The 286576-nt window shown below is 47.3% G+C and overlaps 5 protein-coding genes and 1 long non-coding RNA gene across 23 annotated transcripts; 3 read left to right on the top strand and 3 right to left on the bottom strand.

Moving 5' to 3' along the window:
- The first annotated feature begins 3133 nt into the window (after nucleotides 1-3133).
- On the top strand, nucleotides 3134-143886 carry Fam168a (family with sequence similarity 168 member A). Of its 2 annotated transcripts, XM_052713676.1 has the most exons (9): nucleotides 3136-3411; nucleotides 77852-77939; nucleotides 115644-115724; nucleotides 121383-121409; nucleotides 127449-127574; nucleotides 134522-134664; nucleotides 136594-136768; nucleotides 138016-138146; nucleotides 138728-143886. In XM_052713676.1, the coding sequence occupies exons 2-8, from the start codon at nucleotides 77870-77872 to the stop codon at nucleotides 138126-138128; spliced, it is 735 nt and encodes a 244-aa protein (XP_052569636.1). In that variant the 5' UTR covers nucleotides 3136-3411; nucleotides 77852-77869; the 3' UTR covers nucleotides 138129-138146; nucleotides 138728-143886. The 2 variants fall into 2 exon arrangements, with proteins under 2 accessions (XP_052569637.1, XP_052569636.1); XM_052713677.1 differs by lacking the exon at nucleotides 121383-121409 and having other exon boundaries at nucleotides 3134-3411.
- A 4318-nt stretch (nucleotides 143887-148204) lies between these two features.
- Nucleotides 148205-166120, bottom strand: Relt (RELT TNF receptor). Of its 6 annotated transcripts, none has more exons than XM_052713672.1 (11): nucleotides 165971-166120; nucleotides 155631-155700; nucleotides 154217-154291; nucleotides 153931-154097; nucleotides 153692-153771; nucleotides 152646-152903; nucleotides 151179-151259; nucleotides 150794-150875; nucleotides 150388-150645; nucleotides 149767-149965; nucleotides 148205-149620 (listed from the first exon to the last, which is right to left on the bottom strand). In XM_052713672.1, exons 2-11 carry the CDS (start codon nucleotides 155694-155696, stop codon nucleotides 149573-149575), a joined length of 1314 nt encoding a protein of 437 aa, XP_052569632.1. In that variant the 5' UTR covers nucleotides 155697-155700; nucleotides 165971-166120; the 3' UTR covers nucleotides 148205-149572. The 6 variants fall into 6 exon arrangements, with proteins under 6 accessions (XP_052569632.1, XP_052569630.1, XP_052569633.1 ...); XM_052713670.1 differs by lacking the exon at nucleotides 165971-166120 and adding an exon at nucleotides 165789-165964; XM_052713673.1 differs by lacking the exon at nucleotides 165971-166120 and adding an exon at nucleotides 165683-165796.
- Nucleotides 166121-172228: 6108 nt separating this feature from the next.
- On the bottom strand, nucleotides 172229-235656 carry Arhgef17 (Rho guanine nucleotide exchange factor 17). The gene is made up of 21 exons (XM_052714107.1): nucleotides 232258-235656; nucleotides 195420-195497; nucleotides 189932-190114; nucleotides 187998-188114; nucleotides 187701-187793; nucleotides 187358-187534; nucleotides 186972-187022; nucleotides 186647-186756; nucleotides 186457-186542; nucleotides 184348-184466; nucleotides 183810-184023; nucleotides 183224-183297; nucleotides 182494-182690; nucleotides 182023-182324; nucleotides 181400-181649; nucleotides 181067-181153; nucleotides 180659-180726; nucleotides 180105-180253; nucleotides 179144-179318; nucleotides 178791-179060; nucleotides 172229-176183 (listed from the first exon to the last, which is right to left on the bottom strand). Exons 1-21 carry the CDS (start codon nucleotides 235441-235443, stop codon nucleotides 175987-175989), a joined length of 6183 nt encoding a protein of 2060 aa, XP_052570067.1. The 5' UTR covers nucleotides 235444-235656; the 3' UTR covers nucleotides 172229-175986.
- On the top strand, nucleotides 195504-206255 carry LOC128095280 (uncharacterized). The gene is made up of 2 exons (XM_052714108.1): nucleotides 195504-199773; nucleotides 201461-206255. The coding sequence occupies exon 1, from the start codon at nucleotides 196429-196431 to the stop codon at nucleotides 197782-197784; it is 1356 nt and encodes a 451-aa protein (XP_052570068.1). The 5' UTR covers nucleotides 195504-196428; the 3' UTR covers nucleotides 197785-199773; nucleotides 201461-206255.
- A 292-nt stretch (nucleotides 235657-235948) lies between the features above and the next one.
- Nucleotides 235949-263855, top strand: LOC128095282 (uncharacterized). The gene is made up of 2 exons (XR_008213201.1): nucleotides 235949-236241; nucleotides 263666-263855. It is a non-coding gene; the product is annotated as an uncharacterized LOC128095282 (long non-coding RNA).
- On the bottom strand, nucleotides 241202-278163 carry P2ry6 (pyrimidinergic receptor P2Y6). Of its 12 annotated transcripts, XM_052714113.1 has the most exons (5): nucleotides 266168-266420; nucleotides 265121-265260; nucleotides 256787-257021; nucleotides 243311-243545; nucleotides 241202-242783 (listed from the first exon to the last, which is right to left on the bottom strand). In XM_052714113.1, exon 5 carries the CDS (start codon nucleotides 242747-242749, stop codon nucleotides 241763-241765), a length of 987 nt encoding a protein of 328 aa, XP_052570073.1. In that variant the 5' UTR covers nucleotides 242750-242783; nucleotides 243311-243545; nucleotides 256787-257021; nucleotides 265121-265260; nucleotides 266168-266420; the 3' UTR covers nucleotides 241202-241762. The 12 variants fall into 12 exon arrangements, with proteins under 12 accessions (XP_052570073.1, XP_052570070.1, XP_052570071.1 ...); XM_052714110.1 differs by lacking the exons at nucleotides 265121-265260; nucleotides 266168-266420 and adding an exon at nucleotides 277966-278163 and having other exon boundaries at nucleotides 256787-257025; XM_052714111.1 differs by lacking the exon at nucleotides 265121-265260 and having other exon boundaries at nucleotides 256787-257025; nucleotides 266155-266420.
- Between the last annotated feature and the right edge of the window lie 8413 nt (nucleotides 278164-286576).

Here is a 286576-nt window from a genome sequence, read left to right as displayed (position 1 = left end):
AAAGTAACTAATAATAATAATAGTATTTATTATTATTATTATTATTATTATTATTATTATTATAGGGTTTCATGCAGTTTAGGCTGGGGTTGACCTTTGAATTTCTAGTCTTATGACTCCACCTCCCATGTGTGTGGTACCACCATACCTGGCCTTAGAGACATTTTTTTTTGTTCCTTTTTTCAAACTCAGATCCTTGAGCACGACTGGTAAACACCTTTCCACCAAGCTGCCATCTGTACAGTCCCCAGAGCAGTTTTAGAAACAAATCTCATACTTGTTCCAAGGCTTCCAGAGACGTTTTGAGATAGGTGCAAAGAGCCCATCCCATGACGAGGACAAATTCACTACAGAGCACAAATCAGAAGGTGACAGGCAAAGGTTAGTGTTCGGACAGTGTCATTTTGACTCTGAGTTTGTTGTCATAGGTCTGGAGAAAGATTCTATATGGTAGAAATAATCTACATAAAAATAAAACTGACAGTGCTAAAGCTCCACGTGGTACAATTTACTATGGCTGGAAAAGCAGACTGAATGGTCCTGTCTTTGTCAATAACACTGAACACGGCAAAGCTGGCCCCCGGGAAAATTCCTTTTCGTAGGAATAATCAACACAATATAAAAGCCAATAGTGGCTGAAATTGCACAAAGGGAAAGGTAGACTTGATGGAAATAATTACTAACAAAGAAATATCATAATTGTTGAAACAATAATCAATAAAAATCAATAAAGAAAAAACGAGCAGTTTGAGGAATCCACTTATCTACTTTGCTTTGTTTTTTGAGACAGGGTTTCTCTGTTGTAGCCCTGGCTGACCTGGAACTCACTCTGTAGACCAGGCTGGCCTCGAAGTCAGAGATTCGCCTGCCTCTGCCTCCTGAGTGCTGGGATTAAAGGCACCAGCCACCATGCTCAGTCTTACTTGTTTTTAGAAAATAGAGAAAAAAAAAGTCTTGGGGCTGGAATGATGGCTCAGTGATTAAAAACACTGCTTGTTCTTCCAGAAGACCTGGGTTCAATTCCCAGAGCCTACACGGTAGCTCACAATTGTCTGTAACTCCCATTCCAGATCTGACACCCTCTTCTGACTTCCAAGGGAACCAGGTCCACATGTGGTGCACATACATATGCAGGAAACAACACTCATAGGCATAATAATAAACAGTTAAAAAAATAAAATCTCATTGTTTTTCTTTTGAGACAGAGTCCATGTAGCACAGGCTGGCCTTGAACTTGCTAGGTAGCTGAAGCTGACCCTGAACTCTGATTCTTTTGTTTCCACTTTCCAACTGCTAGAACCATATACATGTGCTACTACTCCTGGCTTTTATTTTATATTTTCTTCTTCACGGGGAAACCCTGTCTGGAAAAACAAAACAAAAGCAAAAAAGCCAACCAAACAAACAAGAAACCCCAAAGCCTGGGGAGTAAATTCTCTCCTTCCACCTCTTGGGGCAAGGTCTCTCTAGCTTCTGCTAGGGTGCTCGGTGCTCTCGTACTCCAGGCGAGGGGCTCAGGAGCTTCCCGGTGGTTTTCCACCTCTGCTTCCTAAGGGCTGAGCTCACAGGTGCTCACCACCACACATGCTTGCTATGTGGTATGTTCTGGGGATTAAACTTGGGCGTCAGGCTGGCCTAGCTAGTGCCTTTACCCGCTGAGCCCTCTCCCCAGCCCAGAAAAATATTTTTTAAGTGTAAATACATTTTATTCATTTCACAGACAATGGTTTGTGAGGTAGAGTGTTGTGGACCCTTTACAATAATTGTGCTCCCTTATGTTCATTTACCTTGTGCACAATGATCTCTGGCCCACAGATTAGAAACCACCAGGATAAGAATTAAGATATAGCCGGGTGGCGGCGGCGGTATTTTGTCTCAGCAAGCAGAGAAGTAACTAACAGTGCATAACCACTGTTTTTTAAATAGTGGATCTCCTGAGTTTACAGAAAAACACACAGTCCTAAAGCACCATTCAGGAAAACGGCAACCAAGAAAAGTTTCTAGGTGGAAAAGACAGCTTGTTGTATTTGGAGATAATATTTTTTGGAAATAGCAATTCAGGCAATATAAAATAAGAGTAACTTGAAACCTAACAATCCTTTTTCAAAGATAATCACTGATAACATTTTGAAGAATCTCTCTCCTGAAACCGTTATGCTTTTATATCCTTAAACTTCAAATAAATTGAACCTGTCTAATCATGCTGTTTTTGTAATCAGTTTGCCCCTCTGAGAGCAAATTGTGAAGAGCCTTCCATGTCTAAAGACATTTATCAGCATTTTAAATGGCTGCTTAGCACTACGTTGTGTGTATGCATCACCATTTATTGAATCAGCCCATATTGATGGGTATCTACATCCTCCCCACCTCCTATTCAACAACCTCCTCTAATAACCTTGGTCATTTCTTTCTAACATTTTCGATCATTTTTGCAAACTAAATACTTATAAGTAATGTAAATGTAAACAAATGTCCTTTTTACATGAGGATTTAAGTTGCAGAATCGTCCTTTAATTTGCAGGGAAGCCAGTGAGGCAGCTGCTGCGTTAATTCTGGAGAGACAGTGACATCGGAGATGGCGAGGAAGAGTACAGAATTACAGGTGATGTAGCCCATCTAGGCCCAAGCTCTGTGGGCTGGAATAGTCCTTCCCCTTTTCCTCTCTTTCACTTCTTTTTCTTAACATGGAGGAAGGACTGAGAACTGCATGTCCCAGCATTTCGCAAGGACCACACTCCTGGGAACTGTAGTACCGGGTCTGAGAGGGGTCCGGAAGGAGAGGCTGGGCAGCTGTGTGCGGCATGCTGGGAGGTGTAGTCCCTTGGGCGGAAACGAGTGTTTGTATAGGTTGGAGACGAAGAGAGTTTTTCTTCATGGAGATGAGGCTGCAGAAATATCCGACTTCCCTCTCAAGCGGTCTTTGAGTTTACAAAAGTCTTCCGTGGACGGTCGGCTTCATTCCATTGTCTGTGACCCAAGAGGGTGCGGCCCCAGGACCGGCGCGCGGTTGGAAGATGCAGGCCGCGCAGGGCCGCGGCAGAGCATGCCGGGAGTTGTAGTCCAGGGGCTCTGAGGCTGTGGGACGTGTCGGGACGGCGCGCGGGCTCCTCCTCCCCCGCCCTTCTCAGAGGTCCCCCGCCCCCTCCCCCTGCCTCCTCCTCTCTTGCCTGCAGCCGAGCGTCCCCTTCCCCCACTGTCGGGTTTCTCCGCGGCTACTGCAGAGGATTCAGAGCCGAGTAGCTGAGGAGAAGGAGGAGGAGGAGGCTCCCGTCCCTGCGCGCCATCCACCACCCTACTGGACACGGACGAGGGAACGAGAGCGTCGCCGCTGTAGCCTCCGGAGAAGACAAGGGCACCGTCGCCTCAGCTGCCGCCGCCGCCGCCGCGGTTTTCGCTTGCAGCAGCTCTCCGGTGAGGAGACCCCCCGCCCCCCGGCCCGCTCCTGTGGAGCTTGGGCTGGTGGCGCCGGGGAGAATGAGGGTGGGGGCCGTGGGGCCCCCGCGCCGGCCGGGGGGGAGGGGACCGAGGTGGACCGCGATGGAACGGCGGGCTGGTGGGGGAGACTTGTCCGAGCGCGGGCTGGGGGTTGGGTGAGGGTGGGACACCGCAGGTCAAGGGAGGGTAGCGGGGGAGGGGGGGGGCGACCCTACAGGGAGGGATAACCAGACCTGGGACAGGAGCATGGCGTGTGTGGGGTATCGAGGTGGGATTGGGGATTGTCTTGGGGCGAGGTGGAAGGTGAGACTGGAGTGGGATGTCTTTTAATGGGGGAGGGGACTGGATGAAGGTGATGATTTGGGGTTGGCCTGAAGCAGTTGACAGCTTGAGATCGGAGCTGGGGTGGGGGTTAAGGAGATCTTTTAAAATGCGGAGTGGGATCTAAACGTTGGATGGGACTCCGGGGAGTGCTAATTCTGGAAGGTGGGATTTGGGATGGACCTGGGGAAAGCTGATGGAGCTGGTAGGAGCTGGGGGTGAGGGGTTTGGCATGGGTTGAGACCTAAGCTTGAAGTGGGCTGTTGTCTTCTGGGGATGGTGGAATTTGTGAATACTTAAGGAAATAGCTTGGGTTTGGAGAGAACAGAAGAGGTAGAATTTGGGGTTTCCTTGGGGTCGGCTGCTGGAGGTTGGAATATGGGCTGGGAGGGATGAGACTTCCAACTACAGGATGGTAAGCTGACAGGAGGGAGTATTGTAAGCTGGGCCCCAAATAGGAGGGCAGGGATTGAAATTGGTGATGAGAGCACAGTGGAAAAGGATTTAGGGTGAGTTTACAGTCATTGGAGGGAGCAAGGTGGCTCCCCCGGGCGTAAGTTGGAGGCAGAGGGTATGTAAGCCTACTTCCTCAGCTGGACTCGCTGAGAGAATACTGGCAGATGGTGAGCAAGGTTAGGGGATGGTGTCTTAAAGAAAATGTCTCTCTGCCCGTTTTGCAGAAGTAATGTCTGTGATGAGCTGGTTACCTGTGGTGTGGTGGCAGAGGGGAAATTTAAGACATGAAAGACCCAGCGTTTTGGATACGGTTGTTGGGACAGAGGATGGAGAGGGCCAGTGAGCAGTACTGGGAAGAAGTGGGGTGGCTCATTTAGGAAAGGATGTCCTCCAAGACACACTAGAGGTTTAGGGGTTAGAACACTTACATCCATGGTTGCTTTGGTGAGAGACAATAATAATAAGGTCATTAGAAGGGTCTTCCACAGGAGACAGAGCAGGTACATTAAAGATTCTCCTAGGGGATATCTTACGCTGTCAATTTGACCTTTTTGTTTGGTTTATGTTGGTATTGTCCGGAAATAACAGCCCAAGGGTAAAGTTTTGAGAGAACCTTCATTTAAGGTAGAATTAACAGAGAGGGGGGTGTCTGGCAGTTCCTGTGTCATAAAGAGAAACTTGGGGGGTAGGGGGGACTAACTCTCAATGGAAAGGTGGGAAAAGGTGAAATTGTCTCTGCCTTCTCATCCCCCCCCCCCCCCACTGAAAACTAGTTCTGGAATTTGTAATTTAAATGGACTTTGATGAACTTGAGGTTGGTAAGGGTGCATTCTTGCTTGAGAACTGATTAATGATACTGAAAAATACGAAGACTGAATTTATTTTCTAGGCAGGCAAGGTGTGTGTATGCAGAAAGAGGTTAACAAGCCCCACCTCCTCCCAATAAAATTGATTGCTTGAAGACTCTATTTATTGGTGTCCTGGTTTGCAAGGCAATTAGGCCCGTCATTGTATTGCAGACTGATAATCTTGAGATGAGTCTTGGCATTACCACTTTATGTAAACAGAGAGAAGACAGGAAATACGGAAATGTAATAAATATTCATTGGCAAGATGGTTTGGTACTGATGGAGTTGTTCATTCTTTTGACATTACTTGTTAAGATTTAAAATAATTGGGCTGTTTCTATAGATTGAATTTTTTTCTAAAGGAATTCGAGCGATCAGAATTTTGTTAGGTGTGGATAAATGAAGTATATACAACCATATATTACTTTTAAGGGGACGATGTTGATGTAGGCACGTTGCATTAACTATGAACACAATAACTCCATATATTTCATCAGAAATTTGATTTCAAGCTTACAGATGAGTTTATTCTTGTGGTAGAATGCTTGATGGAAGGTGGAGGGGAGTGTAAAGAGAGAGAACAGCTTTAGGGAAGCAGTTTTCTGGGTTTAATTGCATTAACAATGACATGTTAAGCTTGAAGTGGCTGTTGATTAGAGCTCAGTGTGAGGGAAAAGGAGGAGAAATGGAAAGAAGTTAAAATTGATACCAATGGGAATTAAAAAAAATTTTTTTTGTTAAAGCTTTAGTGTTCAACTACAAAACAAACTTGGGTTTCATAATTGAACACATAAAAATGCCCTTATAGAGTCTTAAATTTTTTTTTCTTCCCCCAAAATAGGTGGAGTGATATAGGGGTAGACATCCTTAGAATTGGAAGTGTAGGGTTTTTTGTTTTGTTTTGTTTGTTTGTTTTTGTTTTTTGGATGCTTTCTGTATTCTAATTAAAAAAAAAATCAAGCTTAAGCAGTTGCCTGTAATTCAGTGAGAATGTAATCTAACCAATGAGAGCATTTCTTCTAATAATTTTACTCTGGGGTCCAGACATTGCTTTTGTGAATTTGCTGTTGGGCTGTTCATGTTAAAGCCCCAGTTTTTGGAAGCTCAAAAATGGGAGAACTGTCTTGGTGGATTTGTTTTTCCTATAGTCATGGTTACCTATGCAGTAGTGAAGCAGGTAGGGTGAAAAGTGGAGAACTGGTGGAGGGTTTGGTAGACAGAAACCTGGGGAAAATGAAGAGCCCGTGAATTTAGGAGTCAAGGGTTTTGACTTCAAATTCCAATTCTGAGCCGGGCAGTGGTGACGCACGCCTTTAATCCCAGCTCTCAGGAGGCAGAGGCAGGCGGATCTCTGTGAGTTCGAGACAAGCCTGGGCTACCCAAGTGAGTTCCAGGAAAGGCACAAAGCTACACAGAGAAACCCTGTCTCGAATAAACCAAAAAACAAAACAAAACAGAAACAAACAAACAAACAAACAAAAAAACAAATCCCAATTCTGATTCCAGTATTTGAAAGGGGAATGATTTCAGTAAAGTCATAAAACCCTTTTTCTACTTAGGGGTAATTATTGCACAACATTGTGAATACATTGAAGATCTTGAGTTGTATGTTTAACTGTGGTTAAAATGGCAAAACAAGACATTCATACTTTATGAAGGTTGTCAAAGGAGACAGACGAGGTGAGGCAAGGGAATGTGTTGGCTAACGTGTAGATTCTGAAGCTCACTACTAGTATGTGACCTTGGGCACAATGCGATTATCTGTAAAGTGAGGATAATAAAATTAACCTCATTTGTTTGGTGGGTTAAACAGAATACATTAAGAAAGCATTTAACACAATGTGTTATGTAGTGCATATTAAACCAATATTAGTTTTCATTATCATAGAGAGATGGGCAGAAGCTGGAATGGTGAATGGTTGTTACCCTGCCACTGAATTCTTAGTATTATGGCATTCTTTTGTTTATAAAGTTACTGTTATATTATTTTGAAAACACAATTAATCTACAGTTTGTATGTTTATAGTTTAGGTACTTTAAGCAGTTCATTAAATGTCAAAAAAAGTTAGCTGTTAGCTTCACAATCTAGCAAATAACAACTGTGCTGTTAAGAGTAATAAAATGCTTTTTTAAAGGGATACAGTCAATAAGTAGCAGAGTGTGGGTTATTGCCTAGAATTCTGACTCCCCAACCCTGACCATGTCTTTTTAAATTATGAAATGACTCATATGTATAAAAGTGTATTTAACACAAATCCACAATTTAAAGAATAACCAGTCGAGTCAGGCATGGTGGTGCATACCTTTAATCCCAGCACTCTGGGAGGTGGCAGCAGGCAGATCTCTGAGTCTGGGGCCACCCTGGTTTACAAAGTGAGTTCCAGGACAGCCAGGGCTACACAGAGAAACCCTGTCACAAACCAAACCAAAACGACCCAAGTTGAAGACCTGTGTACTCACTACCTCACTTTATAAAAAGGAGATTTCTAGTGCTTTTGTTACTTAAAGATGGTGTCCTGCTATGTAGCCCAAAAACAATTCTTCTGCCTCAGCCTCCTGAATTCAAGTTACAGGATCAGAGAGGTCTTTGTTTTTGTCACCCTTGCTTCCTGCCTCCACCCCAGATCAAATCTAGGACCTTGAACATGCTAGGCAAAGCTCTCTACCATTGAACTGCATCCCCAGTCAGGGGTTAGTGTTTTAAAGCCTCTTGGGAGGCTGCTCTCCTGCCTGATTAAATCTGTCTTCTTCCTTCTCCCTTAGAAGTAATAACTTTCCTGATTTTTATGTGAACCAACCTTTCTTTTTTTTTCTTTTCTGCCTTACCTTTATTTTTAACTATAAAAAACTATAAAAAGCTTTATCTTTTCTATTGTTAAAATAATACATGTACTTGAAATAAATAGGAAATTACAAAAAAGTAAAAAGGCTAAATTAGTGTGCATCCTTACCATTTAATGCCCTGTTCCTTCTCTCCCTTCAGATCAGAGCTTCCCACAGGTTATGCACTCAAACACTGAGCCCAGTGCCCAAAAAACTTTCTATTGTGCATGTATACAGACACTAAAGCATATGGGTAGTCTAGGTAGCTAGAGGAAGCAAATTTGTCTGTATGGATGATCCAGTTACCCAATCATAGTTGGAAATAGAATGACAAGGTAGTAGTGGTGGAAGTCGTGTGTGAGCTCTGAAAGAGCACTGTTTTGGAGTCTTCCATTGGCAGGAATTTAGATGTCCTAGGTTCTAATTCCTTGCTATATTAATTTGAAGCTTCTTGTCATGTTTTGGCAAACTTTTTTTTTTTTTTTTTAATGAGACAGTGTCTCCATTTTAAGTGACATGAACTTGCTGTGTAGTTCTGGCTAGTCTGAAACTTGAGGTCCTCCTGCCTTAGTAGATGTTAGGCATGCACCACACTCCTGGCTTACTCTGTCTACTCTTCTAGTTATATTTTTATACATATGCAGATAGGCAGCCTACCTGGTACCTCGGCCCTTACCTGATTGTGTGGGACCATTTCCCATCTGAAATACAGAGTACCACAAATAGGAAATCCTCAGCTGCACATACCAGAAGCTTAGCAACCTGAATGAGGAAATGTTTGTCCAAGAAATTTGTAATCTATATTTATTGATGATCTATTAGAACTTCACTTTACTTATCTATCAACTTAGGCTCAAGTGATAGAATAACTGAAAATATTTTTAAATTGTAAATGATTATATAAACGTATCTTCCAAACTGAAATCAGGTACTTACATGTGATAAAAAGCATGTTAGAGCCGGGCGGTGGTGGCGCACGCCTTTAATCCCAGCACTCGGGAGGCAGAGCCAGGCGGATCTCTGTGAGTTCAAGGCCAGCCTGGTCTCCAAAGCGAGTTCCAGGAAAGGCGCAAAGCTACACAGAGAAACCCTGTCTCGAAAAACCAAAAAAAAAAAAAAAAAAAAAGCATGTTAGACTTATTGTCTATCTTAAATGTTCTTCCAGTAGAATGGGGGCATACATGAAGATTATTCCCTAGTTTCTCCCTTGAAATTTAAAGGTTGTTAGTTACAGTGGGTTAGAAAAAGGACTAGAGAATTTCTTCCAAGTGAACTTTTGAGGACCCAGTGCCACAGTAAGTATGCTTGAGAGCTAAAAATGAAAGAATTAAGGATTTATTGAACTGGGAAATATATGTTGTTTTTGCCACTATCCAGACAAATTAGCTGCTTCTCTTTTTGTTTTCTGTAACAATTACAGAAAGTAATAGAGTGAGGACTATTTGTACACATTGAAGAGGGTATTAATACTCTCTGGGTTGATAAATGAATTAAAGAAGGACAAAGTACCTGGAATGTGGATACACATAGTTGACATTTAATATAGTAGCCACTGCTGTTACTGATATTTTTATTTTACTTGTGAATTGTTTCTCGAGACTGCTCTTTTATTACTCAGTATTTTCTACCTCTTAACTGTTCGGATTGTAAACATGTACACACCATATCCAGCTAAAAACTTTGCTTTTTTTTTTTTGGTGCTGAGGATTGAACCCAGGGTGTTTCATGTAAGGCAAGCCCTCTGATGAACTTTATATCCAGACCAAGCTTTCACTGTTCCTTTTTTTAAAAATTTAGTTTTAATTTTTTGCCCTTCTTGGTTTTCTGTTTAGCAGGGGAAACATTTTTTAAAACATAATTCTTTATTGATTCTTGGGGAATTTTACATCATGCACCCCATCTGGTTCACTTCCTAGAACCTCCATATCCACCCCTCACCCTTACATTGTGCCACCCCAAATTAATTAAAAACAAAACAAATAAACAAACAAGCAAATAAAGACGACCTCACTCCTCTGTCTTTCCAGCACCTCTTTATTCTTTCTAGTGGCATTGTTAGCTTCAGTGAGTCACGAGGTATACCCCTCTGTCCAATCAGCCCCACCCGCAAAATGTTCACTGCAGTGAGTCATTGGTCTGCTTCCAGGTCTCTGGGACACACACCGTCAGCACTGGACCCTCACCGAAACTCCTCAGACATCCTGCTGTTGTCATAGAGATCCTGCGGTTATTGTTTCGCAGGACCAATCCCTCCGTGGACTCCAGCAGGTCATCGATGGGGTAGATGTTAGGGTGGGCCAACCCAAGGCCCAGGATGTGTGTGTCTGGATGGTAGCTGAGCTGGTAGGTTCTGGGCCACAGGGACTGCCCTCTGGGGGAAGGGACAGCAGAGACCGCTCTCCTAGGCCCATGCCATCTGGGCCAGCTCTCCTGTGTTCTAGTGAGGGCTGGGGCTGTCACTCCCAATGAGGGGCAGGGCCAGCTATAAGGGGAACTTTTTTTTTTCCCTTTTGAGACAGAGTTTCACTATGTAGCTCTGGCTGATCTGGAACTCAGTATATAGACCAGGCTGGTCTCGAACTCACAGAGATCTGCCTGCCTCTGCTTCCTGAGTGCTGGGATTAAAATCATGGTCACCATACTGGTGAGAATTTTTTTTTTAAATAAACTTATTTAGTTAAATGTGTGTGTTCGCATGTGTAGGTGTTGAGTGTGTTTATATCATGGTGTATCTGTGGCAGTCAGTACAACTTGAGGGAATCTTTCTCTTCTTCCACTTTTTGGGTCTTAAGGATAGAACTCAGGTCATCAGGCCTGATAGGAGCTAGCTTGGAAATTACCACGTCGAGCAAGCTGGCCTCAGATTTGCAGTGTTCCTTCTGCCTCAGCCTCTAAAGTTCTGGTTTTACAGGTGTGTGCCATCATGTCTCTCAGGAAAAAACTTTTTGGAATTGTAAAAATAGCTGACAGTTATGACAAAGTGTTTGTTATTTCTGCTTTTTAATGTGTTGATATCTCTCTTTGTATTTATTTAATTTTTTAATCTGCTGTGTATGAGTGTTTATATTTTTTTAGGGTTGGTTTCCTGGCTCACTAGACTTCTTTGATACTGTGAGTAGTCTTGTCCATATGCTAATGACTGTCAAATCTCTTTCTCCAGCTCAGATTCCTTTCCTGAGCTTACACATACCACTGGCCTCTCTCTACCACCTCCGTTATAGCCATTCCAATGTCCTGATACTGTATCTCCTGATACTGAACAACTCATGCTGCTGTCTACTTCTGACCTCTATCTCTGTACACTTCCTACTCACAAACAGTTAAAATGGTCTCTTCTCTGTTTTGTCCTAACTTAAGGGAATTACCATACCATTCATATGGTTACTCAAGACACAGATCTATAGGGTATGTTCTTGTTACTTTCTCGTTTAAATCTCTCCCTTGGCTCCTTCACACAACATATATGGGCATCTATGATCTGTGCCTATCTGCAGTATAGTGTACACTCCTGGGTTATCTCTCATCACTCATAGTACTGACTACCAAGCACTGTGTAGTTGCTGAGCTATGTTGATGTTTCATAACTTTACTTATGACATTTCTCCTTTTGGTCATCCTTTTGGATTAAATGATATTCCTTAAGAAATCTTTGAGAACAGCTAAGGTTGTCATAACAACAAAGTGCCCCTATTTTGTACCCAGAGAACATCTAGTGCATGTCCCTGTTATAGTGCTTGACTGACTTTAGGAAAATTTAAGTCTTTAATTAATATTTAGTTATTATTGCTTTATTTTGAGGCAGGTCTCTACTATGTAGCTCTGGCTGTCCTGTAACTCACTATATAGAACAGGCTGGTCTATAACTCATAGAGATCCTCCTGCCTCTGCCTCCGAGGTGCTGGGATTAAAGGTGTGCCTCACCTTGTCTGGCCATTTTATTATTTTTTTTAAATTAGTATAACATATATATTAGTGTTTGTTTATGCCTGCAGAGGTCAGAAAGAAGGTGTTGGATCATCTGGTACTGGTATTTTAGATAGTTGTGAACCACCATGTGGGTGCTAAGAACTGAACCTGGGTCATCTACAAGAGCAACAAAACTACACAGAGAAATAAAATATGTAAATGTACTACTTATACTTCTGCAAATACTATTAAATTATTACTGGATTTGTAGTACATACATTGCTTGTGTGGCACTATTTCACTTTAAGGATAAAGGGATCAAAACTCAAGAGTAGCTTTTCTTAGACTTTAGGATAAGTAGGGGCTAAAGGTAGACAAAACAGTCTGATTGTTGAGTATCTGTTGTGGGCAATATGGTAGATGTTTTCTGTCTTCCATATATAGTTTAATCCTCACATTTCTACTGTATAAAGAATTGTGCCCACTTGTTAAAGACTCAAACAGTTTAGGCTATAGGAATTAGGTAGTTTATATTTGTAAGAAAAAAGCTAGTATTGAAAACTGTCTTCAATAGTCATGGTATGCATGTATGTATTTAATCCCAGCATTCAGGAGGCAGAGGCAGGCAGATCTCTCTGAGTTCCAGGCCAATGAGAGCTACAGAGTGAAACCCTGTCTCAAATAAAACAAAACAACTTGGTCTGCATTGTTCTAAAGCCTCTGGGTGGCATCTGAGAAATCCTTGTCTAGCATGTGTGAAGCCTTGTGTGTGATCTCCAATACTGCTGAAAAACAAAACAACCTAATGAATCCTTTGTTCTTTTTTTTCTTTCTTTTTATTTTTTTCTTTCTTGTTTTTGTTTTTTTGAGGCAGGGTCCCTCTGTGTAGACCTGACTGTCTTGGAACTCTCTTTGTAGACCAAACTGGCTTTGATCTGCCTGCCTCTGCCTCTTGAGTGTTGGGATAAAAGATGTGTGCCACCACTGACCGGCTTAATCCTCTGTTCTTTTAAATTCCTGTATGTAAAGCATCCTGGTTTTAAACTGTTATATCAGTAGTCTGAACCGACTTAGATAATGTCTTGGTTGTTTATCAGAATTATCCAAGAAAGTGTTTAAATAAATTCACTCTATCACACTCTGGACCAGTGTTTATGATTTCTTGTAGGTAGACAGTGTGCATAGGTAGGTATTGGTATCTTAGTCTGTCTTGTTGCTGTAACAGTCCTTTAGGGTCATTTACAAATAATAGAAATTTCTCATTCTCTCTCTGTCTCTCTCTGTCTCTGTCTCTCTGTCTGTCTCTCCTCTCTCTCTCTCTCTCTCTCTCTCTCTCTCTATATATATATATATATATATATATATATATATATATATTTGGTTTTTTGAGACAGGGTTTCTCTGTGTAACAGCTCTGGCTGTCCCAGAACTCACTCTGTAGACCAGGCTGGCCTTGAACTCACAGAGATCTGCCTGCCTCTGCTTCCCAGGTGCTGGGATTAAAGATGTGCAGCACCACTGCTCAGCTATTTCTCAGAATTCTTGAGACTAGGGAGTCTTAAGATCATGATGCCAGCATATTTGACATCTGAAAAGGACTCTTTGTTTTCAAGATGTTGTGTACTCTAGAAGAGACCAGAGCTCGGTTTTCCTTGGGTTGAAGGATCAAAAGAATTAGGTGTAGAAGGCCCCTTTTTTTTTCTTTTTTTTTGAGACAGGGTTTCTCTGTGTAGTTTTGGTGCCTGTCCTGGATCTCGTTCTGTAGCCCAGGCTGGCCTTGAACTCACAGAGATCCACCTGTCTCTGCCTCCGGAGTGCTGGACACACCACCACCACCACCACCACCACCACCACCACCACCACCACCACCACCACCACCACCACCACCTAGTTTAGGTTAGTTTTTTGTTTTTTTTTTTTTTGGTTTTTCGAGACAGGGTTTCTCTGTGCAGCTTTGCGCCTTTCCTGGGACTCACTTGGTAGTCCAGGCTGGCCTCGAACTCACAAAGATCCGCCTGCCTCTGCCTCCCAAGTGCTGGGATTAAAGGCGTTAGGTTAGTTTTTTGATGAGGGTTTTCTTGGCTTATAGGTGGCTACTTCTGGCTATGTGGTTACATATGTGGGTGGTAATAGTGAGTATGCTTGCTTTCATGAGAAATAGTAAAGTTTTCTGGTATCTTTTATCTTTTTTCTTTTCTTTTTTTTTTTTTTTTTTTAGAGAGGGCTTGATTTTGTTCTAGCCTGCCTGGTTTGGAGCTCACAGAGATCCATCTGCCTCTGTCTCTTGAGTGGTAAGATTAAGGGATGATCCACCATGCCTTTCCAGGCTGTCTTAAAAAAAATTTTTTTTAGGGTGAGTGTGTGTGAATTCACTGTGAAGGTCAGGGAATAATTTTGGGGGGTGTTTTTCTCCTAACATGTGTATTCCCAGAGTCAAACTCAGGTTGTCAGGCCTGACAGCAAGCACCTTTACCCGCTGAGCCCTCTTGTAGGTCCCTTTTTTATTTTTTTAAGACACAGTTTCATGTAGCCTAGTGTGGCTTCAAACTTTCTGATCCTCCTTCCTCTGCCTCTCAAGTGCTGGGATTAGAGGCGTGTGACACATGGCCCTCTCTCTGGTGACTCTTCTTAATAAGGTGTTAATTTCATCATTAGTGTACAATAAACCTCATTATAAATAATCTAACCCTAACTGTCCCAAAGGCTCCAATTTCCAATCCAACTACCATCTTATTGGGCTTCAATATCTGAGAGGGGGTTACACAACTCAGTCTGTGACTCTGAGTGATCTTCTAAAAAGGTCAGTGTTTTCTACTGTATAATGTAAAAATTACACTTATTAATATTAATACTGATCTTGTCAGACAAATCTTTTTTTTTTTTTCTTTTTTTTATGGTTTTTCGAGACAGGGTTTCTTTAGGTAGTCCTGGTTGGTCTGGAACTTGCTCTGTAGACCAGGTTGGCCTTGAACTCTCAGAGATCTGCCTGCCTCTGCCTCCCCAAATGCTGGGATTAAAGGCATGTGCCAACACCACCAGCAACAAATCTTTTCTAATTTTCTTTTGAAAGTTCCAATTTTATCATGGGCAACAAATACTGACAGTTGTTTTCCTTGAGTGACAGTCTTGTGTTGTTCATTTTTGAAAAAGCGTCTGCCAAACATCCAAGTCTGAGTAATTATGGTTTGCCTGCCAGTTGTTTGTTCAATTGAAAATGGAGTTTTATGAAAAACAAAAAAAAAAAAACAAAAAAAAACCCCCAGCTAGTTCAGCTTGCAACCCCATTGTGTGGATGCTTTAGAGCTTTTGAGTCAGGTCTTGTACTTTGTTACATAGCAAAAACACTGAATATGTGTATCTTATCACACAGAATGAGAAAAGATATGTAGTTGAGGATTAAGATTTGAGATTTAGTAAATTAATAATCTTTGTGTCATCAGAAACATTCTTTCAGTGAAACTGAATAGTTTTGTTATTTGTTTTTGTTTTATTTGTGTGCATTTTTACAGTTGGTTTTATTGTCTCAATTTAATCTAAACTGACATGCTTTTATTTAGTGTATTTCCAGGCTTATTTCTTATTGGGGTATATTAAGGTTCTTGACCTCTTGGTCACAACCCCTTTGGGGGTCATGTATCAGATATTCTGCATATCAGAATGATTTGTAATAGTAGCAAAATTACAGTTATGAAGTAACAATGCAAATAATCTTATGGTTGGGGGGGTCAGCACAACATGAGGAACTATATTAAAGGGTCGCAGCATTCGGAAGGTTGAGAACCACTGCTCTAGAGGAACAGAACAGTTGAATATATATTAAAAGTGGGTTTCTTAGATTGGCTTACACAATATGCTCTGGGCAGTCCAACTTTACCCTGGAGAGACTGAGAACCAGTAGCTTCTCAGTCGATGAAGATACCAATCTAGAGCAGGAGGCCTGGAGGACTCCTGGATAGCTACTAGTCTTCAGTCCATTAGATCAGAAGAAATGGGGTTCTGACTTCTACCTGCATCCAAGTGATAAGCTTTTGTTTCTACCACCACTGAACATTTAACATTCCTGAATTCCATTTTTTTTTTTCTGTACTGGTAAAACAAATAATAGTCCTAGGATAAATTAGGTAAAGTACACACTATTAATCTTAACCAGTTTTTCTTCTTGATGCACTAGATTTATTTAGAGAAGCTTGGTTTAAATAATAGAGGTTGTAGGAATGGTGCTTCACGTCTATAATCTCAGCACTTGGGAAGCTGAGGCAAGAAGATTGACCATGAGTTTGAGCTAGCCAGGGCTGCAGAGTGAGACCCTATCTCAAAAAAAAAAAAGAAAAGAAAAAAGAAAGAGGGGGCAAGTTTGCACATGGGTTGTAGTATCTCAGTGATAGAACGCTAGGGCCTGTGTTTGATTCTCAGCATGGGGCAGGAGGGGCAGGAGAGTAGAAATTCTATCATTTATTTGATACTGGCACTGATAATATTTATGTCATTTAAGTTTATTCATCAGAATAATTTTGTAAATGAGTCTAGATCTCAATTGTTGGATTTACTTGATGTGTGATCTTCAAAATGATTTAATCTTTTTATAACTTTTTCCATTTGTTAGATGAGGATATAGTGGTATTTACATTATGTAGCTATTGTGAGGATTAAATGAAATAAAATGGTTACTTCAATGCTTGGTACAGGGCATGATTTCCTGTAAATCATAGTTCCATTAACTGTTGGTGTTTCCTTTAAATTCTCATACTGAAGCTCTAATCCCTCATGTGATGGTATTTGGAAATGAGGCCTTTGGGATGTAATTAGATCTTGGCTGTAGAATGCTCATGATGGGGTCAGTGTCCTTATAAGAAGACAGACTACTCTCCTGTGTCAGGGTGCAATGAGAAGAGTGCCATCTGGAAGACAGGAAGCAAGTTCTCACTAGACAGTGCATCCCCTGGCACCTTGTTTTTGGACTTCCCAGCTTCCAAACTTATAAGAAATAAATGTTAGTAGTATCCAGTTACATATGTAGCCAGAACTAAAACTGGCAACCTGGTTATTATCACTTTCACTTTGATTTTTTTTCTTTTTTTTTTTTTTAAAGAAAGGCTGCCCTGGAGCTTACTTTATAGACTAGGCTGGCCTCAAACCCTTAGAGATCTGTTGTTTCTGTCTTTTGAGAGTTGTAATTATAGATATGCATTTTGCTCACTTTGACTTTGAAGAACTGGACACAGATTTAGAAATCTTACTAGATCCACTAATAGGAGTCAAGTGTAGAATTCATTCCCAAGTTTGTATGATCCTAAAAAAAAAAAACCCTTTACTTTTTATTCTTTACCAAGTCATATTTTATAACTAACATTACATTTATATGAAAATGTATTTCAAAATGCTATTGTTTAGAACAATACTTGTTACTCATTTAAACTTTCAATGATGTCTTTTTAATATAAACTAGAAACTGGTTAAGGAAATAGTTCATTTTCATTTGCTTGGCATATGTATAATCAGACAAAATTTAAAGGTTGATACTATGTGATGGTCAGTGGTTAGTAAAAAGCAAATGTGGTGTGATTGTGCGTGTGTACATGTACGTGTACGTGTGTGTGTGTGTGTGTGTGTGTGTGTGTGTGTGTGTGTGTGTGTGTTTTCCTTTAAACAGCTTCACTGAGGTAAAACTGATATACAGGAAATTACATGAATTAAATGTAGTTTGGTAAGTTTTGCCATCTGGTTATACCCATGAAACCATCACTACAATTCTGATGGTGAGCATTCTTATCTCCTCTAAAAGTTTCTTTTCTTTTTTTTATATTTCTATATATAATTTTAATTGTATGAATGTTGTTATAAAAAGAAACTTGCAAGCCCAGACAGTGACAGTGTAAGCTTTTAATCCTAGCATTCAGGAGGCAGAGGCAGGGGAATCTCTACGAGATTGAGGCAAGCCTGGTCTACAGAGCTAGTTCCAGGACAGCCAGGGATACACAAAGAAATCTGTGGGAGCCCACATAAGTTTCCTAGTGAGATCTGAGTTTGCTTTACCCAGCAGGGCTGCATAAGGGGATGGATTGACCATGTGCATGGTTACCAGGTGTTTGGAAGGGTCTGCACTTGGGCTGTGTGGTATGCTTTGATCTAGCAAGGGGAAGGTCTTTTGCTCCTCCTCCTCCTTTGGCATTGTTATAAAAAGCCCTTCTAAAAGTTTCTTGATGGCTCTTTAAAATCATTCCCCTTTGTTCTGCCCCCCAACTCAAGCAGCTGCTGATGTGTTTTCTTTTTCAAAATTAATTAATTAACTTTACATCCTGGTTCTGATTTCTCCTTCCTCTCCTTCCATGTTCCCCCTAATGTTCCCATCCCCCAATGCACTCCTCAGTTTCTGTTTAGGAAAGGGCAGATCTCCTCTGAATATCAACAAAACATGGCATATGCTGATGTGTTTTCTAATATCACAGATTTAACAGTGGTTTTGAGGTCATACCAGCAAGCATTCAGTCACTTTATCTCTCAGCCTTGGTTTACTTGTAAAGTGAGGATGCTACCACCTGCTAAAAGACCATGAGAATGTTAGGAGAGTGTACACTGAGAAGAGCATGGTGCTCAACATCTAGGAGACCCTCCAGCCCTGGAGCCAGTGTTGCCCTTTCATGGTTTCATTTGGTAGTCCAAAGACACTGAGGGTTTTAGAGCTCTGCCTAGAGCTTATTGTCTTTTGGACCACTTTTTAGTGCTTTTGAAGAGGAAAGTTTAGATTTAGGTAGCTTTGAGGCCCTGTGGGGCTTTCTGGTGCTCCCTCCATGCCCAGTGTTCCCCATGCTATTTATTATGAACAGATGTTCTTTATAAATAAGCAAGGAACTCCAGTCAGGTATTTGAGTCTTTATGCCTAGATGTAAATTTGGCATTATGATAAAGTTTCATAAGCAATGAGCTTGTAGTCCAAGAGTTCTGTTTCCATTTTGCCCTCAGTAAATTATAAAATCTATGAGGCTGAGGTTATGATCATCATTCACTTTATAAGTTTGTTTTAGAAAGTGAACTTTATGATAAGTTCATTAGTTCTGCATCTTTCATGACTGCTTTATAGTACTAGAACGTCATGGAAGATTCAGGTTGAATTTAGGTTTAATAGCTCAGAGTTATGCTTTTTTTTTATTCATTTTTTTTTTTTTTTTTTTTGCTATTTTGAGACAGGGTTTCTCTGTGTAGTTTTGGTGCCTGTCCTGGATCTCGTTCTGTAGACCAGGCTGACCTCAAACTCACAGAGATCTGCCTGGCTCTGCTTCCCAAGTTATGTTTTAAAAAATATTTTATTAGGTAGCACTAAGAGGTAGGATAAAGAAAGCAAAAACTTAAAAAGAGTGTTTATAATTTTAAAATCAGAGAACCTTCAGCTCAATATTAATTTTAGAAGCTCTGTGACTTTGGGCAAGTGACTTTATTTCTCTGAGTCTTAAATTCTTGCCTTTCAGTAAGGATGTGTCTGTTCTACCTCAGGGTTGTGAGAAGTAGGAATACTAGCATATAGCAGATACTAGTTTCATTCCTTCCATTTTCAAAACTGGTATATTTGTGCATTCAGTGAGTTACATTTGTCTTGCCTCTTCCATGATGTAAATCAGCACAGAATAGTTGTTTCATAGTCTGCCTCAGGTCATTTGTTCAAGTCTGAAGATGCAGTTGGAGGTATGTGATGCTAACAGTGTAAAGGGATTTGTTTTTCTCTGTTAATAATGGGAAGGGCCTCTGCCATGCCTTTGTACTTTCTCATTAGTTCTCAGTGCTCTAGCTTGAAGTACTTTGTATTGTTGGGAGCCAAGGAAACCGGGGGCCATTTTCTTGTCTCTTCTGTGTTTATTTGGGTTGGAGGATTGGAAAGGTTTCCTAGTGAATAGAGTGGTTTGCTCAGTTCAGATTCTTCCTCCTGGGCAAGCCCAGGAACTGCCTGCTGAGAGAGAAAACAAAGCAGGGAAAACTGGTGAGTCCTGCATATCAAGCCTTGGATTTTTGAGTGTGGTGGCAGGTGAAGGGCAATTGATTCTTCAGTTCCCCATTCCCCTCTAGAGTGTGCACACCCCAGCACAAAGCAGCTTTAAGATGGAGGTCTGCCTTGTAATTTCCTAGAAATTACTGCTTCTGGTAACGGCTCATTCAGTTTGCACCTCTCTGTGGCAGTGGCTGAAACAATGGGGACAATAAAGCCATTTATCTGATAGCTGTAGCCTCAACGGGATGTTTGTTTTAGTAATGGTATAATTTGCAGGGCTCATAAATTGTGATTTTATTCTCATGGAAATAACTGCCTGGTGGTATTTGGATTCTCTGGTCTCCTGTTGTGGATAATTTCACTAACATTCTAGCTGACAATTCCCTTTATTCCAGATTGTTCAGGCTGCTTGGGTAATTAGCCCAAAGCAGAGCCAATTTTCTTTAGTTTGGGGCTGGCAGGTGGTTACTAGGTAGCTGGGATCTCCTGAAGAGGGAAGAGGTTTTGCTTAGGGATTCAAGGCAGGTTGATTTTGATTATCGGGATCACCTCCCCCCTCCCCAGCCAGAATATCTGATGGAAACTAAAAGTTTAAATCACCTAAATATTTATTTTTCACAATATCAACCAGTCTATTGTATTTGGAGTATTTGTATGTTTGTGCTTTAAATTTCAGCTGTGTATTTTGGCTGGGAAAATCCACAGAGGGCAAGAGATGATTATAGCTACCATGTGCTAGACATTGCCCTAGGTGGTTTACATATATTATCTCTAAATTTTAATGAGAATCCTGAGCAGTAGTGGGTATTGTTTCTATTTTACCTATGCAAAAAAACTTGAGGAAGAGAAGAGAAATTTAATTCAGAGAGGAAACTAAATTAAGCTATCCCAGCTAATTAGTGACAGGCATGTTTACCAAATTCAACATCCACGCTAGATTTTCAGTTATAGTGTAAAATGTACCTGATAATACATTCAAGTTTCTAATAAACTCTTAGATAATACAGCAGTTAGCTCAGTAATATACATGAACTAATACCTATCACCAGATATATGTATCTGTTGTTCTTTTTTATCTGATTTTATTTATTTTTATTTTATTTTGGTTTTTAGAGATAGGGTTTCTCTGTGTAACAGCTCTGGCTGTCCTGGAATTCACTTTGTAGCCCAGGCTGGCCTTGGACTCACAGAGCTCCACCTGCCTCTGCCTCCCGACTGCTGGGATAAAAGGCGTGTGCCACCACAGCCCAGAGTTTTCTATTTTTAAGATTTAAAATGTATTATTATTATTACTGTATGTATGATGTGTGTGTGAGTGCAGCCATGCTCTTGATAAATTACAGTGTGCAAGTCAGAGGATAACTCTCGGTAGTTGGCTCTTCCCTTCCACCATGACTATCAGGCTTGCTTGACAAGGGCTTTTTACCTGCTGAGCCGTCTCACCACCCCATCATCATCATTTTATTATTATTATTATTATTACTACAAAATTTTGCTATTCTAGAGCCCAGGGTAACCTTAAGTTCCCATCCTCCTGCCTCCATCTTGCTTTCTCGGTGCTGGAGTGTTGGGATCATCCTTCACTACACCTAGCAAAAATGCTATTCTTTGTTTTCTTTTTAATTTTTTAATTTGTGTATATATAAGGTGTGTGTGTGTATGTACTTCTACATGTGTACAGAGGTCAGGAGTCAACCTTGGTATCTTATCTATTGCTCTTTTGAAACAGGGTATTTCCTTGAACCTGGAGCTCTTTGTTCTAGCTAGGCTAGTTGTTTAGTGACCGTCCCAAGATCCACCTTTCTTTGCACCCTATCACTCTGGAGTTACAGATGGGTGTTGCGCCTAGATTTTGTATGGGCACTGGGGATCTGAACTCAGGTCCTCATGTCTGTATAGTAAGCACTTTTACCCACTAAACCACAGCTCCTAGGAATGCTGTTTTAATAATTCTTTTTTTTTTCCCTTCATGTATGTCTACATGAGGGTGTCGGATGCTGTGGAACTGGAGTTACAGACAGTTGTGAGCTGCCATGTGGGTGCTGGGGCCTCTGGGAGAGCAGTCAGTACTCTTAACTGCTTAGCCACTTCTCTAGCTCCTGTTTAAGAATTCTTTTTTTTTTTTTTTTTTTTTTTTTTTTTTTTTTTTAAAAGATAAAAAACAAAAACCTCTCAAAATTTGGCAATTAAGGAATCTGGTTTCAAACATCTTGACTCTGCTTAGTAGGCAGTTTTTTTGTTTTTTAATTTTACATGTATATGTGCTTATGTATGTATGTGCACCACATGTGTGCAGGTGCCTGTGGAGGCCAGAAAAAGACATCATATCTCCCAGAACTGGAGTTATAGGGAGTTTTGAGCCATCTATTATGAGTGGTGGGAACTGAACTTAAGTCCTCTGGAAGAATGGCAAAAACTGTTCTTTCTATCTCTCCAGGCCCTATTAGGTGGTTTTGGATAAGCCTTTTATCTATTGTTGGGTAACAAACTATTAACACTTGAATAAACCTTATATTGTTCATCTGCAAAGTTTGGATAATCCTCACTTTACAGTGGTGATATGGTAACCGCGTTATTTGTATAACACAAGGGCTCAGTAAATGTTGATTTCCATCCTTCTTGACTCACTATTCCAAGTGATGCGATGGTAGTTTTTTCATTAAAGAATGGGTGTCTTGTTGTTGTTTGTTTTTGCTCTTTTTGGGGGGCCTGCCACCGTGCTCCCAAATAAATCACACACAGAGGCTTATTCTTAGTTATGAACACCGGCCCTAGATTGGTTTAGTTTCTAGCCAGCTTTTCTTAACTTAAATTATTCCATCTACCTTTTGCCTTGGGGCTTTTCCCCGTTCTTTTACTTACTTGTGTAACTCTTACTCTTGCTCTGTGGCTTGCTGTGTAGCTGGGTGGCTGGCCTCTGGAGTTCTCCTCCTTCCTTGGCTCCTCGATCTCTCTCCCAGATTTCTCCCTCTATATATTCTCTCTGCCTGCCAGCCCTGCCTATCCTTTCTCCTGCCTCGCTATTGGCCAGTTGTTTATTAGACCATCAGGTGTTTTAGACAGGCAAAGTAACACAGCTTCACAGAGTTAAACAAATGCAACATAGACAAAAGTAATACGCCTTAAAATAATATTCTACTATATTTTCTCCTTTTTGTCTAAATAAAAATAAAGGTTTTAACTTTAACATAATAAAACTACATACAACAAAAACAATTAACAAGTAGGAATTACATTTACAATATTTTGTCCATGGGTTGGGGATTTAGCTCAGTGGCAGAGTGCTTGCCTAGCAAGCGCAAGGCCCTGGGTTTGATCCTCAGCTCTGGAAAAAAAATTTTTTTTTTGTCCATTTGTAGTTAGCATAGTCAGAGAAAATAATACATCATCTATCCTATCTTAGTGAATCCAAAATTTTATACCTAATTTACTTTCAATCATAACTAAGGAAAACTGCAATTTAGTCTTCAACTCCATCAAAGACCCAGAAGGATGTAATATTATCTAATAACAGAGACATTTGGCTGCCTGGACAGTCACCCAAAGTTCCTCTGCAACATTGGGGCATCCATCTTTAGCCTACAGGCCTAGAGTGTCTGGCAGACTTTTCTATGAAGCAGGAATTTTGGAATGTCCTGCTTTGTTTTGGCAAAGTTTGTCAGTCACTTTCCTCTGTGTCCTGCTGAATATCTGACAGATTCTTCTGTGAAACAGGAATTTTGAAGAACTGTCCTGCCTTGTTTTGGCAAAGTTCAGCAGTCCGTGTCCTGTGTGTTTGCATGTCCAGTCTGCATAGCACATTGTCAGCAGTCAAAAGGCAAGAACAGTTTCTTTGCCAAGTGGCTAACCTTCAATGCCCATTATCTTCTATGAAGTAAATTGGTGCTGTCAGAAGCAGATGTGTCTCATTGTCATGAAAACTTTAAATTAACAAAACATTTTAAATGCCATGTTCTATAAATCTTTGAAGTATTTGAAGACCATCTATCTAATATATATCTATTTAACCTAGAAAACATACCTTACATATCTACAAATTTGATTGTTAGAAATGACTAACTACTGACCTATGTTTCTTGATTGTCCTATGTAGTTTATAATAATAGCTTTCAAAAACTAGAATTTTACATTACATTTGTAAATAAACTGCGTAGGTACAATACCTTAAACAAGAATAGAAACATATATACAATATGTTGTAACAAAAATAACCTTAAATTTGTATCAATATACAAAAATCCTTTTAAACAAGAGTAGAAACATATATACAGTATAGCAAAAATAACTTTAAATTTGTATCAATATACTATATTCCTCTAAATGATAACGAACATCCATAACCCACCAAATAATCAAAAGCTTCCCACACTCCCCAATTCTTGGGAATGTGGGCATAGTTTTCTCTATATTTCTTCCTGCTGTCTGTGAACAAAGTATCTTTAGGGTCCCAGAGAGAAAATTTTGAGATAATGACCAAGTCCTGGGAAGACCAGCAGTAACTTTTGCTGATAGATATCACCTATCCTTTCTCCTGCCTTGCTATTGGCCAGTTCTTTGTTAAACCATCAGGTGGTTGTACAGAGGCACAGTAACACAACCTGACAGAGTTAAACAAATGCAACATAAGCAAAGGTAACACACCTTAAAATAATATTCCACAACAGTGTCTTTTGGCGCTCTTATGTTGTGTTTGCATGTTGATACCATTAAACTAGTAAGAGTTCATTTTTCTCTATGTGCTTGATTCCATAGCTAGTTAATTTGTTTAAAGGGAATTTTGAAATCTGGTTCACCATCTACTTCCTTGGTCAAGAGACTGAATGAGTATGTGGAAAGGGCAATGGGGTTTGTGATCGTATGAACTTGGTTGAAATTCTGGCTTTGTTACTTATTTTGGGTTTCTTGGATAAACTGACTTCCTCTGAAACTTTGGATAGGGATAATAGTTGATTTCCCATTGAATGTAAAGATCAAATGAGATAACAGGTATGAAAGTGCCTTTTAAATGGAAAAATGCTGGGTAATTTAGAATTATTCTGTGACTTGTAATTTGATCAGTTGTTTAGTGAAAATTCACTACCAACTATCGTTAAGAGGAATATTAAAAATTTTACTTGAACTATGTAAAGGAGACATTTTGATAGATTTTATTATAGTTATTGGGAATCATTAAAGAAGTCAGAATGAGGTCATGAGTAGAGAAAGTACTGTGTGAATGTAACTTTGTGGTGAAAGTGAATGGGTGGAGTGAGGATACATGTGACTTAGGCCAAGGGAATTTTTAAGGTTGAACTTGGCTTCTGGTATAATCTTGATCCATGGAATAAGGAAGGAAGAGGTTCCCTGTTTAGAAGACCTTCAGATACTAGGTAATGTATGGAGTAGAGAAGGATAGAGTTAACAACTAGTATGTCTAATGAGACTTAAGTTGAAACCCCAGTTTTAAGTCCTTTAGGATCATGTACAGAAGTTAACAGTTACTACACATGATTCCAGTGGTGGCTCTCAGGTGAGACATGTTGGCATATTACATAAAAAAAAAAAAAAGGTGCAGGTGGTTGGCAATTGGGGCATCTGTTTTCGAAGGTTAGAAAGCTTAATTTTATGCAGTCATATCCAGGTTATTGCTTCCTGAAAATGGATTCTGTTTACAGTATTTTGGTAATGCACATGATGCTTTTCCTTAGTGGGATATCAACCCAGATTTTCATCATGTTTAATTATTTATGTTTCTGAATGCTCTAATATATTGGTTAAGGATTTTCTTGTCTGAAGAGGGGCTTCTGGCTTTGGATTTTATTACATGTACACCAGTTTTATTTATTTTTCTTTCAGTGTCATTTTTTTCTTTATTAAATGTGACTGCATTATTATGTTGTTGATTACTGCCTCCTCTATTGAGTATTAGGATGGCCTAACAATTGACTTCAGGGCAGTTTACAAGTCTACATTTTATGTGGTTCTGAGAGCACATTTAGATTTCTTTCTTTTATTCATTGTCTTTATACTTATTGTATGAAGGAAGTAGAGTGATTAAAGAAATGAGTTTTCCCAGGCTCCATTTGAATGGATGTGACTTTGTTGTATTAACTTTATGTGTGACAGTATTTATATTTATACAACTCTTTCTTTTTTTTTTTTTTTTTTTTTGAGCAGGGTTTATTTGTGTATCCTTGGCTGTCCTGCTGGAACTTGCTCTGTATACCAGACTGGCCTCAAATTCACAGAGATATTTCTGCCTCTGCCTCCCTTGTGCTGGGGTTAAAGGCGTGTGCTTCCACTGCCCAGCACAATTCTTTCTTTATAAGAATTTTTATGTTACTTTAGGTTTTACTTATGCCTGTGATTTCAGCATTCAGGTGTTGAGACTAAAGGATCACTGTAGTTTGAAGGCAGTCTGGGCCATGTATTGAGCTCTGGGCAGACCTGGGCTACAGAGTAAGCTAAGATCCTTTCTCAAAACAACAGCAGCAACAGCAGCAGCAGCAGCAGCAAAAAACACTGTTCCCCCCAAATAAAGATTTTTCATTTTACTAACTTGTTTCTTTAAACAGAGCCAATTTTTTTCTTCATCTTTGTATTTATTGTATTCAGCCACAAGCCAACTATGATTATAATGATGCTGGCTGATACAGTGCTGTCTGCCGGGAATTGTGCCAAATAAAGTATTTGTTTTAATCCTTATTATGCACCTTTTTTTTTTTTTTTTTTTTTTTTTTTTTTTTTTTTTTTTTTTTTTTTTTTTGAGACAAGGTTTCTCTGTGTAACTTTGGAGCCTGTCCTGGATCTCGCTCTGTAGACCAGGCTGGCCTCGAACTTACTATGCACACTTTACAGAAACTTGAGTTTCAATAAAAGGAAGTAGTTTGCTCAGTCTTACAGTTAATGAAAGTATATGCAGCAATCTGATTTCAGAGCCTAAATACTTGACCCCTATAATTATATTCTTTTAAGAAACAGTTTATATGAATGTGGGTGTGACAGCATAAACTTGTAATCCCAGAATTTGGGATGCTGAGACAGGAATACTGGCCTGAATTAGAGACCAGCTTGGGCTACATAGAGAGTACCAGCTAGCCAGGGCTGCATAGCAAGACCTTATCTTGAAAAAAACAAAAAAAGAAAAAGAAAAAAGGAGCTTACATGATAGATGATACATACAGAATATATTTCCTCCCTCCAATACCCCAACCTTCATTTTCTGAGATAGATGCTTGCTGTGTAGTTAAGGCTGGTCTTGAATTTATAATCCTTCTACCTCTGCCTTACAAGTGCTGGGCTTACAGGCCTATGCCACCACACTTACTAATTTTATGTTTAAAATTTTATTAATATTTATTTTGTATGTGCGTGAGAGAGACAGAGAGACACAGAGAGAGACAGAGAGACTGAATCCACAAGTCAGAATTTATGTGGAAGTCAGAAGGCAACTTGCAGGAGTCTGTTCTCCTTCCACCATGGGAGTTGCAGAGATTGAACTCAGGTCATCAGGGGTAGACACGTTGCCCTGCTGAGCCGTCTTGCTGCTCATGAAATGTATTTTCTATTTCTTATTATTTTGTATCCATTCTGTAGGTAAGAAAAAGTGAAATGAGGTAATTATACAAAACCTGAGTGCAGAATCTGAACCCTAAGTTCTAGGACTTCTGACTCCAAATCCTATGTTTGTTTGTTTGTTTCACCATACTTTTCACTTGTTGGCTAGAGTTTCACATCTATTTTCTTTTTTTTTTTTTTTTTTGAGACAGGGTTTCTCTGTGTAGCTTTGCGCCTTTCCTGGGACTCACTTGGTAGCCCAGGCTGGCCTCGAACTCACAGAGATCCGCCTGGCTCTGCCTCCCGAGTGCTGGGATTAAAGGCGTGCGCCACCACCGCCCGGCCACATCTATTTTCTTAGAAATACATCGTACTATTTGTTTATATGGAAAATCAGTTCTTTCATTTAGGTTAACCGAAATAGAATCAGCCTTTAAACTATCTGGGCCAGGCTAAAGAGAAGGCTCAACAGTTAAGGGACTAACTGCTTGCTCTTTCAGAGGACATGGGTTCAATTCCCAGCATTCATGTAATTCTTATGTGCCTTTCTTTTTCAAGTTCAAGGCGAAAGTTTCCTGGTAGATTAACTGTGAGAGCTGTCTAAGATAGAAATGCTGAGGGGTTAAAAGGAGAGAAAAGATCTGTGTTCCTAGAAAGAATGAGTGAGTGAAAGAGTTGGTGCTAAGTCTAGTCTTACTAGAGAGTGTAGTGCCAAAATTGCTAGTTTACTTTTATAGGCCTTGCTTTCTCCTGAAACATTCTTGGTCACTCTTTGCTTGTATGTGAGAATTGCAGTAACCCTAACTATAGTGACACTTAATATTTGAGCTAATTTAAGACAACTGTCTATAATCTTCATATGAGAGAGGGTTTATATTTCAGCATTTGAAGAAATGCTTGAGGAAACTTTTTCCTTGAGGTCTGGGTCATTTAATTGAACCGGACTCCTTTTGATTGCCTTGTAAAGAAAGTAAGACAGTGGCAAATTATTTTCCAGTATTTTTGTTAACTGCATTTTAAATGAAGAAACTGAAGTGATAATATATTCTGTGAGTTCTTGTGTTAGCTGTGTCGCCCACCCCCTTTATAAGATAGGGTCACACTGTTTAGTCCTGGTCAGCCTGGTATTTGATATATAGCCCAGGGTAGTCTCTTAATTTAAAGCAGTCCTCCTGCCTCAGGTTACCAGAAGTGCTTGAATTATATGCGTGAGCCAATACATCCTACTTGAACTCTTGCTTTCTCTCTTAAAAAATATTTTTTTTAATTATGCTGTATATGTATGTGAGTTATGTGCATGGGAGTGCAGTTCCACAGAAGCCAGACGAGGAAGTCTGACTGCCCCTGGCGTTTGAGTTACAGGTAGTTATGAGCTTCCTGGCATGTGTAATGGGAACCAAACTTGGGATCTTAACAAGAGCTCTTAGCCACAGAGCCCTTTCTCTAGCCTCCAAGTTCATTTTAAAATTAGCATTAAGATAACAGAAAAAATTTGGGGCTGGAGAGATGGCTCAGAGGTTAAGAGCACAGGCTGTTCTTCCAGAGGTCCTGAGTTCAATTCCCAGCAACCACATGGTGATTCACAACCATCTGTAATGAGATCTGGCTCTCTCTTCTGGCCTAAAGGGATACACGCAAGCAGAACACTGTATACATAATAAATAAATCTTAAAAAAAAAAGAAAGAAAAAATTTAAATTTATGTTAATGTTTTTACTTTCTTTTTATTTATTCTGTGTCTTTTGCATCATGTATCTTGATCCCATTCATTTCCCTGTCCCTTCGCACCCACCCTCTGCCTCTGCACCCCCCCAAAATAAAACAAAAGATAAAAAAGGGAAAAAATAAATACAATTTAAAAAAAGAAAAACTTAAAAATCTCATCATGGAAGCTGCAGTGTGACACAGCGAGTCACGCAGTAAACCCCTTTGTCCATATATCTTTACTTGCAAGTGTTCATTGCAGAGTCATTGTCTGGTTCGAGGCAGTGACTATCAATGCTGGACCCTCATTGGGACTCTTGGATATCTTGTTATTGCCCTGTGTTGTGGAGATCCTGCAGCTTTGGGTCTGTAGGTCAGGGCCCTTCATGTGCTCCAGCAGATCATAGATGGGGTGGATGTTGGGGCGGGCCAAGTCATAACCCTGGTTCTGGTTCTGGGCAGCTGCAGAGTTGGTCTGCCCACCAGTTCTCTGTCCTCTCCAGAGCTGAGCTCTCCAACATTGTCCAGGCTGACTCACCTCTTGCAGTGATGAGCGAGGAGTGAAGCCAGCTCTCTTGCTTTCGCGCCCTCAGTGTTGGCTCAAGTTTATGTCAGTTTTTTGAAACAAAGTTTTGTTGTATGGCCCTGACTGGCCAAGAGCTCACATGTAGACCAGGATAGCCTCAAATTTGTGGGAGTCCTCTTACCTCTGCCTTCCAAGTACTAGGATTAAAGGTGTGTGCCACTATGCTTGGCCTTAGAAGACTTGAATCGTTTGAAAAATTTTACAAACTTTGGAATTTCATAGAACTGGAAAAAATTATCATCTGTTTCACTGCTCTTATAGTACAGACAAGGACAGAAACCCAGACAAGTATCCATCTGTTCAAGGTCATACAGTTTAAAACTGAAGAACCTGGGATTAGAATCTAGGTTTCTTTATATTTATCATAATTTACTCTTTTTCCTTTGGAAATTATTTGCTCACTTTGGTGATGTCAACAGTAACTAATGCCCCAAGGTGATGTCACATAGTTAAAACCTCAGGCTCAAGTTCTTTGGGTTATCTGTCTTGCAAATATATATATCATATCCCTTTATTTTTTTTTAAAAAAAAGAAAAATTGTGAGCTTTAATTAGAACATCTCAACAGAATTAAACAGATCAAGGGGCTAGTTCCATGAAGAGTCATCTTCTTCATTCTTGAGTAGAAGCCAGTTGTACTGATTTAGCTTCTAGGGACTTTCACATCTGAATACAGTCATGTCAGAGCCCAGCTACTTGCTATTCCAGCTGGCTTGTTTAGCACTCTTTTTTCATATGACTATAGTTTAAAATAGTTGAAAATTTTTAAGCCCTGATTTTATGTTCAGGTAAATTATCCCTCATCTAAGACTGTCAGCAGTTTTTGTTGTTCCTAGTTGCAGATTTGTTTGTCATTAAGTAATCTGTTTTTTACAAGATCTTATAAAAGTTAGTTGGCTTTTTTGTTGTTGTTGATGATGGTGTTTTGCTGTTTTGTTTTGTAGTTTGAGCCAGGGCCTCCTTCTGTACACCTGGCAGGCTTGGGACTTTCTGTGTAGATTATACTGGCCTAGAATTCACAGAGCTCTGTCTCCCAAGCGCTGGAATTAAAGGCATCATCACCATGCCCGACTCAGAGCTCTGAATCCTTAAGAAGATATTGTGTGCATGCATGTGTGCTCGTATACTCATGAATGCTTTTCTCCTTAATCCTGAAGGCACTATGAATAGCTAGTAGATTTTTAGGGCTCTGAAACATGTCTTGGCTATTTTTCTTAACAGATTTTAAATTTAAATTGTGTGTGTGTGTGTCCACGTGCACGTGTGCACATGTGTGTGGGTGTGAGCAGGCATGCCATGATACTCCTGTGGAGGACAAAGAACAACTTTATGGAGTTGGTTCTCTCTTCCCACCTTTACCTGGGTTCTGAAGACTCTGAGCCATCTTACCAGCCTGTTGTTGGTTGTTTTTGCTCTTTTGGGGGACCCACCACCCAGCTCCCAAATAAATCACACATGGAGGCTTATTATTACTTATTAATGCCCGGCTTTAGCTTGGCTTCTTTCTTGCCAGCTTTTCTTAACTTAAATTATCCCATCCATCTTTTGCCTCTGGTCTTTTCCCAGTCTCTTACTTCTGTAAATCTTATTCTTATTCCATGGCTTGCTGTGTAGCTGGGTGGCTGGCCCCTGGAGTCCACCTCCTCCCCTGGCTCCTCCTCCCTCCTGTTCTAGATTTCTCCTTCCATATATTCTCTCTGCCTGCCAGCCCCGCCTGTCTCTCTCTCCTGCCTTGCTGTTGGCCGTTCAGCATTTTATTAGACCATCAGGTGTTTTAGACAGGCACAGTAACACAGCTTCACAGAGTTAAACAAATGCAACATAAACAAAAGTAACACACCTTAAAATAATATTCTACACCAGCCCTCTTTGCAGATTTTATAAGCATTGATATTGTATTTATAGTTAAGAGTTCAGGGTAACTGCTGAAACAGAGACCCAATATTTAGTGGCTAAGAAAATGTAGAAATTTATCTTTTATATAACACTCAGAAGTAGCATTTTTGTTACCAAAATAGTCAGAGGTTCTGCTCCTTGAAATCATCCAGGGGAACCTCCACCCTTCTTTCGCATTGCTTTTGTTTGCATGTTCACAGGCAACTTATTAACACATTCACCTTCTAGTCTGTGGGAAGGGAACAGAGAGGGGTGCATAAAGTTCTCTAAGAAAAGGGAGTGAAGAACTGGTAGTGTAGCTGATTGGTAGACAACGTGGTTAACATCCATTAGTATTTGGGTTCAATTTCTAGGACCTCTTCCCCCTAAAAGAGCCAGAAAGTATGTTCTTCAGTTTTTCTGGCATTTCATTCATTATATTTAGAATTGTGACATACTTAGTTGTAAATACTACTGGAGAATGTAGTTTCTGGCAGAGTTGCTTGTGCCCAGTTAAATCTTGGCAGAGAGTGAGGGTGGGGGAGTGTCTACTTAGAAAGGAAAAATGGATAGTATTAGCAGTCTTCCTGAGTCATTGCTAACAGGCAATGATTTTATAACTCTTCTTCCTTTCATTATTGTATTTAATTCTCACCAGAACCGTTGAAGTAGATGTAATAACCATTTTGTCAACTGAGAAACTGGACTTGAAGTATTAAACGACTGGTTTAAAGTCACAGGGATATCTTAAATCTAAACTCTGTATCTTCTTCTCTAAACCTTCTCTTCATGTTTCTTATCTCAGTGAGACACTTGTTTTCTCACCCAAGCCAAGAGTTTGGGCTTTGTTATCTTCCTATCCTCCTTCGCTAAGCTGGGCAGATGTTATCACCTTAACATTTCTCAAATCTGTGCCTTTCTCTATCCCCACAGCATCGCTTGTCTGGACAGAAGCTTCCATTTTCCTCGGCTGCCAAGATCACCCCTCTCAGCCTAAGCCTGCCAAGTCACTTGCAGTCCCTGGTATTCACCGTTTGCTTTTCCATTGCCAAATCTTTACTCATGTCTTTGTTTCTGTTCAAATGACCCCTGTTCCTCTCTCAGCTAGGCCTTACTTCCTCAGTAAAGCTGTTGCTCTCTTTTCAGGTAAGGTTTGCTGTTTCTCTTCATGCTTCTGTGTTCATACTTGCCGTTGGTAATACTTGTTGCACTGTATTGTTAATATGTGCCTCTTTTATCATCAGCACTCAGTTCTCTGAGAGAGTGGAGTGTGACAGACTGGTACTTGAATCCCAATCCTGAATGTTTCTTATCATAATGACTCATTCTGTGTTCAGTGTGTACATACTTTCAAGAGTTTCTCCCAAAACCAAATTTGGACATCTGATCTTTCAGGAGCTTTTTTCTTTGGCAGTCAGGAAGATGTTTGAAGATGACTTTTTGAACCACTGGGCACTTTTATGGCTTCACTAACTCTTGTCATGTATTTGTCTTTAATAAGAGTAGTTTCATCAACATCTGTGAGAGTCCATCTCTTTGAAAAGTCTGATTTTGACCTTAGGGTAATCAAACTGTGGGGAAATTATTTTTCTGATTTTGATTTGGGGGAATATACTTTGTCCTTTTACTCAAATACTGCTAAAACTTGCCTATAATTTAGGAAATAAAGAATTGTTGAATGTGTGGTTTATTTTCACAATTACTTTAAGAGACAAAACATTGTTTTAAATTTTGGGTGAAAGGTAGACAAATTAGAAAAAAAAAAGACATCCCCTTGAAGATGGTTTTATTTTCAAGGTTATTTATAAAGTACATGAAAATGAAAAAAGGGATAATTTCTGTTTATAGTAGGCATTGTTTAGGGAAACTGGTAACATCTCAATGATGAGTGTAAATTTAGTCTGGCCTTTATAATTTTAATCACTGAAGCTCACTTACTGTGGGTTTAAACCATCTATTTTGGTGTTAATCCTTTAGAACTAAATCGATGGAAGTTAACATGATAAAAGGTAATAAAGGTTGAAATACAACAGTCATTTGGTCTGGTTTATATTTCAATTAATTACATGCAAAGTAAAGTGTCTTGAGAAGGGGAGGAAAAGGAGGAATTAATGCTGTAGTCAACTATTTCGACCTCAGCTTGAGCCCAGCACACCTGTCACTGGCTTGTGGAAGTTTCCCTCCATAATTAAGAGCTCCTCGCTCTTGTTATTACTTAATTGGGTGCCACAGGAGCATGGTGAAACAGTGGAATCCTCTTAATTGCATACCAGCTTTTAAACAAATCACCGATGTTTAATGTGGTATTGTTTTTATAAGCCTTCTCAGGGAACAGTTTTGATTGTTTCAGGTCCAAAAAAAGAAAAAAAGAGTCTCTGTTTTGGAGCATTGAGAATACTGCAGTGTCTAAAAGTAGACTCAAATTTCTGAAACATCTCTCCTTAAAGAGTTAAGGAATGTTTTCCAGTTTGGCCAACTGCTTCCTTTGTTTTAATTTCTATTATAGTTCTAAGAAAGGCATTATAATCATGTTCTGCATTTTACAGGTGAGGAAACTTCAGATTAGAAAAGTGCTGGGCTGGTTAGTTTTTTTGTCAGCTTGACAGAGTCATCTGGGAAGAGGAACCGAAGTTGAGAAAATGCCTCCGTAAGATTGGCCTGTAGGCATGCCTGTGGGGCATTTTCTTGTTTAAGATTGATGTGGGAGGGCCCAGCCATGGGAGTGGTACCACCTGGTCGTGGTCGGGCTGTAGAATAAATAAATAGATAAATAATAAACAAATATAAACAAACAAATAAAAGAAAGAAGGCTGAGTTATTATGGAAAGCAAGCCAGTAAGCAGTAGCACTCCTCTGAGGTTTCTGCTTTGAATTTGTGCCCTGACTTCTCTCAGTGATGGACTGTAAACTATAATCCAAATAAACCCTTTCCTCCCCAAGTTGTTTTTTGTCATGCTATTTATCACAACAATAGAAGTCTAACTAGAACAGATGACTTGCACAAAGCTGTACAGTTAGAAGAAGTTATGGAAATAAACACAGACTCCATACCGTTCCTCCCTTTGGTATATCCTGCTGTCTCAGTGAGCATAATCTTGTTATGGAAGTGTTGGGTTAGTGCTATTTTTTTCTTTGACTTTTTTTTTTTTTTGGACAAGATGTGGTCTCAGTTAATTTTTTTTTCTTTTGTTTTGAGGATCAAACCCTAGGCCTTGTGCATTGAATACTATGCAAGCATTCTACCACTGTGCTATGTTCCCAGCCTAATGTGGATTTCATTTAACTTAATGTGGTTGCTACTTTTCTCTCTGAGCTCCCAACCTTTTCATATATAGCATAGTGGAAAGAGGCAGCTTGAATGTAAGAGAAGCTGAAGTGACAGCATTGCCTTAGCTAGATCAGTCTATATAAGACCAGCTATAGTTCATGTGCTTAGGTATATATGCACCTAATTGTCTTAGTAATAAATTTAGATAATGATTCCTGTGTTAGAGAAAATAGTTAACAGATTAGCCTTAACAAAAAGTATCTTAATTTTTAAAATAATTAAGTTAGGGATACTCAACACTTAAAAAGTTTCAGATTCTCTCTCTCTCTCTCTCTCTCTCTCTCTCTCTCTCTCTCTCTCTCTCTCTCTCTCTCTCTGTGTGTGTGTGTGTGTTCAGTGAGTAACATTTAATTGTTGAATGTGTAACACTTGCACAGTGTTTGACATACTGTTGATACTCAGATCTTGGCTGAACTGTATTACTTTTTAAAGAAAATCTTCTTATTTTTAAACCACTATAGATTCAAAGGAAGTTGCATCAACTAGTACATAGAAAGGCTGGGATATAGGTTAGTGGTGGAGTTCCCCCCTAACCTATATTAGGGCCTGGGTTCAATTCTCAGCACTGGAAAAAACAGTACAGGGACCCCTTTCTATTTTTTTTTTAAAGAAATTTTTTAAAAAATTTATTATGTATATATACAGTGTTCTTATGTGACAGAAGAGGGCACCAGATCTCATTACGGATGGTTGTGAGCCACCATGTGGTTGCTGAGAATTGAACTCAGGACCTCTGGAAGAGCAGCCAGTGCTCTGAACCTCTGAGCCATCTCTCCAGCCCCAGCCCTTTCTGTTCTTTTTCTAGCTTTTCTCCATGGTGACCTCATAATGAAGTAATACTAAACTAGATATGTGACACCAGTGATACTATTAATGGACTACGGACTTCATTCTTTTTTAACCATTTCCTGTGTAGTAGTGTGTATATACCTGTATAGTTCTGTATAGCTTTATCCCATGTACAGATTGGTGTAATCACTACTGCAATTAAAGATACCAACATGAGGAGCTAGGTGTGGTGGCGCACACCTTTTATTTCAACACATGGGAAGCAGAGGCAGGCAGATTTCTGTGAGTTCGAGGGCAGTCACATCTACAGAGTGAGTTCCAGGACAACCAGGGCTGTTACACAGAGAAACTCTGTCTTGAAAAACCAAAAAGAAAAAAAATATATACTGACACATGTTTTCTTACCACAAGGAAACTCCCTTGTACTACATCATTATACTTATGGACATACCTTCCGTCCTCACCCCACTCTGTCCTTATCCCCTGACAACTAACAATGTGTATATTTTTTATCTGTATAATTTTGTCATTTTGAGAATGATACATAAGTTGAATCATGTAGTTTATTATTTTTTGAGATTGACCTTACTAAGTAAGCATAATGGCCTTGAGACATTCATCTAGGTTAGTGCATGTATCTTTGGTTTGTTCCTTTTTGGGGTGGGTGTTTCTAGGCATCCAACCCAGAGCCTTCTTCATTAATTAGATACTAGCATGGTTGTCATATATAAGAATCCATTTCCCAGTTCAACTCAAGAACATTTACTACTGTATTTCCTTAAGGCACTTTGATGGTTTTCGTAGATACTTTTATGGTTTTAGCTCATTTTTTTGTTTTTGTTTTTCAAGATAGGGTTTCTTTGTTTAACCCTGGCTGTCCTGGAATTCACTTTGTAAACCATGGTGGCCTCAAACTCAGGGATCCACCTGCTTCTGCCTTCCTAGTGCTGGCGTTAAAGGCGTGTGCCACCACTGCCCAGCTGGTTTTAGTTCTTATGTTTAGGTATTTGATCATTTTGAGCTATCTTTTTTTGTTGTTGTTTTTTTCGAGATAGGGTTTCTCTGTGTAGCTTTGTGTCGTTCCTGGAACTCTGTAGCCTAGGCTGGCGTTGAACTCACAGAGATCCACCTGCCTCTGCCTCCCAAGTGCTGGGATTAAAGCTGTGCGCCACCACCACAACCTGGCTATGTTCCTATGTTTTTAATTATCCTTTTGTCTCTGTTTGGGATACCTTCCCAGCCTTTCTTCAGCTTCCAGCCTCTATGATAATTTGTGATATCTTTACTTATTCAGTCATTCATCCATTACTTATTTACTTGGTGAGTGGATACTTACTGAGTACATGTGTAAGATTTCATAACTACTACATGAGGAGGAAGAGTGTAGTTGGAAGTTTTCCTGTGTCCCACCCAGCCTCAAGGTCCGAACAGATCCCTCCCACCCGTGGTCCTACAACTGATTATTAAATAATTATACAGAGGCTTATATTAATTACAAACTGTATAGCCTATGGCTCTGGCTTATATTAGCTAGCTCTTTCAACTTAATTCAACCCATTCCTGTTAATTTGTGTCTTGCCACATGGCTTTATGACTTATCGACACTTTCACGTCTTCTTTCTTGGGTGGCTGGATCACATCTCCCTCTCATTCTGCCTTCTCTATCTCTTTTGGATTTCCTGCCTGGCTGTAAGCTTTCTTGTCATAGGCCAAAACAGCTTTATTTATTAGCCAATGGGAGCAACCCATATTCACAGCATATAGAAAGACATCCCACAGCAGAAGAGGGCAACTATAGATTGCACTTAGGGCAGGCTCAGGGGTGCATTTTGCAATCCTAAGACTCCATTCATGAGGCTAAGGCAGAAGGTTTGTGAGTTTGAGGCCAACTTTAGAACATAATGAGTTGCCTGCCAGCCTGGGTTATGTATTAAAACCCTTTCTCTCTCTCTGTCTTTTTTTTCTCTTTCTGTTTATGTATATATATTGTGTAAATATATTCATATATGTATAAATATATGTGCATAGTTATTTGTGACTTAATGAAGTATGTTGTGATAATAGTAACAACTGTAAACAAGTAAGGATTGACGATTATGTGTGAGGCACTGCTCTAAGTCCTTCATCTGATTAATTCATTCCATCCCTGAAATAAGATTTTTTTTTTAAGGCAGGGTCTCACTATGTAGCCCAGGCTGACCTGCAATTTGCTGTGTAGACCACGCTGGCCTAGAACTTGGAAAGATCCATCTGCTTCTGCTTGCTGAATACTGGCTTTAAAGCAGTGGTGCATTATACTGGACTGCAATAAAATTTTAATCTTTACATACATAATTTCTAAGTACAAATCATATTTGGATACAAAGGAAATGTTAAAATAGTTACCTTTTATCAAACAACTGTAGGATCCATACACATCTATAGCTGCTTTATGTATGTTTTTTCTCATCCATACCAAAGCTCTGCAAGGTTAGTATTACCATTTTATACTTGAGGAAATACAGCCTGAAAGAGATAAAGAAATGAAATATGCCCAAATTCACATACATTTATGAAAGATTGAGTTAGAACTTGAGTGATTGGCTGTGCTGGAAATTAAATTTGTGACCTCTGGCATGTTAGGCAAGTGTTTTACCACTGAACTATGTGCCCAGTCCATGTTTGTTTGTTTGCTTGTTTATTTATTTATTGTTTTTGAGACAGGGTCTTGTTATTTAGCCTTGGTTCACAGGATTTTCTGCTTCAACCTCCCGAGTCTTGAGATTACAGGCATGTGCCACAACACCCAGTGTTGGAATCGAAGCCAGTTTTAGCTTTACCTTTTAGGTTTTTGTTGGGTGTAAGGCCAGGAGGATAGAGATAGGCAAACCTGGTAAACTGTAAAGAACTGTGCAAGAGAAGCCAGCTCCTGTCCTTCAAAGAAGAGACAGTGAAAGTGAGATTCGTGTATTTAAAAATATGAAGTCTATCTTTTCATTTACTTGTATGTCCCTGCTTTTCTAGATCAGACTAAGAAATCCTCTTCTATTAGCATGAGTGTATAAGGGCTTCTGGATTCATACTGTTGGTGTTGATGGCACATGGCAGTTCTGAATGCTTCAGCCATGTGCATAATTGGAAATTCATTCATGGCAGCTGCATGTAGCCAGATGGGATTTAAAATTGGCATGTTCATATTAAAAAAAAAAACAAACCCTAATTTAAAAATGTCAATTTGCAACCTGATGTTGCCATGTTAGAATGTTCTCCAATAAAGAATAGGAAATGTTTCATTAAATGCCTGTTAAATTGTTTACACTTGTTGTACACTGCACAGATGTGCTCATCTGGATGAATTGCTTTTCTAAAATTGTGTGCCGTGGAAGAAGAAAAGTGAGCTGTTTTCGTTAGGAATTTGGAATGGCTGTAGAACAAAGGAATGCAGTTAAATTTTTAGTTTATGGAATTGACTTTAGCAGTTGGTTTTGTAGTTGTGTTTTCTAATTAAATGGTGGTATTATAGCTTTGAGAGACATAGAGAAAGACTCATTTAAAATAGACTGTGTTGAAACTGCATCAGATAGGCCCTGTCTCTTTCCTTTTTTTCCAGCAACTTCCTGACTGACCTACTTACCTGTTATCTCACTTCTCCCAAGTATACCTTCTTTATTGCTTTTCTCTGAGCTTTGTTAAGTACATATTTCACCCCTTTTCCCTGCTGCAGATTTTTCTGAGAATTTCTTTGTAATTTGGAAGATAAAATTTACACCCCTTAGTTTACCTTGAGAATTTCTTGCATAATTCAGGCTCTGTCTGCCTCACTGGTCCTAGAACCTAAGTCTTTCTTATATGTTGTTCCAGCCACTTTATACTAATTGCCACTCACTGTCCAGATCATGTCCTTAAACCTTCAGCCATGACACTGTCTCCATTTGTGACAACTTCCCATTTCTTCTTCATCTCTCACCCTATTTATTTGTTTAGCTGAGGCTGGCCTTGAACTCCTGATCCTTCTGCCTCCACTTCCCAAATGTTGGGACTACAGGTGTGAGCTACCATGCTCAACTCTGAGTTGTAATTTTGTTCAAATATTTGAAAAATTCCTTTCAGAATCACTTATAATTGAATTATATGCAAACCTAAAACAACAAATAAGCTACCTTCTTAATCAAATTTCACTGTAAACTAGTAGCACTGTGGTTTGGGAGAGGAACTGAATACATGTTTTCTGGTTACTTCTAATGTGGCTCCTACCATTTCCCTCCCCAGTTGAAATGATAGTTCATTTTTACGGTGATTCTGATACCTTGGAAAGCAAGAGTTCTTTAGCTGGTGATGTAATGTATGAAAAACAAGCACTGATTACAGAAGAAAGGAGTTCAGGTCATCAGACAGAAACTAGGAAGAATTTAAAATGAATGGTCAGCACTACTTACCAACGTCTTCATCCCTATAGCGTGGGTTAAATGGCTCTGATCTATCAGAAAATAAAAAGTAGAAAAGAGTTTAAAAACTCACCCTCTAAAAGGCAATCATTTGATATAAGCTCTTAAGTTGAAATATAATGTACAAATGTCTAGGGCACAAAATCTGACACCAGCAAGCACTTTTTGTTTTTGTTTAGAGCAAGTTTTAAAAAAATTTGTATTACATTTATTTATTGGTGGTGGGCACATGTGATGGTGGAAGGAGAGAATCAACCCCTAAAAGCTGTTCCTCTATGATCTCCATGTGCACACACACACACACACACACACACACACACACACACACAAATATATGAAATACATATTATTTAAGCAATAATAAAATAAAAAGTCCTGCCTATTATTCATCACTAATATCCATTATTAGTAACAAAAACAGAATTCTTTGTATTTTGGGGTTTTTTGTTTTGTTTTGTTTTTGAGACAGAGTTTCACTATGTACCTCAGTTTTAATATTCTAATAATTGTAATCAGAAAACTTACAAATTTCTGCTTCCTTCGAAATCAAAGATAAGATTATATTATGATAAACAACAAAGTTTGAGAAGTAGGTTTTTATTTTATTTTGATTTGCAAAAAAAAAAAAACCCTATAAATGCAGCAAGAAGAAATACAACTCTTCATTTTTGTTTTGTTTTGTTGTGTTTTTTGAGACAGGGTTTCTCTGTGCAGCTTTGCGCCTTTCCTGGAACTCACTCTGTGGACCAGGCTGGCCTGGAACTCACAGAGATACGACTGCCGAGCCTCCCAAGTGCTGGGATTAAAGGTGTGTACCACCATGCCTGGCAGAAATACAACTCTTTAAGACCCACATATGACAGCCAATTATACTCACTCATCTTTTTTTTTTTTTTAAAGATTTATTTATTTATTATGTATACAGCATGTATGTCTGCAGGCCAGAAGAGGGCACCAGATCTCATTACAGATGGTTGTGAGCCACCATGTGGTTGCTGGGAATTGAACTCAAGACCTCTGGAAGAGCAGTCAGTGCTCTTAACCCCTGAGCCATCTCTCCAGCTCCTACTCACTCATCTTTTAAGGCTCATAAAACTAACAATTTTTATGTGCATTGGTGTTTTGCCTGCATGTCTATCTGTGTGAGGGTGTAGAAGCCCTTAGAACTGGAGTTACAAACAGTTGTGAGCTGCCATGTGGGTGCTGGGAATTGAACCCAGGTTTTTTGGAAGAGCAGCCGGTGCTTTTAACCACTGAGCCATCTCTCCAGCCCCAAAGATAACGTTTTTATTGAAGCTCTCAACTCTGAGAAGTGATTATAATTGTTTCTTCCTCTTACCCCTGATATAGCTGACTAATCCTAGAGAAAACCCAAAGTATTTTTTCTATCACATTCCTGTCAAATTTGTAATGTCAGTGTCAGGGATCAAACCCACATGCTTTAATATGTTACCAGCACAACTAAACCCTAAGTTCTTCTATTACAGTTAACTGCACTTTCTTACTTATATCTCTTACTCTCCACTGATTTGAACTTCGAGATCTGCTTTCCAATACAGTAGCCATTAGCCATGTGTACCTATTTAAATTAACTGAAATGAAATAAATTAACTTTCAGTTTCTGAATCTCATTTCCATATTCCATGTGCTAAAGAGGTACACACGGCAGGTGACTGTCAGACAACACAAATATAGAAAATTTTGATCCCTCCTGAAATTTTACAGTGCTATGTCTAGTCTGTATGTATTCACTGCGGGACAATATAGGAGGCAGTTTGGCAGGAGCTACACTTAACTCATTTCTGTACCCCAGCATCATCCCATACTAAGTCCCCAGAGTAAATGCTTTTTAGGAATGACACTAGGTAACACGGAGTTTGTTCACACACAACCAGGATTTATTTCCATAAACTAGTATCTTTCACAGGCTAGAATCAGGGTAAAAATGAACTGTCATTCCAACTGGAGAGGGAAATGGTAGGAGCCACAATTAGAAGTAACCAGAAAACATGTGTTCAGTTCCTCTCCCAAACCACAGTGCTACTAGTTTACTGTGAAATTTGATTAAGAAGTACTTTCCAAGAGTCCTGTGGCTTTTCCTACTCTTGTCACTTCGTGTTAGTTATGGCTTTTACCAGATGTTCACCTGAGTATGAATGTGCTTGAGAGAGAATAGAGGAGCAGTCCTAGAACAGCCCTGATGATAAAGAAGGTGCTTTTATGTAGCACGTGTTTGTAGGTGGGAGCTAGGGGATGATGAAGAGGGGAGTCCTTTGCTCAAAGCAAACATGAAAACTCCTTAGAAATTCAAAATAGCTACCAGCAAAGGGACTGTAGCAGTTACATCTGGCAGTATTGAAATTGAGCTGGTGGAGGCTGGAGTCTTGATAAGACTGGAGTTGGGGAGCCTCTTCCTGTGTAATGATCAAGAACTGTCTTTAGAGCCGGGCGGTGGTGGCACACGCCTTTAATCCCAGCACTCGGGAGGCAGAGCTAGGAGGATCTCTGTGAGTTCGAGGCCAGCCTGGGCTACAGAACGAGTTCCAGGACAGGAGCAAAGGTACACAGAGAAACCCTGTCTCAACCTCTCCCCTCCAAAAAAAAAAAGAATTGTCTTTAGTTTGCTCTCTCTCTCTCTCTCTCTCTCTCTCTCTCTCTCTCTCTCTCTCTCTCTCTCTTTCTTTTTTGGTTTTTGGAGACAGGGTGTCTTTGTGTACTTTTGGAAATCCGCCTGGCTCTGCCTACCGAGTGCTGGGATTAAAGGCTTGTGCCGCCACCACCTGGTTTATTTCTTTTTTTTTTTTTTTAAATATTTTATTTATTTATTGTCTATACAGTGTTCTGCCTGCAGACCAGAAGAGGGCACCAGATCTCATTATGGATGGTTGTGAGCCACCATGTGGTTGCTGGAAATTGAACTCAGAACCTCTGGAAGAGCAGCCAGTGCTCTTAACCTCTGAGCCATCTCTCCAGCCCCCTGGCTTATTTCTTTATCTTTAAGTGAATTGACTTGGGGCTGAGTTCCAAAGGCAGATAATATAAGAACAGTTTAATTTACACATGTACATTTATTTTATAAGAATAGTCTTTATGACCTGGGAGTGGTGGCCCAAGCCTCTAATCTTAGCACTCTGGGAGGCAGAGGCAGGGGGATCTCTGTGAAGTTGAGGCCAACCTAGTCTACAAAGTGAATTTCAGGACAGCCAGGACTGTTACACCAAATAGTCTTTATGTTTCAACAGTCTTTGTATTCTGCTACATTGAGTATACAGTGTGTCCAAATATGACTATCTCTAGTTCAAAGCTTAGGTTATCAAGACTGGCCCAGGTAGTTATTTTGGCCAACTTCAGTCTATTTTATGAGGTAGTAAAGCACTTGAACTTTGTAGTGCCAGTACCTGAGATTGAATTCAGTTTCTGTTACTAACTATGTGATCTTGAGCTAGATACTTGACCCTTCTAGGCTTAGACTTCTCATTTGTAAAAGATTATAGGATTATGGTCATGGGTAGGAAGATGCATGCTCATGGAAAGCATTCAGTAAATGTTAACTACTGTCATTGTACCTCCTGTCATATTGCTGTACATGGCCAGTTCATTTATTTATAAATTCTCATACAAATGACAAAATTTACCATCTTAATTTTTTTTAAAATTTTATGTGTATGTGAGTGTTTTCTCTGAATGTATGTCTGTGCACCATGTGCATGCAGTGCCTGTGGAGGTCAGAAGACAGCATCAGATCCTTTGGATTTGGAGTTGAAGATGATTGCTAACCACCACGTGAGTGCTGGGAACTGAACCCTGGTCTTCTGCAAGAGTAATAAGTGCTCTTAACTGCTGAACCATCTCTCTAGCTCCTTAAATATTATGTTTAAATTAATCGCAACCAAATTGGCTTTAATAAAATTTTGTTAATTTTAACATGCCAGTAGTTGCCACATCTGCATAGTGTCAGCGATGAACCTGATTGGGGTAGCAAGGGAATGAAGCATAGACAAATACCATCAGGAAGCTGGCATCAGGTGGTCTGGGCTCTCTGCAGGAGAAATTGCAGTCCTCCCAGAAAGCTCAGCCGTTTATTATATAGAATTGAACAGGGAGGCAGAGTTATTGCACACAGCTGAACAAGGAGGCGGGTTATTGCATACAGATAACAGGAGGTGGGGTTTATGGTGTACAGCTGAATAAATGAGGAAGATTTAGCTAATCCCATTGGAGCTGTCTCTGTAGGGGAGCAGTCTTCAGGCCATAAATACGTTAGGAGAGAGCTATGGTGGACATTTTCTGCATATACTATCAACATTTACACTCAGACCAGAGGAAGGCTTTGCCATTTTCTGAACCTAGACAAGAGAGGACTTGGCCATTTTCCCATGTGTCTGAGGCTTTAGGTCCTTGACATGGGCTGGAGAGATGGCTTAGAGGTTAAGAGCACTGGTTGTTTTTCCAGAAGACCAAAGTTCAGTTCCCAGAATCCATAGGGTAGCTAACAACAGTCTGTAACTCCAGTCCCAGGGATCTCACTTCTCTTGTGCTTTTGTTGGCCACTAAGCACACATACAGTAAACAGACATACATGCAGACAAAACACTCATACACATAAAGTAAGGATAAAAGAAAATTAAGAAAAATAAATTGAGTTGTAGTGAGTAGAGGGGAAAAAAGTCAATGGTCAATGTGTGGGGAAAGGGAGTTATTTGAAAGGGAGGAAACCATCAGCTACCTGGCCTCCATGGGCCTCAAATTTTTACTATGCAAACTTGCTTTACTAACTTACTATGTAGCCAAGGATGACTCTGAATTTCTGAATTTCTGATTCTCCTATCTTAACCTCCCAAATGTTGGGAATACAGGATAGAACCCAGGGCTTCCTGCATGCTAAGCAAGCACTCTACCAACTGAAGTACATCACCAGCCCCTTGTGTAGAGATCTTAATGAAAAAAGTCATACTAGTAGTTTGAGGGGAGAATGCTTTAGATAAAGGACTGTAGGTGCCAAGTGTGCCTGGTGTGTCAAGGAACAAGAAGGGGAAGAATGTCTCTGCTGTTCATACGTAGAGATCTAAGACTTGCACTTTTTGTTTGTTTTTGAGCCCGGGTTCTGCAGTGTAGCCACAGCTATTCTGGTACTTACTTAGTAAGTACTCCAGTCTGGACTTAGAGTTAAAGTAGTCCTCTTGCCTCAGTTTCCGGAGTTCTGGAATTGTGAATGTGGCTTTGCACCTTTTTCTTGATCTATGCTTTGGTTATCTCAGAATGGTTCCCAAATAACATGTTAATGCTAAAGTTTAAGATTTACTGCAGTTTGGCATAAGAAGGAAGATGGTAAATACAAGAAGCAAGGAGAGTTGTAAGGAGTCAGATGAGCTAAGTGGAAGGGAGTTAGGTATAGGATGTTATAGATGATGGCTATGATCTTATATTTCACTCTGAGTGGAAGACACTGTAAAGTTTTGGAAAGAAGTGAAGTTCTCTGAATTGAATTAAAGGGGTCATTTGTTTTCTGAAAGAGGGATGGAATGGACAGATAGATCTGGAAGATAGGTCTGACTCAGTGATAAATTACACCCCTTCATGTGTGAGACCCTCGGTTGATTTTCAGCACTGGAAGGGGGGTGAAAAAAGCCAAAAGATGTTGTAGAAGGGAGTTGAAAGCAGAGAAAGTACGAAGAACAATAATTTCAAGGTAGGAACTAACCAGGTTTTGAGGAACAGCAAGAAGACAAGAGGCAGACAAATAAACAGAGCTTTGGAGTCATCTCATCTTAGAAGATTTAGTTCTGACTTCCATCGGTTGATCTGGTGTGTGATCTGGACAGAATGGCTACTTTTTTGAGCTTTAACTTATCTATAAATGAAGGCAATAAAAAGACAGTTGTTTTGTCTTATTCTGAGAATAAAATAAGAGAACATGTTAAGACATAATGGGATCTAGTATATAACTTTATTAATTAAACCCATATTTATGCCATACCTACCATTATTATTATTATTATTATTATTATTATTATTATTATTATTATTACTGGTTTTGTTTTGTTTTGTTTTTCAAGACAGGGTTTCTCTGTGTAGCCCTGGCTGTCCTGGAACTAGCTCTGCAGAGCAGGCTGTCCTTGAACTCAGAGACCTACCTGCCTGCTTCTACCTCCTGAGTGCTGGCATCAAAGGAGAGTGTCACCACCACCCGTCCATACTCACCGCTATTGGCAACATTCATTCTACTGTCATCAACTGCATTCTGTTTGATTTTCTTTATTTTAAATTTTGTTTTAGTCAGCAAATTGAAAGAAGATGTGTTTTTATTATTTTTAATTATGTATCCTGTATGTCTGTGTGTGGGTATGTGCGTGTGAGTGCAAGTGCTCAGGGAGGCCAGAAGTGTCAGATCCCCCTGTAGCTGGAATTTCAGGCAGTTGTGAGTAGAACTGAACTTGAGTCCCCTGCAAGAAGAGCAGTAAGTGTTTGTTTTTGTTTTGTTTTGTTTTGTTTCCGAGACAGGATTTCTCCGTGTAGCTTTGGTGCCTGTCTTGGATCTCACTCCATAGACCAGGCTGGCCTCAGACTCACAGAGATCCGCCTGGCTCTGCCTCCCAAGTGCTGGGTTTAAAGGTGTGCGCCACTGCCGCCTAGCTACAGTAAGTGTTTTTAACCACCAGTGTTCTTGTTTTGTGCCAGGGCTGAACTAGCCATTCTCCCTGAGCTCACTTTTAAGGTGTTATAATCAAGAAAGGAAGTGTACTAAAAAGAAAACAATTTAGAAGTTGATGAGTAGGTATAAAAATGAGTGCTTGGGATCCTGGTAATTGCAGCCTCTGATATGTTCATTTATTATGGAAAGGAACTGAATGAGCATTTCTGTCATCTTTGCTCATCATTGGATACTAGCTCTACTCAGACACTTCCCAGCCAGACTTCCTGCTGATCCAAAGCTGTTTGCCATAGGAAAATCAAATAGGAGCCAAGTTCTCTGTCCTTATAAGACCATCTGCTTTCATAGCTGCAGATGCTGCCCTTAGCAATTGCAACCCAACACAACTGGAATGATTTATTCATCCCTAGGTAACATTTGTACACCAGCTTTCTAGCAAAGTGGGGTATCAGCTTTATACATAATGAAGCATCCAGCACAGGTGGTAAGCTGTGCTGTAAAGGATGCTTCTGGCTTAGATATGTTCGATGGACAGGTGGAGATAATTTGTTAGTCCTGAGATACAGCTAGAAGAAGCAAGTGAACCTTGGCAATAAGAACTTCATGTCCAGTCGAGTTTTAAATTCTGGATTGTTTAAGATCACTAATACAACTGATTTTTTATATATTGATACTGAAGATCAAACTTAGAGCCTTGTGCATAATAGGAAAGCACTCCTACTAGTTCCCTTTCTCTATGTTTCTGTTTCTCTTTCTCCATACCTCCCCTGAGAGAGAGAGAGAGCATGCTTCCTAGTCCAGACTGACCTTGAACTCACTGTGATTCTTTGCCTAGGCTACCCTTGTGCTGGAATGACGAATATGAGAAATTATATCATCCCTTTTTATTTTTTGAATAGTAGGAGTTCATTAGGTAGTTCAGGCTGGCCTCAAAGTTGTTATCTTTCTGCCTAAGCTTAACAAGTACTGGGATTACAGGTATGTGCCACTGTAGGGGTTGGATCCAAAGATTGTTTAAATATATTACTGTGCATTTTAAGAAAGGAAATTAAGACCCAGAGAAGGACAGGGATTTAGTTTGAATTATATAGAAGTTTGAAATCTATAGCCAAAACTAGAGCTGTGTGTAACACAAATTCTAAACGGTCTTTTAATAAAAATCCTGGCGCTAGATATTGGGGTAAATGCTGAAAGATCAGAGAGACAAAGGCCACATCTTACCTCTAGGACTCCTCAGCCTGAAAAACCTCTAGTTCCTGTCTCCTCAAACCTTATGTACCTTTCCCTGCCCAGCCATATCACTTCCTGGGATTAAAGATGTGTGTGCTTCCTAAACAAAGGCATGAGATCTCAAGTGCTGGGATTAAAGGTGTGTACCACCACTGCCTGGCTCTGTTTCTCTCCTAGACTGAGTCAATCTCATGTAGTCTAGGGTGGCTTTGAACTCACAGAGATCCAGACGGATCTCTGCTTCCAGAGTGCTAAGATTAAAGCTGTGTGTCACCACTGCCTGGCATTGATATTTAATCTAGTGGCTTGTTCTGTTCTGTGATCTTCAGGCAAATTTTATTAGTGTACACAACCTATCACCACAGCTGTGTATTCCTATTCCAAGCCCAGTACTTGCTTTCCCATATTTTGTTATACAATGTAAAACTTTAAAGCATTATCCAAATAAGAGGTAGCATTTTATCATTATTTTTTGCTTATCTGATAATTTGCTCTCATACCACAAACAAATCACTTTTGCCCTTTAACCAAATGACAGAGCAAGTTGGTTATTTTTTAATTCAATTTTATTTTTAATTGTATATATGTGTGTCTGTATATGTATATGTACGTTTGCATGCCTGATGCTTGTGGAGGCCAGAGGAGAACATTGGATCCTCTGGAGCTGGAGTTGCAGGTATTGTGAACTCAGGTCCTCTACAAGAGCAGTAAGCACTCTTAACTGCTCAGCCATCTCTTCACCCTCAAACCTTTCTTATTTGTAAAATGAGGATTTTAATACTCATTATAATTGTTTTGAGCAGCTGGGCGGTGGTAGCGCATGTCTTTGATCCCTGCACTTGGGAGGCAGAGGCAGATGGATTCCTGTGAATTCTAGGCCAGCCTGGTCTACAGGGTGAGTTCCAGGACAGCCAGGGCTACACAGGGAAACCCTGTCTCAAAAAACAAAACAAAAATTATTTTGAGTAGTAAATGAAATGAAATGAAATACATGAAAGCTGCTTAGGTCATTTTTAGTAATGAGAAGGCACTAAAAAATGCTGATTAATTCAGTTCTGTTCAGCAAACAGTGATTAAACACCTATTTTGTACCAGTTCAGTTTCTAGGCTCTTTTACATTATCTGTTTACCATGTCACTTTCTTTCTGTATTTTTATCTAATACTGAGGGTCTAACTAGTGTAGTATTTTTCCTCCATGACAAAATCCTTTCATAGTCAAATATCTAACCGGGCGTAGCTGTTACTAAAAAACCCAACCCTTACTTTCAGAATGTTAGTATGAATGTTAGTATGAACCTGTAATATCTAAGTATGAATGCAGTTTGGGTCCAGTCTGATTCTTGGCCCTGCTCCTCCTGGAAGGTCCTTTTAGAGTTTCTGTTTAGGGGACGAATCTATGACTAGTCTTTTCCCTCAGAGAGGCATGGCTTGGTTTTCTTTGGAGTGTTTGCTCTTAGTGGATTGCTTCCCCTTCACCTTAGGGTTTAGGCTCTTAACAGGTCATGTGCTTTTCAGACCCACTTTCTTTGTACCAGTAAGGGCAGGCAGGCAGTTCAGAGAAACAACAAAGGCTGTCTGTAGTTCCTGGTGGTTTATAATAATGGAAAGGCTGCAGGGAGATATTGCACCTGCTTGTTGGAATTCACTTGTGATTTGTGCCCTCAGAAGGCAGTATTTTACCAGGTCCTCTGCTGGGCTGAATAAAGAGGTACAATTGTGGAATGAAAGTCTATCAACATACAGTTCGGCTATTTCAGTTCTTATGAGAATTGGCTGTAGCTCTGAAGAGCTTGTAGGACTTGATGTTGCTGCGCTATTTTTATTTTTATTTTTATTTTGTGCCTGTATCTATTGACCTGTCAGCCAAATATGGTGCTCCCCCTGTCCCCCACCTTCCTTCCTGAAAAAAAAAAAAAAGAAATGAAAAGGAAAGGAAACATGACTGACTCTAGGTATGGTGGAGAAGGTGTATCGTAGATATGTGGGAGAGCATAGCCAGAGGCAGGGACATCTGAGAAAGTCCAGACTGAGCTGTGAGGAGATGGGGGAGTAGGGAGGGGAGAGAGGGAAACCAGCAGCAGCAGGAGGCCCAAGGAGAGTAGAGGAAAGAGGCCAGGTACCAAAATGGTTGGATTATATAGGAAAGGACAGCTGGAGGAAAGGTAGCCCAGCTGGAGAAGTTTAGGGGAGGCGGCTGGGTATGCCAGCCAGAAGGGCTCTGTTTAACAGGTACGGACTAAGGGATGCAGGGAGAACCTGGCAACCAGGTCCACTTGGATATGTTAAATAGGTACCTCAGCCATTTATCCCAAGTTTAAAACTTAATCCATCCATCTTCCTTCCTTCCTCCCTCCTTCCTCCCTTTTTCTCTCTCTCCATCAGAAAGAGTCTTACATTGTCCACCAGGATGACATGGAACTCACTATGTGTAGCTCAGGCTGGTCCTGAACTGTAGTAATCTCCCTGTGTCAGCCTCTCTAGTGTTGGGAATCATAGGTATGAGCCACTAGGTTCATCCTGTCCTTCATTTTCCTGTTTGGTTCTTTTTCCTGCTTTCTGATCTGATCTGTAAGTGGTTTATTATATAATATAATCAGCCAACTGTGGTAAGTGGAAATTCAGTAATGGGTAAAGTAAGATGATGGTGCAGGGAACTTGGCTGAAGTAGTGGAATAATGTTGAACCTATAGACACATAGCTTCAGATCTCAGCATTGCCTTATACTTGCTCTGTAACTTTGAGCCTTCATTTATGTGTTTATATGTATATACTTTTCAAAAATAACATAATTCTTTATTGATTTCTTTGGGAATTTCACATCATGCATTCCAGTCCCACTTACCTCCCAGTCTCTCCATATCTTCCCCTCACTCCTGCAGCATCCTCCTAAAAAAAAGAATCCCCCAAATTAATTAAAAACAAATCAGAAAATCACCTCATTCCTCTGTCTTTTCCTCCTCTCCAACACCTCTTCATTCATCTTAGTGGCATTGAGAGCTGAGGTGTGTGTGTGCCCTTTTGTCAAATCAGCACCACCTGCAAATGTTTATTGTGATGAGTTATTGGTCTGGTTCAAGGCCTCTGGCACACCATCATCACTGGGCGCTCACCGAAACTCCTCTCAGACATCTTGCTGATGCTCCAAGTCATGGAGATCCTGCAGCTATCATTCCGCAGGACCAGACCCTCCACACACTCCAGCAGGTCATAAATGGGTTAAACGTAATGTTAGTGTGGGCCAACCCAAGGCCCAGGATATGGGTCTGGGTGGTAGCTGAGCTGGTTGGTCTAGGCTGCTGGGACCGCCCCCATCAGGTGAAGGGTGGAGACAGCTCTCCTAGGCCAATGCCATTTGGGCCAGCTCTCCCACACCTGTGGTGAGAAGGGGTGAGGCATTCTCTCCTAAGTGTGTGTGTGGGGGGGTGGGGGGTGGGGATAGCTCTCTTGCTGCAGTGTCCAGCAAGGGGTAGCACCAGCTATCCCAGGGCCAGTGAAGGGCAGGGCTGACTCAGGTGTCACTGCCCTTCAGATTTCAACACACATGGTTCCTGTGGCCACACGGGCCATAGACATCAACACAGACCCTAGCTGCAGCAGGACCACTGGTACAGACATGGCCCTAGGCAGCATCCTGAGCCTGGATATCCCCGTGGCCCTGGTGGCAGCTTAGGCTACTCAGATTGGCATGGCCCCAGCAGCAGCATGGCCCTTAGACACCGACATGGCCACATCCTTTGGTCTCACCATGGGTCACGGACATTAACAAAGACCTGATTGTGGCAGGATATGGATCCAGACATGGTCCTCAGCAACAGCCTGGGTCCGGATGTCACCATAGCCCCAGGTGGTAGCACAGGCCACTCAGATCAGCATGGACCCAGCAGCATGGCTCTGGTATACCAACATGGACTCAGGTGGCTAACCAGACCCTGGGCATCTGCATAGCCTTCAGTAGTTACTGAAGTCATGGACATCAACACAGATCCTGGCTGCTAGGGCCACGGACCCAGACATGGCCCCTGGCATCAGCTCAGGCTCAGATGTTATCGTGACCCTGGATGGCAGTACAGACCACTCAGATCAGCATGGCCCTGACAGCACAGCCCCTGGATACCAACATGGCCACAGGTGGCAGCGTAGACCCCAGGCATCCTTGTGGCTTTTGATGGCAACATGAGTCATCGCTGTCAACACCAACCCTGGCTACAGTAGTACTGTGGACCCAGATGTGGTCTTAGGCAGCAGCCCAGGCCCGGATGCCACCCTGGTCCCGGGTGGCAAGCAGGCCACCCACATCAGTCTGTTCCTCACTGCCTTCACTTGTTCTGCCTCTTTCCACAGCACATGAACCGTTCTGCTTCTCTTTTTCTCCCATTTCTACACCATATATTTGCTCATCTTTTTTTTTTTTTTTTTTGGTTTTTCGAGACAGGGTTTCTCTGTGTAGCTTTGCGCCTTTCCTGGAACTCACTTGGTAGCCCAGGCTGGCCTTGAACTCACAGAGATCCGCCTGGCTCTGCCTCCCGAGTGCTGCGCCACCACCGCCTGGCTATATTTGCTCATCTTAATGGCAATTTCTGGCACCATGTGGGTCTTGTGGATGTCTTCAGCCCTCTATATACTTTGGTATGGGCAAGTTTGGAGACAGGATCTTGCTCTGTAGTCCAGTCTGGCCTTGAACTTGCAATCTGCCTGCTTCAGTGTTCCAAGTATTGATATCATAGATGTACACCACCACACCTGGGTTGAGCCACAGTTTCATCTCTGAAAACGAGGCTGTAAACATTACCTTTCCTAAGGTTGTAGTGAGGATCAAACGAGGGAGTAAATCCGAAGAGATCAAGTACCACGTCAGTTCTCATTAAATATCCCCTCTAGTTTGCTTCCCATCTCCTGAGAAGCATACGAGCAGAAACCAGACGTTTATGTTTTGTGACTGTGCTAGTTTTACTAGGCCTGAAAGGTGGCTAGAATTGACCACATGGATTGGGAATTGGAGGATAAGGACTGAAGCAGATGCATGCCTTCCTTTGACCAAGACTAAGATTCAGATATGGCAACATAATCCAATCTTTGTCTCTTAAAGGAGGCCGAGGAGAGGAAAAGAAGGAACTGAAAATAGAGGCTCCTAGATGTTGCTTTCCTACGAGGACTTATTCCAGTGTTCCTAGTAGCTACAAGTTTCTTAGAGATAGCGCATTCTGCTTTCCAGTAGGCTGAGAGTGGAACCTGGGTTTGTAAGCGGAAGAGCTGAGTCGAGACTAGTGTATGTAATGAAAGATTGTGGCCATCGGCCTTCCCCTTTTCACTCCCATCTCCTCATCAGGGCGGTCTTTTCCACGATAAAACCTGCTCCTCTCAATCTACTGCTGAAAAGTCCTCTCTGGCTTCCTATTGCCGACAGGTTGGAGTTCACATTCCTTCCATATAAGGTGTTCCTTGACTTGATCTCTGCCTGTCCTTCCGGCCTCATTTCTCTCTGCTCTTGCCTGTGCTCCAGTGACACTGATTTTTTTTTTCCCAGTTTCTCAATCCTTCCATGCTCATTTCTGTTATGGCCTAGTCTAAGCTTTCTTTTATGCTGTGTGTCCTTGCTTGACAAACTAATACTTTTTAAAAAAAACCCTCAGACACTGTGTTTTCTGTGGAGTCCTCTCTGAATTCTAGCCGTGAAGTTTTGTGGGATGAGAGCCCTCTCTCCTTAGGACCGTTTAGAAGTTTGAACATTAAAAAACAAAAAAAAAAAGTGTTGTGGCTTTAGTGTTGTATTTCCTTCCTTCCTTCCTTCTTTTCCTTTTTCTTTTTTGGTTTTTTGAGACAGGATTTCTCTGTGTAGCTTTGGAGCCTGTCCTGGAACTCATTCTGTAGCTCAGGCTGGCCTTGAACTCACAGAGATCCGCCTGCCTCTGCTCCCTAGTGCTAGGATTAAAGGCATGCACCATCACCACCTGGCCTTTCTTTTTTTAAGATTTATTTTTATTTATTTATGTATGTGTGTGCCTATGTTAGTGTGTGCTTTGCATGTGTGGATGCTCGTGGAGGCCAGAAGAGGGCAGTGAATCCACTGGCCCTGGAGTACAGATGGCTGTGGGCTGCCTGATGTGGGTGCTGTGTACTGCATTTGGGTCCTTCTGTTCTTCCTGCTTCCCGAGTGCTAGGATTATAGGCTTACACCACGATGCTGCACCAATAGTAGTTTTATTATTTTATTTATGCTTGGCTGCTTAAGCAAATGTTTGATGGTAATGTGGAATAATGTATACCTCCATCTATTCTTTCTTGTGGACTTGGTACCTGATAATAGATGATGAAGTCATTGGGTAGGACATCTGGATTACATAAAGGGACAGAGTTTCATTTTAGACAGGGCATCTTTTGGTGATGGGCTTGGTTATCCTTTTCATTTAAGGATTATGATTTTAGTGAAGTATTTTGAGAAGATTGCTGAGGAAACTAGGTCAAATCAGATATTATTTGTGAAATTAACTATTAATGAGGCAGTGAGAAAGTCAATTCTGCCTTTTTGTGTCCTAAAATTCTTTTTTTTTTTTTTTTTTTTTTTTTTGGTTTTTCGAGACAGGGTTTCTCTGTGTAGCTTTGCGCCTTTCCTGGAACTCACTTGGTAGTCCAGGCTGGCCTTGAACTCACAGAGATCCGCCTGGCTCTGCCTCCCGAGTGCTGGGATTAAAGGCGTGCGCCACCACCGCCCGGCTCTGTGTCCTAAAATTCTAAAGAGGTTAATTACAGGAAGGCCCTGGAGCCATGTCCCCTTGTCTTGGAATCAGCCTGTTTTAGTGTAATGTGCTTTCTGTGTGATGGTGTCTAGTTACACAGGAGGCACTACTTGCATTTATTGCTTGAGCCTTTTTATATTATATCCAGAGTTATAGATAGCTAGGTTTAAAATAGTATTTAAGTTGTAACTTTAAGAAGCAAATTTGCTGATATGGTCCACTTGGTTATCTGTGATTGACTAAGAGTATTGTTTCTAAAATCTGTGCCTTTGGCCCTGTACCACTCTCCTCTGTCCATTATGTCTCAGCCATACTCACTGTCTCTTAGTTTTGGAGTTCCTGTCAAACTCTTTAGTTCCTTTGTCTTTGTTGTTTTCCCCTGAAGTGTTGCCTGCTTGCCTTTCCTCCTCCCACTGCTGTAACTGTTCCTTGGTTATGGCTGGCTTACGTGCTGCTGCTTTGAACTGGCCTTTTTTATGTAACAGTTCTTGAAAAGACTTGCATCTCAGCATTTGTTATAAGCTGCAATGACAGGGTATGTAAGTGTGTCTCACCCACACTTCGAGAGTATACAGTCTGTGAGGACAAGGTTAATGGTTGAGTAGTGCATAATGGCATTCTCAGTGTCTGGGCTGCCTAATTTTATGTCAATATCACACAAGCTAGAGTCATTTTGGAAGAGGGAATTTCAATTGGGAAAATGCCCCCACTAGATTGGCCTCTGGGCAAGCCTGTGGTTTATTTTCTTGATTAATGATTGATGTGGGAGGGCCCAGCTCACTTAGGCGGTGCCATGGCTGGGCTGGTGGTGCTTCAGGGATCCTCTTGTCTCTGCCTCCCTAGTTCTGGGGTTACAGGTATGTACCACTACATTTAGCTTTCCATGTGGGTGCTGAGGATTGGAACTCAAATCCTTTTGCTTGCACATTAGAACATTTTAACCACCTCCAAAAGAAATCTTGTACCTATTAGCACTCATTCCTTATTTTGCCCCTCTCCTTGTCCCTGGCAGATACCTATATTTATTTAAGTGAAGTTGCCTATCTAGACTTGGGAAAGTTATTGAACCTTCTTTTTTTGTTTGTTTGTTTTCAAGATAGGGATTCTATGTTTAACAACCCTGGCTGTCCTGGAACTCTATTTGTAGACCAGGCTGGCCTCAAACTCACAGAGATCCACTTGCTTTTGCTTCTTGAGTGCTAGGATTAAAGGCCTGTACCACCACGCCTGGCTTACTGAACCTTCTCATGCTTCATTTTTCTCATTAAAGAGGAAAGGTGGTAATACTTAACAGATTGTTCAATGTGTAATATGGGGGGAGAAAAAAAGTGTTAGGTCATTTAAAGTCTAATGTGGTGGCACATGTCTGTGTTCCCAGCACTCTGTAGGCTCAGGCAGGAGGAGAGGGGTAAGATCAAGCCAGCCTAGGTTACAGATTGAGCTCTGCAATCAAAATAATATATTTTTTTTAAAAAACAAGGCTTAGAGTTATATCTTACAAGTATAAATAATAGGTGTCTGTTTCATGGCTTCATTACTGTGTTCAGTTATGAACATAACGTTTTGTTCCATCTAGCACATGTGGCACTTTATCCAATTTCCTAAGGCTCCTACCATGTGTCACTATTTGAGGGATCTCAGTATGGACTAAAATGCTATCTTTGTTCTTTAGCTGTTCATAGTCTTGTGAATTATGAAAATATACTAGAATATGAATTTGTACTCATCTACATCTAATACTTTATAGATAAAGTTAAATGTCATTTATTCTCAGGCCAATCCTGAAAACAGAACTCTCTGTATGTGTTGTTTGTGCATGTTTATGTATGTGTTCACATATGAAAGGCACAAGTATGAGTACAGGTTCATGTGCATGTTTTGCATGTGACTGTAAAGGCCAGAGACTGATGTTGGGTGTCTTCTTCTAGTGCTATTCACCTTACATGTTTAGACAGGGTCCCTCACTTGAACCAAGAGCTTGCCAGTTTGGCTGATCTTGCACCGGAGAACCCTCTGTCTCTGCCTCCTTGTCTTTGGGATTACAGGTGGGTTGCCAGGCTGACTTGGCATTTACATGGATGCTAGGGATCTGGAGTCTTTGGTCCTCACACTTGTACAGCAAATGCTTTTCCCATTGAGCCATCTCTCCAACCCGAAGCAGGGATTCTCAATCACATTATTGTAGATGAGGAAAATAAGACTCAGATGCTAAATGACTTGTCAGAGTTACATGTGATAAGTAGTTGATTTGAGATTTGGACCTGAATCTAACTGATAGCAAAACCTTATTCTGATGTTTATACATCTGTGCTGTTTCTCTGAAATTTATAAATGTGTTTTACAAAGCAAGCTCTGTTTTTCGTTAAAAGACCTTGAGATTCATTACATATTTTAAATACTCATCTGACCTGGATCTTATTCTTCGTTTTATTGTCTTAGTCACATTTAAAAAAAAAAAAATGAAGTCAATTACTTGTATTGTGGCATATGCTTATAATCCAGTTTTCAGGAATGGAGGCAAGAGAATCATGAATTCAAGGCTGGCCTGGGCTACACAGTAATTTCAGGCCTATGGGAACTACACAGTGAGTCTTTATCTCAGAAACAAGAGCAGAACACAAAAACCTAAGGACAGAGCAGACCCAAGATGGAGCCTTAGCTGGTTTTTGTCCTTTGTCTATGTCACCAGGCTCCTCACTGGTAGCTCTCCTTTTCTGGGCCAGGAGGCTCCTGGCTTCAATTTTCCCAGCTCTCCTTTGAGGTCACATTGGATCTACTGGTCACAGAGTAGCTTCCGTTGACTCCTGCATCTTTTTTCTGGTTCCATTGAATACTTTACCCCTCTCTTCACTGGCTTCATGAGTGGGATAGTGCTATTTTCCATAGACTCATAGCTGAGAGGGCCTTTACAGGTCCCTGACTCATTTTATATAGGAAGAAAATTGAGGCCTAGTAAAGAGAAACTGTTTATCTAGATCTAACAGGCTCTGTTGCAAAGATGAGACCAGGACCCTGCTTTGACTCATCAGACTGCTGACTCACCATTTCCTAATCATAAAAGATCATAAGCTCTTAGTGGACAGAGGGACATGTCGTATGTACCTTTCGTCCCTTAGAGAACCTAAGTTATTAGGTAGCCTAGTAGCTCTTAGATTGTTAAGTCTGTTCTTACCTGGGGGTTGGGCTGCTTAGTTGAAAGAGCTTACATAGACCAGGATGGGGGTATTGGCGAGGAATGATGGAGCTCAAGTTATCTCCATTTATAACAATGCACATGTATTCTTTCTACAAAGTTGAGTTGTAGGAACCCTTGAAAGCAGAGACTAGTAACTTTGCCTCCCCCCCCCCCCCCCCCCCCCCCCCCCCGCCCCCCGAAAAACTGGGGCATTGTTTTAGATATTTTGTTTGATGAATGTAATATGCAACTTTGGAATTCTTGAACGGTTCCAGAGGTCCATGACTGATCATGATTTTCCAATTTCTTTTGTTTTTAAATTTTTTTTTTTCTGAGTGTGATGGTACATACCTTTAGTCTCATCACTGGGAAAGCAAAGGCTGGTTAAAGCTCTGTGAGTTCAATGCTAAACTGGTGAATTCTAAGATAGTCAAAGTTGAATAGTGAGTTTTTACTTTTTAATTTTATTTATTTTTATTTTTTAACAACTTTATTTACTTTTACTTTATGTGCATTGGTGTTTTGCCTGCATGTGTGTCTGTGTGGGTGTGTCAGATTATTACAGACAGTTGTGAGCTGCCATGTGGGTTTTTGGGAATTGAACCTGGGTCCTCTGGAAGAGCAGTCAGTGCTCTTAATAACCACTGGGCCATCTCTCCAGCCCTACTTTTTATTTTTAATCTCTATGTCTGTATGGGTATGTACATGTGAGTGCAGGTACCTACAGGACATCTGATCCCCTGGAGCTGTAGTTAGAGGCAGTTGTTGTTCCCCCAGTGTGAGTACTAAGAATCAAACATGGCTCCTCTGCAAGAGTAATACACATTCCTAACCTCTGAACCATTGCTTCAGCACGTTTTCCAGTTTCTTGAGGTAGACATTTGGAAAGCATTTGAACAGGCAGTGGTGGCGGATGGGAGGGATACTTACCTAACTAAGAAGGATCTTCTACTTACAGTTAGTGGTTGTTAGTTACTTTTCTGTTGTGATAGAATGTTTGGCAAGCAACTTAAGGGAGGAAGACTTATTTACTCATTTATTGTGTTTATCTTTTCAGTCTATTATCAGTGACAAGGAAAGCATGGTGGCAGGAGGGGCCCTGAGGTCCCATGGCAACAGGACTGTGAGGCAGTGCTGTTCACATGGTACTGACAGGAAGCAGAGGGTGCAGTCTGGAACTGGAGGTGGAGATCATCTTCAAAGACTTGTTCCTTGTGACATGCTTCCACTAGGCAGGTCCTTCCTCCTGAAAGCTCCATGGGCTTCAAAATAATACCACAGGCTGGGACTGGGTGTTCAGAACATAAGCATGTGAAGGAAAGTAGCATAGATGTGGGTGTTCTTAGCTATTTCCAGGTATTTGTTCACAAGTGATAAGATTTTTCACAGATTTCCTTCCTACACACTTAATACTCAAGTCTGTAGTCAGCCTGTTCCTGAGGTTTGATCTCAGCTCTGCTCTTTGATTTGTTTATGAGCACGGATAAGCTTCTTTCCCAGTTAAGTCCCTCATTCCTGTATCTACAATAATAATAATAATGTTGGACTGGATTATTCATTGTTCTTCTATTTCTGTATATGGGGTATAGGTAAACCTTTTTTTGACGCTTGCATACACATTGGTTATAACACACCGAGACAGTCATCAGTGGCTGCACAAATAGCTTATTGGCATATGAAGCCGTGCCCATTAATAATATGGCTTTTTGCATTGTGGGATATTTGTACACTATGTGAAAATGTATTTCTGTGGTGATTGGTGTAATAAAAAGCTGAATGGCCAATAGCTAGGCAAGAGTATAGGCGGGATTTCCGGGGAGAGAAAGGAAGAGGAGATGAATTGAGGCACATGAGAGACAAGAACGAGACATGGAGGGAGTTGGACATACAGAATGAAAAAAAGGTTAAAAAGCCACATGGTAAAATGTAGATTAATAAAACCAGGTTAATTTAAGTTATAAGAGCCTAAGCTAAGGACAAGCCTAAGCTAAGGTCGTGCTTTCATAATTAATAAAGTCTCCGTGTCATTATTTGTGAGCTGACGGCCCAAAGAAAGTTCGTCTACATTTTTGAATATTTTTTCCCATTTTATGTTTTCTAGAGAGTTCATGTTTTGTTTTGTTTTGAGACAGGGTTTCTTTATGTAGCTTTGGTTGTCCTGGAACTTGCTGTGTAGACCAAGCTGGCCTTGAATTCCCAGAAATCTTTGTGGTAGAGTGCCAGTGTTTGTTAGTATAGGTAAAACAGACACAGAGATTTGTTGTTGTTTGGTTGGTTTGGTTTTCTTTGAGACAGTGTCTCACTCTATATCTCTGCCTGACCCAGAACTTGCTAAATAAACCAGTTTGACTTCAGATTCACAGAGATCTGCCTGCTTCTTACTCCTGAGTGCTGGCTTTAAAGGCATGAGCCACTACATTTGGTTTATAGGAGAAATGTTTTTAAAAGTATTTCTAATCACCGATTTATTTAAAGATAAGTGAGGGTATGAAGTGTTCTGGTGAGTTTTATGTTAACTTGACACAAGCTGGAGTCATCAGACTCAATTAGGAAAATGCCTCTATAAGATTGGGCAGTATGCAGGCCTATGAGGCATTTTCTTAGTTAGTAATTGATGTGGGAAGGCCCTTTCCATTACAGGTGGGGACACTCTAGGCAGGTGATCCTGGCTTCTATAAGAAAGCGGACTGAGCAAGCCCTAGAAAGCAAGCCTCTGCATCAGCTCCTGCCTCCAGGTTCCTGCTCTGCTTGAGTTCCTATCTTGACTTCCTTCATTGATGAACAGTGATAGGGAAGTGTAAACCAAACAAATGCTTTCTTCCCCAATTTGCTTTTGGTCACGGTGTTTCTGATGGTTTTAAAAATGGTAAGTGGTGCTGGTTAGGAGCCATGACAAAACCCAGTATCAGAGCTTTGGGGGGGTGGGCAGAAGAACCATGCCTGGGGGAGACGAACGTGCAGACAGGAGACAGGTGCAGAGGGGGTGGGGTGGGGAAAAGAACAGAAGGGGTGGGGTGGGGTCTGTGCCTGCCTTGTGCACATGCGCAGGCGGGCTTACGAGCTGTGCCACACATGCGCAGATTGCATGACCACACCACGCGGGTTAACACGCAATCACCAGTGTGCACTGTGAGATACAAGACCCCTTGTGGTCATGCAGCTGGAGCGCTGCAGAATCCCAACAGTTTCATTATAGCGATGGTAACCTAAACTAAGACATGGAGGTTTTGTTTTTTCTTTTTCCTTATTCTTTAGATCCTATTTACTAACATTAATCACAACAGGTTCAGTAGATTGAAGCTAACTTTTGATCATAGCTACCCCACAGTGCACCTTCAGCAGAGCTTTTCTCCTCAAAGGCTTGTTTGGAAGCAGTGGCCTTCATTTATGATGTATAATTTATTTATCCTTCCTGGTGTTTGAGGCTTGTTGACTTTGATAAATACCTGTGTTCTGTGCTCAACCTGTAGAGGTCTTGGAGTAGAACTATTTAGTGAGTGGAGGGTAATGGTACATGTGAAAGTGGGCAGATGGGCTAATGGCCTGTATGTTGAATTTTTTCAGTTAGCGCATTAACCCAGCTTGTGTAGTCTTAGTGTTAAGAAGGGAAGCTTATGTGAAAAGAGGCTCTTGGTCTTTCACTGAAGGGAGGGATTGCTTTTAAACAGGATCCTGTAATGGGGGCGGGGGGGGGGTGGACTCTGACAGGCCTGGATTTTACTCTAAGAAAGATCAGTCCATTTTTTTAAAAAAATTTAATTTATTTTTATGTGTATGGATGCCCCCCCTCCCTCCCTCCCTCCTCCCCTCTCTCCATCCTTTCCTTCCAGACAGAACGTTATTGTGTAGTCTTTGCTGGCTTTGACAGCTAGATACTGTCCTAAGAGACAGCAGATTTCAGTTAGAGTAAGGAAGTGAAGGGACAGTCAAAAGTGACTGAAGTTCAGATAATATCCCTATCAAAGAGAGAGGAGGCTTTTCCTGACCTCATTTGATCATTCACATTGATCTTGCCGGCTAATTACCAATGGCTCATCTGTTTGGAAAATAAAAATTCGTTAGCAAATGCTAAAAACATTCCCACTTTCAAACAGGAAATGTTTGTGGATGTATTATACATAACACCCAGGCAGATCAGACTTTATTGTTGTTGTTCATTTGTTTTTGTTTTTTGAGACAGGCTTCCTCTGTGTAGTCCTGGCTCTCCTGGAACTCAACTCTGTAGACTAGATTGGCCTCAAACTCAGATCCGAAGTGGCCTCCCGAGTGCTGGGATTAAAGGCATGTGCCACCACCACCTGGCCAGATGAGACTTTTTATCCTTAAAGAAAATGTATTTTTTTATTTTATAATTTAATTTAATTTTACATATCAGCCACAGATTCCCCTGTCCTCCCCCTCCTGCCCCCCGAAAATGTATTTTTTAGACAGTCTTTATTCAAACATTGATATCACATTGCCTATTTATTTTATTTTTTGGTTTTTGAGACAGGATTTCTCTGTGTAACAGCTCTGGCTGTCCTGGAATTTGCTCTGTAGACCAGACTGGCATCGAACTCACAGAGATCCTCCTGCCTCTGTCTCCCAAGTGCTGTGATTAAAGACATGTGCCAACCACTACACGGCACAAATTGTCTTTTTTTTTTTTTTCGAGACAGGGTTTCCCTGTGTAGCTTTGCGTCTTTTCTGGATCTCGCTCTGTAGACCAGGCTGGCCTCTAACTCACAAAGATCCGCCTGCCTCTGCCTCCCTAGTACTGGGATTAAAGGCGTGCGCCACCACCCCGCCCGGCTACCACATTGTCTTTTTTATTTTGATTCCTAATGAACATGTAGTTTATTTTCATAATAGCAGGATGTTCCATCTAAATGATTTGTTTACAAGTATTATTGCATTTGCCAAATCAATCTAGAATTCTCAAGGACACTAGGAGGGGAAAAAAACCCTTCAGTGAGCTTTTGACTTTAACTTGAAAGTTAATAAATAATGGTCACCTTTATAATTTATGATTGTCTTTAACAGAAAATAGAAGTCTAACAGATAGTTATTAAAAACCAGTGTTTCAGCTGGGTGTGGTGGCACATGACTGTAATTCTCGGAGGATAGTAGATTTGAGGACACCAAGATCCTGTCTCAACCCTCTAGCTTAAATTTTTTGTGCTACAACATGGGTAAACGATGGAGATGTAATGCTAAATAAAGTAAGCTGGTCACATAAGGATAAATATTACAAAGGTTAAGTACTGTATGATTCTTGTCATTACTAGAATAGCCGAATTCACACACACTGAAAGTTGAATTGTGGTTATCTGGGACTAGGTAAAGAGGGGATGATGGGAAGTTAAGTATTTAATGGGTTTAAAGAGTCATGTTGGCAAGATGACTTTTGGAGATGGATGATGGTAATGACTATACAACCATCCAATATACTTAATGCTACTGAACTGATTACTGTTTTGTCTTTTCCTTTTTGTGTTGGGGATCCAATTCAGGGCCTTGTGCATGCTAGGGAGGGGTTTTCCACAAAGCTACATTCCCAGTCCTTCTGAGCCATGTACTAGTTTAATTGACTGGATGTGGTGGTATATGCTCTGGAAGCTGAGCAGGAGGATCCTGAGTTTGAAGACAGTTTAAGTTACATAGCAAGGCCTCAATAAAACAAAAAATAAAATAAAATGGTTTAAATTGTAACTTGTGTGCATTTTATCATTAAAAAATCCACGAGCAAACATAAAACAAGCAAAATCTCCTAGTGTTTTGAGTAGTTTAGTGCCCCTAAACTTTGGTCAGCTTTACTCACATAATATAAAAAATGAGCCACTTCCCTCCAACACTTGCATTTGTGTAGGTAGGGTAAATGAAAAAGAGATAGTGTTAGATCAGGGACAGTGGTATGTGTCTAGACCACCATGGTCTACACCACCATGGCCATACATGTGGAGGCTCACAAGAAGGGAGCCTTTGAAGAATAGAGGTTTTTTTTTTTTTTTTTTTAATGAAGTAGTATAGTTCTTCTAGCAGAGACCTCTTCTCTTTTATTAGCACTCAGGGGCAAAATAAGAGATCTTTACTGTTGGCTTGTTCATTAGGTCTGGTTTTACTTTAAACTATCAGTAGAAATCTTTAAAAAAGTGAAGTTTGCTGGTGAGATGGATCAACAGGTGTAGTGCTTGTTTCAAAAGCCTAATGGCCCAAGTTTAATGTAAAAGTGAAAGGAAGGACCCGACTCCACAAATGTCCTAAATCTCCCAGGGTACACTGTTACATGTGTACCCCTCGTCCCTCCATCTAACACATAATTTTTAAAATGTAAAGAGACTAATTACACCATCTCTAGTTTTATTGGTTATATTTTATATGTGTATCATTTTTCTTAAAGGGAATTAACTTTTTTTTTTTTTGGTTTTTCGAGACAGGGTTTCTCTGTGTAGCTTTGCGCCTTTCCTGGATCTCGCGCTGTAGCCCAGGCTGGCCTCGAACTCACAGAGATCCGCCTGCCTCTGCCTCCCAAGTGCTGGGATTAAAGGCGTGCGCCACCACCGCCCGGCGGGAATTAACTTTTTAAATACACTTATTCTGGACTGCTGAGGTGCTTAGTGGATAAAGTGCTTGTTATGCGAGCATGAGGACTGGAGCTAGGCACCTTTATAAGCTATGTTATAGAGCTGGGCCATCATCCAGGCAGCGGTGGTGCACGCCTTTAATCTTAGCACGTATGAGGCAGAGGCAAGCAGATCTCTGAATTCAAAGCCACCCTGGTCTACAGAGTGAGTTCCAGGACAGCCAGGGCTATGTAGAGAGAAATCCTGCCGCAAAAAACAAAACAAAACAAAACAAAAAAAAATCTGGACCATCATGGGGAGGCAGAGATGAGGTGGTAGCTTACAGTTTCAGAGGTTTAGTCCATTATCATCATGGTGGGGAGCATGGTTGTGTACAGGCAGACATGGTACTGGAGAAGGAGCTGCTACATCTTGATCTAACTAAACTACAGTGGTTAACTAAACTAGCTGGAATTGGCAAGCTCCAGGTTCATGGAGAGATCACACCTTAATAAATAAAGTGGAGCGTGATCTAAGAAGACTCAGATTGTTGATTTTTGCACTTGCACACACATAGATACATTGTGCCCTACACATGAGCACACAGGCAGGCACATTATATATGCATACACATGCCAACAATATTAAACTACCTAAGCTAGCTAGTTAGCCAGGTGTGGTAGCACATGCCTACCATCAGCACTGGGTAGGCCAAGGGAGAAAAATCCTGAATTTTTAAGGCCTGGGCTACATAATGAGATCTGATCATAAATTAGCAAATAGTGAGATCCTATCATAAATAAGCATGATCACTTGGGTGTGGTGGCACAAGCCTGAAATCTTAGTTACCTAGACAGAGGCAGGGGAATCATGAGTTTGACACCAAATTGGACAACATGAAGAGACCCTGTCTCAACAGAAATATCTAATAGGATCTAAAATAAATAGCTGTAGCTGGAGAGTTTTCTCTCTGGGTCCCGCCAAACCCCAGCCGTCCGACAGCCCACTTATAAAATAAACATACAGATGCTTATATTATTTAAACTGTTTGGCCTAATGGCTCAGGCTTCTTGTTAACTGTTCTTATATCTTAAATTAACCCGTTTCTATAAATCTATACCTTGCCACGTGGCTCGTGGCTTACTGGCATCTTTACATGCTGCTTGTCATGGTGGCGGCTGGCAATGTCTCCCTCCGCCTTCCTGTTCTCTCAATTCTCCTCTCTGTTAGTCCCGCCTATATTTCCTGCCTGGCCACTGGCCAATCAGTGTTTTATTTATTGACCAATCAGAGCAACACATTTGACATACAGACCATCCCACAGCAAATAGCAGTGAAGGAAAAAACAAAGATGACAAACTAAATGAAGCCAGGATAAATTTAGCACCTGTTCTTGTCCATTACTAAGGATTAGAAGCAATCCAACTCAGTTTCCTAGTGACTTGAGCAAGACTTGGTTCAAGGTTCAGATGTGTCCATCATGTACTTTGCTGTTCATTCAATTGATAGTTTATGTGTGTCTCTGAGTTACAAAACAGCATAATGTTATGTATTTGAGTACCTAGCTTTCTACCACGTGGGCCCTTAAATAAACTCTTTATTTTTTAAAAGTTATCTGCAAAAAGATCATTATTAACTCTTGTGTTTGCCTTACAAACTCAAAGTGCTGCACTGCAGAAGCTTTTCTTGATTCTTCCACTAAGGAAAATGACATCTGAGTTACAAGCACTATGCTGTATTACAGAAACTGTAATATAGTAAGTCTTACTTATGTACATGTTTCCTCAATAAAAGATGAACTCTTGCCGGGCGGTGGTGGCGCACGCCTTTAATCCCAGCACTCGGGAGGCAGAGCCAGGCGGATCTCTGTGAGTTCGAGGCCAGCCTGGGCTACCAAGTGAGTTCCAGGAAAAGGCACAAAGCTACACAGAGAAACCCTGTCTCGAAAAACCAAAAAAAAAAAAAAATAAAAAATTAAAAAAAAAAAAAAAAAAGATGAACTCTTAAACAGAAGAACCATCACATAGTAAATCCCAAGTGCTTCTGTGCCATTTAAATTTATTTTATTGACTTCGTATGTGAATGTGCACACTATGATGCATGTGTGAAGGTCAGAGGACATCGTTTTGGAATTGGTTTTCTTCTTGCACCATATGGGTTCCTGGGATCAAAGTCACCTTGTCAGATTTGGCAGCCCTGCCTTTACCTGCTGAGGCATCTTGCCAATCTGTCTTTGTTCTAATGATTAATTAATTCTGTATTTAGAGAGCTCTCTATAAAATTTGTTCATACTTTTAAAAAAGCCAAAACCCCACATTTTGTATTGTTTGCAAAAGCATTTGCTGGATAAACAATTAGTTGTCCCTCTCTCCCGTGTGTTTGGGGTTGGGGGAGAGAGATACGTATGCCCATGCATGTGTATGGAGACCAGAGGTATGCTGATTTGTCCCTCTCCCCTTTAGTCTTTTGAGACAGGTTTTCTCACTGAGCCTGGAACTAGACTGGTGGCCAGCAAGTCCTGCTGATCCTCTTGTCTCTGCACGTACCCATGTCTGTAGCATTGGGTTTATAGACGCGTGTGTGGCCATGCCCAGGTTTTTATTTGGTTTGTAGGATCAGACTCAGGTCCTCATGCTTGCATCTTTTCATCTTTCCAGCCCTTGTTGTGTTTTTGATGAGCTAAAAAGCCATTTTTTAAGTTACCTTAATGGGCTAAGTGCTGTGGTGGCTGGAATTTGACATTTTGCAGGTGAGCATCTTCTTTATAGTCAGGCACAAAAGCCAGTTGTTGAGCTTTTGCATGAAAAGATCTTTCTGTTAACTGTAAGTTGTTTCCATATTGAGATCCCTTTGGCAGATTCTTAGAAGTCAGAATTCTCCATGTCATCTTTTAAATTAGAGCATTTTCTGAAGTGAAATACTGTGTACAGAATTTTAAAATGCAGAAACCTATTGTGTAGTCTGATTACATTTGGCAAACATGTAAACAGATAGTCACTGTAAAATCTGGGCGCTCTATGACTCATACTGATGGAATTAGGAAATAAAACTACTGGAACTGAGTTTTCTTCAGTTTAGAAAGAAAAAGATTAATGTCTAAAGTGAAGTTGAAGCCACGTGTGATGGCACACACCTGTAACCCTAGCACTTGGGAGGCAGAGGCAGGTAGATATTTGTGAGTTTAAGGCCAGCCTGATTTATATATTGAGTTCCAGGCTAGCCAGGACTACACAGCGAAACCCTGACTCAAAACAAACAGATAGAGAGACAAACAAATAAATAAATAAAATAAAATTGGATCACTAAATTCCAATAAAAGGTTTCTTTTTATTCACTTTATTCATTCATCCACCCAATAATTTTTTATTTTATTTATTTATATTTTATATATGAGTGTGCTGCATGTATAACTGCATACCAGAAGAGGACATCAGGTTCTATTAAGATGGTTAACACCATGTGGGTGCTGGGAATTGAACTCAGGACCTCCGGAAGAGCAGCCAGTGCTCTCAACTGCTGAACCATCTCTCCAGCCCCAACAAATATGGTTCTTTTTGTTTTGTTTTGTTTGTTTGTTTTTGTTTTTCGAGACAGGGTTTCTCTGTGTAGCTTTGGTGCCTGTCCTGGATCTCGCTCTGTAGACCAGGCTGGCCTCGAACTCACAGAGATCTGCCTGGGACTAAAGGCGAGCACCACCACCGCCTGGCTAACAAATATGTTTTTATGACAGGCTTTTTTTTCTCAGAATTTAGTAGTAAATATAAAACACATACAGTTACTTGATTGTAGACGAATTTCTAAACAGTCTTATTAAATAAGAAACACAGAGCCAAATACAGAGGTAATAGCCAAAGAAATCAGAGAACTAGCAAAGAGCCACTACTACCTTATCTTACCACCTCTCCACCACCGTTTCCCCAGAGAGAGCCTCTTCCTGTGTAACCTGTGTTTTTATTGCCTTTCTGTTCTGCTTTCTCATTAACTCTAAGCCCAGCCACGTGACTTCCTCGTCACTGCCTGTCTATACAGACCTCCAGGTCTCTATGGTTGGTACTGGGATTAAAGGACACGCTTGGCTGTGTCCTTGAACACACAGAGACTCTGCCTACCATGTGATTGGATTAAGGATGTGGGCTACCACCGCTTGATTTCTGTTTCTGGCTCGATGACCTCCGATCTCCAGGCAACTTTATTTATTAACATACAAATAAAATCACATTTCAGCACAATTAAAATATCACCACACTTGATCTCTGTGTGTGAAGTGTTGCAGGGAGAAGAGAATCAGGCTAACAGCTGCAGTGAGTTTAGAGCTGTTGAGAGACCTCTGGGATCACAGTGTCATGTAGCCAAGCTGAGTCTGGCCTTTCAGACCTCCTAAGACCAGAGTGGACACAACTGAGAAATGGGGACATGAATGTTAATATATTTTGTCATGATTTCCTTCAGATTCTGTGCATTACAGAACTACTCAATATTCTCTGAATGTCTTGTTCTCTTGTGGTGTAATTTCACAAATGGTCTTTCCTTTTCCCTATTCTCCATGTAGAATTCCTGTCATCCATCAAAACACAGATCAAATGACATTCTTTTGAAACTTTTCTCTCTTCCTCTCATTAAATAGGATTAAGTTTAGCTACATAAAACAGAAATCTGAAAGAAAAAGAAATTAAAAAGGCTTAAAAATACAGGCTTTGCCCAGGCAGTGGTGGCTCATACCTTTAATCCCAGCACTTGGGAGGCAGAACCAGGCAGATCTCTGTGAGTTCCAGGTCAGCCTGGTCTATAGAGTGAGATCCAGGACAGGCACCAAAGCTACACAGAGAAACCCTGTCTCAAAAAACAAAAATAACAATAACAACAACAACAAAAGTACAGGCTTTGGAGCCAGCTAGATGGTTTAGTGGGTAGAGATGCTTGTTGTCAAACTTGACAATTTGAGTTCAATCCTCAGAGCCCCATAATGGAGAGAAAGCCAGACTCCCACAAGTTGTTCTCTGCCCTCCACATACATACATGCACCTGCAACCCCACACAAAATAAACAAATGAATGAAGGATAAATAAATGTTTTTTAAAAGTACAGGGAATAAATTAATTTAAAAAGTCCAGGATTTTGGGTCATTGAGGTGGTTCAGTATCTATAAGGTGGGAGGATAGAACTAAGTTTTCCTCTGACTTCCACATTCATGCTGTGACATGTGCCTCTCCCTTCCACAAATAAAATGTAATTAAAAAATTTAAGTATGGGCTTTATTTTTTTTTAAAGATTTATTTATTCATTATGTATACAATGATCTGCCTGCATGTATGTCTGCAGGTCAGAAGAAGGCATCAGATCTCATAGATGATTGTGAGCCACCATGTGGGTGCTGGGAATTGAACTCAAGACCTCTGGAAGAACAGCCAGTGCTCTTAACCTCTGAGCCATCTCTCCAGCCCCGGGCTTTATTTTTTTTATGCATAAGAAGTACAGAAGTATGTGGTTCAGGGCTGAAATGGTTGTTCCATGAAATCAAAGCTGCTTCTGCTATTCTTGGCTTAAAGCATCTATTCTCAGGGTCACCTCATAGAATAGAAGACTGATGAACTCCAGTCATCATATCCTCATTCTAGGAAGCAGGAAGGAGTCTGGGGAGGAGTCAGAAAAGAAGGACTATGTTGTAAGGTAATACTTTTCCATTTAGCTGTCTTCCCAGAAGCTCCTCAGAGCATTTCAGTTGGATTTCATCAAGCAGAACTGATGAGGTTCTGCTTGATCCACCTAACTGGATTCTCTCACAACATTCCTCCTAGACAGGATTAAACTCAGGGCCTTGCACATGTTAGGCAAATACTGTCAGTGAGTTACATATTCACCCTCTTTTGAATATTTAAAAATTTTTTAAAAATTACATTTAATTTATTTTAGAAGGGAATGTGCCATGGTATGAATTTGAGGTCAGAGGACAACTGGTGGGAGTTGGTTCTCTCCCTTCACCATGTTTACATGGGAATTGAACTCATGTTGTCAGACTCGGCTGCAGGTGCCTTCACCCACTGAGCGATCTTGCCAGCACCTTTTTGATCATTTTGGCTATTCCAAAAAGTTTTACCTCCTTGTATTATATCTAGCATCTTTGTTGTGGAAGTCTAGGAATCAAACCCAGCTTTATCAGGATAAAGTTTTTTGAACCAGTGTTATCTCTCACATACTGCAGATTGGCTCACCAGTGCTTGTTGAGCCCAAGATGAGACCCAGTGGAGTCTTATTCCCTCCAGAAACTTCTGTTCAATATACATGACTCAGCCTCAGGTATTCAACAAAGATAAGTGTCAGTAGGAAAAGTAAAACAGAAATTACCACCTGTGAAGAAGCTATTTTAGATGTGGTTAAAGAAGGCATTTCTGATCAGGTAACATTTGAGCAGAGAGCGCAGTATAGAGGAAACATTCCATTTGCATATCCTGAGGGTTTGAGGAAGGTAATGGTTTGGATGCTGTTGTACAAAGGCCAGACAGCCTGGAGTTCTGATGTCTATGGCAGCAGAAAAAAAGTCTGCTCCAATTTTGTGTTTGTTTTTCCTGGCCAGCTAGTTGGGTAGTGCCTTCCCACACTAAGCTGATCTTCCCTACCTAGTCCCTAACTCTCAAATACTTGAGCTTGAGAGATGGCTCTAGTTGAGGGCCTTTCTTGCTCTTGCAACCCACATAGTGGCTTACAACCAGTTGCAACTCCAGTTCCATGGGCTCCGATGTCATCTTCTGACTTCTATGGACACCAGGCACGCATGTGGTACACATACATACATGCAAGCAAAACACTCCTACATATAAAATGAATCTTTTTAATAAGATCATAACGAAAATGATGTTTTACCAAGTTTCTAGGTATTCCTTTTTGTTGTTTTATTTTATTATAGATTTGCTTATTGTTGCATATGTGAGTGCTTGTGCAACACACACAGGGTGTGTGCAAGTCATGGGACTACTTTGCTGAGTCGGTTCTCTTCTACTTTTACATGGGTCCTGGGATTGTTGTATGTGAGTTGTTAGATGTGTGGCAAGTGCCATTACCTGCTGAGCCATCTCGTCAGCCCTCTGGGTATTTCTTAATCCATTCAAATTAACACCTAAAATTAACCATCATACCATCTTCAGACTAAAAACGAAATCTTCATATTGACCTGCAAGACCCTGAATTATTTTCCCTTGTTGCCTGTCTGATTTTAATTCCTATTCTTCCTGTACTCTACCTGACAATTCACCTCCAAGCTATATCTCAAACACTTCCATTTCAGGGAGTTTTAATTTGCTATTTTTTTCTTTTTGGACAGCTTCTGTTAGAATCCATATGACTTGGTCCTTTAAATTGTTCAGGTCTTTGCTCACTCTGTAGCCCAGGCTGGCCTTGAACTCACAGAGATTCACCTGCCTCTGCCTCCCGAGTGCTGGGATTAAAGGTGTGTGCCACCACTGCCTGGCAACCCTGTCTAAAAAACATGTATATGGGGCGGGGGGAGGGGGACAAGATAATAATTAGTATAATCATTTTTTTTTATATCCTTCTGTTTGTTTGTTCAAGACAGAGTCTCACTGTGCAGCTCAGGCTGGTCTTGAACTCATAACTCTCTGGGTTCTTCCTGAGGACTGGGATTATAGGTTTGCCAGCATACCTAGATCTAGTGTCTGTGGCCCAGATTGGTTTTAAATTTATTTTGCAATAGAGACTGACCTTGAATTACCAATCCTGCCTCTACCTCCTGAGTGCTGGAATGACATGCCCTCACACTTGTAGGACAAACTTTTTCTGGAGAGATGTGACATACACATCTACAGACCCCAGATGAGGAGCTCACTACAGACCAAATTAGTGATTTGCACCAGAATTGAAGTTTTTAAATGATTGAGTTTATTGATATTCCTTAGTAGTATAGGTGAGGAGATACTGTCAGAAGTGGGACAGAGACATTGTATCACTAAAAAGCCACCTCCACACCAGTGACGACTCAGGAAAGCTGTGTCTGTGGACTTCTTTGCACAACTTGCAGGAAACTCTGAGAGATGCCTTTCTGCAGCATGGTTAGTCACCACCCCTCTACCACTCCCACCACCCCGCAGTTTTTTACTGCTCTGTAACTCCTGAGAAGAGCTCTTGTGAATTTTGCAAATTCCTACTTTCCCAGACAGGCAAAGTTTGTTTACTCCCCTAGTCCTATGAACCTCTCTGTTCTTCCCTTCAGTTTAGAAGGTCCTACTGTATAACACATACCCAGTTTATATGGTGCCCAGGACTTCCTGCATGTTAGACACTCTACCATGAGTCATATTCCCACCCTCTACCTTCCCCATACCCAGTTTATATGGTGCCCAGGACTTCCTGCATGTTAGACACGCTACCATGAGTCATATTCCTACCCTACTACCTTTCTTTATTAGGACAGCCATCCTAGTTGATATGACATCGCAGTGTGATTTTGATTTACATTTTTTCATGCTTCTTTGCCATTTGTAATCTTCTTAGCAAAACTAGATTCTCCACTCACCTGAAAAATTAGGTGTCTTGGGCTGGAGAGATGGCTCAGTAGTTAGAGAACTTAGTTGCTCTTGCATAGAACCTGGGTTGGATTCCCAGCACCCACCTTTAATTTCAATTGCAGGAGATTCAGTGTCTTTTGACCTCTGCAGGCACCAGGCATGCAGGCAAAACATCCATACACATAAAATAAATACATTTAAAAATTAGGGTTTAAAAATTTTTTTTGCCATTGAGCTGCATAAAATTTTCACACATTTTAAATGCAAATCCTATATTAGATCTGTAATTTGAAAACCAGGTATGGTGGTATACCATATATATGATATGGTTATTCTAACACTTGGGTTATAGAGGCAGGAAGATCAGAAGTTCAAGGTCATCCTACACAGGCTCTTAAGGCTGACCAGTCTGGGATACCTGAGGCCCTATCTCAAATAAAAAGGCAAGAATATAATTTGAAATTTTTCTTTCACCCTGTAACTTGTTTTTTTGCTTTTTTGATGGTGTCCTTGTTTTGTTCATAGTCCAGAGATTGGACATCAAGCAAGGCAAGCAAGTACTCTATCTACCACTGAGCTATGTCTTCAGCCCTCTTTCTTGCTTTCTGAGAATGGATTTCTCTTTAAGTTACCAGAGCTGGTATTGAACTTGCTCTGTAGTCCAGGCTGGCTTGTGATCCTCCTGCCCCAGCTTCCCAAGTTGCAGAGATTATAGTCCTGCACCACCAGGCCTGGCTTCTGTCTTGTTTTGAACACAGGGTCATATTACATATGTAGTCCAGTCTAGCCTGGAACTTGAGATCCTCTTGCCTCAGTTTCTTGAGTTACTGGGATTGCAGGGGTATGCTATCACACTGGCTGGTGGTTCCTCTTAAAGCAAAATAATAATGATAATAAAATTATTTACTTAAATTGTCTCTATCCCCCTCCTTTTTTTGCTATTTTAGTGATTTTGGGAGATTATTGCCAATCAAAGATTATGAAGGTACATTCCCCCATCTTCCTCTCTTTGCTTCTAAGGGATTTATATTTTTAGTTCTTAAGTCTTTGATCCTTTTGGGTGCTATTCTAAACTCTACCCTCTGTTTGCTTTGTGGTCTTGCATGGTTCATTTGCCCTTTCTCAGACTCATTTTTCATCTGTAAAATGGAATCAGTTAATTTAGCTAAGTATGGTTACTTCAAAGTCTTGAATTCTTTTACTTGTAGTTTATTAAGTGGTATAGTGAAAAACACTTAGACGTATAAGGAACCTATTATGTTTGAATGCTGCTTTTGTAAAATATGCATAAAATATATTTTCTGAATGAAACACTATTCTGAATAAATGTCAGCATATAATTTAAAAAAACTAAAACCCATCACCTCAAGCTGTATTTCAGGAGCTTATTAGCCAATACAGGTATAAGATCTTTCCTTTCCTTCCTCTCTTAGTGCAGGGTTGGGGGAGGGATTTGTGATATACAAACGCAAATCCAAAGCCTTGTGCATGCTAGGCAAATGGTCTACCTTTTAGTACATTCCCTAGCTGATACATTGGGGCTGGAGAAATGGCTTAGCAGTTATGAGCACTTACTGCTCTTTCGGAGGACCTGGGTTTGGTTCCCAGCATCCATATCTGGCAGCTCACAATTGTAGTTCCAGTTCGAGGGGGTCCTATGCCCTCTGACCTCTGTGGGCACTTAACACTCGCATGGTGCACATAAACTCATTCAGGCACACAAACTACATGTAACAAATAAATCTTGAAAATATTTCTGTCAGTACATGACATATTGGATAGGACAGCTTTAGACTGTCCATCTGGAAAAGATGAAGATTCAAAAAATGGTACAACTTGGTCAATTTTTAGTATGTTTTTTTTTCTCAGTAGCTCTTTTAATCTCATCTGAAATAAGAATAATGCCAGTTAACTATTTAATAAATAACTGTATATGTAGGTACCTAATCTGTAAAGAAAATCCTTACAACAACAAATAATAGATGCATTATTGTCAGGAGCTGGGAGTAAGGCAGGGGATTGACCAAAAGGATATAGTTAAAAGTAATAAAAATCTTAACATCTTGATTATGGAATTATAGTTATTTGTATGAATGAATACATTTTTAGGCTCAGAACTATGTTCCTAAAAAGAGTAAATTTTACTATGTGTAAATTCTACCTCAATAAACTCATTATTTAAAAACAAAAACACCTTATAGCTGGGCCATGGTGACAAATACCTTTAATCCCAGCACTTGAGAGGCAGAGGCAGGCAGATCTCTGAGTTTGAGGCCAGCCTGATCTACAGAGTGAGTTCCAGGCCAGCCAGTTCAAGACACAGAGAAATCCTGTCTTGAAAAATCAAAACAAACAAAACACTTTTTATATAGTATTCTTTTTCATTCTGAGACTAGAGGAAACTGAGGCTCAGAATGGTTAGGACACTTGTTTTCTGTTGATATGTGGTAATTGTAGAACCTAAATCTGCCTGACAGTAAAACTTGTGATTTTAGCTGATGGTTTTTAGTCTGTCCCTGGAATGATGAGCAGTATACAGATTCTGTTGCAAAGGATAATCCCTTGGAAGCTAGGAACTCTGATCTCAGCTCTTCCCCATAAGTGGCTATAGTAGTCTTACTTTAATTTTGTTTGTTTATTTACTTTTGAGACAGAATCTTACTGTGTATCCCAGCTGGGTCTTGAACTCACAGCAATCCTCCTGCCTTAGCTTTTTCAGTGTTGGGATTACAGCTTTGCATCATCATACTTGGCTTATTCCAAATATTAGACCCTGGCAGATGTCTTCTCTGTCAGTTACTGGTTGGGATTGAATTGATGTTGTTATGCCGTGTCATGGTCTCCTATGTCTGTCTGTGGCTCTCATTTTGGAGCAGCAGGAGATCTGTTTCACAGCTGATGAGTTTCTTTGATTATAAAAACATTTCCCATTTTGTCCAATCAGCAGCACAGGGTGTGTTCTCAGTAGGAGAATGTGCAGATGTTTGTAGGGCCAGTTGTGCTGCCCAGCACATGTTTTAGTCTGTTTGATTCTGCCATTACAATGCCACAGATTGGATAATTTATAACAAGAAGTTTATGTGCTCACAGATCTGGAGTTGGGAAGTTCAGTAACAAGGTGCAGGTGTCTGGCAGGGTCTTCTTGCTGTGCCAATCCATGATAGAAAAGGAAAAGAACAAAACAAGAGGGTAGGAAAAAGAGCACAAGAAACCACATCCATTCTCTGTGGGGAACCCTCTCCAGTATAACAGCATTAATCAGTTCATGAGAGCGGATTCCTCATGTTGTCTTAAACATTACACCTCTTACTATTGTTACGGTGGCCATTAGGTCTCCTACACATGCTCTTTAGTGGATACCACATTGAAGCCATGGCAGCGTTTTAACAGTCTAACTTAACTCTGACTTGTTAGGCAGAGAACTGGTTGAGGAGAAGAAGGTCCAAATTAGGAAAAGTGTTCAAGCAATCATCTCTGTTGTCTGCACAGATGTTGTCATACTTTGTTTATATCTGCACATCACTTTACAGTTAGCAGGAAACTTTAACATCAGAGTTAATTCTCAACTCTGGTTATGAAAATGCTTTTTTGCTAAATTGAGCTGAAAATACACATACCTTCTTTTAACATATATCCTTAAGTTGTAGCTTCAATTTGTAGATAAGTGTATTGACCCTGTTTGTTAATTCTGATGTTGTTTGCCAGGGCTTTGCATTAGGTCGATTTATGAAAGTTCTAGATTATGAAATTTACCACTGGCATTTCCTGTTTGTCTATCTGATGGGCCTAGTGTCCTGTCCTTGGGAGCCCATCAATTCTCCACCTCTCATTCCAGAACCCTGGACAGACTTAATTAGTCACAGAGCTGTTGTCATCAAGCCAGATGTTCACTGCCTGCCTTCAGCATTTAACTTGTTTCCTGTCCTGGGGTGCAACAGGAGTTAATGACCTAAAAAATTGCCCATCTATCATGTAAACCTAGTTAGGAGAGAATTGTTGGATTTTTATGGAGTGTAAGTAATATATCTGGAGACACATATTCAAACATGTCACCTTATGTGTAAGATATGGCTTTCTAAACAGGATGGGACAAATTGGCTGGTTAATAGAGCTTAATGACAGTTTTTCCATTAATCAGAATGGAGAATGTCCTTCATTAAGGTAATTAACAGAGCACTTGTGCAGGTGATAGTTATTGCACACAAATTTCCAAGTTTATTTCTTTCCCTTGAATACATTTGGCAAGAAGTCTTGGCTGTGTTTCTTTTTCTACATTAAGATGTTCAATGGCATCAAATTTCCCCTTTGGGGACCATTAAGATAGTTCAGTAGGTAGAGATGCTTGCAGCCAGATCTGACAACCTGAGTTCTGTCCCTGACACACATAATGCAAGAAGAGAACCAATTTCTGCAAGTTGTCCTCCGACCTACGTATGTGCATGAACACACAAATAGATGAAATAAAAATTCCTCCTTTTTTCCTTTAAAGATGCTAGTAGCTTTTATCTTATGTACAGGCACAAGGGGTGGACAAGACATTTGCTGTTCCTTCCTCCTGGCAGGCTAAGTGCTCACCACCAGACATCCAAGCTTCCTTGGTGAACTGAAGAAGTATGACATTTTCCAGCTTGTGAGTTAGCATCATTAGAAATAGAAAAAACCTTGGAGATCAACTAATCCACTTAATATTAGGATATTGAAGTCCAAAGAAGAAAGGTGATTTGGTCAGTGCCACACTAATGTCAGAACTCTCTGTGGGATACCGGGGTTAATATTAAATTGAGAGCCTAAAATGGCTGAGTTGACATTAAACAAGTTATTGCTCTGTCATTCTTCATTTGTAAAGTGGGAAAAGTATTATACTCTGTTTAGTCCCTTTTTCCCTATACCAAGAGGCTTCCCTTTGAGTATAACTGAAGGCTTTAGAGGAGAAGATGACGTCAGAGGGAGTGAGCAATTACTAATCAATACTGTCTTACTTATTTTTGCTGTAGGATCCTCTGTCTTCCACAATGAACCCTGTTTACAGCCCCATGCAACCTGGGGCTCCTTACGGCAACCCTAAGAACATGGCCTACACTGGTGAGTGGTATAAGAATGGATTGTTGTTTTTCAATTATTCTTTGATAGTTTCTTATATTTATTTAATATATTTTAGTTGTTTTTACTCCCATTATCCTTTTTCACCCCTCCTTCCAGTGAATGCCTCTAGCTTGCTTAGTGATTTACAATTTACTCCAGGGCTCCAGAAGCCCTGGCAAAGTTGGGGAAGCTGGAAAAGATATATTTAATTAGGGTCCTGTAGTGATGGAAATAGAGGTGACAGACAGAGTCTCACTATGTAGCCTTGGAACTCACAGAGATCTACCAGCCTCTGCTTCCTGAGTGCTGGGATTAAATGTGTGCCACAATGCCCACCAGTAGAAGGGGCTTTCCTGGTTAAAGGCTATTGAATTATCAACAAAAGGGAAGCTAACACTTACTGAGCACCTGTCAGGGTTCTGGCCTGTGGTAGGTACCTTTAATATCTTATTTCACTTTCACTTATTTATCTATTTTAAAAATGTATTTTAGAGAGTGTGTGTGTGTGTGTGTGTGTGTGTGTGTGTGTGTGTGTGCCACACTCACTTTGATACAAGTGTGGAAGTCAGTACAACTTTGTGGAGTTGTTTCTCTCCTTCTACAGTGTGGGTTCTGGGGAATCAAACTCAGGTTATCAGGCTTTGTAACTACCTTTAACTGCTGAGCCATCTCTCTGGGCCCTAACTTTGATTTTAAAGTAAATCCCATACAATGTAGCTTGTTATCACCATTTCACAGATGAGAAAATCATAGGCATAGTGGACACCACAGAATCAAAATTAGTTAACTGAACCCAAGTAGTTACTTCTGAAGACTGATCTTTTTTAAAGCTCTTATATTCCAGTGTGTTTTTTTCTTCTGTTTTTATGTGTGTTGCTCTTTTGTTTGGAGTGTTGTTATTCTCTGACTGTCTCACCTTATCCCTCAAGAAATTTACCTTGAAGCCAAGCATGGTAGCTCACACCTACAGTTCCTGCACTTGGGAGACTTTGATAGGAGGATTTCCATGTGTTTGAGGCTAGCATGGGCTACTGTAAGGCAGGCAGCATATAATTATATAATTAATACCTGGCATAAAGTAATTGCCTAATGATAGTTACTCTTATTTAAAAGTAAAGTTAGGTAGGGTGTACAACAATGGAATTGAGTGAAAAGAAAATGTACCTTAAGGTATTTAGCTTGTATTTTGCACATCACAAGCCTTCAAAAATATTGAATAGAAATCAAGATAGGGTAATGTTATGAGTAAACACATTGGTTACAAGGTATGGTAGAGGTTAGAGGCTGTCACTCACTGGTACAGTCAGACCTAACTTATAAGAGGTCCTGGGTTCAATCCTCCAAGGCAAAAAAGAACATATAGCCAATTCTTGACTGTAGGAAAGAAGTAGTGAAGAGGAAAAGTAGCTAAAAATTTTGGTAGTGAGGTTGGAGTTGGAAAACTAGGAGAGTTTTGTTCCAGCATAGAGCCACTGACAGAGTGGAAGCTGTAAATTCTGTCATTCTCTTTACATTCCTCCTTATATGTTTTACTATATACATTATGTAGACTAGGAGTGAAGGTATCTCAGAGAGCCTGTTGTCTGAAGTTGGCTTTTTCTTTTCTTGACAGGGTCTCTGCATAGCCCTAGCTGTCAAGACTGGCCTCAAACTCAGAGATCTGCCTGCCTCTGCCTCCAGAGTGCTGGGATTAAAGGTGTACTCCACCACATCCAGCAGTTTTGTTTTTTGTATGTTTGTTTGTTTGTTGTTGTTTTAAAGACAAGATCTCATTGTGTAGCTCTCTGGCTGTTCCGGAACTCTATGTAGACCAGGATGGTCTTGAACTCACAGGAATTCCTGCCTCTGATGAAAGGCATGCACCCTCATGCCCAGTTAAGTCAGTGTTCTTAACTGCTGAGCCATCTATTGTTTTTTGTTGTGCTTAGGATTAAACCCAGAGCCTTGCACATACTAGACAAATACTCTACCCTGAGCTACACATTCAGCCTCAGCTGTTAATCTTTTTAACCTTAATAAAACAGGTTTCAATAATTCATTCAAATAATGTTCTGAATTACATTAGAAGTTCAGTTTGGTAGGATTATAGCAGTTATTTCTAACTTTCAATCCCACCTGTTACATTTACTACAACAGCTCTCTTGTTCTTATTAATCTTCATAGTAAAATATTTTCTGTTTGAACTTTTATATACTTACCTTGATAAAATTATTTCCAGTAGTCAGGACACATGGGACAGACCTAGCTCAGGGAGCTTGTTGCTTTTTCCCTTCCGGTTCAGGGTGTTCCCAGTAAAGTAAGTTTTTTTGCCAGAGGCAACTAAGCTGTTTTGGCGTGCAGAACCCCTGAGCTTCTGTAGGGTGTCAGTTTCCTATTTGCTGCCTTTGTGGCTAATTTCATTCCTAGGAATTGCTAAGCTTGAGAAGGCAGGAAACAGTTACACTTGTTGATTTGCACTAAAGGATCAAGCAGCATGCTATTGTCTCTGCTGGGCTCATGGTAGAAAATTTGGCAGTGCATTTTAATTGAATGAACAGCCAAGTTAAAAATTCAGCTCAGCTGGGTGGTGGTGGCGCACGCCTTTAATCCCAGCACTCGGGAGGCAGAGCCAGGCGGATCTCTGTGAGTTCGAGGCCAGCCTGGGCTACCAAGTGAGTTCCAGGAAAAGGCGCAAAGCTACACAGAGAAACCCTGTCTCGAAAAAAAGAAAAAAAAAAAAAAAATTCAGCTCTGTCAGTGAATACCTGGATGACATTAACCAATTGATTAACTTCCCTAAACTGAATTTGTTTTGTAAATTGAGATAACATTATAGATATTTAATAGGATGATTGTGAGAATTAAATTAGATAATTTGTACATTAGAGGGGGAGAAGAATTTTTTTGTGTCTACTAATCAGTAAATGTTATTATCCTAGAATTTAAATTCTCTGCTAGCGATTCTAGCACCCTGCAGGTAGCTTAATAACACACATAAAGAATATATTCAGTTTTTACCTAGACTAAGCTTTCAGATTCATAGACTTTCCTTTTTAAGCTCATTTTCCTGTTGTATCGTTGTACTTTTTTGTTTTATTTAGACTGATGATAAGACTCTTAAGTTTCCAGCTGTTTTGTTTTTACCCTTAGTATGTGAAACAGGGTGTCATGTGCTCTCAGCTCACCTTTAACTGACTGTGTAATCGGGGATGACTTTGAACTCTGAATTCTACTTCTTCCTCCCAAGTACTGGAACTATGCATATGTACCACCATGCCAGAGTGGGTCCCAGCTCTGTGCAGGGAAATTTGGGTTTCTACCCTCCTGAGGCTGATCATATCCTTATCTCCTAACCTTAGTGTCTATAAAAAGCAGTTTCTTTGCTGGCCAGGACCCACACACCTTACCAGAGCAGCCTGACAACAGCCCATTATTTAAACTTCCTGTTAGTTTTCCTCCTTCTTCATTTTTTGATTCCTAAGGATTTCATTTTCTTTCTTAAATATCTACTTTGCCTAAGAATAAGATGCTTATTATACTTCATCCAACTTCTGTAGGTTTTGTATAGGAAACAGATTTTCAAGTTATCTTATATACGGCTGGAAATGGAGGCTTGAAGTGAGATGAGTTGCTAAAGAGAGTACATTAAATATTTATTACTGATGATAGTAATACCTGTGTCAAAAGTTTTAATTGCCGTTTGGTAAGTACATGCTAGGTAACACATGTATTATTTATAATTAATGATTTTAAGTTTCATAATAGTTTTCTTTGCAGATAAAGAAATTGTGACAGCTTAATTTAGGCCATGTGATTTGAAGTAATTCATAGCTTCTCTAAAGGATACATAAAGATTTGAACTCAATTTTTTATGAGTTTATATTATGTGTTCATTTTTGTTATAAGGAAGTGGTCTGCCTTAAAGATGTGCTACTTTCATAGCAGCCAATGATAAGTGTCTTAGGTTTCTATTGCTCTGATAAAACATGACCAAGAGCAACTTGGTCACAACCCGTGTCTGTTGTTGAACTTCGCCTAACTTAAAGTATTTTTTTAATTTGTCAGCCCAAGCTGCCAAAGACAGGCAGTAAGTGCAGGAGACACACAAATACCTTTCTCCTGGTTCATGTTAGTAGTGGGCTCTTGATAGGATTTTTTTCCCCCAGAAGCTTCAGAAAAGATTTGTTGCTACAATTTCTAGATTTACATATACTTCTCTTTCCTTTCCTTTAAAAAAATGATTTATTTTTATTTTTTTATGTGCCTCAATGTTTTGCCTACTTATTTGTGTATGCACTACATGTGTGCCTGGTACCCTTGGAGTCTCTTTTCTGGCATAAGATATCCTAGAACTGGGGTTACAGAAGGTTGTGAGTTGCCCTATGGGTGATGGGAACTGGACCCTGGTCTTCTGTGAGGGCAGTAAGTGCTCTTAACCATTGAGCCCTCCCCCACCCCAATGTGTGTTTGTGTAGCCCTGGCAGGCTTGGCACTCACTGTGTAGACTAGGCTGGCCTTGAACTCACAGAGATCACAGGAAGCTTCTGCCTCCTGAGTGCTGGGTTTAAAGGCATGCTCGACAACCACCTAGCTGTTTCTGTTCTTAAAATATTCTGATGGTATAAGCATCCAAGTATCACCCAGAGGTCTGGTGTATGTTCTGGAAAAAGGAAGGTGTCTAGAGTGTCAACAGAAAATGAAAATATAGAGAAATAGATGAAGCTCTAAGCAATGGTTTTGTTTTTTACTTTTTCACAGATTTGTTTTTATTTGTGTGGGGTTTTTTTTGTTTTTGTTTTTTGCTTTTGGTTTTTTTTTTTTCCTTGGTTTTGGGGTTTTGGTTTTTTGTTTTTTTTTTTTATTTTTGAGATAGGGTTTCTCTGTGAAACAGTCCTGGCTGTCCTAGAACTTACTTTGTAGCCCAGACTGACCTCAAACTCACAGAGATCTGCCTGCCTCTGCCTCCGGAGTGCTGGGATTAAAGGTGTGCACCACCACCACTGCCCAACCAGTGTGTATATTTATGTTTCTCTGTATATATGCTATATATGTGCAGAGGCTGGAGGAGATCAGTGGGTATGGGATCCCCTGGGATTGGAGTTAAAAGCAGTTATGAACCACTTAACATGACTACTGGGAACCAAGCTCCAGTCTTCTGAAAGAATAATAGCAAGCACTCTTAACTGCTCTATTAACATCTCTCCAGACTAAATTTTATTTAATTTGTGTGTGTTGGGGGAATATATGCGTATATGTCTGTGTGTGCCAGTGTGTAACGGCAATGCCCGCATTACTGATACCCGTTTACCATGTCCGAGCAAGGGGCTTCGGATTAAAAAATAAGGGACAAGAGACAGCGAGTCGAATGCAATTTATTGAAAGAGGGAGGAAACCTTAAATACAGGCTTACAGCACAATGGCGGATCCCTGAAGGGCAGAAGTTCCCTACATTCTTGCATCTAAGGTGTTTACACCAAATGCAGGATACAGGGACAAAGAGTTGAATGTTAGGTGAGAAGGAAACTGCAGGGAATCTGAATAGGGAGGACATCTGGTCAAGGTTGGCAAGCAAGGCTGCAGCCACTCACAGTGGGGGACCAGGGCCCACAGGTCCCCCCTTTTTACTAAAAAATGAGCTTCTGACTTAGGTTGCATGGGACGTCAGCAGGTCACCTTACCCGTCATAGAGACACCTGCCCAGGCCACACAGGTGCTCTGTCTTAGGTTGATGACCGCAAGCATTACCTGTTTCTGAATACTCATCATACAGACTCAACCACGTGAGCTGTAGAGTGACTGCTGCCAAAGATCTCAAAGTGGCACTGGGCTTGCAATCTGTGCGACAGAAAAGACCAACAGAAGTCCTAACCCACCCATAGCCAGGAGGCTAAAGGCAATTGAGCCATTCCCTTCTTAAACGAGCCTTACTGCAAATTGGAGTCCTTGTAAGGTGATATCCCATAAGCAAATGGAACTTGAGTTTAAATAATTTTTACAACTTTCAAAGCCAATTTAAATGTATAAATGTAGAATTAAATTTGTCATGCCCAATAAGATGAACGATTAACTAACTGTGGTAGCTACTTTTGCTGCCAGGGTGTCCATTGTGCTAGCTGTAGTACCCAATTATGAAATAGCCATCCCAGAAATAGTAGCAGCAGTGGCCACCACCGCCATAACAGCAACAACTGGCAACAGCGATGTCAGATCCTCTTCTGGAGCATGTGAACATCATCTGTGTCTAACTGCCACGGTCCACTGGCATGGACGCAGCTCCAGGAACACGAACCACCAAGGCCCATTTTTCTTGATCCCAGCACTACTTAGGCTGGCAGGTCTGCAAAAGAACAACTAAGAACCATAAAGAAAACAAAAACAAAAACAACAAACAAGGAGCAGAACTAATGGTCTCATAAGTGGCTACATTCAGGCTCACAAATTTTAAGGTATCTTCAAAAAGGCTAGATGAATTTCAGGAGGCCAATAAATGTTTGCACAGAGCCATTCCTGAAAAGTAGGTACTACACCAGCTTGAAGAGGGTTGCAAAATGTGAAAAGGCTTAGCTGGCATGCTACTGTTAACAAATGAAGGTCATTGACCTTCAGAGTTATCCTTAATCTCCAAGGTGTGACACATTCTCAACATTTTTGAAAAAAGTTACCATACATTACCTTCTGAAGAATCCAACCACATGGCTACAGTTCCTAGGCTTACAATAATGTTTGCCATGGCTGGCCGTATTGGGCTCTCAATCCCCATTGGCATCAGAAGGGGAGAGTTTTTTTTTACAAAGGCCCAATAGGTCTCTGCCATGTTGGGATTCAGCAGCAGCCACAGGGCACACACAGCGTTCAGGAACCCAAAGAGGAACTTCATTGTCCTACGGAAAGACACAAACAGATCCCCGGGCCCACACCAACACCGGATCGGGTCCCCTCCAAGTGCCAGTAGAAAGATCCTTCCATCGAACCAGAGGATGATTTGCAACAGGAGCCCTCCAGTGCTTATCTGCATCGGATACTCCAGCAGAATCCACCGATAAAAAATTTAAAATATATAAAACAAGGGAAAGAATATAATGTGGAGAAGAGAGATGAGCCCCTAGCTCCCCCTTTTTTACTTTAGCAATATGTGTTTTTAAGGCACGATGGCAGCGTTCTACTATAGCCTATCCTTGAGGATTATAAGGAATACCAGTCTTACTAACAATAGAAAAGTCTTGGCAGAATTTTGAAAATCCCATACTGCTGTAGGCGGGACCATTATCAGTCTTTATGCAGTTTGGCACTCCCATGTAAGCAAAAGCATGAAGACAATGATTCTTTACATCTTTAACCTTTTCCCCTGAATGGGCAGAAGCAAAAATTAGAGAAGAATATGTATCAATAGACACATGGACCTATTGTAATTTTCCAAAGGAAGGCACATGTGTGACGTCCATCTGCCACACGTGATTAGGTAAAAGTCCTCGGGGATTAACTCCCAAATGAGGAACAGGTAAAAATTCAACACAAATGGGACATGATTTAACTATCTGGATGGCTTGTTTCCCGGGTTATGCCTATATGATGACGAAGAGATCCAGCATCAAGATGATAACATTGATGCAACTAAGTAGCCTTATCAAAGGCAGAACAAACTAATATGACAGCCATACGAGTAATGGCATCAGCCCTCTGATTCCCTTCACTTAGAGGTTCAGGCAATTGAGTGTGAGCTCTAATATGGCCCACATAAAGGTTATGTGAGCGGGACCATATAAGTCCTTGCACTTGCAATAAATATTCATGAATGGGAGAAATGGATGGTATGTAGGCTGTTGTCTCTAAAGGCATAATGGCATGTGCCACATATTGACTATCAATATAAATATTTACACTCTCATCAGAAAACATCTGTAAAGCAAGCAACAGCGCCTGTACCTCTGCCATCTGGGCAGAAGTGCCCTGGACTTTCATTCTCTTTACTATGTTACCAGAAACCACCACAGCAAAACCACATGAAGTGCCATCAGTAAATACCACACGGGCCTGAGGAATAGGAGTCATGTGTACTGTCTTGGGAAATATAACAGGATGCAATTTAAAAAATTGACATACATCATTAGAGGGGTAATGAGTATCAAACTGACCCTGAATGGAGCATGTCAATATGGTCCAATCATTATCATTAGCTTGCAACCATGCTATTTGAGACTGGGTGTATGGGGTCACCACAATATCTGGCTCCTTACCAAAAGTTTGAACACTGATCTTGATTCCCTTAAATATAATCTGAGCAACAGCCTGTGGATAAGGAGTGATGGTTTTTGCTGGGGAATGTACCCATAGAATAGGACCTGTTTGCCAAAACATTCCAGAAACAATCCCTGAAGTCAACCACAATTAAATGCCAATGTTTAGGAATTGCCACAGGGGCAGGCAAACCAGGCTGTGTTGCTCCCATGAGAAGCATGGTTTTATTTACAGCTCTAAGATCCTGTAAAGCCTCCATTTTCCTGACTTCTTTTTTTTGTTTTGTTTTGTTTTTTGGTTTTTCGAGACAGGGTTTCTCTGTGTAGCTTTGCGCCTTTCCTGGAACTCACTTGGTAGTCCAGGCTGGCCTCGAACTCACAGAGATCCGCCTGGCTCTGCCTCCCGAGTGCTGGGATTAAAGGCGTGCGCCACCACCGCCCGGCTTCCTGACTTCTTTTTAATAACAAATATAGGTGAGTTCCAAGATGAAGTGGAAGGAATGATATGACCAGCATCTAACTGTTCCTTAACTAATGTGTTTGCAGCCTCCAATTTTTCCTTTCTTTTTTTTTTTTTTTTTTTTGGTTTTTCGAGACAGGGTTTCTCTGTGTAGCTTTGCGCCTGTCCTGGAACTCACTTGGCAGCCCAGGCTGGCCTCGAACTCACAGAGATTCGCCTGGCTCTGCCTCCCGAGTGCTGGGATTAAAGGCGTGCGCCACCACCGCCCGGCTCAATTTTTCTTTAGTAAGGGGCCATTGTTCCACCCATACAGGGTCATCACTTTTCCAAGTGATTTTTATCAGTTGTATAATCGAAGGCTGCTGTGTAGTGACCCATATGGAAAAGACTCTAGTCCTCTAGTATCCCCTGGACTTCTAGTGACACAGTTTTTGTCTGCCACAGGGAGTGGGTCTCCTTGCAACATTTTTCCTAAGCCTCTGCCCGGGCAGTAGCCCTGACTTTTCAGCATCTGTTGTATAGGCTGTGTAGTAAGCACTGCTCCCATACCATCTAACACATCTCGTCCCCACAAGTTCACTGGAATGTTAGGTAGCACAAAGGGTTGAAAAGTTCCTGCATGACCTTCCTCATCCTTCCAATTTAAAAGTAGCCTGCTCTGTAATGGCGTCTGAGCTGTGCCGATACCTTGTAGGTTAGAGGTGGAAATTTTAAGGGGCCAATTGGGATCTCAGGATTCTTGTGAAATTATAGATATATCCAGCACCAGAATCCAATTATCTTTCAATCTCAATCCCATATAATTGTTTTTAATTTAGGCTGTTTATCATTGATAACTGTTTGTCAAAACACCTTTTCTCCTGTACTTTCAAAACCTCCAGTTCTACATATAGGCGCCATTTTGCCTTTAAAAATATGAAAGCAATAATAATTAAGCAATTTTATCACCAGCTTTTGTTTCCATGGTCCTCTTTATATATGCCAATTATAAAAGCATTAAATACAATCTCTATAGCATTTGAAGAGGTAACTTTAGGTAATACTCTTCTAGAGTATTTTTATAAAATCTTAAAAAGAGGATCCTTTTTTTATAAATTCCAAGTAACACATTAGCACAAATAGCCAATTATTAACAATGTGGACCAAACAATTTACCTGTATTTTATTTACTGGAAAAATAATTTTGTAACCTCTTTATCAGTAAGAGATTATTATTTATGGGTTTATCTTAGCAACATTATTATTTAATAAGCTAACAGCCCAATCCATTTCGGGTGTTATATTTCTATAGCATTAAACCAAGAATTTCTAGAAAGCAACTTAAAGAGCAGAGCCAAATTTTCAGGAATGATCAACAGACAAGAGCATACCTAATATATAGTTCAAAATTATGAATCCTGTTCCTTTAGTTTATCTACCATGATAATCAAATATTCATCCAAACATTTATTAAGACAAATCAAAAGAACAGAACATCCTTTATTCAAACAGCATTGACTTAGCATTCTATGTCCTGACCGAAACCATTTTTCACCAGAAGTTAGGCCCCGTTTAAACTTTTAGGCGCTAGTCCCTCTTCCGGACTCTGCTCACTTGGTCCATTCCGTTCCGTTCCGTTGGCCTTGCGGCTCCGCCTCCTGCCTGTGCGTACCTGCCCACCCGCTGCTCGCTGCTCTGGGATATCTCACGCGCTGCTGTCGCAGCACGTGCCTTTACCACAGCCATGCTGGACATCCCCCTGCCCCCACGCATTCCTGTTTAAACTTTTAGCGCTAGTCCCTTCCCGGGACTCTGCTCACTTGGAGCGAGCTGAGGCTGCGGCTTAGCTTTGGCCTGCCCAGTGCACGGGCTCTAGTGCCCATGCCTGGGCTCTAGTGCTGGTGCCTGCCTGGGCCGCGCTCCATCGCAGCTCCTGACTCCACCGGCGCTATCTCATGCATGCCTTTGTCCGCCGCTGCTGCCGCTGGGCGCACGCCCTGCACACACAAACTCATGTTTAAACTTCCTACTCCCATGAAGGGACTACCTAATGAGTTATTCCCGCCATAAGGGAAAAACAGAAAAACATTTCCCACGAAGGGATCCTAAATATTGAATTATTCCCACTCTGAGGGAAAAATAAACATTTGAACCAAAATAAGCAAACAGACAGCTAAACTTCTAACCTCTGGGCTTGCTTGCTGTTCAGCCAGCAGCAATGAGGCCTACCTGCCGATTCTTTGTAATTCAGATGCTGCACTGTAGAAAGAGCTCAGAGTTTTAGCTATCCTGAAAACTCTACAATTGGAAAAAGTCTTTTCTTCCTCCATTACCACTGGGAAGAAGCTTCTCTCTTTTGTTCATCCTTTCTCTACAGAGCCCCAATCTTTAGGCCTAGTTTCAAAATTTTTCCCCTTTTTACTGGGAAAATCCTTTTTTTCTTGATTAAAAATTTTCTCCCTTTTCTAATGGGAAATTTCCTTTCCTTCCCTCTTCTCTTTTGGGAAGATTTCCTTTTTTATTTAAAATCTTTAGCTGTCTTGCTCTTTCTTAACTTCGGTGGTGCCCTATTTGCACCCATGACAATTCACTCTTACCTTTTTTCTTTTTTCTTTAAAATGCTGGCCAGCCTTCCAAGAGTGTCCGTCAGCTCGTTCCTTCTTTCTCGGATCTCGGTAGTGTCTTCATAGAATCTCGGTAGTGTCTTCATAGAATCTTGGTAGGACCTCCATTTGTAATGACAACGCCTGCGTTACCGATACCCGTTCACCATGTCTGAGCGAAGGGCTGCAGATTAAAAAATAAGGGACAAGAGACATCGAGTCATGCACCACGGCTGAATACTGAATGCCGTTTATTGAAAGAGGGAGGAAACCTTAAATACAGGCTTACAGCACAATGGCAGATCCCCGGAGGGCAGAAGTTCCCTACATTCTTGCATCTAAGGTGTTTACACCAAATGCAGGATACAGGAACAAAGAGCCTCTGGTTGAATGTTAGGTGAGAAGGAAACTGCAGGGAATCTGAATAGGGAGGACATCTGGTCAAGGTCGGCAAGCAAGGCTGCACCCACTCACAGTGGGGGGCCAGGGTCCACACCAGTGCTTGCATGCCATAGCATATGTATGGAGGTCAGAGGACAATGTCAGGTGTCACCAGCCCTTGCTTTCCACCTTATTTGTTACTTGCTACTGCACTGTGCATGCCAGGTTTGCTTACTTGTAAGCTTCCAGTGATTCTTGTCTCTGAATCCTATCTTACTGTAGGAGTGCTAGGATTACAGACACACTGCTGTGCTCCTCTTTTTTACATGGTCTCTTAGTTATTTTCTTATTGCTGTGTTAAAACACCATGACTAAAGCAATTTATAAAAGAATTGTTTAATTTGGGGCTTAAAGGTTTCAGAGGCTTAGAATTCATGACCATCATTGTGGGAAACATGGCAGCAGGCAGGCATGGTGTTGGAGCAGTGGCTGAGAGCTCACATCTTGAGACACAACCATAAGACAAGAGAGAGCTAACTGGGAATGGCCTTTTGAAACCACAAAGCTTACCCACAGTGACATACCTCCTCCAATAAGACCACATCTCCTAATCCTTCCCAAATGGTTCTACCAACTAAGGACCAAGTATTCTAATATTTGAGCCTGTGGGGGCATCCTCATTCAAACCACCACACATGGGTAATGGGGAGTCAGACTCAGGCCCTTATAATTGGCATGGCAAGAGTTTTACCCACTGAACCGTTTCCCCCCGGGGTCCAACAATTTTTATTCAGGCTAGTATGTATATGGCTTTCTTTGCAGGATATGTATGCTATAGTGGACCATAGGCACAGTCAGGGAGGTTGTGGTATAAGAGAAAACTTTAAGAAAAAGAAGAGCTTCATATAAACTTTTGAAAGAAAGACCATTGATTATAGGGACTCGATACAGAGGCTGATATGAGCTTATTGGTGAGATGGGTGTTGCTAGGTAAGTCCTTGTGCAACTGGCTTATTTGGAATAATTGCAGTCTTGAAGAACTTTTTGTAGTAAATCCTGTAACAGGCATATGTGCAGGAATTTCTTCAGACATACCCTACTACAGACATAGGTCTGTACAGGCTCCTTCTTTATGGCCTCCTGGTTCCATTTTGTTAGGTTTGATGTAAGTAACTCTGTTTGATACTTGTAACTTCCAGAGTCTAAGTTCTACTACTGATAGGCTGTGGCACATTGGTAGAGTTATTTTAGCTTTTCTGAATTTTAGTTTTCTCAGCTGTAAAATGAGATAATGACCTAAACCAGTGGTTTGCTCATGGGTCTGTAAAGGCCCCTAGTATAGTCCCTAGCTAAGTTGTTGTAAAGCACAGCAATGAACATGCCTTTGTAGAGAAGCGATTAGAACATGGAGATAACGTCGATCTGTGCAGTGGTTGGAGACATAGTTCAGTGGGTAGAAGGCTTTCCTGGCATTCACAAGACTCTGTTTGATCTCCAGTGCTGCAAGAGAAATACCAAACCAGACCAACTATATGGTGACATCTGATAAGTTATTATACTTCTGTGCCTCAATATATATTCTACAAGAAAAACATGATAAAAGGTTTGGAATGCTTTCTTCACAAGAAGGCAAAGAGTACTAAATATAACTGTGCCAGCCATCAACTTGCTGTGTGGGTCCCAAACCCATTTAGAAAATAATTATGAGATTTGAGAACATATGAAGCCTTTAAACTAACTTACCATTATATGAATGAAAAGATGAGAATTCAGTGATATGTAAAAGTGATTTGTGTTAGAATTGGGTCTGATGCCTAACTCCTCACTCTGGCCTGTGTGTTCATTGTCTCTCTACCTCAAGGAAATGACTAAAGTTTCATCTTCCTTTCCCCATATTCTGTCCTGGGTACTTCCCACTCCTCTCTCTGCTGCCTGGAACCAGTTGCAGTGCTCTTTGAATTTTCTGGTTTCAGACTGTAGCAAGCAATATGTCCAATTGCTCCAAATTCTTAAGCTTAGTGCAGTAGCACATACCTATAATTTCAGCACTCTGGAAGTAGAGGCAGCAGGATTGGGGGTTCAATGCCAGTTCCAGCTATAATAAGTCCATGTCCCCAAAAAACAAACAAAACAAAAAAACATAGCCCCCCCAAAGGGGAAAAAAAGCAAGCCCACAATCTGAGACTCCTGACTCCCTATTCTTCCTTTCCCTCCTTTTTTTCACTAACAGGTTAGCCAGGACTATGATGTATTCCTGTCTCAAACAAGCAAAAAAGATATACCAGTTTATTAGCTGAAAGACCTTGATAATTAACGAAGCTGCCAGCCTGCAGATAGAGTGAATGATCTGATCTGTCAGTAGGACTAAGAAACACTCTCTTCCGTGACCCTGCCTAATTCTGTGTGTGTGTCTCTGACTCTCTCTGATCACCTTGTAGAGCTTTTAAGATGATCTGACAGCTGTACTTGATTTGTGTGTGAGAGGAGATATGGCAGCATTGGTTGTCCTCCTCAGCTGCACTCCACCTTATTGTTTTGAGACAGGCTCTTTAATTGAGCCTGGATCTCACTGATTTTCAGCTGGACTGGCTGGTCAGCCATCCCAGGAATCCTCTTGTCTCCACCCCCCCCAGAGCTGGGATAACAGCATACAGCCATCCTGGATTGCTATTTCCTATGCTTACATAGCAAGCACTTTACTGATGGAGCTGTTTCCCCAGTGTGGTGCTTTGTTCTTTACACAGGACCTCCCCAAGGTTTTCTCATTTAGTTTTTAAAACAGCTTTAGAGAGATAGCTTTTATTTTCCAAGTAGAACAACTGGGGATCAGCTTCAAGGTCATACTGTATAGCAGAATCTAAACCACAGATTTTTTTTTTTTTTTTTTTTTTTTGAGTTACGAAGTAAATGCTTTCACCACTCTGGAGTATGTGGCTGTATCTTGGACATCACAGTGAGTAGCATCTCAGATGAGCCAAGAAAGCAAATTCAAATCCCTGAAATTGCTAACACTCCTTTGATGTTGAAGCTGGTTTCCTCTGTTCAGAAAAGACCCCTCAGGTCACTTCACTTTTTCAACTTCACTGAAGAACTTCATGGAATGAACTGTTCTTACTGAATTTATGGCTGCTCTCCTTATTGTTAAACCTAAAGGACTGTTTTTAGACCTCATCTTAATTTGATCTTCTGTATCATTTGTTACCCTCATTGTCCCCTTCCTCCCCGCTTTTACTCTTTCCACTTTTCTTCCTTTGTTTGGAGGCGGGGTGGATAGGATGGTTTCATTTCACGATGGCTTCAAACTTGCTAGTTCAAGGGATGATCTTGAACTTCTTTCTGATCCTCCTGCCTCCACTTCCCAGGTACAGACAAAAGTCTCATTTATACAGTTTTGAGAGTCAAACCAAAGACAAGCACTCTACCCACTGAGCTATATCCTCAGCCCCCCCCCCCCCCCCCCCCCCCCGTTTTTAATTTAAAGATATCCCTTTTTAACATGTATTTGTTGTGGTCTGGCACATGTGTGTGCCAGAGGACAACTTGCAGGGACTGGATTCCTCCTTCCCAGGTTTGAACTCAGGTCAACAGGCTTGGTGGCAAGGGCCTTTACCCATTGAGCCATCCCACCAGCCTCCTTTTACGCCCCTCACTAAAGCAAGCCTCCCTTGCTTTTATTGAGTCTACTACAAAAATTGTTTGTTTTTGTTTGTATTTTCTTTTACTTCTTTAGCTGTTTCTGAATTGTAGTCTCCTTTTAGGGTTTTCTTCTGTTCACCCATTGAAAGTTGGTGTTGCTCAAGGGCTCAGTTGCTATGAAGCTGATTTATACTGTGGCAAACACTTCCTCTGAGCTTCAGATTAGTTTATTCTAGCTGTCTTTCAAACATCTCTGATTGTCTCATACATTGCTTAGACTTACATTTAAAACTGAGCATATTGCCTTATCTTTCCCTTAAAACCTGTCCTTTTTTTTTAGCAGTCTGTGGCTTGTACCTCCTGTTCTCTCAAATCAGAAAATACTGATATTGATAGATTTTTTTCTCTCTTGTGAATGTGTGTGTGTGTGTGTGTGTGTGTGTGTGTGTGTGTGTGTGTGTGCATGCGCGCGCGCGCGCCTTTGTGTGTTTTTTACTAGGATATAAAAATCATGAGTAGGCAAGGAAAAGCCCCTCCATTGCGATCAGGAGCAGGATGCAGGCAGAAGCAATTAGCACCCTCTAGTGTTAATAGTCTTCATGTAGACCTTAGCCCTGTAGGTGTTCCAGCTCCTGTGTGGTTCTGAGGAATCAGGACCCTTAGTCCTTGGCAGCTGCCATTCTTGAATCTCTCACATTCTTGCATCTCTCAGCCTAGGTTCTGGACCCTTGGCCATGAGGAGTTGATAGCTCTCTTAGCTCTTAGCTCTCTGTAATTCTTCTGGTGACCAGAGCCTTCAATTTCTCTTTCTCTTTTTATTCTTTTTTGTTTTTGTTTTTTGAGACAGGGTTTCTCTGTGTAGCTCTGGCTGTTCTGGATCTCTCTCTGTAGACCAGGCTGGCCTCGAACTCACAGAGATCCTCCTATCTCTGCTAGGATTAAAGGTGTGTGCCACCACCACCTGACTTTTTTTTTTTTTTTAAAGTTAAGACAGGGACTCACTGTGTCTGGCGTGGAACTCTATATAGAATTAATTGGCCCATCTGCCTGACTTTGACTCCTGAGAGCTGGGATTAAAGGCATGTACCACCACACTTGCCCTTTCAGTCTTTCTTTCTGCACTCTCTTGTTGTTTCCCCCCATCTCTCCCTTCCTTTCCCCTCCTCTTTTGTATACACACACACACACACACACAAAAGCAGGCAATAAAAGTTGGAAAGATGGCTTAGCAGTAAGAGCATTATCTGCACTTTCAAAGGACCTAGTTCAATTTCCAGCACCCATATGGTAACTCACAACCACCTAACTCCAGTTCCTAGCGATCCCGCACCTTCTTCAGGCCTCATTATCTGCACTTACAAAGGACCTAGTTCAATTTCCAGCACCCATATGGTAACTCACAACCACCTAACTCCAGTTCCTAGCGATCCCGCACCTTCTTCAGGCCTCTAAGGAGTACTAGGCACACAGGCAGTCAAAATATTCACACACATAAATAAAAAGAAATCTCCCCCCCCCCCCAGAGAAGGTTTCTCTTTGTAGTTTTGGAGCCTGTCCTGGAACTCACTTTGTAGACCAGGCTGGCCTCAAACTCACAGAGATCCGCCTGCCTCTGCCTCCTGAGTGCTGGGATTAAAGGCATGCGCCACTACCATCCGTCAAGAAATCTTTAAAAAATAAAATGCTAATGTCATTATCATTAGTTTACATTAATCATAGACTAGTTATTGCAGTAATAACTACCATTTGTAACTCTCATTAGGGTGGCTGGGCACTTTATAAACATTGTCTCCATTTGCAATTTTTCAGGTAAGAGCTATTATTGTTTTTCATGTGTTTACTTAGTTACTTACTCATGATACTTAGTTTCAACTAAGTGACATTCCCAGGGTCTAGCTGCTTATAAAAGTCACCTTAAGCAAACTATAAAGAAACCTAGGGAGGGCATGAGGTCCTCGGGTTCACAGATAAGCACTAGAGGAACCAAGAATGTTAAACAAGCCGGGCGGTGGTGGCGCACGCCTTTAATCCCAGCACTCGGGAGGCAGAGCCAGGTGGATCTCTGTGAGTTCGAGGCCAGCCTGGGCTACCAAGTGAGTTCCAGGAAAAGGCGCAAAGCTACACAGAGAAACCCTGTCTCGAAAAAACAAAACAAAACAAAAAAAAAAAAAAAAGAATGTTAAACACTCAGGCTTGTCTCTTCAACAGAAGGGATGCATACCTGTTTTCTGCCCAGGAAGCTGGGAGTGGATATAGTTAACAGCCTCGTGACTGTGCTATCTGTAGGGCCAGGCCACACCTGCATCCCCCAGACTGTTACGTTTATTCCAGAGGCTTTCTCCCTAGACCTTTATCTTTAGCAGTTTCTCAGTCAATAAGACCTATCCCTTAGTAGAGATGTCACATGTACTCTGTAGCTCGGTGACCTCTTCAATGACCTAGACAACCACAGATCCTCCTCTGTGTCCTTAAGCTACAGAACCCCTTCATATGGAAGAGGTGACATGTACTTTACAGAAAAGTTTTGATGTAGTCCTGCCTTAAGCTTTATTGTGATAATTGTTACCAGGAAACTTCTTTCCAAAAGTTGTACTGTACTAAAATATGGCTAAAATAGACTGCCTGGTGTCAGACTCTAGAAGTGTGAATCAACACCTGCTACTGAGTTGTGTTGAACCAGATTTCCTTTTTGCCTCTGTAGATCATTAGTCTCCCAATCCTGGTGTTTGCAGAGGGAAATCCCCCACAGAAACCTTTGATTCTTTGAGAAGCAGTTTTGCTATGTAGCCTAAATGCTAAAATTATAGGCATGCACCACCATACCCAGCATAAGTATACTTTAAAAAAATCATCATGGGAAAACATACAAAATTTCCTGTTTTACTCATTTTTGAGAGAGGGAGGGAGGGAAAAAGAAAGAGTCAGAGTCTGTGCGTGCTTACATATATATGTGCAGAGGCTAGAGGTCATCCTTAGGTTTAATATTTCAGGAGCTATCAACCTTGCTTTTTGAGATAGTATCTGACCTGCTAGGAACTTGCCAAGTGGGCCACACAGGCTGGCCATCAACCCCCAAGAATCTGCCCATCTCCACTTCCCTAACCCTGGGAATTATAAGTTAGCACCATCAAACCCACCTTTGTTTTTTTTTAAACACAGGCTTAGGGACCAAACTCAAACACTTTATTGACCGAGTTGTCTCCTAAGTCCATCTTAGCTGTCTTCAAGTATATGATTCAGTGACATACAGTTGTGTGACCACCTTCATTATTTCTAGAAGTTTTTTCATCGTCCTAAACATACATTATGTACCTCTCAGGAAATCCATCCCTATACCCAACTTCTGGTAACCCTAATCTGCTTTCTGTTTCTGTGAATTTGCCTATTTTAGTTCATTCACATTAGTTCAGTCATATTTGTTTGTCCATTTATCTGTCTCTTCAGATGCCCTGAAATCTGCTCTAGCCAGTAGAAGTCCTGTGGGCTGGTCTCTTGATGGTGAAAACTTGCAATTAAAATACATAATTCTTGGGCTGGAGAGATGGCTCAGAGGTTAAGAGCACTGGCTGTTCTTCCAAAGGTCCTGAGTTCGGTTCCCAGTCAACCATATGGTGGCTCACAACCATCTGGAATGAGAACTGGTGCCCTCTTCTGGCCTGCAGAAAGAACACTGTATACATAATAAATCTTTAAAAAAAAAAAAATACATAATTCTTACATATAGAGGACGAAGTCCTTATTGGCATATGTATATGTGCTAGCTAGTTTTATGTCAAGTTGACACGAGCTTTTGGAAGAGGGAACCTCTATTGAGAAAATGTCCCCAGCAGACTGGCCTGTGGGCAAGCCTGTGATATGTTTTCTTGACTGATGGATGACTGATGTGAGAGGGCCCACTGTGGGTAGCACTCCACCATGGCCTCTGCATCAGTTCCTGCCCTGACTTCTCCAGGTGATTGACCTTTAAGCTGTAAGCTGAAATATAAATTCTTTCCTCTCCAAGTTTTAATAATTGTAAGTACAAGAAAAATGAAGATCCTTAACCTTGTCACAGAACCAGCAAGTACTTAAAATGGGTTACTCTATGTTATTAACCACTGAGCGCTCAATCAGTTTAGGTTGATTAAAAGAATAAGTGACCAGGTGATAAAACTGCTAATAATGAAGTCTTTTCAGAGGTTCATAAGTGTTGGGAAATCAGCCTTAGAGTTTGTAGTAGACACTTCGTCTAGAGGACCTCTGTAAAGCTCTGATTTACATTAGTGCTTCTATTTGTTCTAGTACTGGAGGTTAGGTGCTTACACAGGCTGAGGCCCCAAGCAAGGTCAGGAAAACAAGTGAAAGATGATGTGTTAACTCTAGGTAAACAGACGAAACTGTGCAGTGCATTTATACCCCATATTTTTGCCAGCTACTCTAGTTTAGTTTAAGAATTAGTACCGCCGGGCGGTGGTGGCGCACGCCTTTAATCCCAGCACTCGGGAGGCAGAGGCAGGCGGATCTCTGTGAGTTCGAGGCCAGCCTGGGCTACCAAGTGAGTTCCAGGAAAGGCGCAAAGCTACACAGAGAAACCCTGTCTCGAAAAACCAAAAAAAAAAAAAAAAGAATTAGTACCACAGCTCCAAGGCCACCATGAAAGGATCTCAGAATTGTCTAGTTTATATTTGTATCCCTGTCTCCAGTCTATACTCCATTCACATAGTTTTCTCTTCTCCATCCTTGTATTCATTATTTCTGATCATTTATCATGAGCATAGATAAATTGTGAAAAATACAGTTTTGTTTACTTGTGTGTGGTGTGGTGTGTGTGTGTATGTGTGTCATGCTCACGCAAACATTGGATGTCTTCCTCAGTTACTCTTTACCTTATTTATTTATTTATTTTTTTTGGTTTTTCGAGACAGGGTTTCTCTGTGTAGCTTTGAGCCTCTCCTGGAACTCACTTGGTAGCCCAGGCTGGCCTCGAACTCACAGAGATCCACCTGCCTCTGCCTCCCGAGTGCTGGGATTAAAGGCGTGCGCCACCACCGCCCGGCTTCTTTACCTTATTTTTTGAGACAGGGTGTCCTGAACCTGAAGTTCACTACCTGGCTAGGTTCGCTGGCCAGCAAGCTCTGGGAATCCCCCTGCTCAGGTTGTCCTCAGAGTCACTGTGTGGCCCAACTAGCCTCAACCTCAAAAGCCTCCTCCCTCTACCTTCTTAGTGCTTGAATTACATTACAGATAACATGTTGTGAGCTACCAGACCTGGCTTAAAGCATTTGTGTGTGTATGTGCACCTGTGTGTATGCTTGTGGAGATCAGAGGTCAGCATCAAATGTCTTCCTCTATTGCTCTCTATCTTAATTTTTGTAATGGAGTCTCTCATTAGATGCAGAGTTTCAGCTAGACTGCTGGCCATTGAGCCCTTGGGGTCTCCACCACCTCTATGCCCCTGTAGCACTGGGGTTGTATATGCATACTGCCACACTTGGCAGCTTTTACATGGCTGCTAGTGATATGAACTCGGGTCCTCATGCTTTTAAAGGGACTTTACCCACCAAACCACCTTCCAAGACTGAAAACCATCCATATTTAAAGTGAAAACTTTGCATTATGAAAAACTGCATTTCCTAGTGCCTCCAGCATTCAGAATTTGTCTGGTTCTTAAAGAAAAACCTATGAAACCAGTTACTATTAGTTTTCAGATTGTATGTTTTGTTTTTGCTACAAAAAAAAGATGTTGGGCGTTGTAATGAAGTAAGTATCATAATTTCTGAACCTCTTCTTAGATCTGGAGAGACTTTTCCAGTACCTAGATGTGCCCAATCATGGGTATCCAGGCTGTGATTAATTTGTGCTTCATAGCAGTTGGCTTTCTATCATCCAAGCCTAGGAACTTGGTAGACATTTCCATTTTTGAGACCCACTCCAGACTTAATGAATAAAAACTCTGAAGATGGTTTCCAGAAAATTCTGCTTATTACAAGCACTGTATATTGTAGATGGCTGTGACACACATAGCTGCAATTTTGTGAATGTTTGATAGTTGCTCTCTTTGCCAATTCTGTGAGCTTGTCTAGGAACCTTCCCATCATACTATCACAATTCTTTTGAATTAAAACAGCTTTGAAAGTGTGCCATATGTCCAACAAGAAGGGTGACTACCCTTTCTCAGACAGATGAAGAAGTCTGTGAACAAGCTGCCTCAAAGCCTGGAGCTCATGGAAGCTATAGTTTCCAACAGGATAGCTAAAAGTTCTATTTTTCCCTTGTACATCTTTGGAAAACTAAATGATTAGCCCCTGAAATTGACTTTAAAGGATTCTTACTGCATACAGTCAAAAGTGTGATTACTTGAAAATTGCTCAACTGGTGAGGGAGGTACTTGAATTGAAGTGTCCAAATCGGATTTTTGCTGTTACTGCTCCCAGCAGGAGAAGTGGCAGAAAAATCAATAGTCCTTGGTCCTATACTTGATGTTACCTCCAGCAGCCTTTATCTGCTAGAGAGAAGTTTTGTGAGTTTGTGGTGAGAACTCCATTACTTTCATCTGCATGGCAGGAGGCCTGAATGCCTGGGGTATTAGGATCCAGGTGGGGTGGACAGAGAGCACAGACAAGGACTACAGAACTTCCCTTCTTCTTGACCCTAAGCTGTGAAAATTCAGATTGATATTCGGACAAGAGGTCTGAGCACAATGGTGTGGGGATGCGGGGGCGGGGTGCAGGAGAGCACTCCTGAGTAACTCTTTAGTGATTTAGGCCACTCACAACTCTAAGTTTCCAGAGGCTTGGAGTGTTGAGCAAGCAGGCTGAGTGACTGATATTATTATAATCATTTGCATCATATGCATCCTCATTTCCTACCAAGTCTAAGGCCCAGTCTTTTTATATAGCATTAGTTAAGTCAGGCTAGGTTTGAACTCAGCTCCATCATGTGGGAGTGTCTGTTAAATAACAAAAAGGACTCCTGGGAAACTTGACTAGCAGTATCTAGATAAGTAAAAAGTTTATGCAAGGCCCTGAGTGATTCCATCCCCAGCACACACACCCCTGCAAAAGTCTAGAGGTGAGGTTAGTACAGGCAACACTGACTTACTAGATAGGCCAGTGATTTCAACACCAGTATTCTCATGACTTCCAGCTTTCCTTCTTGATCTCAGATGCCTGTGATAGCTCCAGGCATTGTGTGTTTTGTGTAATTAAGTTAAAAAAAAAAAAAAAAAGAGCAGGGTTAGAGAGGTGGCTCAGTGGTTAGTGAATTGGCTGTTCTTCCATAAGACCTGAGTTCCATTCTCAGCACCTACATGGCAGCTTGCAGCTGTTTGTAGCTCTAGTTCTAGGGGATCCATCTGGTCTACAGGCACCAGATGCAGTGCATTTAGCATGCATGCTACAAAATACCCATATAAATAAAAAAGAATAATAGTAAAAATTTTTTTAACAAGTATAGGGGAATATCAATAATGTTCCCCTTCATTAGTAAAGCAAAGACCTTGCCAGAATTCCCCCAGCAGAATTTTTTGTATGTGTTATTGGTCAGAACTAAGTTACATGGCTCTCTTGGGCTTTAGAAAGGCTAGGAAAGGAGTATTTTGGCCTCAGTGGTAAAGACAGACAAGGCAAAATTATTTGAGAATGAGTGATGAGTTAGCCAGCCCATAGTAGCAACCACAAATGCCTAGGCAAGTGAATTCATATCTGTTTCTCTCTTATTCTGGCTCTCTGTTTTTGTCTTAAAGACAGGATTTTGCTCCATAGCTTAGACTTGCCTTAAAATTGCTGTGTAGCCAAGCTGTAAATGAGCTTTTCTAGCCATTTTTCTCATCTGTGCAATAAAAATAATAGTAGAACCTGTCTCACAAAGGCATCATGATGATTAAATGATAGTTATATAAAGGGCTTAGCATAAATACTCAATGTGTAATAAGTAGCATCAGTTGATTTTTATTATTAGGGTTGTTATGTCAACTCTGCAAAGTAACTAACCTATTTCATAGAAGAAGTCTGAACTAGGACGTGACTCAGTGCTAGAACACTCAGCATGCACAAGGCCCTGGAATCTAGCCACAAAACCAAAACAAACTCCAGATATCAAGTAGCTGAAGCTCAGAGCATGAAGGTAACTTTACTGAATTCTTAGTTTCAAGTGGCAAAGTTGGGATTAGACTCTATCTCTGAATCTTTAGAGTAGTTAAGTAACTTGCCTGGGATCCTTGAGCTATTCAGGATGAGTTTTTTTTTTTTTTTTTCTACACAGCATATTGCCTTTGTGTAATATTCTTGAATTTCCTGTTGCAGTTTCAACTGATTAAGTCATAATAAACCAAGCAGTAAAATTCAGATTAGATTGATCTAATTATTCAGCTGTTAAGATGAGGCCATGAATAAATTGTATTTCAGTGTACCTTTGATTCTATCCAACAGGGTGCACAGTATCATTTGCATCATACAAAATCAATCTAGCTGATACCTCCTTAAGTGTTAAGGGGTAAATGGTGAAATAGCTCACAGAAATAAAATTAAACAGTCCCCTGTCCTCACTGTTATCAGATAGATGTTGCTTAAGTCTTACCTCTCAACTTTATGTAAACATGAACAAATTACTTAGCGTTTTTTCACATGTGAAAAAAAATATGGGAGTGCTTCCTATAACAGTAACTGCTGTGAGGGGTTTTTTGTTATGTTGTGGGTTTTTTGTTTGTTTGTTTGTTTGTTTGTTTTTTGCTTTTTTCAGGTGAGGAAGCAGACTGAGAATTTGATAAGAATCAAAAGGGTCTTTCCCAGGTCACTTAGTAGCTCTGAACACCCTTTCCCCAGAGGTATTGAAATTCTAATACACTCTAGGGGTTTTTGACTTACACACTTTGTTTCCATTTGTTAGAAATCCAGTCTTACTATGCATGCCATACGTATTTCCTACTTATTAGAACTTCACCAATGAGTTTTTAAAAAGGGCCCTGGCTGGTGGTGTCTTTGATCCAAGCACTCAGAAGATAGAGGCAGGTGATCTCCGTGCTTTGAGGCCAGCATGGTCTACACAGCAAGTTCCAAGCTATCCAGACCTTCTTAGTGAGATCCTGTTTTTTTTTTTTTTTTTTGGTTTTTCGAGACAGGGTTTCTCTGTGTAGCTTTGCGCCTTTCCTGGGACTCACTTGGTAGCCCAGGCTGGCCTCGAACTCACAGAGATCCGCCTGGCTCTGCCTCCCGAGTGCTGGGATTAAAGGCGTGCGCCACCACTGCCCGGCGAGATCCTGTTTTAAATTGAACAAACAAATAAAAAATGCTGGGCATGTAGGTCATTGGTAAAACACACAAAGCCCTCCATTTAGTTTAAATGTTCAAAATAATGTAAAAACACATGTAACAGTCTACAAAAATAAAATGTGTTCAGTATTTCCATAAAACACTAAGCTTATGGGCCAGCGAAATGGTTTTTCTACTAAGCCTGATGACCTGAGTTTGATTTCTGGGATCCACAGAGTGGAAAGAAAGAACTGATTTCTACAAGTGGTCTTCTGATCTCCACGAGCATGCCAGGGTGCTTTCATGCATGCGCACAATTAAAAGCTTTTTAAAAAATCACCAAGCTGAATAGTAGCTTGCTTTTGTCATGATTGGGTCTAGGCTTAAATGCATGGAACCATGTGAGGTTGAGGGAAGACAGTTGATAAGTCACACGATTGACTTTTTTTTTTTTTTTTTTTTTTGGTTTTTCGAGACAGGGTTTCTCTGTGTAGCTTTGCGCCTTTCCTGGAACTCACTTGGTAGTCCAGGCTGGCCTCGAACTCACAGAGATCCGCCTGGCTCTGCCTCCCGAGTGCTGGGATTAAAGGCGTGCGCCACCACCGCCCGGCGACTTTTTTTTTTAAAGGTTTATTTTTATTTATTGTGTCTATGTGAGTATATGCCACGTGTGTGTAAGAACTGGAAGTGGATGTCAGATCCTTTGAATCTGGAGTTATAGGCAGTCGTGAGCTGCTGGGTGTGAGTACTGGGAATTGAATGAGTAAGTGCTCTTAACTACTGGGCCATCTCACCAGCCCACAATTGGTATTTTCACTATTAGTCTTAAAATCCATGGGCTTTGCAACAAGGAATTTTTAACAAAAAAGAAAAGGGACCCAAAATAGATTAAAGTACCTACTACAGAGGCAGGATGATCTCTGTGAATTCGAGGCCAGCCTGGTCTACATAGTAAGCTCCAGGACACCCAGGATACATAAAGAGACCCTGTGTCAAAACAACAAAGTACCTACTATCTGCCAAATATTTATGTGAGATATTGTGAATACAGCATTTAGAATTTTGAATATTCCAATTTTCTAGCCTGCCGTATAGGATTTGTGTTCCTAGGATTGAGGGGAAAGACTAGTTTGTGATCTAATGTCTGGTAAATGTTGTAGTTGGCTTTTGAATTCACGTTTGTCTGTTCTTAAGAGACCTGTTCCTTGAGTGGACTGTGATGCTGCCTTTAGGAAAGCCAGGGCAGGGGCTCTGATAATCCAGTGGTTCACATTAACTCTTTGGCAGAGAAAAGAGAAGTGAAACTTAAATAAGTAGAAGAGAAGATCTTAAAATTGGGACAGAAGCCCATAAAATAGAGCAGAAAGTAGAGAAAATCTAACTAAAAAAAAATGGTTCTTTTAAAAGATTAGCAGAATTAGTACTGGGAGATATTTCAGTGGTTAGGAGCACTGACTGCTCCTGCAGAGGACCTGAGTTCAAGCACCTACAACCATCTGTAATTCTAGGCAATCCCGTCTGACGTTATCTTGTGGGTTCCTCAGGCACTACATGCATATAGTGCACACACATGCAGGCAAAACATTCATACACTTAGAACAAAAAATATTTTTAAAAAGATCAGGACATGGAGATGTATATTCCTGTAATCCCAGCATTTGGGAGGCTGTGGCAGGATGGTGAGTTAAGGTTAGCTTGAGGTACACTGTAAGATTTTGTTTAAAAAAAAAAAATCAATGATAGAGAAGATATTACTACCAGCTGTATAGAAATCAAAATAAATGTGAGGGACTGCTGTGAGGCAATTATATGTTAACATATCAGACACCTAAGTGAAATGGACAAGTTCCTAGAAAGACAAAACTATCAACACTGACTCATGACAAAATTAAAAACAAGTAAAAGAAAACAACCCCCTGCCGCCGCCCAAAACAACCTAAATAGATCTTTGACAAAGATAATTAGAGATCAAGAAACTTTCCACAAAGATAAGACCAGATTGAGGTCTAACAAGTATTCAAATATCAGTTCTTTGAGAACACTACAAACTCTTCCAAAATATAGAACATAAAAAGAACACATTCTAATTCATTGTAAGGCCAGTATTACCTTGATGCCCAAACCAGACACATACATCACAAGATTGGAAAATAATATCCCATTGGATCCATGTAAAATTCTTCAACAAAATACTGACGTTATTTGAGATGCTTACCAACATTTGCTGTTGATTTTCTTTTCTAGTCTGATAGGTTTGAAATGATAGTTTGTTTCATATTTGCATTTGACTTGTTACTGATGTGCCTGAATATCTTTTCCTTTTCTCCTCCCTAGTCAACTAATTTTTCTCCCTCTCTAAATTGCTTGGTTAGATTCTATTAGATGGTTTTGATTTCTTGTTGAAATCTGAGCTTTTATTCTGGACCTCAGTCCTGGTGGTATGTATTACAGTGTCTGCTGTATGATCTGAGCTTTATTCTGGACCTCAGACTTGTGTAGTATGTATTACAGTGTCTTCTGTTTCGGTACTGTTAATTTTCTAATGTCATCTTTTTTCATACAGACTTTTATATTTTGGTGATTTAGAGTTATCACCTATTAATGATTCTTCCTTTTTGCCTTATCCAAGAAGTACCATTTTCCTACTTTTTTCTAATGGTTTTAAGGTTTTTTTGTGTGTGTGATTTTTAGTTTGTTTGTTGAGAGGTCACACTGTGTAGCTCAGGTTGTCCTCCAACTCCCAGCTATCCTACTTCAGCCTTTTGGATGGTGGAATAGACATATACCACCAGCTTAAGAGTTCTGTTTTGTCGAGCAGTGGTGGTGGTGGTGGTGGTGGTGATGGTGCCCGCCTTTAATCCCAGTACTTGGGAGGCAGAGGCAGGTGGATCTCAGTGAGTTTGAGGCCAGCCTGGTCTACAAAGCGAGTTCCAGGACAGCCAGGACTGTTACACAGAGAAACCCTGTCTTGAAAAAACCAAAAAGAAAAAATTTGTTTTGTTTTCTATTTTTGAGATAGGGCTTGCTCTGTAGCTCAGAATGGCTTTACTCTCACTATGTAACCCAGGCTTAGTCTTGAACTTGTGATCTACCTACCTCAACTTCTTGATTGTGAGATTGTAGATGTGCTTGTTTTATTTCTAAAATCGGAGAACATGTGCGGGGAAGGGGAGGTCTAACTTATTTTTTCATATGGAAAACTATGTTTTATTAAATGTGAACAATCGTTTCCCCTTTGCTGCATCTCTTTAAATAAAATAATGAAATAAAATAGTCAACCTGTGAGGGAAAAGAAATTCATGGACCAAACTATCAGTTTGTAAAATTGACCTTGCTCTTTTATATGTTTAGAAAATAATTGCACAGAGGTCAGAGACCTTTCACCAACAGCCTTTCATGTTGAGTACTTCTCAAGTGCTTTTGTATATAGGGAATAAAGGGAAAGCATTCCCTGGTTGAAGATAGGCTAATAGGCTGTCTGCTTTCTATTAACTTTTCTTCATTCCAGTGGATGAGAACTCTTAGAGATATTTTTAGATTGGTTAAAGAATTTCCCCCCTGAGGAACAGCACACATTTGGCCTTCTGTACTTACTTACCTAGAACAATTATATTTTGATTATCTAAGGAGACTATTTTCCTCTATATATTTTAATGGTAGTGATGGTATTGTCTCTATATCAAAGACATGACCATGGGGCTGGAGAGATGGCTCAGAGGTTAAGAGCACCAACTGCTCTTCCAGAGGTCCTGAGTTCAATTCCCAGCACCCACATGGTGGCTCACAACCACCTGTAATGAGATCTGGCACCCGCTTCTGTATACATAATAAATAAATAAATCTTTAAAAAAAAAAAAAAAAAAAAAAAAAAAAAAAGACATGACCATATAAGCCTGCCTCAGATTTTAGCATACTTTTCAACTGAGACTTAGTGGAGTGAGTGATCTGGAAGTGGGTGGCTCTTACAATGGGTGAGCATGCTTTCCTTGAAGATGTGATGCTGTTGTGGTACAGCTCAGCACTGGATATCTTCCTAAGAGCAGTAGCTTTGCACTGAGCACTCACAGTTAACATCCTTTACAGTTCCTCTAGAGCAGTGGTTGTCAACCTTCCTAAAGCTGCCACCCTTTAATACAGCTTCTTGTGTTGTGGTGACCCCCATCCATTAAATTATTGCTACTTCCTAACTGCAATTTTGTTACAGTTATTAATCGTAATGTAAATATTTGATATGCAGTATATCTATTTATGATCTGTGACCCCTGTGAAAATTTCATTCGGGTCCCAAGGGATCACAACCTACAGGTTTAGAACCACTGCTCTAGAGCTTGCCAAATCCTGTGTGAGGCTGGCTGGGTGGGCCTTGAATCTCATATACTGACTGCCTATGATTCAGGTCTGGTGAATGGGCCCAAAGCCAGCACTACAGGCCTCCTTCTGTTAGGCCTGACCTGTATTCTCACCTGTCTGCCCACTCAGCAGCTTGGCCTCTCAGCTAATAAGAACCTCAGATTGAGCCATTCTTCTGGAACTAACAGATCAGAGCCCATTCAACTTACCATTTTCATGTGTTGACACAGGGAAAAACCTGCAAACCCTGCAGCTAGGATGTTTCCCATCTTGTTTTGCAGCTTCTTAGCACATGACACTAAAAACAAGATTTTACTCTCAGGATCAGACTTTATAGGTCCTTAATGTCTCCGAGTTTAACTCTCTTCTTTATTCCATTGTTTGAGTTTTTCCTTTGGGCTATAACAGTAACTCCTATCAGAGACCTTCATTTTCTGATCTTCCCATGCCAAACCCCCTTCCATTCTGCAGCTAGGGTAGTTTTTATATAGTACAAACTTGAAACTCTCAAATATAAAACCCTCCAAAGGTTTCCTATTATTTAGTAATAAATTCATTTCTTAGCATTCATCTCTTTCTCTAGTCTGCACCTCAATCTACGTTTTCACTTACTGCCACTATATAATGTAAACTTCAGCCACATTGAACTGTTTGTCTTTTCTGTAACTGGGACGTACATTTCTATACTGCATAAATGAGTATACTGGGCTGGGGAGACGGCTCAGCAGTTAAGAACACAGGCTGCTCTTCCACAGGACCCAGTCAACTCCCAGTACTTACATGGCAGTTCACAACCATCAGTAACTTGAGTTCCAAAGAATCCAGTGCCCTCTTCTGGCCTCCCAGGCACCAGGCATACGGATGATGCACAAACATCATATATGCAGGCAAAACACTCCCTACCCCATAAATATGAAAACCTCCTCCCATTCACTGTTCAGGCTAAAAGATTTCTTTCAGCTGGGCGGTGGTGGCGCATGCCTTTAATCCCAGCAATCAGGAGGCAGAGGCAGGTGGATCTCTGTGAGTTTGAGGCCAGCCTGGTCTACAAAATGAGTTCCAGGACAGGATCCAAAGATACACAGAGAAACCCTGTCTCAAAAAATGAGAGAGAGAGAGAGAGAGAGAGAGAGAGAGAGAGAGAGAGAGAGAGAGAGAGAGAGAGAGATTGATATTTCTTTCCCTGGTAAGCTATTCCCAGTTTTCCCAAACCCATTTTTCATTTCCTCAGCATTTAGATGATATGTTTTGCCTATAGATTATTTTATATAGTTCATATTATTTCCCCATTAGACTATTAAATCCTCTAGAAAGGAAGTACCAGTACCATGCTTGTTACAGAGTAAGCATTTGCTATCTGCTAACTACTATGGTGGTGGTGACTGTCATTGTATTTGTTTACTTGAAAATACCTGACAAAAGCAATTTAGGAAAGCAGGACTCATTTTGACTAGCAATTCCAGAGTACAGTCCATCCTGGTGGGCAGATTTGGGCAGGAGGAATTTAAGGTATTCAGTCAGAACACAGAGTGAAATGGATGCTGGTCATCAGTTTGCTTTCTCCTTTTTATTCATCCAACACTCAGGGTAGGACTCCTCTCTTCACTTAAACCTTTCTGGAAACACCCTCCTAGATATAATCAGACGTATTTCCATGTGATTCTAAATCTAGTCAGGTGACAGTGGAGATTAACCCTAGCAATGATGAGGGAATATGGAGAAATCACTTTGAATCTTCGATGACCACCATCATCAGAGTCTCGTTATGTCAGTTCCATTAACTTTTTTTTCAAATCGGGGGGGGGGGGGGGGGGAACATCAGCAGGAAAGTGAATGAGGGAGGAAGAAATTTTTAATTGTTAAGGGAAGGGAATTTGAAGTCTAATCAGAGTTGAGCAGCCAGAAGGAGGCAAGGTTGAGAGACCTGGGTGTTATAGATTTGTACTAGAAAGCATTATCAGAATATCTGATGCCCTCATATCTCTCTGAGACTGGGTGAGAGCAGAGGGGACAGATGTGCTGTGAGGGTAGAATGGATGGACAAATGACTGAGAGGACATTCAGAGTAAGATTCAAGTCAAGAATTTCAGCTTTCAGAACTCTCCAACAGATCTGACTACCCAAAGAAGTTCTTAGCATTCCATTAGAAAGGGCTCTGTTACATTCCTGTGCTGATGCCAGATGGACTCAGTCATCTCCAAGGCCTCTTCCAACTCTGTAATTCAGCGCTTGCATGATACATTTCAATAATAGGAGCATGACTTATATTAAAGACTCCAAGTAGGAAACAAAATAGTCTTTAAAACAAAACAACAACAATTAAAAAAAAAAAAAACAAACTAGAAGCATCTTTGAACAAATTGACTCTGAGACAGAAGCCGCTCTGATCTATGTAGAGAACTCCAGAACAGCCAGGGTCACATAAAGAGACGCTGTCCAAAAACAGCCCCCTCCCCACCTCCCCAGTTTTTACTCTCCAAAGTAACTTTGTTTTTCTAGTTTTGAAGATGAAATGTAAAAAATTTTGGCCAAGTAAGCAGGAGTCAGTCAGATCTAGAGGTTACACTGAATAGACTCGAGCTTTAGGATGTGTCTTAGTTTGGGTTACTATTGCTGTGATGAGACACCATGACCAAAGCAACTACCAAAGCAACATGGGGAGGAAAGGGTTTATTTGGTTGACTTACACTTACGTATCACCGTTTGTCATTGAAGGAAGTCAGTATAGTAACTCAAACAGGGCAGGAACCTAGAAGCAGGAGCTGATGCAGAGGCCGTAGAAGGGCGCTGCTTACTGGCTTATTCAACTTGCTTGCTTGCTTTTTTGTTGTTGTTGTTGTTGTTTTTTTAATTTTATTTTTCAAGACAGGATTTCTCTGTATAACAGCTCTGGCTGTCCTGGAACTCGAGCTGTAGACCAGGCTGGCCTCGAACTCATAGAGATCTGCCTGCCTCTGCCTAGTGCTAGGATTAAAGGCATGTGCCACTATGGCCTGGCTTTCTTATAGAACCTAGGACTACCAGCCTTGGGTTAGAACTACCCACAACAGGCTGAGCCCTCTCCCATCAATTTCTAATTAAGAAAATGGCCTACAGCTGGATCTTCTGGAGGCATTTTCTCAAGTCTTTTTCTCTGCTGACTCTAACTTGTGTCAAGTTGACAAAACTAGCCAGGACAGGAAGGGTGGGAGAAGGGTTAGGAGACTGTTTCATTCAGGCCTCAGTTCTGTCTCCAGTCTACTCATTAGTTGTGTAAGATTTAGCCCAGTGTCTTCATCTCAGGAATGGAGCTAATAATACATTTTGTAGAGTTGGGGGTGGAGATTAAATCAGTAAAGACGTGCCCAGCCAGAACATGAGAGAATTAATTTTTCTTTTTTTTTTTCTTGCTCTCTTCTTTTGTATTTTGAAAGAATAGAGAGGGGTTTTTTGTTGTCGTCGTTTTGTTTTGTTTTGTTAAAGGCAGAAGTCTTTGCATTGAGGACACAATAGTCATTTTCACTTTTAAGAAATGTGTGTGTGTGTGATGTGTAGAAGAGAGTGGGAGCACAAGAGCCACCGTGTGTGTGTGTGTGTGTGTGTGTGTGTGTGTGTGTGTGTGTGTGAAGGTCACTTGTGAGGAGGCATCGTCTCTCTTGTTGTCTGTGCTGTGTGTGTGTGTGAAGGTCACTTGTGAGGAGGCATTGTCTCTCTTGTTGTCTGTGCTGTGTGTGTGTGTGTGTGTGTGTGTGTGTGTGTGTGTGTGTGTGTGTCTGTGTGTGTCTGTGTGAAGGTCACTTGTGAGGAGGCATTGTCTCTCTTGTTGTCTGTGCTGTGTGTGTGTGTGTGTGTGTGTGTGTGTGTGTGAAGGTCACTTGTGAGGAGGCATCGTCTCTCTTGTTGTCTGTGCCATTGCACTTCATGTCCCAGCTCGCTGGGCCAAGCTACCGAGCTACTGGATGATCAGTCTCCTATTTTTTATTTTTATAACTATTGTGAATGAGATTGCTTTCTTGATTTCATTTCCAGCAGGTCTATTACTGGTGTATAAGAGTGCTACTAAATTTTATATGTTGATTTTTACATACTGAAATTTTTACTGGATTCATTTTTTAAATCTCTACTAGTCTTTTGGTGATCATTAGGCTCTTCTTTTACTATTTGTACACCTTTTACTTCTCTTACCTAATGTTATGACTAAGACTTCCAGTTCTGGGCCAGTGAGATGGCATAATGAGTGAAGGTACTCTATGAAGCCAAGAGTAAAGACCTGAGTTTTATTCCTGTGGTCCACATGGTGGAACGAGAGAGAACTGACTCCTTAAAGCTATCTTCTGACCTCCACATGCATGCTCTGGCACATGCACAAATGCACATAACCCCCACCCCCACCCCCCGCCCACACACACTCATATATATATATTTTTTTTTAATTTAGAAGGGGCTGGAGAAATAGTTCAGTGATTGTGGGGGCGGGGATGGTTTTCGAGACAGGATTTCTCTGTCTTGTACATTAAAGACATGAACCTCCACGACCACCTAAATTGTTCCATGTTTCTAATTAAGAGTTTTTATTTAATTTATTTATTTTGAGGCAGGGAACCCCAGGATGGCCAAGAACTCATGGTATCCCAGGCTGGTCTGGAATTCATGATTTTCTTGTTTCAGCCTTCTGAAGGCAATATAGGTAGAAATGATAAGAAATAAAATACTAGAATGTATGCCTCTTCCCACTGTGTGTGTGTGTGTGTGTGTGTGTGTGTGTGTGTGTGTGTATACACATGTGCACGTATGTGTATGTGTGCACCTGTTGCTAGAGTTTTCCTGCCTGGCCCATAGTCAGGACAAATCTCTCTCACCTGCCAGTCCCACAGCCGCTCAGACCCGACCAAGTAAACACAGAGACTTATATTGGTTACAAACTGTATGGCCGTGGCAGGCTTCTTGCTAACTGTTCTTACAGCTTAAATTAATCCATTTCTATAAATTTATACCTTGACACATGGCTCGTGGCTTACCGGCATCTTCACATGCTGTTTCTCATCGTGGCGGCTGGCAGTGTCTCTCTGACTCAGCCTTCCACTTCCCAGCTTTATTCTCCTCCTTGTCCCGCCTACACTTCCTGCCTAGCCAATGGCCAATCAGTGTTTTATTTATTGACTAATCAGCAACACATTTGCCACACAGAACATCCCACAGCATGCACCTGTGTGTAGGTTCCAACAGAGACTAGAAAGGGCTATCAGATCTCATGGAGCTGGAGTTACAAGTAGTTGTGAGCCACCAGATGTGGATGCTGGGAATCAAACTTGGGTCATCTGGAAGAACAGTAAGTGCTCTTAATCACTGAACTATTAGAGCGAGGCAGATCTCTGTAAGTTTGAGGCCAGCCTGGTCTACAAAGTGAGTTTCATGACAGCCAGAGCTACATAGTGAGACCCTGTCAATAAACAAACAAACAAACAAACAAACAAACAAACAAATAAATAAATAGAAACATTGAAGGATGATCCTGTAATTTTCCTCTAAAGTAAAAGTCATCTGAAATGAATGACAAAATAGAAGCATGGCTGTCTGTGGCATACAATCTCTTACAGGAAGCTGAACATAGATTTCCGTAACTTAGCTTCCCAGACTACATCTCTTGACTCTCTTCTTGAGAAGTGGCACATCTCTAGATTGGTAATTAAGTGACAAGTTGGCTACTTAAGTTCTAAAGCAGATCAGGGTAGAGTGATGAATTTTCTTTGGAATTCAAAGGATTTCTGCAACAGCATATTAACAAAGATACATTATTAAAGCTCCAATATTTACAGATCCCAAAGAAGCATTTAGGGATTTAGGGAGTTAATCTTTGACTTCTCAAACCAATTTTCCACTGTTAGTCAGAATACCAATGAGCTGCTAAAAACTGCAGGGAGTAGTTAGGCCACACTGCTAGTGCAAGTTGAGCTTGATTGGCTTACTGGATGTATCGTAGTAAAGTATGTGAGGACTTTTCCCGGGCCATTTCTTACCATTCCACACTGTTGTCCTAGTCTGAGCCCCATTTTCATAATTGCCATCTTGATAGGAAATAGAATCCCTGTAAGACACAAACCTGCCTGAGGGTGTTTCTAGACTGGGTTAATTGAGGTGGGAAGATGTACCCTAACTGTGGATGGCATGACAGGGTCTTGACTGAGTAAGGAGGAGAAAAGCTGCCTCACCCTCCTGCGGCCAGAACTTCCCCACAGTGAAGGATGGTACCCTGAAGCTGTGAGCCAGGACAACCCCTTCCTTAAGCTGTTTTTATGAGATACTTTGTTACAGCAAAGAGGGAAGTAATTCACACTCCCTACTTAGGGCCTCTGCCCTGAGTGGGTGGGTGGGTGGTTGTTTTGTTTTTAACTCTAGAAGGCCTTTTCTAACACTGTCTTCTTAGTTGCCACATAGTTTCCTTCAAGCCTTTGGATATAGAACTTCTCAGTGTATTTTACCCTGATTATTGTTTAATATTGCAGTGATCTAACTCCAATGCATTTCTTCGTTCTTTCATTTTTTGTTTTTCCAGACAGGGTTTCTCTGTGTAGCCCTGGCTGTCCTGGAACTCACTCAGTAGACAAGGCTGGCCTCGAACGAACATCCGCCTGCCTCTGCCTCCCGACTGCTGGGATTAAAGGCATGCCCACCACCACCCAGCTTACTCCAGTGTATTTCTGATGTTCTTGCCGTTCCTTTTTTTTTTTTTTTTTTGTCCACACTCAGGATTTTATTTTAATATTTATTTAGTGCCTTTTCCAGCTCCTTTAGAATATAAGCTCCCTGAGAGCAAACATGTTTGTTTTATGCATTGACACAAATCTCTAATCCAGTGTTTGACACAGAGTAGATACTCAAATATTTAGTGAATGGATGAGTTGTGAGACTAGCCCTAGAACCCTCACCGTGAAGCTGGTGTGGTGGCTCATACATGCAATCCCAGCCCAAGGACTGGCCAAAGAATTGGGAGTTCTAGTCTAGCCTGAGCTACAAGGAAAAACCCTATCACAAAACAAAACAACACTCACTGGCAGCCACTGTCCATGCCACACTCTTCTTTTTCACACACCTTACTCTGGCAGCCATGTGTGACAAACCCAGTATGAGTAAAATTGCAAAATTTCATAAGTTGAAATCGAAGAAGACAGAAATGCAAGGGAAAAAAATCTTCTGCCTTCAAAAGAAAGGCTGAAACAGGAGAAGCAAAATAGGCAGATACTATCAGTATGCCTTGCATGTCCACAAGCATTGCCTCCTGATTTTTTTCCTTTTTTATTAATTAATTGATTAATTTGTGTGTATAAGTATTTTGCCTGCATATATGTCTATGCACTGCAGACAGAAGCCAGAAGAGGCACCAGATCCTCTGGAACTAGAGCTACAGATAGTTGTTAGTTGCTCTGTGGGTCCTGGGAATTGAACCCACATCCTCTGGAAGAGCAGCCAGTGCTCTTAACTGCTGTGCCATCTCTCTAGCTTCCAATTTTAGTACTTTTAGCTGTTTGATTTTCCGAGCAGCAAAGAGGTTTGGGTCGAGTTTAAATTACATATTACCCCTTTCACATTAAAGAATCAAGCAGTGCTGGGCAGTGGTGGCGCACGCCTTTAATCCCAGCACTCGGGAGGCAGAGGCAGGTGGATCTCTGTGAGTTCGAGGCTAGCCTGGTCTACAGAGTGAGTTCCAGGATAGACTCCAAAGTCACACAGAGAAACTCTGTCTCAAAAAATCCAAAAAATAAATTAATTAATTAATTTAATTAAATAAATAAAAAAAGAATCAAACAGCCCTGACACTGAAGGCTGGCCTGGCAGTCTGGCTGGCAGGGAAGGAGAACTTGCATGCTGGGAAAGGAAGGAGAACTTGCATGCTGGTAAAGGAAGGAGATCTTGCATGCTGGTAAAGGAAGAAGATGGATGAGAGTTGTTAAAAATCTCAAGTAAAATGCAAGAGGCCTAAGGTATTCTGAGGTCTGTAAAATGCGGGTGCCGATTTTTTAAAAATAATTTATTTTTATTTTATGTGCATTGGTGTTTTGCTTGCCATGTATGTTTGTGTGAGGCTGTCAGATCTTGGAGTTATAGGCAGTTGTGAGCTGCCATGTGGGTGCTGGGAAGAGAACCTGGGTCCTCTGGAAGAGCAATCAGTGCTCTTATAACACTGAGCCATGTCTCCAGCCCCCGTGCCAATTTTTTTTATGTTCAAATGACTTTAATTTAATTAGAGTATACATTTAAAAATATACAAGTAAAAGGTTTTAAAACCTGGAGAAAAAAAACTAAAAAAAATCTCGGAGACACCTTTTTTCAAAATCCTATTTATTTATTTTTTTATGTAAATAGTTATTTTACCTGTATGTATGTCTGTGCATCATGTGCATGCCTGGTGCCCACAGAGACCGGAAGAGAATGTCAGATTCCCTGAGACTGGAGTTATACATGGTTGTGAGCTGCCACGTGGGTGCTAGGAATTGAACCCAAAGCCATTGGCAGAGTAGCCAGTGCTTGTAACCATTAAGCCATCTTTCCAGCCCAGACTCTGATCATTTCTTTAGAAATGAATTCTAGAAATAACTTTTTAAAAGTAGATTAGATTACCAGTGAGGACTAGAGGCTTGGGAGTTACCAGTGGTTACAGAGTTTCTATTTGAGATGGTAGAAACGTTTTTAGGAACATACAGAGGACAGTTGTATAACACTAAGAAAATAATGAAGAGTTCTGAATTGCCCAAATAGTATACGAGTTAATTTTCTGATCACTGTGTATATAGTCAGAAATAGCCTGTGAAGAGACTGAAAGCCAAGCCTGCCTAGTCCCCTTGCCTAACTAAATGAGGCTTTTCTTATATGTCTTTTAGGTTACCCCACAGCCTACCCGGCAGCTGCCCCTGCCTACAATCCCAGCCTCTACCCGACCAACAGCCCCAGTTATGCTCCAGGTAAGGAACAGGGGAGCGCAGTGGTGAGGAGGGTGGAAGCAGGCCTCCACTTGTGAAACAAATCCTCCGGTTGGCCCTTCTTTTGAGACTGCCCCGGAGTCAGCCAGTTCTGGCTCGATTCTCCTGGGAATTCCCTCTGGGAACTGGGGCAGGACAACCTTGGGGTGGGAGTCGAGTCCCTTCGTTGTCCCTGGACTTGAGGGTGGCCCCTTTTTTCTGTGCTGGAATACACGAGACTGCTTCATCTCTCTCAAGCAGTGTCCAAATTAATGTTTCCCTCGGTTTTGCCTGAGGCTGCCATTGGGAATCACTCTCTTTCTTTCTTTCTCCCTCCCTCCATTCCCTTCCTTCTCCTTCCCTCTCCCTCTGGGGTATAAATTTGGAATAGAGTGAGAGACTTGCCACCAGAGTAAAGAGCCTTTTTACAGGCTGAGACAATTTGCTTGTTTTTCAGAAACAGAAGACATGTAACACTTCTTGAACAGAGAGATTGAAATGGGTTTGAAATACTGAAGGAGGTGCTAGGCATGATGGCATACACTTATAATCTCTGCACTTGGAGGCTTGGGCCACAAGTCTGAGGCCAGCTCGAGTTCATAATAAGAAAGAAATCAAAAAACAAAAACAAAAAAAACTGAAAGAAAATATTGAAAAGTTTTTTTTTCTTCCTGTTTGGGGCCAGGAGTGTTACTGGTGTTTTAACCACTGATCTAACGCCTGGGCTCAGTCAGTGCTTAACACCCATGATCAGGAGAAGGAATGGGCACTATGGTTTGGAAATCCTGGGTTTGAAACCAGATTAGTCTTCTCCCTAGGTATATAGCCCTAGGTATATAGCCCTGGACAAGTCACCTCACCTTTCCGAAATTCATCTGTAACCACTTACCTTAGGGTTGCAGGTGATTTTACGTAAGTTCTTTAGTCACTCACTAAGCATTTGTTGAATGTTCTCTATAATGGGATAGAGGAAAAAAAGTTGTCATCTTTGCCTGAAGGAGCTCATAGTTAATTTTGGACCCTGGCATATTATTAATAATGATGAATTTTTCTACAATACAGTAATATATAAAGAACAGATGCAGAACCACAGTCTACCTGGAGGTGATAGTTAGGACTTCACAAAGGAAGTAACAGTAGAGACTTGAGGCACGCAGAAGTAGGAGGTGCCTTTAGAGGCACACAGGGGAGGAGGGCATATTCCAGGGCAGAGCATGCCTATAAAGGCACAGTGGAGGTGTAGAACCTTACTGCTGAGCCTAGAATTAGTAGAAATGGTTGAAGCATAGACTGAGAGGGACTGGATGAATCTGAACTACAGACTACAAAGAACTAATTTGGAAAGACCTTAAATGTCACATCCTCCTTCCTCCAATCCCCCCCACCCCCCACCCCCAGAGCTGAGGACCAAACCCAGGACCTTGCTCTTGCTAGGCAAGTGCTCTACCACTGAGCTAAATCCCCAATCCCCCATTTCTTATTTAGTGAATATTACGGAATTGAAAAGCCCCCAGGGATTCTTTAATTCAACCTCCTTTGTGATTAAGACATCCTGGAGAAGAGCTGTTCCATCCCACATTACCTGTTAACTGACAACAGCTTATAGACTAGAATCTTGGACAGATTTCCTGTCCTGTGCTTTTCTGTGCCAATCTGGTACTCATTCTGTAGGTATCTCTTTCTTCTGAGGTGTTTAAGACAGAAAAGAGCATGGGCTGTATTTGTAGACCTATATTTGAGCCCTGGAATTATTATCATATTACATACATGCTGTGAAGTTACAGGCAGCTCCCTCATTTATTTTTCTTTTGGCTTGTTTGTGTAGCCACAGACTATTCTAGGAAGGCATGGTGGTAAACATCTGTAATATCAGTACTTGGGAGATAAAAGCAGAGGATCAAAAGTTGAAATGTAGCTTCTGCTACATAGCAAATGCACAGCTAGCCTGAGCTACATGAGAACATGCCAAACCCTCCCCAAAAGAAATTGTTTATGCATAGTAAGTAATGATAGACATGTCCTGCGCTATTAGTTACTTTTATTCTACTATGATCAAAACACCTGAGAAAACAACTCAAGTGAAGAAAAATATGTTTTAGTTTGTCATTTCACAAGATTCAGCTCATAGTCTCTTGGTCCCATGTGCTTGGGGAGAACATCATGGTGCTGGAAATGGTGCTGGAAATGTGTGGCAGAAGGGAGCTGTTCACTTCATGGCTGACAGGAAGTAGAGAGTGGTAATATAATGGAACCTGGGCAAGATACAGCCCTGAAGGGCACACCCATGACCTGCTTCCTCCCTCTAGACAGGACGTTCTACCATTTCCTCATAATCTATTCCAATTTGAAATGCATAGGTGGATTAAATGATTCATTAGTCAAAGCTCTCTTGACCTAGTCATCTCTAGAAACACCTTTACACATACACCTAGAGGTGTGCTTTACCAGGTTTCTAGATGTTTCTTAATCCAGCCAAATTAACCAACACAACAGGTATTTATTTGGGCCCTATTAATTAATTATACAAGCCTTAACCATTCTAGAAGTTACTGTGGGTGATGCTCATTTGAGGAAGCTGCCATTACTGCCCTGAAAGAGTTTTTTAAGGGGAACAGTGACCTGTGGACTAATCTTTTAATGACAGTGTTGATTTTTCTATTTCCTTTAATAAGTAAGATACATTATTCCACTACCCCAGATCTGTAATAGTAGGCAGCTACGATATAAAAGCTACACAAATTATCTGATAAAAAAATCAAAGTAATGAGTTCTGTCTTAAAAACTAAGAGAACATTATGAAATATCATGGCACTCAAGTGATTTCAATCCAAGTACTGTGAAATCTGTGAGTTGGCTTTGTAAACTAGCCTAAAATAGGGGGAGTTGAGTTGTGGCAGAAGTTCAGGTGAGGTCACGAAGTCTTCATAGTAGGAATCCTAGAGACCTCACTGAGGTTAGGGGGCCTGTGAGACTGGAAAGCAGAGTGCAGTGAACAAGTCGGGAGAAGTGATGTACTTCTCCTGAAGAAGAAAGTATGAGAGTATGCTTTCCAGAAACTCGGCTACCAAGGAAAGAAAAAAAGGCACAGTGTGGAAGGGGGTGTGCAGGTGAACGGGCGTTTGGGGTGTCAGTGTGATTAAGTGCACACTTGTGGGAAGGAGCAAGTAGAAGACAAGTCACAGGTACAGAGCAGCACAGAGCTAGGTCTCCCAGCAGCTGGCACACAGGGCTCCTGTTTCAGTTCCCTTCCTTGTTTGGGAAGTTGAGTGACAGGAGGAGGTAGAGTGCCTCACGGTGTGGGGCAGCTCAGGACTAGCACTCATTTGAAGACTCGAGTTAGTTCAGGCTCTAATCCCTAGAGGTGAGCCACTTTCTCATAGTATTCAGCACTTCTGCTGAGAGATTTTAGGATTATTTAAGGATCAATTTGGCAAGTAATTGGCAGGAATAAAATACTCTATTAAAGACCAGGCATGGTAGTACATGCCTTTAATCCCAGCATTTGGAAGGCAGAAGCAAGTGGATCTCTATGAGTGAGTTCCAGGTTAGCCTGGTCTATATAGTAATTCCAGGCCAGCGAGCTCTACATAATGAGACCCTTAAAATAACAAAAACAAAAAACTACAATTAATTCAATGTTTCCTTTGTGTCGGCAACAATTTGAAGCTCTTTATGGGTATTAATTTGTTTTATATTACAACAAACTGAGAACTTTGTTTTTCACAATTTCTAACTGGGAAAATAGAAACTTAGAGAAGTTCAGCAACTAGAACCGCATTCTGGCATCCTGCCACGGTACCTGAACTCTTAACCACCTGTGGCTGCTGAGGCAGTGGGAAGCACTGGGGTGTTTGACAGGAACAGCCAGGCTGGAGAAGAAGGCAGTGTAGAGAGGAGTCTGAGATTGTTAAAAACAAGGACAGCCTGGAAAACTGCAGGTGTAGGTAGAGTATTATGTTTCAATAGTAAAGTGAAATAATAATAATAATAATAATAATAATAATAATAAGCCTTTATCCAACCTGATTAATACTTTAAAAAGTCAACATATTTCTAATCTATGATTAAGCCAAACCATTTGCTCAGAAATCCACAATAAAGGATAGTACTAGTGCATTGTGTTAGACAGTCCACACTGGCCAGGTGTAGTGACATACACCCCTTATCCCTACACTTGGGAATTGGAGACAGGCAGATCAGGAGTTCAAGGCCATCTTTACCCCAAAATCAGGAAGGAAGGGAAGGAAAGAAGAGGTATCAGACTGAAATTGTTTCAGATGTTTGTGTGACTTTGGGGGAGATCTTGTGCGCGCATGTGCGTGCGCGCACACACACGCACACACACATGCCCATGCCCTCAGGCTTACATGCTCATAGTGGGGTCAGTTTAATATTTTGTGATGCTGAACTCTACCTTCACAGGTCTGACTATTAGGGGGGGAAGTTCCTGCCATAAAGGCTCAAGATCAGAGAGAACATTAAAAGTGAATCTCAGCTTCTTGCCAGAGCTGGCCATTTGTGATTCAGGGAGGTGCCTGCAAGGAGCCAGCCATGAAGATTTAAATTTCCTTCAGTTACTTCAAGGAGACCAAGAAATTGCTCACAGAGAGCTCTTTTTAGTAGCTCTATGCTCCCTTAGGTTCATCTGTTCAGGATACAGGGGGAAAACTCATTCTTTCATTGGTTCTGAAAGCTATGTGGGTACCTAGGCTTCTTCCCAAGTGCCTGCCAATTTCAGGGATCATATTTAGGTATTTAACTTCACAGGAGGCAAAAAGACTTCTTTTTCAGAATCCAGGGAGCAAAGGGTTTATCATATTCCTGATAATGTAACTTGAAAGTGAAAAGAAGGATAAATAGAAAACTAACGTCAAAACTCTCATAAGAAGCATGTTCTTACCTCTTGTTTCATTTGAATTATAATCCCACAGAAGTATGCATATGATTTTTCCATTCCCATTTTGTATATTACAAATTTGGGGGAAAGTAGAGGAAAATAATCTGTTTCTAAACACCTGCACACTGAAGCTCTGTGTAAGGCAAGTTACAAATGCACCTTTTTACCTTTGTCTTGTAAGCTAGAGTTTCTTGCCTCCAGTTTAGCTCAGAGAAGATAAAGTAACTTTCAGAATTAGATTTAAAATGCCGTGGATATGAGATTCAAACCCATTTGTCTGACCCCATAGTCATGTTCCTTCTACAGCATAACACTGTCCTAGATAGAATGTCTCTACATTGAACCTAGTTCTCTGAGAGGCCTGTGACGGCCATTAATTGTCCCCTGAGCCTTTATTTCTTCCTCATTGTAGTCTCTATCATGCTTGAAATCCCTTAGCAGTTCTTAGGAGAATTGAAATGGTCTTAATATGGACAAGCAAAGAACAGGACCTTATGCCTCTTCATATCCAGGCAGTTTTCAGTCACTTCTCTGGAAGATCCTGTGGCATCCAAGGAGGTGCTTCTCTGTAACTAATGAACTTTCCTGGATGGCAAGTCTGTCACCCTTTCCAGGGGGAGGTACTTCCCATTCTCTCCATTCACTGCTTCTTATGCAACCTGGGGGAAACTGCTATCTTGAAACAAGTCTGTTATATAACTGCAATATGTACAACTTTGCACAAATTCTTAGTGGTAATTTCAACTAACATTTCTATCCAACAGAGTTTCAGTTCCTGCATTCAGCTTATGGTAGGAGAGCTATTTTTCCTCATCTGTATTATGGCCTATGAATGTGTTACCTTGTAACAATGGTAGATTCCCTTTCCTTTCCTTCCCAAATCCCACCTCCTAGGCTTGGGCTCCCCCAGGTGGCTCAGCAGCAGTTCCTATAGCATGCAGGAACATGTCTGATGGTGCAAAAATCATGGGTTGGAGACACACATAAACCATTCCCATAGGGCAGTAATAAAGGATCATGGCACTAAAAGGCGTCTCACACCCTAACCTGGCTGCCTGATTCAAACAAATGAATGAAAATTCTAGGGCCTGTGTGTGGCTCCTCTGTTGGCTTTATGGTAGGCTCTGAGGAGCCCCTTGATTATGCCTATTAGACCCTAAAACACAGTCAGATGGCCCCAGGATCAGATTTTCCATTTCCATTAGCAGTCTGACATGTTTGAAGACCTGGTTGACTTTAGAAACACTCTGTTGCCATCATCCTGATCTTGAGCTCTAGCTTCATTTTCGGAGCATTTTTTCTGAATGATGAAAGGTATGGGCCAAGTGTGCCAGTGGGTGAGAGATCTGAGTTGAGTTCTCTGGACAGTGTGGACTCCAGGCCCAAGGCACCACGGGAACTTCTGGGCACCTGTGAGGGTCCCAGCAGTGTAACTTGACTAGGTCCTTCTTGTCATAGACAGTAAGGGACCATGGGAGAAACTTGCCACTTTTACCACACTCACCTGGGCTGCTCATGATATTTTTGTAAAAATCTTTGAATGTTTTCCCAACTTTTAATCTTGATGTTGAAAAGTGAAAAGTACCATCTTTATGCATGGTACTTCTTTCAGAAGATGAGCTGTGAAATTTCTTTTCACTACTGCTGTGAGCTGTGTGATCTTGGGCAACTTGCTAATGTCCCCAGGCCATAAAGTTTTTCATGTCACATGATTTCAAGGTTCTTTTAAATGCCAATGTATCGTCCTCTTGTAATTGTTATTATTTCAATAGTGCTAGCTACAGAACTGTTTCACTTACCACTTATGAGAGGCTGGTTTTTGTTTGTTTGTTTGGTACAGAATATATAAACTTGAACAAAGACTCTAAAATGTTAGAGAAGGCTGCATGCTTACTCACCCTTCCAATTAAAATAGTGGTTCTCGCCGGGCGGTGGTGGCGCACGCCTTTAATCCCAGCACTCGGGAGGCAGAGCCAGGCGGATCTCTGTGAGTTTGAGGCCAGCCTGGACTACCAAGTGAGTTCCAGGAAAGGTGCAAAGCTACACAGAGAAACCCTGTCTCGAAAAACCAAAAAAAAAAAAATAGTGGTTCTCAACCTGTGGGTTACGATCCTTTGGGGTTGAGTGACTCTTTCACAGGAGTCACCTAACACCACAGGAAAACACAGATATTTACATTACAATTCATAACAGTAGCAAAATTATAGTTATGAAGTAGCAATAAGAATAATTTAATGGTTGGGGTCACCACAACATGAGGAACTGCATTAGGAAGGTTGAGAACCACTGACTTAGAACATCTAATGAGAAGAAGTGTGGATAGAGCACTTCAGAGTGTTCTATGCCAGGCCTTATATTGGCCCTGTGAAGATACAAAGAACAGTAAGACAAGGTCCCCATTCTCTAGAAACTTACAATTTATTGGGAAGACATTCAAGGCAACCAGGTACAGAGACCTCTAAGAGTCACAGGAACTGGGATAGTCAATGATGTGGGATGATGCGGTCAGAGAGGAGGCAGAGGAAAAGACTTCCTGGTAGAATTGAGTCTTCAACTCATGCTTGATTACTTAACACCTGTGTACCAGGTGGAATGTGCCAGGAGAGCTAGTAGAGTGGACAAAACCATAGAGAAGTAAAGCTCCTTGGCAGACTCCGGGGTGATAAGAATTTGTGCACAGTAGTGCAGGTTGGAGAGTGATAAGATTAGAGAACCAAGAAAGATGTGTCAGTCAGGAAGAAGACAGTGGTCAAGAAGTAGCACGAGCCTATAAAACCTACTTCTCCCAAGGCTCTGCCACAACCTTCCAAAATACCAAACTCCAACCGGAGACCAAGTGCTTAGACTTATGAGCCAATGTAAAATATTTCAGTTCAACCACAAGAGACCATCAGTATTAGGTCGGAGGAGTCTCGAATGCAGAGTTGAATCTGCAGCCTGTAGGCAACAGAGAACCATGGAATGTTTCTAAGAGTTTTATAATTTGGCTTAGAGTTTTAGACCAGTGTGGCTATTGCTTGGAGATTAGAAGGGACAAGTTAAAACAAACAAACCCAAAGCATTAAGAAGCAAGCAGTTGAAGTGACTGAGGTAAGAGACAGTTAGAGTTCCAACTGGAGTTGGCCACAACTGTAAGGATGGAAGCGTATAGCTACCAGAACTAGAAACCATTAAGACTGATGATCTGTCAATACTGTGAAGCAACCAGGGGGTGACTAGTACTGCCAGTTTACAATACAACAGAAATAAAGCTCAGACAATTAAGTGATTTGCCCAAGGTCCCACAACTAGTAAACGGCAGAGCCCAGGTTGTATCTCAGATTTCCTGACTCAGTACCTGGTTCAGGATGATGGTCCCTTGCTGCCTTTCTTTGTAAATGTGTTTAACAGATTGTTCTAGTGTCAAAGGGCGTGAGGGTTCCATATCCAGGAAGTGAACAACTCAGCAGCTATATGTGGGCAGCCTGCTGTGACAGGCAGGGGTCATAGCCCTCCACATGGTTCTGTTTTTCCCCCTCTCTGTCCTTTTTACACATCTATAATAAGTACATAAAGTCTTAAGTGAACAGATTAATAATGTTTTCATATGTGGTACACCTGTACTTAACTATAGCTTAAAAGTCAAAGGATAAAACATTTTTAGGAAGTAGTTCCTTTTCAGCAAACCAAAACAGGTCTGCCTGACAGAGAGCCCTTGCTATTGCCATGCTGCTAAAAGCTTCATTCAGGGGCTGGAGACATGGCTCAGTAGTGAAGAGCACTGACTACTCTTCCACAGGACCCAGGTTCAGTTCCCAGCACCCACATGGCAGCTCACAACTGTCTGTAACTACAGTTCTGATGGATCTGATGCCCTCACACATACATGCAAGCAAAACATCAATGCACATAAAATTAAAATAAAGTTAAAAAAAAAAGCTTCATTCAGTTTGGATTGGTTTCATGCAGAAGCTGAGCTCTGCATTTTTATTGCTACCACTATCAGAAAGGATTACTGTAGAACTGAACAGAGAAACAGAATCATACAGTTAATGAAGAGGTTAAATTGACTGCTAAAAATTCATTTTCATTTAGTTTTCACATTTATCTAATTATTTAAATTATTAACTATTCTAGCATAAAGAAAATATACTGCCAGGTGTGGTGGCGCACACCTTTAGTCCCAACACTTGGGAGGCAGAGGCAGGCAGATCTCTGTGAGTTCAAGGCCAGCCTGGTCTACAGAGCGAGTTCCAGGATAGCCAGGGCTGTTACACAGAGAAACCCTGTCTCAAAAAACAAACAAACAAAACAAAAGAAAAGATGCAGAAAATGCTGTTTGCTTTCAGCATATAATAAAACTAGAAGAAACATCCCTTTTATTTGGAAAATGTAAAGTTTAGCCTAAGTGATCACCTAGGAAAGACAATCAATGACACAATGGCACTTGCTTCTTTCCCAATTAATCTGCAACATTATTTTACTATGACATGCTGTCTTGTTCACTCCCTGGTTGATGTGTGGCTGAGTTGCATCCCCAGTAGACCGTAAGTACCTTGTGTGCAGTGACGTAACCCACGTGTGTTCCTGTCCACCGTGGCACTCCCCTCAGTGCTGAGTGCAAGTAGGCCTCAGTACTCTGTGGCTAATTTTGATTTAACTTCAGTTGTCACACAGTCCTTCAGGCAATTGTCAGACTCTTGGCTTATAATGAAAATTATAAGTATGCCTCACTCAGAAGAAGGAAAAAAAAACAACAACCAAAAATGGAACAAATCAAGACTTCTAAATTTTCCAAATTCTTACGGCCAAATTTAGACCTCTTGGTCCTTGGTAGAGCCTCACTGAGATCTTAGGGCATGGAATTGCTCTATTTGACTTCTCAGAGCTACATCTTCGACACAGCAGGGAGTTGTTTGGGGATGGTTATGGCCTTCCAGCCACACTGAATGTCAATCCCTGAATTTGGAGACATTGTGATAAGATTTTTTGACACTAATTGGGTCCTTCCACCCTCTGGAGAAAGACCCTGAAGATGTTTATTGGAAGCAGACTCCCTCCTCCTGCAGGGGCTACACAACTGTGTCTGGCTGTCTAGCAAGGGCTCTGGGCTCTACATGGAGTTGTGCTGTCTCCATTTCTCTTGCCAGATTCTCCTTTTAGTGTCACTTTCCTGCCCATGATTTCCTTCTCATTCCTCAGCATTTGCTGTATATACTGCGGGCCATTAATGCAAGCAGAGTCAGCCGATGCAGCCACATTCTGATTCTAGTTCAGAAAAAAACAGCAGAATCCACAGCCTTCTCTAGCCATTACAATTCTGTGGTAGAAGGAACAGAGATGTTAGCTGTAAACCAGGCAGCAAAGACATTGTAGAATCTCTCTGGAGGTAGCAGACCCTGAAGGAATCAATATGACCAGCATACTTTCTTCTTAGGCTTCCCTGTCTTTCCTTACCCCATATTAAAATATTTCAAGTTCATCTGATTGTTGCTAGTCCAGCCCCACTTCTGTTAACATACTTTAAAACACTGTGTCCAAGACTCCCAAGATCTTATTAGAATGTAAAAGATGTTATAAAGAAAAAAAATCCTTTTTTAAACCATAAAAATAGAAATTTGAATCAAAAATATGTCTCTTCTGGTATTTGAAAGGATAGTTTTCCTTCCTTTCCTTTCTTCTCTCTCTCTCTCTCTCTCTCTCTCTCCCTCCCTCCCTCCCTCCCTCCCTCCCTCCCTCTCTCTCTCCTTCCCTCCCTCCCTCCTTTCTTCATTTCCCCTATTTCCTCTTTTTCCTTTCCCTCAGGATACCATGACGGTAAGTTTTTTTAAGCATTCCCCACTTCTAAAACACTTAATGAAATCTCTCAAGTTGAGCTTTGAGCTGTCCTGGAAAGTCTCTACAGATTTCAAACTAATTTCTATAACATACCTAACCCAATTTTGACACTTTGATAATGGCCAAAGGATCATCTCTAACTCATGAGGCACTGTCTCAGTTGGAGTATCCAGCAGCACCTGTTAGGAGATTTTCAGACATGTGCAAAAGGTGTATCTGTCCCACCCTGGCTGGTATGCAGCAGGAGTTGGCAAGGAGTGCCCCATTGCATAGCTGATAGTGCAGCCTCAGAGTCCAGGCCTTTCTGGCTGCCATGGCCACAGCTCAAGTCTGCTGGAGGAGGCACTGTTCCAGCAAGGTTCACATAAAATGGTAGTTACTTGTTACTTTTTCTTTGGAAGTAACTCACAACTTTTTTTCATTTGTCTGTTTTTGGTTTGGGTTTTTCAAAACAGAGTTTCTCTATGTAGCCTAGGCTGACCTCAAACTCACAGAGATCCGCCTGCCTCTGCCTCCCAAGTGCTGGGATTGAAGGAATGCACCACCACACCTGGTGCAACTCACAACTTATTAACCATACCTCCAGATAAGATTTCAAACCAGAGGGAATTGTTTAAGACTCAGTTAATCTGACCCAGTACACTGTTAAAGAATTTCAAGTTGCTTCATGTTAATGAGAAAGTAATAGAGGAATATACCACAGTCTTAGATCAGAAGGTCAGGTGGAAGATGGTGAAACCATGGGCATTTTCATGGTTTTAATCATAGGTAGAAAAAAATCCTGATTTTCAGTATTGAAGTGTATGTTTCCTCAGATTTAAGTCATTTGGAAGCTTACTTTAGTACTCCTTCCAACCCACTATCCCATCTCTAAAAGGCTGAATCATTCTGTATGTCTGAGCAGGCTCCTTGAGTTATGTTTCTGTCTAGCACAAGACCCTTGCTTTTGTGTCTGTAAATGGTGGGGCCACGTCTTACTTCTGCCTAATGCCATTCTTGTGTCTTCCCTTAAGCCACTCTGCTGATGAAACAGGCCTGGCCACAGAACTCATCTTCCTGTGGCACTGAAGGCACCTTCCACCTCCCAGTGGACACCGGGACCGAGAACCGAACTTACCAAGCATCCTCTGCGGCTTTCAGTAAATACAGCCTGTCTCCTCCTTTCCTTGTTCCCCTTGGTCGGGACTGATTTGTTCATTAGGAAGAAAGGAAAGGGAATTTTTAAAATGACATTTTTAGTATAAACGCTTTTAAGAGGTTCTCCTACTCATGAAAAAAAAATTGGCCTTTGTCATTCAAGAAAGATGAACATCTTTGATTATGCCTTCAGCTTTAAGATACCCATAGAGGTGAGGGAGGAGCACTCCTGGGCCAAGAAGTTGAATTTGTGAAAGACTGTTACTTCATTTTAGGGGAACGGATCAAAGCACAGTTGAAGGCTTTGTGTGTGTCTTCCCATGCACAGGGTTTCTTGACCTTAGCACTCCTGGCATCTGGGACAGATGAATTCTTTCCTATGTATGGTAGGATGTTTAGCGGCAACGGTAGTGTCTCTGTGTTAGATGCCAGTAGCAAAGCACCATTGTCACTACCAAAAATGTCTCCAGATAGGGCTCAATATTCCTCTGGTGAAGAAAACTGTCCTCTGTATAAGAAACACTGCCCTACTTCATGTAAGCTACACTGTGGGAACACGGTATGACAGGGACAGACGCCAGCACACAGATTGGTCATGTTCAGCCTGAAGCTCAGTGAGGTGACTGATGTCACCTTTACAGCTAATTGGTAACACAAATGATTCCAATAAGGACCATCGTTTAGAAATGACTGAGTGGAAGAACTTGTGCCTGTGGTAACTTTTGGGCATGGGAATGGCTGGCTTTGGATGTGATGAGCGCTGGCTTCTGAGTTTATGCCAGCAGGAACTGAACACGCCCTTAGCGGGATGTTGTAGAAAAGTAACTGACTAGTGAGCTAGGAAAACTCATGGAATTAGTTTTCTTTTCTTTTAAATAGTCAGTGTCATCGCTTCTCAGCTGGCTGAGATCAAGTGTAAAATACCCCTGTTGGGGCTGGAGAGGTGGCTCAGCAGTTAAGAGCACTGGCTGCTCTTCTAGAGGTCCCAGGTTCAATTCCCAACACCCACATGGTAGCTCACCACCATCTGTAACTCCAGTTCGGGTAACCCAGTGCCCTCTTCTGGCCTCTTTGTGTATTTTAGGCACAAATATGGGGCCCATACATGCACATAGTCAAATTCATACACATTAAATAAGAACAAATCTTTAAAAATAAATAAACTATCCAATGTCGAGCCTGGCACATACCTGTAATCCTCCACTTGGAGGCAGAGGCAGATGGGTCTCTCAGTAAGATAAAAGCTAGCCTGGTCTACATAGTGATTTCTAGGCCAGCCAAGGCTACATGGTATAAGCCTTTAAAAAAACAAACAACAATAACAACAAAACCAATGTTATTTTCTCCCCCTTGTCACTGTCCTTACATGTCAACATGTAACTCAGCATGGTGTACCTTTCAAAATCAGCTCCTTGTTCAATCAAGATTATAGTCCTATAAAGTTTGGGTGGACTTTTATCCCACTTTGAAAGCTCAGAGTTTCAAAAGGCAATATACCCAACGCTGTATAACTAATATGGTAGCACAACTGGACAAAAATAACTTTCAAACTAGGATTCGATTTCTTATTCTTTGTCAAAAGACAGATGAAGTGGGTGTGGTAGCTCAGCACATGTGACCTGCGGGGCGTCTACCCACCAACCCCACAGCTCCCCAGAGCGCTCCTGAGTGTGAGCAGCAGGAAATATTAGATAGAAGGATTTAGAGTGTGGACATAAACAGATAGAAAATACAGAATAGCCTTGAGAGGGCCTGGAACCTAGTCCAACGGCCTGGACTGTCTCTGCCCCAGGGTATTTATAGAAACACCAAGGGGTGGAGCAAAAGACCTCCCCGCAGCACAGCCAAGTGCAGACCATCTCAGACACCTGCACTCAGGCCCGTGGTCCAATCATCCCCTCTACGCAGACCTGCTGGGTAAAGCCACCAGGAACCTGAAAATGGGCTCCCACAGTAATCCCAGCACTCAGGAGGCTGAAGCAAGAGGATCATAAGTTCAGGGCCAACCTAGGCCACAAAGCAAGTTTTAGGTCAATCTGAACTACATAGTGAGACTTGGTCACAAAAAGAGGAATGAGAGGAATGAGAGCCATGGGGAGTTTTTCAGGTAGAATTGAATGAACATATTTAAAGTTATAAATTGATATGTACATAGTCCACAAGTGTGGATGTAGGTGAGTAAAGGCACAGTTACTACAGTGGAGCAGAAGGAGGCCTGGTGTGGAAGATAGAGGACTCACGTCTTGATTCTATACAACTGTGGATAATTCATGGCTATGTTTTGGCCAGTAGTCTCTTGAACTGTAAAATGGTGGCCTTGGACTAGGTCCCCTTTAAAGTCCTTGCTAGCGATTGGACTCCTGATTCCCTTACTTTGGAGCTGTGCACCTATTTCCTTCTCAGAGTCCTCTCTCTCGCTGCCCTCATCAGTAAGCTAGCCTTCAAAGCTTTGCTCACATATCTCTAGGAATGAGGGCCTCATTCCTCCAGAGGTAGCTCTTCCTGCCGCCAGGCAGTTCTGAGTGTCAGAATCCTTACCTTCTGTGCTGAAGTCTTGTAAAAGTCCCATAGAAATGTCCAGCAGTCATATCCTGCCCTCCCCTCATAGACAGGCTGTCAAGTTTCTAGATAGGACTAAAATGTATCACTCTCTTTCAAGCAAGTAATATATAAATGGATGTAATTTTTTAAATGGATTTGGGATTGACTGACTCATGTAGGCTCACAAAAGCTCCTCCAAACCTTCAGATTTTGTTGCTTTTTAGTACCACAGTACATTCAGGGCACTTTGACAAATTCACACTAATGTAACCAATACTTGCTAAAGCCTGTTCATAATTAGGTATCCTCCTACCTTTTCAGTGCTTTAGTGTTTAGCCACCAACAAGGAGACTTAGAGGTCAAGACAAGATTCAGACATATAGTGCTGTTTTGTCCAGGCTTTGTCCCGATATATAAATCTGATGATCAATAAACCAATTAGTGTAAAAGATATCCTTGATGTGAAGATTAATGTCTTTGAAGGCAGTGGGGGCTGTACAACTGAAAAGGATTTACGCTGGTGAAGCAGGGTTGAAGAGCGGGCTATAGAGGCTTTATCTTGCTAATGTACACAGTTTCTTTATATGCTCCCGTTTGATAGAGCCTAAAACTATAGCTAGGAACCCGAGGCAAACAACAGGCAGGCGTCAGAAACAAAACCTCTTTATAAGGCAGGCTTGGCACTTCTGGTGGTAGAACCCCTTTGTCTCATGACACTGCCTTTAGTGAAACGGGATACAAAGGCCAGTACGCCAGATGCCCAAGATTGTGTTGCAGAGACATTTAACTCAGAGACAACTCTGCCCAGGGCGACATCAACTCTGACCTCTGGAAGCAGCTGTGCAATTTTGGGAAAATTGATGCATTTCTAAGTTACAGGTTCTTCCTCAGAATAGGAGAGGGTTGAGTGGAAGCCTCAAATGCCTTTAAGGTATAGCATCCCCAAGTTCCTATTCTGTGGCCTTCAGATTTTTGCATTCATTTCAAAGTAGCTAGCCCTCCAGGTAATTTAAATTTATTTGAGTAAAAATCCATGAGATGTTTTTGCAACAAACCCAACAGCTTCTTTTACTTAGATACACAAATATGATGTCTAAGCCCAGGCTATTAGCCCTAGATTTTCAGTGTTCCCCAGGGGTGTGGACAGGATGCAGATGATGTCCTCATAGAAGTCCTACTGAAATACTAAGGACTTAAAATGTTGGCTTCAGAAATGCCCTCTGAAATGATCTAGTCCAAATGAAGATACTCTCTGTACTGGAAGCTGACTCAAAGGATCTCAGGAAAAAGGCCTGAGCTTGGGTGGTTTCTGCAGCCTTAGGAAGATTCTCTGCCCCTGCTGGTAAGCTTGAGACACACTGTGGTTACAGCACGGGTGTGTGCAGTCGCTCTCCATGTAGCATCTCCCAGCTCTGCACTTCTGCTACCTACCTATCTCAAGCATCTGGACATGCAAAACAGACTATAACCAGCCTTTCTTTGGCTGCCATAGCTATTTAGATACTGATTTGTATTCTGAGTGTGTATGTCGTGTTTCATAACGTGAAGAGAAGGAAACATTCTCTGACAAGGTTATTCTTAGATGTGGAAACCAAATTCTCCCGCATTCTCCTAGAGCCTTTTGATTCTCTGTGGAGGGACAGCCTACTTTGTAATGTGGTTGCTTTTGTGGCTTAGATGAAGTGATGCATCTTCCCTGGGAAAACTAGAAATTCCAGAGCATGTTCTGCAGGCATATAAAAGAAAGCTGCCTGTATTGTGGGCTTGTTAAAGAATTATAAAATTTTACAATCTTGAAGCCCTGGAGTTTGTGTTCCAACTTGGAACAGACCATAGTCACAGTCTAGCTCTTGCTTTTGTGGTTTTTAAGTGCTCGTATGCCCAAGGAGAGGCAGCTTACTGCTGTCTTCTATGTAGTGTGAGAGAAAGTAATCGCAGTTCACATGGGCCGTCAGCCATTCCGTTCCCATGCTGCTTGTAACCACTGCTCTGTAGGTAGTGCATTTGGAGACAGGTGGCTTCTGATTCATAGTGTCCTACATAGAAAACATACTAAATTCCGGCAGGACGCTCCACATCTTTCTTTTGTCTTTTGTTTTTTGGTGGCTTTTTGTTTTTTATTTGCTGTACTGGAGATCAAACACATAGTTTTGCCAAGGTTCTGCCACTGAAGCTACATCCCCAGCACCCTCATATCTTGTTTTTCACCTTTAAATTAAGGGTCAGTAAAATTTCCTATAAAGAACCAAATAATAGATATTTTAGGTTTAAGGATCATATGGTCTCTGTAACTACCATTGTGGCAGGAACAAGTTGTGCAGCCTTGTGGTTGGTGCAAGCCTATGATCCTAGCTACTGGGGAGATTGGAGTAAGAAGATTGAAAGTATGAGGCAAGACTGAGTCACAAAGTGAGTTCAAGGCCAGCCTAAGCAATCTAATAAGGTCCTATCTCAAAATAAGATTAAAAAGAGGGCTAGGGGGGTGGTGGTGGCTGGAGAGATGGCTCAGAGGTTAAGAGCACTGCCTGTTCTTCCAGAGGTCCTGAGTTCAATTCCCAGCAACCACATGGTGGCTCACAACCATCTGTAATGAGATCTGGTGCCTTCTTCTGGCCTGCAGGCATACATGCAGACAGAACACTGTATACATAATAAATAAATTAAAAAAAAAAAAAAGGGCTGGGGATATAGTTCAGTGGTAGAATACATGTCTAGTATGTGGAAAACCCTAGGTACACACACATACATGAACACTTACACACATGTAAAACTGTAGTAAAATTTGAAAAGTCTTGTACATATCCTATCTTAGAAATTCACCATTTACACTATTATAAAAGACTTTATCCTTTCCCCTCCTAAAACTAAGGTCTAGAGATTTGGCATTATTTACCCAAGTTTGGCGGAAAGCCAGACCTAAGCCCACATCTCTTTTCTTTCAACAAAAGCCTGCTCCACCCTGCACCTGTGTGTGTGTGTGTGTGTGTGTGTGTGTGTGTGTGTGTGTGTGTGTGTGTGTGTGTGTGTGTAGAAAAAGGCTCTGTGGAGCTAACAGGGTCCTTGGTAAGTGTCTTATGGGTCAGAACTAAAGCCCAGAAAAGTCCAGCAATGACAGCCAGGGCAACTAGAGTAGAACCAAGGGGTAAATGCAACTTCTCCCCCACTAGGGCTCCAAAACTAAGGTCCCCACAGTAGAGGGTAGAGGCTTTAGGAGTTCCTGAAAGGATGTGGCCCCTTGTGTTCATCAGATTCCGCAGGGTAATTCCATGTGGTGAGTCTTAGGAACACAGTCTTGCTGACATCTGTGTCAAGTTACTCTCTGAACCTGAGATCTTACTCTTCAAGATTACTCAAAGGCAGCAGTTAACAGCCACTGTGAGTGGCTCCTGGCCTGACTTGTGAGCTCTGCTTCTGTTCATCCTTCTGAGATACAGACATGGGCTAGGTTTTAGGTCAATGTATGTCTTCCTGATTGCTAACTTCAGGTGTTTGAGGCAGAGGCGACCCTTCTCCAACCACAGGAAAGAAGGAAAAGGCCAGCTTTACAGAGCAAAGTGGTGTTTTGTTTGTTTGTTTGTTTTGTTTTGTTTTTATTTTTTAATGAGGTTTTTACCTTCAAACTTGTGAAGAGGAAGGGATTGTGACTGATGAAGCCCATTAGTGGGAGATAAGAGAAGAAAAAAAGAATGAAGCACCCAGGATCCACATGTGAGACCAGCTTGGGCTTCATGAGAACCCGACTGAAAAACAAAGGAGATAGGGGAGAATGGGGGAAGCAAACAGAAAAAGAGAAACTCAACAGCAGAAGGTATCCTGAGGTGCTAAGTGAGGAACCAGAATGAGAAAATATCAAAAGGAAAAGTTGAGGGGTGTCTGTCAGTGTATACCTGCCTTTCCACACAGGCAGCTCTGAACCCCAGGTTGTCTCTCAGCTGAAAGGGCCCCATAGAGATTGTTTGGTTCTAGCTTCTGTTTTGGATGAGAGCCCTGAAAGCCAGAGAAATAAAAGATGTCCAAATCATGCTTGCAGCCCTGTTCACCAGGACTGAGGAAGCTGCCTGGGGCCACAGCTCTGCGGGTGGAGCCCTGTTCTCTTGTCTGTCCTCATCTGTGTTTCCAGCTGGATTCAACCCAATCTTTTTTTTTTTTTTTTTTTTTGGTTTTTCGAGACAGGGTTTCTCTGTGTAGCTTTGCGCCTTTCCTGGGACTCACTTGGTAGCCCAGGCTGGCCTCGAACTCACAGAGATCCGCCTGGCTCTGCCTCCCGAGTGCTGGGATTAAAGGCGTGCGCCACCACCGCCCGGCTTCAACCCATTCTTGTTTGAGGAATTGTTACTGGGGACCTGCTGCCTTCAAGCAGTGCTGTTCTGCCAACTAACTAGAGGTCTCTTTTATTGCCTTGGTACAGGATATACTGCAGGGACACCATACAAGGTCCCACCGACCCAGAGTAATACTGCTCCACCCCCCTACTCCCCATCACCCAATCCCTATCAGACGGCCATGTATCCAATCAGAAGTGCCTACCCCCAGCAGAATCTGTATGCCCAGGTAGGTACAAATGGAGGACCTCTTCTGAGGAGCCTCCAGCAAGGATGGGGGGGCATGGGATGAGGAAGAGAAAAGAGAGCTCATGGGTCTGGCCAGCTACCTTCACTGTAGTGTCACTAAAGCAATATTCCTGCAAGACTGCCTGCTCTGCCTCACTCTCGAAGGGTGGAGCGTGACGTCATTTAGGTTAACAGAGCCCCAAATGTCGGAGGACCTTTAGAAATCATCTAGCTCAACTCCTTTGTTGAACAAGTGGAGAAGCTGAGGCTGCAGAGAAAAAGGGCTGGTCTAAGGTCACACAGTGAGTTGTTGCCTGGGCCAGGCTATGCTATCACTTGTTTGGATCTCCCCTCTTAATCTCACCCCTCCCTTTCCTTGATAAAATCTATGAGCCAAGTAAGAAAGAAAAAAATTATACAGTGTCTGCTACCAGTGCCCTCTGTGACCTGAGGTGAGTGATTGTTTAGTGTGCTTAGGGCCCCATTTGGAGTCTTCTGCTGGAGAATGTATGTAACTAACAGAAGGCAAGAGGGGAGGACTGCTTGGCACTCCAGCATGGCCGTGGCACATTCTTCTGAAGTGACAGTTCTGCATGAGGTGTAAGTGGTAAGGAAGGTACTTTGGAGTTTAAAAACCAGCTTTGTTGCTGGGCAGTGGTGGTGCATGCCTTTAATCCCAGCACTCAAGAGGCAGAGCCAGGCCAATCTCTGCGTTCGAGGCCAGCCTGGTCTACAGAGCTAGTTCCAGCACAGTTAGGACTACATAGAGAAACCCTGTCTCGGGGGAAAAACAAAACAAAGTCTAAAACTAGCTATGTTGGTGCTGAAGAGGTGGTTTGGTGGTTAAGAGCACTTGCCATTCTTGCAGAGGACCTGGGTTTGATTCCAGGCACCCACATGGCAACTCACAACCATCTATAACTCCAGTTCCAAGAGATACAATGCCTTCTTCTGGCATCCATGCAAGTGATACACAGACATACGTGCAAGCAAAACACACACACACACACACACACACACACACACACACACACACATTTAAACAACTAATAGAAAACGTTTTTCTAAACCAGCTATGTTGCAGAGTATACTACAAAACTGGGGCATGACAACATGTGCCTTTAATGTCAGTATTGGGAAGAAGTTCAAAGTCATTCTCAGCTGCATAGTGAGTTCAAGGCTAGTCTGCCTGGAAAATAAGTAAGTAAGTAAGTAAATAGAGAAACAGGAGACTTAAGTTTTTCTCAAGTATGGCATAGTATCTTAGCCTATGTTTTCTGACCTCTAAAGATTACAGTGAAGCTTTTGTTACTTACTATTAAAACCAGAGAATTTCTGGATTAATCTCAGAGGCTTCTATCTGCCCCCAGGGCTCAGGAGGCCCATGAAATGTAGCACCTGGGAAGAACCATTGAGCTGGGAAGGGGAACATCACTTTAGAACACTGTTTCCAGAATGCCTTGGGAAATGCTACCCAGTAATGACAGAATGGATATAAACCAACAACATTCACACCAATGTGTGAATGCCATTAATAAGCCTGTGTGGCAGTGTTTTGGTGTTCCCCATGCTAAAAAACTGACTGTGTTCCTTACTATTAAATTAGGGGCAGCTAGGGTAGTGCCTTGGAAATTTTTAAATGTTAAAGCCAAGGCTACAAGAGAAAAGCTCTTACTCACTATTCTCCATGGCCACTCCAGGCAGCAAGATGGAATGAGGAGGGCCTTATATTTCAGACTGAGCTAAGTCAGCACTGAACTGACCCCAGTTACAGAGTGAGACAAAGCAGAGCCTAGACTTGTGTCCCTAGGCCAGAGCTTCTCTGACCTGGTTGCCTAAAGCCTGGGGAAAGCAGCTCCCCACCCACCATCTCCTCTCCCTGTCCCTCCTGCTCTCCGAGAACCCATGTGACCTTAGCCTCTCTTCCCAGGGAGCCTACTACACACAGCCCGTGTATGCCGCCCAGCCCCATGTCATCCACCACACCACAGTTGTCCAGCCCAACAGCATCCCCTCTGCCATCTACCCAGCTCCTGTTGCTGCCCCCAGGACCAACGGTGTGGCCATGGGCATGGTGGCAGGAACCACCATGGCAATGTCAGCAGGTAAGGGCAACGTCTGCCTAAGCTTCCTTTGCTGTCTTTCAGGAATTCTTCACATTGGAAAACAGTCATGGAACTGGCTGCAGCCCAGCATGAGAAATCATGTGCCAGGGCAGGGGGCTTTCTGGGAAGCCAAGGAGGGAACCCTCTAAACTTTAGACATTCAGGGTCTAAATTATTCGAAGGGATAAGGAAGATTGCACCCAAGATGGGCCTATTGAGCAAGGCCTTGGGTAATTGGTGAATGGAGGCCAAGCAGAGAGGTGCAAGTGGGGAGGGAAGTACAAGCAGAAGGATCGATCAGTGTGGTCGGTCCATTCACAGGATGGAAAAGGTGTAAGGCATGGCAGAAGTGGGGGTTGAGAGTGAAGGGTGGCTGGCACCACTGGTGAGGACACGATTGTGGAAAAGCTTGAATGCTTTTGAGTGAGGGAGCTACCAGAGCTACCAGAGCTTGCGATAGGGGAGAAGTGGGGTAGGGTTTGAAGTGGCTATAGCTGGATCAGGAGAGATTAGGGGAGAGATGTTAACAGTAGGCCTCCAGTGGCAACAGGGAGCCCAGGGAAGAGCACACAGGCACACTGTTAATTAGCAGGCAGGAGCATAAGGACCATTCCCATAATTCATTGTAAGAGCTGAGAGAAACAGGAGTCCCTGGTAGAAGACCTGCCCTTAAGGAACCTTGGGGATAAAGGTGGGACGTGTAGCCTTAGAAACATTGGCACTCCCATGTAGGGCATGAAGACCAGAGGGTTGTGACTACCTTACAGAACCCAAGTTTAAAGAACTAGCTAAGTTGCCATCTGAAGGAAGAGGGTAGCATGGTTGCTCGGTACACAAGCTACTAGGTACTTGATCGGTGCCAGCCTATTGTTAAGGTCCTGGAAGGAAAGATCCTTAAGGCAGAACAGAGCCTTGCCCTTAAGTACCTAGGTGAGTATACGTAGAAGAGAGAACCAGGAAAGATAACAGTTCCTACTCAGTATGTGTGCAGTAAGAGAAGCATGCAAATAAAAGGGGATTCCCTAAGAATGATGATTCTGTCTTCCAGCATCCCAAAAGACCCCTCACCCTAAGGACGGGAAGCCTGGTAAGGTGGAAAAAGGACAGTGCTCACCAGGCAGTCCAGGGTGATGGGGACATGGACAGGAAGAAGAGCCATGTAAAAGACTGTTTTCCTCCTCTCCATCCCCGTACCCAGGCTATGGGTTAAAGGTTACTCAGGTTTCCTCTTCTCTCTCGATGCCCAGGTACCCTGCTGACCACACCCCAGCACACTGCAATTGGGGCACACCCTGTCTCCATGCCCACGTACAGGGCCCAAGGAACCCCTGCGTACAGCTATGTGCCCCCGCACTGGTAAAGCCTGCAGCCCATCCAAGTGAGTAGGGCCAGGGAGAAGGGAGAAGGGAGGGGACACTTAAGGAGCTGCCTTAAAGTCCTGGCTTGAGTCTGGAGCACAGGTGTCACAGAAGCAGGCAGCAGCCATCACCTGTTACCTGCTCCAGCTTCTTTAATGTCCCTCTTCATTTTAGCTCTCACTTTACAATTGCTGCACTCCTCGTGGTCGCTCCGATCTTCAGCTCTATTTTTTAGATAAATACACAGTTCAAAATCACTCAGCCAATTAAAATGGAGCTGGGGCTTTAATTCTTGTCCTCTATTATTGAATTCTGCGCTCTTTATGGTCTTCAGATGTCTTTTAACTAGAGGTTCAGTTCTTCAAATGAAGTCTTGCCTAAAGCATCTATCAGCTCTGATTGCAGCCAAGTAGAGACCCTGACCCCAGCTCCCTACACTGTCCTCAGCAGATCAACACAATTTCCATGGACAGAGAGCCTGCTGCTCCCTGAGAAGAATGGAGGGCTCCACTCAGGTCTCCCGGGCTGCGGGAGGGGGTCCGGAAATCTCTCAAGTGGTCTGTGGAGTGTCACTCTCTCACGGTGTCCCTTCCTCCCCCAGATCTGGAGTCACATTGTATGCAACTACTCAAGTCTTACACCGGTGCTGGAGCAGTCCCCTAGCAGCACCGCCTCTATTTGCAAGAAGAGACAACGGAAGTGCAAGGGTCACTTTATGCATCTTTAATGATTTTGATTTTGATTTTTGGTTTTTGTAAAAGCTGCTTTTTCTAATCTCCTAGGAGCCTCCCCCTCGTGCCTCCCTCTTAGCCACTGCCCTTCTGGCTCTAGCCCCTCTTCCTACCTGACCAGGCCCAGTCCTCTCTGCACTTCCTTCCTGCCCTAAGCATCCTGTCCCTAGGATCCCAGTCTAGTAGCAAGCAGAGAGTGAGGTTTATTGCGATGGTTCATGTAAAGACTAGATTTCATCTAGAGAGCATAACAGATGTGGCCCTCAGGTCTGGGGTAGGAACTCGGGGCTGTTGAGAAGGCCACATCTCTGTCAGATCGTCATTTTGCTGAAGCAAGATTCGTTCAAATACGAAGAAATATCTTCCAAGAACCATCGCAACAGACCAAGAACAAACCCACCTGGTTATGTAGGAATGTTATCAGCAGCTTCATGTCCCAGGCTCAGAACCTGGGAAAGCAGAGAATCTGGGGAAGGGTAGAGGGAGGGAGTGTGAAGAAAGGGCAAGAGGGTGCTCAGTCCGGTTTGAAAGGTCTCAGGCCATGTTGCTGGGCCTGGACCTTCTGATTTGCACAGTCATGTTAACTGACCTAGCACTTCCTTCAGAGATGCTTTGCCCTTAGACCTGCCAAACCATTGCATGGTGGTGGGATCCCAGCATCCAGAGGCTTCGGAAGGCCAGGTGCCTGCGTAATCTCACCCTCAGCTCGAGTCTCATGGACCCAACTCTGAGGAGCTTCCTCCTCAGAGAGTGGAACTTGTGGCATTTTTCTCCCTTGCCCTTCTGCCCTTCCCCATGCCGGGGCGCACGTGTCTGTCTGTGGGGCTGACAGGCAGGCCAAGCTCTTGGTTACCTTGTGCCATTTCACGGCCAAAGTGAAGGAACCACATTCCAGGTGGGAGCTGGCGGTTCTGAAGGTCAGGATAGTGAAGGAAAAACAATAGCAATAATCATTTCATACTCATGGAACTGAAGGGACCTTAGCATTCATCATCTCATCCATTCCCCTATTTGACAGATGAGGAAACTGAGGCCCAGAGAAGCAGAAAGGACTTCTCTGAACCTCATAGTAAATTAGCGTTAAATGCAGCCTTCCTACCTACTGGCTTTTTGCCTACAAAAAATTAGCAAGGGATGGATTGTCTTGGCTTTGTAAAAATTAAGTCAGCAGTGCCCACATCTGGTGAGCTCTGGAATGACCTCTGGGCTTCTTTCTGCTATTTTCCCTCACGGACTCCAAAGGTGGGGGTTGAAGACTAGGCAGAGGCCACACAGGGCAGATGGCAGGAACAGAAATTGCATTTGGAAAGCCTGTGAAGACATCTGGAGTGTTCATCCTCTAAGAAAAGGCGCGGGTGAGCTGGCTGGAAGAGACTTTGCACTTAGAAAAGCAGCCCTCTATCCCAAGAAGAGAGGGAGAATGGGAGCCACCAAAAGAGGAGGCCAAGGAGGAGGCCAAGCAGATAAAACCACATCTGGGAGAAGAAGAGGGACCCCTGGGACAGGGAAGTCCTTCCTAGACTCAGCTAGGAAATGGATTGGCCGCCACCTTCCTGTGCCTGCCTAGCACAGCCAATAGCCTCACTGGGTGGAACAGGAATATCTTACTGTGTAAAATTGGATCACTGGTAACATTTGAGACTCGAACTACTTTCATTTTAAATTCATGTGAACTTGGACATCACCTTCCTCCTATTCCCCCTAAGGGAAGAAAAAAATGGAAGCCCTTGAGCTGGAATGACCTCAGAAACAGTCAGACTGTTCCCGGGAGGTCAGAGTCCATCAGCATCAACAAGGTTTTCTTTCCAAACAAAGGTTTGCAGTGTTGGTCTGCTTTTTACAATGCCTCCTCCTACCCTCTTTGGTTTTGTAGAGGTGGATGAAGGTTGCTGTAGATTATGTCTTATATGTCTGAAAATGCCAAAATAGTAATGGCGGTAATAATTACAGGATACCCCTGTACGTGTCAAAGCACTTCACAGCCTTGGACTGGCCCTGGGAGTAAGCAGCAGGGCCAGCTATACTACCCACTCGACAAAAGTGGAAACAGATTCTAGAAGGAAATGAAATGGCCCCAAATGAGCTGTATGCTGGAATCCTGGCAGGCTTCCTAGACCCTGTGGCCTTCAGGTGACCTGGTAAAAGAGACAAAAAGAGACCTAGGAATGACTTCTTAATGTTTGTTCTTTCCACACCAGTAAGTAAATGCTGTTTGTGCCCCTCATAGTTCATGTGGTTTATGCCTGAGATGAAGGCATGATGCCTGCTATTTAATTCATAGAGAATCCAAGGCTCAGAAAAGGACAGGGACTTTCTGGTAAGGAATCCCCTGCTGGCTCTAGTCTCTCTAAGCCTGATCCACACACAGGCTCATGTTCTGAAGCATCTGTGCTCTGTACCCCATCTTAGAACTAATCTGTGATTCAAGATCAGAAAGGCCCCAAGGTGAAAATCAAGTGTTGACATGCTGTAGTCTAGAGAACCAGACCAATTAACCTTTTTTCAGTAAGAGCACAAGAGCCCCAGTTCAGTTCTGGCAAGCTTGGGGAGTCATAGCAAAGGGACTGAGCCCCAGAGTGCAGTGTGTGTGTGCCTTGGGTTAGATGAACACCGACAGCTCTGGCAGGGTCATAGGTACCTAGCAGGGGTACCCTAGGTATCATCTAAAGAAAGATTCTGGATGGCCCAGTGGTCAAGATAGATGAGGCCAGAGCTGGAAAGGGCCTCTCACTGTAGGACAAGGGATGTGCACATGACACCATGAGCTGCCACACTGGCATCACGACACACACACAAGTGGTGGAGGTGGCTTTGTTCACCAGCCCCCCTTTGCACCATGTGACCATCTTCAGCAGCCCTGGGCCAGGAGCTGGACTACTCCCAGTGAGTAAAAGCCTGAAAGTCTCTTGCCATGCTTTCAAAACAAAAAAGCAAAAAACAACTGTATTTCTTCCTATGAGATGAAACACTTTTTCCTTCTTGTTACCCTGACAATGACTCTGAAGTGCATACCCCCTTCCCTGAGTATTCACCAGGGACACACACATCTATCGGTCCAAACTTCTTTTTGTATGTAAAGTACTTTGACACTGATTGCCAAAACCAATACTTTAAAGATAGGGGGTGAGGTCATGATGCTCTGAAGGGGTAAGAGACTTGTCCAGGGACACACAGCTCATGAGCGAAAGAGCCAAGATTTGAATTCCTGATCCTCTGCTCTTCTGCTGCCCCACACAAGGAAGAGTTTGTAGAGACTTGGGGGAGCTCCTGTCTGTTAGCTGGGCAGATTTTTGAGAATTTCTGCTTTAGGCCGAGACTTATAATAGGCCCTGGGGGTAAATCCAGCTGAGAAGTTGCCACAAAAGACCTAACTCGGAACACCCAAGGTGACACTGTCCAGTCCTGAAGATGATTGAGGACAGTCCCAGGCATCTTTGAGCAGGGAGTCTTGCTTCTTGGAAGCCTGCACACTCTGGCTCTCTGACTCTCTGACTCCTGTGCAGGTCCAACAAGGCACTTCAAGGGGACATGGCATAAGCCTGAACTTCTGAAAGCATGTCTGGACTGGAGTCCTCAGGCTTGCTTGTTCACCAGTGAGAACCAGGTCCTAGAGAGACTAACTAGGCTCCGTGCATCCCAGTGCTTTCTGGCCATCTAGATGGTTCCATGTTTGAGACCTAGAGGTTTCTTTGGAAGGCTTGATGCTCTGTCCTGAATAGCCTTCAGAAATGAGTCATGGGAGCATAAAAGTAGGACAGGTCCCTTGGTCACCAGTTCTGGCATCCTGACACATCAAACAAGGCATGCTGACCCGGCTTAGTTCCCTGCATATCAAATATCTTGGCCCTGCTATGGGCTCTGTGGTCTTCACAGCATTCTGGCTGAATCAGTCATCATCCATGTGTGACTCATGTTCAGGGAGCTCTGCCTTTCCATCTTGTGTCAACCATAGCACTGCTGAGTGTGGCCCCTAGTATCTTGTTAAGCCTGGGAACCTAGAGAAGGGCAGCCAGGGTAGGAGTGGACAAAGGGAAGCAAATCAGTGAAAGAAACTCAGCCAGGCTCACTGGTCAGATGACACCTGAGTCTCTAGACAGACTTCTATGGACATGCCAGGCTGGCAGCAGGCTTGTCCTTTCCCTACGCCTGTTCCTTCTCCTAGAAAAATCTTGTGAAATTCAGCATCATGTGGTTCCACAACTTAGCCTTTGAAATTCCCAGCAGGCCAGCTTCAACATTCCATGGCCAGACTTGCCTGAGCCAGACTTGGGTCCCATTCTCTCAGTTTCTCCTGCAGGTATTTCCTAATTTACAAACCGTTGATGCCAGTCAGAACGCCAGCCAGGAACACAGGAGTTGAAACTGGTTGCCACAGAGCCAAAGATCACCTGCTTCACTGTGGCTGCTACATCCATAGTCCTTAGGTATCCCTGCTGTGGCAGTGTGTCCTTTATCCATTCCAGCCCGAGGGACCATTTCTTTCCCAAGAGAACAGATACAACAGCTTTACAGATAGCAGCAGCCCACAGGAATCAAATGAGTGAAATCTGCTTTGGGCTTAACCCTAGCATCTATCCTTGACCCCAGCTCAGCCATCCTGGCTCCAGCCATCTTCCTCATGCATGAAAGTCAGACTAAGTAAAGAGTAGGACTGGCCCAGAGACCTCATGTCAGCCAGATCGACTGGATCTGTCTTGTGAACCATTCTCCTTACAAGGTGAGGCAAGGCTAGGCCTCCTGCACCTTGGAGTTGTCTTTGATCTTTGAAGGCCCAGGGCCTGTTCCCCTTCCTGTCTTCAAGGCATCTGCATCCCTCTTTCATATCACATGACAGAGAAGCTTGTTCTCATGGCATGTAACATCCCTGTGAAGAGAGCGTTGTGTATGATTTTGTATTTTTTAATTCATTTTAACCTACAGGTTGGAATCTAATTTTTAAATTTTATTGGAACTCACATTTTAAAAACAAATAAAAACATTGAAAAATAATAATTATAATAATAAACCTTTGACCGGTGTCTTCCAAGTAGTTTGATCAAATAATTTATAGGTGTTTTCAAAACACAGCCTGGAGTGTAAAGCTTGGAAAGCCCTGTGGCCACACTTGTGTGTATGAAGTGTAAATCTGGCTTTGTTGTTTTGGATTCCTTTGGGTTTTGTTTTGTTTTGAAGATCAGATAGTGATCACTCTGAAAGGTTGAAGCCAAGAGTTTGTAACTATGATATTTACTGTAAGCTGTAGAACATTCAACAACTATTAAAGTTTCCCAAAAAAGCCAACAAGTGGTTCTTGGGTGAGGGAGGCACAGACCACCTGGGGCCAGTGAGTCCCTGCGCTTCTCCCCCAGGCAATTCTAAGCTGCTTTTTACCTGTTCTGAGTACACACCTGGAACCCCAGTGCTTTGGAGGCTGGGGTAGGATTGCAACCTGAAGCCTCTGTCTCAAAGCCTGGGGGGGGGGGGACGCTCAGTGGTTAGAGCACTGGCTGCTCTCACAGAAGGCCAGGGTTTGGGTTCCAGGACCCACAGTGGTTCACAACCATCCTCCTCTTCCAGAGGATCCTATGACACCTGGTTTCTAGAGCACCAGACACACACATGGTGCACTTACATGCAGGCATTCATATACATAAAATTCATCCACATGAGAAAGAAAGACTGTCTCAAAAAAGAAAACAATCCTGTGTCTTGGGACTATGGGATCAGGCACAAAGTATGGGAGCTGTGGAGCATCAGGTTCGGCACTCAGACCAGATAATGTGATAGAATCCCGGGGAAGTTGTTAAAGAGCTGACATCTGTTAAGGGTGGAGTATAGCTCAGTGTAGTGTACTTGTGTGGGAGAGACCCCCCCTCCCCCAGCACGAAGAAGGAAGAAGAGGAAGAACTAGTGACAGACCCGGCCATTTGTTGAGTCTCGTGGCTGGTGCTTGCTGCCCACTTCTGCTTGTTCATCTCTGAGTTTCTCATGCTTTGCTGCAAGAGAAGCTCTGCTCTTTGTCCCATATGGGTGGGCTGGGAGAGCAGCTAAGGAGGGAAGGGTCTTGGCTAAGGTAAAGTTGGAATTCACACTTGGTCTGGTTTCAGGTACTACAGTCCATGTTCTGCTCATCTCAGAGGATATGTTGTTATTGTTTCTGGAAATAGGGTTTCTCTGTGTAGCTTTGGAGCCTGTCCTGAACTCACTCTGTAGACCAGCCTGGCCTTGAACTCACAGAGATCCACCTGCCTGCCTTTGCCTGCTGAGTGCTGGGATTAAAGGCATGCACTGCCACCACCCAGTCTAGAAGATGGTTTCTTAAAGGATGGACCCCTCTTTTCTCAAAGCAGTGAGGGAGTGTCAGGAAGCCAAGGGGAGCTTGAAGTTCCACAGAGCCTCATACAAGCAGTCATTAAGGATTTTTTTTATCCCCTGTACATTTGAATCTCCTTCCCTTCAGGGTGACATTACTGCTAATGCTGCTCAGGCTTTGTCTTAAGTTACTTTTCTGTTGTGAAGGCACCATAACCAAAGCAACTTACAGAAGAGTTTATTGGGGCTTAAAGTTTCAGAGGGTGAATCCAGAATGGGGAGCATGGAGCTGGAGCAGTAGTTGAGAGCTCACATCGTTATCCATAAGTAGGAGGCGGGCAGAAAGAAAGAACGAGAACGCACAAACACATAAGAGGAGCTACCTAGGAATGGCATGGGCTTTTGTAACCTCAAAGCCTGTCCCCAGTGATGCATTTCCTCCAACAAAGTCACACCTCCTAATCCTCAAGCAGTTGCACCAGCTGGGGACCAAGCATTCAAATACATGAGCCATATGGGGCCATTCTCATTTAAACCACAATAGGTTGTCTTGGCCATCTAACCACTTTTCTCTCAGGGCCTGGCCTTGACAGTTCATGTTCCACAGCTAATAGGACAAAGACTCAACATGTTCAACTGTAGGAAAAACTGGCCCAAAGTGGAGTGAAGCCAGGTGTGTGCCACTGTGTTTACATTGCAGAAGGTTCAATAACATTTAAAGACCTTCCAAGGGCTGGAGGTACAGCACCAAGACAGGGCCTGCCTTGCTTGGGTAAGGCTGAGTTCCATCCCAACTATGCAAGAACCAGTAAAACCCTCCATGGGGTGGTGCTAGGCCTACTGGGCCAGTAGACATACCTTGGCCCATGCTAGAGTGGGAACTGGAAATTGGTACACCCTCCACCAATTGGTACACCTCTCACTCTGCCTCATGATATCCTCCCAACCTTCCATTCTGTCCATGATCCATCATGGACCTGGTGAAGGGAGGAGAGGGCAGAGAGCTAGAGGTGGGACCCCAATGCCTACTCTTCCCTCCAGCTCCCACCTCTACTCATGGAGGGGGCTGCAGGGATTTGTACAAAAGTTTCCAAGAGTAAGTGGGGCTGTGGAGACCAAGAATGTCACATCTGCATCACCATCATCTCTCACCACTTTGTCCTGATGTTGGGAAACTATGACACAAGAAGCAAATGAGGAAACAAGCCATTCTTTGAGCAAGCAGGAGCAAGGTAGAGTACTGCTAATAGTGACGGGGCGTCCTTACCCACCTGGAAGCCTGGACATGTTCTTTCCACCCTGACTGGGCTGGTATCTGAGTGTTTCTCTAATCTAGCCGTTCCAGGGAATGGATGGGGTCCCACCTCCTGCCTTACCCTCCAGGAAACACTCTTATCCTCATACACAGACCCAAGTGGGCTGTGTCATCTAAATCCTAGATAAGTGGGGTGCATGAGTTGGCTGGCTGAAGGGACAGGCAAATTTGAGAAGCCAAACCCTGAGATAGAGCAAATGGATGTCAAGCGCGCCCTGCAGCCATAGGGGCCATTTCCTTGAATACAGTGAGGGAGACTGCCCACGCCCAGTTCACAGAGTCCCACAGAGGACCATGTACCCGAAGGATGTAGGGAGGAGCAGGGATAGGTGGACACTCAAAACCTGTGCCCATCCTGTCAAAGGTCGCTTTTCTTTCTTTTTTCCCTCCATTCCTGCCACTGCTAGGCCAGCCACCTACCTTGGTTTCTGCCCAGAAAGCTTCTGTCCTCAATGAAGCCAGGCTTTCTCAAGTCTTTAGACCAGGTTTCCACACCTCACCAGTTCTACCAGTTTCTAGTCCTTCAGCCTCCATGGGACAGCCAGTATTTGCCTGTTACTCTCTCTACCCCCCCCTTTTTGTTTTATTTGTTTTTCGAGACAGGGTTTCTCTGTGTAGCCTTGGCTGTCCTGGAATTCACTCTGTAGACCAGGCTGGCCTTGAACTCACAGAGATCCTCCTGCCTCTGCCTCCCGAGTGCTGGGATTAAAGGTGTGCACCACCACCGCCCAGCACTCTCTCCCATGTTAAACAGTATACCACACATTAACAAAACCCTAACTTAAGGTCCCACCAGTCATGGTGGCTTTGGTATGGGATGACGCCCCTTGATTTACCTGGTATGGGCTCAGCTCTCACCACACCGCTTAGGAAACTCACCAAGGCCCTGTCCACCACTTCCCCCACCCCCAGGGCACATGACAGCTTCCTGGCCTCTCAGCCAACTTTCCCTGAAATCTACACCCTTTCTTGGCCACCAGGATCTGGATGGCTTTTTTTTTTTTAATTTTGTTTAACTTTATGTGCATTGATGTAAAGGTGTGAGACCCCCTGGAACTAGAGTTACAGACAGGTGTGAGCTGCCATGTGGGTGCTGGGAATTGAACCCAGGTCCTCTGGAAGAGCAGTCAGTGCTCTTAACCACTGAGCCATACCTCCACCCCCTGATGGCTTTCTTATTGCCAGGCCCTAGGGTCTGCCCTGAGACCTTTTTCTAGAAATGGCCCCTCCCTGCCCGTTGGCTGCATGCCCACCTGAATGTTTGTGAGCTGTTCCTATCACCCAGATCTGTCTCCCCAGAGCTCCAGGGCTTCATATCAAAACACCTTGGACACGACTAGGAGCTAATCCCCTGCCTCACATCCCATAAGGAGTCCCAGCAGGTCTGCCCTAGGAATCTCTTGGGTTCTTCTCTTTCTCCTCACCTGTTACCCAGAAGCTCCAACAGCTTCCTGCTCCAGGAGCGCCTGCGCTCTACATGGTGACCAGGAGGACCGAGGCTCTGCCTCGTCCTAACTGCTGTGGCGAAGCCTCCAGCCCTTCCCACCTGGTGTCTGGCCTCTGCACATGCTGCTTCCCACTTCCTGGAACACATCCCCCTCCCACACTGAGCTTCTGCATGGCTGCTGCTTCCTGGAGAGCTCACCACTCACCACATAGCTCTCGTGCCCTTGAAATATATTAGTTCATGTCAAGATATGTAAAATACATAAGACTAAACTCAAACAAAAAAGCTCGTTCATCATTTTCATAATTATTTTATATTGCAATGAAAACATTCTGGATATACTGGGTTAAAATATTAAAATTAAGTTTACCTTTTTAAAAAAACTTTTTGGAATGATTATTAGAACACTTTCAGCCACACACACGGCTCAGTCTGTATTTCTATTGGGAAGCCTGGCCTCTGGGGACCTTGGTGAGAATGAAGCCACCGCTACCTGTTGCCCTGGCTTCCTGCTGATGAGGAAGGACGCTATGGAGCACACTGGGCAAGCCCCTAGAAGCGTGAGGTGAGCAAACAGGTTTCCAGGGTGGGAACAGGAAAGGAAGCGCCTCATGACACCACTTTCCACCTTTTATTACTCAAGGGTGTGGGGCTGGAGATGTAGGGACAGGGCAACGGCAGGTTTCAATAAATAAGAAGTGGGATGGTCAGTGGGCCCTGCGCCTGCGCGGCCCACATAAATAATCAGGTCCTGAGCCAGAGCGGAGACCAAGACGGGCTGGATCGGCAGTCACGCCTGCTACCCGCAGACACTACCACAGGAGCGTGGAAACCACAGACCAGAGGCACTCTAGCCCGACATTCTCCACTCCCCGCAGTTTGAAGGCGGCAGGATGGCCCGGGGCTCTGCAGCAGAGCCTTGTACAAGTCAGGTCATTTCTCAGTTTCATTACAAATAGCAGGGTAGGGGCAGGCACATGCATAAGCCCCTTGTGTAGGCATTGCCATAATAGTCCCATGAGAGCCTTGAAGGCCAAGGCCCAGAAGCAGCAAAAACAGGCCAGATAAAGCTATTAATGGGAGGGTAGCAAAGTCAAGCTCCCCCCAACAGGACTCAGCCCAGAACCGGCAAAGAGCTGAAAAGGTCCTGGGAACTGAGCTCTCCTCCCCCATTTCACAGTCAGAAAAGCTGGAACCCAGGTACTCTGCCACCAGTCCAGGGCTCTTGGCTACCCCTCCCCTTTGAAGGGCCTGCCAGAAGAGAGGGAGGCACGGCCAGGGCCCAGGGTGTGGGAAGAGTGGCTAGTTCCCAAGGCACAAGCTGGGGACCGACCGGGGACCGACACCACTCCTCCACCAACCCAGACTCCTAGGGGACAGAGGGCTCCTATGATGTGTTCAGGACAGGCACAGGGTTAGGGCACCCTTCAGGGAAGTAACTGGGGCTGCAGGGATGGGGTGGGCTCTTGATCTCCTGCTCACGTGCTGTGCCGCAGGCTGCCTCCTCAATGGGGCGGGCGATCCCACTCCAGGCCTTGGCCTTTGCTGTTTTGTCTGCTAGGCCTTTGCATCTCGGTCCTCAGTCCCAGCTGTAGCTCTCCCTCCTGCAGGAAGCCTTCAGAACCTCCCAGGGCAGGGCAGAACGTAATTCTAGACAGCCCATCAGATGACCAGGTTGCTTTCACTTAGCCGGACCACATAGCGGTTCTCCTGGGAATCAGGATTGAGGGGTCAGAGCTGAGTCAAGAGGCCATTTGGGCTTCAGAAAAGTGGCATCTACCCAGAGCTCCCCATATTGCCTCCTCGGGCCTTTGTTCTGTCAGGGTTGACCCAGAAAACTTCCCCCCAGCTCTCACCTCGGCCTTGTTCTCTGTTGGGGGCTTCAACCACTTAGTATGGCCTCCACCACTTCCCAGCAGTGCCCGCTGCTCAGGGGGAAGACCAGGCTGTGGGGAGTCAGGAAGATCACCCCCCGAAGGCCCAGCCTCCGTGATAGTCTTCACCTCCGATGACAATGAACTGGTCCGCTGCTCAGGAATGCGAGCCACACGGAACCTGTGGGGAGAGGTGGTACCAACATCCCATGTCAGAGAGGGATCCTAGGACAGAGAAGACACCTGCTGGGTCACACGCAGTTTTCAAGGTCACAGACTGAGTCTGTTATGCCGCACAAGAGCCCTTCCTAGCTCCCCAGAGACAAGGCTGTTTGTGCCCGGCTCCCAGCAACCCCACATCTTGTTAGAGGTAGACAGACCCTTGGCCTAAGAAGTCCCAGGTATGGTAACACCAAGACCATGCCTCAGGGACCTGATAGTTCCATGTGAGATAGCGTAGCTGGGAAATGATGGCTTTTTTGGCCACCTACATTACACAGAGAGGCCCAGGAAAGGCTAGTCAGCACTAAGTTGACCATGGACCTGCCTGTCTCCAGGATGTCAAGTTATTCCCCGACCCGGCTACGTCTGTGCCCACCTTACCTGCCCACAGACAAGATGGTGATCTCACCCTGACGTCCTGTCTTGGCACTAGCCTTGGGGGCCCTGGATGGGTTGGGCAGGAGGGTAGGAGCAGGAGTGCTGGCCGCTGCTGCCTCAGGAGACAGCAGCACCTCTGGCCACTTCTTCTGGCTACAACGGGAGCAGCAGGAGCCAGAGAGTGAGGCCAGGCCCTGCACAGTGTGGAGGTGATGGCGATGTGGGCAGATGTGTGGCATGCTAGGGGAGGCTGGCAGCAGCCTGCAGGAAGAGAAGTAGAAATGATCACTGGGGCAAGCCAGGAAAGGAGACTCCATCAAGTAAAGGGACACAGATGACGTAAAAGGGAACAGACCCAGGCGGGGATCCCCAGGAGGCAAGCCGATTATCTGAAGGCCCCACCCCTCACCTGGGTACAGGTCTGTGGCTCGTCTGTACCAGCTGTTTGCTGTGATATTCTTTCAACAACTCCTCCAGGGCCGCTGCATTCTCTGTGGGCAGGAGGAGTCAGAACCCAGCTCCAAAGTGAAGGAGCACCCCACTCCATAACTCAGCAGACAGCCCCTGCCCACTCCCACATCCCTGTCCTGGGCCTGAACTATGAGCCCTTCCTCCATCCCTCACCAGTCAAGAGGCAAAAGCACCCAGCACCCAGGGTCAGAGTCCCAGTCAGGCTGAGGCTTTGGTGTGGGGAGGCAGAGCTAGGCAGGACTTTTCCCAAGCATCATCTAAGGCTCCCGGAGGAGACCCTCCACTCCCAGGCATGGGGTGAAACAGGAAGACACTCTCCTCACCTTTCTTCTCTGTGATCAGGCGCACCAGGACTCCAATGGTGTCCTCGTTGGCATCCTCTGTCCTATAGGCAGGATTGATCCCTGGAGAAAAGAAAAGGAATTCTACAATTCCCAAGCTACACCAGGATCTGCTGGCAGAGGGCGCTACAGACCGTGCTCAGAGTTGCAGCAGCGCCTACTGTGGCGTTCAGGTGACAAGACCCACAGGCCCATCACCTAGACTTAAAGAAGTATGCTGTCATCTTTATTACCTAGCACCAGCAGCTCCAAGTGCTCGGCGGTCTCAGGACCATCTGAAAACCCCAGTCCTGCACACTGAACCAGCCTCTTCTGGGTGGGCGCTGTTCTGTTCTTGGCCTTGAGGGCTCTCCTTGCTTAGACCTCCCAACACCTTTCTAGGCCCATTACCTCTCTGCACCCCATCCTCTCCATGGAACTACTTAACAGCTCTGGGCTTAAACTCAAGGGTGTGAGAATGGGCCGCTGGGATGGGTCCTGAGCCAGCAGCAATGTTCTAAGATTTGTACCCAGGCAGCAGCCAACAGTTCATCACTAGGCTAGCAGAAAAGCGGTCCTACATCAAATGGCCCTGACTTGGAGCTGGAGAGGTGGTTCAGTGGTTAAGAGTACTTGTTCTCCCAGAGGAGAGAATTCTGTTCTCAGTTCCCACATGGTGATTTAAAACAGTCCGGCTCCAGTTCCAGGGGATCTTATACTGTCATCTGGCCTCCCTGGGCACCAGGTACACCCTCGCTGCATACGTATATATGCAGGCAAAACACACACACACATAAAATTAATTAAAAATTAAAATAATAAAATATTCAAACATAATTTACAAATGATGCTGACTTACTACCCTCCTGTCTACTCCTTTTATAATTCAGTTAGGGGCTGGAAGGGACTCTGGAAAGCTGGCGTAGGAGATGTTGTGTCAGGTGACTTGACCAGAAGGCTCCTGAGGGCCCAGAGAAGTGCATTTGCCCACAAGGTCTCTACCCTTCAGGAGGCATTGGTCAGCAGGAGAAGCAGTGGGCCCAAGGCCTTCTCCGCCTCCTCCTTCCAGAACTTGTATCTCAAACCACAGTGGAGCTGAAACCTGAAACCTGCACAGCGCCTGCCTGGATGCTGGCCCTGCCAGCCCTCCTGATGCAAGGCATTCTCCTGCTCCACACCAGAGGCCAGGGGTTATTGTGAACCAGACAGCTGGAGCCTTCTGCCCCTGTAGAGTCCCAACCCTACGGTGGAGCAGGGCCTCACCCAGGGCGGCAATCTCACCAGTGCCACTGGCCCAGCTTACTGCTTTACTTCTGCCTGTTGCCAGAGCTCGGCCCCTTACCATCCTCCACATTGGTCTGCTCTGTTCCCACCAGGGCTGCGGCGGCACAACACACACACACACACACACACACACACACACACACACACACACACACACACACACACACCGACCCCGTCAGGTCTTACCGCTGCCTCCTCCTCCAGGGCTGGGCCCAACCTCCTTGTGGGCCGTGCAGTGGTAGCCCTTCCGCTTGAGCAGGTTGCACACCAGAATGCCCAGAAGCCCCATGAGGCAAAAGACAGGCACGATGGCAATCACCGCATACTGGGCTGCTGTCTCCTCAGGACCGCCTGCCCGGGTGCCATTCCCAGACTGCCGAGGCTCACCATGGCCACTGGCACCTGCCGCCACTTCCACACCACGCCGGGCCCGTCGCCCTGACTCTGAACACCATAGAGGGTGGAAGCAAGGCAGCAGAGAAAAACATACAGATCAGTTGCTAGGCTGGTGCTGTCCTTCCTCAGCCCCGGAAAGGCTCTCCGCCTGACCTGCTGTGCCCTGCTCACTTCACCAGAGACACAGCGGTAATCTTGCCCCGATGGCCTGCCTTGGCCTAGCCTTGGGAGTCCTGGGTAGGCCGGGATAGGAGGCTGGGTGCAGGAGTGATGGCAGCGAGCCCAAGGACCTGAACATAAAGCTGGGGAAAACTGACATCCCCAAGACAGCCCACCCTGCCACACTAGGGACACAAAAGCCAGCTCATGGCTTTCTTCCTTGACCAGCCAATCAATTATCCAATGAGGCTTCCTTGGGCCTCAACCTACATTTGCCCCTCGTGCTAGGTGTGTGGAGTGAACAGACAGACACATATGGCACACTCCTAGACAGAGGGATGCAGGATTCCTCTTCACAACAGCACATGAATTAGTAGTAAGAATGTGTTCACAGGCATGTGCAAAGGCACATATGCATCTGTGGGGCTCTTATGGAGAGGACGGGGACAGCAGGACCAAATAGGGTATGAACCCTCAGTCCTAACGGCAGCTGCCAGACGCTGGGTGGTCTCTATCACTCAAAAGCAAGGCGGCTGACCATGTTGCTGGACACCTGCTGGCTGCCTGTTCTCCTGTGGCCTGGAAAAGGACCCTACTGTCCCCAAATGGATGCTGCAGAGACTCCTGGGCTCAAATTCACTGAGCCTACCTGTCCTACCCCACCATCTGCCACTTACCATCACAGCCACCAGTACTCGGAGGTGCCCTGGAGCATGGCTGACATGGAACATAAGGAACTCCCCGAGGCCCAAACCATCTGCAAGGAGGAAAGACGTCACTGAGGTCCAGAAGTAAAAAAATTGTCCTGAGGAAAAACTGGATTCCTTCCTACCAAGTGCCCTCGATGGCGCCACCCATCCATGTCACAGATGGGAAGGGAGGCCCAGCATGAACCCCACCCTCACCCTGTGCTCACCCAGGCTGGCAGTCTCCACACACTGTATCATGAGTTGCTGAGCCAGCCTGGGCCTCCAACCTCCTTCGAAGGCTGCAGCGATCATGAGACTGGCATGGATGAGAGTCCCATGAGGCCGAGAAGGTGCCTGGGGGGCAGGTTTGGCAGAATGCGCCCTTCCCTGGGTCCTGTGGGAGAGGAAAAAGATTACAAGGCCAGGAGCCAGGCCTAAGGCCCCTGGGCATCGAAGCCTAGGCCTCCCCCTGCCCTCAGGAGTCGTCCTGGGACAGGGCAGCATATCGCTCACCAGGTCAGGCTCCTTGCCAGGTGGACACAGCCAAGGAGTTATTGATGTTGGAGTGGCCAGAGGCCAGGGCAGCAGCTGGAAGAATGCAGGTGGAACACAGAAGACATGGTGACAGTGTTAGGCATGAGGCCTGAAGGGCCATGGACGCACTACCTACTTCCTGAACAGGGCATGAGTCGTCGCACACCACATGGGCTCCCTGCCAGGCTTCAGGGGCACTCTTAGAGCCTGCCTCTGCCAGTTCTGCAGCACTGCCAGTGTCTAGGTAGACAGAGAATTATACCTGCTTCTGGAAACTACTGGAAAGCCCCAGACAGGATCAGGACCTCAAGCCCTTGAGCCTCTGAATTATAGCTCTTTCAGATGAGTTACACCTCCTCACCCTAGACAGATGAGGAGGAAATGCTTCCGAATTCCTCTGAGATTGTCTCCCTTCCTGCAGCACACCTCCCCCTACCCCCAAGCTGGGCATGTCATTAACTACCCTCTGTTTATCATGCCTAGAGCCAAGTCTGCAGCTGGTGCTTACTTACTATTCTGGGCCCTGGGCTGAGTCTGAGACCACATCCTCCTCTGTGACCTCCCCCTGTGCCAAGGCCACCCCATTCATACCCTGCACCTAAACAGAGCATGCCACGTTCCAGAGGAAGGCTCTTCTAGATGTGGGTTAATGGACCCCTCTCTGGTGACCTCCCTCTGCTTCCCACTCAAACAAATGGACCACCTGCCCGACTCCTGCTGTGGGAAGACCCTGTCCTCCAACTTGGCCCCGGCTGTTAGGGCTAGGGGCACCAGGCATGGAGCAGGGCCAGCTACCCTGAAGGCAGAATGTCTGCTAAGGCTGGAGGCTGCCTCCTGGAGATCTCAGCCTGCTATCCCTGAGCTTCCAGAGTTGCAGCAGAAAGACCACACACACCAGACAGACCCCAAGGTGCTCTGACTCCAGCCCCAGAATCTGAGCTTCCCTATACTAATGCAGACCCTACATCCAGCACGAGGGACTCAGTTTCTTCCAGGTCCCCTCCTGCCCTCCTGGCTCTGCCCCACACCTGCCTGGGGCAAGCACCTTGCCCCTCAGCCATGCCTCAAATGCTAGGACATCCCTCCAGCCCATGTGGGAATTGCTTGGGAAAGCTGCATCCCTGGCCCCGCTGTCCTGGGTAGAAGAGGTTGTGTCTGTCTCTACAGGGTCACTACAGGGTCACGACTGCATGCTAGGGAGAAAGTGCTAGGAGACGCTTCGGCGGCTCTGAGGCTCTGAAGGCTTTGGATCCTTCCAAGAAAGAGGTGAGTGTTTACGTCTGCCAGAGCCTGAGGCTCCTGGGCAGTGCCTGCACCCTCTTCTCTGGAGTGCTGAGGTGCATGCTCAGATTCCAACTCTTCCAGCTTCTCTGGGGGCCCTTCTCCAACTCACCACAAAGAGGCAAGACAGGGGCCAGCACAGCGAGGTCCGCTTCATCATCAGGCCCTGGAGTGACATGGACCTAGGGCAGATAAAGGAAGCTCAGGGGAGCGGCCAGAGCAGGCAGGTGGCTGCTGTCCCCCTCCAAGCCACATTCAGGATACCACCAGGACTGCTGCCGGGTGCTGGGCAAACATTTGCCCTACATGGCAGGATGCAGGTCTGAGCAGAGGTAGAACTGACCTGTCCAGGGCCAGCCTTGTAGGCCTGGCCAGGCGGAAGGGAAGCTGAGGGCTCCAGCTCAGGAGGTTTCCCAGAGCAGGAAGTGCTTCCTTCCCCTTCCATAAACAGCCAGGTGCCCTGAGGCATCAGAGGAAGGGCAAGAGGAAGGAAGCTGGCAAAGGCCTGGGCTGGGGTTTAAGATGGCTATACCACCTCTAGCCGGACTCTTATCCCCAGCCTCTCACAGCTCCCAGGCCACTCTCACACTCTGCCTTAATTCTCGTAGGTTCTGCTACAGGAAGGCCCTCATCCTTCAAAGCCACCCCAAACGCCTCGATGTGGAAGTACTTCTAGAAGTCTGGCTGGAAGGCTGTAACCCTGCTCACTCTGTCACAGGCCTGTTCCTCCTCCACACCTCCCCCAGGGAGGGTCACGATCTAGAATTCAGACACATACACCAGACAGGCTTCTGCACTAGGGAATTGGGAACACCAGTGTCCACAGGGAGCTCCATCTCAGAGGGCAGGCACTATGGCAAACAGATTAAGACACAATGGTCCCACAGTGAGATGTTTCAGAGAACCTTCGCCAATGCCGGCTCCCCAGCTGAGTGAGGCTGCTGGGCCCAGACAGCAGCACCTCCGGAGAAGTCTGTAGCCAGTGGACAAAGTTAGAATGGCAGGAAGGATTCAGAAGAGATAACAGAAAGTCCATGTGTATTCCCACAGCCAGGGGCACAGGTGGGCTAGGGTGCTCATCAGGCCTCAACACAAGCTATGAGCAACCTCTGAAACCCCACGGTGCTCACGGGCCTAGCCCTCCCCGACCCCATTGGACCAGGGGGTCACAGGCTGTTTTAATGCCAAGCCTGACAGAGGACTTGTTGCTCGCAGGAGGTTCCGGGTCACAGGGCCCTCCTCTCCGCTGGTAGCCGGGCTTCCTGGCTGGAAACAAGAGTGGAGCGGAGGAAACCTATCCGCCACCTGACCTGGGCCTGGCCCCACAGAGACCTCAGCAGGGTCAGGGATTCGAGTTACACCCAGGGGAGGGGGAGGGGCTGGAGTCACATCATCCAGGGACTCTCCAGGTCACTGGCAGCCGGCCCCTCTTGGGCTCCAGACCAACTAAGGGGAAAACCAGGGACAGGGAAGGGCAGGCTCCAGAGTCGGAAAAGGCCACACGTGGCAGTCCACACTCAACAGATGGCACTCCTGACTCATCCCTTGACCTGTCCCTCCTCAGATTCAGTCACAAAACTGCCTTCCAGGTTCTGTACCACAGTGTCCCTTAAGCCTTCCCGGGCTCCGTGATCCCTCAAGACCATCTCCCATGGCCCCTCCACAGTCCTTGAGAGGATCTCACTATCACAGACCTGACCACAACCCCAAGTCTTCAGGTTGTCCCCACAGCATGCTCCCAGCCCCAGCAACCCTTTATGTCCTCAGGCAGCCCAGAGAGCTAGGAGAAGGGGTGAAAGGTAAGAAGTAAGACCCCAGGAGAGGCCCGGAACCACCCGGACCCTAACAGCACCTTCTGGGTGACCAGAGCCTCAAGGGGAGGCTATACAGCTACACATCTGCAGACAGGCCAGAACCCGAGTGATCCTGAGACTTCCCAGAGGAAAGTGGGGGTCCAGAGGCCCAGCCTCAAAGCCAGAGTGGACCCACTCAGGCATACCCACTGACAGCCGCCACCCAGCATCCCTTGCCTTCTAATTATGCACCTTCTAATTACCACACAACTGCTACTTACTCCAGTCTGGCTGCATGGCCCCCACTCTCAACCAGACTGAACCCCTCCTGCCCCCCTCCTGCTTGCTCAGGCACATGCATACATGTGTACACCTGCTGCAACCTCTGCCCCCCCCCCCCGCCCCAGCCCTCGCCCCAGCCCCAGCCCTCTAGCATCCAAGCTACTGCCCTAGAAACCCACAGGGAAACAAGTCCAGAGAAGCCCCTAGGAGGGGCGTCAGTGGAGCCCCCCATACTTCTACTTCTCTGGTCTAGAAGGCCAAAGCCTAACTCCTCCCGAGGGCTGAGCTGACAGACAGCAGCCCGAGAGTGAAGGGTCACGCCCACAAAGCCTGGCAAGCTCCAGGGTACCTGAGGGAGGACAGGGTTGAAGATGTAGGGTTCTGGCAGGGAAGGAAGTTCGCTCACAGGCCACTCCTCCGACCCCCAGCCCTGAGCATCCACACTCATCCACTAATTCCCTATGGGACCTGAGCCCCAGCTTCCCCAGCCCCGGTTTCCTCATCTGCAGGAAAGGTTGTTTATCTTCTGTGGTAGAAGCCTGTCGTGAAGCTTAACCCAGGTAATGGGCCTCAAGTGGGTCACGGGACTTCCTCCCCACACCCCACCCACCCCCCGGGGTGGTAATTAAGTATTTGTTGGCTTGCTTGTTCGCTGCTTGTCCCCCAACCAGACAACAGTCAGAGCAGGAATGTCTGTTTCATTCACCACAAAGCCCAGCACCCAACCCAGGCATGAAACTGGATGCCTCTACCAGGAGACCTCAGGGGGCTTTCTTAAACGTAGCCCTCTGGAAAAGTGCCCAAACAATTAGAACAGAAACTCCCTGAGCACAAGCCAACCAGCAAAGCTGCAGCAGGGCCCCAAACTGCAGGAGAAGCTGCCCCAGAGAGGGGCAGCCCTGGAGGCCTCACAGAAAGAGGAAGCTGTATTGCCTGCCCAGGCCTCAGGCAGCTTCCTCTTTCCTAGAACCCAATCTGTGGGTTTACCCCTAGCCCCAGCCGAGGCCCCCCAGCACACTCCCTGAGATCTTCCAAGGCCTCTGTCCACTTCTTCTGACCTCTAGGTCAGCCTTACCTGCAGCCTAGGTTTCTTGACAGATGTGGGTGTGCCCCGAGCCAGTTCCCCACCCCTCAGAATGGTGTCCCAAGGCACCCCTGAAAGCCTCCTCACACAAACATGTACCCAGACTCCAGCCACCTTAGGTTTCTCTCTCAGCTACTTGAGGCTTCTTTCAAGTCACAGAGATGTGTGTTACCTGCTGTTTCTTTTGCCCAGAACCCTCCTGTCACTTTTGGCCAACACCTACTCTTTCCTGCAGAGCGCAGTTCAAAGTCACTTCCTCCTGGAGGCCCCAACCACCACCCCTCCCTCAGCAATGGTGCCATTGCCCAGCCCCCCTTCTCACCACAAGTTGTCCTCTATGCCCAGTGCTACACTGGCTGGGTGTGGGCCGCACTGGGGTGAGAAGTGTCTTCAGTAGCCTGCCCAGCTACGCCAAGAAGGAGGGCCAGAGCAACACACTGTGGTAGAGAAGCCCAGAGGCAGAGCTGGTCTTAACTTGTGTCTGAAGCCCTCTACCACCCTGGGGAAACACTGAACTCAAGCTTGCCCTCCTCTGCTCTTCACTGGCTGGGAAGCTATGGGACCCAGTGCAGACGGCTCATAGAGGGTGAAATAAGAGAATTCACATTTAGTTCTCAGCACAGGATTGGCACAGAGTAAGTCCTCAATAAGCATGCACTACACTTCACCATGCCTCAGTTTCCCCATTTGTAAACTTTAAAAAAGGAAGAGCACATGTCTGACCAGCATAGGGAAATTCTCTTTTGTATTTATGATCAGCGGTTAGCAAGGGATCAAGTACACAGGAAATACCCAGTGGGCCACTCTGGGGGTGGGAGGTATAGGAGAAGGGTCTGGAAGGATTGGCAGGCAGAGCCCAGGTCATGCTGAGCTTGCACTTTTCCCAGGGCATAGAGCAGAGGAAGCGAAACCCTGATTTGCCTCTAGGCAGGCAGGTGAGCTGCCAGGCAAGTGAGGGCACTGCAGGAGAGGGAGGTGGGCCCAGGGCCCGCCTGGGGTAGGGTAGGGAAGAAGGCAGATTCTGCTTCCTAGCCCATGGCCTTCTCTGCAGCCTCTGGAGGCAAGGGTTGCCTGGAAACACAGCTGGACACAGGCCTTCCTCAGCAGTGGCTACACCAGGCAGCAACAAAGGCAACATCAATAGAGAAATCCAGGTTAGCAAGGGACCCAGTGGTTCCCTGGCAACTGGGGCTGAAGTAGGGCAGTGCCCACACTGGGCGCCAGTTAAGGCTGCTAGGCATTGCCAGCTTCCCTAACAGAAGGGGGCCGACCTCAGCCAGAGACTATCCCTCACCCTGGCTCACCTCCAATCCACGTCTGAGAGGTGAACATTCCCTTTTCAGACCTGAGTAAACTGGTTGGGGGAAGTCACCTGTGGGGATCGCATAGCCAGGCAGGGATGGAGCCCAGGACTGCCTCATCTCTGCCTTTCCAACCCTGAAGCCTAGTCCTGACTCCACAGGCAGACACACTCAAGAGTGCTTGCCAGTCTGATGGCGAGAAGGCGAGTGCAGAAGTGTGTGGAAGGTGGCTCAGACAGACGGACGGACGGACGGGAGCTCAGCGGAAGGTCTACTAGAAAGACCTGAGCAAGGCCTGGAGGAGGTGTGCCTCCCCACCTGGCAGCCTCGGGGCCTCTCAGAAGCGCTTGCACCCACGCTCTTTTGGATACTGTGCTAATGTATACCAGGGCACGCAGGACAGAACACTAGAAACCACAGGCAGCAAGAAGACTGGGGAAGTCTGGGAATTCCCAGAGGCAGGAAGAGCAGCTCCCAGGGCTGCTGCTGGGGCTGAAGGCCCAGAGATAAACAAAAGCTGCCTGGGAGCTATGCAGAAAGAAGGGCATCCCCACTCCCGGCTTTCTTCCTATGCAGCCCACACTTAGGGCAGCAGGAGCTGGACATGGTTCTGTTCATCACACCTCCTGGCTGCCACTGGGCCTGCATTTCAGCAGCTCAGGTGGTAAGGCAGGCAGGAGGGGGCTGAGAGGGCTAATTGACTCCTTAAGGCTAAGGAAAGAGCTGAGGCAGCCAGATCTGGCTCTCCCAGCTCCTCTGGGCTGAGTAGGAAATGGATGCAGTCTCTCTCCTTCCTAGGACAAGTCTGGGGATAAAGAAGACGGTGTCTGAGACCAGACAGTCACCCCCGGGACAGAGCTGGAGCTCCCCAATGACCCCCTCAGGAGTCCTATTTCTTCTCCAGGTCAAGTCCTGCTGGATCTCTCAACACAGGCTTCCATGGTCCACTGCAGAAACTGAGGCTGAGCTGGCTGAGTGAGAACCTTGGTTTGGGCTGGTAGACAACTCCGTGGGTTAAGGCACCTGCCACCAGCACTGAATGGCCTGGCTGCGATCTCTAAAGGGAAGAACTGACCCTGCAGGTGTGCACTGACCTCCACCCCACCACCCCGTCAATACAAAAGAAACAAACACATGTAACAGAGTTTTTCAAAGGAAATAAGGCTTTACCAACCCTGGAGAGGAGACAAGCAACAGGCCGCTCTTGCCCATGTCAACTCGCCTGGCCCCCACTCACTGCTTTCAAGGATTTGCTTTAGTGGACACCAACCTTTAAGAACCATGGGCCATCCCTGGACTGCCTCCTCTGGCCCTAAGACAGGACAGCAAGGGCCCAGGAGGGAAACACCCAGTCCACCCCTCTGTCATGCGGCTCCGCCCCACCCTCCCCACCCCCCTCCACCCCTGATCAGCGTGGCTGCTGCCCCGACCACACACCTCCACTTTTTATTGAATTGCTAATGAGTCAGGATGGCTAATGAGACTGCTCAGCATTCACCCTGACCCCATCATCCCATCTGGTTGACTGGAACAGAAATTTAGGGAGCGACTGAGGAGACACCACAGGTCTCCCGCTCACTCTCCAGCTCCTTAGGCTTGGGTGCTGAGGCGGGAGGCCCGGGTGGGCACGGGGATGGTGACAGGCCATCAGGGGCAAGGCTAGGCTCTAGGACAGGCCACCTGAGTGGAAGCTCTGCCTGTCACTAAGTGGATCTGTGACCTTGAACAGGTCACTCTCTAGAGTTTTGGGGCCTCAAAGGATGTGGAGGGGATTTTTGGAATCTCACTTAAGCAATGCTGACCAGGATCTACCAGTTCTTTTTTTGTTGTCTCTGTTTTCTGAGACAGGTTTCTCTGTGTAGCCCTGGCTGTCCTGGAACTCGCCCTGTAGACCGGCTGGCCTTGAACTCACAAAGATCCGCCTGCCTCTCTGTCTCCTGAGTGCTGGGATTAAAGGAGTGTGCACTGCTACCATCACCTGGCTAGAACTACCAGTTCTAACACCACAGCCTCACAAGGGCCTTTGGAGGAACCCAGCTCCAAACAAGCAGTGTCCAGTCAAGACTACCCAGGTGCTACCTCGGTACTTGGGTGCCGAAAGCACTCTGTGAGGAAGCCAAGCTTGTAAGTCTCAGCAGCATGGGATCCAGGTACCCATGCCAGTGGAGCCTAAGTGTACCTGCTCCCTCACAGCTGAAACCACGGAGTCAGAAAAGCAGAGGACTGAGCAGGGACAGTTCCGAAGTTCACATGCAGCCCCACCTGCCATAACTCCGGGCAATTGTGCCTATTCAGTTGACCTCATGGGGTGGGGGGAAGATCCAGAATACACAGGCTAACAGCAACTCCTTTTTGTTGTTGTTGATGTTGTTGTTGTTGTTGTTGTTTTGAGACAGGGTTTCTCTGTATATTTTTGGTGCCTGTCCTGGATCTCGCTCTATAGATCAGGTTGGTCTCGAACTCACAGAGATCCGCCTGGCTCTGCCTCCTGAATGCTGGGATTAAAGGTGTGTGCCACCGCCACCTGGCTAACAGCAACTCTTCACAACCCAGCCCCCATCCCACCCTTTGGGAGGTTTTCCTATCAGGGGACCCACTCAGCCATCAGTTCTCCATCTCCTTTGACCCTTTGCCAGCAGAGAGAAGGCTGCCTGAGGGAGGCAGAGTGCAGGGCCCATGGGCTCTCAGTTCCTTCCCACTGTGAGCAGACACAGGGCCAAGTCTAGTCCCTTCTCTCCAACTCACGCTTGGACCCTGCCTCTAACTGGCCACAGAAGGCCCCTTCATCCCCCTCCATCTGTGCCAACCAACCAGGCACACTCTGGGAGCCACATGGGCAGTTATTAATAGAGTGCTCGTCCTTCCCAGGGTGGGTGGCCCAGGAAGGAATTCTGGACTTGAAGGCCATAGACCTGGGTTTGGACCCAGTGGCACTAGGGTCTCAAAAGTGCCTTCTCTTTGATTCCCGGTTTCCTTGCCTACCTCTAGTAGGACTGAGGACTCTCTGGAGGACAGGGCAAAGAGCTGATAGCCTCAGGGCTGAGCACACAGCGGGGAGGCAGCACTGGCTTTCTTTTCCACCGAGCCCAACCCTACCTAGCCAGCAGCACCAGGTTAGCATGCACATGGCTCCGGGTTCAATCCACAGCACGGGGGGGTGGGGGGGTGGGGGGGGGTGGGGGGGGGGTGGGGGGACAAACAAACCCAAAGAAAGCAATTGGACAGGCAGAAAGAGCAGAGCTGGAACAGAAGTTTGCAAAGCTGTGACAGAACCTGCTTCCCTTGCTGCCCAAGTGTCCGGGGATCAAGGGGAAGGGGGGAAAGCAGGGGGAAAGCAGAGGGAAGAGCTACGCCAAGGCTAGGGGCTGAGCATGCCCTGCCTTTCTTGGAACCTCAGTCTCTCCCTGTGTAAAGTGGGGCTGAGCCTGCTGGCTTTGACTCTTGGCCCTGTAAGTTAGGCCCCTTGATGTTGTCTACCAATGGTAGACACAGGCACCTCCCGCTAGCAACTACCACACCAAATAGAAACCCAGCTCAGCCCCATTGTCCTCCCCAGAGGCCCAAGTTCCCAGAATGGTTTGGCTTGGATGGGGCATTGAGCTGGGGGCTCCACAGAGGCTGGGCCAGAAGGGAAAGTTAACCCTTAGTTGGCCCTTCTCCCCTCTCTCCTCCTGGCCCTGAGCTATTTCTACCTCTATGCTAGGGATGGAAATAACTTGGGCTCAGCCCCTGGAGACCAAGACAGCTATTTTCAACAGCCCCAAAAGCACAGCTCCAGTCATTCCGGGGAGGACTGAGGGACACCCTGATCCCCAGCCCCAGATCCAGCCCCAGCCCGAGCATCAGCAGTGCTCAGAATTAGAAGGGTTGTCTGGGAGGAATGGGGATTGGGCAGGGTACAAGCACAAGGTCACTCCATCTGCTCCCCACCACAGCAAATGGGTGAGTCAAAGACACGGGGATGGGGACCTGTCAAGTATGATGAAGGTCACTATCGCTGCCACCCCTGGGCTGTGTAGCTTACTCCAGCTACTTCAGAGCCGGGACTTTCTGGTGATCTCGAGCTCAGGGGGAGGGAAGGAACAGGAGGACCGTGTAAAACACCCACTTGCAATTTGCCAGCCATGTGTGCACACAAATCTCGCTGCAAACTCATAATGGGACGGACACCTATGCCAGGCCTGCCAGCCCAAGTGAGAGCTAGAAGCTCGGCTAAGCCATGAGCAATTACCAGGAGGGTGGTGATCCCCTCCAACACCTCCCAGGGTTAGAAGACTTGAGTTCCAGTCTTGGCGCTGTCCTGACTCTATGTGACTTTGGATGCCACTGTGGTTCTCGGAGCCTCAGTTACTTTGTCTCTAATTGTCACTGTGTCTCAGAACCACTGTAAGGATTCAATAAAACCGTGCATTACAAAGTGTTTACAGCAGAGTCTGCCACTGCCCCCTCAAAAAGTCAAACCATTTTCAGCGGATTACAGAAAGCGGAACCTCCACAGGCATATTCCATCAGGTGTGGTACCCCACTGCCACCTCTGGAGCTAGGGAGCCCAGCTGCACCCATTCTCCGTGAGTTGCACAGCCCCTCTTGTGGGAGCACAGGGCCTCAGAGCGGTCTTTCCCAGATGGACAGAACTCCAAGACCAGACCAGAGACCATGCACTGATGGAGGACAAATATTCCCTCCCTCTCCAAACAGGGAGCTGAAGACGAGACCTGAGTAGAGAATGTCTTTGGATTGAGATTTCAGGATCTAAAAGACCAGGCGGCTTTTGAGTGGGAATCTGATACCTTTCCCAACCTTTCACTAGCACATGGGTGCAAACTTTCGACCACTGTATCACCAGCAGAAATCTGCCCCCGCCCCCACTGCAGTCCTTCTGCCTGGAGGGGAAAGAAGAATGGAGAAGACTGACCCCAAAACAATAGAGGATCCTAAAGTGATGATTCACAGGCTATTCACACTTCTGTGCAGGCTGGGAGACTGAGGCCCAGCACAGGCAGATTCTGATAACAAGACAGAGGATACAGAAGGCACCGGCCAGATGTTGAGGACTTTGGTGTGTGTGTGAGTGTGGAGTGGAGATTGAAAACACCTCAAGTCTTCTCTGTGCTAGAGGTGCGATCCCACCCCGTGGCGCCCAGCTTGGCCTCCTCTTCCTCTGCTAGGTCGTCTCTGGGTGCAAACAACTCACTAATCTGAACTCCTGCAGGGTGCCTTCGAGAGAGCTTTATTCCCTAGACTCCCGATCTTCCTTGCCCCCTCAACTGCTGGAAGCTGTCTCCTTCTGTCTCCTTACTCTGTCCTGAGTCAAGCAGACAAACACACACACATTCTCTCTCTCTACTTGGCTCCTTACGCACCCTGTGACCCCGTGATTCAGGGCTTGCTCAAGTTATTTAAGGTTCCTCTCTTCTACCTTATACTCACAATTTTTAGTGGCCTTAGCCCCGGTCAAACTGCAGGCCACACACAGTGACCCAGCGACCTGGGGTCTCTCCCACACACAATCACATACATACACTCCTCCTGTCTCAGACACACAGAGCCCCTCTGTGTCGCCCGCTAGGCTCGGCGTCACCGCCCAGTGTCCCAGCCACACGTTTACCCGGGCCAGGCCGCCTCATGCGCCGTGTCACCCACAGTCACGGGCTGACACCGTTCAGAACCCCCCCTTCCCGGCAGCCCCGCGTTGCAGCCGCACCGAGGCGCCGCCGTGCCGTCCTGCAACCGGCTCTGGTGTCAATCCAAGTTCCTGGGTTCCACCGACCCCCTCGCACGCCAAGTTCCGCCTGCTTCCTCTCGCGCACCTTCTGACAGACTGCGCAGCGCCCGGGGCGGGGAGGACGCGCCGCCGGGGGGCTCCGGGACGCGCGGGAGGCGCCGGGACGGGACAGGACAGGGCAGGAGAGTGGGGCTGCCGCATCCGCAGCGCGGGAGAACTTCCTCAGGGCAGCAGAGCGGGGCTGCGGGCCGAGCGCGCCCTCCTTACCTGGCCGGCAGCACCAGCTCCGCTCCGCGTCCGACGCGGCACCCGGGCCCCGTTAGGCGAGCGCTCCGGGCCGGCCGCGCAACCTGCGCGCCTTTTGAATGAATCGCCGGCCTAGCGGGGAAGCTGCGCGGCCCCGCCCCTCGCGTCACGGCCTCTGGCCCCGCCCCCGACGTCAGAGCCCGGACTTGCGGCCCCCCTAGCCCGGCGCCCCCCAGCCGGCCAAGGGCTCACGATTCTCCCGCCAGGCCGCGCCGCTCTACATCGCCCCCTCTCGAGCCTCCTAGGCACTGCAGGGGTTGCGCGCCACGGCCTGGCGGCGACCGGGATGCTTTTCCGAAGCGTCCCTTTGCGGGGGAGGAGTGGAGGGGGGAGGTGGGGGCTCCAAATCAAGAAATTCGGGCTTGTGTGAAAAGGGGCTCGAGACTTGAATGCTGCTCAGGTACTGTCACCATTGTCTGCGTTACGAGAGCCACAGCGGCCACTTCTTGGGAACCGTCTTACTTTTGGACTTGGTTGCCGATGAGAACGACCTCAGTGTTTTCGATGAAGCCCAGGTTGGCTTCTAGAATCCCCTACCTAGTTTGTAAGAGAGTCCATAAGGAATGCTCACCTGGTGAACTCCTTTGGAACCTGGCCCAAACCACCCTCTCCTCCAGAGCAGCTGGTGGCACCTCCCCCAGGTAGGTCAGGAGACACTCGTCACCCTAACACCAACTGTGTGGCTCTTTCTGTCACCAATGCCAGCTATCAGAGTGCCCAGGGGAGGCCAGGAGTAGAAGTGTAATCTCAGGACTTGGGAGGCTGAGTTAGGAAGCTCCAGAGTTCCAAGCCAGCGTGGACTACATATCGAGACCTTGTTTCACCAACACTCCAACAAACCAAAACAACAACAAAGAATGCCCAGAACTAGGAGACATAGCTGCAGAAGCCGGGGCACTACGTGCATTGTGTTCTTGCCTCTGTAAATTGTGTCCCTGAGTGGCAATGGTCTGTCAGGACTAGAAGCAGCCACTCAGCTGCCATAGCCTCCCCCCACCTCCACCCCCACCCCCACCCCCGCGCGCCCCAGTACATTCAAAGGATTGAAGGTGGCCAGGAGAGCAAGGCTGGGGAGGAATTCAGACAGCGCGGAGGACCTAGAGCTGGGGATAGAGGCCTGGCTGGGATCAAGATAATCACAGCTCACTAAAGAGGCTGAAGAAGGTAAATAGGTCTGTTGGGAATAGCTGGGCTGGGGTGGGATTCTAAATAAACTGAGTCATAGAATCTGAGCCCCAGAGCGGAGAAGAAAGGTCAGGTCCCCAGAGTCTGGGAAATTCCAGGAGGAGAACCAGACACCTGAGTGAAGAGAGGGAGGAGAGAGTTTCCATCTCCCTGGCTGAGCCCAGGTTTCTGGGACAGAGCAGAAAGTTCCAGGTTCCTGGTGTCAAAATGAAGATTCCAGCAGGCCTAGCTGACATGTGCTTTGAATCCTAGAGCTCTGGAGGCAGAGACAACCAGATCTTTGTGAATTCTGGGCTAGCCTGGTCTAGATAGTGACTTGCAAACCAGCCAGGGATACAAAGTAAGACCCTGTCTTGGGGGGGGGGGGAAAGACCCCAGCCCATTCAATGTCAGTTGTACCCCCCAAATCTGGGGACAGGGGCTATCCCAGGGCCCCACATCACAGTCCATCGAGGAAACCCACAGTGGGGAACAGTGAAGCGCCCAGAATAGCCTGGATGTCCTCTACTTCCGGATTTTTTTTTCTTTTCTCTTTTTTTAAAAAGGTTTATTTATTATGTGTACAGTGTTCTGCCTGCATGTATCCCTGCAGGCCAGAAGAGGGCACCAGATCTCATTATGGATGGTTGTGAGCCACCATGTGGTTGCTGGGAACTGAACTCAGGACCTCTGGAAGAGCAGCCAGAGCTCCTAACCTCTGAGCCATCTCTCCAGCCCCCTCTTTTCTCTTTTTGAGACATGGTCCCTCTATGCAGCCCTAGCTATGTATGTAGACCAGGCTGGCCTCGAACTCACAGAGACCCACCTGCCTCTGCCTCCTGAGTGCTGAGATTAAAGGTGAGCGCCACCATGCCCATCTTTCTAAATTTTATTTTGTTTTAATTATCTTGTTATATTTTATGTATATAGGCATTTTGCCTGCATGTATGTCTAGGTACCACTTGTATGCCTGGTACCGAAGGAGGCCAGAGCAGGGCATCTGAAGTTACACATGGTAGTTAACCTCCATGTCAGTACGGTATGGGAATTGAATCTGGGTCCTCTGGAAGAAAAGTCAATGTTCTTAACCCCTGAGCCATCTCTCCAGCATTATTATTATTATTATTATTATTATTATTATTATTATTATTATTATTATTTTAACTTGGATTCTGGGGATTGAACTCAGGTCACAAGCAGTTTACCAACTGAGTCATCCCTTAGCCCTTTTTGAAATGTTTTCTTGGTGTAGGAACATTCTATATGCCAATTTTCAAATTCCAAATGACGGTATTTCAGGTCCCACTTAATAAATAGTCCAAATAGGAATGTAGATTTGTTTTTAATGGCTAATCTGACTTCCCAAAAGGGCCCAGGCCCATCTCTACTAACAACTCTTTGGGAAACTTTGATCAAATCCCCCTCACTCAATGAGTCTGCGCCTCTGAAAACTGGGACACCCAACCCATTGCCTGAAGGTCACTCTCATTCTCTGTGGAGGAGGCCACCTTCACAGTGCAGATTCGCAGGAGTGCACCTGCCTCACTCCTGCAGCCTTGGTTGGGAAGGAGCCTAATTATTATTTACTGCTGGTTGGACTTGCTGGCTCTGTGTCCAGCTGACGGTGACTCCCAAACCCTTCCCAGCAGGAGCCATCCCCAGGAGTCTGGAGCCACTCTGTAGCTAGGAGACAGAGCAAGAAGGTGACAGCCATACAGTTGGGGCTGGCTTTTTATGGCACTTGGAGAGTCGCTCCGCTCCAGAAGAGAGTTAAAAATCAAAGGTCCTTAAAATCCTGGCATCTCAGGTGACCTCACAGAATCCTGGCACCCACTCTTGAGTGCCTCAGAGACTGTCTTGTGTAAAGCAGCTCACAGTGCAACTGGAGAAGGCTGGAGCTCCAGCTCTTCCTGGCAGGTACTGCAGCAGAAGACCTCAGTAGGGTGGAATGAGTTTTTACAGTGACCCACAGGCAGGGGCAGGGCCTTCAAGTCCCTGCCAGGCCTGCTGAGGTAGAAATCCCGTGTCACACTTTCAGAGCTACCAGGATTCTGTTGCTTGAGAAATCTTTAAACAGGTGGCTGCAGGTGCCCCCTGCCGGCCATACTGGAGCCCCAAGCTGGAAGCACTGTCATTCCTGCTTTTCCAGTTAGTTCCAGAACTCTGCTGGCAGCAAAAATTTCAGATATTCAAGTCCCTTATATAAAATGCATAGAATATTTGTATGTAGCCCATCCAATCCTCCCCTATACTTTAAATTCTTTCCAGATTACTTGTAATAACCAACACAACATAAATGCTATGTAAACAGTTGTTATATTATTTGGACCTGCTCAGGACAGAGGCAACTATTTAAGTCTCAGTTTTCCATCCCCCAGGCATGGTGACACATACCTTTAATCTCAGCACTCAAGAGGCAGGGGCAGGAGGATCTGTGTGAGTTCAAGCTCAGGCTGGTGTACATAGTGAGTTCCAGGATAGCCAAAACTACACAGAAAGACCCTTTCTCAGAAAACCAAAATAATAATAATAAATAAAATTTCCAGACCATAGTTGGTTAAGTCTGAAGATACAGAATTCATGGATAACAAAGGTCACCACTAAACTTACAGGCTACAGGCCTAAGTTTCTTTAAAAAAAAAAGATTGTGTGTGTGTGTGTGTGTGTGTGTGTGTGTGTGTGTGTGTGTTTATTTCCAGCAATGGTGACCTGTGCCTTTAATCCCAGCACAACAGAGGCCTGGTCTACAGAATGAGTTCCATGACAGCCAGAGCTACACAGAGAAACCCTATCTCCAAAAATAAATAAAAATAAAATTTATTTATGTTTCTGGGTGTTTTGTCTGCATGTCCGTATACACATCAGAAGAGGGAATCAGATCCCATGGGGCCATGGGACTACAGTCAGTTATAGACAGTGGTGAGCCATGTAGGTGCTGGGAATTGAACTCAGGAAGAGCAGCCAATGCTCTTAACTGCTGAGCCATCTCTCCAGCACCCAGGCTTAAGTTTCAATGCTTTGCTCTAAGAAGAACCCAAGTAGGCCCTGTCCTACTTCACTGGCATGTTTTAGATCCTGTGGGTGTGTCCTAGATCAATGGGAGGGGTTTAGGCCAAGGTAGAACTGGGGCTAGGGCGGCTAGGACCCAGCGTTGGACAGGTACTAAACTCGGGCTGTCTGGGACTCACTTGGCTCAGCCTACATTTAAGTCTAGACCCCAGGCCAGGTCTGGAATCCCACTGGGTGGGATTGTGTCCTGACTCTGGCCTCACCGACTCCCTCCCTCCCTCGGAGACCCAGTACTCTGTTATGTCTTTGATCTTGGTCCCCACTGGCCCATTTGACTTGTGCTCAGGAAGGAAAGGAGAGGGCTTCTTTGTGCCCTGGGGGTGGGGTGGGGTCCGAGAGAGGAATCTGGAGCCATGAACTGGCTGCTGTCAGTGGGGCTGGTGCAGTTAGGTCTACTTAGGTCAGACTTGCAGCCCAGTTACATGGACAGCTGAGGGTCATGAGGTGCATGGCCATGCCTAGGAAGGAGATGGTTTTGCTGACGTGTTTGAGGTTATGCAGCCTAGAGGAGAGGAATCAGGGGAAATTGAGGAATTTGTGCTTTGGTGTCACACGGATAAAGGTCAAGTCGTAGCTGTGTCCGTGACAGGCTGGGTAGCCTTAAGCAAGTGACTTTATTTTTCTGAGTACACTATCTACAGAAGTCCTCATCAGGTGCATCAGCTTCAAGAGGCCCACTGGGATTTGGAGCCCAGGCTGCCCCCCCCCCCCTTTCTCTGGCTCAGCACTTGCTCTGGGCACCTTCCCAAAGCACAGCATCTAGGGCTCTGCCTGCAGTTATCTCCAAACCTGCTCCCTGGCCTCCTCCGGTCTGTCCCGCAGTCTACTCCTGTCCAGCCTTGGGTACCCGTCTACTTACCTTTGCCCATCAAGGCTCCTCACTGGCCATAATTGGGCCCAAAATAGCACTTCCTCTTGCCACTTCCTGCAACCAGCTTGTGCTTAAGGACAGAGAATTGGTGTTTGGCAAGCAGGCAAAAGATGTGAAGGTCAGTGGGGTGCAGAGGATCAAGAATTTGCCTCCAGGTACCAGCAAGCAGAGTCTAGGGCTGGAGCTTGCTTTCTGATCCTTGGGTACCCCCATGCCCTCCCCAGGCTCAGCTCAGGACTAAGACAGGGCCTCAGTCACTTTCTGCTCTCCTACCAAGCTCCCTAGACCTACACACCAGTATGCCGAGGCTCGCTCCAAGAGTGAGACTCAAGCCACCTAATGTAGCCTTCTGCCTCCTTTGGTCTTTAAAGACATTTCCTGACTTTTCTGACCACGAGAAACCCTTATGGCTAGAGTCTGCTCCTTAGTGTCATCCTGCCTTTCTGTGTGGTGGTCACTAAGTAAGTCCCAGGTTTCCTCTTCCCTGTGAGGTAGTTTAGCTAAATCCTGACTTTGTCTCTAGCCCAAGGGATCTTCAGGAGCAGCTCCTTGAAGAGATAGTCCTTGGCTCAGACTCGCTCCCTTCTCTGGGACCAAGCAGGATGAGTCTCAGAGCAGTTACAAGGAACGTGACCCCACGTGTGACTACATGTAACTCTGGCAGCTCTATTCCCTCCAGCTGCCCTGTGTGGCTACCTCCCTCTCTCCCACGAGGTGTCGGGGATCTGAGCAGAGCACATGGAAATGCAGTTCTGCCTCCTGATAGGTGAGTGACCTTGAGGAAGACATTGAGTTTCCTCATCAGAAGAGTAACTTGTGGCAACCACCTTCTAGGATCATTAAGGACTAGAGGAGCTCAGCTGAGGCGCACAGCAAGCAGCAGAATGAAACTGAGTTTCCTGCTGTCCTGTAGGCAAGACTGACAGCTCAGAGACGTAGCCCGGTGGGAGAATGCTTGCCCAGCATGAGCAACGCAACACCCTGGGTTGATTCCCAACATTGGCGGCAACACACTTCAAACCCCCAGCAGTCAGGAGGCAGTGGCAGGAGGATCAGAAGTTCAAGGTCACCCTCAGCTACAGACCCCCATCTCAAAAAGCAAAAAGGCATACAGCTGTGTCGCAACTGGATTCTCCAACATTTATTTCATTAACCATGAGTTCAACATTTATCGAGCACTTATTGTATGGCAAGTGCCACAGTAGGCTTGGGAATGAAGCCGAGACTGTGCCCTGCCCTCAGAGCGGCCATCCACCTTGCTCTCTCTCTCCCTGCCATGTACAGGGGACTCTCACACCAGGCTCTTGCATCCCTCCTTGCTTCACTCAAACCCCGCTCCTACTTCCTCTCACCCATAATCATGCACTTTAAGGCAGTTCTCTTGTCTGGGAAAACCACACCCCATGGCGTCTCAAGCCTGAGTGGCCAGGAGCGTAAGGGGCTGGGGGTGACAGGTGCCTCTTGGCCTTTACATCCATCTGCTGAGCTGTACACTAGTCTGTGTACTTCCTCAAACAAATGTTAGATGTCAGTGGTTTCCTATGAAAATACCGATACCTGGGTCCTACCTAAGGTTCTCATTTAATTGGCCTTCAGTGGGCCTGTGCCCCCAGAGAGCTATAATGAACAGCCCAGGTTGTAAACCATGTTTTAGGGGAGATAATTCTTCCAGAAGCTTCCCCTGAGGTGAGCCTAAGGCCTGTTCCCTCAGGACCTCCCCATTCACAGCAAACTGGCACAGCCTGAGTGCCGGGCCCCACGGGCACCCGTCCACAGGCCAGCCCATGCTCTGGAAAGTGGTCTTCTAAACGGCAGTGCAATGTGCCAGCCCATTCTCACTGTTTACGTTGGGACAATGGTGCAGACCCAGCCCTGTGCGCCTGGTGCTGAAAGTGAAGTCTGCTCTGGGCCTCTGTCAGGGCAGAAATCCTGGGGTGGCAGAAACAGTTGAAGCATGGAGGGTGACAGCCACCGAGAGAGATGCAGTAACTGGACTAGTGGCAGGGAGGCAGGGGCCTGAGGTGGGTCATCAAGGTCTAGATCACCGGGCCCTGTGACTGCCAGCGCAGGTCTCTAGTAGAGGGCATGCTTTTGATTTTAGGCCTAGTGAACCCCCTTGCATTCCAAGGACTCTACATACCAGCCAAGCATCCTGTAGGGGAGAAGAGGTCATCAGACCCTTTTACTGAGAAAGAAGGAATTTGGTCTGGTCACATGGCTGGTGAGTGGCCGTCAAGACTCCAAACAGAATCTGTTCAGTCCCAAATTCTGCATCCCTCCATTTCATCTTGAATACCACATGAACAGAACCCTCTCCTCACTGAAAACGATGCTAACAAGATGTCCTGGACACATCCTGTGGTGTGGAAGACCCAGCAGGCCCCTGAAGGGTGTGTGTGAGTTGTAAAGCACGCACCTACACTTTCCCCCTTTTCTTGTCCCATTTTGGGGATTGGGGAGCGGGGAGGTTTTGCCTCGTAGACCAAGTTGTTGGTTTTGTTTTGAGACGGGGAGGGGTCTCACCATTTAGCACTGGCTTACCTAGAACTTGCTAGGTAGACCAGGCTGGCTTTCAACTTACAGAGCTCCATTTGCCACCGACTCCCTAGTGCTGGTATGATAGGCATGTGCCATCAGTACCCCGTCCAAGCTGGTTTTGAATTCAAGATCATCTTGCCTCAGCCTCCCATAGGCCAAGCATACAGTCTGTCAACTGAACTACCCTTTCAGACCAGAAACTAATTTTTTATTGGAAATTTGTTATTTTGTGTGTATGGATGTTTTACCTGCATGTAGGTCTGTGGCCATGTGCAGGCAGTGGCCCTGGAGACCAGAAGAAGGCATCTGATCCCTAGGGACTGGAGTTACAGATGGTTGTGAGTGGCCATGCAGGTGCTGGGGATTGAACCTGGGTCCTCTGGAAGAACAGGCATTGCTCTTAACCACTAAACTATTATTGTTCCAGTCCCAGAAGCCAAATTTTTTAAGGCAGTCATTAGGACTGAACTAAGCAGAGATGTCATGACCTTTCCTTTGTTGTGAGGGCCAGCTCAAGTCTCATGGGGATACCATGGTATGAGGGGCTCTTTGTCCCTACAGAGTGGCCCCATGTTGCTGGGCATTTGCATTCCTTGCAGCCTAGTTTAATGGCACACCTCTCTGGACCAGAATCAGACAGACTTGGGTTCTGGTTCTGTGCTGTAGGAGCCTGAGCTAGGACTCTACTGCCCTGGCTCCTTGCCTGTATGTAGCATGGCTGCTTCAGATTTCTGAGACTTAGACTGACTTGGAAGCTCTTGATTGGCACACTATTGATATGTGTACGATTTGTAGGTAATTCTAACATTCCAAATTCCTTCGTTCTTTTGAGGAACCTGGAGCCCAGACAGGCGCAGTGACCTGCTCATGGAAACACAGGAAGTCAGCGGTGACCCTATCATCCCAGCACTCTTCATCTGTTCCCTTCGGTCTAAGTGAGTCAGTGAGGAAGGCCTCATCCCTGGGGAGACAGAGCCCTGAGGTGGCTGGCAGTAGGCCATTACGGCCCAAGGCCAAGGGGGAGCCATCATTTGGTGTTCTATTTATTGACTCTTTAAATTTCATCATCTGAGGAGAGTTAATACATGGCTGTTTGGTAGCAAGAGAAATATAATCTAAGACCGCAATGACCCACCCACCCCAAAGAAAAACAAAATCAAACGGAACAAACAAACCCTATCTGAAACCAGACCTTTGGAGTTGTAGCTGAAGCGAGGGGCTGAGGGTCACGGCGGCTCCCTGCAGCCTGGAGGTGAGGGAGAGACTGCCCCAAGCAGAAGCTTTCCCAGTTAAAAAGGCTATGTCTAGTCCCTCAACTTTGTGGGGGTGGTTCTTCCTAAAAGGACTGCCCCTGGCAAGATGGGGTGTTTAGAGAGGGATTAGATTCAGTGGCCGGAGAAAGGGGACATAGGTCCACCCCAAGGTGACCATCGTGCCAGTGCCTAAGACATGGGGAGGCAGGAGCTGGGGCCAGGGCCAGCTGTGAGGAGGGAAGGCCCTTTTCTCTTACCTGAGAAAGCCCTGTCCCAGACCCACCAATGTTCCCAAATTAAGGAACCTTAGGCACCACCAACACCTTGGAAATGCTAAAGCTGGGAAGCTGCCCAGTGACAGTCACTGCCCCCTGGTCATCTTGTCTGAATGTCTGAGGGCACATGAGCAAATTCTGCTTCTGGGTGAGGATGGTTGGAGTTTACCTTTAGGGACAGTGTCTTAGTGCCCTGAACATGCAGAGTGAATGTGAGTGTGTGTGTGTGTGTGTGTGTGTGTGTGTGTGTGTGTGTGTGTGTAATGGATGGGCATTGGTCCTTTCAGGAAAGCTTGGCTAGGGTTCCAGGGTGGCCTCTCACACAGGAACAGGCTTTTATCAGCCTATCATTTCCTCACATCATGTCCTGCCCCAGGTCACTGCATAAATAAGTGCTTTGGAAAAGTATTCATCTACAAAGTAACATAAATACTGTACATAGGCAAGGATGCCGTCCCTTAGCTTTTCCGCTGCCCCAGAAATCCCTCCACATATTGCACATGGCCTCCCCAGCCCTGTGGGGTCCAGGCCCAGCTGCGTCTTTGGTAGAAGCTTCAGGGACAGAGGTCCTGGGCAGCCTCCACATCTCCACCCCGGTTCCAAATGGCAGCACCAGGGTGGTCAGCGGGTAGGAGAGGCCTCGGCCTAGCTGGCAGTGTTCTACCAGGAATGCTTCCACAAAGGTGAGACAGAGTCCACACGGTATGGCCCTGCTTGGACACTGCTCACGGTCTGCGTGTGGCCTGGGAAGAGACAGGCAGGCTGAGGGCAGGTGCACAGGTGGGTCCTGGGCCACAGTGGGCAGGCTCACACCCTCCACAGGAGGAGGTGGTTTGTGCTGTCGTCACGGCCCACGGTCTCACTACTGCTACCACCCCCGCTGCTGAGCCGGAAGTCCTCATAGCCATCACCACCACTGATAACCAGCATCTTAGGCCTGGCTGAGGTGGGGCCTCGGTGCCGAGGGGAGTCCCGGTGATCCAGGGATGGCAGCTTCTCAGGGCCTGAGGAACAAGGAGGAGGACCAGTCAACCTGAGGCGACTTGTAGCTTCATGTCCTATCATTGCTTGAACTCCATATCCCAGAAGACAGTGAGGCACGCACTTCCGGTTAACCAAGCATTTCCATATTGGAAGAAAAGTCTACTTTCCTTATCTCCGGTGTGTGTGCACACACGTGTGCGTTTATGCTCTTTCTCTGTGTACGGTGGTGCACATACATATTCATGTGGGTATGTATGCATGCAGTGTACATGCATGTGTGTGGAGGCCAAAGGTGCCTGGCACTCACTCTGTAGACCAGGCTAGCCTAGAGCTTGCAGAGTTCTACCTGCCTCTGCTTCTGAGTGCAGGGACTAAAGTTTTGTGCCACAGCCCTCAGCTTTCTACTCTACCTTGTTCTTTAAAGGAATTTCTTTCTTTCTTTCTTTCTTTCTTTCTTTCTTTCTTTCTTTCTTTCTTTCTTTCCTTCCTTCCTTCCTTCCTTCCTTCCTTCCTTCCTTCCTTCCTTCCTTCCTTCCTTCCTTCCTTCCTTCCTTCCTTCCTTCTTCCAGAGACAGGGTTTCTCTGTCTAACAGCTCTGGCTGTCATAGAACTCACTCTGTAGACCAGGCTGGACTCAAACTCAGAGATCCACCTGTCTCTGCCTCCCAAGTGCTGGAATTAAAGGCATGTGCCATCACCACCCAGCTTAAAGGAATTTCTAAAGGTTTATTTTATTTTTATTTGTGTGTGTGTGTGTGTGTGTGTGTGTGTGTGTGTGTCCCCGTGCACACGCATGCCTGACTAGGCCAGAAGAAGGCACTGGAGTCCCTGGAGCTGGAGTTACAGGTGGCTGTGAACAGCCTGATTTGAGTGCTGAGAACTAAACTTCGGTCCTCATAAGAACAAAAATTGCTCTTAACTGCCGAGTCTTCTCTCTAGGTCCCCTTCTCCTTTTATAGGTCAGGGTCTTTCACTAAACCTGGAGCTCATCCATTAGGCGAGGCTGAGTGGCCAGCAAGCCCCTGGATCCTGCCTCTGCCTCCCCCATACTGGAATTACATACCTGTGCCACTGTACCCGGCTTTTACTTGGGTGCTGGGGATTTGAACTCGAGTTCTCACGCTTGCCACGCAAGCACTTTATGGACGGCATCATGTCTCCAGCCACCCCACCTCCGACCTGTGTTTTCTCTCAGAAATGACATTAATTTCCTAGCCACTTACCATTTTTATTGATTTCTGCACATATAAGGCCCCCTTTATTGTAACTACAGTCACGTGCTGCACAATGAAATTTTGGTCAATGAAACTGAAAATCCTCATCCCCTAGGGAAGTTGTAGCCATCTTATGGGCAACACGTCACACCACTCACATGTCGGGGGAGATGCTGTGGAGCCAGCCAGCCATGTAAAAATGTAGCACGTTCACTCGTGTGCAGAACATGTTAGGAGTGTAGTGCATATGGTACTGATTTGTTTATTTTCTTTCTAGTGTCTCTGTTTTTCTGTTTTTGTTTATGTTTAAGGGATCCCAGAGCCACAGGCATGCAAAGCCTTTTCCTATAACAGGAATATGCTAAGTGTTTTAGCTCTTCCGGAGGACACGACTACTAGTTACCTTAAGGAAGAGTTTACTGTAAACAGCAGGCCAGTGGGCACAGGTGCAGCCCTGTCCACCCGGTGTTTACTGCAGCCCTTGATTTCATCCATCACGGCTCTAGGAGCAGCAGGCTGTACCAGCCATTTACACCGCATCGCGGAGCTGCGTGGGCTTACACTATGTAGGGTTCTGTGAGTGATCTATGGTGTGACACAGCAATGCAATCATCCAAGCACGCAGTGCTCAGAGCATGTGCTGTTGCTATGGGATGCAGAATTGCACCTGATGCTCTTTCCAGTTAACGTGGCTCGTCTTTTCTTATCCACACAGCTCCTGACTCAGCCTCCTGATTCCCTGTCACTTCCTCTTCGGAACGAGTATTCTTGTCCTCCAAAGCGAGACTTTGCTCATCATGACCTCTGTGAAGTACCTCTTTTTCCTGCTGTTTCACTTTCTAATCACACTTCCTGCCCTGTACACCACTCTACAGCCTCTTTTCTGTGCTATTTTTATTTCCTGTTCTGGACATCACTTCCAAGTCATTTATACCTCATTTCCAGCTCTGCTTTACTTCCTGGAATACATATATTTTTTAATTTATTTATTTCTATTTTATGTATATTGGTGTTTTGCCATAGGTACTGGATCCCCTGAAACTGGAGTTACAGACAGGTGTGAGGTGCCATGTGGGTGCTGGGAATTGAACCCAGGTCCTCTAGAAGAACAGTCAGTGCTCTTAACCACTGAGCCATCTCCCCAGCCCCACTTCCTGGTATATTTAAGAAACACATACAACAGTCTATATTTCCCATGAACGTATTTGTCTCCTGTTAGTTTAGAGCTCACTTCTGTCTCCCATGACACTTCCCTGGATACTTCATGCACACGCACACACAGGAACACACACAGAGCTTCATTTGGGGTCTCTGAAGTCTATTTCTTCTAACAGGCTTTACTCCTAGTTTTTCCACCCTCTTAGAGCCTCCCCTGGCAGAGCCCCCGGATGGGAGCGGAACGTGCAGACCCACCTGTATCTGGGGGAGGTGGCGGGGTTGGACAGAGAAGGTTGAAGCCATCAGGCAGCTGGACTGCCGCCAAGAAGCGGACATGGCCGGTGTGCCCCTGGCCTAGGCCAGCGGGGCTGAGAGGCGCTCGTGGGCAGCTGACGGTACTCGGGGAGGTGGGCATAGTCAGCACAACCCCAGCACTGGTGCCCACCCACAGCAGCTCCTCACACACCAACAGTGCCGTGATCCTCAGGCAGGCTGCCTTGTGCTGTCGGATGATGGCGTCAGAGCCTGGGGGGAGAGGAACAGCATCATTGGGCCTGGAGGCTGACCCTTTCTTGGCCTCCCCCAGGACGGGAACGGGAGGTCGGTACCTGCCAGCATCCTGTGCACAGGAGGGGTGACATCTACCTCCGCCAGCTGCTCAAAGGTGTCTGGGTGGTAGAGACAAACGTGGGCACTACCTTTCAAGGTCACCCACACACCCAGGCTGGAATCGACCATGCAAGCCACGCTTCGGCTGGAATCCTGCCCCACGTAGAATGTGTGCTACAGGGGAGGAGGGCAGACCTCAGGCAGTAGTTGGCACAGCTGCCCCAGGCTCTTCTGCCTGAACCCCACCATTGCCCATCCCACACACAGCTCCCCACAAACCTCTCTAGGTACCTGCCCGGATTGACAGCCGAGGCAGTCTTGGTCCTGGATCTGGATGATCAATTTCAAAGCTTGCCCACTTAATCCTCCAGAAGTAAAAAGGGGTGCCCTTTCCCTATGAAACTTGAGTGACTAAAGCTTGTGTGGGTTTAAGACCAGGCATTGGTCCCTCCCTGGACAGATGGGGAAGTGTCAGCCTAGGAGGAAAAAGTCACACCCTAAGAAGGCCCACGGTCACATACTAGTCAGAGCCAGGGCCTGGCCCCACGCCTTAACCTTCAACTCAGTCCGTGAAACCCAAGGAAATCTGTGGCCCCTAGGTACTGCCTAGGCTGGAAACCTATGGTTCGTATGTAAATAAAACAGGAGTGAAGGCCAAACGTTTATATTAAGGGATGGTGACATCAGGAAGGACCCTGCTGTCCCCCAAGGATCCCAGTATTGCACTTACAGGATCCAACAGGAGCATGAATGAGGGGTGTAAATGGGCATTTGCTGTCTTCCTCATTAGCTAGAGTGGAGATGAGGACCAGAGAAGGGTAGAGATTGGCTGGGCAAGGGAGAGGGTCCAGGGAAAGGTCCGAACCCCTCAGCTGGATGCTTCTGTTCCTCTGGTCTTATCTCCCTCTCCTGGACCCTAGCTCATCCCAAATCACCAGTTCTGTTCCCGACCCCTGCTACCTCCAGCTGCAGTGTGTCAGGGCTCAGGACAAGAACCCGGTTCTGGCAGCCACACCATAGCCGTCCACCCACAGACACCATCTTGGTGATGGGGCTCCCTGGAGCACCCAGAGTCATCGATTTGAAGTTCTGGGGGTCCCAGAAACGCCCTAGAGAAGGAATAGGTTAAAGAAAACATAAAATTCAGTGCAGTCCCAAATTTGTCCCAGCCTTCCCTGAAAAGAAACCTGAATGCTCCCATTTATTTTATTTTTTGGCTTTAGAGACAGAGTTTCTCTGTATAGCCCTGGCTATCTTAGAACTCACTATGTAGACCAGGCTGGCCTCGAACTCAGAGATCCACCTGCCTCTGCCTCTCAAGTGCTGGGATTAAAGGTGTGAGCCACCACCGTCTGGCAAATGCTCTCATTTATAAGAGAAGATATGGGGACCCTGGGAGTTGCCCAAAGCCTCATAGATGTCTGGGCCTGTGGACCAGAAGTTCCCATTTGTCCAGAAGAGAGCTCAGTTACTACCAAAGGGATAAGGGGGGGGAGGGTGTGTGGGGCACATACCTGCTTCCCTTTGGTAGACTACAAGTTCTCCATTGGCCAAGGACACAAACACCTGGTTATTCAGGTACCTGAGGAAAAGGAAATAAGGATGCACTCCCAGAGGCGGCTGAAGTGGGCGTCCCGGGGCCAAGGGACTCACAGGTACTATGGCTCTGGTCTCAAGGGTTCACCTCATTTGATCCTTTACTCTCAAAGTGTGTGTGTGAGGGGGAGGGGCCCTGAGGCTGAGAAGCGGCAGTGACATACCCATGTTAACAGTGTGGAAGATGCACAGCTGGCCTTGGTCCAGGCCTCTGTTCTGCATCTTCCCCAGAAAAGAGGGGCCAGCAGAGCAGGGGCAGATGAACAGAGGTGGCCTATATGCTGGCCAGGAAGCCCCTGGGTGGGAAGGGTAACCCGGAGCCTTACAGGATGCAGGTCACGGAGGCTGCGTGCTGGAGCTTCATGCTGTTCCTGCGATCGCGGATGCTGTCAGAGGACTGGTAGACGTGGACACTGTGGATTAGGGGGAGCATCTGTGACCAGTGGTCGAATCTACCAGCCCCAAGAGTCAGCCCTTCACTTCTCCGCCGCCTCCCCACCTCCTCTACCCCAGCTACTGACAACGGACCAGCTTCTCATGAGTCTCAGGCCCTCTGGTATGCCCAGCTGGTAGGGACTCCCAAGACTAGCTCCGACCCCCCCACCCTCACTTCTGCTTCAGGCCACCACATGATTTCCCAGACCTTGCCCTGCCCTTACCAGCCATCCTCGGTGCCCAGCCACACGGAACTCTGGTAGGCTTCAGGGTCCACACTCAACAGGTCCTCAAGGCTGCCCCTTGTGAAGGAACCACGGCTTGAGCGGCGAAGGGCTCGTCCATCCATTGGGCTGGTGCCGCAGGGACCGCCTGGTCCAAAGGAGCCAGAGAGTGACAGGAAGCCAGGCTCCTGCTCTTCCTCGGAGCTGGTTGTCTCTGCAGTGGCCTCCTTGGAGCTTGGGGTCTCCTCATCTGAAGAGACAAAGATCTCCATCTCTGTTCTCCTCCACCAGGCAGAAATCTAACATCTCCCTAGGCCTCACCGTGTCCCCCCGGCCACATCCTTCCTGCCCCTGGTCCCTGTATGTGCTAAGGCCTGCTCACTCTCAGCACATACGACAGGTTTCCTAGTCCTCATCTGGCCATTTCAAGTCCAGCCACACCTGTACGGAGGGACTAGCCATCCTACCCAATGCCCATCTCCCTGAGCAGCGTACTCCAAGGTCTCCAGGACCCCACCTGTCTGACTCATTGACTTCTGAGTCCTCACTATTACAGCCCCCCTAGCGAGCTGACTCCAGCCCTTGCCTCCATTGGTGCCCCCTCAATTCCCACCCGCACTCACTGCCAAAGCTGGAGGAAATGGTAGACTGGCTGGCTTGGCTCTGCAGTGTCCCGGAGGGGCTGGGTGAAGATTCGTCATCGGAGTCACTGTCAAAGGGCACCAATTCGGCTTGGGGGTCACCCTTGGCAGGGCCTGGATCCATCTCCAGACCAGATCCTGAGATGGAAATGTGCAGGCAAGGCTGAGGCCCTGGCTCGGCCAGTGTTGCTGCTTCCTCGTCAGCTGTGGCCTCGACATCTAGTTCGGGCCCAGCGGGCTCCAGGGTGGTCTCCGGGGGACTCCTCAAGGGCTCTGGCTGCTCTCTAGAGACAAAGGGGAAAGGAACAAGAGCTGCCGCTAAGAGGCGCCCGAGATAGCATCCTAACCCGACCCCGCCCACGGACAACCCCGCCCACCCAGGCCCCGCCCATCAGGTCAACCTCAGCGTGTACTGGGACAGAGGCCGGTGTCCTAGGCTCACCAGGGCCTTACCGCGGGCGACGCTGCAGACCTGGCACCGCTCCGATACAGAGAATGCGGGCAGAGCAAACGGCAATGCAGGCCTCCACGTCTGGTTCCGCTCTCAAGCTCAGCAGGCACACCTGACCCACGTAGCCATCACTGTTGCACACCCACACCTCTGGTGCTGGCTCTGGGCAGCTGCTGAGGGTGGGGGCAGCACAGGAAAACTGTGGGAAACCCCAATGGACGGGGAGAGGGGAATGTTAGAATTGTGCCAGTATCTGGCTCTACCACAGACCCCAGCAGAACAGAGGGGTGGCGGGCTTGCATACATCTCTCTACACCAAATGCACTATGTTTGTGATACAAACAGCACCCAAACCTGTATGTACACGTACATGCACCCTGAATAGGACCATGGATGTATGCACCTATTAATATGTGACGCTGGTACTATTGGTTAGGTATGAAAACTCATACAAGTACATGAGGTAGATCTCAAATCTACAGTGTGTGTTCAAAATGCACACGCCCATACACAAATGATACACACACAATGTGCAAATGCACATACTCAGTCACAGGGGGCAATCACCATGTTTCAAACACATATGAGATGTGGTACACAAAGCAAAAATTCATACACACATAGCTTTGAATAGACCGAATGACTCACATGCACATGTGCATGTGTGTACACACACACACACACACACACACACACACACACACACACACACACACACACACACACACACACCTGCATGCCACTGCGAGTTTTCATGATGGGGATGGCCTTCAGGAACTCAGGGTCTAGACAGCTTTTACTGGATGCTGTAGTAGAAGAGACAGGGCAGAGGGAGACACACCCTACTCAGCACCCACCTTACCCTGCCTCGCTCCCACCCCATTGCATTTCCTGCTGTCTGTGAGTCTCCCTAGGGAGGGCCTGCTACAATGAGAGGTTATGGGTTACACCCCGTTTGCTCTTGGCCCCAGTTTCCCCTTCTGTACAATGAGGGAATAGCTCTGGGTCTCTAAGCTATAAAACTAATCAATAACTCTCCAGGACTCAACCACACTGAGGAAGAGGAAGGTCTTGGCTGTTCAGGCCTATGCTGGGGTTCCTGTCCTAAAACGACTCTGTCTGGGAGCCCCTTCCCAGCCAGGGAGGAGCTGGGAGCCAGAGCTAACGCCCAGCCCGCTGTTTCACGGCAGAGGTCTCAGTCCACCTGTCCTAATCAGCTGCCGGAAGACGGGAGACTGTAGTTCAGGGAGTTCTCGCTTCTAAAGTCAGGACTGCCCAGAGGCTCTGAGGAGAGACACCAGCATACACCCTGGCTCACCCAGCTTCCTCTTGGCCTCATCGAAGGCCTGCTCAAAGCCCAGGCGGGCATCGGGGTGGGGGAACTCAAAGATGAAGGAGTCGGTGCCCTCAGGCCGGGTGGCACACAGCTCCAACTTGGTGGGTGGGAAAGAAAGTGAGTAGCACAGTGCCTGCTTTTCCGACAGGTCCCGGTGCATGGCGGCAGAGAGGTCCCTCAGCGCATCGTCCAGACTCTGTGGGAAAAGAGCCCAGGCCTCAGGCCAAGGTCTCACCACATGAGAACCTGCGTTTGGGAACAGGAGGACCTGCCTCTCCCCTCAGACAGAGGAAGGCTGCTTCCGCCCACCACAGACAGGGCTGGCCTTTCTCCCGGTTAGATGTCTCCTCCCTCAGACCTGGGACCTGTCACTTCCCTTAAGTAGAAGCAAGTCTATAATTTTCCCCTTCAGATAAGTGACAGGACCAACTGCTCTCTCAGGCAAATGCCGAGACTGTCTCTCCCCCAGACAAGGTCAGGGGAAGTCCCCGCCCAAGCCTGCCTTAGCTCGGGCACAGACCTGATGGGGGAAGCCAAGGTTCTCGGAGAGCTTGCTCATTTGGCTCAGGGTGGCCAGGTCCTCATCCAGGCGGCTGATGGCCTTCTGGATATTTTCCCGGTTGGTGGCTTGAGACGCCCCTGGCAGGGACAGAGGAAAGCCGTGGACATGTAAGACAAGGTCAGACTTTGACAGACACACGTACGTCCCTCACTGCACAGCCTGCAGCTGGACGTGAGGTGGATGGGTCCAGCAAATGGAGAGTTTCCAGACCCAAGCTCTCAGAAACAAGGTTAGCAGGCAGCTTCCAGAAAAGTCCCAGGCCTGGGCGGAGGGGACTGGGCTTGGTTTAGGAGCACATGCACAGGATGCCCGACTCTTGGAGAACTTGCTAGGAGAGTGTAGCTGCCTCAGCAGGTTATGCGAGCGCCAGGAGCCTCTGGATGCAGCAATGGTGCGGCCTCATGGGGGACTGGCCAATCAGACAGAGCCCTGGCAGTCCAATCGCCCACGGAGAAACTTGCCTCCCGGGAAAGGAGGTCAGAAGGAGCTGGTGTCCTGATTTCCCGGTCTTCTCCCACAGCTGACCACAGGCCAGCTCAGAATGTCCACCTCAGTGCCTGGGTGTATGTACCCTAGAGACCAGCAGATCATAACGGGCTGTGTCTTCACTGCCAGGCTGGGCAGGTCGGTCTTGAAATCAAGGACAGGAAGTTATTCTCTTTGCTCTCTCCCTAAATGACAGCTCTTGCTATCCTCTCTGCTCCTGTTTACAGTACACATGAGCAGCTGTCACAAGTCACAGAATGCTAAGATGACCATGGGGTCACGAAGCACTCCAGGAGGTTCTGAGACCGGCAAGTGATGTCTGGAAGGGTCATGTGGCCAGGGACCCTACAGAGACACGTCCATGGAGCTGGCAGGAAGGTGTCCCCACTGTGGACACAGAGTCTCTGATACTGCTACAGAGTATATGCAGAGCAGGGCTGTGGACCCAACAAGCCAAGCCTTGGGATACCTGGCCATAGTTGAATGCTTGTGTCTCCTTGGAGTTTATATGTTGAAATACTCCCCCAGTATTGGTGTTGGGGGTGACAAGGTCATATGGGTGGTGTCCTCATGAGTGGGATTCATGATTTTAATCTCAGCACTCAGAAGGCAGAGGCAGGCGGATTTCTGTGAGGTCAAGGCCAGCCTGGTCTACACAGTGAGTCAGGGCTATGCTGCCTGAACGAAACAAAACCTGGGACAGCTAGTCTAACCCTTTCACCTAGTGAGGACACACAGCAGGAACAGGCCCCTCAGCAGACACCAGACAGGCTGTGTCTCATACTGGAATGTTCCAGAACCAGGAGCAATAAATTCCTACTTACGCACTACCTGGTCTTCTACCAGACTAAAACAGTCTCCCATTGCTTCTAAAAATCACTCTCCTGCTCCAAAGCCAGGCTTTCTTCCTTTTCTACCCTGCTTTACTCCTGGCCACACAGCTGAATGGCCACACAGGAGTGGGTCATTCTGTCAACTGCTCTTGTTTCCTAGTGAGAAGAGATGAGGTGGACTCAGTCCTCACCCGGGGCCCCGTGGGACAACCTGGTTCATCTGAGGCCACCTCTCAGGCAGGCTCAGAGTCAGTTCTGAAGTGACACACGGGTGCTGAGACTGAGGTCACCACACAGCAAGAGGGGATGAGAGATGGCAGCAGAGGTCCTCGGGGTGTCCAGCTCCAGGCAGGTTCAGCCCCAAGTCACCAGAACTCCTTAACCAATCCTTCACTGGGGCTCTGCTCCTGGTGTTAGGTGGGAATGGTACCACACCAGCTAACAGCAGGTCTTCAAATGAACGCTAACTCAATGGCCGACGACAGTTATGGTGACTGCTTTGCAGCCCCACCTGGGTCTTGCCGGGGCACCAAGAGGATGGTTTGCATGGATACCTGCATCTGGCTGCATGAACGCTAACCCGGTCCTTCAAAACCAGCCCCTCATATGGGATGGAAAGTGAGACACAAAAGCAGGAAAACTGATGGACAGGCAGCCAGACAGGCCAGAGCTCAAACACACCTAGACACTTCTCAGAGGAAGAACCCAACACTGGCATCTCTTTCTGACAGACTCAAGTCAGCCCTACCTTTGATGATGTCTGTGTCTTCCAGCGGCAGCTTCCACAGCATCTTGTACTTGCTGGCCGTATCAATGACGCTGGCTGCCGTGTACCTGTGGGTAGCCAATGGGGTGCTCTGGCTGGGGCAGGGAGTAGAGCCCACCATAGATCAATGGCTCTCCTGCCTGCACCACCCAGCCCCACCCTGGCCACTCACAGGCTCATGGAGCTGCGGCGTAGGGAACCTGACTTCCGTTTCAGGGTGGTGCAGACAATGAGGTCGGTGAACAGGAAGAGGGATCGGTCCTTCTTGCCTCCAATTGCCTTCTGTAGGGTTCCAAGTGGGATTCAGGCTGAGTGTGCATATAGTCTAGAGGCCGACCCACATGCCCCTAGTGCTCATGGGGGACAGCTCTCCCCGACTCATGCAGGGCTCCTGCTGTGGTTGGGTGAGAGCCGGGACCTGAGGGCAGCAGGCACTGGAAGAGTGAACTTAGGTGGGTGGGGGTACACGGGGAAGCAGCCAATGGGATACTTCTTACCACTTCAATAACCATCTCCTGCCTCAGGAACCGCCGCAGGGGGGCCTGGAGCTGTTGGGCGGGAGACACGAGGGGTCTTAAAAACTAATTATGAATCCACTAACCCTGCAGCGATCTGGTTGGCCCACTCTATAAACCAGGTCAGTCAGAGCAATGTTCTATCCTCTCTCACATGGCTGTGCTTGCGCCAGGCCAAGGGTACAAGGTCAGACAGATGAGGAGGAGGACACAGAAGGGTGGGGCATTGTGGTCACAGAATCAAGCACACCACAGACCCTGGTCTGGATGTGGATGGCCGCAGTCTCAGGGACAGACGCAGACACAGACAGGGACAGACGCAGACACAGACAGGAGTGGGGTGGAGCATGGCAGGGTGGGGCACATACGTCCTCCATGCCCTCGATGTGGGCTTCGATCTCCTGCAGCACACGGGCATGCCGCTCCGCCTCCTCGGCACTCCTCACTCCCTTGTTGATGCGTTCAGCCACCTGTTTGATGTTCCGCTGAGCATCCAGCAGGAGTGGGTGGTCTGGATGGTCTTCGGGTGTGTGCTTCAGAAGGTCCTGGGGTGGGAACGGGAACCTGCTTAGCTACCTTCCACACTGACTGCCGGAGTCGGGGAGACTACTGGGTAGGCACCAGGGAGGACTTTCTTTCCTGTCTGGAGTCTGAGAATAGACATGCACCCCTCACCCCCGTGCCTCCCTGCCCCACCGGCCCCAGGCTTACCTTCACCAGCAGCTCATATCGTGGGATCCTCTGCACGGGTTTGATCATGAGGTCAGACAGTGCCTGCTTTTCCTTGTTCTCACGCATGCTTTGCTGAAAGCCACGGCAGAGTGGAGGGAGTCCCCATGTGAGGAATGATGTTAGGAAGAGACGGTTCCTAGCAAGTCCCCCCAGCGGAGCTCAGGGGCAGAGGCTGACCACACTCCCTAGCATCACAGCATCCTGGCAAGAGCCCCAGGGATGTCCCAGAGCCAGCCTGAGGTGAGCGTATCTCCATCCCTACCCCAGTCCACATACCTCCAAGAACTTGAGAAAGGCCGGCCTCGCCTCCTTAGCTATGCGTACAGCATCCTTTGCATTGAGGAAGTTATCAATATAGGCGGAATAAATGTTCACTAAGACGTCTTTGGAGAACTGTGGGTAAGGAGGCAGGTTAGGCAGGCTCAGGTGTCCCTCACTCACTGCACCCTGTCCTAGCTTCCATCCATTCAACTTCTCTGTCTTTGTCTGAATGTGTACGTGTTGCATGTATGACACATGATTGAATGAGCAGACGTGTGTGCACATATATATATATACATGGTACATCTCTTCTGTGTTTGTGTATAAGCACATGGACATGGGCCTGGGTGTGTGCTGAACCCAGACCTGGCTTGTTCACTTCTGGACAGTCTACCACCAGGTCTCCAGGCCCATCAAATCAGCCAGGCAGGCCTCAGACGCTTCTTGTGATGGAAATGAACAGACCCACTCTAGCCGCTGGAACTCTGCCTGTGGAGTTCCTCCACCAGGAACACCCTTCCCAGCCCAGTCAACCCGCTCTGGGCACTGGGCTGCAGCCTGCTCTTACGGGATGTAAATGCTGCCTGACTTAGGGGCTCTCTCCTGGCACAGTAAAGCCTGGCTCTGGGCAGGGTACGTGCTGGTGGCTAATCCTGCTGGTTGGCTGATGGTAGGTCAGGGGACTTGCCTGCAGGTGAGGACACCTGAGTTCCTGTCTCAACTGCACCAAGGACACGTTAAGATACAGATCTTAGAGTCCCTGTCTCTAGACAGGACAGGGCTGAGCCTGAGTGGATGAGGGAGAGCCTGTCCTGGGCTGAGCCTCCCGTCAGCCCACAGTCAGCATCCAGGTCCAGCAGAGGTTGAGATTAATGACACTGAGAGTGGAGACAACAGCACTTAATCCCACCTGGTGGCATTAGTTTCCAAGCAGCAAGGACAAACTAAGACCTGTTTAGGTTGAAGGCTACACTCTACCTCATAATGAGCACATTTAAACATGCTCACATCCCAAAGTAGACAGGATTTTTTTTTTTTAAGATTATGTATATAGTATTCTGCCTGCAGGCCAGAAGAGGGCACCAGATCTCATTATGGATGGTTGTAAGCCACAATGTGGTTACTGAGAATTGAACTCAGAACCTCTAGAAGAGTAGTCAGTGCTCCTAACCTCTGAGCCATCTCTCCAGCTCTGGATTATTTGTTTATTTATTTTTTAAAGACAGGGTCCCACAATGTAGCCCTGATTGGCTTTCAACTCGCTAGGTAGACCATTTTTTGGCTTGGCTTATAGAGCTTTCTGGAAGGATTCTCTACAGTTTTGCTTTTACAATTATGTGGCTCTAAGTAACCACTTATTTGAATTTGGTTATATCAGTCATCATCAAGAATTCTTGCGGTGGTGGCGGCTCACGCCTTTAATTCCAGCACTCGGGAGGCAGAGGCAGATGGATCTCTGTGAGTTCAAGGCCAGCCTGGTCTACAGAGCAAGATCCAGGACAGCCAGGACTACACAGAGAAACCCTGTCTCCAAAAACAAAAACAAAAAAAAAGTACCTTAAAAGTTTTTCAAATATAATTAAAGTTACATAAACAAGTGCCAATTTTAAGAAGAAACATGGCGTTACATTCACAGGAGTTTAATGAATTTTTTTTTTAACTTTGCTTTTGTGGTTCTTTTGAAATTCTGAGCCACCACTGAAGGACCTTGAAGAGCTCATGGATGTCCGGGCTCCTGGGGCAAGGATATGTGGCAAGCGCCAGGGCCTCTGGTGCATATACTGTGTAGGATAATGCCCAGAGGTAAAAGGTGCCAGCGGGTACAAACGAGATCATTAAACAGCCAGCCAGAATAAGGTGAGCATCCATGTCAAGCATATGAACATAAGGTCTGGGTCAGCAGCAACGCCAGCTACTGACTGGGTAGTCCACGCAGCAAGGACACTCACCGACTGGACGAGCAGGGCTCCCACCTTCTGCTGGGCATGCCACGTCTGCACGCAGTGCCGGACCTGCTCCAGGAACTGTTCGTGGTGTTCCAGAAGTTCAGGGATCTGGTCGAAGATCTCATCCACCAGCGACGGGTCACACAGCAAGGAGTTCTCTGGCTGCTTCAGTGGTTGCATGTAGCCCTGGAGGACCCACGGGGTCAGTGCATCTTCCCACAGAGGTGGTACCCCACCTCACCTGTACAGTCTGTCCCCCCAACTGGTGCTCCTGTCTAGCTCAGGGCTTAGTTGGAGGAGAGGGAGGCGCAGGGAAAGAATGCTGGATGCATGAAAAGAGCTTGGAGGGAAAAAGTAAGAAGACTGGGTTGGGTGGGACGCTTTCCAGGACACCCCCCACCCAGTAACTCAATAAATATTTTACTGAGTCATTACCACATGCCAGGCACTGTTTTAAGATCTAAAAGACAGCAGTGAACAAGAGAGACCCAAAAGATAAGTATGGTGGAGACTGAGACAGGAGGATCGCCATAAGTTTAAGGCCAGCCTGGACTACATGGTGAGACCTTATTCCAAAAAATAGCCAATAGCCGGGAGGTGGTGGTGCACACTTTTAATCCCATCACTCAGGAGGCAGAGGCAGGGGGATCTCTGTGAGTTCAAGGCCAGTCTGATCTATACAGAGTGAGTTCCAGGACAGCCAGAGATACACAGAGAAACCCTGTCTCAAAAAAAAAAAAAAAGAGCCAATGAAAAGACCTGACAAATGACAAAACTTACATCTAACCAGAAGAAACACACAAATGAAAGGAATGTGGAAAATAAAACCACATTTCACCAAACCTAAGATACGCTGTGGTAATAAACACACACACACACACACACACACACACACACACACACACACACACACAAAGGTTTTCCAAGACAGGGTTTCTCTGTGTAGTTCTGGCTGTCCTGGAACTCACTCTGTAGATCAAGCTGGCCTCAAACTCACAGAGATACGATTGCCTCTGCCTCCTGAATTCCGGGACCAAAGGTGTGTGCCACCACTGTCCGGTTGCTGTATATTTTTTAGTTACCTTTAAGAGAAAAAAAAAAACCCTGATGACAATTAAATTATTATATGCTACGAATTATACGAGGAACTCTGGATTCACTGAAATGTGAAGGCCTTCCCTCTCAGGATCAATTCCATGTTGGAACTCGGGTGATGACAGGCAGTGCACTGGAGTCAACTCTGGAGTTACTGGAGGCCTGTACAGAATACTAGTTTAAAAGTTTTTGAACCTCCGGGGCAGTCTTGACTAAAATTCCTGTTTTTCACCACCAATCTGCGTTCAGCGTGTTTCCTAAGCATGAACAGCCTGCCTCTCTGCGGGCACGCTCATGGAGAGATCGCCCTCTACTGGCCCATGCTGCAACTGCAATTCAAAGAAGATGGGGGCGGTTCTTGAAAAGGCGTATGTGATGCTACATTTATAAAATAACATTTATACTAAACATTTAAAAAATCTGGCTTGTTTTGTAAAACAAACCTGAAAAAGTCAAGCTGAACAGAACTGGCTGTTCAATCTTGGCTGGTTGAAGATTCTGAAAAGGCTCAGGGTGACTGAGTAGCTAGCAACTGATCTCCCCATCAGGGCTCTCTGGCCAGTGCCAGCCAGCACCTTGACTGGTTATGGAGCAGAGTGACACCATTCACCTCTGGGTCACCCTGCAAAGGAGCAGGCACACGGTGGGAGCAAGGAATAGCAGGTGAAAGCCTGAAAATCGATACAACCCCAGCTAACACCCACTTTCCCTCAAGGTGTATCAGCCCAAAGCCTGGGAGCCACGAAGCCCCACCCCTGAGCTGGAAGCTGAGCAGAGGGCAGCCACCCAGTGTACGAAATAAATGAGCTATTATACAGTATGCCAGGAGGGAGTAAGGACTCTGGAGACAGGAGAGCAGGGAGAGCTGGGGGCCCCGGGGGGGGGGGATTGTTCAGGAACAGGCTGCTTCTTAGCTGAAAATATTGGGGCCCAAGACAGGACTCAAGGATGGGGTGACACCAGGAAAGGATATAGACTTAGGGCCGGGGTTCAAACCCCACCTCTCGGCTGCTGGCCTTGGTATGTGATTCCTTTCTGTTATTTTGTTTTTAATCTGAACTGACAAGTAGTCAAGCCTGGTCCTGAACACCCGATCCTCTCTCTCCCACTCAAGTGCTGAGGTCACGGGCACACACCACCACACCTGGCTCGTTTAGCACTGTTTTCTGTTTTTGGAGCCAGGGTCTTGCTTTGCAGCCAGCCTAGTCCCAAACTCCCCACTCTGCCTCTACCTCCAAAATACTAAGATGACAGGCAGGTGCCACCACATGCGGCCGGCCTTACCACTGTTACTTAAATCCTGCTCTTGCAGGAATCCTACCAACCCACTTTGCGTGGCAGTGGTCACGGAGCTAGTGCCCGTCTCGGCGTCAGCGTCCGTTTCTGAACTTCTGCGTCTTTGGTCCCTCATTCAGAGCAGCTCATAATTTCTCCCTCACAAGGCTTACAAAGGTTGAGGCAACTGCACACACACACACACACACACACACACACACACACACACACACGCCAACACACGTGCAGGCAACATGTGAGATGCTGCGTGCATCTGAGATATGCATTTGGGACAAGGGCTACTGTGATCTCCACTCTACAGCCAGGGCAGGTGAGGCACAAGTGCACCCACGATCTGTTCCAGCTTACACAGCTGACCAAGAAGTGTAGCCATGTGTGAGCAGCGGAGTCACGCTCCAGAGCCCTGGAGGGACCCATCTTCCATTCACGCACCCAGGCTACGGCACCCCCATGCCTTGGGTTCAAGTGATAATCTCCTGTTCGCCTCTTCCTCTCCCCTCCCACCCAGGAACCTCAGTTTGGTGTCTTCACCTCCAGCCCTGCTCGCCTCACAGGGCCCAGCAGACTCAGACGCCAGGCCCGCCTGCTTTGTGTTCCTCCGCTCTCCTCTCTGCCCACAGGCCCGAGAAGAGACACCATCTTTCTCTTCACTCCGAGAGGACACATGAACAACTTCATTTTACAGGTGAAACTAAGGACTAGAGAAGTGATCCAACTCCTGTCGCCCCGAAGGAGACAAGTGACTCAAAGCCAGGGCTGTCTGTCCACACAGCCACTTAACGAGGGGATGGCCCTGGGCCCTTGCCGTGGCTTCTCTTCCTGTCTGACATCTTGGGAATCCCTCCTCAGGTTTTCTTGCGCCCACAGGAGACCCCAGCCCTTGCCTGGCCTCCTGCCCTTCTCCTCGGCAGCCACACCGGGCACTTCCGGTCTCCTCCTCTCTGCTCCAGGTTCCTCCACTGTCCTGGTCTTTGCTTGTGTCGTGTGCTCAGCCTGTTCCCCTCAATGAGCTCTCTGTTGAAATCCTACCCACCCTTTCAGGTCTCTGCTGGACACTCCAAACCCAGAGTCACCTTCCCCGAGCCCACACAGGCAAGTATTCATCCTATGCTCTTATATCTACGGACATTTTTACAAAAACAGAGGCAATGTATTTTTTTTGTGGTGAAACAGACAAAAGATAAAATTGGTCACTTTAACCAGTTCCTTTCATTCGTTTTTAAAAACAGTTTCTCATGAATTCTAGGTTACCCTTGAACTATCTATTAGTCAAAGATGACCTTGTAGTTTTGATTTTTCTTGCCTCTGCCTCCTGAGTGCTGGGACCACAGGGGTGAGCCGCCACACCTGGTTTATGCAATGCTGGGGATCAAACCCAGGGCTTCTTGCATGCTAGATACGCACTCTTTTGAGCTGGCCCCACTTTAATCTGTTTTAAATACACAGATTAGTGTGCATACATTCACACTGTTGTGCAAACACCAACTTCCTCTCCCAGCTGGAAGCTCTGGACCACTGGACACTAACACCCCATAGCCCGCTCCCCAGCCCCAGCCTCCCTGGGACACTGCTACCACCCACCATCCCACTTTCGGTCCCTGAAAGCCTGCCGACTCCTAGCGCCTTGGGATGCATACCACCCAGCCCCGGTTGTTAGCTGAGTGGCTTGTTTCGAGGACCACCAGGGTTGCAGTGTGGGTTGAAATCACCCTCCCTTTCAAGTGGAGGACTACCCACATATGTACACACACCCTTGAATTCTGTATCACCATCTCTGGCTGGTGACTGCTACTCTCCTGAACAGCCCATGAGCTCCAGGGAACAGATTCCTGTCCCTCGGGCTCACTGCCGAATGGCGGCCCCTGCCCTGCCCTGCCCAGTCTACAGAAGGGCTCTGTACAGATCTGTGGAAGCGGGAGAGGGAGGGAAAAAGGAAGGCTGATTGTTTCTAGATATTTCCTGGGTTCTACTTCACCCTGAGCTGTGGTGGCTTGAATAAGTTCATCTTTAATTGTGCTTGTGAGCTCCATTTCAGCACACATACCCAGGTTCTGGGCCTCTGCAGTACACACAGAGCTGAGTCTCAGTTTACCATCCTGCCATAGATACACCTATCCCTCCTCTGTTCTCCACCTCTCCCAAGCCGGGCAGGGGCCCAGGCATAGACCTGACTTCCCACCTCATGCCCACCCTGCAATCCCTGGAACCCACCCGACCTGAGCAGCTCACCTCCTAAGTGTCTGCCCCCCTCTGTCCCTCCTACAGTTGGTGCCCTTCCTGAAACTCTGTGGCCCTGGCTTGGTCTCCTGCCACTCATCTTTCCATCAGTCACACAGACTTCTCAAAGCACACACCTGGCTCAAAACCCTCTGATGAATCTCCAGGAACCCCACTGTGATCCAAATCCTTCTCCTGGAGTTCAAGGACCCCATGGCATGACCCCTGCTGGCTCCTGCAACATCACCCAAGACCTAGGGAGCCTTCCCTGATGGCATACTGGTCCAGCATCTTCCATGCCTCTAGAGCAGTGGTTCTCAACCTTCCTAATGCTGCGACTCTTTAATTCATGCTCTGGTGACCCCCCAATCATAAAATTATTTTCATTGTTATTTCATAACTGTAATTTTGCTGCTGTTATGAATCTTAATGCAAATACCTGATATGCAGGATATCAGATATGCGACCCCAAGGGGGTCGAGACCCACAGGTTGAGAACTACTGGTCTAGTGTCCCATATACTCAGCAGGGTTCTTCCTTCCCTCATCCTTGGGCTTCGTGTACCTGGACCATGGCGTGCCCACAGTAGATATTCAGTATTTAATTCTGGTCACAGAAAAGGCACCATCAAGGGTCAAAACTGGGGTCCAGGGCTGCTGAGGGAACATGGAAACAATGGGATGGAGACTCCTGCACTGTCTGGGACCCTCTATCCTCACCTACCCTGCAGGGGTGACCTCTTCCTTCAGAGTGGCCACGTCGGGGTTCTCCACATGTAGGTGTTATAAGCTCTTTGGTCTCAATCCCTGTCCACATGGGTAATCCCACAAGTCTGCTGCCCACACTTGGAATGTTGCTCTCAGGCCTAGGCCATGGGCCTCACCTGCATTAGGGTGCGCAGTGACTCCACATACGATTGCTCTGTGTCCAGCAGGGTCATGGTCACGTGCTTCCGCATGTCCTGTGGGGACAGGAGTAGAAGGTGAGTGGTCCTTTGTTCCCCTTAGCTACACGCAAGCTCATCTGCACACTCCGAGAGTCCATCTGATCCTTTCCCTGCCTGCTTCTCGCAGGCATAGTTTCCCAAAGGATCCTGACCTCTGTCCTGCCGGGCCTCCGCTCGGGCATTCTCTGCTGGGAACACTCCCCTGAGTCTGTCCCTGTTCTCCCACCCCAACAGGTTCTGGACAAAGACAAAAGACCAACAACAATAAACCCTCCTATTTACAAAGAAAGATGCCTGCGGCTACACCCACTCTAGGGACTGACTCTGAAAACGCCAAGTTCCAGCTTGCTGTATGAGGACATGTTCGACCTGGCTGTGTGTCGCAGCATCAGTAGACGACGCTGTCACTTCCTGCTAGAAGACACTGCAGCCCAGGGAAGTACAGTTGGTGCTAGAAGCCGCAGAGCTGGAGGTGGCAGGGTTCTCACAAGGCTGGACCCTCCCTTGCTCCAGTTCTGGGCACTTCATTTTCCCAGCCCTCTTGACCACCTGTGTGGTACAGAGTTTCTCCATTTCTTCTCTATTTTCCTTGCAGGTGCATGTGTGTATGGCGGGGGATCTGTGTGCACACATGTGCAGGTTTGATCACCCACGCATGCGTGTGTGAACACAAGAGGCCAGTGTCAGGTATCTCCCTCCATTGCTTCCCACATTAATTAATTAATTAATTAATTAATTAATTAATTAATTAATTAACTTATTTATTTTTTGACACAGAATCTCTCGCTGAGCCTGGAGTTCACCATCTCAGCCCATCTCTGCTCTCCAGCACTGGGGTTACAGACACACACTGCTGGGACACACACTGCTGGGGTTACAGACACACACTGCTGGGGTTACAGATGCACACTGTAGGGGTTACAGATGCACACTGCTGGGGTTACAGATGCACACTGCTGGGGTTACAGACGCACACTGCTGGGTTACAGAAACACTACAGGGGTTACAGATGCACACTGCAGGGGTTACAGACGCACACTGCTGGGGTTACAGACGCACACTGCTGGGGTTACAGAAACACTGCAGGGGTTACAGATGCACACTGCAGGGGTTACAGATGCACACTGCAGGGGTTACAGATGCACACTGCTGGGGTTACAGACGCACACTGCTGGGGATACAGATGCACACTGCAGGGGTTACAGACGCACACTGCTGGGGTTACAGACACACTGCTGGGGTTACAGACACACTGCTGGGTTTACAGACACACTGCTGGGGTTACAGACACACTGTTGGGGTTACAGATGCACACTGCTGGGGTTACAGACGCACACTGCTGGGCTTACAGACACACTCTCCTGGGGTTACAGACGCACACTGCTGGGGTTACAGACGCACACTGCTGGGGTTACAGACGCACACTGCTGGGGTTACAGACACACTGCAGGGGTTACAGACACACTGCAGGGGTTACAGATGCACACTACTGGGTTTACAGACGCACACTGCTGGGGTTACAGACACACTGCTGGGGTTACAGACGCACACTGCTGGGGTTACAGACGCACACTGCTGGGGTTACAGACACACTGCTGGGGTTACAGACGCACTGCTGGGGTTACAGACGCACTGCTGGGGTTACAGACACACTGTTGGGGTTACAGATGCACACTGCTGGGGTTACAGATGCACACTGCTGGGCTTACAGACACACTCTCCTGGGGTTACAGACGCACACTGCTGGGGTTACAGACGCACACTGCTGGGGTTACAGACACACTGCAGGGGTTACAGACACACTGCAGGGGTTACAGATGCACACTGCAGGGGTTACAGATGCACACTGCAGGGGTTACAGACGCACACTGCAGGGGTTACAGACACACTCTGCTGGGGTTACAGACGCACACTGCTGGGGTTACAGACACACTGCAGGGGTTACAGACGCACACTGCAGGGGTTACAGATGCACACTGCTGGGGTTACAGACGCACACTGCTGGGGTTACAGACGCACACTGCTGGGTTTACAGACGCACACTGCTGGGGTTACAGACACACTGCTGGGGTTACAGACGCACACTGCAGGGGTTACAGACACACTGCAGCGGTTACAGATGCACTCTGCTGGGGTTACAGACACACACTGCTGGGGTTACAGACACACACTGCTGGGGTTACAGACCCACATTGCTGTGCCTGGCTTTTACAATTCTGGGATTGCAAGCATAGGTGCTCACGCTTATCCTTCAAGCCGTCTCACGACCCTCTTTCTCTTTTTGAGACAGGGTCTTACATAGACCAGGATAACCTTGAATTCCCGCCCCTCCTGCCCCTCGTCCTCTAGTGCTAGGGTTACAGGGATAAGCTACCACATCTGGCTTATGGCACAGCTGGAGAGCAACCCAGGGCTCTGTACGTGTGCTAGGCAAGCACTGCACCAACTGAGCTACAATTCCAGCGAGTCTCCTCATTTTCAGAGTGGGGGCGTGAGGGAGGGCGACCCAGTCACTGACGCTTACAGAGGACCTAGAAGTTCCCCAGGGGTTGTTCGGCATCTGCACCCACATCCCGAGGAATTGACTCCTGCCTCTGTCAAGGTAAGCTCTATCCCATGGGAAGACTTTGTTAGAAGCAAGCTTGGGAATGTGTCTGGGCTTGGGCCCCTGAGGCAGGGCTCACCTGCTGCCAGCCTCAATTGTCCCCAGTCTTCTCCAGGACACCTTCCTACACAGCACGTGTCCCATGGCAGCCTCTCTGCCCTGGCAGGGACTCCACTGCCGAGCTCCATACTGACACTCAAGCCTCTAGACTGGCCCTCGGCCAGGTGTGAGGCTCACACATCTGGCTGGGCTGTTCCTAGGGCTCCAGCCATCCAGGCCTGCAGGTTCTTTGTCGTGTGGAGATTCCAGAATGAGTGCTTATGCTTGGGCATGCCTCCAGTCCCCACCACAAGAGCCCCTTAAGGCAGAGACTCCGTGAGCGGGACTGACCTTTGTCACTGCTCTGTCCGGTCCCTGGTCTGCTCGGGGACCCAAGTTCTGGGCCTACCTGGCCTCACCACTACTTACCTTTTGAATACTATTAGTATGTTTTGTTTTTTTTTTGTTGAGACGAGGTCTTGCTCTGTAGTTCAGTATACAGCCCAGGATGCCTCGGCCTCCCTCATGCTAGAGTCACAGCCCGGCATGCCCAGCTGACTGTTCACTTTTCTGGCCATGGTAAGCTCACTTCAGGTGCTGCGCCCTCTGACCTTGGAATTGAGGAATCAGCCGTGTTCCTTCATAACTGACCAGGAGGCACACCCAGCAGTGGACTCCCATGCTAAGCTCTAGTGAGGCATGAGTGACCGACATCTCCTCGGGACACAGAAGGCAGGGTTGCTCCCTCTCTCCAAGCTCTGGGTTGTATAGATGTGCCTTAGGCCCTACCTCAGAGCAGACCACTTATACTGTGTGCTTCTGGGGCTTTTCAAAACTTAAAGCAGCCCTGGGTTTCCCATGTCCACCCCTGTGCCGGCAGCTCTTGGAACACCTCGGTACCTCACAAGGACGTGTAACCTCCTGTCAGCCTTACACAGCTCCAGGACACAAGTGCTGTCAGCCACTGCACACATGAGTCAAGTCAGAGAAGTGACGTGACTTGCCTAAGACCACACGGCCAGTGACAGACACAGCAAGGCCCAGAGCCTCTGCAGCCGCCTCATGCAGAGCCTTAGGGCCCTGGCACCCCATATTTCTATTTACACTGACCGGCCACTTCAGGCCACAGAGTTCTCCAGCTCTGCTCCGTTCATCTGTGTGACTTTGGTGGCCTTGCTTCCACACTCCTTTTTGAAGTGGAATAATAACCCTTTGGTCCTGGTACCATATAAGCTTGGTGACGAGGAACAGGGAGGTGTACACACACACACACACACACACACACACACACACACACACACACACGCACGCACACAGTGGTCCTCACTGTCTCTTCTCATTTCATCTCACTGAGACTTCATGAGAAGTTTTCTGACTCTAAGACAGCCAGACCGGCCTTTGGGCCTCACGGCCACTGTCCCCTGCCCACACTCACTGGCCTGCCAGCCCCAACCTGGGTCATGGTCAGAGAAGTTTCCTGCGAGGCAGGGCTGGCGCTGGGCCTGCTGGCCGGGAGGCTGGGGTGGTAGAGGGAGCTGACGCAGCAGCAGCAGCAGCAGCAGCAGCAGCAGCAGCAGCGGCAGCAGCGGGACCTCTCCCAGCCTCCTCCCAGCCGCAAAGCACAGCGGGCTGTCATTCAGCTGTCAGGTAAAGCATAGAAAACAAGGCCAGCTCCTTGTCACTGCATGGAGCACCCTCTGCACGTGTCCAGACACGGGAGCAGTGTGTGTGTGTGTGGGGGGGGGACGGGACGATGCAGCTGTCAACCAGATCGGCAGGCCCACCTGTTCCAGGCAGGCCAGCCCTTCAGCTCCGCTTCCCTCCAGATCCCCTCACCATAGGCAGGGCCCTGGCATGGGGACCAGGGAGGTGTGGGAAGGTGGAAGAGGGTGTGGGGTACTCGTCTGTCATTAACCCAAAGACTGAGACCCTGATGTACCAAGAGTGAAGACACACACACAGAGAAGCCATGAAGGCAAGATGCCCTACAGCAAATCAAAAAGGCAGCCCAGCTATCCAGCTGCGAGCTAGGCCCTCCTGCCCAGAGACCTGGAGCAACACACACACACACACACACACACACACACACACACACACACACACACACACACCACAGTACAGCACCCGGCTGAGGGTAGCACCCTAGTCCCCATTGTGCCCAGAGCATGGAACATAGTCTCGGCCTAGACAAACATATAAAAACAAGGCAGCATCCCTGGGACCCTCCCCCTCCCCCTCCAGAAAGGCAGCTGGAGGCAGGAATGGGGACGCCACCTTTTCCACAGCACCACAGTATGACATCCCAGGCCCTGTAGTTCCAGTGCGGAGATGGTGGTAAAGGGGATGCAATGCTGGCTACCCCTAGCTACTACATACATACAGCTGTGGCCCCTCAGACCTGAGGGAGGCTAGAAATCTGGCTTTCCTGGGGACCCAGGGGACCCCAGCAACAAATCTGCTTTCACCTGATCCACTTTACAAAACAGTACTGTCCTGGGCCTTGAACCTTGGTGCCCAGCCAACCCCACCAGCGCGGCCCTCACCGTCAACCCCTCCGCCTTCATCTAAGGTCAGCCCTCCCAAAACCCAGGGTTGGCAGGCAGGCAGGAAGGCTCCTGGTGTCTGATCCAAGTCCCAGGCCTTGCTCTCCAGCATCTGCCCACGCATCCCCCCAGTATCCTGGGTCTGCGGCATCCTAGGCCAAGACCCAGGTTCCCGGCTGCCCCTCCCCCTCCCAGTACCTGGGCCTCCCCCGGCTCCTCCGTGGTGTCAGAGCCCCCGCCCCCGGCGGACTCCCCGGAGGCGGCGGCCGGGCCCAGATCGCGCATGTCTTCCAGCGCGATGGTGAACTGGGCCAGGGTCTTCACCATCTGCAGCATGCGGCCGGGCCGCCGCCGGGGCGGGCACTGCGCAGAGTCGGAGGGCCCCCTCCCACCCGCGCTCCTCCGGGGCCTGAGCCCCGCCGCGGTGGCGGTGGCGGCGTTAGTAGCAGCGTCGGTGTGAGCACAGCCGCCGGTGGCGCTGCGGCCTCCTCCGCGCCGGGAGTGCGCGCAGCGTCGCAGGGGGAGAGTCCCGCCCTCTGCGCGCCGCCCCTTATCCCGCAACAAGCCCGGCGTCTGCAGGGCCTGGCACCCCCGCCCCAGGACACAAGTCACACACACCCGCGGACAAGGGCGCCTCCACTGCTGCATCTAGAGCGCACGCACGCACGCACGCAGATTTGCACACCCAGGAGCCATGGATGAACAGAGTTAGTATAGGACAGGCCCAGGTGCTGGGTGGATCAGAGGACGCCAGAGTCAAGTGCACTCGCATTAACACTGTTACCATACAGATCCCAAATCCTGACACCCAAGGAACCTGACCCAACACCGCTCACAATCATGCGGACTTCCTTGTTCAACAACTACAGCATGGCAGAAGCAGAGAACCATGCGGGAATCAAGTTCGGATCTCTGGGAACCTCACTGGCTCCAGCTCTGGGAGGGGGACTCGGATGTGACAGAGGGGCTGTCACCCAAAGCACCCCACATTGAGTCACCCCTAACCCTACCACCACCTCACCCAGCTCAGTCAGTGTTCTGTACCTGGCTCCAACCCCTCCAGCGCCTCTTCCCCAGGACTCCCACTGGGGAGGGGCTCTGACCATCCCCCATTTGCCCTCCACCCAACTCCCTGGTGTTTGTTTAAACGTGATTCCCAGGCTCTCTCCTCAAATCCCAGGAAAAGGCCAGACCCTACCCTAGACCCACTTAAGCAGGACTGGAGTGTGGTGATGAACAACTCCCCGTGGGCACTGGGAAGGGGTCCACACAGCCTGCGGCTCTGCCTTTACCCTGGCTAGCTCCATCTCCTTCAACACTGGGGATTCCCACACTCACCAAGCTGCCAGCTGACTCCCTCTCTCCAACCTGTTCTCTCTGGAGTTCCTGAGCAATGGGATACTGGACCTCCGTCACCCAAGCCAGGCTTAACCTCGTTCCCCACTCGTTCCCCACTCGTTCCCCACTCGTTCCCCACTCCCACGCCCTTCTTCTGCACCCTAGCCACCCTTCTCCCTCGCCTCAGGGCCTTGACCTAAGCCGGTTCCCTCCCCTAGCAAACAATGCCTTTTCTTTTCCTTTAAGACCAATTTCTACACACACGTCACCTCCTCTAGGAAGCCCTCCTGGGTCCTCAGGTTAGGTCTTGTGTGTCTTTTCTGTGTTCTTTGGTTTTCCTTATCCAAATCACAGACAGTCTGCAATAATACATTTGGACAATGACTAGATTGACGCCCCTCTCTGCCTGGAGACTGCTGGCTCCCTGAGGTAAGGGACCAAGGCACTGAACACATGTGACACATGGTTGGTTAACAGACCAGTCTCCAATAGCTCTCCTCCGTTTTCCACCCAGCCTGTGCAAGTTTCCGGGCATCCATCTGGCATGGAGGTCCCTGCATCCCTGTATCCAGTTCTGCCTCCTCAGCCCCACTCTCCAAACAATTCAGCCCTCCAGCTCCACACTCCACACCCTGTGCTAAGGAATTTTTTTAAAGATTTACTTATTTTTAATTTATGTGTATGAGTGTTCTGCCTGCATGTGTGCCTTCCTGGTACTGCAGAACCAGGAGAGGGTGTTGGATCCTGGCACCCAAACCAGAGACCTCTGTAAAAGCAAGTGCTCTTAAATGCTGAGACATCTCTCCAACCCAGGAGCTGTTGTTTTTTAACACCCTCCCTCAAGGTCTCACGTAGTCCAGGGCGGCATTAAACTGGCTATGTAGTGGAGACTGACCTTGAACTTCTGATCCTTCCCTAAGCACCTCCCCACTCTGGGATTACAGGCATGCACTACCATGCCTGGTTTGTATCCTGCCCAGGGTTGAAACCAGGGTCTTGTGCATGCCACGCAAGTACTCCGCCGGCTTAGTTCCTCCCTAGCACCCTCTAATTTTTGCTACCAGTACTGAAGATTGAAGTTGAAACCTCACGAATGCCAAGCAAGGGACAGGTGGGCTTTCTTCCTTTCTTCCTGGGGATGTTGTTTGTTTGAGCCTGGGTCTTCCCATGTAGCTCAGGCTACCCTCAAACTCATGATCCTGCTGGGGATGTAGCTTAGTACAAGAGGGCTTGCCTAGCCTGTGTGAGGTCATGGGTCCATTCCCCAGAACTTCTGTTTTTGTTTTTGTTTTTAAGTGCTGGGCTGGAGAGATGGCTCAGAGGTTAAGAGCACTGATTGTTCTTCCAGAGGTCCTGAGTTCAATTCCCAGTCACGACATGGTGGCTCACAACCATCTGTAATGAGATCTGATGCCCTCTTCTGAGCAGGCATACATGTAGGCACAACACTATATGCATAATAAATAACAAATCTTTTTTTAAAATGTGCTTATAACTTTTGCCTGTGCAAGATGGCATACATCTATAATCTCAACACTTGGGAGGTAGAGGTAGGAGGCTCAGCAGTTCAAGGTCATCCTCAACTATATAGTGAGTTCAAGGCCAGCCTAGGCCATAAGAAGCCCTGCCTCAGAATAAATAAATAAATAAATAAAATCAAACAACAAGCTTGGCATAAATGAATTATTCTCAGCTACTCTTGAAAGGGCAGGCCATGGGGCTAGGATCCCAGGGCAGTAGGCACAGCACAGACGGATCAGAGCCAATAGGGAATGGACAATCTGTGGAGTCCGCTCTGTCCCCTGGGCCCCCCTGGATCAGAATAACCATTCATTTAGGAGGGAGTGTGACAGGCTCTTTTCTGGTCCCTGGACTGGGAGCCCAGGACCTCCTAGGAATTCAGCACATTCACCCCTCCCCCAAGAGATCTCAAACTCTACCTTAGGTTGGAGCCAGGAACCAGCTGCATGCATCTGCCTTTTCCCTTCCCAAGGAACTGCCTTGCCCGTACTTCCTCCCCACAGCTTGCTCCTCCTCCTCATCATCAGGTGGGCATGTTGGGGGAAGACAGAGAGAAGGAGTATGCCCATGTCCAGGGTGGGCAGCCAGGTCTCACAGATGGCCTGAGGGCTGCCTGCCTGGTCACTGCAGACCCTTAGGCCACCTTTGGCTACCAGAGTACCTCCTCCCATTCGGCCCTCTCAAACTACCTGATTTCTTCTTAGCGGCTGGGAGGCAGTACATAGTGTGGGAGTCTTAGCAAGGTACAGCTCAACCATCCATCCATCCATCTATCCATCCATCCATCCATCCATCCCTCACCGGTGCCAGCAAGACGGAATTCAGAAGAATGGATCCACCCCTGCTGGCTTCTGGGCAAAGCAGAGGTAGTAACCTCTGCATGGGTGAAAGCGCTCAGGCCTTGAACACAGTCTGGAGCTCAAGAGACACAGGAGGACACGGGTGCAGGGAAACAGAGACTCTGGAGCCCTCTGCCCCATGACAGGTGGGACTTAGCACCAAAGGCACAGCGTGCTGTGTTGCTTCATTAACGGTGGCTAATGGGATCCAAGCCTGTTGCCAGGGCACTGGGCGCCAGTGGGGCAGATAACTAAATGGAAGTCGGGAAGGGAACAGCAGCCCAGGCTGAGGCAGCGTATCACTGGAGCTCTTTCAGGACGGCGTCTACCAAGGTGAGGCAGAGGGCACCGCGTACCCAGGACCCAGTAGTGCAGGTATGGTTCTGTGGTTCCTGAGTGCCAAGCTGGGGCGTTGATTTAATCCCACTCTTCCCTGACCCCCTGAGACAGGGTTTCTCTGTGTAACAGTTCTGGCTGTCCTGGAACTTGCTTTCTAGACCAGGCTGGCCTGGAACTCTCAGAGAGCTGCTTGCCTCTGCTTCTAATCTCTGCTAGGACTACAGGCGTGCACCACTGCCCAGCTTAACCCCCCTCTTAGAGCGCTGCAGATGTTTGGAGCAGGTCACAGAACGGTTTTGTTCTTTACATTTGCTATTCTTTATTTGTTATATCTGGGGGTGGGTGGGCACATGTCCATGTGTGGAGGTCAGAGGCAACTTTTGGGAATCCATTCTCTCCTCTCACCTGGGGACTGAACTTGGGTCTTCAGGCTTGGCGGCAAGAGACTTTACCTTCTGAGCCATCTTGGCAGTCCCGAGAAGAGTTTTTGTAAGCATGAAGGCCTGTCCTCTTTCCATACTGCATCCATATTCCACCCCAAACATCTCCCTACCACCACCAAAGAGCTGCCCACATCCTCTTTGGAGGGGAAGGCCAGAGACAGGAGTCAGGAAAGGAAATGACCAACACTCACTCCAGGCCAGACCACTGGGCACCCTGGCTCTGAGAGCACCCTTCTGTCAACCCAGGGAACCCCTGGCTCTCCAGCATCCACCAGGCCTGTTGACAGCTTCCCCATCTCTGAGGGAATCCCGGCATCCTGCTCACCTGCCTCCAGACGCCATCCCCTCCACTGGGCTCCTGAGTCCTACCAAGACCCTGTTTGCGGTCCTGCAACTACTGTTGGACCAGTTATGATAAAGGTTAGACGTAGGACGGACTGACGAAAGAGTGTGGGAGTGGCAGAATGCTGGAATGCGGGAAGATGAATGGAGAAGCCAATGATGCTAGATCACCAGCTCAGTGGCAGACGCACACGTGACTGGCTGCACTCAGAGGATGAGCAGCTGCCCTGAGTTTTATGTCATCTCCTGGTTGATGTGTTCCATAAACACTTACTGAGCACCTACCAGATGCCAAGCGTCATGATAGGAGTTTAAAGATACAGTCTTGGGCTGGGGAGACGGCTGGGCAGGTGAAAGTACCTGCCCACTCAAGCCTGATGACTTAAGTTCCGTCGCCAGGACCCACATAAAATGCCAGGCGGGGTAGCATGTACCCGAAGTCCCAGCACTCCTATGGTGAGATGGGGGACGGCGCAGAAATGAGACGTTACCCGAAGCTCAAAGGCCCACTAGCCTGGAGTGCACAGCGCAGTATAAAGAACAAGAGAGAGCCTGCCTCAAAAAGGTGGAAGGAGAGAGCTAACTCCAAATCCTTGTCCACCGCCCTCCACATGCATGCTGTGTCAGGGGCACACTCCACCCCACCCCCAACACAAGATGAAAGAAAAGGAGGAAGGAAAAGGGATGTGTATGTCCTGTTGGGTGCCACAGCATTGTCTTGTTAGGAAGACAGGACCTGAAAGAAATGGCAAAAGACAAAGGCAGCTGGGGATGTAGCCCAGCTGGCGGAGTGTCTGCTTCACATGCTTTATAAAGCTCAGGGTTCGCCGGGCGGTGGTGGCGCACGCCTTTAATCCCAGCACTCGGGAGGCAGAGCCAGGCGAATCTCTGTGAGTTTGAGGCCAGCCTGGGCTAACAAGCGAGTTCCAGGAAAGGCGCAAAGCTACCCAGAGAAACCCTGTCTCAAAAAAAAAAAAAAGCTCAGGGTTCGATCCCCAGCATCACATACACCTGGCTGCCATGGTGGCACTGTGGAGGCAGGGGGATCAGCATTCAAAATCATTCTCAATAAAGGTGGAGACCAGCCAGAGATACATGAGACCCTGTCTCCAAAAGAGCAAAGGCAGTTCCCAAGAGAGACACACAGTTCTGGAAAGTAGGTTGCTGTGGGATAATCCTCTTGTGCACTGTAAAGATTTGTCACTCAAATTGGTTTAATAAAACGCCGATCGGCCAGGAGAGAAATGTCTGGCTACAGTAGGGCTCACCAGGCTGCATGGGAAGGCCTCCAGTCTCTCCTGGCTGCCCAGCTGTCTTTGTCGAGAGATCTCGGACCCTGGAGCTGCCCACACTGGTACATGGGGAGCCTGATGAGGATTCCTCACCGTCACAAACGCTGTTTGCACAGCTTTCAGGGCCAAGGCTCACCACTGCTTTTCAAGTGCTGGCTCCTTAATCCCCAGCTGACATCAGGGCTCAATTTCTTGTAACTCTCCCAATTTATAAACCAGGAAAGCAACACTCAGGGACACCATCTTGTTGGTAAAGGCTAGGGTCCCTCTGGCTGTCTTCAGGTCCCTTTCCTGTGGGGTCGAGCCCACTGGCACTTCCCAGGTTCACTGGCTATCCAAGTCACCTTTCTCTGGTCTCTTCTACTCCAAAGCAAAGATATAAACAGGTTCCCCTGAGTCAGGAACATTTTAGAGGTGAACACAATGCTGTCCACAGGCCATGCCAGGATCAAGGATGATAGTCCCTGGGAACCCAGCCCTGGCTCCTAGCCCAGACAGACTGTCTGGTGTTCCTGGCCTCTCCCATATCCATGAAGAGTTGGTACTACAGGTTCCCAGTCTAATAGGCCATCCAGTTCCCTAATGGCTACAACCTCCTCTGCTCCTCAGAGTCATCAAAGAGACAAAAGTTCCCAAAGGATTTCGTGGTATGGAGACCAAGACAGCTGGCGCTGGAGCCATATATTTCAGGTTCAAATCTTCACTGTGCCATTTACTTAGGGTGTGGGTTGGATAAGACACTTCATTTCCTGGGCCTCTACCCCCTCCCCCACTTCCCACCACCCATCCATTCTCCTTGGCTTCCTTGGTCACTTCCTGCTCTCTGTAGGCCCTCCCTTCTGGGAGGAGAGGCTTCTCAAGGTTTCCCAGTTCCCAGGCCTCATAGGCAGCTGGAAGGGAAGTGTCCAAGCCACAAAGCTCTCTGGGGACCAGCTGCTCCGGGTGGGGCTCTGTGACTGATGGCAAGGAGGGCTCCTTCCAAGGCAGAGTCCTGCACAGAGGTCTATGTGCGACTGGAGACAGGACTATCAGTGACATTAAGTGTGTCCCATTTGTGTGGCCATCTATAGACATGACCGCACAGCAGTCTGGGGTAAGCGACCATGTGGTTCTGTGGTAGAGGTTAAAAACTGAAGGGCCGGGCTGGAGAGATGGCTCAGGGGTTAAGAGCCCTGACTCTTCTTCCAGAGGACCCAAGTTCAATTCCCAGCACCCACATGGCAGCTCATACCTGTCTGTAACTCCAGTTTCAAGGAACTCTGACACCCATGGCAAAAACACAAATGCACATTAAAATAAAATAAAATATACTAAAACAAACAAACAAACAAACTGAAGGGTCTTTCAATAATGACCCAAACTGGCCAGATTCAAAATAATCACAAATAGAATATTATAACAACAACAGATGGGCTAGTACTCATAAAGCATTTACTATATCCTAGACATGGACTGACTCACTTTCTTTCTTTCTTTTTTATTATCTGACTGCAATGAGGAACATGGCTTTTTTTTTTTAAAGATTTATTTATTTATTATGTATACAGCACATATGACTGCAGGCCAGAAGAGGGCACCAGATCTCATTACAGATGGTTGTGAGCCACCATGTGGTGACTGGGAATTGAACTCAGGACCTCTGGAAGAGCAGCCAGTGCTCTTAACCTCTGAGCCATGTCTCCAGCCCCTGAGTCACTTTCTTATCACAGCTATCCCAGGTCATTGTGTCAGGTGACATTTGAAAAGCTAGTGTCCACCTGATAGGATCATCTTCCAGTATGCTGCTGATACTCTTCTCATATGGGGATGAGGCCTAGAGCCCTTCAGACTAGGTGGACCTTTGTTATTCTCTTGAACACAGGAGACAGGCAGAAGCGAGGCCACACCTAAAACTTGTTCTGTCCCCCACCCAGAGCTTCTCACATGCTAAGGAAGCAATCCACTACTGAGCTACTTTTATTTGTTTTTATTTAATTTATTTATTTTAAAAGGTTTATGTTTGTTTATTACACACACACACACACACACAAAAAAAAAAACCAACAAAACCCACGAATGTTTTGCCTGCATGTATGTATGTACACCACACGAATGCCCGGGGCTCTCAGAGGCCAGAAGAAGGTGTTGGATCCCCTGGAACTGGAGTTATGGACGGTTGTGAGCTACCATGTAGGTGGGGGGACCCAAATCCAAGTCCTCTGCAATAGCAACTAGTCCTCTAAACTGCTGAACTATGCCTCTGGCCCCTATTATTTATTTTTTGAGAGAGGATCTCACTATGTAGCTTTGGCTAGCCTGGAATTCATAAAGATCCTCCTGCCTCTGCCTACCAAGTGCTGGAATTAAAAGTGTATGTTTCCAAACCTGGCTTCCTCTAGCTTTTAAAAACAGTATTTTTTATTTTGACACAGGGTCTCATTAAGTTGCCCAAGTTAGCCCTGAACTCATCTTTTAGCCATGGCAGGCCTTGAACTTTCCTACCTCAGCCTCCTTGGTACCTAGAATTACAGGCTGTGCCATGAGGCTTGGCAGCCTGATTGTTCTGGAAGCCTAGCCTCCATCTTGGGAGGCAGCCCAGGCCACATGCCCTATATAGGCAGGTATTCCAACTGACAGCTCTGCTGAGGCCCCAACCAAACATCAATAGTAACTGCTGGAGATGAACGGTCCTCCATAGGGACTCCAGCCCAGGCACCACCTGATACCAGTGTATGGAGTGAGAAGAACGGAAGTCCAGTGAGGCAGACTACAAGGGGCAGAGCTCGGACACGGAGCTCTCGGCATACTGACAGAGAAATGAAGCCAGGATGATTTCTGCATGGACCCACTTTTCATCTGATGGCCCACAGGGGTCTGGCTGAGATCCCAGCATGGGCAATAGTAGAAAACCAGAGACCCACGGGCTGTAAGGAGCAAGAGGCAGCCCTCCCTCCCCAGACTGGGGCTCCAGCTTGCCTTCTGCTGGCTAAACCTGATTGGCTCATCTCTCAGCCCAGAAGAAAACCCTGACCACCACACTCGCGGCTCATCCCAGACCCCAGGGCATGGAATATACCGCCATGTCCTCAATGGGGACTTGTACAGCTAGCTGATTTTTTTTTTTCCAGACAAGGTTTCTCTCTGTAATTTTGGTGCCTGTCCTGGATCTCACTCAGTAGACCAGGCTGGCCTCGAACTCAGAGATCTGCCTGGCTCTGCTTCTTGAGTGCTGGGACTAAAGGCGTGCACCACCACCGCCCCGCGCTAGCTGATGTTTAATGAGGTAGTTTTCTGCACTGCCCTATGTATGCCTCGTGCTATTCCCGAGCACCCTGTGATAGCTCCCCAGCCCGTTCCTCCACATGCTACAGATCTACACCTTGCCTGTCTTGCCCTAGGGGGCTACCCAGGACCCCAGAAGACAATAACAAAACCTGGGAGCACCTGTCTGCCTTGTCCCAGGAGCACCAAGGTCTAAAAAAGAGCCAGTTCCCACAGGTGTGCATTGACATCACGTTACAGATGAGGAAAGAGAACTTCAGTGGAGTGACCTAAGCTAGGAGTCATCTCCAAGCAAACGGCGTAGCAGAGCAGTTGAGTGATTTCACCAGGTTGCAGAGCACATAAATGAGAAATCAGGCCAAGCCTAGGGCACCCTGAATTAGGCAGTGGGGGTGGGAGCTGTATCCTCTTTCCTGGATGGCTAAGAAATGTATGCCAATAGAAGGGAAGTCTCAACGTCTGCCTGCCCCCAGGGCTACGTATATAATAGACATACAGTAGGGACATACGTCTATGGACTGGCCTTCTTGGTGTGTGACTCTGGTTCCCCTTCTGTAAACAGACGAGGGAGGCATGAAGGTTCAAGTGGGCTCTAAATTCCCCCATAAGGTACCCTAGAGAAGATGAGGTCATATGCAGAGAAAGGTACAGCTGATGAAGCCCAAGCAAGGAACTGGGGCTCCAGGGCTGCACTTCCATCAAACACCCATAGGTGGCAGCAGAGGCCCGCAGGACTGGGATTGTAGGGTATGTGGCTTGAATTTAACCGCCGTGATTTTTTTTTAAAGTGTTTTTTTTTTTTTTTCCTTTTTGTGTTTCTGTCACCCTGCCCCCTTCAGTTTCAAGAAGATACTGCTGAACCTTCTAGGCTGAGAAGGAAACGTTTCTTATCCCAGATAATAGTCAGAAGCGGAAGATGGGGGCTAGAGGGTTACGTCAGACCTCAACAGATGTGAAAAACAGCTGAAGAGCTGGTCCATTCTGAACTCAGTCTTCTCTGCCCATTTCGACCTCTCCCTCCCACTACTTTACAGGTACTGAGCCAAAGTCATACCTGAGTGTGAGGCTGCCCTAACCTTGGTGGTGGGAGCAGGACTTGCTAACTCTGGCAAGTTCCTATGTTAGGGACCCCCAGGACATACCTGCTAGCCCTGCACATACGCCTGTTCCTTGCCTTGGCTCAGAACCCCACGATGTGATGACCTCCCCTAACAGCTTTAAAAATTCATTCAAATATCCAAACCTTGTTCAGAACGCTACCCAGGTCACTCAGGGCCCACGTGGTCTAATCCTCAACTGACTCACCTTCTAGCTGCAAATATCTTTTTCTCAGCCTCAGTTTCCCTGCCTGGAATGTGCCAGAACACTATAGCTCAGTGGCTGCTCTGGAAAGGAGGGCTCTCTCCCATCTCTCCACCCAGTTTGGTAGCATGTAGGGAGGCTGGGGTGAGGGGTCGTGGGAACGGAAATTCCTAGGGTCTGATTCCAGCCCCTCCAATTCCCTCCTTCCTTCAGGCCCAGGCACAAATGGGGGAGCTCCATTTGTACACTGTTGATAGAGATGGGGTGTCTTGCCTGTAGGGCGGAAGATGACTCACTGGGCCATGAGCCAAGCACCCTGGGAAAGGCCAAGCCGGCCTCAGGCCAGGGCCCCAGGGAGCAGAGAACAGGGCCTGACTGAGCTGTGTATAAAGCCCAGGGCTTCTCAAGGCCCCCAAACCAAAGGAGGCCATCTTCCCCACTTACACAGTGCCAGAAGTCCTTCTGCTCAGACCACCTAAGGCCCAGGGAAATGAGGTGGATGAGTTCCACAGCTGCTGTGTGCCCTCCAGGCCAGCATGCCAGCCTGGTTACCAATGTCAGTTTCTCCTCCTCAGCATCGGGTCCCCTCCTGGGCTGCTCCTTGTTCTTGATTAGCTGGGATCAAGTCCCAGCTAATCTGTGCGCTGCGTCTCCCAGGGAGCCTTAAAATCTTCCCCCTTACCAAGCTCTTGTTCCTCAATGACCCTCCTCACGTCAGAGCAGGGCAGGAGCTCGCTGCCCTGTGACGAGTCCCCAGTCCGTCCTTCTTTTTTACTATGCGACAAACCTATGAGGTGCCAATCTTGCGCTGGGAAGCCACCGAGGGCACCAGAGGGCAAAACCAAACTCTGGGAGTTCCAGAGTGGTAGAGAACGTACCTCCTCTACCCTGACTATGTGCCCTGACTCTCTAAGGCCTAGAAAAGAGTCCAGTTCCCAAAGGGTGCACACTCAGCACACTGGTGTCCATATGGGCACAGCGAGGCCATCGTGTCCATGATCAACCCTTCTGAAATGAAGGGAGAGAGGGTCCATTCCTTTCTACTGGACATACGGATATGAAGTCCCAACATAAAGTGTCTCAGGACCTCAGGATTTTAGGGATTCTCCCTTTGGCCACAAGTACCCAAGAAGCTAGGATATACTGTGGCCTCATTTGCTTCACCCCAACCCTGTATTCCAGGGGACACTGTTACCCACTGGTTACATCAACCCTGTGTATCTGGCTCAACCCAGAGCCCAGGGAGGTTCCTGTCACCACACCAGGCCAGCTTTCACAGCTTCCTACCCAGGGGGTGCTCGAAGATCCCTGCAAGCCAGGGGCTGTCACTGGGCCTGGGCCACACTGGCAGACATCAGTGACCTCTGCTTCTGCCTGACCACCATACCTCTCCTGCTTGTGTTTCCAGGCCCTCTCTGTGCTTCTCCCACCAACTAGTGACCAGCCCTAAGGCTGGACAGAGAGTCACTCCAGGAGATTCTTATCTGAAGGGCAGCTGGTGGCAGGCAGAGGCCTTGCTCCTCCCATCCCAGGACCAAAGGCCACCACCTCCAGGAAGCCATCCTGGCAGCAGAGACAACCACTGCCCGACTCTGAACTCCTGGAGCTTGAGCCTTGAGTCTTGAGTTTCTCTGGTCTCAGTTGTCGAGAGTCAGAGGCACTGATTAGTACCGTAGTTTACAGATGGCTACAGCACCAAGTCTCTGAAGATTTCCTATCAACTCAGTGTACAGCGAGACTCAACAGCAAGTCAGAACTTGCTGTGTTCTCGAGACAGGCAGTGGGCTGAGACTTGAATCTTCCCTCTGCCACTGACCACTAAGTGCCTGGGACTTCGGAGAAATCACTTAACTTCACAGGGCCCGAGGACAGGAAGACAGCAAAGATCTAAAAATAGTAGTTCCATCTACAGAGGGATTCCTCTCTCTGCTTACTAAGCGCTTCACAGGTGTTGGTTTTAACCTCAAAATAAGCTCCTGGGTGGGCCCTGTTATTACCTTGTGTCACAGAGGACAAGGCAGGGCTTGAGGTCTCTCAAGCAGACAGGACTCCAGTCCCGGGGGACCTGGGTGGAAGAGGAGTTGGGACAGCTACATCTGTCCAGAGTGCCAGGAGAAGGGCTCCTTCCAGCCAGGGGCAAGCCTGAGAGTGCCAGCCTGGGCTCCCAGCACACGGACTCCACCCACACAGCCTGCTTCAATTCCAACCCCGGGGAGGGTTCCTGAGTCATGGCGGACTCAGACATGGTGATCTCTGCTAGAGAAGGGGTCTGCTGTGCCATCAGATGGAAGCAAAAATCACTCGTGTCCTCACACTGGATGGGCTCAACATCATTTGAAAACAGAGACGAGAGACACAGGGCACACCTGGAGAAGACACCAGAATGTCAACAGTGGGCAGGGCCCAGGGGACGGGGACAGGGGAGAAGGTACAGCTAGGGACGCTCTTGATGGCTACCTGCCCTCAGGAAGTTGGATGTGTGCCATTTTCTCCTCTATAATGTATAGAATGTAAAGCCCTTGTTTACCACAGTGCCAGGAACCAACAGGGCGCTCAGCCAACGCCGGCTGTTACGAATAAGACTGTGACATTAGGAAGAAAATCTAAGGGACTCTTGGAAGGGAGGTATCTAAGAACAACCCGCCCGGCCTCCTTCAGGAGAGTCCCTGGCAGCCCCTGCTTGCAGACTCCTAGAACTGAGGAGCTCACTCCCTCCTGTGGTACTATGGGAAGGAACATCTTACCCTAGAGAGAGGTCTACCTGGAAGCAAGGTCAGGCGTGCTGGGCCCTCCAGTCTGGGTACCAGCTTAGACTGCTCAGGCCAATGGACGGCTGTGACCTCAGGAGGATCTTCCTCCATCTAGCATTCCAAAATGTTTTGGTCTAGGGTTTTTCTATGGAATGATTCTCCAAGTAAGGTTGGAAGAGGCTTTCTGGAAGGCTCCCACTCCCCTGCCTAGATGACCACCTCTGTCCGTCCTGCTCTGTGCCACGAGAGTACCGTTTACTGGCAGGGCTATCTGCCTTTTCCATTTTCTTGTTTGGAAAACAAATGAGAAACCAGCTGGGTCTGACCTCCTCCCCACCCCTCTCGACTCCCTAGTCCCTAAGGGCGGGAAGCCCTTCTGCCTCCTCCGGACAAGGGCCTGTGGAAAACCCCAGAGGAGAGGCCTTGTGAGCTGGTTGTTGCTATGGCAATGACAGCCCTGGAATTTGACCACTGGGGCCCTGGAGTGGGGGTGGGGAGTTGGTCTAGGCCATGCTGGGGGCAGGGAGGAGGGTCCAGAAGCCTGGAAAGCCAAGAAGTAGGAGCTAGGAATCCACAGCCTCTCCAATGGCCTCAGTTTCCCCATCTGTAAAGGGAGTGAGGAATGGCCCTCAGGATCTCCCTTTTGCAGTCTAACTGATGGATGGGGGAGACAGCCAGGGTAAGGCCAGTTGTCCCCTTTGATAGATAGCTAGGGACTCCAGGGAACAGGGACTCACTAGAAATCAAACACCAAGTTCAGAGCAGTGGCAGGGCTAGCTTCTGAAATGTGACCTGTCCACTCTCTGGCATCCCTGTACCCCCAGAGAGGATGAGGATGCCTGCTCAGGGTGGGGCAAGAAGACACCCCAAGAATGGCCAGTTAGACTGAGCCCATCTCCCGAGACTGAGTATAATGTGTCTGCTCCCAGGAACCCTTGCCATCCCTGGATCTTGAGGGCGGGCCGAGGGCCTGCCCTCCCAGCGTGCTGTGCCAGGCTGCATGGGTATTTTTAAACAGGCGCCCGCCCCTTGGCCTTCCCACCTGCCCGCTCCAGGAGCACAATGAGTTCTGCCGCCAGCCTTCTGTGTACTTCCGCCAAGTCCCAGCAAGTGCTAGATTCAAAGCCACCCTGTACCCCACCTCCTCCCTCACAGTCAGCCCAGCAGTCGGGGAGATATCCAGGGTCCCCTTCCAGCTACAGCACTGGAGGCTCAGAGTGGGGATGGAACTTGTCCAAAGTCAAGCAGCACACAGAATTTGGGAATGCTGTGCCACCAGCTTGTGCCCTCACCTCCAAAGGCCACTGATTATTTTAGTGCCACCCCAGCTCTTCATCCCTTCTGTCCCTGACCCTCCGCAGTCACAGTCTCCCTCCCCCACTGACCTTCACAACCACTTCAGAAAGATAGCATAACTGTGACTCCTCAGCTCAAAACACCAGCCCCCCCCCCCCCCCCCGCAACCGGTGGGAGGGGGAGGGGTGCGGTGGGGAGGGAAGCAAAAATGAGGGTTGGTGCCATAATTCACACTGGGCCACGGGATATATTCCATGTAAAACAAAACAGAAAAACCATAAAACATCAGAGGGAAACATGCGAGAATTGTTTTACAGCCTTGGAATGGGAGACTTGCTAACCAGGGCTCCAAAGCGAGCAGCCAGAAAATAATGGCTTGATAAATTGGAGCACTTTTAAAAACAACAAGAAGAAGCCTTTCCGGGCCAACCAGATGGCCCCGTGGGTACGTTGATGACGGCAAAAGCTTTCTGGTCCCCAAAACCCACTCAAAGGAGACAGAGAACCGAGGCTCCAAGGTTGTCCCTCTGACCCCCATACGCACACTCTGGCATGTGTTCACACACACTAATAAACTTGTAAAAATGTACAAAAATTAAAAGCAAGGCGTTCTGCAGAACAAAAATACCCCACACAAAGTCAAAAGTGAGTGAGAAATCAGGGAAAGGTATTTGCAACTCATGACTCGAGCGAAATCCTCCCTCCCTGTGTTTAAAGGGTTCCTAGAAATGGCTGAGCCGGACACCAGCAACCAACAGAGAGAGAGAGACAGACAGACAGACAGACAGACAGAAGAAAAGAGGCTCAATCCTGCTTGGTATGAGAAAAATGTGGATTAGAACAGTGTGATGTCATGTGTACCTGTTGGACTGGTAACTGTCCAAAAGTGTAGATTAGAAAGGAAGCCCACGAGGAAATGCTTCTTCCACACTGTGAGGGGCACGAGTTTAAAGTGACATTAAAATGTAAACCACATACACATAGTGTCTTAGCAATTCCATGCCCCAAGAAACTCTACTCCCTGAATAAACTGTTTGTAGCAGCAAAAGACATGAAAATAGCCTGTATTTTTAACATCATCATTATTATTATTACTGTGGGGTGTGTGTGTGTCTGTGTGTGTGTGTGTGTGTGTGTGTGTGTGTGTGTACAAGCTTGGTCAGAGTTAACTTTGCAGGACATTTTTCTCCTTCTACGATGTAAATCCTGGGGACTGAACCTGGGTCATCAGACTTGGCGGCAGGTGCCTTTACCCATGGAGGCCAGCCTTACTCAGGTTTTGTTTTTTTGAGACGGTCTTTTGTTACACAGGCCAGGCTGGCCTCAAATTTAAGACTATCGTCCTGCTTCAGCCTCCTGAGTACTGGAATTACAGGCATGATGCACCACACTCAGCTACGTATCCTTTAATCTGTGGTACCATACAGTTGGGTAATCACACAGTAAAGACATCATGTACAAAAAGAATATGGAAGGCCGCTCAAGTCTTGCTCAGCTGTAGACAGCCGCTTCCTGCTTACTCTCCTTCCCGCTGGTCAGGGACTGCTAGGCTCCCCAGACTAAAGGATCCCTGTCCTGTCTCAGACCACCTCCTGGTGTCCCTGGCACTGAGCTGTGCCTCTAGCCTATGTACAGAACCAGGTTCCAAGGTGGTTGCCACTGAGCCCCAGCAGGGAACACAACAGGCTGATTTCTCTGAGACCTGAGGGCCCAGCCTCTGTCTCTGGTGTCTCCCGGTCCCCTCTCCAACAGTTCCCGTCTCTGAGGTGACATTTCTCCAGAAAGCCCAGCAGTTCACTTTGCATTCAGACCAAGGTCTGGCTTTGCCCTTTCTGCAGAGGCAGGTAGAACCCTTCTTCAGGCCACAGTGCCATCTTCATCTACTTCAGGACTGAGCTTCCACCGGCTAGTGCTTGGAAATGAGTCCCCAGGCAGGATGAAGGCTCTGGAGCCGGAATTTACAGGGTGACGCTGGCAATTATGCCCCTCTCTGGGCCCCAGTCTGCAGAGCGAGGAGTGTGGGCCAGCCATCCAGTTGGGAATGGGTAGTTATACAGCAGGGGAGGGTGAGAGGCAGGCAGAGGACCCTGAGCCCACATCCCCACTCCGTCCTCTGTCTGAGCCCCTTCCTAGAAACAGCTGTGAGAGGGAGATTTCAACGTCTTCCACAAGGAGCTCAGCCCATCCCCCTATCAAAATCGGCTCTGGGCCACTGTCGGTAACCCCCATCCCAAAGCCCCTCTCTCCGTGGTCCTTCCTCAGGCAGGCCATGTCACCACTCCCCTCCCCTTCAACCTGCCTTCTGGCTTACCACTGCTCCAAACCAGCCACCAGACATTATCACATTTAATTCTCCGAGTAACCAGTCATCATCCTCATTCTGTGTGTACCTACGCCACATGCTGAACCACAGCGAGGTCACTCACGGTCACACAGTGAAGATGGACAGCATTTGAAAAAGAGGAAGCCCCAGGGCTCTGGCCCTTTCCCTTTTTTAGACAGTCTCTAGTGCCCAGGCTGGCCTTGAACTTGAGATATAGGCCAAGATGACCTTGAACTCCTGATCCTTCTGTTTCCACCTCCAGGGCCCTGGGGTTACAAGAATAAGTCACTACACCCAACCTCATCCAATGTTCTTAAAGAAGTGGGAGCCTGGCTGTGTGGCAACCAGGCAGGCTGCTACCTGAGGGGGCAAAGTCCATGTCCTAAGGCTACATGCTGGCCAGCCTCTGGGCTCTGGCTTTTTCCCAGACATCTTCATTCACACTTCTTTAGTTCACTGTACTCTGATAAAGTCCTTCCAGATTCTAACCTAAGTCACCTCACGAGAGAGAAGCCAAGTCTCCCGGGCTCCCAAAGAATGTGTCACTCACTGCCTGCCCCCTGAGCCGCACTGAGGCGGGTTCCCTGCTCTGAAAGCATGACTGACCACTCTTGCCTCCCCCAAAAGGCCTTCTTTGCAGGTGGCGGTAGTGGGCAGATAGACTTTCATCACTCTCCCAGGCTGTCCTCATGACCAAGTGGGCTCAGGCTAGCTCTAGCAGGCCTGGATAGGGGGCATCACCGGCTCAGAGGGGCACCAAGGACAAGTGAAGTACTCTGTCAGCCAGGCCCCTCTGGAGACCTAGGCCCACAGAATGCTCCCTACCCAGAGCACCTGGCTGACTGAACTTGAGTGTTGATGGGCAGGCCTGCTTGGCTCTTTCCATTTCAATCAGGGCTTCCCTCTGTCCCCAAGAAGCATTTTTTCCACTGAGCCCAAGGCAGTTCTAGGGCATTGAATGGGGAGAGGTGGTCTAGGGAATAAGACACACCCTTGTCTTCACGTAACTCAATGGCTGGCCTGTCTCACAGTTCTGTGCCAAGGCTCTACTAGAGAAAGAGTTTTATTCTTTTTGAAAACTAAGGAATACTGGCCTTGGATCAAGTCCAGATATTCAGGCCTGGCCATTAAGTCTCTGAGGGACCTAGAGACCTCTTCAGAGCTGGAACTTTCACAGCACCCAAACACACCAGGGCTGCTCCATCCGAGATCTCTGCCTGCGTAGTTCTTTCTGCCTTGAGAGCCCTGGACTCCTATGACTTGCAGGACCCTCTGACCCTTCCAGGTACGACCCTGCTTCTCCCAAGTCAGCCTCCCCTATCTTCACCTGCCTCGGGCTCCCGAGTCACAGTTCTCCGGTTTCTAGGGGCTGGAGTCCCTTCTCGTTCACACTGTAGCCACAGGCTAGCCCGGTGGACAGCAGCTAAACTGAGTTCTAACGGTTATCTAGCTTCCCAAGGTCCATCGCCTAAAGCTGATTCCAGAGTTAACTACCAGGACTGATTAGAAAAGTTAGGAGGGCCGGGCGGTGGTGGCGCACGCCTTTAATCCCAGCACTCGGGAGGCAGAGCCAGGCGGATCTCTGTGAGTTCGAGGCCAGCCTGGTCTCCAAATCGAGTTCCAGGAAAGGCGCAAAGCTACACAGAGAAACCCTGTCTCGAAAAACCAAAAAAAAAAAAAAAAAAAAAGAAAAGTTAGGAGGAAGCCAGGCATGGTGGCGTACGCCTTTAATCCCAGCACTCGGGAGGCAGAGCCAGGCGGATCTCTGTGAGTTCGAGGCCAGCCTGAACTACAGAGTGAGATCCAGGAGAGGCACCAAAGCTACACAGAGAAACCCTGTCTCGAAAAACAAAACACAAAACAAACAAACAAACAAGGTAGGAGCGTTAGTGGAGTGAGCAGTCCATCCACCAATCACAGGCATGGTGGGCTTCCACGGCAATGAGGCCCTCTCCCCACTGTCCTGGTTCTGGAATCTACTGCCCAGCACCCTGTCAGGTGTTCAGAGGCTTCTGTACAGGGACAAATTACTCCATATGCCCCCTCCAGAAGGATGAGGTCTGTTTGTATCACTTGCTCACATGATGTCTGGTGACTCCCGTCTACTCCAATATTGCTCCCACCGGAGCAGGCTGGCAGGAAACTGAGAAGAATCAGGCGGGGTCTTCACTTTAACACCTGCACAGGCTGTGAGTACAGGAGCCTACTGGAGACCTCACAGGAGTGTGTATAATGTGTCCTCGATGCGTGTATGCTGTTTATCTCTGGTTTGTTTATGTTAGATGGGAGAAGGGACCTGCTATGGAGTCACCCCCCCTTCAGGGAGGGAATGGTTTCCGTACATGTCTGCCCTCCAGCCTGTGTCTTCTGCTGGGGCGCCTCTCTTCATGTCCAATCCTAGCACAGGACCTGGCACCCGCAGCCTGGTCACATAGAAGGTGGTCTGATGACCGAGGGGAGGGGAGTATGTGGCTGCCTGGACCCAGGACCTAAACTTGAAAGACAGGGTTCAGGCCTGGGGGCCCAGAAGAAGCCAGGGCAGGAGGCCTGAGTGGGGGAGTCAGCCTGGGCCTCTCTGGGCTCTTTATCCAAATATGGAAGGTTTTTTTGTCTCCATTTGAGTCACGCCGGCCATGGCCCAAGAGATCTGCTTTCCAGATACTGTGAGCAGGACTGCACCAGCCCTGCCGGGCCTATGCGCCCCTTCCTGGCTACCTCAGCACCTTCCCAACCTCCTGAGCCAGAGTTCTCCACCAGCAGGGAGTCCCACACCACCCAGCTATGCTCCAGCACCAACAGAAGAGTCCCTGAGCCCACAAATACCGGAAACACACATTCCTCCTGCGGCCTGCACCCAGCCTGTCGGCACAGGGGAGTCATTCACTAATATTTACCGAGCAACTGCTGGGTGCTAGTTCCTGGAGCTGGGACCACGGACTGTGGATCCAGTGGACGTAGCCGCCACATCCTTTGCTCACCATGGCAACGGCAGTCCTGAAGTCAGGAACCCAATGAACACCTTCAGATACTCCCTCTTACCCGGTCACTCAGCTGTCCCAACCTGCACACTACTCACAGTGCCACGCTCAGGCTCATCCACTCAACACAGAGTGACAGTCCCTACTCCGCACAAGACCGGTGAGAGCATTCAGTGAGTAAATACATATCAAGTGCTCAGATCAAGCTGAGGATATAACCTAATGGTTAGAGCACTTGCTGGCATTCAGGAAACCAGGTTAGATCCCCAGCATTGAATATAAAGTTAATTTTAAAAAAGAAAAGTGTTCAGACCTGTATCTGGTCAAATACTCAGCAAGCTTTTCTGCCGTGACAATTACTGAGCAACTGCTGTGTGCTAGTTCCTGGAGCTGGGACCATGGCTGTGGATCCAGTGGATGGAGCTGTCACATCCTTTGCTCACCATGGCAACGGCAGTTCTGAAAGTCAGGAACCCAGTGAACACCTTGACCTGAGTTTACAGTCAGCTACTGTGGATCTGAGAAAATAAATTCACTCCCCAGCCTTGACATGAGGCCAATCTGGGTTATAAATTCCACCACTCACGGTCTCTGAGACCTGAATCAGGTATCTTACCTTCTCTAGCCCCAGGGTCTGATTGCCACCATGCCCTTATGGCTCTTGTGCCAACTTCCACCTCCTGGTCCCCCAAAGAGTGACTATAAGGCTGGCATAGGTATAGGGGTGATCAGGGAAACTTGGGGCCAAGTAGCCCCAGGGTAGGGCTCTGCTGGCTTCCTCAGACCTCTCCACACCATCTCTTCACACCATATTTAATAAATAAATGTACACTGGAGTTCCACTGTATGCCAGGAACAGGAGGGTTGAGCCTGGGCAACCACCTGACCAGAACTAAGCATTGAGTCACTGGGTGGTCCAGGGGCTCCCATTCACATCTTCACACCCCAGGGCATTTGATGAGTGTCGCCCAGCAAGCGGGGCAGAGGTGCTATAGCTGTGTGTCCTGGACAGGGAGATGGGAAGCTGAGGGGCAAAGTCCTATACAGGGGACTCTTCGGGGGCCTTTCCCCTCCAGAGGCAGGGAGACATACAGAACATAGCACAACACCGAGGAACCAGAGCGGGTGAAGGATGGGGGTTCAGTGGGGAGAAGACCCAGGAGAGAGAAGGCCTGTGTGAGTAGTGAGTAAGGAGAAAGAAGCAGATGCCTGGGAGGCCACAAGAGGCCCAGACCCAGGTGATGGTGTAGGGAGGACAAGAAGGTAGTTGGGGATTAGTTTGACTTCCTCCTCCTCCTCCTGCTCCTCCTGCTTCTGCTCCTCCTCCTCCTCCTCCTCCTCCTCCTCCTCCTCCTCCTCCTCCAGCTTTGGGGCCAGGCCCCGGACTATTTTTAGCTGAGGCTGAATTTAGCCATTCCCTCGGAAATTCCGCACCCGCCCCAGGCAACGCCCCCGCTGGCCTTGGGGAGAGGCCTGGAAGTGGCTGGTCCAGGCAAGAGTGGAGGAGAGGGCCATCTAAGCAGCAAGGAGCCGGCAGGGGTCTCAGGCATCTGATGGGGAGCCAGGCTCGTTAAGCACCAAATCTAAGCCATTCTTCCCCCTTTATTCTCTACCCAGATCTCCTCCAAGCCTTTCTGAGGGCCACAGTCCAGCACTGTTGGGTTCGGGGGACAAATATCACCTCAGGCCCCACTGTGACTAATGCTGCCAGGCTGCCTACTAATCCCCACACTGCTTACTCTAGCCCACCTCTTGAGAGCCTAAATATTAAGAACCATAGCTGGGATTCCCACCTCACAGATGGGAAAACTGAGGCAGGGTGACTTGGCCTGCATCAGAGGCAGCAGGATAAGTCAACCTGATCCCCCACCATGCTCTCCCTTCATCAGGCCTCTTCCAAAACAGACAATTGGAGGTGCAGCCTGGCTGTTCGTTCCCTGGGGACCCCTTTGAGTGGCAGGGCACTCCCACCCAGCAGGGAGCCTGAAGCTGGACAGGGCCTTTGGACTGGACTCAGAGTCTTTCACCCTTCCAGAACGCAGAGAAAAGTCCTGCCTGGGAGAAGGGGCATGACTCACCTTTGGTCTTGCTCCACTGTCTCCTTTTCTGACTCAGGTAAAGGAAAGAGTCCCCCTCCCTCCTCCCAGCTTCTCACAGAGCTTCTAAGCCTAAATTCAAACCCTCCGATTGGACCTCCGAATCCTCTCCGTACACAGTCCTCTCTCTTTTGGCACGTGCCCACGCCCCTGGGCTCGGGCTTGCCCCCCCCCTCCAGTCTGAACCTCACGGGGCACCATAACGAAGCACGGATGTAAAGTTGGCAGCGCACCCCTTCAGCTCCTCACCCTCCGTAGCTCCTACTGCCCAGGGGTGGAACTCAGCATCCGAGGCCTTCAAACTGGCCTCTGCGCATACAGTCTCTCCGTGTGCTGCTCACTGAGACCTCTGTTCTCCATCGGCCTCAGACACATACAATGGCTTTCTTTTCCTGCCCTGGCTAGGACCAATTCCCTCAAATGCCAGTGAACCCCATCACTTTTCTCCCCCCCCCCCGCCCCCGCCCGGAATCCACAGACTGGGCTGGAGCTATGGTGAGGATCACAGGGAGGGCTCCTGAGACTGCTTCACGATCACAGGGTGTCAGGAGGTTCCCTTTCTTAACAAAGCAGGGGCAGGGGGTGGTAAGAGGACAAGGCTGGTGTCTAAAGTCTTTCCAGATGGGCGACCTTGGCACCCCAGGCCCTAGCCCCTCCTTTCCCTCCTGGCCTCCTGGTCTGCCAAGGCTTTGGTGCTTCAGCACATCCACTCAGGGGTACAACCATGTACCAGAACCAAAACCAGCAGCCAAGAAAGACGGAGTTCGCAGGGCTTTTATTAGGGGGGAGGGTCCTTCTCATCTTCCCCTCCCTTCCACATCTGTTCCTTAACCTCCAGTGCCCCGTCCTGGGAAAGAACTGAATGTTTGTCCAGAGGTGGGGGAATGGGGTCTCAGCAATCCCAAGAGGCCCAGCTCTGGGGCTGGCTGGCAGCCAGGAGCATGGCCTCCTTCTCTCCTGCTCCACAGAGCTGCAAAGAGCAGGGCCTGTCACCCCCTGGGAACCAATAAACAGGAAACCGACACCAACCTTACACTTGCTCCCTTGCCTGGAACCTCCCGCCTTCCCACTGGCCCCAGACCTGCTTGCCTCTCCCTGCCCCCAGCATCTCCAGACAAAGGACGTCAACCTCAAATTAACCAACAAAATCCAGTGAAGAGGTCCGGGTTCTTGGGAGAAAGTGGCGGCGGCGGTCAGAATGCTTCATGTTGTGACCAAAGGGTTCCAGCCTGAGAGTGACATCTCACGCACACACCAAGTGGCCACATTTCTGAGAGCCATCTAGCTCCGGGGTCCTGGGCTGAGGGGGTTGTGAACATTATCTTTTTGTCCTCATAATTCCTCAGTAACTCCATCTCACAGAGCAGGAAACCGAGACTCACAGTTGAGGTCCAATGTTAAATATTAACATTGTTAACTATCACCCAGCAGGCAAGGCCAAGTTGGCCCACCAGGCACGTGGGCTCTGGGCCCAGAAAAGGAAGCAGAGGGTCCAAACCCTGGGGCCTGGAGCTGTGACCCAGAGAGGGCTTTGGCTCAGCGCTGCCTCCCACACTTTGCTTAGCCATCCCAGGCAAGCTGCCGTTAGGGCTGGTGTGGACAAAAGAGGGAGAGCCAGAGAGAAGAGGCCATGGGTATCTCTGCAGGGTGGTCCCTCTCCCTCCTCCGCAACCCTAAATGTCCAGGCTACTGAGCCATGGTGGTCTCCTGTCTAGAGATTTGTCCTCTGCTTCATGGCTGAATCACAGCATCTCAGACTCATATCCGAGCATCTCAGACACAAAGGGAGGGGTTAAGATTGCTTTTTAAAAATTATTACATTTATGTATTTATGTATGCATGTGTATACATGCGTGACATATAGCATCTATATAGGCCAGGGAACAGGTAAGGTATGGGAGTTGGTTCTCTCCTACAATGTGAGCTCTAGAGGTCACACTCAGGTTGTCAGACTTGGTGGCAAGCACCTTTACCTGCTGGGCAACTGTGCCAGCCTAGGGCGCTGACATTTCTTGAGCATTACTAGGTAGCAAACCTCTTGAATGACTTCACTTCATCTTAGCATAAGACACTGTGAAGTGGACGTTGCCCTGTTTCGTACACTGGGGGAATTTCGAAGCGCTTGTCTTGATTCCTACCACACGCTAGCTCGCAGGATGAAGCCAAGCTCTCCAGCATGTAGCCGCCACCTTTTCCTCTGCCTCCCAGCTCTCAGCTCTGCCCTTGGTGAAGGCAGTCTGGTCCAGACGTGGCTTCTGCTCCCTCCCAAGGCTCCCACCTTCCCTGCTTTTCCTGGCTCTGAGGTCTTCAGCCAACTGTCCCCCTTGGTCAATGCTCCACTTCCACATCTAATCAGCAAACCTTAGCCTAGCCACCTCTAGAAGCCAAGCCTAGTCCCAAAGGACTTGCTGACACATTTGTCCCTGCCCTTCCAGGCCTGGGCTCAGACTTCCTTTGAACCTCACCTACCTCAGGGACTAGGGCCTTTGCCGAAAGCTCCCTGGATCCAAACCTTCCCTGTGTGTCCCCACTGGCCAGCGAAGGTTCGGTGTGGCCTGCTACATGGTTGGATCCCAAAGAAGCATGGAAAGACAGGAAGGCAAGATTGATGTTGTGGGCCTGAGACTTCCCTAGGCCCAGCATCTACAAGGGGCCTCAGATCACAGAAGCTAACAGCCTGGTTCTTATTTGACTGTGAGGTAGGCAAAATAATAGTCCCTTAAAGATGCTATGTCCCAATCCCCAGAACTAACAAGGCCAGAGGGGGCTCTGCAAGTGCCATTAAGGGTCCTGGGTTACCCAGGTGGGCCCGAGTCACACAGAGAGTCCTTAAGGAGGAAGGCAAAAGGTCTGGGTGAGAGATGTTTGAAGATGCTATGCTGCTGACTCTAAAACTGAGGAAGAGGCCACAGACCAAGGATCACTGGCGCCCACCATAACTGGAAAAGGCAAGGGAACTGATTTCCCCCTAAACCAAGAAGGAAAGCAACCCGTTAGCACCTGGATTTTAGCTCAGTGAATCCCATATCAGGCTTCCAACCTCAGGAACTACAAAGTGTGGTTTGAAGGCACTGAGCTGTCATAACCTGTTCCTGCAGCAATGGGGAGCTGAGACACCATCCCACAGCAGCCTGCGAGTCTTCCCCACCTCAAGTCCCTCTGCAGCCCCCTCACCCTCTCCATGCCCGGGGATGGTTTCAAAAGTCTGCTGATTTGGGCTGGAGAGACGGCTCAGGGATTAAGAGCACTTGTCGCTCTTGCTGAGGACCCAGGTTCGGTTTCAAGCATGGTGACTGACAACAATTCACAACTCCAGGGGACACAGCACCCCCGACTAACTTCTTTGGGCATCAGCCGTTCACGTGGGGCACAGACATACACGCAAAGAAGACACCCATACACATAAAATGAAAAGGTTAAAAACCCTTCATAAAAGAGAGTCTGTTTTCCCCAAGCTGAGTTAGAAGTTTTAATGTCCTATGCACAGAAACATCAATATTTGGGGGACAGGCCTCCTCAGAGAAAGCACCATGGCCTTCTCATGCCCCAGGTATGAGAAAAGATTCTTTCTTTCTTCAGCAGAGGAAGCCAAGAGTAGCAGCTAGTGAGTGGGGCAGAGTCCTCAGCAGCCCAGGACCCAGCCTGCTAACCCTTCCTGGTCTGCAGGAGATGCTCTTGCCCAGAACAGCTGCTGTAGCCCTGGCAGCCCTGGGAGGAGGCATAATCTTGGGGCTCAAGGCCACAAAGGCACTTGTGGCTCCGAGGGTATGGGACTCTTCAAAGGCCTCACGGGAGGGAAAGGGTGAGGCTCAGCTGCATCCTTGGCCTCCTAACTCCCTGGGCAGACCTCCCTATAGTCTGCCAGGTCACCCCTAGTGAACCCTACAGTTACCGGAGGGCCATCTGGGGGTTCAAACGGCCTGCACATCATGAACTGGGGCTCATAGCCTAGCAGTCTGGCACTGTCCTTCAGCCTCTGTCCACCCCTGGGAGGCCCCAGAGGCCTGAGAGGTGGTGGGGGTACCAACTGTGGGGGAGGATATCATCTCTGATTAGCTTGTGCTTCCCAGACGACCCAGGGCCCCCATTTCAGGGCCTGCCAGCAAGGCGCCAAGCTTCCTGGGCACGTTTCCCAATGAGTGTGCCAGGGTTACAAGTCTTTCTGGGAAACACAGGCTCCCCCTTCCTCCAGACTGCCACCGCCATGTCTGCCAACTTGACTCATTGGGAACTCTGGGACCAATGTATGACCTGGAGGCAGGACACCTAGGACCAGATTACTCGTGAGCCACAGGGCCCTAGACAAAACTCTGTGGGCTCCAAGCCCGCTTCTTCACCTCACCAAGCCTGGGATTAGATGGGAGGGCCAGGGCCGCTGCGGCACAAGCTCCCTGGGTAGGGGCCACAGTGGCTACATAGGAAACACTGGGGCCCAAGTGCTCCTCTCTAGTCTTTGACCTAAGCCCCCACAGGGCAGTAGGTAGCTCTGTCATCTCACCCTCCTCGTGAGTGACCCCTCTTACACTTGTCAGCTGCTGGAGTAGAGGGTAGTACTGTCTTTTTATTTCTTTGAAACAGGGTCTTACTATATAGCCCTGTCTAGCCTGAGACTCGCTCTGTAGACCAGGCTGCCCTCGAACTCACAGAGATCTGCCTGCCTGTGCCTCCCAAGTGCTGGGATAAAAGGTGTGTGCCACCACATCTGGCAGGCAGTAGCGCCTTGCTCACGTAGGTACTAGAGGTCTAGACTCTTTGGGCTTCAGCTGAAACACTCCTCTCCGCATCTCCGCTGGCCCAGGCTAGCATCATCGCTTACGTCTGGGGCCTCCTGACTTGCTTCGCTGCTTCCATGCTGGACCCTGCAAGCCCCACACAGCAGCTTGGGTCATTACTTCACTCAGAGCCCCCTGACAGTACCTAGCTCTCACTTCAGGTAGATGCCAAGTCCTCCCACTGGCCTATAAGACCTACCCTTTGCTCGCTGACCTCTGACCTCCTACCGCTCAGCTCTGTCTACACTACCCCGTGTCCATTCCTCACACACGCCAGGGCCTTTGCATTTGCTGTTCCTTTCTTCCCAGAAATCCCCGCTCCCCGCAGCTACCTGACTCCCTCTCTCACTTCTTCCGGGCGTCAGATGTTAACACCTCCTCTCCCAGGCCTCTCCAGACCCGGTGATCTAAAATAATACCCCAGCCTGTCATCCTCAACTTCTTCACCCGGTTCTATTTTTCTCCCAAACCTTCTGTTCCCTGACAGCGCCCTCCTTTGCAGACACGTGTCTTCACCAGTCTGGAAGGTCCAGAAAGGCAGGCCTCCGCACTGCTGTCTTTTCGCTCTAGAACGGTGCCGGACCTGGCAAGGGGTGCTTGGGAAGTCGGCTGTTCAGTGCACGGATACTAAAACCAAACTTCCACTACAACAGCCTGCCCGGAAGGCCTCCTCCCAGCCCCTGCAAATGCCATGCCCTCCTAGAATCCCTTCCTCTCTCCCAGCTTTCCAGGCCTCAGTCTAGGCTGAAGCGTCCTCCAGGGAAGCCTCCCCTGCCAGCCTGCAGACTAACATCCTAAGCACCTTCAAGACAGCGGATTGCTTCTGGATTCTCAGATGCATGCCTCAGCTCCCAGGCTGCACGGGGATGGCTCCACCCACTGTTGTGCACCACGTGCAGCCCTGGCAGTCAGATGGGAGGGAGGGAAGCAGGAGGGACAAGTCCCTACATTGGGGGAGGGGGCTGGGGACAGGATTAGCTGCAGCGTCTCAAATCCAGCTGGTCCCAGAAATGCTGGGCTGGAAAATGTCACACTCAACTCTGGTCCCTCCTCCAGCCCTTCCCTGCTGGGTGGACTCATTCCTGGAGAGCACCCCCTTTCCTCCCAACACCACACGGTCCTCGGAAAGACGGTGGGGCAGGGGATAAGCCCTGAAAGGGACAACCCTTCTGCCTGTCCTCCCCCATCCCACCCTCCTGCTGGGTGACAAGACATTAATTATAGATATTTGGTACTGCTCAGAATTCCAAATGTCCTAACCACCTCATCTCCTCCCAACGGAAGCAGCTTCCATGGGGGGGGGGGGGGATCACAGCGAAGAGCCAAGGAGAGGCAGGAGGGAAACTTGCCTCCAAGTCCCTGCCAAGGGGGAGCCAGCCAGACAAAAGTGGTGGGAAGAACTGCAGCCCAGGCCTGCAGAAGGCAGGGCAGCTGAGCAGGCTGGGGTTGGGGGCCAGGGCTGCAGTGAGTGGCAGAGGAAGAAGGCCAGCAGTTCTGGGGCTTGGGCCAGCTCTGCCTGGCCTTACTGTGTGACCTTGGACTTAGCGTTCTCCTCTTCTGGGTCTCAGAGTTCTTCTGACCCAACACTAGGCCCTGGTGAATTACACACCACCATGAACACACTCAGGCTGTTACACCCCGACGTGTAAGTAATGCCCCAGCTGTCCCTGACTTATGCCCTCCTCAGATGGCAGGCCAGTCTCACTAAGAAACTGGGAACAATCCCTTGATTCCTTTTCTTAAAGACACCGATTAACTAGGATTCAGGGTGACTCCCACAGTAAGATAGATACCCGATCTTTCACATGACAAGAAACCATCGGTGCCCGCCATAAAACGGGCACGCAATGAACAACAGCCACTGTTACAGCTATTTCAATATGTCAAAGTCTCAAGAATCTGGCCATCTACAATTCTCAGAGACAAGTCACTTCCTGCTTCTGGGCTATAGATGGTACAAGTGTCAAGGGGCAGAAAAAGTAAACTATAAAAGATTACTCTGAAGCCCCACAGAGGAATGCCTTGGTGCAAAGCGTGGTCCATGGACAACATAATGGCAACGATGGACCTAGCTGGAAAAACCCAGAGGCCTGGAGTAGGAGAAACAGGAAGGCCCACACAGCACAGCCTTGGTGACCCACGAGCTGAGCTGCCCCTCATTCACAGTACTCAGAGAACAGACTTTCTCTCCCCTCTAGGCACGCTAACTCTCCTTGTTCCATTTGCTTGGACAGGCTGCAGAATGAGCCCTTCCTCCAGAGCCTCAAAGATCAGGCTGCCCATTTCCCAGTGCAAAGATGGGAAAACTAAGTCCTAAAGATGACTGTCCAGGTCCAGATGAGTCAGAGGCTAAGCAGTGCCTCCTCACAATGAGGGGAGATGCTGAGGTAGGAGAGGCCTGAGTGAGAGGGACTCCCTACTGCTCAAGATCAAGTCTGTGGTTTTCTGAGACCCCAGTTCTCCCCTCTTAGCACCTGACATTGGTTTATGCTCCATAAGCAGAACATGACAATTCCTCTCTCGTCCCCTCTTTATTCTGAAGGCCAAGCCACACCACCTCCAGCCACAGTACAGGGATCGTGACAGGAGCCCCAAGCCTGAGACAAGGGAACATTGTCTGCTCAAGAGAAGCCAGCAGGAAGCGGGGAGTGGACAGCTGCTCCCCATCTTTCTGCAGCCAGAAGGAAAGGGATAGCAAGAAGAAACTGAAGGTAGCAGATGGAAGAACTTCCAGGCTTAACAAGGGGGTGGAGAAGGAGGCATGGCCTAACGTAGTCCACCAGGTGTCACTGAGGCCTGTGCTTAGACAGCAGTGGGGGAGGAGGAAGCCAAGCCTGGTCACGGAGAAGCAGCTGAGGCAGCAGAGCCTGTTCGGTCCTCTCTCCTGCCCCCAGGGAGGGAATGGTCACACCACCGCCCACCTACAGAGCCTTCTGGGCAGAGCCCAATTATCTCCATTTTACAGAAGGGAGAGCAATCCTCATAACAGGGATGAAACTGGTCCTGGGGATCTCCAGTCTGGCTCTTCTAATTACAGACTCCCCCTTCTCTCTTCTGAGGGGTGAGAGGGAACATCCAGCTGGGCCTGGAGACGTGGGAGGAGCCGAAATGTCAGAGAAAGCCTCTTTCAGGGACAGGAGAAGCCTGTATATTAGGGGACTGCTCCATACCACAGCTCTCAGGAGGGAGGTCACTGGAGAATGTGAAGGGGGCAGGAGCCAGTCCTATGAAACCCTTCTTCGGCCTCAGTGCCTGCCCCCCAGGCTCCCTAATTTCCTGGATGCCCCTCACCTCCCACTATACTTCCATAGGAAACCATTACCTGGAAAAGGAAGCTGGGACTCCCTCCCCACATCCTCCAAGCATAGAACTGGCTCTGGTGCTCAGGCTCCCCTAATGGGGTCTCTGAAGAAAAGCCAGATCCCAAAGTCTCCTCTGCCCACTCCCTGTCTGTCCCTCCCGGCCGCCTCCATAAAGAGGAGCAGGGCTAGGACAGAGGCAATAGAGAGGAGAGAAACAGGGACAGGGAGTTCAAGGGGCCCTTAAGAGCTCCGAGAAGCCAAGTGACCAAATTAGTCCAGGGTGTAGGGTTTCCCAGCTTCTGAAGTCAGCAACACAGTGGGAGCCCGGGCAGGCCGCAGTTGACATAACCCCAGGCCATCCCTGAGCTCAGCTTCCAGCCCAGAGCTGCAAATCTACTTGCAACTCTCCCATGCCAGGGTAGATGTTGCCTAGAGCCAGTCTGTATCCATAGCCAAAACCTAGGCATAGCTGAGGTAAGGTAAGAGAAGGGAGAGCTTTGTGGAGGGTGGTAATGAGCCCCTGAGGCCTGGGATCAACAGGACAGAGGTGGGAGGGTCCAGAGAGGCAGATCCAGAGAGGCAGGGTGAGGGGCCAGAGCCTTCATCCTGGCTCACCGAGACTGCCCTGTCTACAGGGAACAGAACTCTCAATCCCTCTGAGGGGCCTTTGCGGCCGAGCCTCAGTAGAAACCTGTCACCACACTTCCCTAACAACTCTAGCTCGAAGCTCCTCTAACTGAGGAGGGGCATGTTGGCATTGGTCCCATAACTACCCAAATTCACAAAGCAGACTCTCCCAATTCTGCACAATAGCACCTGGATAGAAACTGCTTCATCCACATCCCTCAGACCCAGTCTTACAGATGGGGATGTTGAGTCACAAGACAGGCCAATATCAGAAAACTAGAATCAGATCGGGGGTGGACCCCTAAGGCCCTCTGCTGCTCCATAAATTAAGGCTGGTGCCTCCCTAAGTCTCCCAGGCCTTGGGACAGACTTAAAGGCAAGAACATGTCAACTGTGACCTGAAATGAGATCAGTGAAGAGCTGGGCATTGAGACCGGAGCCTGGGCTGAATGTCATCGTCCTCTCCCAGACTTTCAGTGCATTTACAACAAAGAACTGTGGGAATCTCAAGTTCTGAGAAACATCCCCAGGACCTCTGTGGCCACCACCAGAACACCTTGGGGCAGACAGACCCTTTGACGTTAGCAACATCCTGAAGCCTCTTCAGAACCGGGATTAACAGAAGCCCAGTGCCCTTCACGTTATTCCAGGGTAGATAAGCACCTGTGGATCTGGACATCTGCCCACTGAGTAGACACAAAAGCTCCTGTCAGGTTGGTGCCCATGGCTCTCCTGTACCCCCCTCCAAATCTCTCTACAGGACTTACCACTTGTGGCTTGCTACAGCACTTGCTTGCTGGGGCAGGCTCATCTGGAGCCCTGGCAGCCCCAGAGGGCTTGGTCTCAGCAGAGGGCGGTGCGGAGGGAGGCAAGCAGGGTGGGTCCACGGGACCTGGGGCAGGACCGTCACCAGAGTGGAGGCTCAGCATGTACTGCTTGGTGACATCTTCAAGTGATGGTGCCTGCAGTGTGGGATGAGCTCTCGCAGGGAAGGCCACAGGCTCTGGCACAGCCACAGGGGGTCCCACGGAAGTCCCAGGCTCAGGCACCACAATAGGTGTGAAGGCAGCAGGCACGCTCGCATGTCGAACATGTTTGGAGGAAGACCGGACTTGTGTCTGGCTACCATTTTGGTCCTGGTTGTCCTCCGCTCTCCTAAGCTCCTGGTGACTGCTCCGGGCTGGGCGCTTCTTGGAACCTCGGCGGATGAGTCGAGGGGAGAGAACATTGGCCAGCTTGGGGTCAAGATGGAAGTCGTGGTGGGCAGTGGAGGAGGCAGGTGGGGCAGGTAGGGCCCTCTCTGACTGTGCCCTGCCTCTGGCAGGACCGGGGTCTTCTGGCTCTGCCCACTGCTCTGCAAGGATAGGTTCACTGCTGGATGGAGGCAGCATGGGCTCCACTTCTCGAATGGGCTCCCCTCCTGGGCCCTCAAATTCAGGCCCAGCCAACTCCCCACGGCGACTAGGGTCGCTCAGAGATTTCTTCTTAGGGGTCTTGCCAGCGATCCTGTCTTCTCCCATACGCCCCAAGGCACCAGGCCCCTGAACAATACTCTGAATGACTTCCTGATAGTCCTTGTTCTCGTCACTAACCACAGACCAGTCACTGTGGCCACTGGTCAGGCCCTCATCCATCGTTGGGGTCACTGGAAGCCCTGTCTTAGAGTTCAGTGAGCCCAGAAGGTTGCTGTCCACAGAGAACCCGGAGGGCTCCTCAGAGGCGGCAGCCCGATGACGCTGTGGAATAGGGTCACTCAGGGATCTGTAGGCCTCACTTGCCTCTCCACTGCTTAGATCAGCTCCACTAGGGCCTGAGGGTGGGAGTTTGCGTCTCCTGCGGAGAGCACCTGGTGTTGGGGGGGTCTCAGGAGACACAAGGGCTCTCCCACCCAGACTGTCTTCCATCCCAACCCCATGGAGGTGGTTCATCTGAGCTGAGGTGGAGGAAAGAGGTCGCCATACCCCTGCAGGATCTAGGCTGCAAAAGGTGGCACCGAGAAGCTCGGGGCCAGAGAGCTCTGTCCCAATGCCCTCATCTGTCAGGCTGGACTCAGGGCCAGAGAGCTCCTCCTGAGACCGCTGCCCTTGGGTCATGTCGCCTGCCCAGCCGGGGCTTCTAGGGCTGACATCACTTCCATCATCCTGCTGTGCACCCATGCGCTGTATCTTCTCAAAAACCTGACGGGCCTCCTGCACATACTGATCCTGGACCACGAGTGGCAGTGGATCCTCCTCTGCCCCAGAGCCTGCCAGCAGGAGCTCAGAGGAGCTGGGTTTCAAGGCGCTGGTGCGGAGCAAGCGGCGAGCCATGGGCTTCTCTGAGCAGCTGAACGACTTTGCCCTGCGCAGGGTAGCTGTCAGGTCCTTGAGGGTGGGTCGAGTGGTGGGTGACGCTGGACTTTGGGGTGGCATGGACTCAAGTTGCTCCACTGGGCTACCTGGTGATGGTGAGTCTCCGCCATCTAGGGGACTGTTCCCGGGGCCCCCACTGGGCTTTCGGACCCTCAGCTCTGAAAGGTCTGAGCGCAGAAAACTGAGAAGCGTCAGCGTCTCGGAGGCGATATCTGGATTCGATAGTGACTTGCGCTGTCGGTTCTTGTCTAGCTCCAATCCTCCATCCCTCAGAGGCCTGGTGGTGCTTACAGGTCCCTTTGTGCGGGACCTAGTCTGGGGCCGCAGAAGGAGCCCTTCTCCCGTTCCAAAACTCGGGGAGCGATACACACCCCAGCTCACAGAACTGCGGCTGGACCATAGTTCATCATCCTTGAGGGTCTCAGTGCTAGAATAGCGACTACTACCTCGGGAGCCAGCTGGGCTGGCCAGGTACGCAGGAAAGCTCACCTTCGCCACACGGAAAGGTGCTCCCCCAGTGTCAGACAGAGGCCTTAAGCTCTCTTGAGGACCTGGGACGCAGGGCTGCATGCCAGTACCCCACTCCCGGAGTCCCTCTTCCATAGAGGTTCTTGGAGATGTTGGAGGTTCGGGGCTCCTGACACCACCTGCTGATCCCAAGCCGCCCGAATTTAGCTCATCACTGTCCTGGCTGCAGCCACGAACCAACAGAGAGTTTCCAGGCCTGAACCCTCTCCCTCTCCAGCGACGGCCATCCTCACCATCTGGGTCCTCATCACTGCCTGAAGAGTGGCCGCCGAGGTAGGCCGGACTCTGCGGCCCAAGCTGTGGCTGCGGTCCCTCCTCTTCCTCCTCGCTGGAACTAGCAGCCCGGCTGCGGCTGACAGGATAGGAGGAGGTAATGGAGGAGGAGGAGGAGGCCCGGGCCCCGGCCTGCGGTTGGGAGAAGCTATGCCAAGAATGTAAACCATCCGCCGGACGCTGCGCCCGCTCCTGTTGCTGCTGCCGACGTCGCCTCCCCTCGATCCCCGGCCCGGACAGCGGCCGTGCAGAACGCAAACCAGCCAGAGGGAAGCACGTTCGAGGAGGTGGCGTTGGAGGCTGCCGGGGCTCACGAACTGGGGACTCCCACGAAGCTCCGTCGGGGCTGGTCGTCCCCAGGGCCTCAGAGTCCACACTTGGTCTCCTGGAGCTCGGGCCGCCGAACAGTTTGCGCATCTCGGTGACGCTGGGCCAGGCCCCACGCTCAGTGCCTTCAGCTGCTTCTTCTGTCGTGCTGGGGGAGCAACCCTCGTCCCGGGCACCAGCGGAGTCGTCGTCCAAACGCGCCGCGTCGAAGCGCCGGGAAAGCTGGCGCACGGATGGCGAGAGGCTACGGAGCGGGCGCGGCTGCGCGGGGGCGGCCGGGGGCCCCGACGCCAGCTTGGACACGCGCCGGGAGGGCTGGCCCGGGACTGCCGCGGCTGGCCGGCACGAAGCTCGGCGCCGCAACCCGGGGGTGTCCGCGTCCTCTTCCTTCGGCCCGGGTCCGCCGCTCCAGCGCTCCAGCAGTTTGAACGAGACGCTGCGATAAAGTGGGGGCCGAGGTGACCCGTCCGCCATGGTGGTGGCAGTCACTCCGGGGGGGCTGGCCTCGGGGCCCCGCGGCCAACCCCCCCTGCACCCCTGCTCCGAGGGCGCGCAGTGGCCTCGGTCCGAGAGCCTGGATCCTGCACCCGCAGCGTGCAGCGGCTGGGGAGGAGGGTGCGGAGACAGGAGCAGAGGTTTATCAGTCGAGGATCAAGTTTCTGCGGCTGCGGACCGCAGCGGCTTCATCCTGGGCGGCCCCTCTCGCCCCAGCGTCGACCCCAGGCCCAGCCTTAACCTCCTCGAGAGCGGCCAGGGGCATCGCGGCCCGGCCGGCGAGGGGCCAAGGCTTGGTTCCTGCACTCCAAGTCCGCCTGCGAAGCCCGGCGGCCGGCCTGCCTCCCCTCGAGCTCCCGCTCCAGCTCCCTCTTCCTCCCCCTAGGCTGCTAGTTCTCTGCTCCCTTTTGTTGCAAATAAACTTTGAGGCAGAGGAAAGGGGGCGGGGGGCGGGGCCTGGCGCCTAAAAGAGGGGGTGGGCTCCGGGAGCGCGCGAGGCTGGGAACACTGTGGGGGGAGGGAATCAGGGAGGAGCCGAAGGAGAAACAAGATGCTTGAACATTTGTAGACCGAAACGACCCTCTTAGAGGAGTCCGTCGGGAAAGCTGTGGGCTGATCCTCCCCGGGGACTCGTTCAGATACACGGGAGCTCAGAGAGTGGACAACTCCGCAGAACGTAGCACCGCGACTGAGCCTCTTTCACGCGGGAACCTCTGCCGGAGGGGCTCCAACATGGCAACCCAAGACCCACAAACTCTGGTACACACCGATACTCAGGTACACGCAGAAACTCTTCGGGCCGGAAAAGAGGTGGGACCCAGGGTGACGTGGGCGGGGCAGGCCCACCCGAGCGCTTGCGGCTCCCCACCTTGCTCAGACCACGCCCCTCACCCATCCTTCAGCGGCGAATCCCGCTGCACCACGCCCATGTTCCGCCCCGCACTCAAACGCTCCACCTATATCCCACCTCCCTGGGGCCTGTCCATCTCTGACTGTCCCTTAACCCACCCTGTGCTGCTCTAGAAGTCCCACCTCTCAGGACTATTACACACAACTCCCCGCTCCATTTTCCCAGCTGCCCACCCCGCCTCTTGGTCCGGGCAGCCTCTAATCTCTACACCCCGCCTCCTCCTTCTCCCTGCGGTCGGGGGTACGTGGCTCTTGCGCCCTCTGCGGGCCGGATTCTCGCTCCCTCCGAGCTCAGTGGAGATAAAACCCCATCCACCCACAACCAACCATGGAAGAGTTAGAAGGTTTCACTCGCTTTCAGGCGTTTCCTGCCCCCTTACTTTGCCAAGCACTCTGCCCTTTCTTCGGCATTCCGCACAAAGGGAGGTTGGACGGGAACGCCCTCATCTTCCTACCGCCAAACCTATACTCCTACCTGCGGCTGCCCCACCCTCTAGACCAGGAAGGTGTAGGTCTCTCTTGCTGCAACAATGATCTACCCTAGAGCTCCCCTCCCGCCTCTACTGCAGTCTGGCAAGTCTAAAATTGTTCTGGTTACTGAGGCGTCAATTTCTTCCCACCCTCATCTGCTTCTGTTAGGTCCCTCTTTGCCCAGACGGTTTAAATGTAGGACTCTACATCTAAATGAGTGAGTCTATATGGACTGCCTAGGAGGTACGGGTAATAGTTTATATATTTTATTTATTCCTCGAGCTACTCTTGGGGATAAATGCTATTAAAGACGTAACAAAGGCCGTTGTAGAAGTCGGAGGGAAAGGGCAGCTCACGTGTGACTCAAATTCAGACTTTAAGGTCTTCAATCATCATCACACGCCTTCAGACAGCTTTCCCTGGCTTCAGATCTTGATGAAGAAGGAGGGTCTGTCCCCAGCAGCCCTGCCTCTCTGTCAGTGGGCGGTGGGCAGAGCTCAGCCTCCTTGGGAACAGGACAAACTCCTTCCGCTCTGTTACATGTAGGCCCGATTCCTCCCATGCTCACCTCATAAGCAGTTAAGGTCAGTGGCGCATGCTTTCCCCAACCAACCCCAGGGCCGCATCGGTCCCAGCCAAAGACACTCAGCGCCAGTAACCGGATGTGGGGACCAAGATGGGGGAGGGCAGAATGCTGACTGCAGAGTAAGGGAAGGCAGCCTCTAGCTGGACCCCAGGCCCTTGCTGCTCACACAACCCCCAGGGTAAGAAGCTGTTCTCCTACTGGACCACCCATTAGTTTGTAGGAAGGCTCCAGGCGTGGAGATAGCCCTCCTGAGTTGAGACCAGCCTCTTGCTAGTCCCTTGCCCAATTTTATCTCAGTTCTGCCTCAATGGGTATAAGCGGTAAATCTTGTCCTCACCACTGACAAATTAGTGGGCAAGGAAGAGAGCCCTGCCGGGCTTGTGCCGCTCTGTTCTGCCTTACTTGGTGACAATGAATAAGCCTCCATGCTTCTTTGGGCCACAGCTGCCTTGTCTGAAAGGTGAGAAGGGCGTGGGGTCAGGTTCCTCTAAGCAAGTTCAGGTGTGTATGGAATCACTGTCTCCCTCCATGATGATGGTTCCTATGGCATGACGTGGTCTTTTCTTTTGTTGTACTGGGATCAAACCCAGGGCTTTGGGCATGCTTGGTACTCAGTCCTCTACTGCTCAGCAACAGCCCCAGGTCTGAAGTATGTGCTCTTCCAGCTTCTCTGCACTATTAAATTTTGCCTTCATGACACTTCTGAAACAGGTCTTTATCTCACATCACAAACAGGCAAACTGATGGAGAGGAATAGAAACTCAAGTCATAGGCCCCAAGAGTCCTGCCACCTATGCTTGGCTGAAGTAAGCTAGCCTGGCCTCTAGCCCCACTTGTGAGGAGGGAGGATATTTAAGGATCTTGGCCAGGCAGAGTGGCATCTCACTCCGGCCTCTTTTTATTTTTGTTTTGCTTTATGTATGTGGGTGTTCTTGCCTGCCTGTGTGTGTCTCTTTTGTCTTCCTATATGTGTTCAGATTCCCTTGGAGCTCAGGTCTCCAAGAAGGTTGTGAGATGCCATGTGAGTGTCTGTGAGCCCCAGGCTTCTCTTCTGTGGGGGAATGAATGAGTGTGATCTACTCACTCAGCAGGTAACCTTGTGAGGTCAGAGCTGTAGAAGTCCTTGGGAAAAATCAATATGGAAAGGTTGGATGATCAAGGTCATGTGCAGGATGGCCAATGGAACTTAATAGAACCACGTATCCCCGGAAAGGAGCTCTCTGAAGGGGAGATCTGGCTTCTGACTCCTTTCCAAAGCCAAACAGTCTCTCGGACACTAACTGTACCCACACATTAGACCTGGGGTGCCTAGGATTTCATTAGTCAGCATCTCTTGTTCACTTTATATTCTCATCACTTGCTTGGCTGACTCTTACCGAAAAACAAAACAGCCAGGACCTTTGTAGTAACTTCCGTCTCATTCCTGTGTCCCACCACTGAGGGACAGCCTCAGACCCGTCTCAGACCTGTGCTAATCAGTGTTCATATATTCTCTCTCTCTCCCTCCTTCTCTCCTTTCTCTCTCTCCTCTCTCTGCCCCCCACAGGATCTCTTGTAACCCATCTCAGCCTCAAACTCTTTGTATAGCTGAGGATGACCTCCAACCCCTGTTCCTCCTGCCTCTTCCTCCCAGGTGTTAGGATTACATGCAGCACTGTGCCTGGCTTTTTTGTTTTATTTTAAGAGGTACTTGTGTGTGTGTGTGTGTGTGTGTGTGTGTGTGTGTGTGTGTATGAATAAATGTTTTGCCTGTATGTATGTATGTGCACCATGAGTGTGACTACTGCCCGAGGAGGCCAAAAGAGGGGTTCACTTATGAGCTGTCGTGTGGGTACTGGGAACCGAACCTGGGTCCTCCTCGAGAGCAGTAAGTGCTCCTAACTGCTAAGCCATCTCTCCAGCTCCTGGTTTTGTCTTATTTGGTTTTATTGCAGTTACACAGTCCTCAAATTATTTTCATTTTAGTATTTTTGTTGATGTTGGTTTTGTTGTTGCTTTTGTTTTGTTTTGTTTTTGGCCTCAACTTCCTGTCCTCCTGCCTCAGCCTCTAGTTTCTGAGGATCATTACAGGCATGTATTGTTTTTTTTGTCTGTTTAGTTTTTTTTTTTAATAATTTATGTTTTATGTGCACTGGTGTTTTGCTTGCGTGCATGTCTACATGAAGGTGTCAGAAGCCCCATAACTGGAGTTACAGATGGCTTCGAGTCGCCATGTGAGTGCTGGGAATTGAACCAGATCCTCTGGAAGAGCAGCCAGTGCTCTTAACCACTGAGCTATCTCTCCAGCCCTCTCTTTGTTTTTCAAACAGGGTCTCACTGTGTAGATCTGGCTGGCCTGGAACAATTGCTGTATAAACCAGGCTGGCTTCAAACTCATAGAGATCCGCCTGTCTGTGCCTCCCGAGTGCTGGGATTAAAGGTGTGTGCCACCATGTCCCACTTGGATGCTTCTGAGTTTCATTTTGTTTCATTGCTCTCTGTGTGTGAGTATATGTATGTGTTGCTAGGATTGGACTCTGGACCTCATACATACTAGACAAATTGTATACCACTGAACTAAATCCCCAACACACATCTCCCCCCCTTTTTTTGAGACGGGGTTCCAGTAAGTTACTCAAGCTGGCCCCGAACTCATTCTGTAATCTCAGCAGGCCTTGATCTCAATCCTTCTGCCTCCTCCCTTCAAGTAACTAGAATTATAGGCTTCTGTAATTGCTTTAGTTTTTTGAAGTGCGTGTGGGGTCCGCAGGTAAAGACACTTGTTGCCAAGACTGACCTCCTGAGTTTGATCCCTGGGACCCACATGTTAGAAGAAGAAAACCAACTCTTGAAAGTTTCTGATCATCACACACACAATAAATAAAATAATAATAATGATATATCTATATATATCTATATATATATATATATATGTATATATAAAGAAGTGTCATAGTCCAGGCCCACCTTCAACTATCTGTGTGGCCTGACTGGCCTCCCACGTGCTGTGAGCCATCGTGCCCTGCTTTAGTTCTTTATACTTTGGAGAGACTTCTTGTTCTTTAATATTATACTGCTAAGGCTTAAGTGCTGCATGTTGGTATAATTAATTCTAGATGCATGAGCTATTCTAGGGTATTGATCCATCGTCTTAATGGATAGTCAGGGATTGGCAGTGTCCATGAATTTTTGTATGACTTTGGAACTCATGGACAAAGGTGCTTGTGGCAAAAGTGTATAAGCATTAAACATTCGGAGGCACTGTGAAAGCCAGGATGGAGTATCTCTGCCATTAGGAGGCACTGTGAAAGCCAGGATAGAGTATCCCTGCTATAAGGAGGAGCTGTGAAAGCCAGGATGGAGTATCCCTGCCATTAGGAGGCACTGTGAAAGCCAGGATGGAGTATCTCTGCCATTAGGAGGCACTGTGAAAGCCAGGATAGAGTATCCCTGCCATTAGGAGGCACTGTGAAAGCCACGATGGAGTATCCCTGCTGTGGTTTTGGGTAATCTGGTCTTCTGTTTTATGACATGCATGTACTCCCACTCAGCCTCAAGTCACACTGGGGCTGACCCTCCCAGGTTATCAGCCATCTTTAAGATGCCTCCTGGGTATTTCCAGCCCGTCAGTGGCTCTTAGTTTCCTTCAGGTTCCAGCCTACATCTTGACCCCTATCCCAATTAAACCACTGCCTGGCCTTTACCTAGGGGGTGACGAAATCTGACTAAAGGGTTCATTTTGGCTGGGGCTGGGGACATGGCCTAGAAACAAACAAAAGCAAAACAACAAACCCCACAAAATCACATTTATTTATCTCTCCTACGCGAAAGTTTTGGCAAGTGGATGGGAACACGAGCTTCCCCCAGCTTCTTCCTCCTTGTAAGAAGTGGGTCCCAGAGATCAAGACCTTGCCTTCACGTTTGTGATCGTGCACCAGCAGTCCCCTCCACCTTGTAAACAAGAAAGGTTGGGGAGAAGACCTTTGTTGGATTTTGCAGTGTTAGGGATTAAGCCCAGGGGCTAGCACACTCCAGTTATGTGCTATTGAGCTGTAGCTCCAACTCTTGATTGTCTGAGACAGGGCTTCACCGCACAGACCAGGCTGGCCTGGAGCTTGTTACCCTCCTGTGACAGCTTCCTGAGTTCTGGGATAACAAGCATGAATTGACCAGCCCCCGAGACATCGGTGTCTTAGCTTTGTGGTCGATGTAGAACTTCTTGAGGGCCAGATCCAGGCCTGTTGAACCAAGTTTTACTGTTTGTATGGTTTGGGGTTGTGGGGAAAGCTTCTGGCACCATGGTACCAATGGCAAATATGCGGCTGCCAGTGCCTCGGGGTCTGCCCTGGGGCCTCAGACTCTCTGCCTCTGCCACTTGGCTGTGAGCTTCTGCAGGAGCTCATGGGGCTGCCTCCGGAACTTCTGCTGTGTGAAGTAGAAGAGGATAGGGTCCAGTACACTGTTGGCACTGGCAAAGGGCCGAGTGCCTTTGTAGGCCGCTGCGAAGGTCTCCAGTACAGGGCAAGAGACCCCAGGCGTGGACCGCACAGCCAAGTAAGCTGTCTTAGTGATGTGGAAAGGCAGGAAGCTGATGGCGAAGACAGCCGCCACCACCACAGCCATACGGGCCGCCTTGCTGCGCCGCTCTTGGGCCACAGGTCCTGCTGGGCCATCCTGACGGCACAGGCGGCGGGCCATGCGACAGTAGCAGGCCAGTAAGGCTGTGAAGGGCAGCAAGAAGCCGATGACCGTGAGAGCCATGCCATAGGGCAGGTAGCGGGTGGAAAGGACGGGTGGGCTCAGGTCGTAGCAGACAGTGCGGTTGCGCTGGATGCCCGTGGCAGCAAAGACGGCTGTGGGCAGGCACTGAGTTGTGACAGCCAGCCATACGGCTCCACACACCACCCAGGCAGCGCGGCGACCCCCACGCTTGTGCCAGGGGGCCAGGGGATGGCAGATCCCGAGGTAGCGCTGGAAGCTAATGCAGGTGAGGAACAGGATGCTACCGTGTAGGTTGGCATAGAAGAGGAAGCGCACGAGGCGGCAGGCCAGGTCTCCGAAGGGCCAGTGGTCCCCTCTGGCGTAGTTATAGATAAGTAAGGGCAGGGAGCAGGCATACAGCAGGTCTGCCAGTGCCAGGTTCAGGGTGTACACAGCTGAACGGGTCAGGGTCCGGCGGGATGAGCAGATCTGGGCGATGACACAGATGTTCAGTGGCAGGCCGACCACCAGCACCACTGAGTATACCGGGGGTAGCAGCAGCCGCTTGAAATCCTCACGGTAGACGCACGTGGTGGGCGGCAAGCCAGGCGCCTGGATGGTGCCATTGTCCTGCTCCATAACTGCCCAACTGCTTTTCCTATGCTGGGAGAAGCTGGGGAAGTAATACACATCCTATCAGTGGCGTGCTCACTGGCGACCCCGTGGGCCCTATCTACGCCTTGAACTATCTGAACAAGTAAGTCCTTAACTTGGTCGCCTCTTAAGGCTCATCACCCCACAAAGATCCATACAGATCTCATATCATGGAAATGTGTGCTCTGACAAAGCTCAAGCTTGAGAGAAATCAAAGCCGATTTCTTTCTCTAGTATTGATTTCCTCTCAGCTTTTCCCAGTGAACTTCTATTCATCCCTCACAACCCTAGTCAATTGTCTCTTCTGTGAGGGGGGCGTTGATGGGCTTGGGTTCAAATTACAGCTGTGTTGCTTCCTGCCCACATGATCTTGGGGTGGGGATTTATCTCCTCACTCTCCCTATTGGAGGAATAAGGGAAGGTTGTCTTTAGGTTAGAAGCACACACATACACACACACACACACACACACACACACACACACACACACACACACACGACTTCTCCGGAGCTCCCTAGGGGGTAGGGATGTGGTAATGGTATGTACCTGTCTCATGCAGATCGAAGACCTTTTAGGAGGAAGTACCAGGTTTGGTGTTCCTCCGCGTCTTCAAGGCAGATTGGGTCCAGGACAAGGTGCTCTGGTGGCTCTTCGTTTACCCCTGTGGACAGTGCACACCCCGAGAGCTCCCCGAGGGAAACGCCAGCGTCCTCAGCCTGAATTCCACCTTCAGAGCCATCGTTCTTTCGGTCTCAGCTTATCTGTGAACCCAGAGAGGTGACTCAGGTGCTAAGGAAACTTCCTCCCAGTTGACCTTAGCGGGTGGGGGGGGAGGCTAGAGCAGTTCATGTCATTCACTACTGCTCTAGGACCCAAATCAGGAGGCTCACAGCTCTCTGTAACTCCAGCTTCAAAGGGTCCAATGCCTCTGGTATTTGCACACACATGAACATGCACAAGCACCCATGCAGATGGCTCAGTGGTTAAGAGCACTGATCCAGGTTCAATTCCCGGCACCCACATGGCAGCTCACAACTGTCTGTAACTCCAGTTCCAGGGGATCGGACACCCTCACACAGACACAAAAACAGGCAAAAACACACAAAAATTATAAAAATAAACAAACAAACAACAACAAAACTGGTGGTAGTCCCTGGTGGCCAGAGTGAAACTCCAGTTCTCAAGGGGGAACCAATCAGGATCCAGGCTGGCCAAGCATCACAGAGATGGAACCAATCAGAAGCCAAACTGGCCAAGCATTAGAAATGGAAACTAGATGTGAATGTTAAATAAGTAAATAAAAAGCTTTCCCAAGAGAATGAAGATCCTGGTGGCTGAGGAGGGTTTTCATTAGTAGGAGGAAGGACAGCCCAGGTAGGGACAGAGTGGGACAGGCATGGGTGGAAGTGGCTGTCTTCCTGTCCTTCCTTAGGGGGGCCTGTGGTTCTCTGACCACACATGGAGGAAACTGTAGTGACCTCTTGTTTCTCCAGCCTCTGGGGAGACTGGTCTTTCTAAGACTCTCTCCTTGGAAGGAGCAAGAGCTGCAGAAAAGACCTTTGAGTAGACCTCGGGCATCATCCACTCCCCGATGATACTCCGCGCTGTCTCTGAGGACCAAGGGAGCTGAGTGTTCCCTCTCCTGGGGTGGTGACTAGTGGGAGGGTTCCCTTGACCCCAACCGTGAACAGCAACTGATGTTGGCTGTCATATCTGCCATCCACTCTCAGACCCTAAGTCCTCGACTAGCTCAAATCCCAGCTTTTTTCTGGACTCCAGCCATGCTGCCTGCAGTAGGAACCTTTTAAGAGGTTCCTCTGCTCTCAGGAAACACCTCAGCTCTGCCCCTGGTGTTCAAATCCCTCATCATTCCTCTGGCTGTGGCTGAAGGTCCCCAAGTCCTCGCCACACTCCCCTCATTCCTGCTCTTCCTCACTCATCCCACTGTTCCCAACGGCCAGTGCAGCTGAGACCTAGCATCCTCTCTGGCCTGTCCATCTTTGCTGATCTTTTCACAGATGCGCTCGCTCCTAGTTCACCTCTGTTAGCCATAACCTAAGCACCCCCAAACTCATGAGCCCATGGCATCCCTCCTTTGAGTCCCCGGCTGAGCAGACCCCACCCAGCTTGCCAAGGTGTCCAACCACCCCTTACTGTCCCACCCCTTACTGGCCTGTTTCCTCAAGACACAGATACTCACAGGCAGCGTCTCATTACCATCTCAGGTCAATGGTACCAAGTGTGTTGGGGCAAAGGACCCTCAGACACGGGTCTGCCCACGCTCCTGTCCTCAGCCACTCTGTAGCATCTCTGAAGTGACTTTGGACAGCTTCCTCTGCTTCCTGACCCTGCTGGCTCTGACTGAAATAGCCCTGGGGGGGAGCACCTCCCTGCCACCCCCCACACCTTAGCCTGGCGGAAACAGACTGGAGGAAAAAAGAGCCAAACAAAAGGCATCCTTCCCAGAACTCTCCAGCCGTGGGAGGAGGGGACAAGGCAACAGAAAGAGGGATGGGGGGTGAGCAGACCCAGCCCTACAGACCCAGCAGATGCCTTCCACCCAGCTCTCCCTCAGTGTTCTCATCTGTTAAATGGGCAGATGGGTTATGGCAGTTCCTGGTCCTTCCCTTAGCTGCCACACCTGGGTCACCAGGAATCCATTCACTTCTCTGATCCTGCACTCCTGTACTCATCCTCCATCCACTCACTTGGTAGGTCATCTACTGACATTCCTGTCAGTGCCTCTCTCGAGATGGCAATCCACTTAGGAACTTGCTTACCCAGCTACTTCTCACGCTTTCCTTCCCACATGTCCTTTTTGCCACAAGCCTTTGTTAAGCACCTACTGTATGCCATCAATTCCCCTCACATCCCCCATAGCAGTCACAGTCCCTTCTATACAAAGACCCAGGCTTGTGAGAGTGGGGGTGGTGATGGGCACAGAAATGGAGCTGTTGGAACAACTGGAGGGTGAGAAGTGACTTCTCACTGTTCTTCAGGGTGGAGGCAGCATTCAGAGAAGGTGACCTGAAGATGGGCTCCGGTGGGGAGCCACTGAGGCAAGTCGGTGGGGGTAGGGCGGGGCAGGGAATGAGTGCCGAGCTGGTAAGTGGGGGCAGGGCTTACATCCTGCTCCCCTCCCACGCCCATCTGCCTCTCTCAGCTGCTGGCTAGAATGTCAGAGTTGCCACCTGCATGTCGGAATACCATAGACAGGACTTATTACCCTGTCACTTGTAGAGAAGCTTCTAGAATGTAGAGGTCATCCGGGCACTAGCTTACCCCAAGCCCACTTCACAGGACTATGGAACCAAGGGGGAGCCAACACTTTGAACCAAAGTGAGATCATGATTGAGCTGCAGGTAAACACTTGGCCAGCTGTGTACAAATTGGGCACCTATGGTTTATTTGTGTGTGTGTGTGCCAGGAGATCCAGCAGGCTCGGTGATCTGTCCTTCTTCCCAGTAGCTAGCTTCTTGTGGTGTTCCCAGGACTGTCTCCTGTGACCCAGGGTCAGTCAGAGTTGAGGCCACTTTGAAGGCCTAAGGAAAATGGGGTGCTGGTCCTGGGGCAAAACTTGGGTCACACCTCTAAGTGGTTGTGGCTCCTCCAGTGACGGGAGTCATCCCTGCAATGAGAGCCTGCAGCCATGAGATGGCGCTGGTGGACAGCTGACGAGGACAAGGCTGGTGCCTCGGGGACCTCCCGTCAGGCTGGCACTGAGCAAGCCCGGGACACGTCCCTAGCCCTGTTCCTCTGGCCCTCCTCAGGTTTCCTCCTATTTATACACCCCAACAGGCTCAGGCCTCTGTCTGATCCTCACCCTCTCGATGTGCCTCACAGCAGCCATTTGAGTGTCCAGCCAGGAGTATCGCCCTGATGCCAGGCATCTTCCACCCATCTCTACCCCAGGCACCTGGGTGTACCACCAGCAGAAACACTGCAGCCCCTCACCCCACCGAGGGACAACCTCTACTTGCTTCCTTTTCTTAGTCCAGATCACAACTATGAGGACAGTTCTGCTGCATCATCGACTGAATGCCAACACCAGGAAGAAGTGACTCTGTGCTCTTGGTGCTACCTAGATCCTGGGGTCTCAGGATGCCCTTTGACTGACCCTCCACATCTAGAGGGACGAGGAAGCCTGTGGGACAGGGGCGGGAGCTGGAAGCTTGAGTCACCACCTACCAGCAATGCCCTGCTGCTGCTGGACCTGTGACGAGGCTTCCAAGCTTTCGACTGCCTCCCTGCCAGGAAACCCACTTGCTGTACCCCAGCCCCATGAATTTAGCAGCAGAGGTACAGGATGGTGGGGTCAAGACTTGGCTTCCTTCTTCTGAGTCAGGCTGAGACCCACCATCAGCCTGCTGTGTGGCTTAGGGCCAGCTATCCACCCTCTCTGAGTCTGAGAAACTTATGGTAGCATGTTCCCTTCCTTACAGAGACATTATGCCCTCTCCAGGCACCACCCAGCCCTGACTCTGCGTGGCATCCAGCCTGAGTGCCTTGGAGCCTACCTCCAGCCAGCCTGAGGCTGGTTCCTGATACCAGTCCCCGGCACCTGGAGGACAGTGGACAAGGGACAGAATCCCTATTAGGACAGTTCTGATCCCACCAGGCTACAGCTGGTAAACCCAGCACAGGACTGCAGGGGGACAGGGATCTGCTTTCTCTTCTCTCTTTTACTTCCCCTTCCCCCTCTGCCCAGCAGGGACCAAGTGGAACCGAAAGCTCCATTTTGAGCATGAAGAAGCAGCTGCAGCCTGGGTCTGGGGCCCCTTCCTTTGCTTACTTTGGTCCATAGCCCTCTTTCTGGGACCACTGCCTCCACCCAGCACTTCCAATAAAGGCTGGCCCTGGAGCTGGTGTGGGAGGCACCCTGCTCTGTGCCTGGACCCCAGGCTCTCCCATCCCTTCCTCTCTCTGTGGACTCAGTGACTTCAGGACCCAGTGAGTGCCTGCTGCTCAGCTGTAAGGACTGCGGTTGGCTGCAGACCACGAGTGCTGCAGACCTGTCCATCCTCCAGTAGCCAGGCTTCGGGTGGTGATGGAACAGAGATGGCTCGGGCCTAGCACTTGCCTGCCATGCAGGTGTTTCTGGAGGAGCCCTCATTTCAGAGCCTGGAGGATGCGGAAGAGTGACTCGCCCGTGTGAGACGAGTGTGTGACCACCTCAGGGGTGGTGAGACTCCCCCACTGGGCATCTGGAAGTCCAGGTGGGAGTTTTGATGAATGGTTGAGAAGGAGAAGGGTTTTTGTAGGGCTGTCAAAGCTGGGAGGCGTGAGACTGTGTTCCAGGCATGGTCCTAGGTCCTGGAGATAAAACCACAAGGGAGGGGACTGTCAAAACCCAAGGGTGGCAGTGTAAGGACAAGGAGCACAGGAGTCCCTGAGAACACCGTGGAACTTCTGGATCCAGCTGTACCTGAGGCTTCAGCCTCCCACTGGACTGTAGTGGTACACGCTGATAAATTCTTACTTTGCCTCAGTCCACTAGACCTGGATTTCTGTCCTTGATATCAACCGTCCAAAGCCAGGCATGGTGGTGCCGGCCTATAATCCTTACACTTGGGAGGTAGAGTCAGGGGCATTAGGAGTTCAAGGTCATCCTCAGCTACATAGCGAATTAGAAAGAAGAGCTGGGGATGTAGCTGTTAGTTCTTCCTTAAAGTTCATAAAACCCTGGGTCCAGTCTACAGTGCCGCATAGCCCAGGCATGGGGGAGATGGAAGCAGGAAGAGCCAAAGTTTTAAGGTCATCCTCAGCTATGTGAGTTCAAAGCCAGCCTGGCATACATGAGATTTTATTTCAAAAAGGGTCGGGGGAGAAAGGAAGGAAGGAGGGAAAGAAGAAAATAAGAAAAGAAGAAGGGCCTGGAGAGACGGCTCAGTGGTTAAGAGCTTATACTGTTCTTACAGAGGACCAAAGTTTGGTTCCCAGCCTCCGATCAGGTGCTTACAACTGCCTAGGACTCGACTCCAGGGAATCTGATGCTTCTGACCTCCACAGGCACCCATACTCATGTGCACATATGCACACACATACACATAATTAAATTGTGTGTGTGTGTGTGTGTGTGTGTGTGTGTGTGTGTGTGTGTGTGTGTGTGTTTCTGGACAAGTTTTCTCTGTGTAACAGCCATGATTGTCCTGGAACTCACTCTGTAGCCCAGGCTGGCCTCGAACTCACAGAGATCCCCCTGCCTCTGCCTCCTGAGTGCTGGGATTAAAGGCGTGCATCACCACTGCTCTGCTTTAAATATATAATTTTAAATCACCATCTTGCCTGTAGTTCTGATCTGCAGTAGGGCCTCCCCATCTTCTCACACAGTTTTGGTCCAGGATCCCATCATCTCTGCCTGGGAAACTAGAACGGGAGGGGAGGTGGGGACACAAAACTGTCTGGTGGACACCATGCCAGCCAGGGAGGTTCTCAGAATGACCTCTGTCATCTCAGTAGCTCCTGGTGGGACCATGGAACTCATCTGGACTCCACCTGCTGTGTGTCCTAGAGAGGTCACTTTCCTCCTTGAGCCCCATCTTCCCTGATACTCACTGCTAACTTCGTGGCTGATTAGTGGAAGCCAGCACTAGGTTAAGGGCTGTGGTACCAGGATCTTACATGGGATGGGCTTTACTGGTCCCACTTTGCAGATGAGGAGTGTGGGGGGGTGGCTATTGTTTGGATGTGGTGTCTCCCTACAAAGCTGATATGTTAAAAGCTTTGTCCCCAGCTGGTAACTAGATAGGTGACAGGATCACCAGGCCATTGACCTTCTCTATGAATTAGCTCTTGCACAGTTCCCGTTGGATGGGATATTAGAAGGTAGGGACTGGTGGTTGGAGAGAGTGGGTCAAGAGGGTGAGATTTTAAAGGACGGGTCTTGTTCTCCTCCTCCTCCTCTTCCCCCTCCCCGCTCTCAATCTGCTTGCTGCCACCAGGGAAGCGGCCTTGTTCCACCATGCCCTTTTCTATGCTGTTCCTGCATTGCCCCAGGCCCGTAGCTCTGAGCCAAGAGATGGCAAGCTTGGGAATCATGAACTGAAAGAAATCCTTAAATGATTGTCTCTCAGATTTTGTCACCATGTCACATGACTAGGCTCAGACAAGGTGGTGACGTGTCTGAGGTGACGGTGAGTCAGTGGCCAGTTGAGAGCTGAATGCAGATTTGAGTAATGATAAAGTCTGTTCTGGGAAGAGAAGTGACATTTCCCTATCAGAAACCTGAAGCCAAAGAGGTTAGGAGTTTGCCAGTGCACACAATAGGCCCCTCATGGCACCATTTCCCAGGAATAGGTTAGGACAATGGAGGTTAAGAGTCAGGGCCCACGGGACCTGGATCAGACACACTCACTCCCTCCCCCCTCCAATTCTGTGAGACACTGGAGACAAGATCGGCTTTGCTTTTGGATCTCCAGTTCCCTGGAAACCCTGGGAAAGGTTGGGTGAATGAATCCTGTCCATGAAGATAAGCCAGAGAGCTCTATCCTTGGTGCTATTGAGTTCAATCAATTACCGTGTGTGTGTGTGTGTGTGTGTGTGTGTGTGTGTGTGTGTGTGTGTGTGTGTGTGTGTGTGTATGAATGTATGTGGAGGTCAGAGGACAATTTGTGGGCATCAGTTTCCTCCTTCCACCATGTGGGACCTGGAGACTGAACTCAGGTTGCTTGGTGGCAATCACCTTTACCCACTGAGTGATCTTGACTGATGATGTGTTTGTTGGAGGCTCGGGGAATGACCACAGGAATTGTACCTCTAAGCCTGCGTGATTCCCCAGCCCCAACCCTAGGAAGGACTGTTCACCCACACTTGAGTGTTTTTATAGGTGAAGACACTGAGGAGCGAAGGTATCTGGCTCTATGTACAGTTCTCTGTGTAAGGTTGGACCAGAGGGAGCCTTGGAGGACCCCTCACTTCTCATGAGAAGTGAGGTCCTGCTCTAAACATCCTTAGCATCTCCTGAGGCCTGAGCCCATCTAACAGAGATAAGACATTCTGGACTCTGGGTTCTGGACCTGCTGAACCAGATAGGCCTTAAGATCATCTGACCGAGAGTCCCTCTTCTCCCCCAAGAGGAGACCCCTGAAGCCTCCCCAGTGGCTTGTCTGGCTCCTGTTTGCATACTCCCCTTGACAGGGAGCTTGCTCCTCTGCCAGGCTGCCATAGGCTATGTTGAGAAAGCTCACTGGGAGATGTGCTTGGTCACACCGGGCCCTGGGATAGGCTACTTAGTTACTGGTTCTACCCCAGTGCAGCCTGGGACCCGAGACACCCTGTGGAGTTTATGCCAAGGCCATTCATCAACTGCCCTTCATTCCCACCACCGGATTCCTAAGCTCACACCCAGATCCAGGGAAACCTGGACCACACACCACGTGACAGTAAAACTTCAAGACAAACCTTGTAGCCAAGTGTGGTACATACTTGGAGTCCCAGCACCAGAGAGGTCAGGACATCTCCTTCCATCAAACAGCTCTCAACCTCCACTGTGAACCTCACTGGCCTGGGGCCCACCCATGTAGGTGGGAGAGGGTTTTGTAGGTGTCTGAGGTTGGCCTGGAAAGGACATTAGAAGGGTATCAAAGTGAGGGTGACTCCTGACTCCGTGTGAAGTGGGGGGAAGGGGGGTGGACGGTGACAGGCAGCTCCTGCCATGGGTATGTGTGATATGCATCAAGAACCCAAACCTCTCTTCCTTCCAGGGTCACTCAAACGACATCCTCCATGGGAGGCCTTCCTCTGCTATCCTAGCTAAAATCACCACCTGCTACCTGTGTGTGGGATTTCCTCAATCTGTTATATTTTTCTCCTCAGCACCTTTAGATTTTTTATTACATTTATTTATTTATATGTGTGCTTTTTAATACCTATTTACATGTGTGCACACATGTGGCTAGAGAGAGTCATGGTGTAAGTGTTGGAGGTCAAAGAATAACTTGGTGCTCTCCTCATCCTGGGAGGAGACTGACCTTAGGTTAGACTTGAGGGCTAGCTCCGTTACCTGCTGAGCCATCTCAGCAACCCCCTTCCCTCCACATCCTTTTTCTTTCTCTCTTTCAAATTTCTTTCTTTCTCTCTTTCCTTCCCTTTTTTTTTTTTTTTTTTTTTGAGGCAGACACTCTTGTAGCCCAGGCTAACCTCAGACTCACTATGCAGCTGAAGATGACCCTGAACTTCTCATCCTCCTGCCTCCACCTCCCAGGTGTGAACCAGCACACCACACCTAGCTTATGCAGTCTGAGGATGGACCCAGGGCTTCGTGGATGCTACATAAGCACTCTGCTGACCAAGCTATACACCAGGCCCATTTTGTTTGTTTCAAGGCAGGGTCTTACTCTGTAGCCCAAGCTGACCTGGAACTCGTGGTGATCCTCCTGCCTTAGCTTTTCATGTGCTTGGATTCCACGTGTGCATTACTGTGCTTGGCTGCGCGCGCCATCTTTGAACAACCGTTCTCTTATTTGTTGACTTCCTTCTCCACTGGGATGTACTACCAGGTTTTCACCTTTCCTTTGTGTCCTGGGACAGTGCCTGGCATACAGTAGGTGCGCAGTATTTTTGGGAGGACTGAATTCCAGGAGTGGCCCAAGTACCTGTACACAAGTACCTTAGGAGCAGAAATCTGCTGAGGAAGCAGGGAACTTGGCTTGAACTTCGTGCAGCGAGCCATTTGACTTACAGTGTGTGGTTTGGGGGATCGGGAGCAGCAGAGATGAGGTGCATGTACAGGCTACTCCTGGAGCTGTTTCTGTCTGGCTTTATGAGCAGTTTGGGATATGAAGAGTCCCGGCTGGAGCTGAAGTGGGGAAGAGGCTGCCTGCCTGCCTCGGTCCTCTGCCCTGCCCTCTGCCGTCTCTAGGCCTCTCCTCTCTAATCTGAATCTCTTCCAGGCACCCAGACTGGCTTCTGTCTGCTCAGCCAGTGGTCCCAGCTTCTAGCTTTACATGATCACCACTTCTGTGTGGGGCCTCTGATCCAGTCTCTGGTGCAGTAGCACTCTGGCCTCTGCCACCTGCACCCCACCCCAGGACCCAGACCTGCGTGTACACAGCTAGTGAGTTGGTATCCCTCAAGCATGGCACCATCAGGCTGGTTCAGCCTCACACCTTGCTAAGCACGGCTAGAGCACGTGACTTGGGTCCCGCTGTCTCCGCCCCCGTGCTGGTTCTTCAACCTTTTGCCTGATCTGGCATGAGCTCACTCCTCTCTCTTCTAGGCCTGCTTTATCTCTGTTCTCACTTCTACATCTTCAATCCCAGCAGACCTCAAATGGACCAGCTTCAACTTCCTGCCACCTAATGAGCCATCTGCTCCTTTCTTTCCTCATCCCCCGCAGTCCTGCGGCGCCATGCCTCCTCCTACCCTTCCCCGCCTTAGCTCCCCGCCATGCTGGTTCCTTACCCTCAGCCAGCACTTCCCTTTCAGCTACAGTTCTCCATTGACCTCATATTGTCTCTCCAGCTGTGCCTCTTCCTCCCTCATAGTCATACTTGTGGGCGAGCCCTCCACTTCCTGTGTGCACCCACTTCTCACAGCCCTGTGGCCAAGCACAGGGCACAGTGAGGAGGAACAGCAGGCGCCCCGTCCCCTAGATGAGGTCGGTGAGATGAGACTGAGGAGCTCATAAAGAAACCTCCAACATGATCCGGCCAGCCTGGAGGGTTGAGGGGCTCAGAGGCTGCAGGTGACTGTGGTTTGACAGATCCCAGCACCACTTAAGCAGATGTGGGGCGAGGGGGTGGGGGGCAGAAGCACTCCTCCCACAGCTTCCAGGAAAGGGCCCAGCCCCTGCCCGGACCCTATAGGAGGGAAATGGAAACTTTAGAAAGAGGCAGCTAGACTGGGTGGGCATGGTGGCGCAGGCCTTTAATCTCAGCACTCTCGAGGCAGAGGCAGGCGGATCTCTGTGAGTTTGAAGCCAGCCTGGTCTACAGAGTGAGTTCTAGGACAGCTAAGGCTACACAGAGAAACCCTGTCTTGAAAAAAAAAAAAAAAAGAAGGAAGAAAGAAAGAAAGAAAGGAGGCAGCAGGACCTCTGGGACCAGGTGACTCTGTGGTACCCTTCGGAAGCACCTCAGTCACCCTGTAGGTACCTTCGCACCTCGAGTCCCATCCCCACTCCCACTGCTTTGATCTGGCTCCCCGCTCCCAGAAAAGCAAGGTACTGGTTCAGGTTTCTGCGAACTTGGAAGATTCCAGGACTTGGTCCCCCGCTCAGGCCCATGTGGATCATCCGCCTATGACAGCAGAGAGATGCCCTTAGAACTCATGAGTTCTCATTGTGCCCACTTTTGCAGGACAGGAAACTGAGCCCAAAGGAAGCCAGGCACTTGGTTCGGGGACAGCATGGCCATGTGCTTGCTGGGGTGGGTGTCAGGGCAGCAGACAAATGAACCCCAAAGACATTCAGCTAGACAGGGCAGAGTTCAAATGGGAGCAGGCTCTGGCCCCTAGGCCTGGCTCTGGCATCTAGCTTGGCTCCCAAGAGGCACTTCCCTCCCATGATGGGCTGTGTCTCTGCAATGCCAGGCCGAACAGAGCAAAACAGGAAGGAACCATGTGCCATCTGTTCCAGAGTGCTGTGGATCTGGTCTGGTTTCTTCTTGGGTGGTGGAACTCAGGGTCACACCCAGCCAGTTGGAGTGGGATGTCTCATCAACAGGACTCAGCTATGCGGTGTCCTGGTCCTGCATCTCCCAGCCCTCGGGGTGGGGATATGTGCTCTGGTCTTGGAGCCTACAAACTTGACCAAGTCCCCGAATATCTAGTCTTTGCTTAATCTGGACCTATGCAGGGTGAGGGAGGGGTCGAGAGAATCTATGGAATGGCATGTGGAAGAGAGTGACTATTTCAGTCGGGATCAGCTCAGTTGGTAAGGTAGTCTGGCATTCGTGAAGCCCTGGGTTCAGTCCCTAGCACCATATAAGCTGTGCATGGTGGTTCCATCTGTAACCCTAACACTTAAGAGGTAGACCCAGGAAGATCCAGAGTTCAGTATCATCCTCAGCTACACAGTGAGATTGAGGCCAGCCTGGTCTACATGAGACACTGTTAAAAAAAAAAAAATCCTTCCATCCTCCCAAGAAGAGGCTAGTAGACTGGAGCCTGTTGGTTGCCTTTTCCTTGTTGGGAGAGTTGAGGCTGTCCCACACCAGCTCCCAAGCTCTGCTCCTCCTCTGTGTTTTCATTTGTCAGCTCATCCTCTTTCCACAAACCAGCAGACCTGGCTCAGCAAAATCCGGACCTCCTCAGGTCTTCCTTGTCCTTGCTAGCTTCCCAGAGTCAAGTTCCACAGAACCCAGGCCTGCTGACTTCTCTTCTTAGCACCGACCCACCCTGCCTCTCACACGCAACCTCCCCAACCCCGATCTGCTCATTTCCTGGGGCCAGCTGTGCTCTCCTTTGCTCCCTGGCCAGCACGGTTTCCGTCCCTAGCCTGCTCTTCTCATAGTGATAGCTGGCAGGCTCCCACTGGGGGAAAAAAATGCATGGCTAGGACAACCAGGTCCCGTCCCCCTCAGGAGCTCAGTGTGGACGGGGACACTTCCCATAATTCTAAGCAGACATCAGTGTCTGGGTCCTTCAGGAGACTTAAGCAGGAAGGGATTCTGCAGACAGAGAAGCCTCACCAAGGAGCAAGCGGCAAGGAAAGAGCCGAGCGAATCAGGAGATCATGGGCATCTCAGGCTCTGTAAACAGAGGGGGCAGAGGCCGGATGAGGCCCTTGAAGGTGTCGAGCAGAGCAGGAGATGCCAGTGTGCTCGAAACTATGGGTAGAAAAGGCAGGGCTAGTGACGACCATGAGACAGACGATTGGAGCTTATGTGTGCCCATTCGAGCCTCATAAAGACCCTGTGAGATAGAACTGGTCATTATCTCCTCGGGATGAGAAAGCAATACACAGAGAGGTTAGTTAGCTCAAGGTAGTACAGACAGAGGAAGGACTACTGGCTATGAACTCCGAGTCCACATCACTACAGCGCACAGCTGCGCTGAGGAGGGTCTGGGAAGGCGGAGAAATCAGCCCTGGGCTCACCCTTTATCAGTTACGGATCTCCAGAGGAGCTGCCTCCTCCAGGGAGTCTTCAGGACCAACTAGAAGGAATCTCCCTACATCCATGGGAAGTCCAACATGAGGGTTGTCCTCTGAAGCAGAGCCCCTTGACCAACCTGAGATGCCCATCAGCTTCTTACGTACCTTCTGGGGAGGAATGTCTGCCTGTCCAGTGGCTCTTCCTATTCAGGAGTAATCCTACTCCACCTGATCCAGAGCTGACCAATCGGAACATCCCTCCAAACTCCTCATAGTTATTGCTTTGGAGGTAATCAGTTAGACTGTGCCTCAAGAGTTTTTATGTGCCCAGAACGGAAGGCTTTCTTTCTTTTCTCCTACGTTATCAGCTGGGAGGACTGTGACAGCTTGGTGCTTCTGGGAAGAACTTAAGTGAGTGTGTAGGAACCCAGTGGAAGGTAAGAGAAAGGATGGAAAAAGAGAATGTGATGTGATTGCTGGGTCTCGCTGGGTCAGACCCAGACCTTCTTTTACGTGAACTGACGAACTTTTTCTCATCCAAGAAAGACATTGGATACATTTGCAATTAAGTGGATTGGATATTTGTGATTAACCAACCCTGACACTATTTAGTGCCACTCTGACACTAAATAAAATGGAGTCACTTGATTTCATCAAAACTAATAATCTTTGCGCAAAAAGGGACATTATCATCAGAGTAGAAAGGTCTGAAAAATGAGAGATGGTATTTGAAAATCTTGTCTAGTTAGGAGTTAATACAAGTTCAAGGCTAGCTTGGTCCACAGAATGAGTACTAGGCCAGCCAGGGGTACATGGAGAGACCTTGTCTCAAATACAAAAACAAACCACACACACACACACACACACACACACACACACACACACACACACACGAACCAAACAAAAACAAAAATCCAAACAGTGAAGGACTTGAATCGACATTTCTCCAAAGAAGATATACAAATTGTTGATAAGTACTGAAAGGATACTCCGCCTCTTAAAGCCGAGCGGTGCCCATCACATTGACTATTACTGAAGTGGGGATGGGCACCAGGGAGCTGGCTCAGTGAGGAAAAGTGCTTGTTCCTTGAATGCATATAAGAAGCCAGATGTGGTGGCATGCATCTGTGGCCTGGCACTTCTTCGTAAGACAGGAAGTAGACAGGAGAATGGCTGGAAGGTCACTTCTCTGCAGCGCAGCAGCGGAAAGAAGAGAGACTGCGACTGTCTGCAAAACAGGGTGGGAGGAGAGAACTGACTCCCACGAGGTTGTGTGTGCTGTGGCACATGATCACCTCCACCCACCTACCCATGCGCCAGTGTACACACACACACACACACACACACACACACACACACACACACACACACACACACACACACACACACGATAAATAAATAAATAATTCTTTAAAGCCCAAACCACTAACGAGAAAATATGAAGCGTTGATGAGGAGATGGAGAAATCCTAATTCTCTCCATTACTGGCAAGAATGTAAAATGGCACGGCCACAGTAAAAAAAAAAAGGTCCGGAAGTTTCTTAAAATAAACAAACACACACCTCAGGATTAGCAGATTATCTAGCAATTCCACCTCTAGAATCCAAACCAAAGCCTTAAAGAGGAAGTTCTGATAATGAGCTGTAACATGGATGAACCTTGAACATATTGTGCCAAGTAAAACAATGGACACTTGTGCTGACAGGAAGACCTTAGGAGTCCCCAAATCCAGAGACAGAACAGTGGTGTGGGGACTGTAGGGGAGTGGGGAGCCACGGTTTCCTGGGTACTGAGTGTTTTGTGCTTGAGACCCTTCTCGCTGTGTGGCTGAGGCTGGCCTCAGGCTTGCGGGCAGAGCTAGGCTTTTGTGTACTGTATGGTTGATAAGGTTCTGGGGATAGATGTTGGCAATTACTGCACAACAAAGTGTGTGTGCTGAGTGTGACTTACTTGTATGCTCTCGAGGGTTAAATGGGCTGGAGAGACAGCTCAGCTGTAAGAGCACTCACTGGCTGCTCTTTTCACAGCACCCGTATGGTAGCTCACAACCATCCACGATTCCAGTTCCAGGGGATCTGATGCCTTCTTCTGATCTCAGGCACATTTACATATGTGTAAGCAAAACACTCACACTCATAAAATAATACAATCTAAAAAAAATTTTTTTCGTTTAAATGAGGTTAAAACGGGTGTGGTGTCCTGGGCCTGTAATCTCAGAGCCAAGCAGTCACTGGGGGATTACTGCAGGTTCAAGGCTAACCTAATCTGTGTAGCAAGTTTTAGCCAGCTGAGCCTACTCTGTGAGGCCCTGTCTCAAAACAAAACAGAAACAAACAAAAAAATATGACATACGTTTTGTTGTGTATAGTTTTAAACAAATTCACAACAACAACAACAAACAGACAGACAACGGATAAAAGGATGCCAGCCCCGACCAGCACAGCCATGCCCTGGGGACGGCCCTCCCTCCATTGGTTCAGCAGAGCCTGGCAGAGCTCATGAGCAGAGGAGGCCGTCTTTGAGCAAACAACATTGGAAGACAACGACAGCGTCAGGTGTGCCGACTGTCTGGTACAGGAAAGATGTCTTCCTCTGAGACAAAGTTCAAGCATGTTGACTGCCCATCACAGAAGACACGATGCCTAAGCTCCAGGTTCCTTTCTTGCCCCCCCAGCCCACTATATGCACGGGTATTATTTGGCCGCCTTTGCCTTGGTCTGGTCCTGGGGCTGATAGTCTGTTCATCCCTGGTGCTGTGAGGAGCAAAGTTGCATAACTACCAGCTTTATGTCTTTGGCCAGCATCCATGAAACTGGAGCGGGCAAGCATGGCGGCTAACACACGTGGTAAAAGATAGGCTCTTCGGGTTCTTGATTCCCTTCGCATCTGAACCTCGGGGTGGGGTGGGGGGCATACGGAACCTGTTTTTATGATACAATGGCCCAACTCAAGCTTTGGGACTCTTGCCCCTGGAAGGTTAGCTTCGCTAAGGATCCACCATGGTTCTCCTCTTGGAGGCTGCTTCTCCTTTTGTTGCCCAGGAAACCCAGCGACGCTTCTCTGCTTGCTGTATAGTCAATGCCAGTCTCAGCCTGCTGCGTTACGGTGTGGATCTTAAATGTTCATATTTTGAAGGCTTGGTCCCTAGTTGACGGCACTAGTGGGAAATGGCAAAAGCTTGCTGAGATGAGGTCTAGTTGGAGAAAGCAGGTCACGGGGAGAGGGAACACTGGGGACCCCACCTCTGCTCTCTCTCTCTCTGCTCTACCTAGCATTCCTGCCCTGATGCTCTGCCCAACAACAGGTAGGCCAAGGGACCATGGATGAATATCTCCATTAACCCTAAAACAGTAGTTCTCAACCTGTGGGTTATGACCAAATCAGATGTCCTGCATATCCAGATATATTTACATTATGATTCATAACAGTAGCAAAATCACAGTTATGAAGAAGCAATGAAATAACTTTATGGTGGGGGGGATCACCACGACATGAGAACTGTATTAAAGGGTCACAGCATTAGGAAAATTAAGAACCACTGCCTTAAAAGAAACCTAGTGTCCATTAGTAGTTACCCCTTGTTCCTTCCCCCCCCACTCCACCCTCCAGACAAGTAAGCTCCATTTTGTGTTTATGGATGTATTGTTTCTGGAGATTTCATTTCATTGCAGTCATACGTGTGCTTTTTTTGTCTCTAGCTTATTCATGTAACACAGTGTCTTTAAGGCTCATTCATATAGTAACGTAAATCAGACTTTTCAATTCATTGCTGAATAATCCATCATTTGGACATGCTAAATTTTGTTTATTCATTGATAAATTTGTGGACATTTAGGTTATTTCTACTTTTGGCCATTATGAATACTGCTGTTATAAGTATTTGTGTATAAGAGTTTAAAAATTAAAGCTGGGCAGTGGTGGCACATGCCTTAAACCCAGCTCTTGGGAGGCAGAGGCAGGCAGATCTCTGTGAGTTCAAGGACAGCCTGGCCTACAGAATGAGTTCCAGGACTGTTACATAGAGAAACTTTGTCTTGGAAAAAAAAAGTTTAAAAATTGGCTTGGTTTGGTGGTGCACGCCTTTAATCCCAGCACTGGGAAGGCAGAGGAAGGCGGTTCTCTCTGAGTTTGAGGTCAGCCTGGTCTACAGAGAAAGTTCTAGGACATCCAGGGCTACACAGAGAAACCCTGTCTCAAAAAGCCAAAAGAAGAAGTTTAAAATTTATTTATTTATTTTGGTTTTTCAAGACAAGGTTTCTCTGCGCAGTCCTGGCTTTTCTGGAACTCACTCTATAGGCCAGGCTGGCCTCAAACTCAGAGATCCCCCTTCCTCTGCCTCCCCAATGCTGGGATTAAAGGTGTGTACCACCACTGCTGGCTTAAAATTTATTTTATTATTTTATGTGTGTGAGTGTTTTTGCCTGCATGTATGTCTACTACTTGTGTGCAGTGCCTGCAGAGGCCAGAAGAGGGCATCAGATCCTGGAACTGGAGTTATAGGTGGCTGTGAGTCATCATCTGGGTGCAGAGAATTGAACGGAGTCCCTAGAACAACCAGTGTTCTTAACCCCTGAGCCGTTTCTCTAGCCTAAGGGCTGCAAAAATTTATTTGTGTATGTGTGTGTGCGCGTGCATGCGTGTGTGTGTGTGTGTGTGTGTGTGTGTGTGTGTGTGTGTGTGTGTGCGCGCAGGTGCCTGAGGAAACAGAAGATAGCATTGGATCCCTTGGAGCTAAGGTTATAGGCAAGCTGTGGTCTCCTGATGAGGGTGCCTGAACCTGGGTCCTCTGCAAGAGCAGCCAGCAGTCTTGACTGGTGAGTCATCTCTCCAGTCCCTCGTTCTTGTTTAGAGACAGCGTCTCACAAGTGTATCTCAGGCCATCCTTGAGCTTGTGTCTGTCCCTGTATTTCAGCATCTCAAGTGCCGGGACTCTGGAAAGTTGCCACCAGGCCCAGTTTGTGGAGGCGCTTTCACTTTTCTTGGGTATATACCTAGAAGTGGAACCACCGCTTCATATGATAACTTTAGGTTTAATTTTTGAGGAAGTGTTTAATTGCATTCCTAAGAACTGTCCAGTTTTATGTTCTTACCAGCAGTTTATGAGAATTCTAATTCCCGTCTTTGCTGGAAGGTTTATTTTCTTTCTGAGACATGGCCTTGTGTAGCCCAGGCTGGCCTTGAACTCACTATGTAGCCAAAGATGCACCATTATGCCCTGAATCATATGCTGTGGTTTGGACCCCGGGTTCCCTGCATGCTAGGAGTACATCTACCAACTGAATTCCATGCCCAGCCATGCTGACATTTTAAATTGTTTGTCTTTTTCCTCATAGTCACCTTCCTGGGTATGAAGTGGTGTATTGTGGTTTTCACTTGTGTTTCTGTAAATGCTCTTTTTGTGTGTGTTTGCTTTTGTTTTTTGTTTCTTGTTTTTTTGTTTTTTGGAGACAGGTTTTATCTGTGTTGTTTTGGTGCCTGTCCTGGATCTCACTCTGTAGACCAGGCTGGCCTCGAACTTAGAGATTCGCCTGGCTCTACCTCCTGAGTGCTGGGATTAGAGGCGTGTGCCACCACCGCCTGGCGTGTTTGCCATTTTTATTGTATGTATTTCTGTCCTGAGGCCTCACATTGTTTGTGGAACAAGTATCCCTTGGCATGGGAGAGTCCTGGGTTTGAATCCTCCCTCTGCTTCTACAAGTTCTCTGACTTTAAGTTTGACACCGAGTGCCTGTGTCCCTGCTTATGAACCATGAGTTAGAGCTTTAACTCAGACAGGTCTGTAATAAAGCTGGGGTGGGGACCTCAGTGGATCTCACCATGAACCTGGGAGTCAGAAGGAGAGATTTCCAGTTTAGCCAGGAGGCCTGGGCTAGGGCATGTTTCTAGCATAATTTTTACCTGCTTTACTATTGGAATGTTTCACAAGAGGGATTAGCTTCTCTGCGTCTCTCCTCTGCCTCTTGGAGACATCGTCACCTCTGTCATGTGGTGGGGATCCTGACACAGCTGTCAATGGGAGACTCTGCACCATGTCAAGAATTGGTGAATGTTGGGTAGATTCTGACATGTTAAAGTTTTGTTTATTTTTGTTTTATGTGTATAAGTACTTTGCCTGTATGTATGTATGTACACCCATCCCTACTTGATGCCCTCAGAGGTCAAAAGTGGGTGTCAGGTACCCTCGACCTGGAATCACAGATGGTTGTGAGCCACCATGTGAGTGCTGAGAACCAGGCCTTGGTCCTCTGTGAGCGCAGCAACTCTCCTGCCCTAGGTTTTGAGTCTTACGAGCCTTGTGTTTTGCCTCAAATTTCAGCTCTGCCCAGAGAAAATCCTCCTCCAGGGTGCCCTTCCTAAGGGCCTACAAGCCATGTTATATCCATGCTCTCATTTTCCCTGCCCTAGGAGCTAGTCAGGTAGGCCCTGTGATCCCATTTACAGATGAAGAAACTAAGATTCTAAGGGGTGTAATAATGTGTATGGGAATCACATGGCTGGCAGATGTTAGATTCCTATCCAGCTGTTTCTAAGTCTGTCTTCTTTCCCCTGGACTCAGATGCCCCTTAGCACCTCTGCCTCCCTTTGCTAGAAGGCACAAGGCACTCAGGACCCCAGGACTCATTGGAACAGCTGCTCCTATTTCTCTGAGGTACCAGAGAGTGTTTACCTCGCTCTGGATTGAGAGCCTCTTTCAATGTCACAGAGAAGTCCTGCCCTATCCCAGGCTGTGAAAACCAGTGCTCTCATGGGATGCCTGGTTCAGATCCAACTGCTGCTGACTTGTTTGTTGTTGTTAATTACATTTTTTTATTATTTATGCATGAGCATGTATTCATGCGCATTCGAGTACATGTGTGCACGTGCATGCGTTTGTGTTTAGTGTGTGCGTGGTGTGTGTGTATGAATGTGTGTGTTGTATGTGTGTGTATGCACATACGTGTGTGGTGTATGTGTGTGCATGTGTGTGCATATGTGTGCGTGGTATATGTGTGTGTATGTGTATATGTATGTGTATGTGTGAATGTGTGTGTGTAAGTCAGAAGACAGTTTCAGGAGCTGATTCTCTTTCTGCCGTCGCTCCTCCTGGGTCCCAGGGATTGGACTCAGGCTGTTAGGATCTGCAGGAAGTGTCTTTACCCGCTAAGCAATCTCACTAGTCTACACTGCAGATTTCTTGCTCCTGGGCTTGTTCCCAGCCTATGAGTTCTTAAGGGGACAGTGGGTTTCTTGGTTCCTGGGACTCTGGTATTCAGCACACGACTGGGCATAAAGGCCCCTGATGCAGTCTGGGCCATATCCACAGACCAAGGTGTCTGGCACAGTGCCTGACTCCCACACAGCTATCACAGCTACGGTCAGATCCCGCAGTGAGCAGGGAGAGCAGGTAAACACGTCATGCCCACATGCCCTGGCCAGGATTCTGGCCCTAACTGGACACCAACAGTCAGAACGGAAGAGTTGGATTCTCGGCTCCCAGGTCCACCCAGACTGAAATAGAAACCTACTGCAGAGACAAATGGGGAAATGGCCCAGGGACAGGGGGGCTGAGAGGGCATGACATGCAGCCAGCCCTAAGGACTCAGCTCCGTGAGAGTTGTGAGTGGCCCCAGGTCCTCTGCCCAAATGGGAGCCCGTCACAGGCTCTATCGACTCATCCCCCCTCCAGAAACACAAGAAAACTCAGCTCAAAGGCCTAGGTCTGAGCAAGGTCTCATTCAAACTGACCTGGAACTCTGCAAATAGGGTTGGACTTGAACTCCTGACCTTCCTGCCTCCACCTCCCAAGGGCTGGGATTACAGGTATGTGCCTCTATTCCCAGCTTTATTAATTTACTCATCTAAGTAAATTTTTTTTGTTTTGTTTTGAGACAAGGACTAGGCTGGTCTTGACTTCACCATGGAGCCCAGGCTGACTCTACACCCATGGCCATCCTGCGTAAGCCAGAAAGGATGCTTCAGTTTCTCAGAAGCCCAGCTCATCCTGGCTGCACGCACTTCGTGAGAGACACTTTCCATCTCTTGGGTACTCAGTAAACTAACAGGCACTTTCTAATTTTATCATGTGTCTATGTGTATGATATATGTGTAAGCATATTCACGTGTGGGGACACATGGGTGTGTGTTGCACAAGTGTGCAGAAGCGTCTGAAACCTTCCTCAATTGCTCTCCACCTGTTCATTGAGATGGGCTCCACCGAGCCCAGACCTCGTCAGTACAGCTACTCTGGTTGGTCTGCTTTAACCCTCTGGGCTCTGGAATCATGGCTGGGCAACTTCACTCACTGGAGATCCAAACTCCCATCCTCACACTTGCATGGCAGATGCTTTAACCACTGAGCCACTTCCCCAGTCCCACACTTTCAGCTTTGTGTCAAAGGAGTCATTTGCTCTTTTGTTCAGTTGTTCACTCGGCCAAACAGCCGACACTAGCTAGGCTGCCACTACGAAGAACTAAATTTCGGAGTTAGGAGTTGAAATCCAGTATTCCTGTTAGCAGGCTGGATCCCCCAGATCCCGAGACAGGCATTTCCCCTTACAGACCTCTATCTCCTTGTCGGTAAAATGGGATACCCGTAGCACCTCCAGAAGACATTGGATGTCACAAAGATTCAATGGGACAGTTGAGGCACCCAGCCAACTCTGAGCTTCAGAGAGAAGGCAGTGGCTGCTGGGCCTCACGGAGGAGCCAGGCAGATTCCCCAGCCCTGCAGGGGGCTCCTGGTGGAGTTTGTAGGACCAGTCTCCGAATGAGGCGAGGGGACAGGTTAGAGACAATAGTTAGGGGTTGGGGATTTAGCTCAGTGGTAGAGTGCTTGCCTAGCTCAAGGCCCTGGGTTCGGTCCTCAACTCCAAACAAACAAACAAACAAACAAACAAAAATTAGAGACAATAGTTACGTATTAGTTTCTAGTCTAGGGCCCCTGCCTCCTTCCTAGTAAACTAACAAATAGTAAGGAAATACACCCCCCCACACACAAATATAGAGTCTCATTTCCCCAGGCTGGTCTTGAACTCCTTACACAGCTGAGGATAACTTTGAACATCTGACCCTTGTGTGTCTACATCCCGAGTCATGGGACCTCAGCTGTTCACTCAGTATCATGTAATGCTGAAGATCTAGCCCAGGGCTTCACTCAGGCTTTGCTGCAAGCTGAACCTCCTCCCCAGCCAAATGGAGTCTCAGCAGTGTAGAGAAACTCCCACTGGCAGACCTGGAGAGTGTGTCCAGGCACACTCGCGCCACACATGCTCACAAGCTGCACACTCACACCTTTACCTTTCACACATGAGCAGATGTACCACCGAAGGCACAGGACTTGGTACCTGCCTGTAATCCCAGCACTGGGAAGGCTGAGTCAGGTTCAAAGCTAGCCTGGGCAACAAGGTACGATGATCTCAAAAAGCAGAAAGTGCGCTCTTCATAGCTTGCAAAGGCCCGTTCATTTTTTTCATCTCATTTGATACTAAGGGATGGAGAATAGTCTCTAAGTTGTGTGAATTCCATGGACCTTCAGGAGACCAGTACCGAACTCAGGACCTCTGTCTGCCTTCCCTGGGTCAGGGTCAGCAGAGTCAAATGTCAACAGAAAGTCCGAGAAAGGTTTAGCCCTATGCCCCAGGTACATCAATTTACTGTCCTCTTCTCCTTAACAAGTCATGCCTGGACTCAGGAACCCATTTTCCCAGTGCGGTCAACTTCAGGCTCCACTGTATCTTGGCATCCTTCCTACTTATTCTTGCCAAGGCGCCTGAGGATCTCTGAGAACCACCCAGTCCCTCCCCAGGGACCCTCTGTACTCTCTAGCATTTGACAAAGAACAGGTTTTCAGTTTTATGTTTGTTTTTGAGACAGGGTCTTACTGGCCTGGGACTCACAAGAGATGCACCAAGAGGAAAAGGCTGGTCTTGAACTCACAGAGATCGTCTGCCTCTGCTGGAATTAAAGGTGTATGCTTCACCATCCAGCACAGAACAGTTTTTAAATACTCGGCTACTAGAATTCACAGAGTTAGAAAAGTTAGAATTCACAGAGTAAGAAGTCCAGGCCCAGAAAGGAAGAATGTCTTATGACATTCAGAACTCAAACTCAGACCTCGACAACTCCAAATCCTGTCCTAATCCTGTCCAAATCATATTCCACGGCCCTACTCAAGGCACAGCCAGGTCCCCATGTCCCCATCTCCTCCACTCCAGTCCTGTGTGCAGCCTAGTTCTGGGCAGTACTAGGTAAAGAAAAGGAAGAAGGAAGGAGGGCCCACACCCACCCACACCTGCTCAGCCCGCTGCACCCAGCCCAGGACTGCAGTGGTGTGCAGGGGTGGGGAGTGGCAAGCCCCGGAGGAGGGAAACACCCTCACCTGGAAAACTCACCCCGACTCAGCAACCTCCTGGAGTAAGCCAGACTCCTGGAGCAGCCCCTGCCACCGGGCAGTTCCTGTGCCACAGAGTGCAAGAGTCTGGGAGGTGGCAGATGAGGGAACTGATGTTGCCGGGAGAGGAAGTGATACTGTCCCACAGAGCTCTGAATGGCAGGGCCAGGACTGGATCTGGAGATCTTGCTCAAGTGTCTGGCTGACTCGGCCACTGCCCAGCCAGGAGACAGTCACCCTCATCTCTGCATCCTCACCCAAGCAATGGGTCCCATCAGTTTAGCCGGAGGGTTGCTGGGAGGATGGCGGGAGGGAGCATTCAGGGCCCAGGACTGGACTCAGGAGGCTCCTAGTTACACACCAGCTCCCCTCCTGGTCTCTCTTGAGTTTAGGCAGAGCCTTGCTCCTGCTCATTAACGCCACAGGGAACAATTACCCTGGTTTCTCAGCAGTGCCTGGAAGGCCCATTAAGAGAGACCCAGACCCCAAGATTAAGAAATCTGTTGACTGTGATTCCAACCATGCAGGTCTAGACACGGCTCCCCAGGGACTAAGGATGTATCCTCAGAGGGAGGGTAGCTTGGAGGAGGGTAACACCTGGGTGGCTGTTCCCCTCCCCAGCCTCAATCCATACTGGAGCTTGGGCAGGACCAGAAGGCAATGGGTAGCTGTCTGGGTCCTTGACTGGCCAGGGCAACCCCTCCCTGTCACAGGAGTATTCCTTCTTCCATTCTTCCTCTTGTTTACAAGTACCATGCCCCTGCTCTCTTCTGGTGGTGTTCAAGATGGCCGGAGGGCAAAACAAGGTCTCTGACCTGAGGTGAGAGCTTTAGAGAAAAGTTAAGAGAGATGTGGGGCAAAGAGCCGGGAGCTTCCTCAGGTGGACACAGCATGACTTCCTAGGTTTCTCTTTCCCTGTACCATCTCCTATCCTTTGGAGAAGCCCACCCAGCCTGGAGGAGGCCCTGCCCTACAGGATCGAAGCAGGCCGGGCCCCCTGGGTACTGCTTCAGTCCCAAATGCCGTGTAGGCTAGTCTCCGGAGACGCCCTCTGCAGGCCAGGAGAGGAAGTACATCCTCTGGCACCAGCAGAGGAGGTGCTGGACCAGAGAACAGAGGCCTTGTCTGAGTCACAAACCACAGCGGCAGTGTCCTTGCTGTCCCTCTGGTCCTCTTCCCTGGCATGTAAAAGAGGAGCCTCACAGCAAGAGACCTGTGAGGGAGCTTAAGCAGCTCCAGGCGCAGGAAGATGAAGAGTCCCCACATGACTGGTCCCAGCCTGCCCCGTGCCCTAGGCTCCAAACCAAGCCTGTTTCCCACACACTAAGCCCCAGAGGCGGAGGGCACTTTCCCCCTAGCCCAGGCATAGGGTGGCTTTGGTCAACTCTGCTTTAGTTTGCTGTATGGCCTCAACCAGTGTCCATCCCTCTCTGGATCACAGTTCTCCCATCTGTAAGATGTAAAAATATAATAAGTGAAGACACTTGCATCTTGGTGGTGTCATGAAGAGTGGTCATCACAGCAACACAAAGGTGGTATGCAGACCAAGGGGACCGGGCGTTACACGCTGCTCACATTCTGAGACCCCGGGCAGGCCCCCACCGAGCAGGCCCATTCTCTTGATGGGAAATAAGTGTGGCTTCAGAGAAAACGATGCCATCACTCCAAACAACAGTAGGCCACTGACAGAAAGGTCCCTCTGCCCCTGTGTAGAGAAGATAAGGAAAGATCCTGAAAAGGAATACAGGAGGCGGTGGATTCGATAGCCCCAAAGTATCTGAGGGCCAGGCTCCCAGGTGGGAGAGGGCATGGAAGCCAGTGTGGAGGAATGCTGGGTACACACGCCTGTGTGGGGCTCGTCAGCAGTGCATTCCCATTCACGATGTGTGGGGTGCAGTGCTTGCACGCCCCTGCTGCCCACATACCTCACTCTGGGGTACCCTGGAACCCCCAGTCCACAGCAGTGTGGCCCACAGTCCTTGCCACAATCCCAGGGCAGCCCAGATGCCACGGGAGACTTGTAAGGTAGCAGTCACCGCAGGCTCCTTGACTTTCCCAGTAACAAAGCAGTTGCATAAGAGGAGGAGGAAGGCTTAGAGGATTAAGCAGGCTGGGCCAGCTCAGTCCTGGAGGTGGCCTTCTCCGGAACAACGGTCAAGGCCCCGCTGTTCTCAGACCTTCAGTAGCCTTCCTCATGCGCTCTCTGGCTGGAGCCTCAAACTGTAAGTCAGGTGTTCCCACACAGCCAGGCTCTCCCGAGAGCCCCGTCTCTGATGAACACTCCCGGCTCAAGCTCCTGGTCTCCCTCCCGGCCTTCCTTGGGTGTATTCCAGAACTGTGCTCTCTGCGGTGAGAGATGAGAGATGAGAGCTCTCTTGCCCACACAGAGCAGGCACTGAGAAGGAGCCAGTGGCAGGGACGATCTCTTGTATAGCCTAGAACCTTAAGACCTCTATGCAGTGGCTCCTTGCCGCCCTCAGGATATGAGAGGGACAGCACTATTTTCAGTGCTCTGTCTGGAACAGGAGAGACCTGGCCGGGCTCTGTAGGAGGAGATGTGGCCCCTGGGTGTTGGCATCACTTCAAGCTCTTGGCTAGTAAGCTGGGCGGTGTACACAGACTGGGGGGAAGTGGGGTGCTCTGGCTGAGCCACATCGTTCCTCCAACCCATCCCACCAGGATCTGGGGCCTGCTGTGGGAAGTACATCTTAGGGAAGTACAGACACCCAGCAGAGGAGCAGAGAGCCTGTGTCATGGTGTAACCCACACTGAAGTGTGTCCATCACACTCAGACTCAGCCCACAGGTCTACAGCACACACGCATACCTACATACGTGTGCACGCATGTCCAGCTCAACCCACACAGGGTTTAAGCTTAGTTCAGCAAGATAACGCAAAGCTCTTGCAGAGCCAGCGAAGAGATGGCAGGAACAGATTTGAGTTCTCACAGGGCTGCTAGATCTTTGCTCCCTCACGGACAGGTCATGAGGTTTCCCACAGACACAGGCCACTTAGTGGTGTGGGGGGCCCACCCTTTCTGATCACCCCATAAAGGCCCTGGCCAGACCACACAGAGAGAACAAGCAGAAGTCCCTCAGAAAGCGGCTCTTGACATCCCCACTTAGTCCCCAGCCGCTGGCGCAAAGCGATGCGCTAGACCCGGGGAGATGGTTCAGAAGGCAGAAGCGCTACCTGCACAGCCTGGCCTGAGTTCAGAACCCGCGTAAAAAGCCACATACGGTGGAATGTGTTTGTAATGCTGCAGCGAGATGGGTGGCTTGAACATGCACTAGGACAGCGAAGCCTGGGGTACACCGCGCAGCAGCGGAAACAAGAGAGACCCCCGCCTCAACAAGGTGGAAGGAGATAACGGACTCCAGGACGCGGTCCTCTCGCCTCCAGGTGTGCGCTGTGGTGCAGACGTATGTGGGCACACCAACGTGAAAATGAATGACATGTTTAAGCACTCAGGAAAGTCACACTGCATTCTGGAGGTCAAAGGTCAGAGTGTGGGTTAGTGGGAGCTCAGAGGGGACAGGGTCATTCCCAGGCGGAGGAGGCCTCTCCCTGCTGAAACCTCACTCTCCGCTTTCTCAGGCTTTAGGTTCTTTTCTGCCCTCTGGGCTTGGTGGGCTCTTCTGGGTGACTTGGTGATGAGCAAGAGTGTCACACAGTCCTTGCTGGATGTGGCGGCGCTGCCTGTAATCCCAACGCTAGGGAGGCAGAGGCCCATTCTGGGCTAAATATGGAGAGCCAATCTCTGTACAGATAAAGACTGATGATTCTTGTCTGGAGCTCAGCTCAGAATCCAGCCTCAGGGTGGGAATGAGGGCACAGGAGCTAGTCCAGGCTCCTCTGTTCCCTTCTGGATCTACTGGAGGATTCTGGCCACAGATCAGCCTAACTTAAGTCAACTAAAAGTGTGAACTTTGCACCTTGGAGCATCCCGAGAAGTGTCAGAGCTGCAGGCTGAAGCCCCGCCCCAACTTACTAGAAGGCATCTCCAACATTAGAGAACTTAGCTACAGAATACTCCAGAAAGAATCAGCGCCTCCCCAGTGCCCTCCGGGACAATGCTTATGATGGGTCCGGAACTGTTTGTTCTGAGTGCTGAGACTGGCCCAGCTGGCCCTCCCACACCAGCCAAGGGAGTTGCAGTGCTATCCTTCTCTGTTCAGAGTGATTTGTTTGACACTCTCAAAGCTTCACAGTGGCAGAGCAAGGATTTGAACCAGTCCATGCCCTCCCCATGCGAGCGGTGTCTCATGACTCATGCGACTGAAGAGACAATAGAAAAAAGGAGAAAGTCCAAGAAGCCAGTGGACTCTCTCAGAAGAGTTAATCAATGGTTGCCTTAGACTTACTCCACTCCTGTCCAGAGGGAGCTGGGTGACTCAAACAATAGCCAAGTGTGCTACATGATCCGGGACATCAGAGGCAGAAACACAGGCTAAGATGGAGACCAAACATCCTAGAAGCCAAAGTGAAAGAGAAAACCAGAAAGGATTTATGGCTCCCCGCCCCCAGATAAAAAGAAGGCAAATATTTGCTTGAGGGGGCGGAGCCAATCACTGGGATAATCCTGTGTTCATTGGGGAGGGCAACACAATCAGTTAAACATAAGCTCCAGCTGCAAGAAATAGAGATGATAGGTAGGTACATAGATAGATAGATAGATAGATAGATAGATAGATAGATAGATAGATAGATAGATAGATGATAGATGAGATGACAGATATAGATAGATAGATAGATAGATAGATAGATAGATAGATAGATAGATGATAGATAGGTTAGATGACAGATGAGATGATAGATATACATAGATAGATGATAGATGATAGAGATGATAGATAGATAGATAGATGGATGGATGGATGGATGGATGGATAGATAGATAGATAGATAGATAGATAGAGGCAAAGAGACTACCCCAGGGCACAGGGAAAGGACAAGGTTGTAGCATTTCTGAGTCACTCATACAGACCCTCCTACAATCATTATGCTATCAGGGATGTGTGTTTGGTGAAACTTCCATGCACAAGAGCTACTGAGGGGGGGGATGGGAGTTTTTTACCTTGAGCCAAAGAACATTCAGAAGAACGTAAAGAGAAAGTCCTGTGTCAAGCTCTGTAGGTCATTGTGTTCTATGAGGGGGAGCGCCGTGTGCCCCATGAGGATCAGAGCACTGTGTTTTGGGGAAATACTCTGGCCACCTTTCAGCTTAGCCTCAGGCGACTGATCGAGGACTCCAGCGCACAGGAGCTTTTCAGGAACAAGGCTGTTGGGTGGACAATGGGATTGAAGGGTTTTCCTCCTCCTGTCTGAGGTCCTGGGGTTGGGGCTGAAGGTCCTGGTCACTGGGGCAGGAATGACAAGGTGATGGGCCTCCAGGAGAGGGGCACTCACAACATGACATTTAACTGGAGTTGAGTGAAGAACTAAAGAACGCATAAGAATGAGTGCTGGGGGGGGGGGGGGGGCGGAGTCCAGGGGCCAAGATGCCAGAGGACTGACTCAGAACTGTTCTTTCTTCTTTGTGATTCTCTTTCGATGCCCCGACTTTCTAGCCCTCTGGTGAGGTCAGTGTTAGCCGTGAGGAGTGGAGAGTGTGCCATGGCCAGAGACAGTGAAGGATTCCACAGAGAGAGCTCATTCAGGGTGTGTATGGCATGCAGGAGCTGCATACAGAAGGGCTTAGTCGCCCACAGGGCCTTGTCCTGTGGCGTCTCTGACATAACACAGGAGGGACCTGAGCTGGACCTGCAGCCATGACACTCCACTGAGGCAGCAGCCTGCCTCTGCCACCAAAGCAGTTGAGTTACTTCATCACCTGTTGCCAGGTGCCTTCCCCTATCAGCTATATGACGTGTGCACCCCTTAAAGGTGCCCGCTGGGCACAGCTCTCTCCCTTACCTCCTCTTGCCTCTCTTCTTCCTCTTGTTTCTTCCCTGTCTTTCTGTCTGTCTGCCTGCCTGCCTTTCTCATGTCCCCTTTCCGACATGGCCTTTCACACGTTCACTCTCCCCTTCCCCCTCCCCCAATAAACCTGTTAGACTAACTCTTTTTTTTTTTTAGGTTTTTTGAGACAGGGTTTCTCTGTGTAGCTTTGCGCCTTTCCTGGATCTCGCTCTGTAGACCAGGCTGGCCTCGAACTTATAGAGATCCGCCTGCCTCTGCCTCCCGAGTGCTGGGATTAAAGGCGTGTGCCACCACCACCTGGCTAGACTAACTCTTGTGCTGGTGTGTTTGCTTAGTGGCACGCCCGAAAGGTGCCCACTTCGCCTTCTCTTTTTTTTTTAACCCTTTCCCTCTTGCCTCAGGGCACAGCAGGAAGTGGGGAAGAACAGGTGTCAGACACAACTGGAAGAGACGCGTGTGAAGTGGGAGGGTCGCCTAGAGTAACTGTGCCATGACTGCATTAGTTCAAGATCATTAGAGCCAGGAGGAGCTGAGGGACCCCTGGGAAGGATGGGGAGAGCAGTGGAGCAGTGTGCTGGAGAAGCCACTTTGCCAGACAGGGGGCGGAGGAATGGGGGCTTAAGGGAAGAGGCAGGGGAGGACCCCAGAGCTGGGGTCCTGCCGTAAGGGCAGAGATGTCAGTAGACTGGGTGACCGGGAAGGGGAGGGGGCAGGAGAATGAAGGCAGAGGCCCAGGATGTGTCCAGTAGGCTCCTTCCTGCCGAAGAGACCCACCGGAGGAGCCGACTGTGGGGGGGCTGGTGTGTGAGCCCTCCCCGCCCTTCACACCTATCCCTCACTACTTGGACCTAGGCCACCCCCATCCTCATCCTGCCTCCCAGCTGTGGGAGCCAGGACCCCTCCACTCATTCACCACCTTCAGAATGTTCCTGCCTGGACTGCCCCTGAAGCTACAGCTCTTTCCTTCAGTCCGGCCGTTCAGACAGGACTGGTGTGGAAATGCCTCCGGGGAAGGGGTGAGACCCAGCCCCCACCTGAACTCTCAGCCATCCCTGTGATCTCCTGGAGGACAAGCCAAGCCACAGGCTGTTAGTCTTAGTTCTGAGATCAAGTTCTCTGTGGTGGAGGCTGGGAGAGGAGGGGGATGACCAGGTTGTTTTTGCCTCTCCTCATGGGACAGCTCATTCAGCTAGTGACTGAAGACTGCCCTCCACCGTGGCATTCTGCCACACACAGACTTTTGGACAGAGGATCGTGAGCAGTCTTAGTCCTGTTTGCCAAGTTTTCAGTCCAGGAGAGGGGACCAGACTGCATAAAAACCACATAGTTAAAGCCCAGCTGCGCATGCCCACTCCTGCAGCTCCACTGGAATCTCTCTGTCCACTCAGGCCTGAGGAGGGGAGAGAACAGGCTGACCTCTGGGATTCCTTCTTCTGCATTCCTTATTCTTTCTAATGGCCCTCAGAGGTACCCAGTGTCTCCACAACCCTTTCCTTTTGAACAGCACCCGGATGTTCCCCTCCACTGAGTTCAATCACCCCTGAGAGACACGCCCAATGTGTACCTCCACTGTCTGGTGTGTGTGTGGTGAGGGGAGGCTCTGCGCTCACTGTCATCATTCCTGGGAGCATGGCCACTTGACCATCCTTGGTCCAGTTTAGCTGGAAGGAAGGGTACCTTTCCTGGGCTTCTCCAGTATTTCTGCGAGCCAACCTCCACGGTAGCTTGTGAATGTCAGATTGCCAAAGTGGGAGGTGCGGAGGTGTGGGGTGCAGAATTCTGGAGCATTAGAGTGGGAATCAGGGCATATTACTGTCAGAGTATAAGGTTGGAGTTTGGGCTACAGACATTAAGATTGTTTGGATAGTCATAGACTAACAGGGTAATTATACTGAAGCCCTGACCGGGAAGGAACTATTTATTCTAAAAGACATTTATACATGGCTGGGAGTGGTGGCATACTCCTTTAATCCCAGCACAAAGGCAGAGGCAGGTGTTTCTCTATAAATCTGAGGCCAGCCTGGTCTACATAGTGAGTTCCAGGCCAGCTAAAGCTACATAGTAGGACACTGTCTCAAAGAACCAAAACAACAACCAAGAGAGACCCTTGTCCTCTTCCTGCAGATACAAGGTCATCTCCCTTTCTCACTTATAGGAGTTAGTATGCTTCACAGGCATATGGGAGTCAGGTTTTGAAGCTAACCTCCAAAGAAGACTTGGAAAAGGTTTCTACTCATGGTTCAAGATCAGAACCAACAACTACCAATTCTTCTGGGCCCAGAATAGGGAGGAATCTTACACCTCACAATACCCCCTGGGAGTGTTTTCTCTCAGGGATGGGGATGAGGCTCGGTTGGTAGGGTGTTTGCCTTGCGCACGTGAAGCCCTGGATTCAATCTCCAGGGTTGCAGAACCTGAGCGTGGTGGTACATGCCTGTGATGCCTGCTCTCAGGAGGTAGACAGGATGAGACATTCCACATCCTCCCCCGCTGCACAGTGAATTCATGGCCAGCCCAGGATACACGAGACCCTGTCTAAAAACACAGCAGGAGGGGCAGATCTTGCAGACCACAGGAGCCCATATCTGGAACTCAGCACTCTGTAATTTCAGCACTTGGGTGGCAGAGGCAGGAGGATCAGGAGTCTCTGCTACATAGTGGGTGCCGGATCAGCCTGAACTACACAAGATCCTGTCTCAAACCCCAAAACCCCCGAAAAACCAAAGCAAACGAAAAATGGGATCTTTAAGACTGTTTACCCTTTGAGTTTGAATGAAAATCTTTGTGTAGGGGAGACCGGAGGCACTCTCGGGCCAGGCCACCGGCGACTCCAGAAAAGATCCAGACCTGTCTCACAGCTAAATTTACATGTGTCTTTACCTTTGTGTTGTGGCTTTCTATTTATTTATTTTTGAGTCAGGGTCTCTCTATGTAGTCCTGGCTATGCTGGAACTCGCTATGTAGACCAGGCTGGCCTTGAACTCACTGTTATCCTCCTGCCTCTGCCTCTCGAGTGCTGGGACTAAAGACATGTGCCATACCTGGCCCTTTTGTGGCTTTCTGTAAATTCTAAGGTAGCCCTAGGCATAGTAGGGTGGAAGGTAGACCTCCATGCCTCATGGTTTGGCCAAACTGTTAATAAATCCATTTTCTTTTTACCAATTCCTGCTTCCCCGTTGCTTTTTGAAACATAGGGAAAAGGAAGCAGTGGGCTTATGAATCTAAGCACCAAGTAATATGAGGACTAGAACCATACGTAAGTATATCCAGAATTACAGATTAAAGAAAACCAGGCCAGAAGAGTGGCCGGCATCATGGGCCCCACCTCCTAACAGCTGAGAAGAGAGAGCCAGCCTCACTGGCTGCTTAGCAAGTCAGGTGAGGGCCACACCTCCTGCTCAGCTGGGCTCTGTCCTCCAGACCCTGTGGCATAGCACAAGGGACCTCTGGGAAAGAAGTAATCCCTGCTTGGGGACAGTGGACAACAGAGACAATGGCTGGTCCTGCTTCTGCCTGAGCCTTCCAGCAGCCCATTACAGCACCCTGACACAGGAGATATATTTACATGCCCTCCCCCAAAATATTTCCACAGCTCCCAACACTGCCTTTTATGTCCCCTTGTCCTCCAAGGCCTCTGGGCACACCATCTCCAAACTGGCCCTATGAAGTTAGCAGGAATAGGAGCTCTTAAGCTGCCAACACAAATGTTTCAGCCCCAGAAATCAAGTCTAGCCTGAGGGGTTTCCTGGTCCATGTGGGCCCGTAGCTCAACTCTGATCTCAGCCTTCCCCCAACTCCCAGGAACTGCCTTGGGTCAATGTCAAACTTCTGCATCCTGCTCATCTCAGTGTTCCTTGTTCTGGGGAGAGGGGCACTAGCTTCTGCCCCTCGGAGTTCCCAAGCTCACACTCTAAGTACACAGGCCATCTGTCTGTCCCTCACAGTGGTTATCAGAATGGACCCATCTAAAACCCCATTTCCCTTCCGCCTTTCTCCCACGCTCTGTCCCCAGCCAAGCAGTTTCCCTTCTTAGCTTATGACTTGGAGCCACTGAGAAGGCAACTGAGATGATACAGTTTGGGGACAGGAATGACTCCACAGTTGCCCAATTTGGAGGGCTCTGAGATTCCACCTGTCCTGTCTCTCAAAACTATTGACTCTGTGAGAAGTGAGTTCCTGGAGGTGTGCAGGGACCCATTCATGCGGGGACCTCCATCACTGTTGTCATGGTTTTGACAGCGGCTGCTAAGTGTTTTAATGAGTCAGGTACTGTGCAAACACTTTAGTTATGTGCAGGAAGTTGGCCAGTCCTCACAATAACCCTAGGGTAAATACTATTAATATCTCTATTCTACAAAGAAAAGAACTGAGGTACTGGGGGGCAGCACCACCTCCCCCAAGTCCTGTAAGTAAAAAGCCAGAGCTGGGACTGAAACACACCGGGATGCCAAGGCCACCCTGTCATCGCAGGCTGCTACAGAAGCTCCTTCTCTATGGCCCCTCAGGGTCCTGCAGGTGCCTTAGAAGTGAGACCCTTATTCTCCCTAGAAATTCAGGTCTTCTGGCCTTTGCATGGAAGTGACCAAGACACCCTCCTGTAGCACACACCACATACCTGACTAGGAAGTGACCAAGACACCCTCCTGTAGCACACAGCACATACCTGACTAGGAAGCTGTGAGCTGTGGCGTCTCAGCCCTTTCCAGTCAGTTGAGGGTGGGGAAGCTGTCTGTCTGCAGGGTGCTGGAGGGCTCCCATCACTGGGTAAACACTGCCAAGCCTAAGTCCGATCTCCAGATGAAGCCTTGTGAGAGTGATGTTTCACGTGAGAACAAATGCAGAAACACTAGAGAGGAAGCCACGGGAATTTTGGAGATAAAGGATGAGGTTTCAGAGAAATGTCTCTTGCATATTGAAGGGGCAGGAGATGAAGACGATCAGGGAGCCTGGCTTCTGACATTCCTCTGTATCCAGGGTGAGTTTGCACTCTCCCAAGCCCCAGGCACAAAAGCGAGAGTCATCTGCGATTTCTAAAAACTTTTCAGCACCTGGTTGAGGACAGTAATTCTAGCACACTGGTTCTCAACCCTTTGGGATTAACTAACCCTTTCACAAAGGTCAGTAGAAAACACAGATATTTACATTACAATTCATAACAGTAGCAAAATTACAGTTATGAGGTAGCAATGAAGATCATTTTATGGTTGTGGTCATCACAACATGAAGAACTGTATTAAAGGGTCACAGCATCAGGAAGGCTGAGGACCACTGCTCTAGTACTTTGAGAGGTGGATGGAGGCAGGATCATCAGGTATTCAGGGCTAGTCTAGGCAACAGCAGCCTCTGTCTGGGGAGAGAAAGGGGAAGGGGAGGGGAGAGGAGGAAGAGGAGGAAGGGAATGGAGGCTTTCAGTGGTACCAATACACAGATGCTGATCGCCTTCCATCATCTAGCTCAGCACCTGGCGATGGTGGCGCCTATACCCGACAAAGCAGACGCCTCAAAACCCCACCCGGCAAAGCAGTCTCCATGGTGTTCCAGCACCCGTGCTGTGGAAGCCATGTGTCACCCTGGCAAAGTCACTCCTAGCCATAGACACCACACACTTCTTGGAGTCACTTAGGCTCCATAATCTGTCCGCCACACGTGGCACACCACACTCACACTAACTGTACACAGCAATCAGGCACTGTTTACACCGTCACTCCAAGGAATTGTTCACCTAATTCTCCCCGCCCCCCCCCCTCCAGCCGCCCCGGGGAGAGGACCAGCAGCCCACAGCCTACAGGCCTGTCCTGCACCCCCTGTGCCCACGCCTGCAGCTCCGGTCCCTTTGGTCTCCACCGCCACCGTTTCCCGCCCCGCGTGCGCGCTCACCTGCGCTGCGCAGCACCAGCCCGCGCGGTCCAGAGTCTGGGCTGCCGGCTCCAGGAGGCGAACCCGCTACCTGAATGAGGGGCCTTGCGAGGTGCTGCAGCTCTGGTCCCAAGAGTCCCTGGAGCCCTGCGTTACCAGAGCAAGATGGCTGGGGAGAGCGGCTGTGGCTCGGTGGCCTTGGCACCCTGCGTTGGAGTCCCGCCCAGGCAGGACAGGGCTGGGCTGCCCGCCCTTGGTGGGACAAGGAGGCGGTGATAGATTGTTAAACAGGCAGCAGGCTGCAGAGGAGGGCTCCTAGGCGGGGTGTGTGCCGCTATATTGAATTCTGGATTCTCTAGCTACTCCAGCCCTTCCTTTCCTGGCCTCAGTTTCTCCACTCCCTCTCCCTCCCTCCTTTCCTCCCTCCTTCCCTCCCTCCCCCTTCCCCTTCGGTGTGTGTGTGTGTGTGTGTGTGTGTGTGTGTGTGTGTGTGTGTGTGTGAGAGAGAGAGAGAGAGAGAGAGAGAGAGAGAGAGAGAGAGAGAGAGAGTTAATGCTGATTTCCCCAACTTCCCAGCTCTGAATTTTATAATTTTATAAATCTAGGATGGTGAGGATGGAGTGGTGGGGAAGTGAGCTGTTTTAGGATAATTTTACAATTATCTACTGTGTGTCAGGGGCTATGCTTTCACTGTATCATTTATTTATTTATTTACTTATTTATTTATTTATCTGTATTTTGAGACAGAGTCTCTTGCATCCTGGGCTGACCTTGAACTTGATATGTACCCAAGTCTGACCTTGAACTTCTGCTCCTCCTGCCTTCACTTCCTGTGTTCTGGGATTATAAGCATGAGAGGGTGCATCAGGTTTGTGCGGTGCCGAGGACCCAATACAGGGCTTTTAGCACCTAGTCAAACACTGCACCAACAGAGCCACGGCCTCAGCCCCAGGACAGCTCTTTGTTTCTGTTGTTGTTTTTCCGAGACAGGGTTTCTCTGTGTAGCCCTGGCGGTTCTGGAACTGGTTCTGTAGACCAGGCTGGCCTCGAACTCTGCCTCCAGAGTGCTGGGATTAAAGGTGTGCACCACCACCGCCCGGCTCTCATGACCCCTATTTTGAAAGTGGGAAAGCGGAGACACAGAGAGCTGAAGTGACTTACCAATGTCACATGGCTAGTAAGTGGCAGACGTAAGATTCAGAGCGAGACAATCTGACTCCAGAGCCCGAGTGCAGGTTTGTGACGTGTTCTGCACCATAAGCAGCTTCCTGGTGCTCAGGACACCCAGAAGTTCAGTGTTACCTGTCCATTTTACAGACTAAGAAACAGAGGCTCTGAGACTGTAGCTTGTTCTGGGCCACTCAGCTGGTGACTCAGCCTCAGACTACAGTTAGGAATGGCCACCAGATCGATGCTGCAGATGGTGACCGTCAGGGCAGCAGAACAGGACAGTGCCTGACATACAGCAGGTGCTCCTCGGTGTGGTGTCACCGTCCCTCCTGATCGTCACCGTCCTCCTGATTGTCACCGTCCCTCCTGATTGTCACCGTTCCTCCTGATTGTCACCGTCCTCCTGATTGTCACTGTCCCTCCTGATTGTCACCGTCCTCCTGATTGTCACCGTCCTCCTGATTGTCACCGTCCTCCTGATTGTCACCGTCCTCCTGATTGTCACCGTCCCTCCTGATTGTCACCGTCCTCCTGATTGTCACCGTCCTCCTGATTGTCACCGTCCTCCTGATTGTCACCGTCCCTCCTGATTGTCACCGTTCCTCCTGATTGTCACCGTCCCTCCTGATTGTCACCGTCCCTCCTGATCGTCACCGTCCCTCCTGATCGTCACCGTCCTCCTGATCGTCACCGTCCTCCTGATTGTCACCGTCCCTCCTGATTGTCACCGTCCCTCCTGATTGTCACCGTCCCTCCTGATCGTCACCGTCCTCCTGATTGTCACCGTCCCTCCTGATTGTCACCGTCCCTCCTGATTGTCACCGTCCCTCCTGATTGTCACCGTCCCTCCTGATCGTCACCGTCCTCCTGATTGTCACCGTCCTCCTGATTGTCACTGTCCCTCCTGATTGTCACCGTTCCTCCTGATTGTCACCGTTCCTCCTGATTGTCACTGTCCCTCCTGATTGTCACCGTCCCTCCTGATTGTCACCGTCCCTCCTGATTGTCACCGTCCTCCTGATTGTCACCGTCCCTCCTGATTGTCACCATCCCTCCTGATTGTCACCGTCCTCCTGATTGTCACCGTCCCTCCTGATTGTCACTGTCCTCCTGATTGTCACCGTCCCTCCTGATTGTCACTGTTCCTCCTGATTGTCACCGTCCCTCCTGATTGTCACCGTCCTCCTGATTGTCACCGTCCTCCTGATTGTCACTGTTCCTCCTGATTGTCACCGTCCTCCTGATTGTCACCGTCCTCCTGATTGTCACCGTCCTCCTGATTGTCACCGTCCCTCCTGATTGTCACCATCCCTCCTGATTGTCACCATCCTCCTGATTGTCACCATCCTCCTGATTGTCACTGTTCCTCCTGATTGTCACCATCCCTCCTGATTGTCACCGTCCCTCCTGATTGTCACCGTCCCTCCTGATCGTCACCGTCCTCCTGATTGTCACCGTCCTCCTGATTGTCACCGTCCTCCTGATTGTCACCGTCCTCCTGATTGTCACTGTTCCTCCTGATTGTCACCGTCCCTCCTGATTGTCACTGTCCTCCTGATTGTCACCGTCCCTCCTGATTGTCACTGTCCCTCCTAATTGTCACCGTCCTCCTGATTGTCACCGTCCTCCTGATTGTCACCGTCCTCCTGATTGTCACTGTTCCTCCTGATTGTCACCGTCCTCCTGATTGTCACCGTCCCTCCTGATTGTCACCGTCCTCCTGATTGTCACCGTCCTCCTGATTGTCACCGTCCTCCTGATTGTCACCGTCCCTCCTGATTGTCACCGTTCCTCCTGATTGTCACCGTCCCTCCTGATTGTCACCGTCCCTCCTGATCGTCACCGTCCTCCTGATCGTCACCGTCCTCCTGATTGTCACCGTCCTCCTGATTGTCACCGTCCCTCCTGATCGTCACCGTCCCTCCTGATTGTCACCATCCCTCCTGATTGTCACCATCCCTCCTGATTGTCACTGTCCCTCCTGATTGTCACTGTTCCTCCTGATTGTCACCGTCCTCCTGATTGTCACTGTCCCTCCTGTTTGTCACCGTCCCTCCTGATTGTCACCGTCCCTCCTGATCGTCACCGTCCCTCCTGATTGTCACCGTCCCTCCTTTTCCTCCTCCGTTCTGACTCTTAGGACCTGGCTAGTGCAGAGGGACCTCCAGCCCCCGTCTCTGAACGTCATCCTCTGACCGGTGGCCCGCACAGTCCTTGGGGTTGAAATGCTTCCATCCTCTGTAACGACAGAGCACACTAACTCATGTGTTCGCTGTTCACTAATGTAGCCTCTAAGCACAGGGGGCCAACAACTCATATTTAAATTCAAATAGGCCGTGGATCGGCATGTAGCTCAGAGGCTGAGCAGGTGTGGAGGCCCCGGGTTCATCTCCAGAGCCGAGAGAGAGAGAGAGAGAGAGAGAGAGAGAGAGAGAGAGAGACTGCCCCATGTGACTACTAGATACCATATTAGACCATGTGACTTCATAGTATGAAGAAATGGTGATTACTAATTTTTTTTTTAAAGAATTGTGATGATATTTGGAAAAATTAATTGAGAGTTTGGACAGATTAAAACAAATTATGTCTGAGACGGCTTAGTGGGTAGAAGCACTTGCTGCCTGATGACTTGAGTTTGATCCTAGAGACCCACATGATAGGAGGAGATGATAACACAGTCTCACATTGTCTTCTGACCTCGCATGTGTGTGGTGGTGTGAATGCCCCCTTCCCACAAAGAAATAAATAAATGTAAAAACAATTTTAATTAAAAATTAATGAACACATAATAAAAATAATAAAGGAATAGACTACATTTTAATATTGAAGAGTGACTGCACATAATGATGGAATATATATATATATATATATATATATATATATATATATATATATATATACATACACACACGATGGTGGAATACACATAATAGATAAAATGAATGAGCTAGAACAACACATCAAAAAGGCTAAAATCACACAAGCATAGTGTGATAAAATATATATATATATATTTGCACATGTAGAGAGAAGAGTACCCTTAGTATGACATCATGCACATAAGTGTGCACATGAGTGTGCATGATGTGGTGGCACAGGCCTTTAAGCCCTGGGGAAGTAGGTAGGTCACTCTGAGTTCAAGGCCAGCCTGGTCTACATAGTGAGTTCCAGGCCAGACAGAACTACATAGTGAAGCCTTGTCTCAAAATAAAAACATAAATAAACCAACAAGTAAGAACAAGACACACGAAATAGCATTTCACTCATACAGAAAGAGCGCAAAGATGTAACTAGGCATGGCCAGTAGGGTGGATGTTGTCTTTGAGGGAAGAGGGGTTGACTGACTGCAGGAGCTCCATGAGACTGTCTGTGCCTTTCCTTCCTGACTCTCCAACTCTGTGAAGAGGAAGAGGATGGGTGGGGCTAGCATAAGGAGGTTACACCCCCTAATCAGGCTTTCTCTGGCTCCCAGCACCCCAGACACTGAAGATTCCCCCAGGACCCCGAAATGCCCTATCGTTAGCCTATCTGTCATGCCCCATCACTCTGGTCCGATGTTGCCTCTCTCTGGGCAGTCACTGTGTCTGTGATTTATGAGCCAGTCTCTGCCCTGGGCCCAGTCCTCTGCAGATGTCTGAGCGAAGGAATGAACAAGGATTCTTTGGAGGTTTTACGCTGTCGTCATTGTTCATTTATTTATTAATGCCTGTGGTGTGCCCCTGCCTATGCAGGGCACTGGGTGGACAAAGGTGAAAGTTCATGGCCATTGGTCCCTGGAATTGTCCAATGCAAGGGTAACTAGAGTAGAATGTGGTGGGATTTGGGACAGAGACATGCGCAGAAGTACAGGAGATGCCCAGCCTCAGGGCAGGGAGAACAGGACTTCAGGACTCAAGAGTATCTTCAGCTGAGTATTCAAAATGACTAGGGCTCTCTGGACAGAGGCTGGGGACATGTTTCTGGAGAGGGGACAGCAAGTAACTGACCTGAGGTGAAGTTGAGCATAATGAATTCTGGGAACCATGAGGCAGAGGTTCAAGTACAAGTGGTTTATTTGGGAGATGATCCAGGGGAAGGAAGGAAGAAGGACTCAGGGTGGTGACTGAGCAGAGTCCTGCCGGGGATCAGTGCTGCTGGGAATCTCTGGGGTGGGGAGCTACATGGAATATGTCTCTGATATGTCCCCTCACCCTCCATCGAGGGCAAAAGAGCTAAAACATCTGTCTGCCAATGCTGGCCAGCACGGGTGCAATGCTCCTAGAGCCTATGTGCTGTAAAAGCTAATATAAGCTCTTGGGCAGAGGCTGAGCTGTTCTCTATTGAGGAGCAGAAGGGGTGGGTGTAGCTGGGTACAGATGACTCCACAGCAGTTGCTTCGGGGTGAGGGCCTGCTGGCTCTCCAGGCGGGCCCTTGAAAAAGTCTGCAAGAGCCAGAGTGGAAGATGGAGCTGGACCTGGAGCATCCCAACTGCTTCTTAGTATCCTCCTGCTGTTCTCAGGCCCTTCCTTCCCGTTTGTCCTTCGTTCCTTCCTTCCTTCCTTCCTTCCTTCCTTCCTTCCTTCCTTCCTTCCTTCCTTCCTTCTTTTTGAAACAGAGTCTTTCTCTGTGGCCCTGGCTGACTGGCCTGAAGCTCCTTCTGTAGAGGTGGTTGGGGGTGGAAGTCACAGAGATCGACCAGCTACTGCCTCTCAAGTTTGTAATAAAAGGCATGAGTTACAGCGCCCAGTCCAATCCTTCCTTGCCTGACTGGCCCACTGTCCCAGATCCTCCTGGGTGTGCAGAGCATCACCCCCATTTCCATGGAGACTGGGCTCCAGTTGCCACACTTGCTCACTCTGAAACTCAACGAGAGGTTTGATCCCAACACTCACCTCAAGGCACAGCGGGCTGGAGACAGCGGTGCTGTACCCAGGCTGGTTGAGGTGGCTTATGCTCTCTTTGGAGTGGAGAGGTGAATTGAAGGTAGGAGAAGAGATGCCCCGGGTTGAGACTGAGGGAGTGCAGCCAGCAAAGTGAGAGGAGAAAGAGAGTCTGTCATGTCACTGAGGTTTAGTGAGTGGCCTGGGGGGATCTGCAAGAGCTGGCTCAGGAGCCAGACCCAGCCCTGAGGCCCCAGGAGAGGTCAGTAGCCCTCCCTCAAACTATGTCTGGCAGTGAACTTACTTCCTCCCCCTCCTAGATCCAGTCAGCCCTCTGCCTCAGAGCCTGGAAAGACTGGCCAGAGCAGCTGGCAGGCACCCAGCACGACGTGCTACTGAACAGGCTGTGTCTGGCATTTCCAGAAACTCCTGAATCTTTCCCTGGCCCTGTCATTCCCAGCCTTGGGGTGCTGTGCTTTCAAAAACAGACATGTTCCCAGCACCTCCACCCTACTTTTTTTTTTTTTTTTTTTTTTTTTGGTTTTTCGAGACAGGGTTTCTCTGTGTAGCTTTGCGCCTTTCCTGGAACTCACTTGGTAGCCCAGGCTGGCCTCGAACTCACGGAGATCCACCTGGCTCTGCCTCCCGAGTGCTGGGATTAAAGGCGTGCGCCACCACCGCCCTGCTTCCACCCTACTTCTTGAGGTCCAGGAGCCCCAAGATGGTTTCCATGTGCCCTGTGGTCCAGCAGCAGTGACCGGCCCTTGTCCTGCTGGGAAGCCCCTCCTCGAAATTGCCCCCTTCACAGTTTCACGGCATTCCAGCTGCCCACCCAAGTGTCAATCACCCATCCATAACCCAGGAATTCCTGGCCTGGCAGCTCCTCCCCAGGGCTCTGGATTCGAGACCTTCCCATCTCGTGCCCACCAGAGCGCCTCTCCCTTGAGCTGCCACATTCTCTGGCAACATTAAAGGAGAGCAGAGTCCCTGGTAAAGGAAGGGACAGCCCATAGACATCTGCTGACCAAAATGCCGGGGGTCTCCTGACCTCTGCAGCATTCTGGTGGCCTGGGCTGGAGAGCCACTGAAGGCACAAACACAAATCAACTCGGGGACCAAGAGTTCAAGCTGGGTGTGGTGGAGCACTCCTGTTATCTCAGCAGAGGGAGGTAGAGGCAGGAGGATCAGGAGTTCAAGGCCATCTACAGCTATGTAGTGAATTCAAGGGCAGCTTGGGATTCATTGGATTTTGCCTAACTAACTAACTAACTAACTAACCAACTAACTAACTAACTTAGCCAGAGTTGTTCACGGTGAGGCTTAGCATGGGAACATGAGTGGAACATCTAAGATTCAACTGGATATTTCCATCTGGTAAAAGTTTAAGTACATAGTAAAGAAAAGTCAGTGTTTTCAATCCCATCGGCTCTTTAAGAACTCTGTATCAGCAGGTTGGGAACCTAAATTTTCTACCAGTCGGGAACCAGTGACACAATCACACTGTAGACAAAGAAGGCTGTGCCAGTCTAGAAAAATTCCAAAAACTCCTTCATGGATGTGGTGACGACACTTTTTTTCCTTTTAACATTTATTTTCGTTTGTCTGTGTGTGTGTCTGGGCACTACCTGTATGCGGTGCCCACAAAAGCCAGAACTGGAGTTATAGACAGCTATAAGCCACCATGTAGGTGCAATGGAACCTGGGTCCTCTGGAAGCAAGGCCAAATCTCCCTACAACCTCCCAAACAGTGCCAACTGGGGACCAGTGTTCAAATGCTTGAGCATAGTATAGAGGACACTCCTCATCCGGGTCACCACAATGGGTGTGTATTCTCATGTACATGCATCCATAAACCACGTGTGCTGGCTGGTTGTATGTGAACTCGACACGAACAAGAGACACATTGGGAGAGAGAATCTTTCTCTGTATAACAGTCCTGGCTGTCCTGGAACTTGCCCTGTAGATCAGGTTGGCCTCTAACTCATAAAGATCTGCCTGTCTCTGTCTCCCAAGTGCTGGGATTAAAGGCGTGTGCCACCAACACTGGGCTGGAAGAGAGAATCTTAATTAAGAAAATGTCTCAGCCCCACCACCACCACCAAAAAAGATTGACCTGTAGGCAAATCTGTGGCGAATCTTTTTATTTATTTATTTATTTATTTATTTATTTATTTATTTATTTATTTTTCCCGAGACAAGGTTTCTCTGTGTAGTTTTGGTTCCTGTCCTGGATCTCGCTTTGTAGACCAGGTTGGCCTCGAACTCACAGAGATCTGCCTGGCTCTGCCTCCCAAGTGCTGGGATTAAAGGCGTGTGCCGCCATCACTTGGCAGCATCTTCTTAATCTGTGACTGATGTGAAAGGGTCCAGCTCATCATGGGTGGTGCCACCCCTCGGATGGTGGTCCTGAGTGCTATACAAAAGCAGGCTGAGCAAGCCATGAGGAACAAGCTAGTGAGCAGCTCTCCTCCATGGTGTCTGCTTCAGAACTACCTCCAAGTCCTGCCCTGACTTCCCTTCATGATGGACTATGGAAAGGATGGAAGGCCATTTCCTTTCTGAGTCACTATTGTTCTTAGTCTTTATCAAAACAATAGAAAGT

Source organism: Peromyscus californicus, unplaced genomic scaffold (assembly GCF_007827085.1).
Source record: "Peromyscus californicus insignis strain IS unplaced genomic scaffold, ASM782708v3 Scaffold_4__1_contigs__length_199733344, whole genome shotgun sequence".
NCBI classification, from domain to species: Eukaryota; Metazoa; Chordata; class Mammalia; order Rodentia; family Cricetidae; genus Peromyscus; species Peromyscus californicus.
The sequence above is the reverse complement of the archived record's forward strand: the minus strand, read 5'-3'. Positions and strand labels throughout refer to the sequence as shown.

Excerpts from the sequence above, each read along its gene's own strand:
- Fam168a (XM_052713676.1), top strand. The coding sequence starts at position 77,870 with ATGAACCCTGTTTACAGCCCCATGCAACCTGGGGCTCCTTACGGCAAC. Across the intron at positions 127,575-134,521 it reads AGCATCCTCTGCGGCTTTCA|GATATACTGCAGGGACACCA; the intron begins GTAAATACAGCC and ends GCCTTGGTACAG. Across the intron at positions 134,665-136,593 it reads AGCAGAATCTGTATGCCCAG|GGAGCCTACTACACACAGCC; the intron begins GTAGGTACAAAT and ends CTCTCTTCCCAG.
- Relt (XM_052713670.1), bottom strand. The coding sequence starts at position 165,904 with ATGCGGCAGCCCCACTCTCCTGCCCTGTCCTGTCCCGTCCCGGCGCCT. Across the intron at positions 155,701-165,788 it reads GCTGCGCAGTCTGTCAGAAG|GTCCATGTCACTCCAGGGCC; the intron begins GTGCGCGAGAGG and ends TATCTGCCCTAG. Across the intron at positions 149,621-149,766 it reads CAACAGAGAACAAGGCCGAG|GAGAACCGCTATGTGGTCCG; the intron begins GTGAGAGCTGGG and ends CCTGATTCCCAG.
- LOC128095280 (XM_052714108.1), top strand. The coding sequence starts at position 196,429 with ATGCACACTGCTGGGGTTACAGACGCACACTGCTGGGTTACAGAAACA.
- Arhgef17 (XM_052714107.1), bottom strand. The coding sequence starts at position 235,443 with ATGGCGGACGGGTCACCTCGGCCCCCACTTTATCGCAGCGTCTCGTTC. Across the intron at positions 195,498-232,257 it reads GCTGTAGCAAGCCACAAGTG|GACATGCGGAAGCACGTGAC; the intron begins GTAAGTCCTGTA and ends CTGTCCCCACAG. Across the intron at positions 186,543-186,646 it reads CGCCGCAGCTCCATGAGCCT|GTACACGGCAGCCAGCGTCA; the intron begins GTGAGTGGCCAG and ends GGCTACCCACAG.
- P2ry6 (XM_052714110.1), bottom strand. The coding sequence starts at position 242,749 with ATGGAGCAGGACAATGGCACCATCCAGGCGCCTGGCTTGCCGCCCACC.